At 34.5% G+C, this 288358-nt stretch overlaps 3 protein-coding genes and 2 non-coding genes across 7 annotated transcripts; 2 read left to right on the top strand and 3 right to left on the bottom strand.

The window, feature by feature from the left end:
- Positions 1 to 82103: 82103 nt before the first annotated feature.
- On the top strand, positions 82104 to 119574 carry LOC145280037 (eukaryotic translation initiation factor 2 subunit 1-like). Its single transcript, XM_080131702.1, has 8 exons — positions 82104 to 82482; positions 106107 to 106354; positions 107236 to 107315; positions 113574 to 113722; positions 114812 to 114918; positions 116363 to 116460; positions 118069 to 118212; positions 119223 to 119574. Exons 2-8 carry the CDS (start codon positions 106117 to 106119, stop codon positions 119364 to 119366), a joined length of 960 nt encoding a protein of 319 aa, XP_079987828.1. The 5' UTR covers positions 82104 to 82482; positions 106107 to 106116; the 3' UTR covers positions 119367 to 119574.
- LOC145280364 (uncharacterized) lies at positions 86966 to 88339 on the bottom strand. Its single transcript, XM_080132135.1, has one exon. The coding sequence runs from the start codon at positions 88337 to 88339 to the stop codon at positions 86966 to 86968; it is 1374 nt and encodes a 457-aa protein (XP_079988261.1).
- Positions 119575 to 129461: 9887 nt separating the features above from the next.
- Positions 129462 to 249604, bottom strand: LOC145280036 (G-protein coupled receptor-associated protein LMBRD2-like). 3 transcript variants are annotated; one of them, XM_080131699.1, is made up of 16 exons: positions 248307 to 248833; positions 239395 to 239491; positions 230508 to 230546; positions 172229 to 172316; positions 165635 to 165862; positions 163630 to 163919; positions 161086 to 161253; positions 159489 to 159699; positions 158126 to 158200; positions 153938 to 154232; positions 149168 to 149349; positions 145203 to 145336; positions 139486 to 139594; positions 135790 to 135991; positions 134187 to 134291; positions 129462 to 130306 (listed from the first exon to the last, which is right to left on the bottom strand). In XM_080131699.1, exons 5-16 carry the CDS (start codon positions 165806 to 165808, stop codon positions 130074 to 130076), a joined length of 2178 nt encoding a protein of 725 aa, XP_079987825.1. In that variant the 5' UTR covers positions 165809 to 165862; positions 172229 to 172316; positions 230508 to 230546; positions 239395 to 239491; positions 248307 to 248833; the 3' UTR covers positions 129462 to 130073. The 3 variants fall into 3 exon arrangements, with proteins under 3 accessions (XP_079987825.1, XP_079987826.1, XP_079987827.1); XM_080131700.1 differs by lacking the exon at positions 239395 to 239491 and having other exon boundaries at positions 248307 to 249604; XM_080131701.1 differs by lacking the exons at positions 239395 to 239491; positions 248307 to 248833 and adding an exon at positions 249458 to 249604.
- A 17861-nt stretch (positions 249605 to 267465) lies between these two features.
- On the bottom strand, positions 267466 to 267539 carry Trnai-aau (transfer RNA isoleucine (anticodon AAU)). The gene has a single exon. It is a non-coding gene; the product is annotated as a tRNA-Ile (tRNA).
- A 2717-nt stretch (positions 267540 to 270256) lies between these two features.
- Trnai-aau (transfer RNA isoleucine (anticodon AAU)) lies at positions 270257 to 270330 on the top strand. Its single transcript has one exon. It is a non-coding gene; the product is annotated as a tRNA-Ile (tRNA).
- Positions 270331 to 288358: the final 18028 nt, after the last annotated feature.

Raw genomic sequence — 288358 nt, 5'->3', positions numbered from 1 at the left:
GTACTGTCAGTCATAATCAGCAGCCAGACAAACTATCAAACCTGTACTCTCAACCTGTCAGACAATAGTGATCTAAATTAATTGCATGGATATGAGTGGCAAGCAAGCGTTGCAAAGTTACTCAGCTTAAGAGATATGAAAAAGAAAAGCAATGTGAGGAAAAAAGGGATAGGAGACAGTGTTTATTGCCTTAGGAAAGAAAGCCAAGCACCAGATGTCTCTGATGAGCCTCTGATTGTACCTCTGTGATTGACTAATAAACAAAGAAGTGTGAAAGCCAGGCGATAGGCAGAGCCTACCCACTCCGTAAGCAATTTAGATTTGCAAACCGGATGATTTGTTTGAGTCACCAGCTCTAAGAAGTTTGTTGACCAGGACTAAGGAGGCCTCCCACCTCCAGTAACTTGGTGTAATGACTTGTGAGGTCAGTACCACAGGTTTTACATCAGAGTTTTCCTTCTCCTAAATAAATGACCTGACAAGGCCTATGGGTCCATCATACCAAGAGGAGTAACCCTATGCCTGGGTTCTAAACCAGTTATTTCTACACTCCTCCCAAGGAAATTTTAAATAGTGAGCATTAAATATAGCTATAGATATAAAATATAGATATTAAGTATCTACTTAAAATTATTTTGACTACCAAAGAAATTAATATAAGGAGATAAGTTCCCCTCTTATAATAGGAAGAAGTGTGTAAATATAGAGCATAGGGAGCAAACTAATTAGTTTAGATTAATTTGAATAAGGAGAAGTAATTTGGATAAAAAATACTAAATATTAATATATATTAAGATACCAAAAGAGAATTAGGGTAAAACTGAGGATTACCAGGATTTAAAATAGTGGCTATCATGTAAAACAGATATAGGCATTTAACTTAGACTTAAAAGAACTACATTTTTAACAGTAAATCGAGAAAAAAAAAACATTCTTTTACAAGATGGGGATTTTAAACCACATACATTGAACATAAGGTATAGATACAATTAGCCCATATCCCCTACCATATTTTTAAGAATGAGTTTATCAAAAGAAAAAGAAAAATATAAAATAAATGGATCACATTGGATAAAATAAAACGTTATTGGCAATTAGGAAGGTGGGTTAAAAATTTAAATAAAAAGCAACAAATTATACGTAGTTTAATATGGAATTCAGAAAATAAAAAATTATCTTCGGACGTGGTGAAAATTTCCATCTCGAATTGAGCAAGGCATGGAGGCGAACTTTACTGGCTTTATAAAGGAGTAGGTGCTTAATGGTTTCGTCGAGAGGTGGGGGTAAGCCATTTTCAGCTCATCCTACAAAATTATCATTTATTTTGTGAGGTTTTCTTTTTTTTACAAGTTAATTTCATGTGGGGGATTTTAATTTCAGACATTGAAGATCAGATACAGATATAATACGTCCTACCGTATTTTTAAAAACAAGTTTATCAAAGAAAAATAAAATAAATTAAATTAAATCAATCACATTGGATAAAATAAAGGATTATTGGAAATTAAGAAAATGGATTAAAAATTAAAATAAAAAGCTACAAGTTTTATGCGGTTTAGTAAGCAATTTGGAAAATAAAAACTTACCTTCAGGCTTGGCAAAATTTACGTTTGCAAAAATATTTTCACATTATATGAGTTCTTACAGTAATCTTGAAATTAAAAATAAAAATCAACTCTATGCCTAAATATTTAGAGATTTAAAAAAATTAAATTGTAATCGGAATCAGTAATTGCATCAGAACTAGAAATTTAGAACAGAATCGGTAATTGTATTGGATTCGGGAAAAATATTGGAATCGTCCCATCACTAATATGAATATTACCCTGCCGGATGTGAATGCACTGAGGAGAGAGTAAACAAAATTTTTTAAATATCTCTCTGCACAGGGACTCCATATTTCTCTTCCAGTCCTTAAAATGATAAAAGGGTGAAATTTAGATTAAAAAAAACAATGACATGTTTTAAAGATTGAAAATAAAAAATGATTATTCAGAATTAAACCTATTTAAAAAAAAAAAAAAAAAAATACGGAATTTTTTTTTTTTTTAAATTTATAATGTATGTAGCCGTCACGGAATGAAGATGTTATATTCCAAAAAAACACGTAAATTGATTACATATTTTTTTTTTTAACAAAAAAACAATCAGATTTTATGAGCAATTGATACACTATGTTTTGATCTGTCATGTTGCATAAATAAGAGGGAGACAACTCAATTCGAACTATTGAGATCAAAATCAGATTTATAATGCTAAAATTTCCTATTTAATTTGCTAAAAATCGTGAAAAAAATGATTTTTTTTATATAAAAATAATTGATCAATTTACGTGATTTTTGGAATATGACATCTTCGTTTTGTGATGGACACATACGTCATAAAGATTTTTCACATTTTAGTTTTTAAAAATAGGTTTCATTCTAAATAAGCAGCATTCTTACCTCATTCAACACTGACCACAAACCTATATAAATAAAACAGTAGATGTATGTATGTGTGTCTGTGTATACATAAATATTTCACCAATAAACTCTAAAACTCCATCCATCCCTTCATAGCCTTGAGTCCCTGAAAGGGCATAGGCCATCCACAACTTTGTAGATGCATTTGTAGCGAGGAGTTCTTTTTTTCGGGTTGAGGGTGCTGGCCCCACGCCCAACCTTCCCAGAAGGTACATACAGTGCCTAGCCTTCCCAAATGGTCACCGATCTAGTACTGGCCACACTCAATGTTGCTTAACTTTGGTGATCTAGCGAGAACCAGTGTGTCAACGTGATTGTGGCATACAAACTCTTAAACTACTGGTCACATAACACTGAAATTAATAGGAAATAATAACCATACACTAGGGGTGGTTTATCACAAGTAAAATCTTTGTTTGGATGGATGAATAGCACGTACAGAAATATGTCCACAAGTTGAAATGCAAAATGTTCATTTCAACTCGCCAACATATTTCTATTAATTTTTCACATGCATAAATTTATTCATAGCTTGAAATGGTTTAATTTAAAATCAATTCGTCGATAGCTCAAATGGTAGAGAATTTGGTTGGAGTATTAAATGTTTTGGTTTCAATTCTAGCTGATGCCACTTAAGCCAATTTTTTTTTTTTTTTTTTTTAACTTTTGAAATTTTTTTTTTTTTTTTTTTTTTTTTTTTTACAAAGGCATCACCACATTATCAAGGCCCAGAGGCCACTCAAGGATAAGGGTTAAAGAGTGTACAGTAGAAGTTGGTCAATATAGTAATCATTAGTAATGAAAATTTGGTAAATTTAATAACTTATATGGAACGGCTCATCAAGAACTTATTTACTTTAGACTTGAACAAAACCATATTGTAGTCAGCCGGAAAGCAGGAAAACGGAAGACAATTCCACAGGCGTGCAGTTCTAAGAAAGAAGCTTTGTTCATGGAATCTACGTTTAGGTTTAGGCACAGATAAAGAGTGGGGGAAATTATTGATAGTGTTTACAGCTAGACGAGTGTTTCTTGTGAAAGTTTGGCGAGGGGGGACCATAGATTGAAGCTCAGTTGAACACCTTCCATGAAAATAACGATACATCAGAGACAAACTCGCAACATCTCTTCTGTGAGATAGAGGTTGCAAGGAGGAGAAAAGGACATCTCCTACGAGGCTACGAAGTCTATTTTGAACTCTATCAAGGCAGGACAAGTTCTTTCTAGCAGCTCCTGCCCAGATGTGGCAACAGTATTCCATCCTTGGACGTACCTGGCTCTTATATAGATAGAGAATAGCATCAGCAGTGAGATATCTACTGGATCGATAGAAAGATCCCACCATTTTTCCAGCGGCCTTGGCAACAGATTTGATGTACGTGTTCCATTTAAGATCAGGAGTAATGGTCAAGCCCAGAAGCTTGTCAAAACTTGAGGCCTCCTGAAGACGAGAGCCATTCATTTCAATTGATGACAAATGTGGATTAGAATGTTGATGATGTAAAGAGAGAAGCTTGGTTTTAGATGCATTAAAAGTAACCAGCCACTCCTTTCCCCATTGTACTACGTGCTCAAGATCAGAGGAGAGAGAATTGGAGAGAACTTGCTCGTTTACTGTCTTAGATGTGCTACCATAAATGGTAGTGTCGTCAGCATAAATGTCTACAAATGATGTAAGGATATGATTTGGAAGATCATTAATGTAGATCAGGAAAAGAGTTGGGCCCAGGATGGATCCCTGAGGGACACCGGCATTAATATTGTGAGCTTCTGATTTTTGCCCCTCAACTACTACTCTTATGAATCTATCAGAAAGAAATGATTTAATAATTGAGAAGACTTTTCCAGCTATACCATAGCTAGCGATCTTATGAAGTAAACCTTTATGCCATACCCTATCAAAGGCTTTAGATATGTCAAGAGCAATTGCCCTAGAAAGATTGCCACCGTCGAGAGATTTGCTAATCCTATGCGATATAACTGTAAGGACATCTGCTGTAGATCTAGCAGAACGGAAACCATATTGAGTGTCACTAAGAAGGTTATTTTTGTTGAGATGTTTGATTACTTCTGTATTTAATACAGATTCTAGCAACTTACTCATGACGCACAGGAGACTTATTGGCCTGTACTGAGAGGGGGATGAGCGATCACCTGAATTCTTAAATACAGGGCATACTGATGAGATTTTCCAGGGAGATGGGAAACTATTCTCCTTAAGACAACGTTTAAACAGTTTTGTAAGTATGGGCGCTAGTTCAGGTTGAAGTTTTTTGAGTACTATAATTGGAATACCATCAGGGCCAGTTGCTTTACTGGAATCAAGGTTTTTGATTAGCTTGGCAACATCACGTACAGATATACGTATATCACATAGCGTGTTTTCTGATACAAGAGGAAATATTGGGGGTTGGCGGTCTTGGTCGCAAAGGGTAGAATTAGCTGCAAAGTTCTTGACAAAGAGTTTGGCTTTGTCTGATGCTGACGAGATTACCTCAGATCCATTGATAATAGTTGGGATGGAGCACACGCTTCTGTTCAGAATTCTGTTTGCTATTTGCCAAAACTGGTGGGAACCAAGCCGCTGCTCAGCTACTTTGGACTTAACAGATTGAGCATACAACTCTCTTGCGTTCCTTATTACTTTCTTACAATGGTTGCTGGCAGTCCTGAAAACGGCTTTAGTTTCCATACATCTATTACGTTTGAAGCAGTGGAAAAAGTGATTTCTGTGCGCAATGGCAGCAGCACATTCTGGAGAGAACCAAGGCTGGCTGTTAGGTTTTTGCTGAAACTTTTTAGAGGGTATGAAATGGTCAATACCTACAATTAACCATTCAGTTAGGTCTAATACTATAGAGGACACATCCTTTTTAAACATGGAATGCAGAGGTAGATCAGATATAAATGTACGGAAGCTATCCCAGTCAGCCTTAGTGTATCGATATACTGTACGATGAAGAGGTACGTCTGGGGACTTATTACATTTCATTTTTATCTTAATTGATACAACAGAGTGGTCGGAAGATCCAAGAGGCGACAGAACAGAAACTGAACATAGTTCAGGGCAAGTTGTGAGAAAAAGGTCTAGTAGGCTCGCATACTGGCCGTCATTATCGGGCACACGGGTAGGTTCCTGAACAATCTGAGTGAGGTCATAGGCAATGGAGAAATCATGACAGAACCTCCCCTCATCATCGGTCTTGTTTGAGTGGGTCAACCATTCGACGTTGTGAACATTGAAGTCTCCACATACATGAATGTTAGCTGAAGGATAAGTAGAAAGGACTTGGTCAATTTTCTCAGATATGCTTTGAAAGATAGTAACTCCGCTGTTGTGGGGGCGATAGAGAGTAAATATAAATGCAGTAGTGTGAGCTAAAGCAACCCGGAAGCACATATAAGGTAAGTTAGGATCTTCCCTGGAGATGTCCCTCCCACATGGAAAGCTATCTTTAATATAGGCACATATTCCATGCCCATGGCGATCTTGGGGGTCAGATTTAGAAGTTAAGTTAGAGTATCCTGTAATTGCAAACTCATCAAGGGAAATAGCCTGTCCAATGCCAGTTTCACTTAAAAATAAAAGGTCTGGTTTAGTCTCCCGTAATTGGGTTTCAACCTCTGGAAGGTTAGAACGTAGACCCCTGATGTTGGAGAAGGAGACATGGTAGTAGGGGTCTACGTTGGAAGTTGGAGAACCGGGTTTAATCGAGTATTTTTTCTTGAAACTTGTCATGATGAAATTTTGGAATTTGTGGACTAGGTCGACAGATTTACTTAGAGCAGGACAGAGAGGGGAAACTAAGAGAGAAAAAGAAACGAAGAATTTTTTTTTTTTTTTTTTTGTACCACATGATAAGGTAAAGCCGTAACAATTACCCACTAGTATGGCATCGAGAGGCCCCACCAGAAGCTACTGCATGGTCCAGATTCCATTCACCAAATGGCAATACAGCAGCCCCAGTACTTTGCACCTGCTGATAGGACAGCCTCCTTAGTGGTTAATCCAAGGTTCGGGTCCCTGACTATCAGGCGGATAACGTCAGCCCAGACAAAACGTTTACCTCCAGCACCCTTACTAGTGACATGGCTACAAGGATAGACATAGAAACAGAAAATTTCCACCAACTCTGCCAACTGTTCGCGCAAAATACTGCCAACCTAGAAAACAGCTTTTTCTTCTCCCTTTGTCAGAAAAATCACTCATTTAAAAATGAGGACTGAGGGACAAATAAGAAGAAGCGAGAGTAACAGGAGCTGCCGATAACGCATCCACAATGCGTTTTCTACTCTCCATTAAAAAAAAAAAAAAAAATAAAAAATAAAATAAAATAAAATAAAAAAATAACTATTAAGTATTGTACTTATAAAAGTCCAACGGACCTGTTTAAGGGAAAGTATGGTGATAGATTCCCCTCCCACGAACTAAAAATGAGTACAATTAGGTAATCTATTTTTGCAATCAACTCGGTAGATAAATAAACATTTATGGACGAGAAAAAAAAAAAAAAAAAAAAAAAAAAAAAAAAAAAAAAAAAAAATTAAAGCTAGCATTTAATACAACAGAAATACATAAATTAAATACTGAAATAAAATGTAGTTATTAATATTTGAATCTTAAAATAAAAAGTGCGAATTAATAGAGAAAATCACTTATCACAACAACGCATTCCGTCTCCAAACTAGTGAAGAATTTAACTTTTAATAGCGTTCAGAAGATTTTTTTTTTTTTTTTAAATTAACCGTTAAGAGAAAGCGTGATTTTATTCTGAACTTTAACTAATCACGTTTTAAGCAACTTATGATATAAAACAAAATCGGATGGGGGGGGGGGTTCTTCCGAAGTTAGTTGGTGACGTTATAATTGCGAGATAAGATGTGAGCCAGAAATTAGGGGTGGGGGACTGAAAATGATAATATAATGGATTGATTATACAATATTTAAGATCAACTTGGTAGATAAACATTTATGGACGGGAAAAAAAAAAAAAAAAAAAAAAAAAAAATTAAAGCTAGCATTTAATACAACAGAAATACATAAATTAAATACTGAAATAAAATGTAGTTATTAATATTTGAATCTTAAAATAAAAAGTGCGAATTAATAGAGAAAATCACTTATCACAACAACGCATTCCGTCTCCAAACTAGTGAAGAATTTAACTTTTAATAGCGTTCAGAAGATTTTTTTTTTTTTTAAATTAACCGTTAAGGGAAAGCGTGATTTTATTCTGAACTTTAACTAATCACGTTTTAAGCAACTTATGATATAAAACAAAATCGGATGGGGGGGGGGGGGTTCTTCCGAAGTTAGTTGGTGACGTTATAATTGCGAGATAAGATGGGAGCCAGAAATTAGGGGTGGGGGACTGAAAATGATAATATAATGGATTGATTATACAATATTTAAGATCAACTTGGTAGATAAACATTTATGGACGAGAAAAAAAAAAAAAAAAAAAAAAAAAAAAAAAAAAAAAAAAAAAAAAAAAAATTAAAGCTAGCATTTAATACAACAGAAATACATAAATTAAATACTGAAATAAAATGTAGTTATTAATATTTGAATCTTAAAATAAAAAGTGCGAATTAATAGAGAAAATCACTTATCACAACAACGCATTCCGTCTCCAAACTAGTGAAGAATTTAACTTTTAATAGCGTTCAGAAGATTTTTTTTTTTTTTAAATTAACCGTTAAGAGAAAGCGTGATTTTATTCTGAACTTTAACTAATCACGTTTTAAGCAACTTATGATATAAAACAAAATCGGATGGGAAGGGGGGGGGGTTTCTTCCGAAGTTAGTTGGTGACGTTATAATTGCGAGATAAGATGGGAGCCAGAAATTAGGGGTGGGGGACTGAAAATGATAATATAATGGATTGATTATACAATATTTAAGATCAACTTGGTAGATAAACATTTATGGACGAGAAAAAAAAAAAAAAAAAAAAAAAAATTAAAGCTAGCATTTAATACAACAGAAATACATAAATTAAATACTGAAATAAAATGTAGTTATTAATATTTGAATCTTAAAATAAAAAGTGCGAATTAATAGAGAAAATCACTTATCACAACAACGCATTCCGTCTCCAAACTAGTGAAGAATTTAACTTTTAATAGCGTTCAGAAGATTTTTTTTTTTTTTTAAATTAACCGTTAAGAGAAAGCGTGATTTTATTCTGAACTTTAACTAATCACGTTTTAAGCAACTTATGATATAAAACAAAATCGGATGGGGGGGGGGGGTTTCTTCCGAAGTTAGTTGGTGACGTTATAATTGCGAGATAAGATGGGAGCCAGAAATTAGGGGTGGGGGACTGAAAATGATAATATAATGGATTGATTATACAATATTTAAGATCAACTTGGTAGATAAACATTTATGGACGAGAAAAAAAAAAAAAAAAAAAAAAAAAAAAAAAAATTAAAGCTAGCATTTAATACAACAGAAATACATAAATTAAATACTGAAATAAAATGTAGTTATTAATATTTGAATCTTAAAATAAAAAGTGCGAATTAATAGAGAAAATCACTTATCACAACAACGCATTCCGTCTCCAAACTAGTGAAGAATTTAACTTTTAATAGCGTTCAGAAGATTTTTTTTTTTTTTAAATTAACCGTTAAGAGAAAGCGTGATTTTATTCTGAACTTTAACTAATCACGTTTTAAGCAACTTATGATATAAAACAAAATCGGATGGGGGGGGGGGTTCTTCCGAAGTTAGTTGGTGACGTTATAATTGCGAGATAAGATGGGAGCCAGAAATTAGGGGTGGGGGACTGAAAATGATAATATAATGGATTGATTATACAATATTTAAGATCAACTTGGTAGATAAACATTTATGGACGAGAAAAAAAAAAAAAAAAAAAAAAAAAAAAAAAAAAATTAAAGCTAGCATTTAATACAACAGAAATACATAAATTAAATACTGAAATAAAATGTAGTTATTAATATTTGAATCTTAAAATAAAAAGTGCGAATTAATAGAGAAAATCACTTATCACAACAACGCATTCCGTCTCCAAACTAGTGAAGAATTTAACTTTTAATAGCGTTCAGAAGATTTTTTTTTTTTTTTTTTTAAATTAACCGTTAAGAGAAAGCGTGATTTTATTCTGAACTTTAACTAATCACGTTTTAAGCAACTTATGATATAAAACAAAATCGGATGGGGGGGGGGGGTTTCTTCCGAAGTTAGTTGGTGACGTTATAATTGCGAGATAAGATGGGAGCCAGAAATTAGGGGTGGGGGACTGAAAATGATAATATAATGGATTGATTATACAATATTTAAGATCAACTTGGTAGATAAACATTTATGGACGAGAAAAAAAAAAAAAAAAAAAAAAAAAAAAAAAAAAAATTAAAGCTAGCATTTAATACAACAGAAATACATAAATTAAATACTGAAATAAAATGTAGTTATTAATATTTGAATCTTAAAATAAAAAGTGCGAATTAATAGAGAAAATCACTTATCACAACAACGCATTCCGTCTCCAAACTAGTGAAGAATTTAACTTTTAATAGCGTTCAGAAGATTTTTTTTTTTTTTTAAATTAACCGTTAAGAGAAAGCGTGATTTTATTCTGAACTTTAACTAATCACGTTTTAAGCAACTTATGATATAAAACAAAATCGGATGGGGGGGGGGGTTCTTCCGAAGTTAGTTGGTGACGTTATAATTGCGAGATAAGATGGGAGCCAGAAATTAGGGGTGGGGGACTGAAAATGATAATATAATGGATTGATTATACAATATTTAAGATCAACGTGGTAGATAAACATTTATGGACGAGAAAAAAAAAAAAAAAAAAAAAAAAAAAAAAAAAATTAAAGCTAGCATTTAATACAACAGAAATACATAAATTAAATACTGAAATAAAATGTAGTTATTAATATTTGAATCTTAAAATAAAAAGTGCGAATTAATAGAGAAAATCACTTATCACAACAACGCATTCCGTCTCCAAACTATGTGCAAGGTATTTTGGGGTGCTTATTCAGATTGGCACTTATAGCAATAAACAACAATGAAAAACTCTTATATTTACCTACTTGTCACGAAATGAAGATTTTATATTAAAATAATCACAAAACTTGAGAATTTTTTTTTATTTATGAAAAACAAGCTTGCCGTTTTTTACTGATAAGTGACAGTCGTGGCCATATTTCTTTAGAGAATCAGTACTATATATTAGGTACAATATGATATTCAACAGAGAATTGGCTCTGTAATAATTAATACAAAATTTGCATCAATTAAAATATATTTAAGCATATTTTATGATCGGGCAAGTCCGGGCGCCCATCGCTAGTCTACAACTATGTGAAAGTGAGACTCTAAGAAAGTAAACCCTTTCATGGACGCGAGTCAAAAGCAGAGATACGCTAATGAATTCTTGGCAAAAGTGCATTAAGAATGGTGGTAAAAAGGTCGCTCATTTTAATGGTATCATTCCCATCTTTGTAGCTCCTCAACTTTATGAGTTAAAAAAATAGAAGGCTTTACTTTTGGAACGACCCTTGTATGATGAAGTGTGCTCCGGACGGTCATGCACAGCCATCATTTATTGACGGCAAAAGTGCATTGAGAATGGTGATGATCATGTATAAAAATAATTCTAGAGCACTAAAGATTGCTCGTTTTAATAGTACCACTCTTGTCTTCATAGCTCTTCAACTTCTTTAAAAAAAAATAGGAGGCTTTACTTTTGGTACTACCCCCGCAGTGTATAAAATATAAAATTTTATTTCTTATTGATTTGAAAGGTTATTTATTTATCATAAATTTTATTATAAATAACTGAACTTTAAACATTAGTGGCCATTAATATGGTGAGGTGGTTCTAAACTTGGTCCTATCCAGGCTAGAAAATGTCCTGGAGAGTTTGTATTAATTTCAACAAAGTGGGTTTTATTAAGATTTCAAGTAAGTTCTAACATTGAATAGAAATCTTGATTTGAAATGGCTATTCACAGGAAAATTAATCAAACCAAGCAAAAAAATAAGAAAATAAAAAAAATTATGACCTAATCTATTTGCCAAGAGGCGTAATTTCAAATTGAATGGCAACAAATGAAGTCTAGGTTATTAAGCGGACTTGGCCCAAACGTTTGTACTGCAGTCCAACAACTGCTTTAGTTATTTTTTAGTTTATTTTTTATTTATTTATTTATTTATTTATTATTATTATTTTTTTTTTTGAGGGAGTGGAGGGTATTGTTTTTATTATTGTTTTTTATTTATTTTTTTTTATTTTAATAACAAACCAATTTATCCTTTTTTGTTGTCCTTTTTCCTTTTCTCTTTTCTTCTTCTTTTTCAATATATTACATTGTAGCCGTTTCCCTTACACTTAATAGTTATGTTGGAGATTGTGTTAATGGTCTTTCAAATTAGTTTTAATACATGTGTTACTTAGCTGACATACAGGGTGTGTCAGAAGTAACCAGAAAGTCGATGTACATACACACGTAATAACATAATAGACCTTTTAACCCATTGTAATGTGTTATAAATCGTTGACTTAGACATTCTAAGTGTTGTATGCCAAATTGATAATTAAATAGGGCTAATTTTGTGCTCATTTGTGCATTAAATACTAATCCTTATTAATCCATAATTCTGTATTGAACGAATGCCATAATATGTAGTTCGCTGAACCGTATCACAACAAAGCTCTGTACAAAATTTCAGCCAGATCGGCACTGTAGTTTCCAACAAAACATCTACAGTAAATGTTGTGTTGTGATGATCAATCCCTATTAATCTTTAACTGTGCATTGAACGGATACTATAATACTTAGTTTGTATTATAACAAGAGTCCATACTAAATTTCAGCCAGATCGACCCAGTAGTTTCTGAGAAAAATGGAATGAACAAGCGAGCAAACAGACAGACTAGAAGAAATATAATATAGATCATCTAAATATCAATATATTTTATTATTTGAATTTTAAAAAAATGTTTTTACTGTCTGTTTACTTTTGGCTGACCCTGTACACAGCTAAGCATGATATTTCTAATCTATCTATATATCTTCTATACTCCTATAAATTCGTTTTTCTTTTGTGTGTATTGATATTCATATTAAAAACCGTCTTTTATGTTTATTTAAAAGGAAAGTACAATTTTCTTATATATGGGTCATAGAATTGCATTCACTCGCAAAAGATCTAGTTAATTTGCATATTCTTTTAAACATTCATTTTAATTAATTCTCTATTAGTTTTTTCGGTTTTCTTATGAGATGATCATCTTTAGTTAACTACTAGACCACCCGTAACCCGTTGGGTCAGTACGTTATATTAGCTATGGAATTCATGTATGAGCGTGACACTTGTGGCATAAAGAAAATAGTTTTTTTTTTACATAACAGAAGCATTTCTATGAAAGTATATTAAAATGAAAAAAGAATATAGATAGATTTCTATGAGTCGTTCTGTTTATTATAATTGTTATTTTTTTTTAAATTACAGTCACTGAATTATAAGTGGTTGGTCATACTTATGCACTGAACAGGTATCATAATCCTTATTATAGTTAAATTCAAATTTTGATATATCATCTTTTAAATGAAATTGTTAGTTGAAAGTACAGAATAATAAAAAAAAACAATCTCCACATGTTAATAATGGCTTTTTAAATAGAAAATGAAAATAAAATGTAACTTTTTTCATTTAATTTAAGCAAACATTCAGTACCCATTGTGTAAAGGAAAACACTATTTAATGTAATAGAAATGTGTGCATTTACCGATTCAGCTTTCCGTTTGGAAATGTAAGCAGACGACTTTAAAAAACATGGGAAGAAGAAAAAGAAATATTTTTGTAATAACGCCCTCTAGTAAAAAGGTCTGCATTAGTTAAGGGGGATAACTCTATCCAGTTTAACATCGGTTACCTTTTTCTCTCTCTCACACATACACGTAACTATTTCTCGCGTACGTAACGAAAACAGAGGGAGTAGGAGTGTTGAAATCTATGAGAGTGAAAGTGAGAGGTGTTTTCTTTGAAACTGCGACAGACTTCACGAAGTTGAATGTTTTTAGCCGTTAAAAAAAAAAAAAAAAACTACGGTTGATTTTATAAAATTATTTATTTATAATGACATGAATTAAAGATTTCTCGCGTACGTAACGAAAACAGAGGGAGTAGGAGTGTTGAAAAAAAACAAAAAACTATTTGATCAAATTAAATGTAATTGTTTGTATTAAAAGCGATATAAAAATTCCGGAATTGGAATAACGGATTGAAGACGTTGCTATTTACGCATGCGCAACCGGATGTTGAAAACCGGAAATCTGATTGCAAACATACAAGACCCATAGACTTTTAGTATTATATAGATTACATGTAATTATATTCATGCAGATATTCTACATGATTTATACTTGCATAATATTTGCGTAAAAAGTTTACAGTAAACAAAATTGTTTCCATATATATTTATGTATACGTATATATTTTTGCTTAATCTATAAAAGTGAATGTGTCTGTGTGTCTGTGTATCTGTGTGTGTACATTTTCCTATGCAATAACTCTGTCAATTTTCAGTTTACAGACTCGAAATTTGCTATACAGGGTACTGAGATTTGGGAAAATCTTTGTAATTGGTTTTCGGCCAAAAATTTGGCTGTTAAGGGGTTAAAGTTCAATGATTTGTCCTTTGAGAACTTTACCCAACTCCTACACAAATTTTGGGTCTAAACACTTGTAATTTTAGATATAGGTTCCTGGGACATGCATCTAACTTAATAACTGGATTAGAGCCCAAAACAATAAATGTTAAGGGGTCATAATAGGAGTCAAAGTTTTAAAAATTGACCGCCTTTTTATGCTCAACATATACATCCAAACACGTGGGACGAAAAATTGGCTAAAAACATTAATATCATCACCTTCAACTGGGCACATTTCTACAGGGTGGGGGTAGCTTTTTTTGCCGATATTTTCAAAAGTCATACTGTCCTTCCGATTGTCTAGCCTTGATGTAAACCTACGTCCCTTCCGGTTTGGCGGTGGTCGTAACAGCAAAGCCGTCAGGTTTTTTTCCCGTTCTTTTCCTCTTTTGTGGTACGGGTTCGAGCCTGCCTTCCTACTACCACCCCTTTTTTTTTTTTTTGCTCAACAAAAACCTCCAAACACCCGGGAAACGCCAGGCACCCATGCTAGCATATCTAGAAAAGTGAAAGTGTCTGTCTGTCTATCTGACTGTCTGTGTACATTTCCCTACACAATAACTCTGTCAATTTTAAGTCTACAGACGCGAAATTTGATATACAGGGTATTAAGATTTGGGAAAATCTTTGTAATTAGTTTTCAGCCATAAATTTGGCTGTTAAGGAGTCAAAGTTCAACGATTTGACCTTGAGAACTCTACCAAACTCCTCCGACAATTTTGGGTATGAACAGTGGAAATTTTAGATATAGGTTCCTTGGACATGGATCTAACTTAATAACTTGATTTGAGCCCAAAACAATAAATGTTAAGGGGTCATAATAGGGGTCAAAGTTTCAAAAAATTTTACCTCTGCGGTCTCTACCAAATTACTCAGACAATTTCTGGTCTAAACATTTGAAATTTTACATAAAGGGTATTCAGAGATACGGCAAGATTTTTAATCGGTTGGAGCGAAAATTTGAGTTACCAATATATAAATCTATATATGTATGTTTGTATGTCTGCCTAAAACTTTCGACAGAGGCGACGGATTTTCACAAGATCAGTATCGTTTTTTAAGCTTGATCCCTAAGACGACAAATACCGAAAAATTGGCTAAAAACATTAATTTCTTCACCCTCAATTGGGCACTTTTCTACAGTGAGGGGTCGCTTTTTTCGCCGATATTTTTGAAAGTCATCCTGTCCTTTTGATTGCCTAATCTTAATTTAAACCTACGTCACTTCCGGTTGTAACAGCAAAGGCGTCACGTTTTTTTTCCGTTCTTTTCCTCTTTCGCAGTATGGATTCTAGCCTGCCTTCCTACTATCACTCTTTTCTTTTTATAAATATTGAAAAGTTGGCTAAACACATTAATTCCTTCACCCTCAACTGGGCATTCTTTACAAGGAGGGGTCACTTTTTTCGCTGATATTTTTAAAAGTCATCCTGCCTTTTCGATTGACTAGCCTTAATTTAAACCTTCGCCACTTCCGCTAGTCTAGTATATAAATCTCACTTGTCTAAATGTATGTATTTATGTATGTATGTATGTATGTATGCATGTATGTATGTATGTATGTATGTATGTCTTGCAAAAACTTTCTACAGAGGCGACAGATCCTGACAAGATTGGTATAATTTTGAAGCTCGACGTCTCAGATGGCAAATATGGAAAAATTGTCCAAAAACATTAATTCCTTCACCCTAAATTGGCCAGTTTTATACAAGGAGGGGTCGATTCTTTATGAGCCATTTTTGCAAGTTATCTTATCGGTTGGATTGACTTTGTTAATTTTAAAGTCGCGTCATGGAATATTGGTAAAACATCTGATTTTATTTCACTTTCTTTTCTCAAGCCTGCCTGCCTACTACCACTTGATTTTTTAACCCCTCTCTTCACCCTGGCTGCCTACTATTGTTTTGATTCCCTCCTCACGCTACTACCATTTTTTTTAACACTTCTCTCCACATGGACTGGTAACTGCTGTTTTGATTCCTCCGCACGCTACACCACCTACACATACCCGCCCGATCAACGCCGAGTACCCTCCTCTTCCACTACTACCATTTTTGGGGGGGGTTTCCTACTGTTGTTTTGATTACCCCCCCCCAGCTACTACCACTTTTTTAACACCTCTCTCCACCCGAACTTCCTACTGTTATTTTACCCCCCCCCCCTCTACTCACACAAACACCTCTCCAAACCTGGGCAGTGCCGGGTACTCCCACTAGTATTATATAAAAAGGATTGTGTGCGTGTGTGTGTGTGTGTGTGTGTGTGTGTGTGTGTGTGTGTGTGTGTGTGTGAGAGAGAGAGTTCATTCCTGATGGACTAGAGAACCACTGAGCCGATTTTTATGAAATTTCACATGAACGTATTTTATGTGCATGGCAGTGCTCTTACTATATAAAATCAACAGTAGGTTCTTTGACATAACAGGCGTCACTCGAAATGAATGTTTCTGTTTAGAGCACTGTAACACAAACTGTGCCTTCTGGACAGAGTCCGTTAGGCCTGACTATTAAAATGGAGAGTGAGATATAGTTGGAAAGAGGTGACATTTTCTTTAAAATCTCACATGGCTAAAAAGAATGACTATGTATTTCCTTTTGTGGAAAGATTGAAAAAATGGATCTCAAAAAAATAAATAAGTAGAAGCCATGTGCTGGATATATACAAAAAAAATTTAGATAAAAGACAATAATCTTGTCACGAGAAAGTCTGTTGAAGAGGTAAACTAGAGGAAAATTATCTGTTCTATCTCACATATTTAGATGTCATAATGGTGGACGATCCCTTGGTTGGATGAACCAATGAAATGATTAATGTACCTATTAAAAGTTTCTTTTGAATGACTATAAACAGAGATTAGCTGACAGTCCTAGAACACAAGGGTTGATTATCATATACAAAGAGCTTATAAAAGAAAGAAAAATAAATAAATTATTGATTTGGAAATATATTTGTTTGGGGAGCAGAGATGAAGAGAGGCAGAGAGTGTTTGAAAGAAAAAGAGAGAGAGAAAGAGAGAGAGAGAGAGAGAAAAGAATTAAAGAGAGATATGGTTTAAGATAGAGAAAGAAAAGAGATTCAGAAGAAAGAAGAGTAGAGAAAGATAGAAGAGAAAGGATAATCTCCAAATGATAGAGGAGGAAATGCTAATCTCAAAGAGATGGTAATTAGGATTAAGATTCCATAAAAAGCCATTGTGTTTGGAAATGAGAGGATTTTTGCTGACCATCGAAGAAGAATGCACCTGCCCAGGGCCAAAAGAGCTAAGTTGATAAGCTCTTCCTCTTCTGACTGAGAAGCTGTCTAAACGAACCTAAGTTGAAAGCATCCTGTATCATGAAATCATTAAGAACCCGAAGAATGAACTTTCTTTTGCACAAAGTGTACCCTAAAACATCTTATGAATAATTATTCTTGCTTATAAAAAAATGATCTCTGAGTTATTATTGAATTGTTTTGATTTGAAAACCCAGTTATTTACAGTGCCAACACCACAACCAGGCATTCACCAAAGCACCTACGAGAAGAAATCAAACCACAGCATCTGACAACAAATTGCCAACCAATGTGCAAAAGATATTGCCACATGGACTTAGAGTCATGCACATTTTGTATTTTCTGAGCCACAGAAGTTTCATTGACAAGTAAGTGTCTGGTTATATTTTAAGGGGTCCATCACTAGACGAAATTAAGAGTGGGACTTAGGGTTAGTGCACAGTTTTTTGTAGGTTTTCTATAGTGCAATGTGAACTACAATGTATTGTGGACTAAGTTACTGTGGAGGCAAGTGAAACTCCATCCCAGTGCACTGTGATGGGTCACCAACTAGAGCAGACAATCAATCAATTTGATTGAAAAATGGGTAATTTCACTGATTTCGATGACAATAAAAATAAATATGGTGTGAAACATTTGTTGATCATCATTCAATCCTGGGTAACGTCTGATCCTCTGCTAGTAACTAAATTTGTTAACCCTTTCTCAAAATAATAAGCCTATGCAAATAAAATAGTTTATCTTCTTCTATATATAAAACTTAGCAGGTCGCTCGGTATTGCTTGGCCGTAAAATACACATAAATATTATATTTTAATTCATGCAGTTTTCTTATTTATTATTATAGAGCCAATTATCTACTGATTATTTTCCAATATATATGATTTCAAAAGTTATTAAAAGATATGACTCGAGCCTTAGTTGTTATTTGTCTCTCCAGTGTTATTACTGTCTGAGCTACCGACAGATGGATACGAAAGGTTAAAAAATTAAGTGACTTGGAGCTATGAATGTTTAATTTTGCACATGCGTAAAAGTAACAGCAAACTCATAGCTTTACTATAATATTGATTTGCTAATATCTTTCCTCTGATGAGAAGAATGCATTTCTTTGAAACTCCATGGATTAAGGAAATTTTAATATTTCTTATTTGAGTATTCTGTTGAACATTAAATTCATATAAAGTTTAATTTGCAGTCTTAAATTGTGTTCTATATATAACTTCACCTGTCATCCATTTTTAACAGATGGAATCGCCCGATCATTGAAGACAATATGCATGCAAGCAAGCAAGATCCACAGTTTTATAATTATATAGATAGATAGATAGATAGATAGATAGATAGATAGATAGATAATGTTGGCTGGATTTTTAAAGTTGGACCTAAATAGCATTCAATCTAACAAATCAAACTATTATTTTGACTAGACAACTTTGATTTATTTTTATACCATTCTATTTGCAATAGACTAATATACTTCGCATAATTTATTTAAAAATAAAACAAAACAAAAAACACTGATTCTGATTTGGCAGTTTTCTAACATGTAGAAATTCTTAAAATCATCTTTTTAAAAAAAATCAAATGGGGGAAATAACTGTTATAGTTTTTGACTAACAGTTATTGTTCTTTATTTGGTTGTTGCTTTACAGGAATACTGAAAATCACCCAAAAATAAAAATCAGCTGATGGCAACAAATACTATAGTTTACTATATATACTCCTATAAATTTGGGATTTTTTTGTGTGTACTGATATTCATTTTAAAAACACTTTTTCTATTAGTATTTATTTGCTTCCCCATGAAAGCAAAATGCGACACAAGGTCGTTTTTAATGTGGGGTTAAATCAGCTCCCCAAAAAGAAGGCCAAAAGGACACTTTAATTCAGACCAAAAATAATAATTGTCTCAGTACAGAGGGTTTCCCTTCCATTGACTGAGACAAATTATCTTAAGTGTAACAACGGAATAGATACTACACTTCCTGAAGGCCAAGAAAGAAAAAAGGCAAGCCTTTTTTCTATTTATGTAAAAAGAAAATACAACTTTGTTTTATATAGGTCGTGGAATTCCATTTTCTGCAAAAGATCTAGCTAATTTGCATATATTTTTTAACATTTATTTTAATGAATTCCCTATGAGATTTTCGCTCTTCTTATGGGATGATCATCTTTAGTTAACTATTGCATGTAATTAAGTTTCTTTGCTCAACACACACCTCCAAACACCCGGGCAATGCTGCGCACCCATGTTAGTATAATAATAAATACGAAATCTGCATTAATCAGAATATCATATTTAAGTGTATTTTATGATCGGGCAATGCTAGGCGGCCCGCTAGTAGTATAGAAAAAAAAGAAAGCAAGGAAAGATAAATCTTACTGTTAGTAAGAGTTATCTTTCCTTACTTGCCTGTTTTTTCCATTCTAGGTTATCTGATTATTTTCTTTATAAATAAAAGCAAAACTTACTTTATATTCAGTTGAATATATTCATTTTTTTCTTCTTATGCTTTGCTTCCATCTTATGAAATCAAATCCAGGTTAATTTTCAGATGAGATACTGAAAAACAACAAAAAATGGTGTTGTTACAGAACATAGAAATATTTACAAAAGCAATCTGAACGCTGGATTGGTAGTCAAGTAGAAATCATAGACTGGATATTATTATGTCGTTAATGAAATTTTGTATGCTTTCTCTTCATACCTCAGCGAGTTTAGTTATCAGATAATTTGTGAAAAAAATCAGTGCTTGCATAGATTGATCTTTTAAACTATTTTAGGTGAAAACATTATTACATACTTACGTATCATGGCGAAATTAGTACAAATTTTTAAAAATTATGGAAAATGATTTTATTTTGTGTTTATAACAAAAAGTCAGCCACAATTACATTCTGAAATGTGTTGGTTTAATAATAGTAATCCCTTAATTTGTTGATTTAATTCAAGAGAGATAAGTCGGTTTGTCATACTGAATTGGTCGCACAACTCTTCCACATTAAAACATACAATAAAACTCGATAATTCGATAATTTCTATGTTTATTTGTAGTCATTTTTCTATTGGATCATTTTTCGTAATTTTTGGAATGTATACTAATTTCGACATGACACATATGTATGTAATGTTTTCACCTGAAATGTGTTTGTTTAAAAGATCACCAATATGAACAAACGCCAACAAATTACCTAACATATGATGCGGCTATCTTTTGCCATTTTCTAACAAAATCTAAAATAATACCGGTTTCTATTAGTCAGATGTGTCATTTCTTACCTCTCTTTTTGACAGGGTAGTCCAAGTTTCTTTTGTATACTGACTCTGATCAAATCTATCCTTGCAAAATTTTAGTGGTAACTTGTATTGTTTGAATTATTTGGACTATTGTTCCCATCTCGAGTATTATTTTTCACAACGTTTCAGTCGATGTAACCTCCAACTTTCTTCAGATGTATCTTGTTAAACTCAGGAATCGTTCTGTCGAACTTTAGAATCTGCAAGGAAATTTGAGTCAGACTATACAAACAAGAAAAGTTCTTTTAATGCTCCCAAAATTCTTATTAGAATTGTCCATAAGACAAAGTGCTTGTAAAAATCTAGTTGTAAGTGACACTCTTCTAGAGGTTGAAGGCTCAATCCTCGGAGTGGGCGTTACTAAGAATACAATTACAAATTACTTAAGACTTTTACCTGATTATGGCTGATGGAATGAGAGCACGGTACCTCCATGGATTAAATAAAAGATTCCGTTTGAAATTCTATGAAGATTTCTGAGTTCAACAGAAATATTTCTGATTTCGACAAGATAGACCTGAAGAAGTTTGGAGGCTACAACGACCGAACTGTTGTGAAATTAGTACTCAAAATAAGAACAATAATTCAAATAATCAAAATAACACAAATAATTAACCTTCATTTCAAAAATTCAGAAATATAATATTTTTGTGGTAATTCCTGATTTACACATTGTCTGGGGAAGAAATCGAAATTCTCTTTGTTGCATTGATAACAATGCACATGTACTCGTTTTCTTCCTGTGCAATTCCCAATTTGGTGAAAGCTCATATTATTTGGTGTCTTTAGACTACTGTTCCTATCTTGAGTGTCATTTTCACGTTTCAATCAATATAACCTCTGGCCTTTTTCAAGTGTATCTTGTCGAACTCAGGAATTTCTGTCGAACTTGGACACTATAGACAAAGAAATATGGTGGAGAATAAGACGACTCAAAGAAGCAGCACAGATGGCGGGTGACAATCAATTACTCAGTAGACCTAGTATAGAATTTAACACAATATGGGAACTATTAATTATAAATAATAAATAATATTAACAGTAATAAGTAAACAATAAAAATAATATATATATATATATATATATATATATATATATATATATATATATATATATATATATATATATATACAGTAATGTATATGGTGATAGACAGTAATAGTAACTTGTAATAAATAAAGAATGTTGTCCGAGATCAATAATTGTAAGATGACAATATTACTTTTGGTAAGTAGTATACTTTAGATCTCCTTAAACTATTGTCTTTATCAACACTATTTTTTTTCCTATTATTATGAAATGAGGGATGAGGAAAAAAAATTAAAAATTGATCCGGACCAAGAAAGGTGGGGAGCAAGAAGAAATAAGTAATTGACTGACCACTTGTTCAGGATCAAAAATTGTAAGATTTACAATATTATTTTAGATAAGTGGTATATATTAAATATTTTCAGACTATTGTCTTTATCAACATCGTTTCTCTTCGTATTATTATAAAACGAGGGATGGGTACAAGAAATTAAGAATAGATCAGGATTATTTGTTCTACTCAGCGTTTTCCAGAATCAAAAAATGTAAAACTACAGTATTACTTTGATAAGTGGTATATATTAACTCTCTTTAGAGTAATGTCTTTATCAATGTAATTTGTTTTACATTATAGTGAAAACAGGACAAAAAAATTACTACTTTATCGGAATGTTTGCTCTACAAACATTCAATAATCTATCTATTAATACGATAGCGGGTGTATTATTTTCTGTGTCACACTTACATCCGGGTCGTTTAATTATTATGTACTTCCATTTTTTGTAATAAATAATTTTACCAAGAATTCTTTATAAGTTTTGGTTTCGGTTTTGATTATAGCTGATGGCATTCAAGCAATTTAATTTTTTTATAAATAATTTTACTAAGAATTCTTCATAATTTTGATTTCGATTATAGCTGATGACACTTAAGCCATCTATTTTTTTTTGTAAATAACTTTACCAAGAATTCCTCATAAGTTTTGGTTTCAGTTTTGATTATAGCTAATGGCACTCCAAGGATCTATTTTTTTTTAAATAATTTTATCAAGAATTCTTCATAAGTCTTAGTTTCGGTTTTAGCTATGGCACCTTAGTAATCTATTTTTTATAAATAATTTTATCAAGAATTCTTCATGTCTTGGGTTCGGTTTCGATTATAGCTGAAGGAACTATATATATATATATATATATATATATATATATATATATATATATATATATATATATATATGTATATATATATATATATATATATATATATATATATATATATATATATATATATAAAGTTTGGGATTCGGTTTCGATTCAAGCTGATGAACCCAAGTCATATAGATATATTTTTTTATTTTTGAAATCCCAACTTTATAGCATATAAAAATCGATAGAACATTATAATGATATATATGAAACCTGCAAGAGTTAAAATATCATATTTAAGCGTATTTACGACCGAGCTATGCCGGACATCCCTGCTAGTTTACATGAATACTTTTGCAGTTTTATGAGGCACTTCCATTTCTCGTTCTCTTTCAGTGGAGGAGAAATCCTTCACGACTGAGACAATTTTTATTTTTGTACCCTTTCTCCACGTTAAAAAACGACCCTGGTGTCTAACTCTGTCCCGTGGGGAGGCATTGTAAATAGGTACAATAATATCAGGGCGTCTCCATTTACGCTGAACATCTACAGAATGCCAACATCAATATATTACATATGAATGAGTCCTCTGTGGAATTTCCACAGGTCCCGCTAGTTGTAATGTATTACTTTTTCTAAGGGATATATAGTAGATATCTTCAGACTATTAACTTCATCAGCAATATGTATCTTCTTAACACGTAGAAATGGAGGGGACGATAAGAAAGTAGGGACTGACCTGGATCGATTGTTTTACTTGGCATAATTGTTATATTACAGTGTTATTATTTACCATTTGTCCAGGATCAAAAACTGCATATATTAACTCTCTTCTGGATACTGTTTTAATCAATATCATTTATTTTATACTAGCAGACCACCCGGTGTTGGCCGATCGTAATTACTATTTCTTAGAACTGTTTATATACCCCCTAGATCATAATATGCACAATTTGCTAATACACGTTGTGTTTAGATTTATTTTGATCGACTTTTATAAATTTCGTGCTATTTTACTCTGTCGCGTGTTTGTTTGGCTTTTTAGTATAAATAAAGTGAAACTAATTGAAACAATCACTTCCTCGGCTTTCACGCCAAGGACGTTTAGAAAGTAATCATCTTTGATCAATGTGGTGAAGACCGTTATATCAGACAATTTCTAATCATTTGGACACTCCTCTTTTTATTGGGAGCTGGTTTTCCCCCAACTACTTGGGGAAACAAAACCAAAAAAACTATCACGCAGGTGGTAACTGCGATGGGTTATTCCAGGTGAGCATTAGTCTGAAGATAGCGGTTTCAATCCTACCCAAAGCCAGTTAGAGGTTTACTTGGTCAAAACGTGGTGAGATGACAACAACTATGGATGGCAGTAATTGCTGAGGATGCAGTTAGGAGATTCAAAGTTCCTATCCCATCACGATTACCACCTGACAAAGGCCAGAGGAATAGTTGGCCGAAACGTCGTGAAACAACAACTAAAAAAAAAAAAAAAATAGATGAGGATAATAGTCCACAAGAAATAAATTAAAAAATTACCAATTGATCAGGACTATTTGTTCTGCATGGTTTAATAATCATATTACAGCATTACTATTGATAAAGCATATATAGTAAATCTATTCGGACTATTGACTTCATTAACATTTCATATCTTCTTAATATGAATTAATGGAAGGGCAATAAGAAATTTGTAATTAACCAGGACCATTTGTTCTACTCAGCCTTATCCAGAATCAAATTTTAATATTACGACATTACTTTTAGTAAATGATATAGATTAAGTCTCTTTGGACTATTGTCTTTATCAACAGCACTTGTCTACATACGATTGAGAAATGGGGGGTATATTATGATTAAGAATTGATCAGGACCATTTATTTTACAGTATTTCTTATGATAACCAATATATAGTGAATCTCTTTGGACTTCATCATCAACTTATGAACATGATATATTGTTAATACCTAGATCGTGTGTACTGAGAGATCATTTTGACAGAAGTGTGTATAAAAACAATAATAAATTCTATACTCAGCTTTGTCGGCAATAAAATTATCATTAACCAACATTACAATTTATTAAGTGATGGACGGGGGGGGGTAACAAAAGCTTTTGTTTCACTCGATATTGTCCGGAAGCAAATAAATTATCATTATCAACATCATTTCTTTTAATACTTTTATTTTTAACTTTCAACTTTACTTTTGGCAGTGTTGTGTTTATAGTGTTAGGAAGTCTGATTGGAGAGGGAATAAATAAGTTCACTTATATTAATATATATAGTAGATAGATAATTATATATATATATATATATATATATATATATATATATATATATATATATATGGTGACCCCCAGAAAACGGGCCTCAACTCTAATTAGGCCCCGTTTCTTAGTGTTTTTTCCAAATGAAATGAAACTTTGGTCATAACTAGTTTATTATATTCAAAAGATCACATCAAAACACAAGAGTCTTTGGCCTTTTTTTCTCCGTTCTACAGCATATGTTCTAGATGGCCTCCATTTAGCTTTTGTTTCTTTTGGGTCACCCTGTGTGTGTGTGTGTGTGTGTATATATTTATATATATATATAATGAAATAAGAATTACAGTTAAGTTTACCAAAATGATCCAAGATGGCAAAACTAAAGTATATTATAAATATTGAAGAATTAATATTTATAAAGTAATCTCAACCAGATGTAAAAGCTCGATAAAACCAAATAGGAGATAGATAGACAGATAGATGGATAGATAGATAGATAGATAAAAAAAATATCTCATCAGCTGTCTTCATAATAATTTGTAAATATACAGTTATACATTTAACAAAGTTATTTTGAAAGCTTTTATATGCATATAGACTTAGTGCAGATAGGTAACCAATAACGCTGGCGAGCTAGATGCTTTGGTTCGATTCTAGCCGATGGCACCCAAGTCATATATATATATATATATATATATATATATATATATATATATATATATATATATATATATATATATATATATATATAACTTTTGAAATTACTACTGTATATTTGGTATAATATAATAATCAATAGAGTATTGGCTCTATAATTATATATATGAAATCGATATAAATTAAAATACCATATTTAAGCGTATTTTACAAATGGGCCTAGCCGGGTGGCAATTACTATATATTGGATACAATAGAGAATTGGCTTTATTATAATAAATAAATTAAAATATTATATTTAAACATATTTAATGACCAGAAAACGCGGGAGGCATGCTAATTAGTAATAAAAACTTCAATAAACACTGATAAAAACAAAAAATCTGATCAAGATATTTCATTAAATGTATTCATAACAACTGACGACTTCCAGCATAGCCACCATCTTACATTATAAAGAAACTTTACGGACACCTTCTATAATTAAAACAAGATGGTTAGTCAACTACAACTTTCTTTCCTCACAGATTTGAATGGCATGTTTACTATTAGTGATAACTTTCAGCAAGGCCACGATAATAATCAACGACTTATTGAATGTTTTCGTAATAATCGACGATTTTCAACATGGCCACCATCTTGGATATCTCTAACTCTCTCTCTCTCTCTCTCTCTCTCTCTCTCTCTCTCTCTCTCTCTCTCTCTCAGTGTTACAAGAATGTAAAGATGGAAAGAACTTTTGTCTGACTGAGATGTTCTCCCTGTCTCTCCTCCTCCTCCTCCTCCTCCTCAACAACAAACAAACAAAAAAAACTTCTTGCAGTCGTCTGCACAAAAATCCCCTTGTGGAACCAAGACCGTCTTAAAAGACAAGATGGCCGGTGGGCAAAAATAATTTAATCTGCTGACGTCATCACGGATAGTCCTTACTGGTGACACCGGTAGGCACTCGTAACGTCTTGGAGTCAGTGTAATATTTCTTTTTTTTATTAAAATGCCTTCACGGTGCATCGTTCCAAATTGCTGAGGAAATTATCATAAAGGACTAAAAACTGACAGTATTTTCATTTCCGAAAGATAAAGAATTATAATGCAGTAAAAAAAAAAAAGATTTTACACCATCTCCATTCAGCAAAGTAAGTTTTAACGTGCTCCCCCCCCCTGTATTTAACACGATGTAACTATAATTTAATTCAATATTATCATCCTAAATTTTTTACCATTCAAAAGAAGAAGCTTCAAATAAATTGCTAATATTAAAAAAAAATTTTTTACAGCATACAAAACTAATGAAAATGCGAGATAACATCGATGTTTTAAAACACGTGTTTTAAAAATCTAGCAAAAATTAATTTTCCTGAAATTTTTCAATATTCAAAAATAAATTATGCCGGCTGATAAAATTTTTAAACTTTTTTTTTAAAGCTAGAAAGATAAAATTTAAAAATACTTATATATATATATATATATATATATATATATATATATATATATATATATATATATATATGAAACTAAACTAAAAAAAAAAAAAAACGCGCGTTCACTCGTGGTCTTTTCATTTCATTTCATTAACGTAATTGGGTTTGTATTACTGTACACATAGATTCGAAAAAGTTGTCAAAAAACAAATATATAACAAATAAATGTTATCAAAGGCAAGATAAGTTACTTTTCTACCAAATATTTTTCGTGTTTTTATTCAATGTAACATGTTTATTCAGCTCGAAAAACATAGTGTTTACCGATGTATTCGAAAATTCAAGATGGCGTCTGATTCTCTCTTTAACACGGTAAGTTTGGGATAAGGTGTTATATATAAAAAACTATACAACATACTATTAAAAACCCGGCGAATATATGTCAACCTATGTCACGGTAACATATATTGAGCGAGTTTTTAACAGTATTTTATCCGGTTTTGTATTTATAACACCTTTTCCCAAACTTACCGTGTTAAAGAGAGAATCAGACGCCATCTGGAATTTTCGAATACATCGGTAAACACTGTTTTTCGAGCTAAATAAACATGTTACATTGAATAAAAACACGAAAAATATATCCAGTTTGGTAGAAAAGTAACGGGTTTGTATTACTGTACACATAGATTCGAAAAAGTTGTCAAAAAACAAATATATAACAAATAAATGTTATCAAAGGCAAGATAAGTTACTTTTCTACCAAACTGGATATATTTTTCGTGTTTTTATTCAACGTAACATGTTTATTCAGCTCGAAAACCATACAGTGTTTACCGATGTATTGGAGCATTCAAGATGGCGTCTGATTCTCTTTAACACGGTAAGTATGGGAAAAGATGTTATAAATAAAAAACCGGATAAAATACTGTTAAAAACTCGCTCAATATATGTTACCGTGACATAGGTTGACATATATTCGGCGGGTTTTTAATAGTATTTTGAATAGTTTTTTATTTATAACACCTTTTTCCAAACTTACGGTGTTAAAGAGGGTGTGAGACGCCATCTTGAATTTTCGAATACATCGGTAAACACTATGTTTTTCGAGCTGAATAAACATGTTATATTGAATAAAAACACAAAAAATATATCCAGTTTGGCAGAAAAGTAACTTATCTTGCCTTTGATAACATTTATTTGTTATATATTTGTTTTTTGACAACTTTTTCGAATCTATGTGTACAGTAATACAAACCCACGTATTTTAACAAACTGAAAATATGGATATAAAAAAATTATTTTGCATGTTATTTTTGTTATGTGGTGAAATAATATTAAATAAGAAACATGATTTTTTCTTTAGGTTAATTATTTTTTTACTGTGCAATATTTAATGAATTTATTAAAAATATTGTTTTTGATTTTGAAAAAATATTGTGGTTCATTTTGATTAAAAAATATTCATTTTGATTAAAAAATATTCATTTTGATTAAAAAAAAATATTGTTCATTTTGATTAAAAAATATTCATTTTGATTTAAAAAAAAGTTTAATTTTAATATTTGTTTATTGTCTTAACTCATATCTTGTGTTCTGCTTCAAATATTCATAATTTTACATGCATAATTTTCATTTAATTATATTAAATAAACTTCAAGTTTATTTCAAATCAAATCGTGTTCCTTCACTTTTTAAAATGTAATTTATAAGTAATTAAAGAACGCATTCTAATCTTTAAAATCTATAATACAACGAAATATTCAATTGCTAATATACTTAAACAAATAACTTGTGTTTTTTTTATTATTTTTTTTTTATTAATATTAGATGAGTTTCAGTATAAATCATCGTGTTCTTTCTTTATTTCTTTATTTTAATCCAATTTTGAAGTTTTGTAACGCTGTCTGTAAAAATTACTGTTCATTATTGACAGTCTAAGAGTTCCACATATCTTGCTTGTTGGGACCTCGGCGATGACGTCATTTTTTCAGCTGACCGGCCATCTTTATAACGAAGGCCACGGTGGAACTCCTTGTCGTTCGTCTTTTTATACACTTTCGATTTTGATACATTTGTATATCTATCTTTTCCGCGGCCATCGTGTATGTTTTGATGTTCTATCAGTCACTATGTTTTTTGTTTGTTTGTTTGTTTGTTTGTTTTGTTTTTTCGCCTCCCTGTCGTTAAGTCTACTTTTCATATCTGGCTTTTTTTTCTTTTTCACTCTTTTATAATGACAAATACTCGAATTTTAATTGGGTAGCATGAAGATAAACAACTGAAAGACCGAGATGTGAATCTTATTCGTGAAACACCCGGACGAAAGACTTTGATTATTAATAAAAAATAAATAAATAAATAAATAAAAAGGAATTGTTTGGCAAGATAAGTAAAAGAAGAAAACATTATGTTGTGCGAGAAAGCTCGGTCATTAGTCGTAGTAATGGAATTTATTTATGTCTCCCAATCCTCTCACTGATTGGTTGTTGCTTTGTCCCTTTAAGGCATGTGAATTGGCTTGCAGGAATTCCAATCCCTACTCCCTTAGGAGTCATGTGAGCAAGCCTATAAAAACCCTTGCACGTTGCATTCCAGCCTCTTTTTCGACCCCCCAGCAGGACAGCGGCTGAAGTTCAATGACAAAGCCCTCGACGGCAGTCACAGAAAGCCATCCCCTTCTTCTTCACCATCATCACATTGAACAGTGACTACTTCTCAGCGAAGCCCCTGGCGGCAGCAAAAAGATAGTGATTATTCATCCTCCAATTGCCGCTTACATTGCGACTAAGGCCAAGTAGCTGCATATATTTACGTTCACACGAAAAGAACCAGAATTGAGGGACGCACACGTGCAACCAGTTACACAAACTCTTCACGAAGATAAGTTCCCATGAAGCACATTTTCGCAAACCTAACAATCTTCCTCGTTTCTGAACACTCACTTTTTTCTTGTTGTATTATATGCCTTTTTTTGCTCATCCAGTAAAATTGCTCTAAATATTATATACATTTGTCATGTTCCTTCTCAAAAAAGCTGCTGCCATATTTCAGTTTCAGAACTTATCCACAGAATTATCACTGCATTCTCACGTGGGAGAATTGAACATTTTTTCAGGGTAAAATGAATCCCAACATTGATAGTGGTGCTTGTTGCTTGTAGCGGTGACAGTTGTGGCGACTTTCAGCACAACCACCATCTTGGATATCTCTAACTCTCTTTCAACGTTACAAGAATGCAAACATGAAAGGGATTCTGCTTTGTTTCACTAACCATGACAAATACTCAGAGTTTAATCGGGCAGCATGAGGAAGGCAAACACCTGAAAGACTAAGATCCAGTAGATATCTACCTGCCGATGCAGTTCTCTACCTATATAAGAGCCAGGTGCGTCCAAGGATGGAGTATTACTGTCACATCTGGGCAGGAACTGCTAGAAAGACCTTATCCTGCCTTAACAAAGTTCAGAATAGACTTTGTAACCTAGTGAGGGGGCCTTTTCTCTTCCCTGCAACCTCTTTCTCACAGAAGAGACGTTACGAGCCTGTCTCTGTTTTATTATTATTTTCATAGCAAGTGCTCGTCTGAGCTCCAATTTATGGTCTCGCCCTCACCAAACATTCACGAGAAACACTTGTCTGGCTGAAAACACTATCGATAATTTCCCCACACTCTTTATCTGTGCCTAAACCTAAACGTAGATTCCATGAACAAAGCTTCTTTCTTAGAACTGCACACATATGGAACTCTCTTCCGTTTACCTGCTTTCCAGCTGACTACAATATGGCCGTCTTCAAGTCCAACATAAACAAGTTCTTGATGAACCGTTCCCCTTAAGTAATCCAATTTACCAAATTTACACTTCTAACGATTACTGTATTGTCCTTTTGCCTACTGTACACTCTTTAACCCTTATCCTCGAGTGGCCTCTGGGCCTTGATAAATGGTGATTCCCTTGTAAAAAAAAAAGAAAAGATGTGATTGGCATTGGCGTTTGTAAATCTTATTTCGAAAACACCCGGATGAAGGACTTTGATGAATAGAAAAAAATTTAAAATTGTTTAACAAGAGGGGAGAAAAAGATATTATGGCATGCGAGAAAAATCTGTCATTAGTGGTAGTGATGTTTGTTACTTGTACCGATGACAGTTGTGACGAGTACATCATCTTTTTTTTTTAATGTTTCATCAGTTAAATCTTATTTGAGTCACCTAAATTATTTTGAGTGAGATTTGTTAGTGTTTTAATTTCGGTTGTGAAAGATGTGTTTGGTCAATTTCTATTTCAGTCACATAAATTATTCAGAATGGAAAGAACACACAGAATGCCCACTCTCAGTATTCACGTAGAGTGCCAGATTATTATTATTTTATTTTATTTTTTTTTTTACTTTTCTTTTACTAACAACAGAAAAGATGTTCGCTCTTATCATCAGCACCAGGAGTCGTTTTTCTTTCTTCTCTTTACCAACACTTGTCCAAAACATACACAGACAATGTGTGGTCATTGTCTCTATTATAATAAATATGAAATCTGAACAATTTAAAATATCATATTTAAGCATATTTAACGACCGGGCAACGCCTGGGGGCGTGCTAGTTGTAAATAAAAACTTTTATAAACACTGATTAAAACAAAAAACAAAAAAACATGGTCTAAATATCTCATAAATAGGGCTATGACAACAGTATATTCTTTTCATTGTTTTGACTCTCGAGTATACATCCGACACAGTTAGACACAGTTAATCAACCGAGAACCAGGTCACTCTGCATAAAAACATAAGATATCAATGGATATACATCTGAGAACCAAAACAAGGAAAAGAATATGCTGTTGTCATTGCCCTACTCATAAATCTGTCGTTGTAATAATTAACGACTTTCAGCACAGCCACCATCTTGGATGTCTCTAACTCTCCCTCAATATTACAAGGAGGCAAACATGAAAGGCATTCTGCTCTGTTTTACTGGCCATGACAAATACTCGGATTTTAATCAGGTAGCATAAAGAAGGTAAACAACTGAAGGGTCATCGAGATGTGAATTTTATTTCTGAAACACCCGGATGAAGAAATTTAATGAAGAAATTGCTTAGCAAATGGTGGAAATTTTATTTCCACCATTTTCTTCTTCTTTCTCTTATTCTTTCCCCCCCCCCTCTTCTCTGATTTATTCTATTTCCTCCTCTTGATCCCATTTGGCTCGCTGATTGGACGAGCCACTTATTTTCCCGTTCAACGGTGAAAAATTGGAATTAAAAGGCGGTTGCTGAAAGGACGCTTTGGTGTAAAGATGTGTTTTAAATATGTCTAAGCTACTTGGCATATTTGTCGAGGTCTCTGGCAAGGAAGAAGAGACCAGAAATCTTATCGTGGACACTCAACAACTCTGTCTTAACTAAGACATAAAAATTAGTTGTAAATTTGAGTAACGGCAGAGAGACGTGAATATTTTCATTATCTCGAAAAGGATAATTATGGAACAAGAATTGAAAATTCGTCTCAATAAGTTTTTCTAAGCTACCTGAAAAAACGACTATGAAATTCTGCTGAAACCCGGAAATTTATCTTTTCTGATCCACTTGAAGGGAAGAATATTGTAAATACATGAAGAATTGTTCGCACAATAAGTGCAAAGTATGTGTAGTTAATTCGGTTGATTTTCTTCTCTAGTAGAGGAAAAAGGAATTGCTCACTTTGGTGAATGCACTATTCTCAAGCACGAAAGAATTTATGCAAAGAAGCCAAAAAAAAAAAAAAAAAGCATGAGATGCTAAAATATGTTTTAAAAAAGAAAAGCAGGATTCCTTTAAAAAATACGATAAAAATGCTATTCGAAAGGAGAATACTTTCATGAATACAAAAGAATACTTAAAAAAAAGGATTTAATTTGAACTCTGAATATTTTGCCATCTAGTAAGTGAACTCTCTCTCTCTCTCTCTCTCTCTCTCTATATATATATATATATATATATATATATATATATATATATATATATATATATATATATATATATTTTAACAGTGAGTCATTATTCAAGCACATCTGGTTGAACACGACAGTTATTCTTTTTTCCGATTTTTCTGGATATCTTTTCGATTCGCCGATCGGTCTTTTTTTATTTCAATCGGCATGTTGTACAGAATAGCGCCCAAAAGTTGTTGTTCAGCCATATTCTAATCAAGCACTTTCTATTGGAAAAGAAAAAGAAATGACAACAACAATCGCTCCTGATGATAAGCGGACGCATCGATAGAAAGTGCTTGAGTAGAATATGGCTGAACAACAACTTTTGGGCGCCATTCTGTACAACATGCCGATTGAAATAAAAAAGATATATATATATATATATATCCTTTCGAAAACTGCTACTCTATAAGGATTAATTCCTTATAAGCCTGATAGACATATCTTGGCAGCCTGCGAGCTACTAAACTCTTTTCTATAACCTTCATTCTCAGTCTATAGGTCCATCTCCTCAATAAAAAATTATCTCTTCCAAGTTTTTTTTTCTTTCTTTTTTTTCTTTGAATGTTTCTTTATTTTATCAAGGTTGTCAAGTTAACATACTATGTTGAAATACCTTTCGTCGGACATAACGAAAATAATTTCTTCACAAGAGGGGAAAAGAAGACATTATGGTTTAGTTAATTCCTATTTCAATAAACAACTGAAATAACAAGATGTGATTTGCATAGACGTATGGAAATCTTATTTCGGAAACAACCGGATCTAGGTGATAATTTGTGTGATTATAAAATGAGGGAGGGGTGTAGTAGAAGTCACTCAATGGAAGTAGTGAGTGTGATTTTTTGTATTCTTGGCGAGAGAGAGAGAGAGAGAGAGAGAGAGAGAGAGAGGTGGCGTGAGAGAAATTGTCATTTCTCCATCACAGAAAATAAATGTTAATATTTCCTCACATAGAAAAAAACATTTTCTGGTGCGATTAGAATCTGAGCCTCGCGTTAAACATCTGAAGCTAAGACACTGGTAAGTTACTTCCCCCCGGGTGAGAGAGTCCCAGAGGAGACAAAAGCATGCTTCCCCATAGTGGACTGAATTCCACATAGATGATTGTCCTAGACCAGATATCTACCTAATATGGTAGAGACTGCCACAAGAGTAAATAAAACTCTTTCATTGATGTGATGTTACATACTTGTCTTCGTTACTGTGGTGTATTTGCAAACAAAATGAAGGACTAACTTGTGTTGCTCCATGTGAAAAAAGAGAGACAAAATGGCTGACTCATTTATGCACTTGGAGTGAATGATCAGAAAGGCAGTGCATGAATCATGAAAAAAAAAAAAAAAAAAAATGCCTTTCCCATCATGCACTGCATGATGGGAAAGGCATTTTTTTTTTTTTTTAATTAGGGCATAAAAAGGGGTGAGCAGGTCATTAACGCACATGAGAGAGGTGTGCCTTTGTATTGGGTGAGCACTTTTAACCAGCCTACCGTTCCCTAGAGTATGGTTACATTTGTATTTTCTCCTTATTCAGTGTCCTCCATGGAGTCGAGCTCAATGTATGTTTTTCCTTTACAGAGAGATAAAAGTAATGAAAACAGATATTGAATCCATTATTGAAAAACAAGATGTGCTGGTTTCATTTTTTTGGTTTCATGTTCATGTTATTCATTATCAGGCAAACACATCCAGTAAACTTGTCTTTTTTTTTTCTTTTTTTTTTTTTTTGGAAACAAATTCTACCTTAAAAGTTACGCAAGTAATGCAATTAAATAACACTTTTGTATTTAAGATTTGGGGAAGCAAAGCTGTGAGAGACTGGGCAAACTGTAAGGCAGCTTCTGGCGCAGCATTCATTTAACAAGGACTTACACCTGTATGTTGTTCCAAATTCTTTTTTCTACATATCTCATGCCTTTGTCTTGGTCACTGCAATTTTCATTTGCGATTAGCAATAAACTAACCATTCTTGAAGGGAGATAGTAAAGCTTGGTAGAGTGGACCTCCTAGAACTGCACAAAATCAAAGGCATACTTCAGTCAACAGAGAATAAGTCATCTCAACAATGATCTAGATGCTGTTGGCTTTGGTGCTGAGAAAAAAAACACCTCAGATTTTGGGTGAAAATAGTCTTGCCAATCTTTTCCAGTTAATTTATTTATGAGGTTTGCAATCTACAGTATAAATTTAAAAAAAAATGAAGCCTTCCCATCTCCGAATACAGAACACACTGTGGCCAAGCAAGCAAGTCAGAAAAATGCAAAACAACGGAAAGACTAAGATGTTGATGCTGATGTAATTTGCATAGGTATATGCAAATCTTATTTCTGAAACACCCAAATGAAGAACTTTGGTAAATATAAAAGAAAATAAACTTATTTGGAAAGCAGGTGGGGGGGGGATTACGTTGTTCTGGATAGCAGTGTTGGGACGATTAATCCAAATTGGAAATCTAAAAAATTGTAACTTTTGGGGATATCACAATTGGTATCAGCATCAGAAAAATGTGCGACTATTTTCCGATTCCAAAAAACTGTTTCTTTTAAGTGTGTAGTAGCCGACACTCGCTACATACACAGGCAGGAGCTACTTCTCACGACTTTGAGATTTGAAATCCATTTTCCTCCTGGCTTGTCCAATCACAAGCCAGCTCTCAGTCACGTGACAGAGCATATGAGTACTACAAGTTAACAATGGCTCTCTTCTAACTACCATTTATTTCCATATGCTGTATGAAAACAAACATTTTTCGTTATGCTAAAGACTATACACCGACACACACACACACACACACACACACACACACACACACACACACACACACACACACTCTTTCTTACCACAAGACACTAACCCTTTGCCTTGTCTCTACTATCGGACGCACGCTCCTACATACTTACATACATTGAACATCTCTCTCTTTCTTTCTCCTTCAACAGGCCTGACCTATATCTAATTGTCGGATATCTAGTCTTCGTTTCCACATAAGGAACTCTTCACGACTACTATAAAAACATGTGCGTGTATAAATACTGAACTCATACTCACCCGTTTCTCTCTTGTAAGCATCTACACGCTACTAACAAAGATAACAAATAAAGTTGTTTATTAATATAGAATGAAACTCTATCTCGTCTCTATAAGTGTTTTTATTTTACGTTTTTTGTTGTTGCTTATTTTATGCTTTTTATTGTTGTTTAAAACTCAATTTTGCATGGTTCGTAATTCATTTTGAAATGATAAATATTAAAACTAAAATCTATAGACCATCCCCACAAGTTGATTCGTCCATTTAGGAAAATATATGCACATATTACATGGGTTTTGTAATAATCCGAGCCTACAACCCACCCACCCAAAATATAACTGTACAATTATAAATTAAAAAAAGAATTGGTATTGGTAATTGTATTAGAATTGAGAAAAACTATTGGTCTCGTCTCATCACATCGGTATAATGACAGCTGTGGCGAGTATGTCGTCCTTCTTTTTTCTTTGTTTTTTTAGCATTCCATTGGTTAGCTTCTATTTTGATCACTCAAATTATTTCAAGTGAAATAGTGGTTGTATTATTATGATAAAAGGTTGCCAACCTAGGGGCTGGATATGGCTCACAATGGCATTTTGACTGGCCCCGCAAACCTGATTACTAATGGATTCATTTTTTTAATATGAAAAAGATGGCTTTCAAATTCATGAAAAAGTCTGCCGTCATCTTAATCTGATTCACCTAACTGGATTTAAATAATAAAAAAAAAAAACATGATCAAAACCCAATCAGTTCCATTTCTGCATAAAAATAAGCATAAAACAAAAACTGAGAGTTGATTTGACTGACATCAGCCACAGACATCGCTTACTCCTACCACCTACGCTACTACAATCGAGGTAAGATGAAGTTGAAGTTTCAAGATTAAAAACAAACTGTTATTTTTGATAAAGAGAAAAGGCGAAAATGTTTTTGTTTTTGTTTTTTACTCACGTTCATCCCCCCTAACAAGGCATATTGCCACTTGCACGTAAGGGACTACTATTTGGGACCATGCTTAGGAAAACTTAAGATGTTGGTTTCCATTACATTTAAACTTCTGCATATCGGTAAAAGGGAAGAAGATAGCAGGAAGGAAATTCCAAAGTTTACCTGTTCGAGTAGAAAACTTTCTGGCATTTAGGGATATCAATGAAGGGGTTAGATTTTGTTTCTGAGTGGGTTTGTCAGGAATGTGTACGTTGAGAGGGCACAAGTGCAACAAGTTCATCATTGCAATTACATATGTTTGCAACTATTTGTATTCGTATGACTGGGTATATGTATTTCATTGTGTGTGTGTGTGTGTGTGTGTGTGTGTGTGTGTGTGTGTGTGTGTGTGTGTGTGTGTAAGTGATTCGTTTGTGGTACAATTTTCAATAACAGTTTCAAACATATACGTCATAATTTCATCCATTTCACTTCAGTGGATTTTTTTCGCTTTCCATTTCCTTCTGATGAAAGCCGGTTTTCTGTTTTTGTTGCAGACCATCTACTAGTTGGTCAGTTGTGTACAAATGCCAAGAGCGATAGGAGACTTCTCTCATGTCTGAAAGTAACACAATGTTCAACAAGCGAAATATACAACTCATGCTCTCTACCAATCCAAGTTATGACAACAAGACTGTCGTCAGTACCCTCAAAATGCATTGCTGGATTGTCACGAATAACAGAGACGTGCCCAGGGTGATGAAAACAAGCATTATGGTCTTTGGTGTGGCTTCAAGTGAGGGCCACATCATGTCACCTCACATCTTTGAAGTGGCTTGAAAGTCAACACCAAAGAGTACCTCGATGTGCTGAAGAGTGTGGTGATCTCTTAGTGCAATGAGGTTGCTGCTGGCAGACTGTATGTGACAGCAGGACTCGGGACTGACCTACAAGTTCAAAGAGACCCAGGTTTGGCTCCAGAAGGAGTGCTACAACTTTGTGCTCTTCTCTTACTGCCCCTCTCCTCCCCTGACCTGAACCACTAGATTACTTTGTTTGGTCAAGAACATCACTAACATGACCTCCCATGATACCAAAACCAGCTCGATTACCGGCATCTACTGAGTATTCGCTGAACTCCCGCCGACTCTTGTAGAAAAGGCATGCTCCCAGTTCGAGACGCATATCAAGACGGTGATTGAGATTGAAAGCAGCTACACTGAATTGATGTCAGCTTTACAACATAATCAAGTTGCATGAATTGATTTTTTTCAATAAGAGTTTTAAAATAAAGCTGTAGTATTGTTTTCTTTAGGGCGAAAAATTTATCGTTCCACCCTATTGTGAATAATCCATCTATAATATAAATCTCACCTGTCTGTTTAAATGTATGTATGTATGTATGCTTGTATATCTGCCTAAAACTTTCGACAGAGGCGACGGATTTTCACGAGATCAGAATCGTTTTGAAACCCAACCATTTGGATGACAAATATAAAAAAATTGGCTAAAAACATTAATTCCTTCACCCTCAACTAAGCACTTTTCTACAAGGAGGGGGTCGCTTCTTTCGCCGATATTTTCGAAAGTCACTCCCACTTTTCGATTGACTAGCCTTAATTTAAACCTCCGCCACTTTTTTTTCTTTTTTTCACATTCTTTTCCTCCTTCATGGTACGGGTTCGAGCTTGCCTGCCTACTACCACTTTTTTTTTTTTTTTTTGCTCAACACACCTCCAAACACCCACGTAACGCCGAGCACCCAGGCTAGTTTTGCAATAAATCTTAAATATCAGTTAATAAACATTCTTTAATTTTCATTTTCTTTTGAGTATTTTAAATGATTTTTGAGGCGGGCATAATATGGGCAGAACCTTCCTATTTGAAAAATTCAAATATATCAGATTTGCATTGAATTTGATCCATAGTCATTATACACCAATTAAAAAGCATCCTTGAAGTTCCAATTTTTACTTAGACCACTTATGCATTTAGAATAAGGATTCTACACATAAAGTGTAGTATCATTATATCTTGATTCTAATCTTTGTAAACGGGTATAAAAGTGGTGCAAAATTGGTTCAGAGGAATTAATTTTAATTGTTTTATCTATATATTAATACAATAGCTTGTGTGTTATTTTGTGTGTCACACTTACATCTTTTTTCTTCCGAGTGACTGTTCTTTAATTGTTATGACCTTCCATTTCTTGTAATAAATAATTTTACCAAGAATTCTTTATAAGTTTTGGTGTCGGTTGCAATTATAGCTGATGGCACTGAAGTTATGCATATATATATATTTTACTTATTTATTTATTTATTTTATTGCATTTTAACTTTAAACATGGCACAGTGCCACTTTGATGTAGGGGCTACTATCTGGGACATAATTGCAGGGATACTATGTAGGGATTTGAGCAGCAAGATGCCTGTTTACTATATGAATATATATTTTTTCTTCATAAGTTTTGGTTTCGGTTTCGAGTCAAGCTGATGCATCCAAGTCATAAAGATATATTTTTTTTTAAATCACAACTTTATACTATATAAGAATTAATAAAATAAAAATTGACTCCATAATAATATATACGAAATCTGCGTAAATTAAAATATCATATTTAAGTGTATTTTACAATCGGGCTACACCGGGCGTCCCTGCTAGTTTAGAAAAAATACTTTTGCAGTTTTAACAAAATAGCTACAATAATATCATATAACAACTATTTTCTTGGCCTTTTAGCTAAAGTGTAGTATCTGTTCCGGCAGATACTGCAAGCAAAGACCATATGTGGGGGTAACTCACATATCAGACCTTGGTCAATGTTGGGGCAACCCTTCATACCAATTGTCACTATCCAGCTCCCATTTCCCACCCATCGGGAGCTGGTCCCCTTTTTTCCCTTCCCCCTCCCTCTCTCTCCACATTAAAAAACGGCCTTGTGCCTAATTTGCTCAGTGGGGAAGCAAATAAATACAATCTGTTCTGATACATACACAGCGCTAGGCAGTGCTGTTCTGGCGACACACTCTCGTGCCCGGAACACCTGACGAGCTTGTTGGGTAGCGTTCAATCCGCACCCCCACTTGGTCTGTCTTTCTCTGCTCTCCCCCCTCACAGGGGAATCCGAGCTGATAATTTACGACCTTCCCGCGAGGGAGGGTCAGAAACACTTTCTCTCTTTCCTCCACTAACTTCCCACTCCCTCTCTCAGTTCTATCTCCCCTCTTGCCGCCTTTGGCGCCACTTCTTTTTGGCGCCAAAGTCGGCTCCCCACTTTGGACGCTGACTCCACGTCACTCATTTTGGTGAATTTATACAGGGAAGAGAGAGCTTTTTTAAAAAAATGGACACCCCCAGCCCGGGGAACACAAATACAGATACCCCCAGCCAGGGGGCTACCACAAGAAAAACTGCTCCCCAAGAGGACGACTCCCCAACAGGGGAAGCAAAAAGCAACGGGGCATACCGCCCGGACACTAAACCAAAGGACGCCCCCAGAAGGGAGAAAACTCACCAGCAGCTCCCCAAGAGGGCGATTCCCCATAAAGGGGAGAAAAAACAATGTTGGACGGGGCATCCCGCTCTGACAACAAAAATCAAGAGGCAGTAGCCCCAAAGGACGATAAGGGAGACAGTGCTCCCCAAGAGGGCGACTCCCCACAAAAGGGAGAAAAAACAATGTTGGACGGGGCATCCCACTCTGACAACAAAAATCAAGAGGCAGTAGCCCCAAAGGACGATAAGGGAGACAGTGCTTCCCAGGAGGGCTACTGCCCCAAAAGGGGAGCAAAGAGGGGGCATACAGCCTAGACCTCCCCAAAACAAAAGGGGCAAAAGCTCCCAAGGACAATAAAGAGGACAATGCTCCCCAGGAGGCCGACTCCCCAAAAAGGGAGGTATTTCTTGGAAGAAGTATAGAGCAAGGAGAGTCGGTCCCAAAGGAAAGCGGAAAGGGAAATGGCCCTCAAAATAGCAACCCTTCCGCAAAGGAACAGCAAAAACAGTCCAACCTCACCAAAGATCCAACACCAACAAGAGGATCGGCATGGGGGAAGACTGTAGAGAAGCAACTGTCCTCTCAAGAGTATAGAGACTTGTACTTGACCAAGTACAGACAATACATAGAGGGGGCAGAAATTAAACCAGTGCCAGGTGCTTGGGAGGCAATTGAAGACAGAGTCCTCTCCCTCATCATCTCGGATATGCCGGAGAACCGCCTCCTAGGGATGAAAAAGGACGCCTTGGCGGGGCTCCTACACAAGCTAAACATCCCGGTACTATACCTGTACCAGAGGAGCTACGCCATGTGGGACATCCTCCTACCCACCAAGGAAGATGCGGAGAGACTCTCCCTACAGGAAATTAAGTATGGGAGAATAAAACTAAAGCCCGAATACCAGGGCAGGACAAGGACCCGGGTGCAGGCATTCAATGTACCTATGCAAATATCAGCAGAAATCCTGGGATCCTTATTCACACAGTTCGGCGAGGTCGAAAAAATAACCCCAATGCAGTCGAAAACCGGCATGCACTTGGGCAGCTACACTGTGGCCATGAGGCTAAAGAAAGAAGGCTTCCAGGCGATACCAGCACAGCTGACATTTAAGGAGGCAACTATGACAGTAGTGGTGGAGGGGCGTCGTCCGCACTGCTGGTTCTGCCAAAAGCAGGGTCACATGGCCAAGAGCTGCCCTCAAAGGTCAACTCCTACTCGAGTGACACTAAAGGCGGTCCCAACCTCTGAGACAGCACCAGTGTCCAAACAGGCTGTCACAACTCCTGCAACTGAAGCACCAACCCCAGCACTGAGGAAACCCAAAAGTACGCAGGAGGCCAAGGGGGAGGAATGGATCACGGTAATGAGGCGGAAACGGAAGCCCACAATCCCATCTGCCACCGTCCCACCACCAACCCAACAACCGAGGCAGGAACAACAACAGCAGCCTCCACAACAGCCACAGCAACAGCCACGGCAGCAGACTCAGCAGCAGCAGCCAAACCAGCCGTTGAACCATCCGCAGCAACAACATCAACTGCCGTGGCCAATTCCACAACCAATGCCATGAAAACAGCGGCAACAACAAAAAAAGCAGCAGCAGCAACAGCCAGAACAGGAGCAGCAGCAACAAAAACGGCTGCAGCAACCAGAACAGCAACAGCATCAACCAGAGAAAAAGCAATTAGAGGAGCAGCAACAAACAACGGTCCCCACACCAATTGAGACAGGGACCAAGCGAAGAAAACACTGCTCCTCTGAGGATGAATCTGCTAGCGAGAGGGAGAGAAACTCAACCTCACCACTCCCTGGTTCATTCAAAAGAATAAAAAAGAAAAGCAAAAAAAGGAAAGGAGAAGAAAAGGCAGCCCCCACTCCCTGTGAGCATACACCACCTCTAACAACAACACAACCCACTTCCACCCCCATACCACATACTGCACCAACACTAGACACCGCACCAACACCAACACCAACATCAGACACCGCACCAACACCAGACACTGCACCAACACCAACACCAGACACCGCACCAACATCAGACACCGCACTAACACCAACACCAGACACCACACAGACACTCGTCCCCACACCAATGCAAATTGAGCCGCCATCCCAGAAAGAAAAGAATGAACCCGAGAGGGGGAGAGACCCTTCAGATTCTCCCAACAGGGACTCTCGCCCTCAAAACGAGAGAGGAACTCTGTTTTGTAGACCCCCTGTCTGTGGCAATGGGCTTACCACACCGGCAGAGAAAAAATTTAAAACCTCTGCTGGACTGCCAACAGATAGGGGGAAAAGACGTTAATGTCCCCTCTAATTTCCCGGACGCTCCACGGCTAACAACTTTCGTCAGGCTTCCTGAGGCCTGCAAAACCAACGTGTGGACAATGCTGGAGGCCGCTGAAGGGGCTGGTCCGGGAATTGAACTGATTAGGAAAAATGACCCTTCCTTTGAGGAACTCACAAAACAATGCAAGGGAAGGGTCCCAGTGTTGGTCCATCCGTCACTCTATAGGGCCCTTAAATTGACTTACCCTTTGGATGTCGGCGGCATTGTGAGAGAAGGTCAGGACATGAAAAACCTGACCACCTTGAGCATTGCACACAACGTCGGTGTCCTTTCCCCGGCTGACTTCGGAGCTGAGTGTAACACACCTTAAGGTAGGTACCATGGCTTTGAATTTGGCTAGTCTGAATGCGAGGGGTTTGAGATCATCGGGCCGGGCGGCTCGCCTCCGGCACGACCTTTTGTCCCTGGGAGTGGATGTTGCTGCGATTCAGGAGACGCATTTCATTTCCTCTGTGGACTGTCATGCGCTAGCCCGAGACTTTGAGGTTTTCTCAGCATATGGCAGCCCGCGGGGGAAGGGAGTATCCTTGCTAGTTAAACGTACTATTTCCACGACGGTCGACGTTGTCCATAGGGATGCGGAGGGCAGGCTGGTCGTGGCAGATGTTGCCGTAAAAGATTCTGTGTTTCGGATGATTGCGGTTCATGCGCCCAGCACCGCTCGTGAGAGGGTCTCATTCTTCAGTCAGCTTGATGCATTTGTAGATTGTCGGAAGCGGGTAGTGCTAATGGGGGATTGGAATGCCATCTTAGACCCCAACATAGATAAGGTAGGAGGCGGAGCTAGAGGATCGGAGAGGTGCGAGTCCAGCCTGGCTGATCTGATGGCTAGATGCGGACTGGTCGACAGGTTTCGGGTTGAGCATCCAGGGCGGGAAATGTGGACGTGGACCAATAGCGTTTCCTCCTATCCAAATACCTATTTGGACAGGATGTTAGTTAGGAGAGGCGAAGTAGACTTCCTATCCTGTCCCACGTTCACTTGGCTAGGCCAGACGGTCCATAAATTAGTTATGGCCCAGCTGAAGCTAGGAAATAAGCCTAAGTTAGCGGGGTACTGGAAGTTAAACACCTCCCTTCTGGAGATACAAGACTTCCAAGATCAGTTAAGAGAATTGATTAAAAAGGCACTAGTGGGGGCGGTTATGGGGAGTAAGTGGTGGTTAGGTCTCAAAGCCAAGATCAGAAGCTTTTCCGTCAAGTATGCCCAGCGCCTCGCACTAGATAAGGCCAAGACGAAGAAGCAGCTAGAGCAGAAACTAGCCCAGGCTACGGGGGAGGGTGATAGGGTTAGTCAGGAACTAGCTAAGCAGGACCTTCTACGCGAGACTAGCGAGCGTTACGAAGGCCAAGTAGTTAGAGCTAGGCTTAGAAAGATAGGCAACGAAGCAGTCAATTCTGATGCAGACGTGTGCCATTAGGTTTCTAGGCGTGGCTCGGACAAATACATTGCGAAAGTCAAACATCCGGATGGACGCACCCTGGAATCGACTCGGGAGATCTGCGAGGGGTTTCGAGAACATTTCGAGGAGCGTTTTACGCAGCAGCCCGATCTTCCGGTCCTTGAGTTTAGCGACTATTTGGCCGACTCTCCCCGCCTCAAGGCGGCTAGAGCGGCTGGTTGCGAGGGCCGGGTGACGGAGCGGGAGGTCTTTACTGTGCTGAAGCAGGTCAGCTGTGACAGATCGGACTTGATGGTCTGCCATACGAACTCTACTTGAGGCTGTCGCCCATGTTTCTGCCTCTTCTGACGGATATGTTCAACCATTGGTTTGCTCAGGGATCTATCCCAGAGCAGGTGACCAAGGGAGTGATCATATTGCTGAAGAAAGGTGACGGGCATGGAGGGGAAGAGTTAGACGACTACAGGCCCATAACTCTGCTAAACACAGAGTTGAAGATTTTGGCCAAGGTCCTGTCGAATTGGCTGCAGGTTGTTATCGACGAGTTGGTTGAACCAGAACAGAACTACGCTGTGAAGGGGAGATCGATTCAGAACAACTTGCACCTGATCCGCATGATCCTAGAGGGGGGAATAGATGATGACACGGAAGCCGCGCTGATCAACTTAGATCAGTCCAAAGCTTTCGATAGGGTCGACCATCGTTTCCTGGTATCTGTCTTAGAGGCCGCCGGTTTTAAACCGGACTTTTGCAAGTGGATCTCCATAATGTATCGACAGCCCATGGCTGTCGTGCAAGTCAACGGAAAGCGCTCGAAACCCTTTGTTATCTCTCGGTTGGTTTGTCAGGGTTGTCCGCTGTCGCCCCTGCTTTATGTCCTGGCTTTGGAGCCTCTTCTCCGCAAGCTGAGACATGGGGAGGCAAATTCGGCCCTGCACGGAATGGGTCTGCCTGGCGGCTCAGCTGCCAAGGTATCCGCGTTCGCCGATGATGTCACGGTCTTTGTGTCGGGCTTCAGAGACATTGAGGTCGTGTCGGAGGCACTCACACGGTACGAAAGAATCACGAGGGCCAAGATAAACCTCAACAAGTCAGTAGGACTGCGGTTGGGCGCATGGAGTGGCAACGCAAACCTCCCGGCGCCCTTCAGCTGGACAGATGGCCCGGTCCGGATCCTCGGCGTGTGGTTCGGACCGGGTCTCCAGCTTGACAAGAATTGGTTGGAGGTACGGTCAAAGGTGGAGGCTGCAGTCAATTCGTGGCTTCCTGGGAAACTTTCCTTAAAGGGTAGAGCTGAGGCGTGTGCCACTTACGTCTTTCCTCTCATTCTTTACCGACTGGCCGTACTTCCCCTGCCTGCACAACACCTAAAAGCTCTTGTCGAACTCTTGTCCTCGCTCCTTTGGGACAGAGGAAGACACTGGGTGAGCAGACAGGTCTGTATTCAACGTCCGTGTGAGGGAGGCTTGGGAATGCCGGACTTGAAGTGTCATCGAGATGCTGAGAGGCTGGCCTTCCTGAGCCACTATATGCAGGATGACCAACCGTGGCACCCCGTGGTTACTGCCGCCTTCCCCGACCTCGTTCTCGACCCTTCCATCAAGAGCCGTCGCAGGCCGCAGGGAGAATCTGCCTACATGAAAGAGTGCCGAGCCGCGTTAAAACGACTACCAAGGTCCAGTGACCTTGTGACTGTTACCCGTAGGGAACTCCACAGGGATCTAGTGAAGGGGGCCGCCGACGACCCGCTATGTGCGCATTTGGTGTGGCAGCAGAGTGAGATCCGCTCCGCGTGGAGCTGGGCGCCAGGTTCGAGTCATCTGAACAATTCGGAGTTCTCTCTGACCTGGCGATTGGCCCGAAATGCACTTCCACTCAACAACATACAATGCAGTTCCGGGTTTTTGGAGTCGCCTGATTGTCCCCGTTGTGGGACAACGGCCGTAGAAACTACGGATCACGCTTTCTTCGATTGCCGTGAACTCCGCCAGTACTGGTCGTATGTCAGCGGAGTGGCGGCTAGCATCGATCCTGAGCATCCTCGCCCAATTACTGTATCCAATGTTGTGGACAACGTGAGGCCGCCGTGGGACCGGGAAAGACAAATGGTCTACGTTACGATCTTGGCCGTGGCGAGAATGGTGATTTGGACGTCACGTCTGCAAGGTTGCTGGGGGGTGTTGTCTTTTTCTGATCAAGATCTGATCGCTTTCTTCGATTGCCGCGAACTCCGCCAGTACTGGTCGTATGTCAGCGGAGTGGCGGCTCGCATCGATCCTGAGCATCCTCGCCCAATTACTGTATCCAATGTTGTGGACAACGTGAGGCCGCCGGGGGGTGTTGTCTTTTTCTGATCAAGATCTGATCGCTTTCTTCGATTGCCACGAACTCCGCCAGTACTGGTCGTATGTCAGCGGAGTGGCGGCTCACATCGATCCTGAGCATCCTCGCCCAATTACTGTATCCAATGTTGTGGACAACGTGAGGCCGCCGTGGGACCGGGAAAGACAAATGGTCTACGTTACGATCTTGGCCGTGGCGAGAATGGTGATTTGGACGTCACGTCTGCAAGGTTGCTGGGGGGTGTTGTCTTTTTCTGATCAAGATCTGATCGCTTTCTTCGATTGCCGCGAACTCCGCCAGTACTGGTCGTATGTCAGCGGAGTGGCGGCTCGCATTGATCCTGAGCATCCTCGCCCAATTACTGTATCCAATGTTGTGGACAACGTGAGGCCGCCGGGGGGTGTTGTCTTTTTCTGATCAAGATCTGATCGCTTTCTTCGATTGCCGCGAACTCCGCCAGTACTGGTCGTATGTCAGCGGAGTGGCGGCTCACATCGATCCTGAGCATCCTCGCCCAATTACTGTATCCAATGTTGTGGACAACGTGAGGCCGCCGTGGGACCGGGAAAGACAAATGGTCTACGTTACGATCCTGGCCGTGGCAAGAATGGTGATTTGGACGTCACGTCTGCAAGGTTGCCGGGGGGTGTTGTCTTTTTCTGATCAAGATCTGATCGCTTTCTTTAAATACCAACTACGGGTGAAGATCAGATGTGATAGAAGAAGGCTGCATCGCGCGGCATTTGACAGAAGATGGGTACATATGGCAAGTCTGTGTGTACGAAGAGGAGCCAAATTTGAATACGTGTTCCCCGCCTAGGTGTGGAACGCGCAGTTCTGTAAAGTAAAATTAAACAAGTAGCCTCTCAGCTAGCTGAGTGTGTGTTCCATCCCTCCCCGATTAGGAAGCCTCCAAGATCCCCATCCCCTCTTACCTGCAATTTTTGTTTTCACCCCTTCCTCTAAATTTTACCCATCTTGGAGAAAAAGAAATACAAACTAACCTCCATCGCTTACCCACAAAAATTTCTTTTCTCCATTCACCCCCATCTAGAGGGCATCCCCACCTAGAGACTGATCGGCAGAAGCGAGGTTCCTTTTACAAACCTAGTGGAACGGGCAGTCTATCAACTAGACGGGGTTGGGAGGGTCCTACTAATCACCTTTTGTTTTTTCTTCCCCCGCCCTCGACACAAATGAATTATTGTACCATTTTATTGTTATCTTTTTTGTTTTTACACGTCAATAAAAAATGTTTTAAAAATTGGGAGTTAAGTAGGACGTCCCCCAATATGAAAGGGTGAATGCGGTATTATGGTGAAAGAAGATACTAGCTGGGAGAAACTTTTGACTTTGTTTAGTTCTGGAGTGACAAGGATGACCAACGACCCCCAAAATCCCCCCCACCCTTTTGAGTTGGCCATGTGCCTAAGTTTTTTGTTCATCGTTGATTTTGACTGTATTTTTTTAACATGAATAAAAGATTTAATATCTCAAAGTGTAGTATCTGTACTTCAGATGCTGCACTTCATTTTCTTGTTCTCTTTCGGTGGAGGAGAAATCCTTCACGACTGAGACAATTTTTATTTTTGTATCTTTTCTCCACGTTAAAAAACGACCCTGGTGTCTAACTCTGTCCGTGGGGAGGCATAGTAAATAGGTACAATAATATCAGGGCATCTCCATTTACGCTGAACATGCCAACATAAATATATTACATATGAAAGAGTTCGCTGTTGAATTTCCACGGGGCCCACTAAGAGATGTGATTGTTGATTATAATGAGAGATACCCAAACGTATATAAATACGAGGGGCGTTCCAAAAGTAAAGCCTCCTATTTTTTCAACTAAAAAAGTTAAAGTTTTTTTTTGTTATGTTTTGTTTTTGTTTTTTGTTTGTTTATTTGTCTTTTGTTTTTTTATATATATAGGAGAGATGGAGGAAATAATACAGATTACTTGGACCATCGATAACTATAAAAATCTGATTTGCAAAAATAAATTTTTTGTGCGGCTAAGCAAAGCATCTTATGCATTAAACTTTAACACACACACACACACACTGACCTAGTTTTTGTAATTTGCGTTCAGCTTTCAAATTTCAGAACATATTTTCGTATCAGTAATTGTAATTTATATTGATTTAGATACAGTTGATATACGAAGTGTTATCAGGTAATGTGTAACACGCTACGTAGTCATACCGGTCATGAAATCCGAGCCATCAGTTAAAAGAGAGGTCACTTTCCCCGGAATGTTGAATTTAATACAATCACGATTATCTGCCCTTGTAAAGCACGATATTTGCTTAAAAACTTTAAAGTTTATATTACGCACCTTTGTGCTAACATTTCATACACAGAACTTTTTTTTATAAATTTATGCATGCACGTGTATATATATATATATATATATATATATATATATATATATATATATATATATATATATATATATATATATATATATATATATATATATATATATATTTCTATGGAAATATTTTTTATTCACTTATATTTTCCTTTTTATATACCAATCCTTATTTAAGAAACTCAATGTAATTACAGAGGATATAATGAATAAATGACAGAAGTTTCCTTTTGGTGGAGTGATTGTTGCTATTTCTTCTGATGATTTAAGGGCAAAATAGATTCACTAATTGATAAAATAATTAAGTGATTGATTTTGTGCTACGATATTGTCAAGAATTGTAAGTGTCAACTGAATTAAAGGAATAAATTGTAAGATAGTCAACATCATTAAATTTGGAATATAGACTTTTGTCATTTATTCACTATATATATATATATATATATATATATATATATATATATATATATATATATATGAGCAAACAGTTAATAAAATATGTTAAAAAAACACTTTGAAATGAGTTAAAAACATATTTATCTGAAAAGGAAACACTAGATAGATGGATAGTCCTTAATCCGCAGAGTTTTGAAGAAATACTTTCCTTCTCATCAGAGGGTAGGAATTAGCAAAATGCGGGATCGGATTTTGCATGCAGAAGTATTTGATGAAACAACAAGTAAGTCAAAGATCTTACTTGAAAACAAGAAGTGAAGCAGAGGGAATATAGTGAAGAAAAAGGTGATTACACATGAATGGATAGTCTGTTGAAAAATAAAAAATCCAGTGACGGTAAAATCCAAATGTAAAACTTCAAGAAAGTTAAAAGAAATTCCATTTGTACAAGTAAAATCCAAGGAAATCCCGTAATTGGAAGAAGATGGTCCATAATAATCCAAAATATATAATATATATATATATATATATATATATATTAGTAAAAGTTGGGTTAAACAGAGATGAGAAGGAAAAGATAACGAAATATCAATGTCTTATGTATGACATGAAAAGAAACTGGAATCTTAGGAAGATTATTCTAGTAATTATAAGATCAATTGAACTCATGAAAAAGAATTTTTAAAATATACCCAGTGAACCAAGTCCAAGAGAAATCCAAGTAATTGCACTTAAAGGGGTGGTCAGAATCTTAAAGAGATCTCTCAGTTTGAATATCTGAATTAGTGGGTGAATGTTTGGCATTCTTTAGAATGCCCCATCCCCAGCTTGAACAAACTGATAAGAGAAAAAAAATGTCACCCCCAACAAAATTTTTCAGTCAGGCTAAGGTGCAAAAATAGTCTGAAAATAGGATTTATTTATCACATATTATGTAAAGTTTTTAATCTTTTCTAAAATATTAGAAACTCTTACATTTTTTAAAAAATTAGTAATTGAAGAATATTTTTGCTGATGTTTATTGAAAACTCTAAACCCTGTATTTTTTTGTAGCTTTTTAATAGTACATTTAAAATCATTTGATGAGGCTCATTTCATTTTCTTTTAACTGTGAAAAATAATTGGAAAAAGGAGTAAGTGGTTTTATATATATATATATATACAGTGCCGGCAAAACGAAAGTCCGCACTTGTAATTTTTTCAAAAACTGCAAATTTAAACTAAATTTAATGTAACTATTAAAATAACCTATATCTCATTTGATTCACCTTTTATTCCTCTATAATTTACCTGTTCATATTTGACTTTTAATTGAAATGAGGTATAGTTTGTTTAAACAGTTACATTAAATTTAGCTTAAATTTGCAGTTTTTCAAAAAATTACAAATGCGGACTTTGTTTTTACCGCCTGCGTGCATATATATATATATATATATATATATATATATATATATATATATGTATATAAAGTGTCATATCTAAGAGGGGCGGTCCGGAAGACAGCAAAGAAGGAGTGACACAATGTCAGTGGGTTGACATTTGAGCAGACCGTCTAGGGTTACGTTTACTCTAGCTACGTCACTATTTTCGTGAGAGAAAAAGAAATAGGAATGAAGTTTGAGAATGAATGGTGTCCTGCAAGATATGACAAGTTTAGGGGAGGCTAGGGCAAAATAAATGTGAGGAGTGAGCCTCTTGGAGGATCTCTAATACAAGTGAAATACAGTAGGGACAATACTGATTCACTTCAATAAGATGCCATTTAGAAGAGGTGGATTTTCAACAAGAGTAAGGACCGCATGCTCCATATTCGTGCAGGGAAAGTGTGTACATCTCTGAAATGGTGACTATAGTTTTCTTTTTCTTTTTCTTTTTTTTTTTTTTTTCAAATCAGACATCTTGAAAAAGTCTTGAGGTAAAGACGAAACGTTTTTGGACTATCAATAAATTAGTTGATAACGTATTTTCGGTTTTTCCTTAGTTTGCATTATTATTTCCATCCAACTATAATTTTCTGAAAGCTCTTCCGGTTCTCAAATCTGTTCCAAACACAGAAATAATCACCGTGAGAGTCTTAAGGGGGTCAGATGATCACTTTATATCAGCATTAGAAAAATAAACTGTTATGATTATTATTGTGTCGTTAAGTTTCCCTGTAATAAGCTACTCATACTAGAGAATATCTTACATGTTTACAAAGTCACAATTCGCCCATGCATCGAGTATTGTTGCCACATCTAAGCTGGCACATTTCACTCTTAGACAGGATCCAAAAAAAGAATCTCAAATCTAATAGGTCTTGCACTGTCAAACAAACCATCCCACCACCACAGTGTCGCATCCTTGTACACATTTTCCATCCATCCATCTATAGCCTTGAACCCCTGGAGGGGCATAGGCCATCCACAACTTTGTAGATGTTTTTGTAGCGAAGAGTACATTTTTGGGGGGGGGGTGGGGGGGGTTCTGGCCCCATGCCCAACCTTCCCAGAAGGTACATACAACACGTAACCTTCCCAAATGGTCACCCATCTGGTACTGGCCAGGCTCAACATTACTTAACTTTGGTGATCAGGTGAGAACCGGTGTGTCAACATGATTGTGTCGTACTTGTGCTCGTTTTACAAATACTTTAATGGAATGTTGAAGTCCCTAGATTCTGGAAAGCTTTCTATTGTAATAGTTTTCTTCCTTCAAAACTACTAGACTTTGGAATTCCCTCCCCTGTTTCCTGCTTTCCTAACTGTAATAAACTGTAGAAGTTTAAATGTAATGCAAACAAATATTTCGCTGTGTAACACTCTGCAACAGTCCCCGGTTAGACATGATCACAAATTGTAGCCCTTTATGTTTCAAGTGGCAATATGCCTTGTTAGGGATGGAAAAGCGTAAAAAATCTTATGTTCCTAATGTTGGCATCAAATGACTTTATACAGTAAAGATGGTGTGAAGAACCTGAGGATTAAGCGGTCATGATTAGCATGCACCTGTTGTAAGGAAACAATGGCATGTAAAACTATAACCATTTGATTAAACAAAATAGGCATTGTCAGGAGTCCAAAATCTAATCTAACAGTAGATGTTTGTGTGTGTCTGACAGTCTGTCTATCTGTGTGTCTAAATATTTAGCTGATAAACTCTTAAACTGCTGGTCACATAACACCGAGATTAACAGAAAATAGCAATCATGCACCAAGGGTGGTTTATAATGAGTAAAATTTTTGTTTGGATGGATGAATAACATGTACAGACATATATAGGCAAGTTGAAATGCAAAATGTTCAGTTCAGCTTGCTGACATATTTGTACTTCTTTCTGCACATATCTAGATTCAATTCATTTCTTCAAGTCGGTTAATATTAAATCTTTCTTACCTATCTCTTGATGGCTACATTGGTAGGAGATGCGGCTGGAGCGCTAAATGTTTTGGTTTGGATTCTAGCTGATGATACCCAAGCCATTCTTTTTTGTAAATTTTTGTAATCACTACTATATATTAGGTACAACATAATATTTAATAGAGAATTGGCTCTGTAAGAATAAATATGAAGTCTGTATAAATTAAAATATATTTAAGTGCATTCTACAACCCAGCAAAGCCAAGTGCTCCCTGTTAATGCAAAATAAAATTGTCAAATGTTTAGGGAGATGTGTTCAGAACAGAAGTTTGCTTTGGTTTGGTTTACAGCATATTGACCCACTTTGGGTTACTTAATGCCAAATAAAGTTGTCAAATACGACCCAATAGGCAGGATAATTATTTTATATTCTTAAAAAGCATTAATATTAGAAGGCAATTTTACATTAAAAATGGGACCATTACTTTTTAGAGTTTGTGCTTTTGGGGCACACCCTAAGAAAATAAATAATTCAAGAAAGTAGGTCCTGGATATGACCTTAAACTATATCCGGCAGTGAGACCCCAGCTTGCGGACTTTGGGGAGTGTGGAGCCACCCTATAATTGCCATTGCTCCCAGGTCCACTCTGACCCGGAGTGGTAGTACCTGTTAGGGTCCCAATTATGGGTTAAATAGAAACCGACTTGAAAACAATAAATATATTCTATTAAAAAATTGTTCTTCAAAATCACTAGATTCGGCATTAAATAACCTGAAAAGGGTTGATATGCTGTAAAACAAAAACAATCAACCAACCTAATAAAATGAATAATTCAACACAAGCCACTGAGATAACAAACACAAAAACTTCATATAACGTAACAAAGTAAAAGGGTTTATTCTGGCAAATCAGTGGAGAATGTTCGCAGGGAGATATTGTTCCGGATTAAACCTAGCCTCTAGTCACCTCATGCTGTCACAGTAGATATTCCCTCTGGGAATCGTCAATATCGGATTGGAGGTATAAAGAGAAAGAAGAAAGGTCCAATATGGTTGGCGTCTCTCTCGGCAAGGAAGAGTTTGTTTTTTTCTTCAAACTGGAAGCTGTCAGAGTTCCCTAGGGGAGAAAAGGGATCAATTCACCGCACCCCTGATTGATCAGTATGTGGCCGAATCACACAGGGGAGAGGTATTCATTCGCAGGAGAAAAGTTCCATTTGTTTTTGCTGCAACTTTCAGAAGAGAATTTGACAGTGAAAGTGGGAACATTACTCCTAGAAAAGATTCCTTGTAGCTATTTTGGTTCAAGTTGTTTTACAGTATACCAACTTTTGTATTCTTTATAGTAGTCACTTGTGAAGAGTATACATGTTGATAATGGCACAAAAGAAATACCTGGACACATGTGTATAGAACAAGAAACTTTTCTATTAATTGATTGCTACTAGTTGGGTTAGTATGGCAGTGGGAGGTTTTGGTCCATTCAAAAGAGCGGTAGCGGGAAAGGGAGATAACTCTTGTTTGACTGTATACAATATCTTCAGTATTCTATTATTTTATTTATTGTTGATTTTTTATTTATTTATTTTCGATTTTGTTTTTGATGCAATTTTGTTTACATCAGTGGAGGATAAATCCTTCATAACTGAGACAATCTTTATTTTTGTTCTTATCCAGAGTGCCCCTTTTTGGGGAGCTGGATTTCCCCCACATTAAAAACCAACCTTGTGTCCAACTCTGCCCTCGTGGGGAGACAAATAAATAGGAACTTGTGTGCTAACACATATAGACATATCCTCCCTGTGCTTATTATAGGTGAAAGAGTTCATTATTATCTGTAGGGTGGACACACTACACCACAACACCGTAGACAAACACACGTTTCATTCGCCCAACACAGAAAGTTAAAAACATATAGACTTTCTTTGCTTGAAGATTGTCTATACAGTCCTGATTCTTGTTGAAAGACACCCCTTTTTAAATAGCCTTCTAGTTTGTGGAGTGAAGGCATCCTGCTACTGTTTTAACTCCATTGGTATTAAAGAAAACACAGACAGTGTCAGAAGCAACAGTGAATATTGTTTTTGTATATTAACTCTTGATTGGATGAAATCTTCAATCAGCAGTTTCTTTCAGCCAATCACAAAACACAAGTATATTCACTCCAAATAAAAACATGTACTATAAAAACCCAAACACACAGCATTCTTTCCCTTTTTTCATTATTTTTTTTTCTTTCAGAGACAACACACGTGCATACAGCACATTCTGCCTAACCCTAACCCTAACCCTTAGGCTATAATCATGAAGGTATTTCTTTACTAGCGCTGTTCTCTTGCATTCCTCTTTTATTTACACGTCAACGAAGACGATTCAATAAAGAGACCACAATGAACTGACTCATTCCACAGCGTTTCTTTCAACCCTCAAGCTTCTCTCCTGGAACGCCGCCCCCCTCTCGGCCGTTTGGTCCTGGGATTTGACAATAAGCTACAAGGATTAAACATGGCTACTTCTGCCACACAGACGTAGACTAAATAATACAACACACACATGCTTTCACATAGACGCAGTTTGATTTCCATACCTGTTTATATAGAAACGTATTCTTTATATATGAACACTTTTCCTTTTCTCACAAATAGGATATTTGTCTTATTTATTTATTTTATTCGTATATGAACTCTTTTCTCTCCTTTATATGATTTATTTTACAATACGTGAACTTTGTCTATACTCATGCATCTATTCCTTTATTAACACCCTTCTTTTTTTCCATTCCTGTTTTATTCACATGTCAACAAACACGATTCAATAAAGTTGTTTCAAATGTTAGAAAGACACTTTGTCCACTGATACTACAATCTTTCGTTGTCTTAATCCTGACATTGGTCATCCTGAATGCGATCTCATCAACAAAAAATTTGTTTTCGATGTCGGATCTGCATGGCACAGAAGAAAGAAGCTGCTTCATTTTGTGTTCTGTTCTTTAATCATTTCATCTGCAGTAATCATAAATAAAATAAAAGATCTATTTTCTCTCACGAATCAATGACCCCCCCCCACCTTCTGCTGAGCAATTCCACCACACACTAACCAATCAGCTGGCAAAGGTGCATTGATTCCTTCTGTCCCTTAAGGAACATTTTTTTTGGCCCCTTTAGGGACCTCGATCAGCCAGCAGAGACAACTCAACAAGCAATAACAAAAACAGACTCTCTCTCTCTCTCGCGCTCTCTCTCTCTCTCTCTCGCGCTCTCTCTCTCTCTCTCTCTCGCTCTCTCTCTCTCTCTCGTCCCTGTCCACTAGATACTCCAGCATAGATGATTTTCACTGAAGATAACTGTTGTTGACTTGGAACTCCATATAGCATTGCTGCCTGATCGACACATCCAAAAAACTTTCCACTTTTTTTTTTTTTGCACTCAGACACAGCCCGACTTTCTACTGTCCAAATAAACCTTTTGTTGTCTTGTTTTAAAAAAAAAAAGGTTTTGTTGTTTATTACGCGCTATGAGTTCGACCATCAGTTAATTATTTTATAAGGATGCAAAAACGCATTTTCCCTAAACATTTTTTAAAATTCTTTCCATACCAATTTATATACTCAGCATGATCTGCATGCTTGTATCATATTTTAAAAGCTCAATCTGCTGCTGCTGTATACATGAGCATGGAACATTTATTTAACACCACGTGACCATTTAACCTTTGGTTTTCGTCCATACTCATGAACGTATTCATTTACTAACACCTTTCTCTTTTATTTCCCTTTTATGTACATGTTAATGAAAATGACTCAGTTGCATTAAAAGTTAGTTTTTTGTCTTTCGATTCTACAAGATAATATATGCAAATACACAATAATAATAATAATAATAATAATAATCAGAAGAAGAAGAAGAAGAAGAAGAAGAAAAAGAAGAAGAAGGATCTTCCAAACGATTCCCTATCACCATTACTGTTCACTAGTCATGAACAATATTCTAAGAAAATGCCAAGCCGGATACAAGTTCACTGATACAGAAGAAAGAATGAACTACCTAAGGTACATAGATGACCTGAAAATGTTTGCGAAAATAAAAACAGAACTAGAGACACTAATAAACACAACCAGAATCTTTAGCCAGAATATCTAAATCGAATTCGGTATGGAAAAGTGTGCACTGCTGATCATGAGGGAAAATTGGAAGCAATAGAAGGTATGGTACTGCCCAATTGGACAGAGATGAGAGCACTAGGTGAACATGATAGCTACAAATACTTGAGAGTTCTGGAAGCAGACACCATCAAAGCAACAGAAATGAAAGAGAAAATTGGAAAGGAATGCTTCAGAAGAACAAGAAAACTCCTCAAAACTAAACTATATAGATGAAACCTAATTAAAGGAATAAACACATGGGCAGTGTCACTAGTAAGATACTCTGGACCGTTTATAAGAGGAACCAAAGAAGAACCGAGGAACCTTGACCAGAAGACCAGGAAACTCATGACAATGCACAATGCACTCCACCCAAAGGATGATACTGACTGTTCCGTCCCGTAAAGACCACGTGCTCCATTGTTTAGAGTGTTTTAAATCTTATGATGGAAAGTATAAACACTTCTCCAAAATTAAAACTCTGAAGACATTTTGTCGTTGAATCAACAGGTTTATTAACAATGAAGACGGTAAAAACTGAAAAACAGAAAGAAAGAATAAAGTAGAATTAGTGTGAAGTTAGTTCAGTGTGAAAGGAGGGGGGCAGAAAGTGCTTAAAATACGTCGAAACTGAATAAGTTCAAAATACTAATGAAGTAGAAAGTAAGAATTAATCAAATTCCTAATGTGGAAACAAAATAAAGGATAAAACTTACAGCGGAGGTCTGACGTCGCGGATAGAAAGGTAGAGGCGAATAGCAGTTACACCCTCGAAGTTGTCAACCCATGGAAAAGCGAGAAAGGCCAGTTCCCGGTGTTAGCGGTGAAGGATCACAAGTTGTCCCCTCCAAAGAAAGGGAAGGGTGAGGGTGATAAAGAAAGACCGAGTCACGACACTGACCGACTCTATATGGAAAGGAAATATGGAGAAAGAGGGCTAGCTTGTATAGAAGACGGCATAAATAACACAAAAAAAGAACTAGAAAAATACATAATGCAAAACACTGAAAAAATAATTACAGCAGCAGGAGACACTGAAGAAATAAACACAATAGAAAAAAAGATGGTGAATAAGACGAGGAAAAAAATGGGAAGAGAACCAGCTACACAGTTCATAAGGATTACAAAAGATGAGACTAACGAAAACACTTGAAAATGGCTACAAAAACGAAACCTAAACAGGGAAACTGAATCACTAATAATAGCTGCACAAGACAACGTGATTAGAGCCAACCATATCAAAGCAAAAATTGAAAAGACACAAGAAAACAGCAAATGCAAACTCTGCAATTAAAGAAACAAAACAATAAACCACATAATAAGTGAATGCAGCAAACTAGCCTCAAAATAATATAAAAATAGCATGATCAAATGGGGAAAGCAGTTATGCAGACAACTGCATCTTGAACACTCAGACAAATGGTATAAACACAAACTGGCAGCAGTACTAGAAAATGAAAGTCACAAGATCCTATGGGACATGGATATACAAACGGATAAACCCATCCAAACAATAATAAGACCAGATGTCATAATAGTTAATAAGAAGAAAAATTCCTGCCAGATTGTAGATTTTGCCATTCCATCAAGCCATAAAGTGAAGATCCAGGAGACTGAGAAGCAGAGCAAATACACGGAACTGGCCAGAGAGCTCAAATATGGAGGATGAAAAAAGTCAAGATCAATACCGAAAAACTTTGAAAAAAGAATGGGAGAGATTGGAATCAGAGGGATGGCTGAAAAGATACAATGGATAACAGTAATGAAAACTGCAGAAAAATTAAGGAAAACCCGTGAATGCAGAGACTAACACCAGACATGAACTACACGCACAAAATGGACGGAGAAACGGCTACAGATGTAAAACACAAGGGAACATCATATGGAATCATGAAAACTGAAACGGTATAATTGTAAGGCACCCCCATGTGTCCCTGCGTTCTGCCCATCTCCTTTTTTTGTGTGTGTATGTCACTGTAAACTGGCACCACACCAAATAAGTGAGGAGGGTTAAGGAGGATGGAAAGACCAAGGAAAGAAAGCACTTGCTAGAACTCTGCTGGATGAGTGCAAAGAGGACTGGAACCTTGGGAAGGCTTATTGCCACCCAAATTCCAGTGAAGACCAATGGTCACTATCATTGCCAATGAGAAATCAATGGCAAGCGGCTGTTACGATAATGCAAATTCTTTTGCAAAAGTTATCAAAAGAAGTAAAGAGTACTGGAAATCTGGGGAGATTTGTTGTCACTTAGACTCCAGAGAACATCACAAGTTTTTCTCAAAGAGAAATCTTTGATGATGGTCTGTGCGACTACTCCTAGTGCATAAATAATAAGCTTTTTTCTAAGCTGAGTGCTGATTGGTGACAACATTTAACTTCCTTTCTGGCTTGCCTAATCAGGGGTCATTTATCATGCGAGCTGAGAACATAATGGGAGATTATAAAAGGAGATAGCCTACTGTTTATTTTTTCTTTCTTACCCACAAAATGGAACTAACAGCACTTATTTACATTGTTCGGACTGACCACAAAACTTCTCTTTTTTGCCTGCAAATTCCTGGTATCGACAATACACAAGAATCCAACACAAACGTGTACTTAATGTAACCCCCACACACTTTAGTTTGTATAGTATCAATCGAGACTGATGCACTTTTTTAAAATCATTTTATAAAATATCTTGCAGTTTCAGTTCTTTTGGTTTAATGCAATGTTCCTTCTGCCATTTTATTTTATTTCTGCTGTAGTTTCCTTGTGGCTGGATAGTGTTCATAATTTATGCAGATTGGCTTCCACATTCAAAGATTTTCCTCAAGATTTCAGCTGTTTTTTATCATTGTTATCCTTTGTATAGTTTTAGTTTTCTCTTTGATTCCAATTTCGCCACCTTTTTTCCAGGGTTTTTGGCACTGTTCCTAGTGCTCTACTAATTACTGGTACTATACCGATTTTTTTCATGTTCCATATTGTTGCAATATTTTGGGTTAATGGGGTATGATCCCACACAGTCGGAAGATTCTATTTATAAACGATGCTGCTAAGAACTGGCGAATCAAATTAATTCACGTTCTGCTACCAACCAATCAGGAACCGGAATTGCTTCATAAATATTAAACCTTTTCTGGAGCAATTTCACATGTTCTTTCCCGGGTTTCGACACGGTAAGAATATTTTGTTCTGTGGAACTGTCTACTACAAACAAGTCACCTTCCAGTACTTGTGTGTAACAGCGAACCATCTGAAACTGTTCTGAAACTCAAAATGGCTTACACTTCTAGAGATTATGGGCCCAGCGTGCGTCTTTATTTCGATGGATCCGAATCAAAATTCGAATTGTGGCAAGTTAAATTTCTGGGATATCTACGAATCCAAAAGCTACACAAAGTACTACAAACACAACCTGAAAACAGAAACGACCCCGACTTCATTGAAAAGAACGCAACTGTCTTTGCGGAATTAATATAGTGTTTAGATGACCGAAGTCTATCACTGGTAATGAGAGAAGCCCTGGACGATGACTGCAAAGCATTAAACATATTGAGAGAGCATTATTTATCGAAAGGAAAACCCAAAATTATTTCTTTATACACTGAACTAACCTAATCACAAGAGTTTCCAATGTAGATACAGGACTCAAAATGGCGACTACATTAAAAATGTAGAGAGCTCTGTTAGCGAACATACATTTTTATTTTCGTGTACATTTGATGCTTCAACAAACAATAATAATTTTCTTGTCGATTGTGGGGCCACGGTACATGTGATTACAAAGGAATCTGATTTTATCAATTTTGACCCCAACTTTAAGCCACAAAATCATTTTGTAGAACTAGCTGACGGGAGTCGAGTCAATGATATTGTTTTGAAAAGAGGCATTGCGGAAATCTCGCTAAAGAACAATAAAGGTGAACTATGTTTCTATATTCTAGAAAACGCTCTTCTAATCCCAAAATTTAAACAAAATATATTTTCTGTACAAGCTGCCACAAAACAAGGTGCAAATATAAACTTTAGCCCCAATAAATCAAAACTGGTATACCCGAATGGAACTGTATTCGACATTAAAGAAAATGGAAGACTATATTATTTAAATAGCGTAGTCCCATAAAAAACCGCCTGCCCTGATCTACAGACATGGCATAAAATTCTTGGACACTGCAATATTCCTGATATCAAAAAGTTGCCGACTGTAGTTGATGGAATGCAAATACAAAAATCAAAAACCTTCAACTGCGACGTCTGTACGCAAGGGAAAATGACAAACTATCAAAACAAGATACCAGACAAAAAGGCAAAAACAAAAAAAATCCTATTAATGGTGCATTGTGACTTGAACGGTCCCATAGAACCGATGGCCAGAGAACATTATAGATATGTGTTGAATTTCGTAGATGACCATTCAGATTTAATAATGGTTTATTTTTTAAAGAATAAATCTGATACCCTGCTAGCAACTAAGAAATATCTAGCCGACATGGCCCCCTATGGTGAAATCAAGTTTATTCAGTTCTCTGCAAGCTCTGTGTATTTGCTCCATTTTTCCATGCAATCTTCTTTACTTTTTAGTCTCTTTCTTAGTGTCTTTACATATATAGTTGGTTAATTTCATCTTTCGGATGTAGTGCATGTTGCATGATCATAATTTTTCTTGTGTTTTGGTTAAGAGGCATAAGTTCTTCTTTGGTCCAGCCTATGAATGGTCCAGAGTATATAATTAACTACTGCCCAGATGCTTATAACTAGATTTCTACAATATAGTTTTGTTTCCTTGTTCTTCCTAGGTATTCTTTTCCAATTATTATTATTATTATTGTTGTTGTTGTTGTTGTTGCAGCATAAAGGAAGAGACGATGGCTTAGTGGTTAATGACATGGACTGACCACTTGAGTGTGCCAAGTTCGAATCCAGTTCATTCCACAGAAACACTTTCATTTAGGGATATTGACAACTTTCACATGGTATCTCTCGTAAGTACCTGCTCTCCTTTTTGAAGGAATTATTAATAGAAAGATATCAGGGAAATGAATGCCAACAAAAATCGTCATGAATGACGCTCAAGAACAACAGCTGCCTATTCTGGTTTATATGGTTAGTAGCACTCAAAAAAAGAAAGCTCAGTGGTTAAGGACACGTGCTGACAAACTGAGTGTACCAAGTTCGAATTCAGTTCATTCCACAGAAACACTTTCACAGAGAGACATTGGCAACTTCTATGAGGTCCCTTTTGTAAATATTCAATATCCTTCTAGAAAGAATTCTAAATAGAAAGATATCGGGGAAACGAGTGCCAAAACAATTATCATCATGAAAGATGCTCACCACCACCACCACCACCATCGCCTAATCATCATCAGCAGCAGCAACAACAACAACAACAACAATGCAGCAGTAGTAGGAGGAGGAGGAGGAGGGGAGGAGGAGGAGGAGGAGGAGGAGGAGGAGGAAGACGACAGAAAATTTTAGTCTTTATGTGTGCGAAAATGTTAATTGGTAGTAGTAGTAGTAGTAGTAGTAGTAGTAGTAGGAGGAGGAGGAGGAGGAGGAGGAGGAGGACAGAAAATTTTAGTCTTTATGTGTGCGAAAATGTTAATTGGTAGTAAAAGGAGGAGAAGGAGTACTAGAAAGAGGATGAGGAGTAGAAGGAGGAGGAAGAGGAAGACAAAATTTTAGTCTTTATATGTGCAAGAATTTTAATTGGTAGTAGAAGGAGAAGGAGGAGTAAGGGGAGAACAGAAAATTTTAGTCTTTATGTGTGCAAAAATGTTAAAAGTTACATTGAGTGCAATTGTCTTTGTATTGGATTTCTTTAATTCAGACATTATTACCGTGCAGCAAACCTGACACCTTTTTCTCATCACTGTTTGCATTCTGAACGTCTTGTTTCGAGTTGGTGTCAGAATGCATGAAATGAAGGCCTACAATTGGAGCTGTGCTGTGTGAAACAACTCTGATTTCATCATATTATTAATTAACACAACCTTCTTAGGATGATTATATTTTTTTTTCTTTGTGTGTGCGTGTGGGGGGGGGGTACTGCTTCAAGTCTAAAACATGGATCAAATCATTTTTTTTAAATCACAGATAAAGGAATGATGCAGAGATGAGAAATTCTCAAATGAAGATTAATTGGATGCCACTGAACATGACTGAACATCTCTTGTTGAAAATGATTTGTGGAGATTGACTTCATCAGAGTTTAGTAAATAAATAAAATACTAGACTTTTAGCCCTTTAAAAAAAAGTTATAACCCATTGGTATAGAATGAGTGCTTTATGTCAATTTGATTTTTTTTTCTTTTTTTTTTACTTGGAGGTTTTTACATTATCAAGGCCCGGAAGCCACTCGGGGATAAGGGTTATTGCGTGTACAGTAATCAATGGGATAGTATTGTAGTAATCGTTAGTATTGGAGATTTGATAAAGTGTCTTACTTAAGGGGACGGTTCATCAGGAATTTGTTTATGTTGGGCTTGAAGAGATCCAAGTTGTAGTCAGGTGAAAAACAGGCAAACGGAAGAGAGTTCCACAGTCGTGCACTTCTAAGAAAGAAGCTTTGCTCATGGAATCTACGCTTTGATTTAGGCACGGATAAAGAGTGGGGAAAATTAATGACAGTGGTTTCAGCTAGACGGGTGTTTTTCACTGGTAGAATATAGTTAAATTTGTGCTCATTTTTGCATTACATACTAATCCCTATTAATCCCTGAGTGTGCTTCGAACAGATACCACAACACTTAGTTCACTGCACCTTATTATAACAAAGGTCCATACAAAATTTAAGTCAGATCGATCCAGTAGATTTTGAAGAAATTTCTTGAGTAAATGTAGTATTGTGGTGACTAATCCCTATTAATCCATAACTGTGCATCAAATGGATATCATAATACCTAGTTCCCTGCACCTTATCTTAATAAAGGTCCATTCGAAATTTCAGCTAAATTAGCTCAGTAGTCCCCCCCCACACACACACAAAAAAGTGGAACAAACAGACAGACTAAGAGAAATATAATATAGATATATTATTTGGATGATTCGGATGATTCTGTCAGTCATTACTGGGTAGAAGTAATTTGCAATTGTACTCTTATTATCTACTGCACTGAGGATTGAACTTCAACCTTCAGAAGAGTGTTGTTAAGAAATTATTTTTACTTAGGGACGATTAATCGGACTCAGAATTGGGAATCGGAAAAATCGACAAATTTGGGGGTATTGGAATTGGTATCTGAATCAGAAAAATTGGTGCCTATTTTCCGATGCCAAAACAATTCTTTCAATTGTCTTTATTTATTTGATTTTGTTTAAAGTAAAATTTTCCATTTCTGTCAATAGAAATAATAAATATTTATTGGTTTTAAAATACAGGTAAAGCTAAAAGCTATACATCATTCTCCACAAGTGTATTTTTACGTTTAGGAAAATGTTTCCTTACTTAACGTCGTTTTTTTTTTTTTTTACAGAAATCAGGGAAAATAGCAACTCTGTAATTAAATATTTAGAGATTTATAAAGAATCGGAATTGGTAATTGTATCGGAATTGGGAATTTAGTACGGAATCGGTAATTGTATCAGAATCGGGAAAAATATTTGAATTGTCCCATAACTACTTAGTACTTTATCCATTACACCATGGGTCTGTGCATGAAGATAACACCCAAGCTGAGAACAATAGTTCGAATAATATAAATTATTAATCCTCATCTCAAAAATTCATAAGCATAAAATAAATATGTATAAATAAAACTCAAGTATGTCTGCATACACATACAAAAAAAAAAGTTGAAGAGCTATAAAGATGGAAGTGGTACCATTAAAATAAGCGACCTTTTATGCCCCAGAATTTATTTTTCTACATGTCACCACCATTCACAATACACTTTTGCCAGCGGTGGGATGGTTGTTGTGCATGTCACGCTTTCACTCAATTCTCCGTCACCACTCTGAATTCAACGAACCCATCTCCTAACTGTACTGACATCAACAGCATTGAATTCGTAAACGTTCAACAGGCATTCAATGGTGATCAATTTAATTTTTTTCTGTATGGAGGAATTCAATGGCGCATTTCTATTTCTGCCACACATCTATGACAGGGGTTGCTATCTTAAGGTCTCATACCGTCAATATCTGCAACAGCGAGATGAAAATTTCGGGTCATGAATGCATGTTCAGTCATCATAACAATACAATTTGCAATAAAAAATAGAAGGCATTACTTTTGGAATACCACTCGTGTATATATATATATATATATATATATATATATATATATATATATATCAGACTCACGTTTTCTTTTTATAACCTTTGTTTATTTCCTGGATTTTTGCATTACAGCCATTTCAATAATGAGTTGGCAATTTTACGATTTATGTTTCCGTAAAAATATCCTGTCCTCACCAACTTCTTCAGATGTTTATCCATTAGATTTTTACAACAAATGGCATATTTTTAACATGCTGGACATCGTATTCGGGTAAAAGGATGTCCACAGCCATGCTTCCTCACTTCCTCCATCTTTTGGTGTTATGTAAAGATAGTTTTCCGTTTTAACCCATACTTTTGTATTTTTATTTTTTATTTATTAATTATTTATTTTTGTTTTAATTTTCCCTGTTTTTCCTATTTGTTTTTTTTTTCCAATTATCATATAATTTTATATAATTTTATTCCTATATTTATGCGTGTTTATTTTAATATTGTTTTTTTGCTTAGTGTTTGAATTCGTATTATATTACCCGATGCAGGGGAGGTCACTCTCGTACTATCATTTTTTATCTAGGATTACCTCCCTTGCATTTTTTTTTTACTAATCTGCTCTAGTGCGTGAAATTAAATATTTGTTTCTGTGCAAACACCCGTGGATTATATATAGTCTTTTGTTTAATAATTTTTCTTTTGCTATTAGTATATGATAAGATTCTAATATACATAGGTTGCATCTTTTCGATTTGCTAGGTTTATATTTTCTCCCTTATCAATTATTGACCATCTTAATTTATATTTAGTTTTATTTTCCTTTAATTCCTTAATCCATACTGCTAAAGTGGTTGAGTTTTTCTTTGTTTTTTTTTTCCGGTTGTTTTCGCTATTACTATTGGTTCTGTTTCTATTTTCGTTATAGTTGTTTTGGTTGTCACTATTGTTATGATCCTTTCTACCATTGTTTTCATTTTTATTTACATTGTTGTTGTTTTCGTTATTTTTGGTGTTCTTTTCTTTCTCAGTTTCAGTTTTAAATGATGCTAGGTGATTATGATATCTGTCCTTAAAGCACGTTCTGGTGATCCCCAGATATACTTTAGTTTCATTATTTGTTATAACTTCACATTTGTATACTACTTTTGAAGTTAAACAGTTCCCCCTCATTGGACATTCATTAGGGTCCCGGCAGTTACATTCTTTTACATTGTTAAATTCATTTTCTGTCCTATCTCTGTTTTTCAAAAATTTGTTTAATTTTGTGTTATTTGAGCCAATTATGGTATTTGTTAAGTTAGCAGATGTTGAGAAGGATAGCTTAACAGTGTTTTTATTAATTATCTTACTTAGTTTACTATCTTGCAGGAATTGTTTTTCTATAATTTGGTAAAATTCCCTTGAGATGTTATTTTTTATATGGTGGCTGAACGGTGGATTGAACCACGTCTGGCTCTTCCTTCTATTTTTCTTTTTAACTTCTCTTTCAGTTTTATTATGGTCTATCTTTTCATTTTTCTTTTTCGTGTTTATTGTATGTTTTATTTTTTCCTTTGTTTTTGCTCTTTTTTTCTTTTTATATTTCCTCATCGACATGTTTTATTTTTTCCTTTGTTTTTGCTCTTTTTTTCCTTTTTATATTTCCTCATCGACATGTTTTATTTTTTCCTTTGTTTTTGCTCTTTTTTTCCTTTTTATATTTCCTCATCGACATGTTGTAAGATATTACATTTGCATTGTTTATTGTTCTTTCTGTACCTATGTTATTGTTTTGAGTTTTTTTAACAAATTTAATTTGTTCTTTATATCATGATCTAGCTAAGGCTTGGTTATATTATTCTTTGTTTTTATTGAATAATTCTTCATTTTGTGATATTTTGGATATTCTTTTTGAGATGCTAGGTATAAGTGCTTTTTTCATACTATTCGGATGGTTGGACTTGTGATCTATGTAGAATAGCGTTTGGTTGGGTTTATGGTAGGATTCATAGGAGTTGTTGTCTATATATGTTGTTGTGTGTGTGTGTGTATATATATATATATATATATATATATATATGAATATCAATACACACAAAAGAAAAACGAATTTATAGGAGTATATATATATATATATATATATATATATATATATATATATATATATATATATATATGTATATATATATACTCGGGTTTTTTTATATTCAAAAGTAATGGACTAATGAATTCAACGAGGTTGTTAGATAGTGCTCAATAAAAAGAGTTTATTCATTGAACTTTTGAATAGTCAAGTCGCTGCCTGATGATATCTGTTGTTTGATTGAAACAAGTGGCTATTTGCAGCAGTGGGATGTGAGCATGTTTATATAACAATAAACAAATATATATATGAATATCAATACACACAAAAGAAAAAGGAATTTATAGGAGTATATATATATATATATATATATATATATATATATATATATATATATATATATATATATATATATATACTCCTATAAATTCGTTTTTTTTTTTGTATGTGTAATTCGTATTAAAAACCGTCTTATTTATTTATTTAATGTATTTATTTGCTTCCCCACCAAAGCAAATTAGGCCCAAGGCCGTTTTTAATGTGGGGTAAAAAACACCTCCCCTAAAAGTAGGCTAAAAGGGGGCACTCTGGTTACCAAAAATAATAATTGTCCCAGTATAGAGGGTTTCCCTTCCATTGACTGGTACAAATTATCTTAAGTGCAGCATCTGCAGAACAGATACTACATTTTGATCCAGGCCCGAAGGCCAAGAACAACAGAAAAAAGGCATGCCTCTTTTCTATTTATTTAAATAATTTATTAAAGAAGAAAAATTACAGATTTTACAAAATTTTTGAATGAAAATTATATAAAATATGCAAATGATTCTTTTTCAATGTGGCATGAGGCCAAAAAGGGTGGGGGGGATGGGTGTCAGGGGTCGTCGACTTGGTCTATTCCCTATAACTAGTTGTAGTCACCACAATACCGCATTCACTCTAGGGATTGGATCTACTTAAAACCCCAGATGACATGAACAATATTTACAATGACTTTTTTTTTTTTTACAATGATTTTTTTTTTATTATGATCTTATTTACAATGAAGGTGATGCGTATGATATATGAAGGATGGAATGGTGATGCGTATGATATATGCGGGTGATGGGCGGGGGTAATGAGAGCCTTAGAACACCCCAAAATAAAGAAAAATAACAGTAATAAAAAATAAATGAACCAAATAAAACGTTAAGTGATGAATATGTTAATGAGGACCCACCCTTACCTATTTAGTTTTGAAATACTTCCTGTTTTCCGGTATCAGCCGAAAACAAGGGAGCACTTCCTAAGAGGGAATGGGCACAACTACGGACAAAATAAAGTGGGGGGGGGGGCATGGGGATATTCGAAAAATACTATTGGGACGGATTTGGACTATAATAAATTGATCAGGACTGAGCTACTTTGGAGGTATTCTAACGCCTAAAATAAAGATTGGGGACATGGAGCTCATTTGTACCAACTAGCTAAGGGATTGATCCACTACGGGATCGTCTTGATCTGGACTGGAGATTGCTTTTTCGGTCGGCGTGTGCCATGCCTAGGCAGGGAACACGTACTCAAGCCTGTTTCGCACGAATGCACATAAACTAGCGGTGTGAATCCACCTCCTACTAAACTGTGAGTGAGATAACCTCCTTCTATCGCTTGTGATTTTAAGTTGGTGTTTAAAATACAAAATCAGATCCCGATGAGAAGGCGGTTCCCCCCCCCATGCCCTATCTCTATGCGTGAAACCCACACTACTAGTCTAGCTACGGCCAAGGTCGCTAGGAACACCATTCGTTCCTCCCTAGGCCACAACGGATCTGCGTTATAGACTACGAATGCTAAATCTAGGATCGTCACCTGATCGGAGACGATGCGAGCCATGACCTCGCAGACATACCCCCAGAATTCACGGAGCTTGGAACAAGTAAAATATGCATGCTCTACAGTTTCCAAATTATCTTCCTCGCACCGTGGACAAAAAGGACTAAACGTCCTACCAATTCTGAACAGTATGTCATTGAGGGGTAAAGCATTTCTAACCAATTGCCAGGTCAGGGAAAATTCGGAATTGTTAATATATCCCCGGCCTGGCACCCAATTCCATAGAGAGCGGACCTCCCCCTCCGACAGCTGCAGCTGCTCTCCAAGTGGGTCTGAAGTGGTCCCCACCACTAAACCCCGATACAATGCTCTTCTAGGCTGTGCAAGGTCAAGGGACCCTGGCATCGCTCTAAGCGCATTTCGGCATTTGTTGAGGAATTGTGATTGCCCTCTTGGTCTTCTCTGGCATTCAATTAAGTGATTGGAGATAAGGTTGGGAAACGCTTCATCAACCTCGGGACTCCAATCAGAATCCTCAATCAGAGTTCTACCCAGGAACGCCAACCTTTCGGCATTTTTATGACTTGCCAGGTCAGGCATCCCCAGGCCCCCATCTACAAGTCATTAAGTACAGACCTGTCTATGGACAAGCGGCCGTCGCTCATTCCACAACAGTGAAAAGAGCGCATGCATTAAGGCTGCCATACAGACCGCAGGCAGAGGAAGTACAGCCAGCCGGTAAAGGATCAGTGGAAACACACAAGTAGCACATGCCTCCGCTCTACCTTTAAGGGACAATCCCCTTCAAAGCCAAACCCTCACAGACGCTTCGACCTTGGTCTGTACCTCCAACCAATTCTTATCAAGACAGAGACTGGCTCCAAACCAAACACCAAGGATCCGGACCGGGCCACCCGTCCAAACAAATGCGCCAGGCAGAGTATTCGATCCCCGCCAAGTGGTCAACCTCAGTCCAACAGATTTGCTGAGATTGACTACGGCCCCTGTAACTTTTTCATAACGCTTGAGAGCCTTAATCACCGTAATAATATCAACAACGCTCAAAACAAATACGGTAACATCATCGGCAAACGCGGAAACCCTGGCTCCTGCACTGCCAGGAAGTGCAATACCGCGCAGGTCCGAATGGTTCCAACGCAAGGACATATAACACGGGTGACAGCAGACACCTCTGTCGCACCGACCGAGAAACCATGAACAGCGCTGACCGCACCCTGTTGACCTACACAACTGCCGTCGGCCGAGCATACAAAATGGAGATCCATCTGCAGAAGCCGGACCCAAAGCCAGCGGTCTCTAAAACAGCCATCAGGAAACGATGATCAACCCTATTAAACGCCTTGGACTGATCTAAATTGATCAGCGCGGCTTCGGTGTTGTCTTCTAGGTTTTCTAGGACTGTACGAATCAAATGCAAATTGTTTTGAATTGATCTCCCCTTCACAGCATAGTTCTGATCCGGTTCAATCAAGTCAGTGATAATGACCTGCAAACGATTCGCAAGAACTCGGGCCAGGATTTTCAAATCTGTGTTCAACAACGTGATGGGCCTAAAATCATCCAACCCCCCAACATGTGTGTCCTTCTTCTTCAAAAGTGTGACCACGCCTTTTGTAACCTGACTCGGGATGGATCCCGTATCAAACCAGTGGTTAGAATCGGAACAAACATGTGCGACAACCTCAAGAACAGCTCGTAGGGCAGTCCATCGAGTCCTGGTGATCTATTATAGGTGACCTGCTTCATAGCAGCAACGAACTCATACTCTCTAACCCGACCATCACAACTAGCCGCTCGGGCCGTCTCCAGGCGGAGCAAGCCAACCAAATAGTTGCCAAACTCCTGGATGCGGAGTCTGGACAGCTATGCGAAATGATCTTCAAAGTGCACTCGAAACCGCTCGCAAATCTCCCAAGCCGACACAAAGGAGTGTCCTTCCGGGCTCTGAATCTTACGAATATAACTATCCGATTTGCGCCCGAGCAAATAGACTCGTTCTGATTTGTCCACATTCACAGCTTCGTTGGGCATCTTTTTAATTCTAGCCCTAACTACCTGGCCCTGATATCGCTCGCTAGCCAAACGACTCAGGTCCGCCTTAGCTAGGCCTATCTCTAGGGAATATCCCCCTGCCACCGCCCGGGATAGTCTATCCTCTAGCCGCTTCTCTGCCTTGGCCCTATCTAGGGCGAGGCGTTGGCCATATTTGACAGAGAAGTCTCTAATACTAGATTTGGCGTTTACCCATCACCTACTCCTGGTAACCGCCCCCACTAATCCCTTCTTGATGTGTTCGGTTAGCTTTTCCCGGAAGTCATCTATCTCCAGTAAGGAGGTATTTAACTTCCAGTACTCGGCTAACTTGGGGTGCCTATCTAAATCTAACCTGGCCACAAGTAGTTTGTGGTCAGAGTGGCCTAACCAGTGGAACGTGGGACAAGATATGTATTCTATATTGCCTCTTCTAACTAACAACCGATCCAAGAAAGTACTTGAAACGGAAGGCCTGCTAGAGAGCCACGTCCACATCTCCCGCCCCGGATGATCCACCCGATACCTATCTACCAGATCGCATCTAGCCATCAGGCATCAGGTCCGACAGACTGGTTTCACACCTATCCATCCCTCTAGTCCCGCCCACCTTATCTACCGTGGGATCAAGGATAGCATTCCAATCACCCACTAGGACTAACCGTTCCGAACCCCTGAGAAACACCTCCAACCGCCGGAAAAAGGAAACCTGCTCCCGTACGCAATTGGGCGCATACATCACAACGACTCGAAACGCTCTATTTGCCACAGCAACATCGGCCACGATCAGTCTACCATCAGTATCCGCGTGAACAACACTAACCATTGCAGAAAGGGTGTGCCTAACTGACAAAGAAACCCCCCTACTTTAACTATCACCGTATGCTGAAAAGACATCATAATGCCCCTCCAGCATCCGATGATCATCAATGGAATTGTAGTGAGTCTCCTGTAACGTAGCCATATCTATGTTCATGGACATGAGGTCCCTTCAACGTTCAAGCTAGCGAGGCTCAAGGATGTGGCCATCGTGCCTATTCATCGACAACTCAAAAGTCTTTTGTAACTAGGATGCTGCAAGATTGGGCGAGGTTGCCCGAAAGCAACTCGGATGTTACTCGTCCATCTCGCGCAATACCTCCGACATCCAATGGGAAGGTTAACTTCAGGGCCCTATAAAAACTAGGGTGGATGTAAATAGGGACCCTCCCTTCACATCTGGGTGCCAGCTGGTTGAGGAAGTCGTGCCCCTCTTCCACCAGTTTTATGTTTGGGAACGCCCCCTTCGCCTCCTCAATCATATTCCACATGGCCTTTGTGCGACCAACTTTTGTGTGGCGCACAAAGGTCATGACTAAGGGGGCGTTTGGGAAATTCTTGGGGTTGGTGATTTTTTCCCCTCCACTTTGTCTAAATTTCGGAGCGGCCTAAGTAGACCCCTATGATGCTGCGTGATATAACTACGTCGCATATCCGGTCTCCTGGAAGATGGGGAGCTTCTTTGTTTTCTCTCTCCGTATTGGAGAAGCAGAGGCAGCTCTTCTGTTGTGGGGGTGTCTCCGGCCTCTCCCGTGACAAGGATCTAGCAACCGCTGGGGTGGGGGGTGGGGAATCAAAAAGGGGTGAGGATTTTGGTTCAGCCGGTGGGGATGGGTTGGGGTTTTGGGTGACTGAACCGTAGAGACAGTATTCTCTACGTTAATGGGGATGGGGAACGGGACCCAGCCTCCTTGGTCTTTTTAGCTTTTTGTTTCCTTTTGGTTAATTGTTTTCGGCCTTGGCACTCTGCCACAAAAGCCTCACAGCTGCCGTCATTTTTCTCTGCTTATGTGTCTTTCTCCTGCCCCTTTCTGATTCAGATGAGGAGACCAGATTTTTTCTCTTTAGGCCGCTCACGGCATCGATTTTCGTTTTACTGGTGGAAGAAACGTCACTGGACGACCCTACAGGAACTGACCGACCTTGTACATCCGGGGGCCGCTCTTTTGTGGAGGGGGTCTTCATGGCTCTTGAATTCTTCTTGACCACCTTGGTCCAGTCATCTGCCGTTGTTGCTTCCACTGTTGAGGTGCCCCCTCCAGCTGGCTTCTCAGGGGTTGCTGGTACCACCGCTGACGGTTTTGCAGCTACTACCACAGGCTGTGGGTTTCTTTTGGGGCATTCCCGTGCCATATGGCCCTACTGTTGACAATTCCAGCAGTGGGGCCTGCGATCTTCTACTATGATACTCATCGATCATATGTCGCATCTGAGTAGGGGGGGAATTTTTTGTAACCCTTCCTTGTCCAGTCGCATTTTTAGATTGTAGTCCCCTACCATAAGGTTACGGGGACCACGGACCAGGAGAATGGATTCAACATCCCCATGCTGGCTCATAAATGCCTCAATTGCTCAGGGCCAAGGAAGCAGGGGACGACCAAGATTGAAATATTAGTCTGTGTCTTGCTCAAATACTCAGGTTTAAAGCGGAGGTTTTTCCACCTTAGCTCCAACCTGAATATTTTGACAGTGTCTTCTCTCGGCAGCAGGAGATCCCACATTGCATAGCTACGATGACAGATGTAGGTTGCGGAGATGTTGAGTTCCCCCAGAATTTCTGCCATGCTTTGGAAACCCTGGTCACTTCTCTCTTTTTGGAGTCTATGTGACTAGCAATACTATCCTTTTCGATAGTCTTTTCACAGCTCCGGGCACCGCTTTGATGACATTACCATCGGTCAACTCCTTGTATTTAGAGTCGAATAACCGACGGTAATCTTCGGGGGTGAGTTGAGACTGAGGGTCCATTCCTTTACTGCTGCCGAGGCCGTCTGTAGTGCTAATGCCTCCGGCGACTCTGGGGATGGAGGAGTCCTCTGACCAGGGGGAATAGTTGAGCCAGAGGAGTCCAGCGCCTGCGAACTCCCCGGCAATGCTGACCACTCCGCTGGTTCGTATTTATTTGCTTCCCCACCAAAGCAAATTAGCCACAAGGCCGTTTTTAATATGGGGTAAAAACCAGCTCCCCTAAAAGTAGACAAAAAGGGGGCACTCTGGTTACCAAAAATAATAATTGTCCCAGTATAGAGGGCTTCCCCTCCATTGACTGGTACAAATTATCGTAAGTCCAGCATCTGCAGAAAGATCCCTGCCTGAAGGCCAGGTATTTATTTGCTCCCTCACCGAGCAAATTAGGCACAAGGCCGATTTTAAATGTGAGGAGTGAAGGGGAAATGGGGACCAACTCCCCGGGGAGTAGGGGAGCTGGATAGTGACAATTGGTATGAAGGGTTGCCCCTACATTGACCAAGGTCTTATATGTGGGGTCGCCCCCACATATGGTCTTTGCTTGCAGTATCTGCCGGAACAGGTACTACACTTTGATCCAAGCCCGAAGGCCAAGATTATTTAGCTTTTCGGCCCCGGCCTTGGCATTATCTACTGCCAAGACCTTATTTGGGGTCTGAAAGAGCTTAGGCACCAGGGCCAGTAAAGGGGGTTGGGGAAAAAACCGGGTTTTTACTAAGAACTATGCTAGACTTGCGTTGAAAAGCAAGTATTTTATTAAGAAAACACCTATACTAGAGTCTCTATCATTCTATACACAACTGCCTACATTCTTACCAGGACCTACTTAAAACAACAGCTACCCAGCTTACGGGATGGCGGGTGACATTCTTTCTGTTTAAAAGAGAAAATTTCTATTTACAAAAAGCAAAACTTTAATATATACAAAACAAGGTTTTTTTTTTGGGGGGGGGGGTTATTGATGTGGGTGAGATGATGGGGAGGGGGGCAAACTAATAAACACCCAAAAAAGAAAGAAAAATAAAACAAATGAACAAAATGTCTATGGGGGCGGGTTAGTAAGGGGGCCCTCCCTTCCTACGCTGCTGATCATCAAATGGAACGCCCATTGTTTTCCGGTCCCCTCCCCAAGAGGAGGGGTGAAAGCAAGCAGGTCCTTCCCTAGTGGGGAGTGGAGGATCTAAAGGACAGCACTTCCGCAAAAATAACTTAGGGTTGGGGTCATCAGTGATGGACGGCGTTTTCCAAGATATAGTACGTAATGGGCAAAAACGGACCAGGGACAAAACAAACAGGTGGATTGGGCATCTTTGGAAGCTCTCCTAGTGCCTGCTACAAAAACTAAAAGGCTCGGGAACGGGATCGACACTCATACGCACCCTAGTCTAGGCCCTAATAAAGTACATCTTTTCCACTCTTGGTGGTTAAAAAGCCTAACTATTTAACATCTACCCATGATCCAAAGTGAACTTTGTTTAAACCAAAGGGCTGGGTTCCAAGAAAGAAAAAACCCCAACGCCTCAGGACCAATACCACTAGGGTGGAAACACAAACTCGAACCTAGCGCCTCGTCAAATGCACAAGCTAGCGTTGTGCACCCATCTCCTCTCAAAGTCTATGCGGTGCAATCTTTCCCAATCGCATCTGATCTTCATTTTAAGTTGATGCTTAAAATAAACTACCAGATCGTGATCCGAAACAGATCGCCCCTCATAGACAATGCCCAGACGTGACACCCAAGTTACTAATTTTGCTACAGCTAGGATCGCTAGAAACACCGCCCGTTTCTCCCTGGCAAACGGCGGGTCCACATTGTCGACAACGTACGCTAAATCAAGTGGCACCAACTGCTCGGGGTCGATGCGAGCCGTTACCTCTCCAACATACTCCCAGAGACTCCACACTCTGCTACAATGAAAGAATGCATGTTCTCTCGTCTCCTCCTCCTCCTCTTCATCATTGCAGCGTGGGCACAGGGGAAAATAGTAATCTTTGTCCCTGAAATCCCTGGCTAGTTTACCAAAGAGTGGCAGCGCCTCCCGGACTAGCCTCCACGTGATGGAAAACTCGGAATTATTCAGATAGCTACTGGCAGGTACCCAACTCCAAAGCAAGAGAACTTCCCTCCTCGACAGATGCAGCCGCTCCTCCAGTGGATCTTTCACAGTACTCACCACTAATTCCTCATATAGCCTCCTCCTAGACCGTGCAAGGTCACTGGACTCCAGCAATACCCTAAGGGCGGCTCGGCATTCGGTAAGGAAACAAGATTCCCCTGCCGGTCTTCTTCTTCGACCTTCAGCAGCAGGGTTGGATATGAGCCGTGGAAAGGCTTGCTCCACGACTGGTACCCAATGCGTTTCCTCTATCAGTGTCTGACTGAAGAACGCCAATCTTTCAGCGTGCTTATGACTTTGTAGGTCAGGCATTCCTAAGCCTCCCTTGCCAAGTTTCTGCATACAAATCTGTCTATGGACATACGGCTTTCCTCCCTTCCACAGAAGTTTAAATAGGAGGCGCTCTAAAGCCTTACAGAGATCCGAAGGCAGGGGAAGAACAGACAAGCGGTAAAGGATCAGCGGAAAAACGTATGTTGTACATGCCTCGGCACGACCCTTCAAGGACAATTTCCTCTGAATCCAAGTCCCTACTGACGACTCGACCTTCGTCTGTACCTCTGATCAATTCTTGTCCAGCTGGAGTCCAGGCCCAAACCACACTCCGACGATCTTAACCGGGCCATCAGTCCAGCCGAACGCACCTAGAAGCGAGTTTACCCTGGTCCAGGCACCCAACCACGGGCCAACAGACTTGCTGCAATTGATCACGGCCCCTGTGACATCTTCGTACTCAGCGATCGCCTCTATCACTGCTTCAATATCGCTACGCCGTGCAGCAAACACGGTGACGTCATCGACGTACGTGGACACCCTGGCAAATTTTCCACCAAGTAGAGCTATGCCGCGCAGGACTGGTCTCGCCGCCTCGTCCCTTAATTTGCGAAGGAAGGGCTCCAATGCCAGGACATATAACAGAGGCGCCAGCGGGCAACCCTGCCGCACCGACCGAGAGACCCCAAAGGACTCCAGCAACCTACAATTGACTTGCACCACTACTGTGGGATCACGATACAGAGCAGAGACCCACTTGCAGAAGTCCGGACCAAGGCCGGCAGTTTCTACAACAGCTCTCAAGAACCCATGGTCGACCCTATTGAACGCCTTCGACTGATCTAAATTGATCAGCATTGCTTCCATGTCATCTTCTAAACCCTCTATGATCGTGCGAACCAAGTGCAAATTGTTCAGAATCGATCGATCCTTCACAGCGTAGTTCTGATCCGGCTCGACCAAGTCACCTATAACAACCTGCAGTCGGTTCGCAAGAACGCGGGACAAAATCTTGAAGTCTGCGTTAAGCATAGTAATGGGCCTATAATCATCTAGATTCCCCCCTCCATGTTGATCCCCCTTCTTCAGAAGCGTGACCACTCCTTTGGTAACCTGCTTCAAGATCGAGCCCTGGGCAAACCAGTGGTTAAACACGCCCGTCAGAAGGGGCACAAACATGGGTGACAGCCTCAAGAACAGTTCCTAGGGCAAACCAACGAGCCCCGGAGATTTGTTGCAGCCAACCTGCTTCAACGCAGTAATGACCTCACGCTCCGTAACCATCCCCTCGCAGCTAGCCGCTCAGTCTGCAGTAAGGCGGGGCAAGCCAGCTAAATAGCTGCCAAACTCCTGGCTGCGGAGTCTGAGTAGTTGGGTGAAGCATTCCTTCAAATGTTGACGAAACCCATTGCAGATCTCCCGTGCCAATACGAGAGAGCGCCCTTCCAGGTTTTTCACCTCTCGAATGTACCCATCCGAGCCGCATCTTAGGGCGGCCTTACGCTCAACAGCGTCAACATTCATGGCTTCGTTGGAGACTCTTTTTAACCTAGCTCTAACTACCTGATCTGCATATTGCTTGCTAGCCAAGCGATTAAAGTCCTCCTTAACTAGAGCTAATTCTAGGGAGCCTCCCACCCCCCTTGCCACCACCCGGGTCAGTCTATCATTTAGGTGCCTTTTGGTCCGCGACCTAGTTAATGCGAGGCGTTGGCTATATTGGACACAAAAGAGCCTAATGGTAGTCTTAAGCTTAACCCACCAAGCCCGAAGGCCAAGAACTATAGAAAAAAGGAAAGCCTCTTTTCTATTTATTTAAAAAGAAAATACAAATTCTTTTTTAACAAAAGATCTAGCTAATTTGCATATTCTTTTAAATATTCATTTTAATTAATTCCCTATTAGTTTTTTGGTTTACAACTGTTTTCTTTTCTTCACTTCTACCGGTTTTTTGTTAAAAAAAAATTAAAAAAAAAAAATCATTTGTATTATCTAAATTCATCACACTACCGTTCTCATCTTAAGTGTTATTTTTCACAACGTTTTGGTCGACGTACCCCCCCCCCCCGACCTTCTTCATGTGTATCTTGTCAAACTCTGGAATCACAGAATTTTGAACAGAACATTTTATTTCATGCACGGGGTAGCAGATAGCATACTCTCATTGCATGGGTAGAAGTTGTAAGTAATTCGCAATTGTATTTTTGGACCTGTGATGCAGTGAATAGAGTGTTTGATAAAATTCAGCCATAAAAATGACACTCTTCTGGAGATTGAAGATCCAATTCTCAGTGCAGGCCACACCCAAAAATACAATGGCAAATTACTTAGTACTTCTACCCAGTCATAGCTGACGGAACATTAGCACGCTACCCCTGTGGATTAAATAAAGGGTTCCATTTGAAATTCCATGCAGATTCCAGAGTTCAACAGAAATACACCTAAAGAAAGTCAGAAGTTACATAGACTAAACCGTCGTGCAAATAACAATCAAGATGGAAACAGTAGTCCGAAGAATCCAAATAATACGAATAATCAATCCTCATCTAAAAAATTCAGAACCATAAAAAGTACATTGCTTTATTTATTTATTTCTTTTTCAACGTACAGTGTGTTGCGTTATAGATACCACATTCGGCGGTGTAGTGCCAATTAATCATATATAGTTTTTCATTGAATAACAAATCGCAATTTTTTTAAAATTCCTTGCTTTGTTTTATTTTTCACATTTCTTCATTTTTTTATGCGCTGATTAGATACAGCTTGTATGGTTTAAGTTTATTTTTAAGTTCTGCATATTTCATACTCAACTAAGACTGGATAATCCACTTTGCAAAATGCACTCGGCCTCAAAATCAACAGAGCTTAGATTATTCCTGTAATCACCTGCTCCCTGTTGATTGCGGTGTAATGCTGATCCTGTGTAGCAGGGTTGCCAGGTTGGCTTTTTTAAGGCCAAATTTCACGAATTTGGCCTTTTTAAAAGCAGTTTGGCCTTCGAAATTTCTGTTTGGCCTTTTTTCAAATTTGGCTTCAAATTTAGCCTTTTTCTGATCATGTTATATAAATATTTTTTAATAGTAATTATTAAAGAAAAAGTCATAATTAAATAATTTAAAAAGTAGTTTGGATGTCAAAATTTGTAGGTTTTTTTAAATGTTGGCTTTGTTTTTCGATTCATGGAATTACATGAGAAAAACAGCCCCGGAATCATCAGCTAACATTTGTCATATCAGAAAAAATATCTTTTTCTAAAGACTTAGACGATTTTACCAGTCAGACTTAGAGATATAAAAAAAGTTACCTACCCTAAAAAGTTATGATGGCCCGAAAATGGAGGATCATTTTATTTTTAATTTATATGCAAAACTAATTAATTATAAAATATCTTTTTCAGGATGTTCACATGTAATCATTTGAAAAACTTAGAATCACATCTTTAGGAGGGATAGCTGAGGTCCTCATCTACTTTAGAATATATATATAATTTAATTTTAATTTGATAAACTTCTTAATGTTATCCTGGTGCTTATCCATAAACATACACACGTGAAAATATGAAAGTACTGTAGGTTTGCAACAACAGATGACACATACAAATTTATTGTCTTGACTATTGGCCACTATCTTATGTAACTTTAGAACCACATTTTCGACGCAGTTAGTCATTATCATAAAATCCTACATTTCCTCCTAGAAACAACACCATCACAATCGCAGCATCTTTAGAGGAAGTAGTTCCTATTTCTCCCCTAAATAATAAGTCCTTCTACCGCCCTCAGTCAAAACTGGGAGGAAAAATACAACTTCTACAGATATTGTGCTTGCACCTCTCATAACTGGATCATAAATTCATAGACATAGCATAATCTTTTCATTTCCCGGTTCAAAAATAATAAATTCTCCCTTTTCAAATTCCGCCCATTCTCATTGGTTGAGAGCTGACAATTCGATTATTCTGAAATCTACCTCTTAATACATAGACAAATGCTCCAGAACTTTTCAAATATGGCAATACAAGAGGCAATCGTTTTAAAAAAATAAACCAAATACAAACATAACTTCTCATAAACAGAAAATTAAATACTAATAACCTTACATTTACCTATGCACACATTAACAACATGCTACTATCGCCCCCCCCCCCTCAACAAAAACAAACCCTGAAAAAATATGTACGGGTATCATTTTTTATTTTTCGATTTTGGAGTTATTTTCATTTTTTTTTTTTTTTTTACACTGCCATCCCCCAATGTTTTTGTTGCTTTATAGTATTTGCGGGTGGGTATCCTGATAACGATTATTAAGGTTACATTTGAGGCAAATACTTTGACACCCCCCTCACAAAATGGACGTTAGCTGTTATGTTTGATTTTAGACAAATTATGCTTCCTGTGGAGTATTTTGTTTACTTCTCTTTTCCGGACTCTTTATCAACACTGTTTATGTTTTTTTTATAGGTAAAATTTTACCTTAGCTCCATCTCCACACTTTTTTTTTTAAATGCCGACCTTTTAAGGTTTTCGACTATGCTGATTAAGAAAATCTCATTTATATTTGGCAGATATAAGTAGTTATCGAGATATAAAGCCCTGTATTACGTACTTTAAATCAGTGGTCGCCAGATTTGTACGCATGCTTGAGGAACAAATCTAATTCTATCCGACCAACACTGCCCCCCCCCAATTTTTTGTTAGTTTATAGTATTTGGGGGTGGATATTCTAACAACGATTATCAAGGTTAAATTTGGGGCAAATATTTTGACAACCCCTTCCTTACAAAATGGAGTGTCTATTCTGATAGCCATTCTTAACATGGGGAGGTTGCGGTGTCTATTCTGAAAACCGTTCTTAACATAGAGAGGTTGGGGAGTCCATTCTGAAAGCTGTTCTTAACATGAAGAGATTGGGTGTGTCTATTCCGAAAGCCTTTCTTAATATGAGGAGGTTGGGAGTTAGGCAACAACAACAACCATACTTTAATTTTTTTACGGGGGGGGGGGCATGCTTCCACTGGGCAACACTAGTTAACAGGTCCTGCTAGTATTTAAATAATTTAAGTTAATAATCTTGTAAAAAACATAATTCTAGTTATGCTTTTAAAACGCTATTCTGTTAGAAATGGGTGATCACCGTACGTATATGCGATACTGATCTCTCATTCTGAATTCTAAAATAATTGTTTTAACCAAGTTTTTCAAGATATTCAAACGTAATTGTCTAAAACAGTAGATATATCTGTTATTTTTGGAGGACGGGAGCACCTTAGTTCTCATCTACAAATTTACCAACTTTTCCTTAAATTATTTAATATTAAAATAGTACTAACTATTCTTTAACGTTTTCCTGTATAATGTTAAAAATATCTAAACTGTAGAATGTATTGTAATGAAATTATTTGCCTAAATATTAAAAATAAAACCATTCCCTATTAAAGTAAAACCGAAAAATATGCTGGGGGGGGGGAAACATATTTTTCAGCTTCAATTTCATAGGTAACGTTTTTGCCAAGAAAACACGACAAAACTAATACAGAAAAAACTATTTAAACAATATAGTCAATTTTTCTTTAATTTCCAATTTGGCTTTTTTTTTTTTTTTTTTTTTGCCTTTTTTTTGCCAAGAAATGTGGCTTCGCTTTTGAATTTGGCCTCTTTTGGCCTTTTTTTTCTGAAAAATTTAGCTTCAAACATTTATTTTAGTCTGGCAACCCTGCTGTGTAGTTCTAGGAGGTCCATCCTTCCCGACTTTGCCGTCTCTCTTTGAGGAGAGGTTAATGGCCTAGGGCGCCTATACCAGGGGAATGCCGCCGGAACTTTTTGCAGGATCACAGTGTCCCCCCCCCACCCCCTCGGGAGCCCTGATTTTTCAATCCAAATTTCGAACACTTGTTTCACATTTCTGGTGGTGACCGAGAAATATATACAAATGCAACTTCTTTTTTTTTTAATTCAGGGAGAGTTATCTCCCCATGGAAAGTGATTGCATCAGATGAAGCGACTGTAGCGCCAACTATCGGTAGAGAGAAAATGGCCGAATACACCTAACACTTCTTTACGCTGTGTCTGAAAGTATTCTTCTCGTCCTCATTAAGTGACGGATATCTCCTCATCTAGTAAATATTTTGTGAAAGTTTGTATTTGGTAAGCAAATTTATTGTTGTTTTGTTTTTCCCCTTTTAATACCGGTAGTTTTTATGTATAAAATTACCGGCTGAATTTTTGAAACAACGTGGTTGGTTTCGGGGAAATTAAAATAAGACCGGAACACATGGCGACTTTTATTCAAGAAAGCAAAGGCGATTATAATATTAATTATTTAACTAAGTAATAATATATCTTTATGTTTAAATGCGCTTAGATTGTAATCTTCAAAAAAATTGGTCTATAATTTAATCATTTTTAATCAAGTATTATTTTTTTTATTATAAACGACTGATCATTTTTATTACCCGGCTTCATTATGGATGGGGACCGAGTGAGTAAAAAGTCCAGAAAGAACTGGTTTTCTCATTAAAATTGGTCCTTAAAAATATTTTTTTAATAACAATTTATTCGAATATTTCGAGTATCGAATTTAATTTTATTGGCAAGATTCATTGTGCAAAAGAAAGAAAGAAAGAAAAAAGCTTATATCAGTTTTTAAATCGTTAAATGATGAATTAACGTTTGATCCATTCTTTCCTCTAAAAAAAAATTATCCTAAAAATACATAAGCACCAAAATATTTCCCGATTTGATTTTATTTTTTATTTGTCAAAAAATTTGACAATCGTTTTTAAATTTACTTCACGTTTATCGTTCACTATATATATATATATATATATATATATATATATATATATATATATATATATATATATATTTACTCATTGTAATCATAATAGCTTTAATATAAATTGTTGGCGCTTTTGCACTATTGGGACGAAATTTCGGAAATCGTAATACTGAATTTCACACGAAACGATGGTATCTACGTATTCCTCGTATTTTTAAGATGATCATATCCAAAAATTACGAAAATTGATCAGGTAGAAAATTAAAGAAAATTATTACAGAAAATAAAACAATAGAATTTGATGAAAACGATCGTAAGAGATAGGAGAGTTCAAAAGGGAGGTAATTTTCTATTTTGATTTAAACAAGATGGCGGAAATTTTTCACCTGCTAACACGATTAAAGTTATTTGGTATTTTTGTTTACGATCTACCCCAGCGTAATATAAACACCCTCAACCACTCCATGTAAAGAACGGCTTTCGGAATACCCCCCCCCAAGCTGTTGTTAACATGGGGAGGTCGGGGGTGTTTAAAATACGCTGGGGGCACGTCGTAAAAATTTACCAGCTATTTTGTTTCATAATTCAATAATATTCGGGTAATTTCGACTGCATTGTACCATTGTAACGTATTAGAATTGACAGAAAAATCAGCTGAAACCATTGTTTTTTATCTGAAAACTCCATTTATCAACTACAAAATCGCGTCCCAATTCTGTAGGAGCGCCCTTTTTTAAACTATTCTGTACTTTCACCTAACAATCTAATAAACAAGATATCGTAATATTGAATAACTTGAAGATCCTATTCATGGTCCGTATTTTGCATAACTACGAAAATGAATTTACAGAAACGTTTTGGCGTCTATAGGGACTGCCAAAATTCACCACAGAATTACCCCCCTATTTGTAACACGATGTAACTTTATTATAAATTAATATTATCAGTATAACTTTGTACCATTTAAAAGAAGGGCAAAATAAACTAGTAATAAGTTTTTGGTTTGTATTACTGTACACATAGATTCGAAAAAGTTCTCAAAAAAAACAAATATATAACAAATAATTGTTATCAAAGGCAAGATAAGTTACTTTCCTACCAAACGATATATTTTTGTGTTTTTATTCAATCTAACATGTTTATTCAGCTCGAAAAACATACAGTGTTTACCGATGTATTGGACAATTCAAAATGGCGGCCGACTCTCTCTTAAACACGGTAAGTTCGGGAAAAGGTGTTATAAATAATAAACTAGACAAAATACTATTAAAAAAACACCGAATATATGTCAACCTATGTCACGGTAATATATATTGAGCGAATTTCTAACAGTATTTTGTCTAGTTTATTATTTATAGCACCTTTTCCCGAACTTACCGTGTTTAAGAGAGAGTCGGCCGCCATTTTGAATTTTCCAATACATCGGTAAACACTGAATGTTTTTCGAGCTGAATAAACATGTTAAATTGAATAAAAACACGAGAATTATATCCAGTTTGGTAGAAAAGTAACTTATCTTGCCTTTGATAACATTTATTTGTTATATATTTGTTTTTTAACTACTTTTTCGAATCTATGTGTTACAAACCCTAATTTTTTAAAATTTTTTCTTCATCGTACGAAAATAATGAAATTGCGAGACAAAAATCGTATTTACATAATCGAAACTTTAAAATAACGTTCCCATGTAGTAAACATTCCGACCGTGAAAACATACCCGTGTTTAATAAATCTAGCAAAAATCAACTAATGGTCAGATATTCGTGAAATTTTCGATACTTATCCATTTTAAAATGATATTAAATATAAAATGCAGTTTCCGTAAAATATATGAGGGGAAATATATATATATATTTTTTTTTTTTTTTTAGTGCGTGCCCCCCCCCATATTTATTTTTTTGAAATTCGAACAAAATATATTTAAATCTATCGAAATTTCTATTTATTATGAAACATAAGAGTTCAAATAAGTAAAAAAATATTTATTTTTTTAAAGTTTAAATATACGTATTGAACAAAAACTTACCTTGAAGTGTGAAAAAATTAATTTCCAGCAAAGAATCAATGACCGCTCAGATCGAGAAGAGAGCAATGCACTTAGGTTGCGAAAGAATTGTCCCCTTCCACGACGTAACCGTCTTGTATCTTCGCCAGACGAAAGTGGAAAAGATTTACTTTCAATCGCCGGCAACTGAATCTATTTGTGGTGAAAAAAAAAAGAGAGAGAAAAGGGAATCTCCTCTCTTATATAATGGAAGGATCAGATGATTAACTATCAAGTGATCCAGAGCACAAAATAAAACTTTAAAAGGCTGAATAACAACAACAATTCTTCTTGGTTAGTATTCAAGGTAAGTGCACGCCGATCCTTCTCTTCTCGAGCAATCATTAATCCTTTTTTTCACACGATCCCGAAGAAAGAGAAAAAAAGAAAATGCATGAAAAAACAAAGGATATAAAGCCATGCAATTACTTTATATAGTTAACGTATTAGTATGTTTTGTTTTATTTTTTTTTTTTAAGTCCCTAACTATTCTGGGAGGAGGCTAGGCCTACCTCGTCGTCGCCTCCTAGGTGCACAATCCGTACAATACCACTTCTGCCTTTCCGGAGGTGGAGAAACAATTCCCACACGCCTGAAGTGACACCAGTCATCACAGCTGTCACAACAGATCATATCCTGATTACCTTGTGGGGAACTGCACACATGACAAAGCCAAATCACCTCTTCTTCCTGGGAAGGAGTCGATTGAAGGGAAACTGCACCATCGACCGATGCAGGTATGGACTGATCCTGACTCTCGCTGTTTAAAGAGAACTCAAGTGGAAAGAGGTTCTTCAATGAGTGAATGTGTGCTGCATTGCCCCCCTGCCTTACCTTTGCAGACCTTACTACACCATCCTCACCATAAAACATTTCCAATATAATACCGAGAACCCAAAAGGGTCTTGGTTTAAGAGGACTTTTAACTAAAACGACATCTCCAATCTTAAGCATGTTTCGGAAAGGCACCTTTGAACCGCCCAGGGGCTTCTCTCTGAGACTTAAGAGGTATTCATCATACCATAGTGCTCTGAACTTCTCCAGACACTGGTTTCGTACCTGCATGATCCTGAGAAGCTTCTCTCGACTTGGAGGGAGATGGGAAGAAAAATCTTCCTCATTTAAACTCAAAAGTAGTCCAGGACTCTTATTGGGCCTCAGAAACATGTTTGGAGATACTGCCTCCAGCTCAGTCTCCGCGGATTCTCGATAAGTTAGAGGGCGGTTGTTAATTGCCCTTTGTATATCCGATACTATGGTTAGTAACGTGAAATAATCTATCTCACCTCTACCAACCACCTTATCCAGACAATTTTTAATTGTCTGAATACTCCTCTCCCAGACCCCTCCTACCCAAGGCGAAAAAGAGGGATAGGACAGAATTTAATCAGACAAGAGCCAAACTTCTGTTGATAATCGTGGCTCAACATCAACCTCTTAAATAACCGCCCACCTCCTATGAAGGTCTTAGCATTGTCACAGTAAATGGCTGTTGGAACACCATGGAGGTTTGTAAAACGTACCAAAGCCTGCAAAAAGGACAACACGCTCATGTCTGGTACCACCTCAACATGTACAGCCCTGATACTGAGACAGGTGAAGATGAGTAGATACATCTTCATCACCTTAGCCCCTTCCTTAACCCAAAGGTGGCCCGTAAAATCTACTCCCGTGTGTTTGAAGGGAACCTCTAGTTCAACACGTGAAGCAGGCAAGCTGGCCACATTGGGGGCCAATACTTGTCTGGCATTGTACTTGCGGCACAGTGCACATGAAGCCAGGACTGTTTTCATTGCTTGTCTCCCCTAGGGCACCCAGTAACCACACCGTCTTAACTCTGCCAGAGTGGATGCAACCCCCAAGTGTTGACACCTTGTATGCGCATCCATTATTATAAGCCGAGTTACTGGGTGATATTTTGCTAACAGAACAGGGTGTTTAACTTCCGGGTCGAAATGGAGAGACCTTGCAATTCTGCCACCTGACCTGATAAGACCCTCACCATCAATGAACAGGTCGAGATCACGCACCAAACCCGGAACTGTCCTACCTGAGGAATCCCGCAGGAATGCTAGTTCCTCAGCATATGTCTGGCGCTGCATCATTTTCATCAGCAGAACGGCTGCAAGCCTTTCCGTGTCAACTTTTAACCGATGCAGCCAATGGATGAATCTGAGAACCAAGGAAGTCACTCTCAATAGCTTGGTGAAGGAAGAAAATCTTTCAAGAGGAAGAACTGTAGGTGGTTCCTCTCCCTTTAGGATGGCAGCATTCCAAGAAGAACGGGTCACCACTTGGCTGTGCTGGCTGAGGCAAGGCAACTGCTGTGCAGCCCATGGACTGATCCCGCTACTTAACCAATCCGGACCAGAACACCAGAATTGAAGGCAAGCCTTGAACCTTTTCAAAGTTAACCCCCTAGTGATCAAATCGGCAGGATTCTCAGTCGTTGAGACATAACGAAATGAGGGCGAGAAACTTAGTGTGGCTTCCAACTCAGCACTCATCTGTTGGATGTCCTTCAGTCTATTCCGGGCACAGAGGTTTCTGCTTACAATTGTTCCGGAAATCAGCCAAGAGAGGACCACCTGCGAATCTGTGGCTACATGAATCTCAGAGGGAGAGAACCCTCCAAAATTCCTCAACAAGGTAGGCAGGCACCGGAGAGCCAAAAACACGGCCATAAGTTCTAAGGTGGGTAGAGTTTTCTTTTTCAAGGGAGCCACCCTAGCTTTTGCAAACACCAGACCAGATTGGCAATTTTGCACTACATATGCTGCGAAGCCATATGCCTCTGGAGATGCATCGCAGAAAAGAAAAAGTTTGCCAGCCTCATTCTCGCTGAGTGCTCTTCTGGGGAAGGAGACGGTCTCCAGCTCAGAGAGATCAAGGGAAAACTTCCTCCATAAGGACAAGTATTCCGGTGGGACTGTTACATCCCATCCCAGTCCCTTCTTCCAAAGTTGACTCAACAAAATATGGCCACGTAACGAAACCTGTAGGCACAATGATAACGGGTCATAGACTCTAGCTGTCTCGCTGAGGATCCGTCTCTTTGTAAAGGCACTAGAGTCGCACTTAACAGCTGCTACACAAAAAGTGTCTGAGAGAGGACAGTATCTATATCCAAGCACCTTCTCCCATTTGTTGCCATGGTCACTTGTTTTGAATCGCCACATGGTTAGAATTACAGGACTGCAGTTCGAATCCTCCCTGACGCAATCGTTCCCGGGTGAGTGTATATAACCGGCACAGTTCATTGGGATCATCATGCGACATAACCAAATTATCCACGTAAAACCGATTCTCCATCATGGATCTACAATTATCCATGGGAAACTGCGCTGCATGGTATTTAAGCACATAATTTAATATAAATGGACTAGCGGCATACCCAAAAATAATTGTGTTGTATCTGAAGCAGCGTAGGTGACCTCCTTCTTTTAGGAAAAAACAGAACTTATTCCTGTCCGATTCAAGCTTCAGACGGATCATTTAAGAAGGCCTTCTTAATATCTGCTAACACGACGTGCTTATTAGCACGAAAGGTAAGTAACAAATCTAGTAAGTCACTAGTAAGATTTATTCCCTGGTAGGTAGCCTCGTTAAGGGAAGGAGAGTCACCAACTTTGAGGCTGCAGTTGAATACAGGCCAATCTTAGTGATGGAGGTAGGGTCCGATTTCAGGACAGGCCTGTGCGGAATCCAGACAAACTCTCCGAACCGTTGAGGAGGCACGAAGATCTCCTCTATAATTCCATCCTGTTCCTGCTGATGGACAACCTTCAAATATTCATGATAAAGTTGCCTCTTCTCCAATCTCTGCACGACACGTTCCAATATTCGCAGAGCCACTCCATGGTTGGAAGGAACACAAGATCTTATCATCCTCCCATGGCAACTGAACATAATATTTGTTATTCTTAAATGAAATAGACTGTCGAAAGAGAGCAATCTTCTGTTCATCATAATTAGACAGTTCCTGTTCTTCAATACCCAGTGACTCCACACTGAACATCTCCAAACCCCTTTGTACATCACTATCAGGGAAGAAACCACTTAGAGGGTCTTCATAGGTGCCCTGAGACTCCAGCACAAAACATAGGTGAGATGGGTTGACCTCAGCAGTCGATGCAAGTACAGCATCGAAGTTAAGGCATTCTGAGTTCTTGTCCACAGAATGGTCAGTATGTAAAAACTGCTTCACCTCACCGAAGGGGACTAGTCCTATTGGTGTCAAAAATGCTTGTCCAAGCAAACAAGGAACCACTTGAAGGCTCCCTAAATGTTGAATGACATCCAGCCCAATTATTCCATGAATTGGAATAAAATTTGTGCCTCTGTCAAATCTGGCGGCTAAGGGACATTTGAGGCGTTCAAATTCATCCAAAATAAAATCCAGATTCTCGATGTGTACCGAAATATCAATATTTTCGTGTACCAACACCGTCAGGGAAAATGGACAACAGGATCCAATGCTAGCCTCCAATGCTACCTCTTTAAAATGCCTGTCGCAATCTCCAAGGATGGTAGTCAGCCTAATTTCACAATCATGTCCAATGGATTCCAAGTGACCGAGGGGGTCCAAGACCTTACTGGACAAATAAGTCCGTCCACTGCCTGTGTCCAATAAACAGTTGACGGAAACACTTTTGCCACCCCTACCAAAGGTAACACACAAAACAGGGGGAAGGCTCGAGAATTTTCCACCATGAATGCTATAGGCTGAGTTGGACTGAATAGAGGAATCTCTCCGTGAAGTACCGGATCTAGGTCCTGAATTCCCTAAGGTCCCCCGCATAGTGTTACAAGCCGAGCCAGGGATCTTATCCCCCTTAATAAGGAGACGTTCAACAGCTTCCTTAGTATCTCTCAGAATTGATGACAAGGTGGGGATTCTCCTACCCGAAATTAAGATCAACTCCCCCTTGACCTTGGGAAATTTTGCAAAGAGAATCTTGGCCATAAGCCGAGCCCCAGAAGAAAGGTCGTTTGAAAACGAACAGTCGAAGGAGCCCTCCAACTCAGCCAATAAGGAGGCTACTTTGGATATGTAGTTAGCCAGGGCAGTAACGGATCTGTCCTGTTTACAGGAAAAATCTAATATGTCTTGGAAGATGTTATCTATTATTTCATCTTCATCGAAGTACTCGCTCTTCAGGACCGAAAGAGCCACCTTATAATTTCTGTTGCTGATGGAAAGATGATTAATCAACAACAGGGGTTGGCCGGACAGTGAACACTTGAAAAAATTCAGCCTTTCGGCATCATTGGCCATGCCAGCTACACATTCTCAAAACGTGACAAGAAATCCTTGAAGCTCATAGGGTTAGATTGCATGTCCAATCCATCGAAGGTGGGTCCCGTGATCTGAATTTGAGGTGGTTTTACAGTAAATGAGGCCCCAACTCTTCCAACTTCTGGGGAACATGGAAGACTCAGAGAGTCCATGGCCGCTGGGAGGAGCTTTAACTCAAGATGTTCTAATTCTCTTCGGAATCTCAGAGTGTGTGCAAGAGACTCCTTCTCAATTTGAATCAAATCCTCTTCCTCAGAAGATTGAAGTTGGATTTTACTAACACATATGTCTACTTCAGTCAAATATTCCTCCACCGATTTCTGCAGTACAGAGAAGGATTTAACATAGTTCATCCTCCAGATTGCCCATCTCCAGAATCGTTTGGATTTTAGTCCAAAGAAGAGAAATTCTCTTCCTTAAATCTGGTTGATTCACATCCATGTTAGTATGGGCGTTTAAAATTAATTTCCAGCAAAGAATCAATGACCGCTCAGATCGAGAAGGGAGCAATGCACTTACCTTAGGTTGCGAAAGAATTGTCCCCTTCCGTGACGTAACCGTCTTGTAGTATCTTCGCCAGACGAAAGTGGAAAAGATATACTTTCAATCACCGGCAACTGAATCAATTTGTGGTGAAAAAAAAAAAAGAGAGAGAAGACAAGGGAATCTCCCCTCTTATATAATGGAAGGATCAGATGATTAACTATCACGTGATCCAGAGCACAAAATAAAACTTTAAAAGGGTGAATAACAACAACAATTCTTCTTGGTTAGTATTCAAAGTAAGTGCACGCCGATCCTTCTCTTCTCGAGCAATCATTAATCCTTTTTTTCACAGAAGTTGCAATTAAAAAATTGATATAAATTTAATGTTATTTTTAAAATAGCGTTTTTTTCTAGTTAATATGTACTATAATCGGGTTTGTATTACTGTACACATAGATTCGAAAAAGTTCTCAAAAAACATATATAACAAATAAATGTTATCAAAGGCAAGATAAGTAACTTTTCTACTTAACTGGATGTATTTTTTGTGTTTTTATTCAATTTAACAGGTTTATTCAGCTTGAAAACCATACAGTGTTTACCGATGTATTGGAAAATTCAAGATGGCGCCTCACTCCCTCTCTAACACGGTAAGTTTGGGAAAAGGTGTTATAAATAAAAAACTAGACAAAATACTATTAAAAACCCGCCGAATATATGTCATGGTAACATATATTGAGCGAGTTTTAACAGTATTTTATCCAGTTTTTTTATTTATAACACCTTTTCCCAAACTTACCGTGTTAAAGAGAGAGTCAGACGCCATCTTGAATTTTCCAATACATCGGTAAACACTGTATGGTTTTCGAGCTGAATAAACATGTTACATTGAATAAAAACACGAAAAATATATCCAGTTAGGTAGAAAAGTAACTTATCTTGCCTTTGATAACATTTATTTGTTATATATTTGTTTTTGACAACTTTTTCGAATCTATGTGTACAGTAATACAAACCCCTATAATCAGTTGAATTACCAAGAAAAAGTAACTTCTTCAAAATTAACTGATTTTTAAAAGATTAAACCGATTAAAATTCCATTATTTCAAAATGTCTGCTTCAACAGATTTTTTTGTGAAAGAAATTTTTTATAATATAAACATGGTTATTGCCACTTATTTTATGGGCAGATTAAAACCGGTGCTAATGCAGAGAGTAATCCGCGCTATTTTTTAAATCGTATTTCCACGTTTAAAGTTTTATGGGTTTTTTTTTATTCAATTGTAAGGTTAAAGTACAGAATAGGTACAAAACACCCTCCTCATGTTAAAAATGGCTTTTTAAATGTTATTATTTGAGCACGGATCACTCTGCATGAGTACCATAAAACCGATTCAAAATTAATATTGCGTTAAAATCCAGTTTTTGTACATGTGTCAGAACTTTGGGAGAAATTTTGACACCTTTAACACAAAACTGCGATTAAAATATACTCGTAATTTCTCCGTTTAAAGTGGTTTGTTTAATTTCTTTATGGAATATATTTCCAAAATGAACTATTATTAAAGTTTTTTAAAAAATAATAGAAATATTATTTCTTATTTTTTAAAAAATAATGTTTACAAAGTGCCTGCGCGCGCTCATGCAGCCATTTTTTTCTACGTAATGAAATGAATTGAAGTTTACTAGTTAAATTTTTTCACTTTAAAAATCTATCAAAATTTTTCTATTGGTTCAATTTTAAGATATTTTCAGGTTTAATTTAAAATTTTATGCTCTTTCCAATAAACCGAATATATTATTCTAGACAAACTTTTTTTTTTTTTCATTTACCCCCCCCCCATTTTGAAATGTCTATTCAAATGAAAATCATTAATTTTCTCACCTCAAATTTATATATCACAAATTGAAGATAAAAGATCAATAAAAAAAATAATCTAATTTAAAACAAAAAAAAGAATAGTTTTGTGTAAATTTACCTGTAAAGTCAAAAGTTTAAAACTTTTTTTTAAACCACATTGATTTAAAAAAAAAAATTTTTTTGAAGTGAAACCTCACATTTTTAAAATATAGTCAAGTAAATATTAAGCACTTACTATAATTTTTTTCTATTTCATTCAATGTTGTTTTATTTTAGATATTTAAAAAAAAAATTCTTTCGATAAAGAAGAATTAAAATATTTAAAATCAAAAACTCATACATTTCTCTTCAAGAGAATAAAAAAAAATGGAAAATTTGTCGACGAGTTTGTTTATAAAAGTAAACTTACTTATGAGTGAATGTGATCATTTTTCAAGTACAGTGACCCATATTGACTAACTTTTGTTTACAGCAAACACATGTGAGAAATAGGGGGGATTAATTATGACGCTTCTAGGTCACCGAAGTTCTCAACTGGAAGAAAGGGAAACGTTTGTCTCCCTTTCTTCCAGTTGTGGACAATTTAAAGTCGCAGTATTTTTTAATCCTTGCTTAAAAAATTATTTTATTTAAAAAGTACATGGAACATGAAATATAAATATGGATAAATTCTTAACAATGAAGAATGGAAGTACCCATTGATTAGTATTTTTTATAGGTAAGTGATTATTTTGGAATTTATATATATTTATTATATTCGAAGTAAGTTAAAATTCATTGATTTTCTTGAAAACCGATTTAAAACAAACATTGCATATTTTGCTATTAAACCTGTTACTATTTGAAAATTTGGTCTTTGCTTCTTTTATTGAAAAAAAAATTAGGGTTTAAATTACATTTTTCAAGTAGTTATAAGCTTCAAAAGATAGTAGGTCTAATTATTAAAGTTTTTATCACGCATTTCTAATGGCGATTTCTGACATTGCTAAAGCACTGCGATATTCTTGTATGTCTTGTTTTATGAAATAAAATACAGAAGCCAGGACTGAACAAAAATGAACTGGTTGATTGGAAAACATTCACTTCCGCAGTTGCGTTCGCCGTTCTAAAGCTTCACAGCTTAACTCGATTATTCTGTTAGTGTTTACTAAAAAGTAACCAAATTATTAAAAGTTATTAAATTATTTTTATAAATTTTTTTCTTGTGTTTTATGTTTAATTTTAAAGTTTATTAAACTTTTTTTTCCAATTTTAGATACTTTAAAAACTCAACTTTTTTCGTTAATGTTTGTTTTTAATTTTAGTAGTAATGAAGTGGTCGGAGGCACCAAACTGGTAAAGGGGAAAATTATTACCAAGTAGCATGCAAATGCTCTTTTATATAAATAATTTGAATCGTTCCAAAGTATTGAAAACTTAAACATGTGTAGTGAACTAACAAAGTATTTTATTGTCGCTTCTGCTCTTCCGTAGATGTCAAAAAAGTCACATAACATTTTATTTGTGTTATGTTTCCTACCCTCACTGAAAAAAAAAAACAGATTTTACTTATTTCCAACGATAATGATGAATCTTTTTTTACATTTCGATAATTTAATCTTTAAGTAAACTATTTGAATGTAAAATAAATTCCTATTAAATTACAGTAGTAGACAATAGTTTTTTAAAAAAATTGTTCGTCGTGGCTCAATTGATGATCATGTGTACATTTTGGGAAAGTTCACATAAAAATGATAGTCCCTAGTGGTCTATTTAAGGAAATATTGTGCAGTGAAGCCAACAAACGAAAAAAAAAAAAAAATGAAATATACAATAGGAAAAAAAAACCCAGCCTATCCTGCCTTGACAGAGTACAAAATAGACTTCGTAGCCTAGTGGAGGATGCCCTTTTCTCTTCCCTGCAACCTCTCTCCCACAGAATGGACGTTGCGAGCCTGTCGTTGTTTTATCGTTATTTCCATGGGAAGTGCTCATCCTTCCTCGCCAATCTTCACCAAAAACACCCGTCTAGCTGAAACCACTGTCAGTAATTTTCCCCACTCTTTATCTGTGCCTAAATCAAAACGTAGATTCCACCAACAAAGCTTCTTTCTTAGAAGTACACGCCGGTGAAACTCTCTTCCGTTTGCCTGTTTCCCACCTGACTACAACTTGGATGTTTTCAAGTCCAATATAAACAAATTCCTGATAAACCGCCCCCTTAAGTAAGACAATTTATCAGATCTCCATTATTAATGATTACTACGATATTGTTTCATTGATTACTGTACACGCAATAACCCTTATCCCCGAGTGGCCTCCTGGCCTTGATAAGTGGTATGTAAAAAAAAAAAAAAAAAAATTAAAGGAAATAGCCATAACTAAATATGGGGATATTAGCACGTCCAGCTGTTCAACTTTTTTACACGTTTTTACACTTTTTTTTTTTCCAGTACTTTTGCATTTATGAACCTGCGCTTTTCAGAAAGTTATTTGGGTGTACCTGGCGGATGACAAGAAAAACCGGAAACGGTCAACAAGTAGTTTTCTAGATATTAAGACATTATTTTCCGATTTATTACTTTATGAATTTCAGTTGCCATCGCCATTCTTAACATAGGGAGGGTGGTGGTGGGTGTAACAATTTGTGTTTTTTGTCGTATGGTTCGACCGGTCATTTCCAGTTATTCCCGTCATCTGCCGCACACACCCGAGTAACTTTTGTGGAAATCGTGGGTTTATAAATGCAAAAGTACTCTTCTTTTTTTTTTTTTTTTTTTTTTTTTTTTAAAGCAATAGATGATTAAGTCAATTTTACTTGAGTTTTGTTCCTCCCCACAAGATCAGTTAGGGACAAGGTGGTTTTTATGAGAGGAGTTCCAGTTCCCCAATAAAAGACACTCTAAATTGGAACAAAATAAACATTGCCTCAATCTAGAAGGATTTTTCCTGGCCGAGGACAGAAATAGATACTACACTTTGCTCCTAGCGAAAAGACCTATTGTTTTTAAATTTTACAAAAAAATTCATAAAAACTATATTCTTTATAAAATGTATCACAAGGCAAAAACAAGGGATAGGGTCGTCTGTCATCTTCTTTGTCCATTCTCTAAACTAGCTCCAGTCACCACAATACCACATTTACTCTTTATTTAGCATTGTCCCTGGTGTTTAGACATATTTTATTTACAAAAATATATGTACCATTTCATAGGTACTATTTTTCACATACACGCACACACTGCCCTTACATACCTATGTTCTCTATATAGAGGTTTGTCAGGACAACCTAGCATGAGAATTATACTTCTCCCTATGAATGTACAAATTATGTTCCAAAAGTAATGCCTCCTATTTTTTATTCTGCTAAAATGGATCAAAGAGGATTGTAATAGCAATGTTATCATGATTGAACTTATGCATTCATGACCTGAAAGTTTTGTCGGTGTTGCAGATAGTGACGGTGTGAAACTCTTAAGAAAGCATGGATGGCCATCAGCAGCAGATACGTGTGATTGAATTTTTGACAAAAATGCATTGAGAATGGAGGTGACTATGTAGAAAAATAAATTCTGAAGCACAAAAAGTGGCTCTTTTTAATGGTACCACTTTCGTCTTCGTAGCTCTTCAACTTTTTGAATAAAAAAAAAATAGGAGGCTTTACTTTTGGAATGATCCTTGTAGAATAGTATGTGAAGCCCAAATGAGATCCCCTTGACATGGCTACACCACACTGGCTTATACGAGGGATGCTTCACTTTCTCCAAATGATGTAACTTCAAGTAAAAGCATAATGCTGGATACTTCACCAGACTAGATGAATTCTTGTCCTGTAAGATGAAGAGACCACAAGAAAAATATATACTATAACATAGTTGAGGAAAATGTTTTTAACTTAGAAAACTCAACATTTGTTAGGTAAACTTTAATAGAATGTTTGAATATCTCGTATAATTATCAAGTGCGAGCATCAGAAAGAGGCTCCATGATTTGTGAGAACTTCGATTATTTGCTTATTGCACTAAGGAAAATCGATTTTCTTAAATAGCTGTTAGTTATTGTTTTAAGTTAAAGTTTATTATTAAAATTTGATTTGTATTGATAACATATTTAATTTTTATTTTTACGACATCGATTTTTTTTTATAAACCGGTTTGAGTTATTTTCCCTGGGCGCGAGCTTTTTTTTTTTTTCTTTTTCGGTGAATATTGAAACTAAAAACTTTCACGCATTATTTTTTGAATTAGTTTAAATTCAAGCAGTTATATATAAAGCCATTTTATAAAATCAACAGTAGGTTCTCTATAGTGCAATATAGACTACAATGTATTGAGAACTAAGTCACGGTGGGGGGGGGGTATGTGGAGCTTCCTCCTGGTGCACTGTGATGAATCCCCAACTAGAGCATTTGATCACTTGATTTGATTGAGAAAAAAATAGGCAATTTCACTGATTTCGATGACGAAAAATATGAGAATGTGAAACGTTCATTGATCCTCATTCAATCCCAGGTAACATCAGGTCTCCCTGGTGTGTGTGTGTGTGTGTGTATGCATATATATATAAGTGGAACGATAAGTGTTGCCCAAAGAAAACAACACTACATCTTTATTTTAAAACTGTTTATTGAAAAAATCGATTCAGGTAACTTGATTATGTAGTAGAGCTGACATTTACTTAATGTGGCTACCTTCAGCGTCAATCACTGCCTCGATACAGGTCCAGAACTGGGAGCATGCCTTTTCCACAAGCGCCAGTGGGAGCTCGGCAGATGATGGTGATCAGGCTGGCTTTAGTGTTGTAGGAGGTCATGTTGGTGATTTCTCAATGTATAACGAAGTAGTCTAGCAGGTTCAGGTCGAGGGAGAGAAGGGCACAAAGTCGTAGTACTCCTTCTAAAGCAAGTTTCGGTCTCTGTGGATTGGTGCCAAGTTCTACTGTTACACCTAGGGTCTGCCAGCAGCCACCTGATTGCACCAAAGGATCACCACACCCTTCAGTACATCCAGGCACACTTTGTTGTTGACTTTCAAGCCGACTTTGAAGATATGATGTGACCCTCACTTGAAACCACACTAAAGATCATAACCATGGGCGGAAACTTTGTTTTCATCACCCTGGTCACGTTCCTGTTATTTATGGCAATCCAGTGATACATTTTGAGGGTGCTGGCAATGGTCCTGTTGTCATAACTTGGATCGGTAGAGAGCATGAGTTGTACAGTGGCACATCTTCGATCTTGCTTGTTGAACATTGTGTCACTTTCAAACGTGATAGAAGGCTCCTATCACTTTTGGGATTTATATACAACTAGCCAACGGTCTACAACAAAAAAAGAAACCCGGTTTTCATCAAAGGGAATCATGTAGTTATTGTTCATTGTTCAACCCCCAAACCCCAATCTCCTCATGTTAAGTATGGCTTTTGGAATGAATACCCCCAACCTACCCTTGTTAAGAACGGATGTTGGAATAGCCACCCCATTATGTGAGGTGTGGGTTGCCAAAGTATCTGCCCCAAGTTTAATCTTGATAATTGTTGTCATGATACTCACACACAAATACTATGAAGCAACCTTGTAATTTTGGGTGTGCAGTGTCGGTCGGAAAAAATATAAATGTTGGGTACTTATATAATTTTTGTTACCGTGCTGAAATGATGTCGTTATTTTAAAAGCCATTCTGAACATGTTATCGGAGAGTGTAAGATATCCTTGTTGACCTTTAAGATCCCCTTTTAGTTATAAGGCGTGCGTCGATCAAGAAAAAAAAAAACTGTAAAGAAAAGGGAATATCTTTGATTACATTGCCCGAAAACCTGTATTAAATATTAGTCTTTTTATAACGCAAATCGGTAACAAATACATATGCAAGCCAAAATTTTTTTTAGGTTATTAATTTTGCGACTGTAGTTTCTATAAAATAACTTTTTGCTTAATCACCTTGATTTAACCTATTCTAATAGTAAAAAATAAAGTTATATCGATTAATATTCTATAAACTACCTATTCGCATACAATGATAATGTGTTTTTTTTATGTAAACGCAAATAGTTCACAAATAATGTAGGTAATCAATGATGAGTTTTTTTTTATTCGAAGAACTACTTATTTGTGAACAATGTAAATGCGATCTTGGTTCTCGTGACTCTTTTGTCTCCACATTTTTCGTCTGGTAAAATTTTAATCACGTGATTACGGGGTAACAATTTTAATCACGTGATTACGGGGTAACAACAATAAAAGAAACCATTTAATCAAGTGCCGCTAGTTTGATTTAGCTGAATACGATATGAAAAATCACTTTTTTGGTACTTATGCACTTATGTTACCGGACTGGCGGGTGTTATATAACTATTCTGTACTTTCACCTAACAATTTAATATAAAAATGAAAAATTTGAATTTAATTTAAAAATGTTATTTTCCAAAATAGCACGGTAACATAAGTGCATAAGCACCACTTTATTTTACATATTTCATTTCCAATGGACCCTTTGAATAAATTCACAATAATTTAAATTTAAAGTGTTTTAATGATTTCTAAAAAAAATAAATACAAAAAATAATGAACTTTTAGTCATGATAACATTTATTTTATTGTATTTTTTTTTTTATTTAGTATGTTCAAGTTTTACAATATCTTTGGAGTTTTTTTTTTATTATTAAATTGTTAGGTGTGTCGAAAGTAAATAAAAAGGGTTTGAATGAAAAACAGACAGATCTCTCTCTTGTTACCGTGCTCGAAAATGCATTAATTGATTCCCAATTAAACCAATGATAATTGTAACTTACGTGTTAGGAAAAAGATTTTTGGTGTGTTATTGTATTTATTTTTTGTAGAAATAATTACACAACACTTTAAATTTCAATCATTGTGAATTTGGTACTTGTGCATAATTTGAACCAGACGTTACTCAGCGTCCGATCGGCTTTGCTCAGAACATGACATCATGTGCTCAGGTTTGATTGTAATGTGACGTAAGACGTCAATCAGCCAATCAATGCACTGCAAAGCAGCAGACGAACCTTTCGAAATAAAAATTGGAAGGAAATAAAAATCATTGAGTTCATTAAGCAGCACATACCTGTAACAGCCATTTTCTGCAAACTGTAAACAAAGAGAAAGAATATCTTCAGTTTGGAAAAATATTTGATGACGCCAGAACAAGTGGTCTCATATTGTCAAGAAGAAAAAAAAATAAATTGCTGAAAAAAAAAAAGTGCATGATTGCCAAAAGAAAATGTGAGAAGAATGGATATGGATGGAGATGCACGCAATGCACCCTCAACCTCCCCATGTTAAGAACGATTTTCGAAATAAACCCCCCCCCCTACCCAGCCATATTAAGAACGGCTACTGAGATCCCCCCATCTCCCCATGTTAAGAGCGACTTTCGAAGAAGACACCTGTCCCCAACCATCCTTTTCTTTTTTTTTTTTAAAGACACAATTTATGAATCTTTTTCTGGAAAAAAATTTTTTCTTTAATTGTTACACAAAAACTAAAAAAAAAACTTTGCTTATCTGTTTTTTTAACTTTTCATTGAACCAAGAAACAAAACAAATTACAGTGAAAAAATTTTTTGAATGTAAACAAAAACGGATATCAGTGCGTGTGTGTGTGTGTCTCTTTCTCTTGTTACCGTGTTCGAAAATGCGTTAATGGATTGACAATTAAGCCAACAACAAATGTAACTTTTTTTTGTTGTTGTAATTTTTTGTTGCAGAAGTAAGTACACAATACTTGAAATTTTAGTTATTGTGAATCAAGTCAAACTGTCCTTAGGAAATTAAATATGTAAACTAAACTGGTGCGTACTGTAGAAATGTCTCCCTCTCTATCGGTCGCTACCGTGCTCGCAAATGCGTTAATGGATTCTCAATTAAGCCAATGTTAAATGTAAGTTGCGTGTTAGGAAAAAGAATTTTTTTTTTTCTTTTGGAGTGTAATATTTTCACAAATAAACAATAAAAAGTAAGAGTCTTTCATCAGAAAAATGTCCTGTAGTATATCTAAATAAAATGTAAGAATATTGTGTGGGTACAGAAATGGTGTCCTGATTTAGTTTCAAACTGTTCGTTTAATGGCTGAATAACAGAATGTTAGAATTGTAGAATGAATAAATCTCATCCAATCAGTGCGCCAGATCTTTAAAAGGGAGAAATCATTATTTGTATTGGATGTAAGGGTAAGAATATGCTTTATCTAGGAAATCTGTAGTCATTTAATGACGGTTAACATGCAGGAAAGTAAGAAAAAGTACAAATGTACTCTGTGTAGAATTGCGTTGTAAGAGGATTTGGTATAGAGAGGGTGAAATTTTAGTTACTTGTTTTGTAGGTCATGGCGCTCCTCAGAATAAAAGTAATGTTTTAATATTACAAAGTAATGTGTATGTAATTGCGTTCTATGGCTAGATAACGTAATAGCTAATGACATCAACATAATTTTCTATATGCCATCTGTTGTTGTCAACCTACGATAGTTTCGTCCAGAGGGGAAAAATTGCATCTACTTTTACATTTAATTTATTATATACAGTTACTTTATTATATATATAAGACACAGAAATTGCAAATAATCTATGCTGAATTTGCTTATTACTGGAGTAATCAGAATCATAATAAACTTTGTTCCAAAATTATGAAAGCCAATTCTGCTAGGCACAAGTCAAATCGTTTCTGAATGATTTGCTGTTTTTATTTTTATTTTTTCATATAACGTAATAAATGTAAGGTTTTGTTTCATATCTTTCAATTTAATTGTCAGATTATTAAATAGGCACCTGTAACATTTTGATTCACTTAAATTTATGCGCCTTTTTTTTTTTTTGCATCAAATACTGGTCCCTATTAATTCCTAACTGTGCATCGAACGGTTATCATAATACTTAGTTTGCTGCACCTTATCATAACAAAGGCCTATACAAAATTTAACTGCACATCAGACTCCCAAGAAAGAATTTAGACAACTCCTTACAGAAAACACGACCATTCTGACAATATCATATAGCAACCTGCCCCTCCCCATCTTTGAAGCATTGCTCGTTCAGGCCAAAAAAAAACTAAAACCACCAGACAGTTTAGGGGTGGGGATGGCATACTCCTCAAATGTTTGCGCATAATCTAATCAGTTAATTTATTAATGACCAGTCACTATACCACAGTACCTGAAGACAGCCCATGTGAGTTGAAAGCATTAGTACGTTTGGCAAATTTCTCAACTCTGTCGCAGAAAACGTGAGAAAGTTAGCTCACCATATTGAAAAAATAGACCAAAAAAAGAATATACAGTTTAGCGCTAATATTCAACCGGACCTATATAAATGAAAAAATGTTGCCTAATTATATATATATATGTTTTCCCAAAACCTCTGGCCTTGATGGAGGGGAGACTAAAACTTTCTATGGTTTCAAATGATCTCAAATAACGGCAATGGGAGGCTTGATTCGAAATATTTTTCATATGTTACATCTCCCCTCTTTGGTTTTCATACATAAAGTAAATTTCACAGTGTATAAGGATTATGTGATACTGGAGATATTCATAATCGTACCCTAAATCTTTGGAATCAAGACATTATTTGCTGTTATTTCAGATCATTTGAAATCATAGCAGCTAGTTTTAGTCTCCCTTCATCAAAGCCAAAGGTTTTGGGTGAAAAATAAAATATATATATATATATACTGGTAGCCAAATTGACTATTGAAATGCTCATATCTTTGGTTTTATGCACCAAAACTATATAAAAATTTGCAGGCTTTTTGAAGATTATAATACTATTCTATGGTTTAAATTTTATGATAATTTGTTTTACTAGTATTTGTCTTGCAGCATTGAATCTTGTGATCAGATACGAGGGGAGCGCAATAAGTAATGCCCCTGACCCACTTCCAGTTGTCTGATCTAGCTGAAATTTTGCATGTGCAATGATTTCTATCTCTACGGGGTATGTGGCAAATTACAGCTCTGAACTAATTGTGGTTTCTGTTTTACAGATGTTTGAACTGAGTCAGGTGTGAAATGGAGCCTGTTGAATGTCGAACAGTGATTTAGTTTTTGTATTTGAAAGGACGCACGCCACAGGAGACTTTTGATGAAATGAAAGAAACTTATGGTGATAATGCCCCATCATATGACATTGTAAAACGCTGGCATCATGAATTCAAACGTGGCCGGAAGTCTGTGGAAACAGCTCCCAGACCTGCCCCCCCACCCCTCCTTCTGCCATTGATGAGGCATCTGTCCGTCAAGTTGAGGTTGCCATTTTGGAAGATCGGTGCATTACTATTCACCAAATAGCCCAAGATATCAAGATTAGTACAGGGTCTGTGGAAACTATCATTCATGACCATATGCATAAGGTGTCTGCCAGATGGATTCCCAGGTTGCTCACACCATTCCAGAAGCGAGAACACGTTGAGTGCTCGAGGATGAATTTGGAGATGTGCCAAGAAGATGAGTCACGCAGGAAGTTGTCGAGATGCTTGAAAAAGTGATAATCTGTGGACGAGAGGTCTGGTAAATATGGCGGATAAGGCAGAATCATAGCCCATTTCATTCAGCTTCTGCAGGGTCAGTTGAGCAACATGCAGGCGAGCATTGCCATGGAAGAGAATTGGTCTCTTCATATTGACTAATCCTCGGGCACATACAGATTCAAGAAGCTGTGATGGATGAGACCGGCCACAGACCAATCAAACAGTCACCATAACTGTTGTGCAATTTCGGCTTCATAAGTGTCGTAGAGCTTCTCTGGCATCCAACCACTGTGCCGAACGTAGCCGGTTGTCATAGAGTATCCACTTCTCATCACGTGTCACAATCCACTCATTTTTGTTGCACAGAAGGAGCATGCGGACACCTGAAAATGACAATTTTTTTTTTTTTTTTTATTATTCAATTCATGCGGCACCCATTTAGCCAACTTCCCTATTTGCTTTAAATGGTGACTGACTATTGTGTGGTCGATCTCGAGTTCAACAGCAACTTCTCATGTGGTTTTGCAAGGATCAGCTTCAGTTAAGGCTTTCAAATGTTCGTTAATAACCGCAGTCGATCAGTCGCGACCCTCTTCATCTTCAAGGCTCTCATCACCATTGCAAAATTTCTTGAACCATCGTTGTGCCAGACGGTTGTTAGTGGTTCCTGTTCGACCTAGTTTGAACTGAAACCAGAAAATCGTGTGGATTTGAATTTTGTCCATGCTGTTGAAAAGCGTGCAAAAAAATGAATTCAAAGATTAAGAAGGTTAACGAATATTATGATTTGATAGAGCAAAAAATGCACTTAAAAATAATATAACATGGCTATATATATATATATATATATATATATATATATCTCAATGAATTTTTCAGAAATCTATCTATATAAAAGCGAAAATGTGTGTTTGTATGTCTCGCAAGAACTTTCGACACGTGTCACGGATTTTCAAGAGATCGGTATCATTTTAAAGTTCCAACCTTCGCCCGACAAATATGGCAAAATTGGCTAAAAACATTTATTTCTCCACCCTAAAATAATCAGTTTTCTATAGGGAGGGGTCAGCAAAAACCGTCCTCTCATGACAAGTTTGTTTCTACGCATGCGTCATACAACGTTGGAACATGATTTACTTTAAATAGTTGAAAAGGCGACAATTTCGTCAACGTCGTCTTAGCTCAGTTGCTTAGAGCATGGCCTCATTATCTAAAGGTTTTGGGTTCGAATCGTGGTGTGAGATGTCTTTTTGCGATTTTTAATTTTAATATTGAAACAGTTATTTAAGCCATTTTTCACATGTTTTTTTTTGGGGGGGGAGGGGTATTTTTCAGATTTTTTAACAAAGTTTTAACGTTCTGTTTTGTGTTTTCTTGTTTTTCCCATTTTTACATTTAACATCGTTCGTTTGCCTTACGTTAGATTCTTTTTTTTTTTTTTGATATATTTACTTCGCTTATTCTTATGTTTTGATTAACACCCCATCCCCGCCCGAGCACACACACCTCCAAACACCGGGCAACGCCGGGTACCCCCCGCTAGTCTAGTCAAATATAAAAGTAACATGTGAGAAACGATATTGTTTCCACACCAACTTAATATTTTACTAAGTATTTATTTTTTTCATTTTTAGATTAGATTTCAATACTGACAAGGAAACCTGTAATCCTTCATATACAGCATAATCACGTTGACACACTGCTCTTAAGGTTGAGTAATGCTAAGCCTAGTAAGTATCGGATGGGTGACCATTTGGAAATAGCAAACGCTTTATCTAAGAGGATCTGGATATCTCTGCAAGAACTGAACATCGTTACCTCCCTTGACTGAGATATACTTTTAACTGAGGACTACTTGTGAATTTAATATTCTCATGAAACTTCCTCATTTGTAGATAAGTTTCAACCTGCCTAGAGTGAATGTTTATTTTTTGATCCAATGTCTAGAGAATTGTGTTGAGGTAGGTAGCATCAAACCAGAAATAATTTTTGTTTAAGGAATTTCTTCCCATTGGAGCAGGTGCTAGTATGATTGTAAAAATTAGTAGTGGGTGGAGTAAGTTAAGGGGACTTGTGTCATTACTAATCAGCAGAGCATTACCATTGTCAACCATCGCACGGCATACATATCTATTAGGTATGTGTATGCAGTGTGATGATGTATAGAAGTGAAAGCTGGCCAATGAGGGCTGAGGACATGCATTGCATGGAGAGAAATAATGAGAATGTGTAATGAATTTTATAGGTGGCCTTAGATCTGATAAGTTTGTGATTAAATTTGGACAGTACAGAGAGATGGGGGGCAGAACACGTGACTTCTATATGGCCACAGTCTAAGAATAGATGAGAGTTCTTAGTAAATCTAGAACAGTTGAGGTAGCAGGTTCAATTCAAATCAAGTCAAAGAAAATATGGGAGGAAGTAACAATAGATGTTGGAAGAAAGAGGGATAAAAACCTGGTCAGAGATAGGTCAATTCTTGAAACATATGCCAGCATTTAAAACTGGCATTAAACCAAATATGATGAATGTTTTTAAAGTTAAAGTGTCGATATATTTCAAATACATAATTTTTGTATTGATTGTTTTAATTTAATCACAGGATCTGGAAATTTTGAAAAACTGCACTCTTCAGATCCCCCCCCCCCCCCCATCATAGAAACTTGCGTCATATTCGGGTTTAACATCTGTTTTACATGCTGACATGTTTTGGGGATTTTTTCTAATAACTCTGTTCATTGTTTTTCTATTCTTTAGTTTTTCTTTTTACTTTAATATTTTAAAATGTTTCCTTATTTCTTTTTTCTCTTTATTTTTATTTATTTTTATTTTTTTGTAGACCACGAAATATGGGCTTATTGTGTCGTTATTACAGCCAAAAATATCCCGAGGTGGAGGATGTTGTCATGGTTACTGTGCGGTCCATTGCTGAGATGGGTGCCTATGTGCATTTGCTGGAGTACAATGACATTGAAGGCATGATCCTACTCAGTGAATTGTCCAGGAGACGTATTCGTTCTATCAACAAACTCATCAGAGTCGGACGTAATGAGTGTGTTGTTGTCATCAGAGTTGACAAAGACAAAGGTAATTTGAAAAAAATAAATAATATATAAAAGATTACATGTCTGTCTACATCTTTTCAAACTATATCTACTCCGAAACTAAAAGTCGCAGAGCGGCGCTAGGTTCCTTAAATGATTGGATTTTTTTACAGACCATTCTTTTATGGGTCTTTAGCCAGTTAAAATAGGTTTTAAGGGGTCAAAATAGGTTTTAAGGGATTAAAATAGGGTTTAAGGGGTCAAAATAGGTTTTAAGGGGTCAAAATAGGTTTTAAGGGGTTAAAATAGGTTTTAAGGGATTAAAATAGGGTTTAAGGGGTCAAAATAGGTTTTAAGGGGTCAAAATAGGTTTTAAGGGGTCAAAATAGGTTTTAAGGGATTAAAATAGGGTTTAAGGGGTTAAAATAGGTTTTAAGGGGTCAAAATAGGTTTTAAGGGGTCAAAATTGAAAAATCATATATTTTCTACATTCATCTTAATTTTTTTTTTAATTTTTAATCAGTTCATATGCGTGTCCATTAATACAAAGGTAGCATCAACAGCTTTGAATGCTGCAGTTTCGGTTTCAATTCTAGCTAGCACTCAAATTTTTTTTTTTTCTTTTTTTTTACTTTTAAAATCACGACTCTACAATAATATATATGAAATATATTTAAGCATATTTTTTAATCTTATTAAATAATTGACTTCTTCTTACCACTTCTAATTTAAAATTTTTTTCTTTTTTTGATTTTCACCCTATCTTTTTTGGTGATTTCATAGATTAGTGTTTTTTTTTTCTTTTTTTTGCGAGCAAAGGGGAGCAGGGGGCATCTGTAAACTGGACAATATCAGAATTCACTTTTTAGTTAAAGAAAACGGTTTTTCTTTCTTTTTACTTTTTTTTTTTTTTTTTCTGTTTAGGTTACATTGATTTGTCCAAAAGAAGAGTTTCCCCTGAAGAAGTAGCCAAATGTGAAGAGAAATATGCCAAGGCCAAAACAGTAAGTCATTTTGTTTTTCTATCAACTAGAAGAAATAAAAAGCCTTTAAAATGCATGTGTGTACGTAGAATCAAGTTTGCATCATTTAGTTTTCCTGTACATGCATATAAATATGCCACTGATTCTCTTAGCTATCATGAGGGTTCACACAGGCTTGAAAAGTTCTTGAATTTTGACTTTTGCCTTGAAAACGCCTTATTTCTACTGTTACATTGAAAAATTCTTGTAAATATAGAAAGTGTCTTGAGAATCATAATCTTTGTTCAGTGGAAAGTTGTGTTGCAATATTAAAAATAAGATTGAAATAAATATCTTTTAAGTATAAATAAGAATACCGTTAAAATATTTAGTGGAACTTTACTATAGTGTGTTCGAAAAATTGCATTTCAAAGAAAAATATTATTACATACTTATGTGTCATGCCGAAATTAGTATAAATTACGAAAAATAGTCCAGTGGAAAAATAATTATAAGTAAAAACAATTTTTCAAAGTTGCAATTTTACTGTAAATTAATCCTTTTAGATGCTTGAAATCAGGAGGAGATAACTGTTTTTAAGTCAGTCATCTTGCTTATTATCAATAATTTGTTTGTTTGCTTTTTTAGCCACGTACAAGCGACTCTATAAGTCACTCGGTCTGTCGGTTTGTCCATAACACTTTTGTGCTTGGCCTTTTTGGTTAAGATCAAAGGTCTGTTGTTAATAGATTCTGTTCTTAGCTTTTTAAGCTTTTCTTGGCCTTTTGGCCAAGCTTTTGAGTTGGCCATGTGGCTAAGTTTTTTTGTTCAGTGTTGATTTTCAATGTATTTTTAACATGAATAAAGGATTTAATATCTCAAAGTGTAGTATCTATTCCGGCAGATACTGCAAGCAAAGACCATATGTGGGGGCAGCCCCACATAGAAGACCTTGGTCAATGTAGGGGCAACCCTTCATACCAATTGTCACTATCCAGCTTCCTTACTCCTTGGGAGTTGGTCCCCATTTCCCCTTCACTCCTCACATTAAAAATCGGCCTTGTGCCTAATTTGCTCGGTAGAGGAGCAAATAAATACCTTTTTCTTGGCCTTTTGGCCAAGATAAAAAAAAAAAAAAAATGCACACACACAGATACACACACAGAAATTGTATATATATCTTTTTTGCAAAAACGCTGGGGTTTTCATTAGTTAGTTTAGAGTCCACAGAGTGAATGAGGTATTGTGGTAACTGTTGCCAGTCAAGAGTAAAGTCGCCAAAGACTCCAATTTTTACTTTAGTTACAAAGACCCTGCAACACCCCCCTTCCCAGATCTTATAGGGCCTTGTGCCTAAATTTGTTTTGTCTTTTGGAGATTTTACTTTTTTTTATAATTTTTTAATTTTATATTGGAATTTTTTTAATTGTAATTTTTTCTTTAAACGAAATAAATTAAATATAAAGATCAAAATGTAGTATCTGTTCTTACTACATGCTTTACTTATTGTGAAAGTGAGGGATTACTTTTCTGTATTAATTTAATGTAAAATGATCACCCACTTTATAACCAGTCAGTCTCAAAGCCATTCAACTCATTCTCCAGATCATTCGTTTTTGAAGGATTCCAGTTATTTTTTAAGCATTCAAGTCATTCTTAAGGTCATTCAATTCATCCTTAAGTTCATTAAAGTCATTCTAAGTCATTTACTTTTTATTTATTTAAGTCATTTCAGCCCATTTTTTTGGTCATTTTAGTTTATCTTTAAGAATTTCATGTCAATCCTACATTCACGCATTCGTTCATTACACGAGAGCATGCGATTAATGGCTATCGGCCTTGTTTTCCAAAAATTAGCTCTAACAGGTCTTTCACTGGACGATGTTTCATAAACTTTGGAATTTATACTAATTTCAACATGACACAAAAGTATGTAATGTTTTTGAAGTTGCATCAAATATTTTTTAAATATTGAATATAAAATCAAAATACATTTTAAAATTGCATCATATTTTTGTGGATACAAGAGTTACGTCCCTTTATCACAAAACTATTCCATGTTTTCCATATAATAACATCAGAAATTCAGAACATAATACCGGAAATTCAAAATTTAAAAGTAAAATGAGCACATTGTAGACCAATCTATAATAGGGGAAACAACATTTAATCGCGCTTGGTTGGACAAATATAAATGGGTCAGGTAATGTGAATAAATTTTGTATGTTAATGAAAATGGCTTTTGTCATTTAAGTTTTTTAATTTATATTGTTTATATATCAAATTTTATTTTGAAAACTTGGATTTTGTCTGGAAAAGGCCTTGAAAAACTTTGAAAAGTCCTTGAAAATGGACATTGAAAATCTGTACAAACTTTGGTCATTATATATACAAGTTAGAAAAGCATTTCATCCAAGTCATGAAAATTGTTAAACAAAATGTTTTTACTATAGGCTTTAAAAATAAAGGTACAAGATTCAATTTGAAATTTATCTTCAAAGTGCACTTTTATAAATTTTACAAAGTAAGGTATAAGAATTTAATAACTTGCTTTGTAAAATTTATAAAAGTGCGCTTTGAAGATAAATAAATTTCAAATTGAATCTTGTACCTTTATTTTTAAAGCCTATAGTAAAAACATTTTGTTTAAGAATTTTCATGACTTGGAGTAAATGCTTTTCTAACTTGTATCATATCTTTTTAAGATTATATTTTATTTAATTTATTAATTTGGATTGAAAAAAAAAATGAATTTGGTTTTGTATGTATTTATAAAAACTCTCCTACTCTCTATTTCAGTTTGTGTTTCTCCTCACACCACAACTGATTTTTTGCAACTCCCTCTTTGTATTATTAGAGGTCTGAATATTCTCTCTGTTTCAGTTTGTATTTCTCTTCACATCACAACTATTTTTTGCAACTCCCTCTTTGTAATACATGTCTGAATAATGAGAAAATCTGAATTTTTTTTTAACAAAAACTTTAAAATAACTTTTTTAGATTAAGTTTTTTTAAACTTCTTTCAGAATAGAAAATTTTTACAATTTTAATAAGGAACATATTTCATATAGGTTTCATTAACAAATATTCAGTAGATAACGAGAAAAATAGATGAAAATTTCCAAAGGACTGTATAACTGGTTATGCTCAATACTAGTCCTCGCCAGCGAAAGTCTTTGTTGTTATTCTATTATTATTTAAAACATTTTGTGCCCTGCTCTTTCGTGCGAGGACTAATATGTTGGTATTTTTGTATTACATTTAAAAATTAAACTATTTTCTGTATGTATAAGTGTTTTTATTAGTTACACACACAGATATATGTATATATTATGCAATAAAATTTGTCATAGCAGATGTTATCAACACTATCGAGCCCCACCCATAAGTGTTAGAATGAGTAAATAAAAAGAAAAAATCTGTAGCAAAAAAGAGGAAATAGTTTATCAGCTGAACAAAGGTTGTAGGAAGTGAAATTAGTAGAAACACGATTGAAAGGAAGTTATTCACCTAGGCATGCAAAAACAGCTGAAATAGGATTCTTAATTAAGGTGTAGCAGTAACTGGGATAAAGGATTAGACGATATTTAGTTTATGGGTAGTTTTAGGAATGGCAGTGAATTTTGGGGTAGTTGGCAACTCAGGTCTCCCGAGAGGGAAACTGGAGAATAAATCTGATTGAAAAGAAACTTTCTAAGGACCAACCTGTAGAAAGCGTTTGGAGTTCCCTTTTTTATACACTACATGACTGTGTTATACACATACACACACATACAGAGAGCTCAACTGAGTTGAATGAAATACTCGTCTTGTATTTTATCATAGCACAATAACAATGGTGATCATCGGGTTAAAGCTATAGTGTGGTGATTAATGTGTACTTAAGTTTAGATAATTGATCCTCATTTTTTAAAGAATTTGAAATTTCAACACTAGGCAAATGCTATTTTTTTTTATTTGAGCAACTTCTACACTTTGTAACTGTGAATTAAGTTGTTGCCCTTTTTTTCTTTTTTTTTTTTTTTTTATCATTGCAACAAGTTCACCAGCAAATCATTACTCCTGTTTCAAAAAGGTACAATTATTACTTTGATGGCTTCACCCAGTCAAAACTTTTTTTGATTTTGGTTTGAAAATTTTGCTTACAAAGCTCTTATAAAATCCAAGCATTTGTCAAACCATATGAAGTCTCAAACAGGGATGGTTCCCTGGACTGGCTCAAAAGAGGATCCCTCCATTACGACCAAGAGAGGTTGATATTGGCTGCACAAGACCAGGGCCTCATGACAAACGCCTTCAAAAAGATGTGTGGTCTAAGCAACAATAATAAATGCAGGTTCTGTAGCACTGAGGTTGAGAGTGTGGGCCACCTGATTTCTGGTTGCAAAGTCCTACTTGGAGACGGTTATTATACAGATCGTCATAATGGAGTTTGCAAATACCTTCACTGGAAGATATGTAAGAAACTCAACATTCAGTGTAGTAAAAACTCCTGGGAACATATACCCGAACGAACAGTTGGGAATGACAACTACACTATTCACTATGACTACATAATCCCTACTGCTACATATCTTGAAAACGCAGCTGTTAAACCAGATATAGTGATTTGGGACAGAGCAAACAAAAAAGCGACCGTAATAGAGGTCAGTGTACCCAATGATACAGGGCTTAACAGAGTTGAGAGGGAAAAGATAACAAAGTATCAAGGACTTATGTATGATATGAAACGAAATTGGAAATCAAAAGACGTTTCAATTATACCAGTCATCATAGGAGCAACTGGGCTTATGAAAAAGAACTTTAAAAAGTACATAGCAAGCATACCCGGTGAACCAAGTGCAAGTGAAATACAAACGATTGCACTGAAAGGGACGGCTAGAATCCTGAAAAGATCTCTTGGTTGGACTCACTAAAATAGGAGTAAATGTCAGACATCTGGTTGGATGTCCCATCCCCTAGAAGAAAAAGTTTAAGAAAAATGAAAAAAAAAAGAGAACAAAATAGCATCAGTGGACTGTGACACAACCTGAGTTTGTGAAATAGTAGATTGTTTTAGTTTGAATACCTCAAAATGTATTTGTTGAAATTGGAGACTGGCAGTCAAGCACTTATTTAAACACTAAAAAGTTAGTTTAATAAATTCCATATTCATATGCTTTGAATAAATGTAGCCATTCATCTTTTTGTATTTCAGTCAATATGAATAAACTCTTGAGATCAACAACATTAAGTGCACCCTTTTTATTAGGGCCAACTTGTATATCGGCCACCTACAATAAAATGGCAACTAAGGGGAGATAACTAACCTCTATTTAAACAAAGCAGAAAGTGGGAAGTAATTAAGTTCCAAATTAGGGCCAACTTGTATATCAGCCACCTACAATAAAATGGCAACTAAGGGGAGATAACTAACCTCTATTTAAACAAAGCAGAAAGTGGAAAGTAATTAAGTTCCAAATTAGGGCCAACTTGTATATCAGCCACCTACAATAAAATGGCAACTAAGGGGAGATAACTAACCTCTATTTAAACAAAGCAGAAAGTGGGAAGTAATTAAGTTCCAAATTAGGGCCAACTTGTATATCAGCCACCTACAATAAAATGGCAACTAAGGGGAGATAACTAACCTCTATTTAAACAAAGCAGAAAGTGGGAAGTAATTAAGTTCCAAATTAGGGCCAACTTGTATATCAGCCACCTACAATAAAATGGCAACTAAGGGGAGATAACTAACCTCTATTTAAACAAAGCAGAAAGTGGGAAGTAATTAAGTTCCAAATTAGGGCCAACTTGTATATCAGCCACCTACAATAAAATGGCAACTAAGGGGAGATAACTAACCTCTATTTAAACAAAGCAGAAAGTGGGAAGTAATTAAGTTCCAAATACAGATTAGGGATAATTTTAATGGGTCAAAAAAAAAATCATTCTGTCTTCAAATTTTAGTTTTAATTATATTTTTAGTTCAAAGATTGTAATGATAAAACAGAGAAAAGTTTCAACACTTAAGTATAATTACAAAATATTTGTTCTTATTACCACTTTAATCTAATTCCAAATTCTTGTTACGGATTTGTAATAAACTATGATATCATTGATTTGATACATTGTTAATAATTCCCTAATAGTATTGAGGAAAGGTATGATCCCCCTCTTTCTAGCTAAAACTTTTGCTCGATTTTTGTATCGTGTTTTGGCATTAATTACAAAAGGTTGTTGCGTTAAAGCAGAATATGCAATCTCTAATATCATAATGGATTTTGTGGTAAAAAAATTTTTTTTTTTTTATTCCCCCAGGTAAACAGCATTCTAAGGCACGTTGGTGAACTGCTCGGCTACACCCACAACGATCAATTAACCGAACTCTACATGAAAACTGCTTGGTATTTTGATGAGAAATTCAAGAAACCTGGCGCTTCTTACGATGCTTTTAAACTTGCTGTCACGTTAGTAAAAAAAAAAATTTTTTTTTTTCACTACTAAGTTTCATGTATGACACAAAACTGCCTGGTAGTAATGGCCGTAATGTAAAGTCGCTTCATAGTTACCCTTTTGTTCAGGTCCATTTTGACTCTGAGAAGTATGTCGGAGAGCCATAATCATCCTATTTGGTTTAGCATCCATTTTACATGCAAGCATGTATTGGACAGCTTTTAGAAAATGATTTCTAAATTAACTTATCTCTGGCCAGGACTTTTCCCCTTTTTCTCTCAAATCCATCCTTAACATTTCTTCCTGTTTCCCTTGGCCTGATCATGCCGACTAACTCTACTACCTCAACTTTTCTACGTCTACTAACCTAAGAACTCTCATCGATTCTTTTGATGTGACCGAACCAACTCTCTTGTTCTGCATAAATTCTCCCTATACTGTCTATACTATATATCGTTTTAAGGATGAATGGAGATCGGTCAAATAGACTTCATTGTTAGTAGATTATTTACAAAATATTTGTATAAAAAACCTAATGTTGGCAAAAAATGTTTTGTTTTTTTTTGTCTAGAATTCTCTTTTAAATATTAAAAAGAAATTGATGATATATACCTATGACAATACGAAAATATTGTCTTCCAAAAATCACGTAAATTGACCAAATTATTTTCTTTTTATAAAGCAAATAATGGGAATTTGTAGATATTACAACATAAATCTCGTAGGTTTTTATTGAGTTATTACCCTGTGTTTGTTTTCAATATGGTGAACAAGACGGACGTTTGGTTACTCATTAAAATTGATTTTCTTATTTAAAAATAAAACTACTAGATCAATTTACATTTTTTTAAAATATATTTTTGTTGTTTTAATAAAGGAGAATTCTGGAAAAAAAAAAGACATGCTGAAGATCAACCATGTCATACCAACTGCATTTCAGATGTGCTGCATTTAGCAAATGAACATCTGAAAAAAGTTTTGAAAGCACAAGTGTAGAAATAGAAATACTATCCATTGAAGACAATTGATTTCAGATTTAAAATTTGTTGGTTTTATAATTAATTTTGATTTTTAAAATTTGTTCCGTCTTATTTTATTTCTAGAAATCCAAACATCTTGGATGAATGTGACATTGATGCTAACACAAAAAAAGTTTTACTGGAAAATATCCACCGACGACTGACACCCCAAGCTGTAAAGATTAGAGCAGGTCTGTCAATTTTTTATTTATTTTTTTTTTTTTCATAGAGATTGTTCAAGACAATGCATTGAGCCACTTGATGTAAAGAGCTAAAAAAGAAAATAGTACTTCAAGGTCAAAAACTAGCCAGTAATGAGTGTATACAGCAATTCTTCCCTCTTTGTCAGAAACATCACTCCTGGAATGTGAGGACTAAAGGACAAAGTAAGGGAAGCAAGAGTTGTGAGGTTGTCGAAAGTAAACCCAGGGTCACCTTTTTGCTTTCCTCACCCATTTATGTTATTTTAAATGCATTTCAAAACTTTTGAAAGAATGCATCATCTTCATGCATTCTAAGAAAATTTCCATGAAATTTAATAATTTCCATGAAATTTAATAATTTCCATGAAATTTAATAATTTCCATGAAATTTAATAATTTCCATGAAATTTAATAATTTACCTGAATTTTGATTCCGGTTTATTTTTTGTTGACTGATAGTTTTTAATGAAAATAATGAAAACCTCTCCTTGATTGATTATGACTGGAAAACTTCATATAATGTTTATTGCTTTTAATTCTAACAAAACAGGATTTCTACATTTTAGATGAAATATCAAATTTCTTGATAGGAAAGTTTGTTCTTCATAAAAAAACAAAACAACCTACTTAATCAATTTTTGGAATATGCAATCTTCATTCTGTGACAAGTAGGTAAAATATAAAAGTTTTTCTTCATTTTTGTTTATTGCTTTAAGTGCTAATCTGAATAAGCACCTTTCTTTTCTTAGCATTTTTTTTTTTATTTTTCTTAAAAAAGGGTGTTTATACAGAATGGGATTTCAAATAATTACGGTCAAGACACTAATATGTACTTATATGTGTCATGTCAAAATTAGTAAAAATGACAAATTAATCGTGTAAAGATAAAATTTATCAAATTATAGATTTATCCTATTTGTTATTCTCACAGTTAAAATCCAAGGGTGGTCCAAACTGACTTATCTCCCTTGCTATTAATAAAAATCTGCCATTTTAAAATAGAAAATGGTGGATCTCTTAAGATTTTTTTTTTTTTTTTTTTTTTGCATAAAAATAGCTCTAACAGATCTTCTGCTCTATCATTTTTCCAAATTTTTACTTATTTTAATATGACATGAAAGTTTTTACCTCACATGTATTTATTTGAAATCACATTCCTCTGCACAGGCATCAAATGACATTTAGGAGATAATATTTTTAAAAAATTTAATTAAAACCGCTTTTCTTTAATCTCTATATTAACCTTGAGTTTTGTACAAAACAAAAAAATTATAATTTTTATGTTAAAGTCTAATCAAAGAAAGTTTTCTTTGTAAAATTTTGTATGCAGGTTATTTTGGGCATCGTAAACGAAATTGTTGCCACATATAAGTGTAAAGGTTAAAAAAAAAAAAAACGTGAAAAATGAATTCAATTTCCTTTTCTGTTACAGATATTGAAGTTGCTTGTTACAAATATGAAGGAGTTGATGCAGTAAAAGCTGCCCTTACCAAAGGACTAGAACTTTCCACAGAAGATATGCCAATTAAAGTAAGATGGATCGTCTTTTATTTTGCTATCATTTTTCTGGCTACAAATTATATGTTGAAAAACAAATTCTATCAAATTTAACTATATCTTCAGCATAAATTTAAGTTTATTTTTTTTCTTTTTTGTCTTTGAGAAATTTTCAACTGTTTTTCTTGATTTTATTTTTATTACACTTTATGATATCAGCTTTGCCTTAGATCTTTTTAGGATATATTTTCATTTGAACTTAATACATTGTCATTTTTTTGCTTGTATTAGGATGAATTGATAATTACAATACTATTGACCATTTTGGTTCTAGTCCAGAATTACCTCATATTTAAAAACAAAAACTGGGTTTGTATTACTGTACACATAGATTCGAAAAAGTTGTCAAAAAACACATATATAACAAATAAATGTTATCAAAGGCAAGATAAGTTACTTTTCTACCTAACTGGATATGTTTTTAGTGTTTTTATTAATGTAACACATTTATTCAGCTTAAAAAACCTACAATGTTTACTGATGTATTGGAAAATTCAAAATGGTGCCGGACTCTCTGTTGAACACGGTAAGTCTGGAAAAATGAGTTAAAAATAAAAAAACTACATAAAATACTACTAAAAAACCCACTGAATATGTCAGCCTATATCATGGTAACGAGTTTCTAACCGTATTTTGTATATTTTTTTATTTTTAACTCATTTTGCCAAACTTAGCGTGAGAGTCTGGTGCCATTTTAAATTTTCCAATACATCAGTAAACACTATGTTTTTCGAGCTGAATAAACATGTTACATCAAATAAAAACACTAAAAACATATCCAGTTAAGTAGAAAAGTAATTTATCTTGCCTTTGATAACATTTATTTGTTATATATTTGTTTTTTGACAACTTTTTCGAATCTATGTGTATAATACAACCCCCCCCCCCCCCAAAAAAAAATTTAAAAATGAAGAAAAATCTGTATGATATATGTACCTATAACGAAACGAAAACATCATGTTCCAAAAATCACGTAAATGGATCAAGTTTAATTTTTAAATATGAAAATCAAATTTTATGAGTATTTGAAGAGTGACTATCTTGCCTGCCATTTGGGGGGGGGGGGATATCAAGAAATAAAGGGAGATAACTCTGTAATAATTCATACTGGATTTGTGTTGTAATGCCTACGAATTCCCATTTATTGTTTAAAGATGATTTTCTTTATAAAAAATGGAATTACTTGATCAATTTACATGATATTTAGGAATATATTTTATGTTTTGTCGGGGGGGGTGTATATGTATAGAGATAGATTTTCCTTTTATTTTTGTTTTTTAATATAAGGGAAATTCTGGACCAGAACCACTATTTCTATTAATTTATTAACGCCATTCAACACTCACCCTCTTAGTATTTTACAATGTTCCATATCATTTTTCAAGTGGCTATGTCAAAGCTATGGCCACCTGTAGCTTTGCATCTCTCATATTTTTAACTATTTCAAAAATACTTTCCCTATGGCTGACAGAGCCAATCACAGATAAGCACACGTCTATATTGAAAATAGTAAATATGTATGATTGACGATTCTTAGTAAACGTGTGCAAAATTAATAGCAATCATATTTTTTTGTTTTAGATAAATCTTATTGCTCCTCCGTTGTATGTGATGACAACTCAAACATTGGAAAGAATAGAAGGCTTAGCGGCTCTTGAGAAGGCGACTGAAGTGGTTAAAACAGCCATTGAAAGTATGGGTGGCATGTTCAACATTCAAATGCAGGTAAGAATGCTGATTCCTTAAATCTAAATGACTGATAATTAAAAAAAAAAAATTTTTTTTTTTTAAATAAACTTTGGCAAAATAATTTTGCTTAATCCCCATCCACTAGACCTTCTTCCCCTCATACTGCCCATTTTGATAATCTCAGATTTGTAATTTTACAGATTTTAGTACTTTTGTCAAAAATGGTTCTCGAGTCTTTCAAACAAATTGGTCAAGTGTTTTAAAAAACAAAAAGGTCAACATTTTTGTCATAAAATTTCTTTTTTATTCAACTGTTTATGTCATCAGTTTCTTTTTGGATATTGTTTAGTGAAATTTATTTTCCGGTGTGACTTAAGAAAAAATGAAAATTTATCACCTATAATTGACCTCTCAGCATGCAGATAATGAAACTTTTCTTTGTCTTCTGGATGGTCAGAAACATCTTTCATATAATACTAGTAGGTTGCCTGGCGTTGCCCGGTCATAAAATACGCATAAATATATTTTAATTCATACAGAAACTGAGACATCTGCATGCGAGTATTACGTTTTTCTAAACAATTCATTTCTTGTAAGTAAAAAAAAAAAAATTCTCAAGCTGAGATCAAAACCGAAAGACAATGAGTCAAGTATGATAACCATTAGGCCAGCTTGCCATAATCTTTAAAAAGTGTTTTCAAACTTACTTATTCTTAACATAAGGAATCTGTAATGTGAACAATTCACACATGCACATTCGTGAAACAGCAAACATAAAAATCTGATGCCCTCCCCCGCACAGTACCAAATTTTCTATTTTTTACCCCCCTTAGCATCCCTTTTTTTCTGTATGAAACCCGATTAAAGTTTTCCACATGTCTGAATATGAATACTCTATATACCAAATTTTATGTCTGTAGATCAAAAATTCGTTGAGTACATAGGTTGAGAAGTGTCCTCACTATCTCACACACACACATTCTCATCTTTATAGATATAATAGATAATGTTCATTTTATTTATTTATTTTTCATGTTCTTTTTCAGCCGAAAGTCGTTTCTGATACTGATGAACAGGAACTGGCTCGACAGTTGGAACGCCTCGAAGAACAGAACCGAGATGTTTCAGGTGATGAAGATTCTGATGACTACGGTAGCGTGAGTGAAGATGAAGAAATCCCCAAGAAATGAACGACACAATCATAGACGATTCAATTTACTTGTGGGTTTGGCAAACACGCTTTGACTACAAACTCTTTTGCAGTAGAGGCGACACACACTACGAGATGACGTACCTTTTCGCATCATCAACATTTCAATCCGTTGCTTCCGAAATGGTTTGCAACTTGATGAGTCTGCCACCTGAGTTATTCATATTAAAAATCTTTAAATATATAAACCGTCTCTTTTTCATTTCTGCATTTTATTTTATCGAAAACTGTTTATTTGAGACTAGCAGGGGGGCTTGCTGGTCATAAAATATGCTTAAATATATTTGTACTAGCAAAGATGCCTGTGCTTTGTGTGGGACTTTGCTCTATGTCCGGGTACAAATTTCTATATTAATGTGAGCATTCAACTGCTGAATTAGGACCCTGTTATAGGGAACATTTCATTCATTTGTGATTTCTTGATGAACATACCAACCATTTTTCTTGATTCTTATTGTATCAGTCTGGTCTCCATCTTCTGGTTTCCTTCGCCTGTACTTGGAATAAGAGTCTTGGCTTTGCTCGGTACACTGAAGAAATTCTTTAGGGTAAATTTTGGGGCATTTGTTGTCCATCATACGTGGGCAACTTGGATCCAATGATCCACAAGGTCTGTGCACGATATGTGCCATCATTTTTGTGTGATGGTCAGGATCTTCCTTTTTGTCAGGGATCTCTGTAGATATGCAGAGATCCATTTGTTCTGGTTGAACTTTGTCCTCTGGGGCCTACCAGGTGAGTATGTGTGCATGCGGTTGTCCTCTCTTTTGGTATTCAACGCTGTTCAACCTGCCAAATCCTTCTTTTTAAATAAATTCCATCAGCTTTTTTAGTTTAGATGTGACAAGCGGTTCATCCTTCGTAGGGACGTGATGTCCCTCAACAAATAGGTTGTTCCGAAATCGTGTCTGGGTAGTTGGCTAATTTCAATTAATGTTTGTAGATGTGATATCTACCGCTTGCATACCAGCAGTAACTATCTTAGTTGTATAGGACGCGTTGCTTGTCACATCGTAGAATATAGAACTGGATAAAAAATATAAGTATTTAAAAATCGAGGCATAGCCAATAGATTGCGCCGTGGCCCATATGGTTAGGTCATCAGTATTGCACACTTCATGAGTGCGACGACCTGGGTTTGCGCCTATGTCGGAGCACGTCACTGATGAGATGCAGTACATCGAAACCTACTTTGGGTCTGGCATTGTCGATGCAATTGCTCGATTCTATCTAATTCTGTGTTCTAGCTTTATCGTGAAAGGTGTATGTGAACGGGTATTTATATATCTATCTATAATCTCCTCTTAATGTCTAATATATATATATGTGTGGACTTTTCGAACTGAAATCAATTTATAAGAAATAGACTTAAGAACCTTTTCCGGCTTACAAATAAGGGACTTAATTCATACAACCAAATCATAATAGTTACTCTTAAAAAAACGTTTGGTAATCTTCTTTGTTCCCAACACAAATGATCCTCAGCCACTGCCTTTCAGTACCTATTTCAGACAAAAAAAGGAGAAACAAGGTTTTAATTCTTACAAGAATCAGATTGAATAATATGTTCGTCGATGAACTTCTAGATACTAGGACATAATTAATGTGACTAGCTGATTGATTGGATCGGCTCTCTCCAACCTCTCATCTCGCTGAAGTAAAGGTCGAAGTGGGTTGTTGCAATTCTCCAGGTCATACGGCACAATCACGTTGACACACCGGTTCTCGACAGATCACCAAAGTTAAGCAACATTGAGCCTGGCCAGTACCAGATGGGTGGCCATTTGGGAAGGCGGGCGCTGTATGTACCGCAAGGTAAAATACTAGATTGAGAAACTGGCATGGTCTATCCTTCTCTCAAGCGTAGATGGGACTCTCTTAAGCCATGGTAGGCACCCCATCTAGTGATGGCGTCATGATAAAAAATACCCTTGGCGTAGCATCAAGTATTCAGCTACCAACAAGATTTGAATTATACTATAAACTTGTATAGTGAGCTCAATCTCGGCTACAGCCGCGATGGACGGAGGTCATGGACTGTTCAGCCTCTAGGATCTCATCTTAAGGTATCACGGGTTGCCACTCACAACCTACAAGTTGCTCCATTTTGGGGGAAGTTTATATGGGGGTGCAGTCAACGAATTTGTAGATTCGCTGACAAATTGGTGCAACTTTGATGGTATTACCGTATTGAAAGAATGGACGAGAGCTTTTGATGCAGAACAATTGAGGTAACAATGTCATTCCAGCACGGAAAATAGAGGAAGTAGTACGGATGAATTTGAGAGAGAGAGATAATTAAATATTTGATCAGAGATAGGTTAATTTGCAAGTCATCCAACATATGCCAGCGCGTAAAATACATATTAAAACAAATAGAAATATGATGATGAACTGGCAAATACAGGGTGCTGCAGAAATACCTCTCACCTTTTAAACTTTCAACTATATATTGCTAATGAACAAGTGCCAATGTTTTCATTTTGTTAATAACTTGCCATTTTTTTTTTCAGTAGAAAAAATGATTTCTTACCGTAGAAATGTTTTTGAAGAATGGTGAATCTGTAACACAGAGACCTTTCCGAGTTCATGTCAAGTTAGGATGGCAGGATGTTGTTTCAGATAGAAAATAAATACAGTTATGGGTTGCAAATTTCAGAACTACAGGTTCAGCACTTAAAAGAAAGCCACCTCGAAGTGCTCGAACACCAAACAGTATTCGAGCTGTGACACTTCGTTACTCAGTCTCCTACACGTTTAGCTCACAAACATGTTTTGGCGTTGCGATTATCTAATCGAACAGTCGGAAGACTTCTACACTGATAAGCAGTTCCATCCGGACAAATTAATGACTCAGAAACTGCACGCTCAGAAACTGCACGAGTGCAACTAGGAAAATCGCATGTCAAAATGTTGGAGATATTTCTGCCACACCCTGTATAATTATGACATATTTGAGTTGAAATATAATAGACATTAACTCAGTCATTCACATATTATTGAGGAACTGGAGTTCATTTGATCACGAGAGAAAAAAGATAACGTATTTTTAAAACATTTGCACATTAGTACATGATTGTCAAGATTAATCATTGCGATTATATATGAATAAAAAATATTTTATTCTTGCCTTCTCCAGAAATTTCCCTATATTAAAAAAAATAATATATGTACCTGTGACAAAACGAAAATATATTTTAAAATCACGTAAATTGATCAAGTAGTTTTAATTTTAAATAATTTTTGAGTAACAGAAAAGCATTGCTTTGTTTGTCTGTCATTTTGAAAACCATATAAAATAAATAAATAATAAAGGGAGATAATTCAAACTTGCGAGATTTGTTACAGCACAAATTCCCATTAACCGCCTAAAAATAATTTTCTCATTTAAAAATAAAACCACTTGATCATTTTATCTGATTTTTGGAATATGATGCTTCCATTTTGTCACATGTATGTACATCATACAAATTTTTTTTTAATACAGGGGAATTTCTGGTCAAGAACCAAACTTTTGTTTAATTATTAACTGTTATGAATGGATTGAGATTTAGTTTTCATAGCTTTCTCAAATTTGACAATTTAATGTGAAAATATCACGAAACAGATTGTTGTTACAAAATAATCGGTTTTAAGTGACAGTATTCTAGAGATTAAAGGTTCAATCCTCACTACAAGCAGAAATAACTAAGAATGAAAATTTAATTAAAACTTCTATCCAATCATGGATGATGGAAAACAATCTACCTAATGATAAAAAAATTGATAAAGTAGAAACTTAATTATGAACGAAAATAGTTTAAAAAAAAAAAAAAAAATTGCAAATTATACTTGAATATTAAACAGAATAAACAAGGAAGGTAACTGAAGTCTGTCTTGTTACAGTTCCCCGAAAAATGATGGTGGTCAATCAATCGTGAACTCATGAAAGTACATGGCTTTAGTTCTAAATTCCATATAGATTCCCGAGTTTGAAAAGATACACCTGAAGAAAGGTTGGAGGTAATATCAGCAGAAACATTGAAAAATCACATTCAAGATGAGAACAGTAGTCCAAATAATCTAAATTATCAATCCTCATAAAAAAAATTTTGAAACTTAAAATATTTAATACGGTACTTGGATATCTTATTTAACTCCTCCAGGAAGTTAGACACAAAGTACCTTACGCCTGAGAGTATCCTGTACCTTTACAAGGCCACCATTCGTCCCTGTATGGAGTATTGTTGCCACATTTGGGGCTGGTGCATCTGCTACTAGTCTCTCACACTTGGGAGTTCAAAAGAGAGCCGCCAACCTAATAGGTCTAGTCCTGTCAGCTAGGCTTCAACCGCTGTCCTATCAATGAAATGTTGCATCCCTCTGCCTGTTTTACCAGTATTTTAATGGAAGGTGCTCCAACGAACTACAAGCCCTTGTACCCCTCTCGACATAAATATCCCTGACAAATGCAATAAGCAGCAAAATCCCACCCCTACACAGTAAAGATCCTCAGATGCCAATAAGCCTTCTACTCTAATAGTTTTTTCCCCTCGGACTGCTAGACTTTGGAATTCCCTCCCAGGTTCCTGCTTCCCTGACTGTACTGACACGCAGAAGTTCAAGTGTAATGTAAGCAGACATCTTGCTGCTCAACTCCCTACATAGTAGCCTCCTACATCAAAGTGGCACTGTGCCTTGTTTGGGGTGAAAATGCAATAAAAAAATTTTTGTTATTGGTGTGGGATTGTTTTTTGTTGTTAATTAAAGAACAAGTCAGATAATTTCAATTGAAAAAGGAGAACTTTAATTTTAAACTTTTGAAGAAATAAAATGAAGGAAACAGCAACATGCACAAGTTGATTAGCTTTGTTTGCATTGGAAACTTCCATTAAAAGACTGGAAATCAATTTATTAATCTCCATATGAATCAAATTTTTTCTTTTTTTTTTTTTTTTAATCCTTTTAATCTGAATGAAGAATTAGATTAGCAAGTCTGCATTTAACACGAAGAGAAAACAAAATTTTGGATTAAAAGACATGTTGATTTCTTTTTTTTTTTTTTTTTTGGTGATGAAAAGTAACTTTGGGGATAAATATGTAATTTTAAGTAAAAACCGAGTAATATTTTTCCAGTATTTAGTAATTATCTTTGAATAAAACTGATATTTGTCATTCAAAGACTTTAAAACATTCTTTATTTTAAAAAAAAAAGATTAATTACAGAAAAAACGTGCTTTCAGAATGATTTTTCTTCCTTCAGATTAACTTTCAAATTTTAATCGATAAAAATAACCAACAATTATGGTCATTTTAACAAATCTATAATTTGTATATAAATTAAAAATAAACCCTATCAATCCAACATTAATAGAAAAAAATCTGCAAATTTATTTACAACTAATTCAGAAAAAAAGTTAATTAAAAAAAAAGATAAATAAATAAAATAAAACTTTGACAATGTCCAGAATTCCCGCTATATTTAAAAAAAAAAATAAATAAATAAAAAAATAAAAGAAAAATCTCTATGATGTACATATCAGTGATGATATGAAAATATATTTAAAAAATCACATAAATTGATCAAATTTTATTTTTAAATAAAAAAATCCAAACTTACGAGTAACCGAAGAATGGACATCTTGTTCAACATTTTAAAAACAATCTAAAATACAAAGGTGATAACTCAACAACAAGTCAAACATGATTTATGTTATGAAATTTATTTGTAATTCCTATGGATTTCCATTAAAAAAAATGATTTTATTTTTAAATAAAACTTGATCAATTTATGTGATTTTTGGAATATATTTTCGTCTTGTCACAGGTACATAAATCATATAAATTTTTTTTTTAATATAGGGGCCATTTCAGACAAGAACCATTTACTGCAGTTTCATGAGTATACACTTATCAGAAATGTTTTTATATTCCTCGTGTGATATTTGACTGAGATTACAAAAACTGGTGCTTCGAAAAAATCGAAGTATTGAATTTCAATTAAAACCAATGGTAACTACTTAATTGTCATGTCGAAATTAGTAACATATCCAAAAATTACAAAAAATTGATGAAGTAGAAAATTAATTATGAACGAAAATAGTTTTCGAAAAAAATTGCAAATTATACTTGAATATTAAACAGAATAAACAAGGGAGGTAACTAAAGTCTGTCTTCTTTTACAATTCCCCGAAAAATGATGGCGGTCAATCGATCGTGAACTCATGAAAGTACATGCTTTATGTAATAATTCAAGAATATGTTACTAATCATGACACAACATAATTAAGTAGATAACATCAGTTTTTAATGGGGATTCAATTTTGCAGCTTTCGATGTTCGATCTAATACCGAAGAAGTGCCGAAAAACTTTATTCAAATATACCTCACAATTAAGGGATATAAGTTGCCATGACTAATAACATTGTATCCGAGATCCCAACATTCACAGCTAACATGAACTGGATTAAATACATAGAAAATGCAGCCAAAGCTGCTGCTGCAAGGAAAGTGGGCTCCCTCTACCATGCTGGAAAACCTCTGACACCTGCTAGTATCGTATATCTCTACGAAGTCATCATCCGCCCATGCATACATTCGTGAATTAGCCACTAGTCTCTTTTCTTAGACAGTTTAAAAAAAGAGTTTAATCTCATAAATCCCAGACTATCCACCAAGCTGTTGCCTCTGTCCCATCACTGCAATGTTGAATCCCTGTGCTTGCTTTACTAATACTTCAATGGAATGTGCTCCAACGAACTTTCTGCTTTGGTGCAACGTCAACGTGAATACACCTGACCAATCCAACAGTCAGCAAAATCCCATCCCTTCACTGTAGAGGTCCTCTAATGCCGGAGACCTTTGAATCTAATAGCTCCCCACCTCTTTGGAATTCCTCTCTGCTCCCTTATACCGACTTACAGAAATTTAAATGTATGTGAACAAACAGCTCCCCACTTAGGATGCCCCTATAAATTGGACCCCTAGTTCGCATTAGCGACTTGTTTAGAATGAATCAAAGTTTTTTTTTTTAAATGTAGTCATGAAACTGCAGTCAAGTATTGAAAGATCAAATTTATTATCATTATAAACTTTGAATAATTGTATGCGTTTTTTATTTGCTTTGTTTTTGGAATCGTTGTTTGACTATTTTTCAAAAGCAAATTTTTATGCATCATATATATATATATATATTAGTGATGGGACGATTTTTCGTGATTGCGATAAAAGTACCAATTCCGATTCTTTAAAGATCTCTAAATATTTAACTATAAAGTTGTTACTTTTTTCTACAATTCCCATAAAAACACATTAAATGTGTATAGATTTTCTCAAATGTAAAAATACACTTGTGGGTGGTAATCTATAGATTTTAGTTTTACTCGTAGTTGAAAAAGAATTCGATAAATATTTATTATTTTATCATTACTACCAGCAGTGGAAGATTTTGTTTTAAACAAATCAAATAAAGAAAGATACTTAAAGAAATCGTTTTTGGCATTGGAAAATGGACACTAATTTTTCCAATTCTGATACCCTCCAAAATTCCGATTTTTATGCATCATGACTACAAATATATATATTAGTGATGGGACGATTCCAATAGTTTTTGTGATTCTGATACAATTACCAATTCCGATTAATCGTCCCAACTCTTATGGCCAAGTTGAAAAAGTTTTTATTGTTAAGTTAATGGCACCTTTTGAGAAAAAAATCTTACCTAAGCACATTAGTGTAAGATTTGAAAATATGAAAATCTATAAAGGTCTACAAGAACACTATGTCAGAAATGACTGGATAAATAATATATTTCCTATTGAGGTGAGATGCTGAGGTTTCGCTTGACTTTTACTCCACCAGACAAGTGGAAATACATAAACATGATCTAATATAAGGCTTTAATCGCATTAGCGTGGATATGGCTAATCCAAGAGAGTCCAACAAAGTCTGGTAGTATCGCGAGATCCTACTGGGATGCTGGGATGTTTTGGGTTAATGGTAATGATGCTTTGGACCTCAAAAATCATGCCCGAACCCAGTATCATCATCTGATGAATGTTGCACAAACAATGTTTTGACATCGTCCAAATGCCTAAGCTCAATTTGTTTACACAAAGAGCATCGCTTAATATGCTAATAGCAGTTTGTATATCACTCCCCAATATGCTCAACCCAAGATAGGAAGCATTATAGTCATCCACATACAGTACTGTTTCGCTGTATCACAGCTCATCAGTGCGGCTAGACAGGCAACCACCTCAAGCCAGGATTGAATATTCAATACACAGTTATTTACCATGCAGTAAGTAATATTTGATTTTGTGTAGCTAATCTATCTATTGAAAAAAAAAAACTTATAAAGAAATGAATACAAAAAAGTAAAAAAAAAATCATTTTTTTCACTTTTAACCATTTATTATCATTAGCCATTGTTTGAAATGTCATTTTTTTCCTAAGATGTCTCCTTTTTTTTTTTTTCTTTTTTTGAAATAACAATTTCATATTATGCAAAATCCAAGAAGAATGGAATGTCTAGATTTTTGTGTTTCTAATTTTACTTAAAATTCATAAAGTTAACAATGGAACAGAATACCAAAACGTTGGTTTCGTTTTTGTTTTTCTGAAAAAAAAAAAAAAAAAAGTTATATTTTTTTCCTTTCCTTTAATTAGATCAACTGTCAAGTTAATGGCAATATTTTGGGAAAGTTTATTTTAATAACTGAGCAATGTTGATATGTGGATAATTAGAAGGGTGAATGGATATGATCTCAAACACCTTTTAACATTTTTTTTCTGACAAAACCAAATCTTAAAATTATCTATATATTTATCTAAAAGCATCTAATGGTCCCTATACTTGATATTTTGACCAATCATTAGCAAAAAAAAAAATCCCGTTAAGAAATGCCATTATGCAATTTTGAGCAGAAGGATCATTTTATGATGAAACTTAAATAACAAAATGAACCCAAAAATTTGTAGCAAATTTTTAAAAAATCTTATTTTCTTTTTATAATCTACAAAATTTGGTGTTTAATAGATGAACGTAAAAATTTTTTCCAGAACAAGTGAACAAAAATTTGCGATAGGGTATTTATTGTATACATCGGTCGAAAACAAGAACATTAATTTAGTTTAAACATGAATAGATTCACTGGAATTAAATTTTGAGATTTCATCTTAAAGTTTGAATTCATGAGAGAGAGAGAGTTTATTTTTGTAACCGTTTGAAAGGTTTGAATCTTGATTAGTTGCAAAGATAAAACACAGATGATAAAAAATAGAAAAAAAATCATACTGCATTTGGGGGGGGGGATTATTTGCATTGCTTTAATTTAATTTTTTTTTTCATCATTTATTTATTTGTTTCTTTTGTTATTTTTTTTTACTACATTTTGGCTTTTATGCTCTTTGGCCTTATTCGGTATTGTTCAACCACAGTGACCTTTTTCCTGCATTCAATATTATTGTGTATCGTATACACTGATATTTCCTATATAAGTCCAATGAATACCAGAGTACGAAATACACAAGCCATCATGTTTTAACAGGAGAAAAATATCACTGTAAATGAATAATCCACTTCAAGGTTGAAGGGCATATTGTCCAAAATATAACAAATACAAAAAAAAGAAAAACACAAACCAAAATGGCATTCACCGTAGTCTGAAAGAGACAGTTTCATAGGAATATCATATTTATAAGCAAACCGAAGTTGCGTGTATATCCCTATCGGGTGGGAGATGACGACATTAAGGTTTTGCTGTTCTTGCAGGGAGGTGTGAACATCCTCCTACATACAGTGCCTGATATTCTCAAATCGTCACCCATCTGGGAATGACGAGACTCAACATTGCTTCATTTTCGTGATCTAATTATGATTTGATTATGCTGTGTATTTTGGGTTTGTCAGTGGACAATAGCCCAAAGAGAAACAAAATAAATACTGAAAGTTATTCATCAATTCATTCACCATTCGTCTCTTTTCTTCTTAGATTTACATTTAAAAAAAAAAAAAAAAAAAAAATTCACTGATTTTTACAATCCTTTTAGTATCACTTATCTGAAAAAAACAAAAAAAAAAAAAGAACAAAACCAAAAAAAAAAACGTATATTTTTTTTTACCCCGAAATTGCACACCAAATTTAACCGAAAGAATTATAGAAATTCTTTTATTTACAGTTTTTTTTTTTTTTTGTCTCTTTGTCTGGAATGTTGGCATTGTTCTTCCTCTAGTTTTCATCCATAGGAAGTCTGGAAGAATTGGTCCAAGCAATCTAAACTGAATGTACATCAAGAGTACGGAATGTACCAAGTTAGAAACACAAATATATTTTCTCAAGCAGGACAAACATCTCACACAAGATCCCATTTGTTTTTGCTTGTTTGTTTGCCCCTTTTTTTTTCTTTTTTTTATTTTATTTTTTTACACCCGTTCAAAACAGCTTTTCCAATACATAAGTGAATTCTCCCTTCAGAATTTTTTTTTTTTTTTTTTTTTAAAAGGTTGTCTCTAAAGAAAGGTTTTTTTTTTTTTTTTTTTTTTTTTCCTTAAAAGAAAGAAATCGTTTTCATTTCTGGATTTTCCGCTTTAAAAAAAAAAAAAAGAGAAAAATCAATTTCTAAATAGTTTTTGTCTCAATTTCTTTTTTCTAGTTTAATAAGATAAGTTTTTTTCTCCCTTTATTTTTTATATGTCGTCAAAAATTTATACGTCATCAAAAATGCCTTTTGGTGGTTTGTGTCCCATTCTTCCCACTGAGCTGTACCTCGAAGGAGCTTGTGACACATGTTGTGACTGGTAACCAGTAGTGCCAACATTATGTGTCATATAATCATCCACCGCATCAATGGTTGTTGTATCACCCATGTAATCCACCGGTTCGGCTTGTCGTAATAATTCTGTACGATCATTTTCATCTGGACTCCGAGGAACTTTTCCTGCAGAAAATGAAAATGTATGTTAGTATGCACTTTAAATTATGTTAATTAGTATTAAGGGGTGTGGGAGGAGGGGGGGATGGGTCGAGGCAACTTCCCCTAAGTTCATAGTTAGGTTTTGGACCCGAGTAGCAACAACAAATAAAAAAAAAAAAAAAATCATAAATCAGATTAACAAAATAAACATTAATCCAATAACATTTGGTTATTGTTCAGAATTTGACCTAATAAAAAAAAAAAAAAAGAAGATTTGTCTGCTTTTTTAATTAGGTTGAATTCTGGACAAGAACCAAACATTATTGGATAAATCTCTGTCATATTCTGAAAATCATGTAAATTGAACAAGTATCCCCCCCCCAAGAAAATAATATTTTATAAGGAAGCGAGAATGGTATGTATTTGGTTCACCATAAATAAAAATGAAACAACTCAATTCGAACTACCTAAACAGAAATAGAGATCAAAATCAGCCTATGAATGACTATTAATCGCTAAAAATTGTAAGAAAATGATTTTGTATAGATAAAAAAAATATTTGATCGATTTGTGATTTTTGGAATATAACATTTTCATTCCACCACAGGTACATTTATCATAATTTTTTGGATTTTTATTTTTAATCATGTTGAATTCTGGACCTAACATTTTATTTACAAATTAAAAAAAAACAAAACAAAAACATCAGTATTTACAATGGCATATGTACAAAATTTTAATTAAAAATGTATTATTAATGGACCCCCAACTTTATTTTTTACAGACTTTTATGCAAAAAAAATTGTATCTGCTCTGTTCTCGATCAGAGAAGCAAATCCTCCTAAACTGAGGCAATTTTTATTTTTGCCTCAATTCAGAGTGCCACATTTTGGGGGGGGGGGAATTAGATTTTCACTAGATTAAAATCAACCTTGTGGTTAACTTTGTTGCAGGTAAGTAAAGATTCCTATGCAAAGGACAATCAGCCCACTTTTACTAAGCAGGAGTACTTATTGTTAGTCGAACGGAAATGGCTTTTTCGTACCATATTGTTATGTATATCGAACAGCTTTGATTAACATCGGTAATTATCTGAGAGTTTGAAATCTTGGAGAGGCAAAGAAATCAATATCAATGCTAAGCATAGAATCAATAAGTGAAAATAAATATTTTGAATTCATGTATAAAAAAAAATGTTGGTGGGACTGGCTCTATTAATTTGTTCGGTCAGTGTGCTTCTCCGGACAAGTTGGATCCTTTGAGGTTTTCAGCCAAAAGATTGTGTAACGAGACTTATATGTTTCGGTCTGGTTCAGCGAAGATCTGAAAGTTTGCCATTCAACCTTGGAAAGCAAATACTACTTGTAATATTCAAAGAAATAAACATTTATTTATCTATAAAAGTAAGAATGTATGTGAGGACACTTCTCAACCTATATACTCAACAAATTTTTAATCTATAGACTTGAAATTTGGTATATAGGGTATTCAGACATGTGGAAAACTTTTTAATAAGTTTTCATCTGGAAAAATAAAAGGTCTGCTAAAGGGTAAAAATTGAAAAATTGGTCCGTGGGGTTCATGGGATTTTTATCTGTCGGCTAATTGTTTTGCAAATGCACATGCATAAATCATTCACGTGACAGATTCCTTGTGTTAAGAAAAAGTAGGTTTGAAAACACTTTTTAAAGACCATGGCAAGCAGGTCTCGGTTTCCTTTAGTTTTTTTTTTTTTTTTTTTAAACTTTATTTTATTAAAAAGGAATTTTATGTTACATTTAATTCCTATGGTATTTCTGTTTATAATAAATAAGAATTCCGCATTAATTAAAATATATTATTATGCACATTTCATGATCGGGTAACACGGGGCGGCCTGCTAGTTTTTTTATAAATTGGATTTGTGGCTTTTGTTTTGGAAGAATTCTTTTGTTGCAATGCAATGAGATGATCACAACCGGGCAGTGAACACACACGGGCATATTCATATCTGGTGTCAGATCACTGCAGTCAAAACCTTCGTCTCTCTGCCCTTCCATTGTATATGGTGTATTTATGAAGTACATCGGTGAGTAATCATTTGGTTGAATTATGTTCATACAAGTATTTCACACATGCATAGTAGATAAAGGTCAGTAAGGTTTATGGAAGTTAACCTATTAAGTAGTGATGGGACGATTCCAATATCCCCCCCCCCCCGAATCCGATACAATTACAGATTCCGTACTAAATTCTCGATTCCGATTCTTTATAAATCTCTAAATATGTAACTATAAAAGTTTTATTTTGTCTCAATTACTGCAAAAACATCTTAAATGTGCATATATTTTCTCAAACGTAAAAACAGACTTGTGAGTGGATGATCTAGAGATTTTAGACTTACTGGAAGTTTTAAAAACCAATAAGTATTTATTGGTTTATTATTACTACAAGCAGTGGAAGATGATTCTTAAACCAGAATCAAATAAAAAAGATAATTAAATGGAATCTGTTTTGGCATCGGGAAATAGGCGCAATTTTTTCCGATTTCGATACTGATCCCGAAACCTTAAAAAGCTCCAATTTTTTTCGATCCCCGATTCCGATTAATCGTCCCAACAATTGAGGTAATCAGCTAGTAAAGCTTAGCAGGGTCTCATTTTAAAAAAAATCTGCTATTCAACCTTGAAAAGCAAGTATCACTTGTAATATAAAAAAGTAAATATTATTTATTATAGCGAAGTTGTATTCTTGTCTGTTTATTAACAATTTGATTACTATGTACGAAAAGTGCATGGTTTCACAAATTTTCATACTGAAAACGGACGTTTACACACTTTCATTCCAGCATGATTTCTATATATACCATATATATTCAAAATAAATCTACATTCGAAGAAGTAACCTCATTTGCATATTACATTACAGAAAATCTATTTTAATAATTAGCTCCATTTTATTAATTATTTGTAATAGAATTGTTTTAATTGTTCTATTTAGAAATATTATTTAAAGTTGAGTTATTTAATTTGATGTATACTTAATTCATTTTTAATTTGATGTATACTTAATTTAATTTGGCGTATACTTAATTTAATTTCAATTATTATCATAACACCAGTTGCCTTTAAAAACGGAAATAAGTTTATCTAAGCTGTAAGAATTATTTCTCCTTTAAGCTACGAAGATTATTTCCTTGTTTGATTTTCATAGATGAAGATAGATGTGGTTTATGCTTTCATAAATCCAACATACAACTTCCAGGAAAATCATAACTAAATTATAACTAAACCATTTGCTCGCCAATATGTTCTAACCTGGCAACGCCAGGTATATACAACTAGTTTGTTTATAAACTGGGATTGCATTGTGGTTTTTGTTTTGGAAGGAAAATCCGTTTGTTGCAGAGCTGTCTGAATTGGGCAACAATTTTGAACTGACACAACAAGTGAGGTGATCGCAGTCAGTGCAGTAAATGCACACGGGCATATTCATAAAATTATATATGGAGTAGACACTAAACATCTACAGAAGTTCATAAATGCAAAACAATACAAATGGAAAATGATCCACTGTAATCTATTTATTCAAAAAAGCTTCTATTGAAACCATAACTGGGGGGGGGGGGTCATATAAAATAAGAGAGGAATGGGAGGATCAAACAATATACAGTGAGAGAGGGTGAGAGTGACAGACAGAAACTTAATAAGAGATGGATCCATTAATTGCAAATTACGGCTCATTAAAAAAAAAAAAAAAAAAATCAATTTTTTTTTTTTTTTTTTCAAACATCAATCTAAAAACTAAATATTTTAGTATGTATTCTGGCATTAAAATATATAGAAAAAAGTTGTTAGGAAATGAATGTTGATCCACTCCATTTTAGTATAAAAGATTTAAAAATAAAATAAAAATAATTGCTCACCTTGTCGTGGACTGTCTGAAGTTGTAGATTTACCATTTCCAAATTGTTCATTCCACATTTTTCTTCGTGCTTCTCCGTCCGCTTTTCTTTCACGTCGCCGTTTTTCTTTAAAAATCACAAATGAAGAGATTTAAAAATAATACATTAAAAAAAAAATAATAATAATAAAAAATAATAAAATTCGTATTTTACTCTTTATAATATCATGTCATCAAAAAGAGTTTTTTGGAGGGAGGAAGTAAAAGTGATGTAATGGCTACTGGTATGAATTGTAAATTTGGCTTGCCTGGTTCCAGTCTTCTCAAGGGATTGTGCATCATTTGTGCTAATACAAATGGGGAAAGATGTAGTATTACATATCTTTCCACACATTTGCACACTCCAGAGGGCATTTAGATCATTCATGATCTCACTATTTGCCAAACTAGGTGCCACAAAGATCGAGAAACTATAAAACCTGAAGTACATAAAGATACTTTTTTGCCTCACCTAACACATTGCATGGAGAATCACTTTTGATCAATTGTACTTCTGACAACATGCATACCTAAGATACGTGAAAAAAAAACTTGGGTATGTGAGACACATTCCCTCAACTTTTTCACACACACACATGCATACACACACTCTTTCAGACCTTTCAATACTTATGTGTTTTATTTATACATTTAAACTTAGCATGAACCTATCTTGGTTTGCGTTAAATAAATATGGTATCTTAAACATACCTTTATTTTGTTCCTATGAATTAATTTCTCCATTCTTTTAATTTTATTTAATAAGCCAAGAAGCCGAAAAAGGACTGTCGCGATGGGACTACCCATCATTACAAAATTGGGAACCCCCAAAAGGGCATAACTTTGGGGGTAAAGAAAAGATAGAACTTTCAGAATATATAAAGGTTCATACTTGGTAAATATAAAATCGTAAGATAAACACATGTATACCTCTAAATTACACCCAGGCAGCCATAAAACTTTTTTTTTTATATTAGATGAAATTACACCCAGGCAGCCATAAAACTTTCTTATATTAGATGAAATTACACCCAGGCATCCATAAAACTTTCTTATATTAGATGAAATTACACCCAGGCAGCCATAAAACTTATTTTATCAACATTAGATGAAAATTGAGCATTTTCAACTACGATTTTTTTTTTAAATTGTCAACTTTCTGCATTAAATTTCAATGAGAAGGAATGAAATACCAAGAATGAATATATATATATATATATATATATATATATATATATATATATATATACAGTGGAGATGGTAATTAATAAAAACTGAAGAAAGTGCTCAATACTGCTGTAGAGTAGCCGAAACAATAATGTAACTTAACAGAAAGATACGGTAATAAAAAATAAAACGTATATATATATATATATATACTGAAAGTTCTATCTTTTGACTTTCTAAATATTAAAACAGATATCACCTCTGACCTCTAGAGTTGTCTTTTCTTGACCTCTAAAGTTATGCCTTATGATGTACTTACTCTAAAAAGTAAATCTCAAAGCAAATAATGAAGTTTTCTTCAGTGAATAAATTTTCTCTCTTAAATCAGATACAGTGGACATTCTTTATGGCACACTTACCTCTCCTGATGAGTTCTTTTCCTTCATCAATTAGTTCTTGCGTCATGTCATCATCTCCAACAAATTGTTGAAATCCAAGAAAATGCAGGATGCGGCTTCCGAGGCTGAAGTAAGTGCAGATGCATAGCAATACTATCGCAATTGGGAAGTAGATATTGAAGCCATCAGACACGATAGAGATAACATCCATGTGGCCCATGATCTGATCGAAAGACAATCATAAATCAAACTGTTAAGTAGCGGGGGTTTTATATATATATATATATATATATATACATACAAACACAAGTCTTTTTTATATATATACACACATACACATGTCTGAATTTATGTATCATTTAGTGGTATAAAATGTTTTATATTGTATGTGTGTAAAATGTCCATTACGTGTGCAGCCACTTTTTCACAAATACACAGTTACAAATGTAACACAAACTTTCATAGACAGCTTTTTACAATCAAACGATAACAATGTGTTTGCTTATCTCAAACCAGAGAATCATGTACCATTTTATTGGTCCAAACTCCTAAAAGAATGCCAAAACAACAAGTTATATTTACATGGGTTTTATTCGTCTCATCGATTCTCTTGTCAGAGTTTGGCATGCCGAATCTCTTTCTACATGTTCACTCTTTCCTGTGTTTCCAACAGGTTCATCTGCTCACTAATGCATTTCTTGCCAACTCCTCAAACTCAACCACAAGTTCAAGGTTAGTATCTGAAGGTGCATTTGAAAAAAAAAAAAAAAAACACGCTGCGAGATATGCATCCTCAGTCTTTGAGACATTCATCTTGGAGAAAGAAAACTAATGTAAAACCTGAGGTCTACTCTGACTTGTGATAATCATCTTGCACAGACTGAGGTCAACAGTGGTTTCAAAAAGTGTGTATGGTTATGCACAAAGCTTTCACCACTATAAACAAATCACCTGTGTGGATTTTGGGCAATTAGTTGCCTGAACATCATATGTTGGAATTCAACAGGAGAGTCTATATATATATATATATATATATATATATATATATATATATATATATATATATATATATATATATATATATATATATATATATATATATAATATAAAGCTGAATGTGTGTGTGTGTGTGTGTCTGGTCACAAATAGGCTCCTATATGGTTGACTATTTTAAAAAAATGATTACATATAATAATAGAAGATGTATCGAGACACAGGAATGGGTATGTTTGATCCTGCAGAATGGTGGTTCATTAAAATTGTAGGGTCTGCGTTCGTGCCTGGTCCACAAAGTATGGAAATAAAAAATTAAAAAAAAAAAAAAAACGTCTACAAGTGTTTTTGATATAGATGTACATAATACTTTGATAAGTATGTTTTAACTTAAATAGGGATGGTATAATAAAATTGTGGGGTCTGCGTTCACGCCTGGCCTCCATAGAATGGAAATAGGCACAAACTTTAATAAAGACTTTTCATATCTATCTGTGTAAGTATACTTTAATAATTCTGTTTCAGTTTGAAGAAATAAGGTATAATAAAATTATGGGGTGTCGGTCGCGCCTGACCTCCATAGAATGGAAATATGTCACAAACTTTAACAAGGTTTTTTAATATAGATCCACAGAACATTGTGATAAGTGTTTCAGTGTTCAGTGTGAACAGGTATGATATAATAAATTATGGGGTTTATCTATTATTTTTACTTTCATCATATTTTGCTTTGGTTTTGATATCCCCAAATTCGAAGCTATCTCTTTACAACCCTTCCTTTTCATAACCTATCATACTTTCATAAATCAGAGTCCATTTTCTGTAGGCTGTTTTTGAACCCAGTCAACGACGGGTACTTTTGCTAATATATATATATATATATATATACTAGCAATTCAGTCAGGCTTTGCTTGGGCCCTTTGTACTGATTATAACTTTAAGTGCATATGTATATATATTAAAAAGTTTGACTCATGTCCAGTTAACCTACATCTAAAATATCAAGTGTTTAGACCCAATATTGGCAGAAGAGTTTGCAAAGGTCAATTCTTTCAACTTTGACCTCTTGGCAGACAAATTTTTGGCCAAAAACTGATTAAAAATCTTGCTGCATGTCTGAATACTCTTTATATAAATTTTCAAATGTTTAGACCCAAAATTGGCTGAATAGTTTGTGAGAGACAGCAAAAGTCAAATCTTTTTAACTTTGGCAACCAAATTTTCGGCCAAAAATCGATTAAAACGCTTGCCCTATGTTTGAATACACTTTATGTAAAATTTCAAATGTTTAGACTAAAAATTGGCTGGATAATTTGGTAGAGACCGCAGAGGTCAATTTTTTTTTAACTTTGACCCCAATTTTGACCCCTTAAGATTTGTTTTGGGCTCAAATCAAATTAAAAAGTTTGATCCATGTCCCAGTAACCTACATTTAAAATTTCAAGTGTTTAGACTCGAGTTTGGTAGAGTTTTTAAAGGTCAAATCGTTGAACTTTGACCTCTTGATAGCCAAATTTCTGTCCAAAAACTGATTAAAAAGATTTTCCCAGATCTCAATACCCCTTAGTCAAAAAAATCACGAGTCTGTAAACTGAAAATTGACAGAGTAGTTTGGTAGGGAAATGTTCACACACAGACACACATACACAGACAATTTCACTTATATATATATATATATATATATATATATATACACACACACACACACACACACACACACACGCTCCACTTCTTGGATTGTGGACTGTACTAAGTACAATCGCCAACTGCCACAAGTTGAAATGCAAAGATCTTCATATAAATAAATGCAGAACTTTTAGCAATTGACAGCATTTATAAAACATTGAGATTTTACTAATCTACCGTGCGTGATTCATAGTTTAATAGATAGGAGTGCCGACTGTCTACTAAATGGTTGAATTTCAATCTCGACTCAATGCACTTACCAGTCTAGTAACATTGAAGAGCTGTGTTACAGAAATGACACACACACACACACCTCTCTCTCTCTCTCTATATATATATATATATATATGTGTGTGTGTGTGTGTCTGTCATCTACACATGATTTTTTTATATATGCATCCTCAGTCTTTGTATATATACAGAAAACATGAATATCACTTTCTAATTGCTAATTCCTACTCTCTGATGAGAAGGAGAGTATTTCTTCGAAACTCCGCGGATTAAGGACTATCCATTTATCTAGTGTTTCCTTTTCAGATGAAATGTTTTTAACTCATTTCAAAGTATTTAACATATTTTATTAACTGTTTGCTCATATATATATATGTGTGTGTGTGTCTGTCATCTACACATACGATTTTTTATATATGCATCCTCAGTCTTTGTATATATACAGAAAACATGAATATCACTTTCTCAAAATCGGGAGTGAGGCACACAAAGACAGCAAAACTTTCACACAAATGTTACTTATCTAAACACTTTTTTATTTGATGTAAGCCACACTTATTGTTATAAAACTATATGCAATAATATTAAGCACTTTCTCTCCATGCACCATATATCCTTAATCCTCACTGGCCAGGTTTCACTTAAAAAAAAAAAAAAAAACTTATATTCCTGCACTAAAAAGATATAAAAAATATGTTGTTCGTTTTAGCAGTTACAACACAAAAAGAAAATGTTACAATTTACATGTATTAATCTTACCTTTATTTTTTGCCTTTTTGAAAAGGTGTATGCATCGATAACACTTACCGTTGTGTAGGCAGTTTCCTGCAAGTTGCTCTTGTGGATAATATGGCTGTCCAAATGAATGAGTCCTAAAAAGTTGAGACACATTGGAGGAGTCAAACGACAGAGCATCCTAAAATAAAAAATACATAAATAAAAATAAATAAAACAATAAATAAATAAAAATAAATAAAACAATAAATAAATAAAAATAAATAAAAAAAAATAAATAAAAATAAATAAAACAAAAAATAAATAAAAATAAATAAAACAAAAAATAAATAAAAATAAAAAATAAGCAAAAAATGAACAAAAAATAAATAAAAAATAAAATAAAAAATAAATATATAAAAACAAAATAAATAAAAAAATAAATATAAAATAAAAAAATAAAAAAGCAAGAAAAAGTAAATCTGATGGAAATATCAATGTTTGTTTTGGAAATTATGAGATGAGAATTAATAATTCATATTATTTGAAGTACTGTTTTGATTTTGGATGTTATTTTAAAAATGTTTATATTTTACATATTTTTGAACTTGTGAATTCAAACTGAACCCAGTGTTATGTTGTTAGTCTACCGGAAAACACCAGAAACTAATAAAATGGTTGATTGTGATTGGTAAAGGTATATTGTTAGGTAGAAATATGTTAAAGATGTGAAATATTTACATTTAAAAGTTGTCACAGATGTTAACATGTTAATTTGACAGATGAAATTTAAGCTAACCATAATATAAGCAAAAATGCATAAAATACCCATAAGGATCTTTAGGTTACATGTACAAAATATGGATTTTGAGACGTAGATGTGGAAGAGACAAATGTCTTCTTTTTTTTTTATAACTGGACGTCCAATGTAAGTCAGAAGGGGGCGACTTACAAAAATATAATCTTATACAAAGCGTGCCGACTCTGAAAAAGAACCCAACAAAGAATAAATGATTATATTTAAAGATATAATTTCCGTCTTAGCAATTTGACTTTCGGAGAGAAGCACCTTCAATTTCAAGACGCGTGGAAGAGATGCATGGAAAGAAGATTTGAGGTATGTTTTTGTTGGTGTTCTAACCAACGACAATTTCTATAAATTGTTAATTTATACAAACATCAACACCCAATAGAGAATACACTACGTGGATCACACGCAGAAAGTGAACACTCATAACAGACTCGTTATAGAAACACACTTCTGTTATATATATATATATATATATATATATATATATTTCACCTGACTGTTTAAATGTATGTATGTATGTATGTCTGTCTGCCTAAAACTTTCGACAGAGGCGATAGATTTTCACAAGATCGGCATTGTTTTGAAGCTCAACCTTCGGACGACAAATATCGAAAAATTGACTAAAAGCATTAATTTCTTTACCCTCAGCTGGACACTTCTCTACAAGGAGGGGGTCACATTTTTTGGCAATACTTTCAAAAGTTATCCTCTCTTTTCAATTGACTAGCCTTAATTCAAACCTTTGCCACTTCCGGTTTGGTGATGGATGCAACAGAAAAGATGTCACATTTTTTTTTCACATTCTTTTCCTCCTTTGCGATATGGGTTCGAGCCTGCCTGCCTGCTTACTATCACAATTTTTTGGCTCAACACAGACCTCCAAACAACCGGCAAATGCTGGGCACCCAGGCTAGTATATATGTTCACTATATAGCTACGATGGTTATATACACTCAAGTATACAACAGTTGGTGCCATTTCAAAACTCCTTTATATTATACATCATCCGTTTGAATCCCTCCCACTACATAACACCATTATTTAATTCACAAGGGTAAATTGTCCTTGTTCCATCAGCCATGACCAGGTACAAGTGTTGAGTAATTTTTATTTTATTCTTAGCACTACCTGTGGTGAAGATTAAGCCTTCAACTTCCAGAAAATTGTCACTTAGAACTGATTGTCACTCGATGCCTTTATCCATTGCATTACAGATCTGTGCATATGAGTAAAGTCAAAAGTTACCTTGGCCAAAACATTGTGAAAATAAGATCCCAGACAAGAACAGTGGCACGAATAATCCAAATAATGCAAAGTTGTTTTATTTGGGTAATAATTGATATGTACGGCACAATCACGTTGACACACCGGTTCTCGTCAGATCACCGAATTTAAGCAATGTTGAGCCGGGCCAGTACCAGATGGGTGACCATTTGGGAAGGCTAGGCACTGTATGTATCACCCTCACCCCGAAAAAAGAACCTGCTACAAAAGCATCTACAAAGTTGTGGATGGCCTATGCCCCTCCAGGGGCTCAAGGCTATGGATGGATGAATGGAATAATTGATATGACACATGAAGGTCAGAGGTCATATTGGCCAAAACTTTGTGAGAATAACATCCAAGATAGGAAAAGTAGTTCAAATAATCCAGAATATGTTTGTCAGAATTTTAAGGACGAGGAATAATTGCTGACATTGTTTTTTTTTAATTATTGTGCTCATCATGTAATATAGTGGGGTTCTGTATAACATGGGGAGGAGGGTTGTATACATCTGTATTTATTGACGTGTATATATATATATATATATATATATATATATATATATATATACACACGTGTCAATATATTTGATTGTCTACATATGAATGATCGTCTAGTAATTGTCTAAACATGGCATAACAATTATACATTAAAGGACAAATAAGTCACTTAGGGTTTACATCGGAAAAACATACCTTGTCCATCTGGGTTGGTCTTAATTTGACAGATCCTCAGAAAAGCTGCAAACAAAAATTTGTATGACACGAAGCCTTAGTGGTATTTACAGCAACTTTATTTCTGATGTTTTCCCCCAATGGAAAGTTGCAACACTGGTCCTAGATTTTTACTATCAATATTTTCCCCTACACTGAGCCATTACAATCCATGAGCACCTTTCTTCCTGTGACTACCAACTGGGTCTGCTAACTGACTCCCAACTCTTGACTAACTGATACGTGTATTTTTTAAGCTATCTCGTTACGCTATTTTGTTTATGTTCTAACATGCTTTTTCACCAAGTTAACATTTTTTTTTGTGCTAGTTATGAAAACTAACATTCCTTTTTATTGAAACATTTTAACATAAATAATTTTATCTGTAAATACTAATAACGATCATAACTAGCGGGACTTGTGGAAATTCCACAGTGGACTCTTTCAATGTAATATATTGATGTTGGCACTCTGTGGATGTTCAGCATAAACGAAGACGGCCTAGTATTATTGTAACTTTTTTGTTAAAATTGCAAAAGTATTTATCTAAGCTAACAGACACCTGGCATAGCCAGGTTGTAAAATGCACTTAAATATGATATTGTAATTTATGCAGCTTTTGTATATATTATTATAGAGTCAATTTTCTATTGATTTTTATATATTATAAAGTTATGCTTACAAAAAGAAAAAATATATCCATATGATTTGGGTGCATCAGCTTAAATCAAAACTTATGAAAAAAAACAATATATATATATATATATATATATATAACCTGAGTGTCATCAGCTATAATCGAAACCAAAACTTATGAAAAATATATATATATATATATATATATATATATATATAACCTGAGTGTCATCAGCTATAATCGAAACCAAAACTTATGAAGAATTTGTGGTAAAAAAAGGTCATAACAATTAAACGACAGTCACTCGGAAGAGAAAAGATGCATGATACACAAAATAACACACACACTATTATATTAATATATAGATAATAATCATCAACCAGCATATCTTTCCGCATTGCCTGGCCAATATTTAACAATCAATGTTAATAGTCAATAATGTCTCTGTTAAAACCAAGCACCTGAAGAAGAAAACTGTTAATGTACCATGACATTTTTCTCCATGTGTAAATAAGTTAGAAGCTATTTTTGAAAATGATCCTTGTACAAAAATTGTACACAAAAAAAAAAAAAAAATTATTTTTAGAACACTTTTGTTTGAGGTCATGAGAGATCAAAATAAAAAGACAAATTTCTGCTTCTAAAAATGAGAAATGAATCTCCTTTATGTCCAAATATTTTCCTAACAGAATTTTTTTTTTTACAATTACAGCCCATTTGGCATAATGGTTAGAGCGTTCGTGAGTGGAACAGAAGACTGGGATACAATCAATGTCAGAGTCGTTCTAAAAACTCAAAAAATGGTACTTGATGCCTACTTGCTTAACACTCACCATTAAAAGATGAGGATCAAGGGTAAGTAGAGCAGTCCTCACATCTCATGAGCGATGATTCTGAAAAAGGGGGGAAGAATTGATGTTTTCTTGGTTGGAATTTATCCATCTAACACTTGTTGGCTAGTTTCTAGCTTTTAAGTAGTAGTTTTTTTTTGTTTTGTTTTTTTTAGCTCCTTACATTAAGTGGCTTCATGCCTTGTCTGTTCCATATTTTTTTTTTTTTTAATTCAGGGAAAGGAGTTGCACCCCCTTCTACATCTCAGCGTAGCAGCCAATTAAAAAGGAGCCTTTCGATTACAAGTTACCTGTCTACAAATACATGAATTTTATAAAATATATTTTTGTATTGTTCGCTTGTTAAATATTCTCCTTCATAAATACTTAGTGGTTTTATCTGAACCAATGTGCAGTCACATTAGAATTCATTCCTCATAGCCGAAAGATTTTTCAGGGAATTAAAGAATATAAAAAAACACTGAAGATTCACGATTTACAACGTGGGTTAGGGTTCAGATTAGTTGCAGAATTGGCCTTTATTTTTTATTATTTATTTATTTTTTATTATTTATTTTTATTTTTTATTATTTATTTTATTATTCATTTTTATTTTTTTATTTCTCTATATTTATCTTTTATTTATTTATTTTTTAATTATTTATTAACATTTACTTTCTAGAGCTTTTGTGTGTAATCCAATTAGACACCATCTGTTAATCCAAACTATTTCAAGCATACTATCTCTCTCATAAAACATGGTCTAATTTACCCAATCAGAACCTCTGATATCTCTCAGCAACATCGTCTTTATGCAGCATTAACAAATTTAAATCTAACATTACAACAAAGTCAATGTTTTTATTATTTTGATTCTTCACACAACAGTTCTCATCTCGAGTGTTATTTTCACAACATTTCAGTTGATATAAACTCCACCGTTCCTCAGGTGTATCTTGTCGAACTCGGGAATCTGTCTGTTGAACTCTGGAATCTGCACAGAAATTTGAACGGAACCCTTTCTTTAATTTATGGGAGTGGCATACTCTCATTTTGTCAGCCATGACTTTTCCCACTGCACCACGGGTCCTTGTGCAAGGAACCATGGTGTAATCGATAAAATACTTGGTTAAATTCGGTTGCAAGTTGAAGGTTTAATCCTCAAAATACGATTATGAATTACTTAGAAATTCTACTCAGTCATGGCTGACAAAATAAGACTATGCTAGTTCCATGGATTAAATGAAGGGCTCTGTCCAAATTTCTATGCAGATTTCCGAGTTTGATGCAGATTCCCAGAGTTCAATAAGATACACCTGAAGGTCAGAGGTTACATCGACCGAAATGTTGATGATGAGAACAATAGTCTGAAGAATCGAAATATGATAAATCCTCATCTCAAAAATTCAGAAATCTAAACTCCATGTTGTTTGCCCAATGTTTTAAAGATTTTAAATATAAAAGAAATATGTGCAGCTATATTTTAAATGAATTAACCCTCACCCTCACACTGCCAAACAAGCAAATAAATAATTGGTAGATGGTCAATACTTACATGCCAGTGAAGATCAAACTGTACTCGTTGGTTTGGTGATGTGGAGCAATATAATAATAGTTTAGAATACGAATCTGAAATACCGTGTAGTAGGCGCAGAAACAGAGAAATCCAATTGTTAGAATAGAAGCCATCTGAAAGATAAATAAAATAAATCAATATCAACACTACAAAGCCATCAGTTTGATTCGGATCTACTTTGTTTATTCTATGACCAATAGTGAAGAGTTAGAGTCTGGCAATTTTTGTAAAATATGGAAGTCATGTTTTTATTTAAAAAAAAAAAAATACCAGAATAAAAATTCGGATTTTTTCCCCTACAGCCTTGAGCCTCTGAAGTGGGGAAAGAGGCAGAAATTTTTGCAGTAGTTGGATTTTTTCAATTAATTTACCATCTCTCTTTAAGCCATTTCAAACCGCTTTTGTCTGATGTAGTTCTTCACTTGATATTTTTCACAATGGCATCAATAAATTTGAACATAGCCAATAAATTCCATAATTCACAAGGTTGAAGTATGTTCTTGTAAAAATACATTTTATCAGATTTTTGTCACTATTTCTTTTTGCTCCCTCTCCTTCTGGACTAACCACTTTGGAAATTCCTGGTTTAGACAAATAGTAACTTAGCCTTTTAACTAACATTAAAGGGTAGTATCTGTTGTTAGCCTCTTATATTGACCTGAGCTCTGCAGCCTCAGCCAATCAAAATACTCTAAATATAATCAAGCCCTTTATGACCAGACATCCTATTATAAGCATAAAAAGGTATTGTCGAATTATAAACAGATGTAGGAAATTGTCTGAAAAAAAAAAAAAAAAAAAAAAAAAAAAAAAAGATTTGATGTTTTATGATTATGTTTTGGGCAAGATCACAGTGTAGTGCCTGTTCTGATGCTACACTTCATCTTTTCTGTCCTCGGTCAGTGGAGGAGAAATTTTTTATGACTGAACTGAAACATTTTTTATTTTTGTACCTATATCTGTATGCACCTTTTTGGAGAGCTTGATTTTTCCCACATTAAAAATCGACATTGTGTCTAACTCTGCCCTCGTGGGGAGGCAAGTAAATAGGAACATTCTCTTATGTTATACATGCAAGGACACCTGTTATGTCAAGAGATCTTCACATTAAGAATCCGGCCATTATCAAGAAGATCATTTAAATGAAAACACAGAGATGAAGTACAATATGGTCATCATAGCATAATGACGTTGACATAGGTTTCCATTAGATCACCAAAGTTAAGCCTGCCAAGTACAAAATAGGCGACCATTTAGAAATACTAGGTGCTGTGTGCACCGAAATAATACCTGCTAACTGGGGACCGCACATGAGTTTATATTTTCTATATACTTTCAATTTAAATGCGTGTATAGGCAGAACGTTTTCATTCACGCAAATACAGGGTGGCCCACTTAAAAGTAGTCTGATCTCTCTAATTAATTTAAAAACGAGACCACAAGACAAAATGCAATTTTTTTAACAAGATGGCGCTACATACCACACGTTTAACAGATCACTGACACGAGTTCATGACACGTTTACGGAAGAGAGAACAATAAGCAAAGGGTTATGGCCACGATGTTCCCCGAACTGGTCATCATGCGATTTTTATCTTTGTAGGACTTTAAAAACAAAAAGTTTATGCAAATAAATCTCACAATCTAGACCAACTAAAGGAGAACATTACCCACACTATCATGAGAATCACCAGAGAAGATCTACAGGCAGTATCTGCAAACATTGTTAAACGTGCCTGGAAATTCATAGATGTCAATGGAGAGCACTTCCAGCATCTTTTAGAACATAACAGGTAATTTAAACAATAAAAGAATGTTCCTCCTCTCTACTACATTTTTTTCTGGGCTACCTTTTAAGTGGGCCACCCTGCATTAGTTATTAACACCGCTTTTTGTTGGATATTTTTTTATAACGATTTTATGATTATTACGTCAGTCAATACAGCGAATCATGTAACCAATATGGCATAATCAAGTAGGCAAACTGGTTCCCTTAGATCACTAAAGTTAAGCAATGTTGAACCTGGCTAGTACAAGATGGGTGACCATTTGAAAATGCTAAACGTTGTATGTCATCTTCCCTAATTGGGATATACATGCTGACTGGGGATTGTATAGCATATTGTATTCGCTAGAAACTTCCACTTTCAATGAAAGGCAGAATATCAGACGTGCGAATATTATAAAAAACAAAAAGTGGTTTTACCAGTTATTTGTCGGCCATTAGAAATGGTTTAAATGTAAAAATTTCATGAAGGTTGAATTTGTAGATTAAGTTGCTGTAATAGTTCTCGCTTAACGTTTTAATTTTTTAAACTTCATTACTTGTATCAAATCATGAGGTTCAATGATTGAAAAAAAAATTTGCTAAGAAGTTTTGTGCAACAAATATTTTGCAGTAAAATAACTCATTGTAAGCCTCCAAAACATTGGACTGATTATATGTGATGTAAAACTTTAACAGTGAAAAAAATTGAAAAACCACTGAATGAAAAAAAAAAAAAAATGTGCACAGATCCTCTGAGGATTATGCAAGTAAAGTAATATTGGTAGAAGAACAGTTTTAAAATCAATGATGACTGATTAGATGGGTGTTGTTTTAATCAAGTCTTACCCAACAACTCTACGCACACTGAATAACACATTATCAAATTACACTTTGATTTTTATTCAGAATTCAACCTAATGTAAAACACAAAAATACAGAAAAATCTTTGACATATGCACTCATCACAAAACAAAGATGTCATATTCCAAAAATCACAAATTGATCAAGTATTTTTATTTTTAACTAAGAAAATCCAATTTTGTGAGTAAGCCAAAAGGAACTGTCTCATGTCACCATCTTGTAAAAAGCAAGGGCATATAAGTCCATAATTCAAACTTGCAAGGCCAGCCTTGTAAGGCATAGCATTAATTGCTTTAAATGATGTAAAAATGATTTTTTTATAAAAATAAAACTCCTTGATCAATTTCTATGATTTTTGGAATATGACGTTTCTGTTCTGTGACAAACATGTTTGCCAAAGATCTTTCGCTTTTTTGTTGATTTTTTTTTTTTTTTTTTTTAATTAGGTTGAATTCTAAATAAGAACACTTTCATCAAATCCAAAAGACGCATCACGAAGATTAGCAATTTCAGGTACTTTTGCATCATATCAGCTCAAACATGAAACCAGTAGATTCAGGTTGCCTCCTTGAAAATAAAATTTTATAAGTGAAAAAAAAAATAAATAAATAAATAAAAAACATGTGGCCTTCTACACCGATTTGAGCTCCTGTAGAAGAAAAGCAATTTATTTCTAGACTCAATAAAATGAGTAAAGAGTAGAGTTTATCTGAAGAAAATAAGAAAATAAATATTTTGTGTCTTAAATCAAAATAAAAGATTTGGAGTGGCCCTGATCAGGAGCAGCCTCTTGTGTTGTTATGGAAACAACCGGCAAGGATTTATGTCGAAGTTTTAGGCTGTTCATGTTACTCAAACAGATGCTCAGCTCCCAAAATAAACTTTCTGAATTGTTGAAATCTGATTTTGATAACTATTTTTTTTCTTATTTATAGAAATCGCTCCAGACAAGGCATGAAGCCACTTAATGTAAGGAGCTTAAAAAAAGGGGGGTAAAAAAAAACAAAAACTAACCAACAATAAGTATTAGATGGATAGATTCCGACCCAGAAAACAGCATCTCTTCCCCCTTTGTCAGAAAAATCGCTCATGGAGTGTAAGGACTAAAGGACAAAATAAGGGAAGCAAGGCTGCTGAAAATAAACCCAAGGTTTATTTTCTACTCTCCAAATTTAGTATTTTGTACAAATTAACCAATCAGAATTAAATACTGATGAACCTCAACTAATCAGAATACTCCACACATAAATGAGGCCATCATGACCAGTTAAGTAGCTTCTGTGTGTTAATAGATGGAAATAAACGGTATACTAACCTCAATGTAGACGTAATCATAATTCAATTTGGCAATGTTGATGAATACAGCAAACAAGGAGAGGACAGGCTTCTTGATAAAGAAGAGACACTCTGACCAGACAACCATAAATGACATGACAACCAACACAATAGCCAGGCCCTTCATCACCCAAGGACGTAACAAACACTTCCAATACCATTCTACAGAAAAAGAAAAGCAAACAAATATTGAATATGATCGACATTATATATTTTTATGGTAACATGTTTTTTTATGCTTGCACATTAATCATCTTTGACTTTCGTTTAAAAAAAAAAGAATGCAAAGAAACTGAAAATTAAATGGTGTTGCTTAGGTTAAAAATCTGACATTTTCCATTTGAAAATGAATTGTTCCCAAATCGAATTTTGTCATTCTCAACTTTACCAGTTTTAAAAAATTACTTTTTATATTCTTTATTTTTTTAAGTATACGTCTAATTGTTACAATTTGAAATAAATTTATAAAATAAACAGTTGGTTCATTTATTCAAAGAATATTTAGCTGACAATTATAATTATTTTTATGGAAGAAGAAAGAATTTTTTTTTTAATATTATTAAAATTGCATGTAATAGTTCAAGAAAAATATCATTAACAGTAAATTATACAGACTAATAGTAGAAAGAAAATTTTTAAAAGAAAAAAATAAAGAAAAATAAAAAAGAAAAATAAAAAAGAAAAAGAAAAAAGAAAAAGAAAAAAAAAGAAAAAAAGAAAGAAAAAAAAGAAAGAAAAAAAAGAAAGAAAAAAAAGAAAGAAAAAAGAAAGAAAAAGAAAAAAGAAAACGAAAAAGAAAAAAGGAAAAGAAAAAAAAGAGAAAGAAAAAGAAAGAAAAAGAAAGAAAAAGAAAGAAAAAGGAAAAGATAAGGAAAAAGGAAAAGATAAGGAAAAAGGAAAAGATAAGGAAAAAGGAAAAGATAAGGAAAAAGGAAAAGATAAGGAAAAACGAAAAGATAAAAGAGAAAGTGTCAAGAAAAAGTGAAAAAGAAGAAAAAGTGAAAAAGATAAAAAAAGAAAAGATAAAGAAAAAAAGAAAGGAAAAGAAAAAGGAAAGAAAAAGGAAAGAAAAAGGAAAGAAAAAGGAAAGGAAAAGGAAAGAAAAAGGAAAGGAAAAGGAAAGGAAAAGGAAAGGGAAAGGAAAAGGAAAGGAAAAGAAAAGGGAAAGAAAAGGGAAAGAAAAGGGAAAGAAAAGGGAAAGGAAAGGGAAAGGAAAGGGAAAGGAAAGGGAAAGGAAAAGAAAACGGAAAGGAAAAGAAAACGGAAAGGAAAAGAAAACGGAAAGGAAAAGAAAACGGAAAGGAAAGGAAAAAAGAAAATAGAAAAGGAAAAAAGAAAAGGGAAAAAAGGAAAAGAAAAGGAAAAATAAAAGGAAAAAGGAAAAGAAAAAAAGAAAAGAAAAAAGGAAAAAAAAGAAAAGAAAAAGAATGTGAAATGAAAAAGAAAAAGAAGGAGATGAAGAAAAACAACAACACAATGTACGGATAGATGAAGAAAGCAACTGTGGAATTTTAAATTCTTATTACAGAGAGGTAACAAGAAAATACTTCAAGAACATAAAATGATGCAAAAGTTAACACTATTTTTGTCTACATAGAAATTTCAAATTCTAAAAAGGTAAAATATTTTTTAAGATATTACTTGCCAAAAAGCTGTTAAATAGAAGGCTTTTATCTAATTCTTGAAGGGGTTTTATTTAAGCAGAACAATTCATATTCTTAACTATTACATCCTAAATCACAAGGGCTCTTTATGCTAAATTTGGTGCAATTCTACCCAATCAATGTGGAGCTTTTAAGTATTTACTATTAATAGTAGTATTATAATTGACGTCCGTTATATCAAGAGTGCTTCATGCCACATTCAGTGAAATTTTGACCAATACTTGTTAATTGATAAGTAATTTGGCTTGGTTTGGTTGTTTTACGGCATATCAACCCTTTTTTGGGTTATTTAATGCCAAATCCAGTTATCTTGGAAATAGTATTCATGTTGCATCCAGTTATTTTGTAGAAGGTTTTTATTCTTCAAGTTTTTGTATTTTCAATCATTACTTTGAAGTGTTTGGTTTGGTTGTTTTATAGTGGATTTTATCATTTTTATTTCTTGCCCTGCAGAACATGAAGTTTTGCAATGGAAGAAGGAAAAGGGTTACAGTATTAATGTTTGGTACATTTTAAGTTAGGAAACCAGTCAGGAAGTGGGGGAGATAGAAAGAGAAAGGGAAAATGGGAAAAAGGGTAAAAAGGTGGGTTGTTGTTTTTGCTGAATATAATTAAGTTTTGCAAAAGGAAGTAGAAAAACAAAAAGCATCAATGTTAGGTGCATTTCGTCTCAGGAAGCCAATATCTTCAGACAGCCTGATCTGGTAGCACTACGATAAGTAATAGTATTAATGTTACCAGTAGATGATGTAATATTATTAGAATCCACTGCGGGTAATTTACACACTAATATTGTTGTGGAAGTTATAACTTCCAGTTATGTTGTTGTTTTTTTTTTTGTTTTTTTTTTTATAAATTAATATACTAACAAGTCACTATTTATCAAGGCTTAAAGCCACTCAAAGTGAAGGTTGGTTGTTTTATGGCATATCAACCCTTTTCAGGTTATTTAATGCCGAATCCAGTGGTTTTGAAGAAAAATTTTTTTAGTACAATATATTTGTTTTAAGTCGGTTTCTATTTAACCCAGAGTTGGGACCCTAACAGGTACTACCACTCCGGATTAGATTGAACCCAGGAGCAATGGCAATTAAGGGGTGGCTCCACACTCCCCAAGGCCCGCAAGCTGGGGCCTCACCATTGGATATAGTTTAAGGTCATATCCAGGACCGAAGGTGAAGGAGATAGATTGTCAGCTGAGTAATGAAGAATATTATGAGAAGATTAAAACTGATTAATGAAACGGGCAAAATTTTATTACTTATGAGTTCAACTTGTGATAAGTATTTCTTGATATTGGATTTGAAGATGATCAAGTTGTATAAAATGTTCCACAAATGGAAATTTCTTGGAAATAAACTATGTTCATGGAAATTCCATTTAATGCTAGGCGCATAGAGAATAGAAAGGAAAGTTCTTTGAAGTAGTGGTAATAAGACGAGTTCTTGCTGTGAATGTTTTGCCAGGAGGAACCAGAGATTGGAGTTTAGTCAAGCATCTTCTATAAAAATAATGATAGAGTTGTGATGAAAATACCATTTCAGACTTAAGTGTAACAGGGCAAAGAAAATACCATTTCAAACTTATGATAAACCAACTGACAGACTTGCATTTCAAGTTCAATCGTCAGTGCAAGCAATACTAATACACTTGCAAATAGCTTATGTCTTCTACCCAGTCATGGCTGATGGAATGAGAGCATGCTACCTCCATGGATTAAATTAAGGGTTGCATTTGAAATTTCATACCCCCCCCCCCCGAGTCTGAGTTCAGCAAGATACGCTTTAAGATGGTCAGAAGTTATTTTGGTTGAAACGCTGTAAGAATAACTCAAGAAGAGAACAATAGTCCAAATAATAAAAAAAATTTGTATTATTTTTTTCTAAAAAAAAAAATATCTATTTTTTTGTGTTTAGTTTTAATTTTTTTTTTTAGTTTTATTATATTGCGATTGAAACATTTGGATATTATTTATTTGTTACTTTTACAATCAGTGGCATGTTAAATTCTCACATAGTTGCCTCCCTTTGGTTGATACATTTTCATACCAATGAAAGTATTGACATTACTAATTGTATTAGAGTTTAGCCACAACCACAAGTTAATAGCTAATATACACTGACCCAATCTCATTGACAACTCCAGTTTACATATGGGGTTCGACAAGTCATTTAGCAATAGTAAAATTATTGGAAAAGAAATGAACTGGCTTTATTTTTTAATGTTATTCTATTATTATACTAAAACTCAGTCAATCAATGTTGTTTTTTTCCCCATGTATATGCTTTCAAGGCCTGGTTCAAGGTCAGTATTTTCAACTTCATTTAACCAAATGAACGGAATTAAAAATTTAGATCTCAATGCAATGTATTTTACCATTACGTCAACTTAAATTACATGGAAAGCAGTAAAAAATCTAACATTTCGTTGGTTGGTTTTGTTTTACGGCATATCCACCCTTTTTCAGGTTATTTAATGCCGAATCCAAAGATTTTCAAGAAAAATTTTTTAATAGAATATATTTGTGATTTTCAAGTCGGTTTCTATTTAACTCATAGTTGGAACCCTAACAGGTATTACCACTCCGGGTCAGAGTGGACCTGGGAGCAATGGCAATTAAAGGATGGTTCCACACTCCCCAAAGCCCGCAAGTTGGGGCCTCACCACTGGATATAGTTTAAGGTCATATCCAGGACCCTCTAACATTTGTATTTTAACAATTCATTCAGTTGTTTCTTGACCTATTGGCTAGAAGCGAAGTGCAGTATATGTTCTAATGCTATATTTCTGTATTACTCTCCTTGAGCAGTGAATGAGAAATCCTTATAGACTGAGACAATTTTTATTTTTGTTCTAATCCGGAGTGCCCCTTTATGAGGAGCTGGATATTCCTCAACAATAAAAAAAATAAAAAAATCTTGTGTCTAACTCTGCCCTCGTGGGGAGGCAAGTAAATACAAGCAATTATTCTGTTAACAACTGTTTTCTGTTTTTAACAATTACATAAGCACGTGTAAATTAAGTGTTGAATTTATTATTTTGTGAGGAACTTAGATTGAACGGAATTATTACACAGAAATTCTTACCCACTGTTGGTGTGTAAAGCTTGTTTAAGAGAAGTCCAAAGCCATCGGATGAAGAAGAGTACCGTTTGAATTCACGGTTTGGATTGGATTCATTATTGGCTACATCCTCAAGAGCGAACACCTTTCCCATGAGCATGTTCCACTGGCAATGAGTACGCTGGTAAATTTGGGATGCACGGATTACCCTTTTGTGAAGGCGCACCAAGGTACGTTCTGTGGGGGTATCCATCGGAGAGTCATAATCTTCATAATCGTCAACATTCGGACGGACTGAGCGGCGGAAATTTTCTGGACACTGAGAAGAAAAAGAAAATATTCGATTTGATCTGGTAAACAGAAAAGAGATTTCACCATTATAAAAAAAGAATTACATTTTTTTCTTATATTAAGATTTTAAAGTAGAAATAAAATGTTAAACTACTGATCTAGGCTTTTTTTTTTTTTTTTTTTTACAAAGGAGTCACTACTTATCAAGGTCCGGAGGCCACTCGAGGATAAGGGTTAATGAGTGTACACTAGTTAATGAAACAATATAGTAATTGTTAGTAGTGGAAATTTAGTAAATTGGATTAGTTAAGGGGACGACTCATCAAGAACTGCACTTACTCTCCTCCAGAATCCAGACTGGTCGTTTATTTTGCAACTCTACATTCCATGAATTAGTTACACAAGATCTCGATTCTGTCAGATTGGCATAATTTCTTGAGCCAGTCAGCCTCGGTTTGGTTTGGTTTGTTTTATGGCAATGGCATATTTTTGGATTATTAAATTCTTAATCCAATAATTTTGAAGTTTTTATGTTTAAAGATTTTTACATCTTTAAAAATTTATTTATGATGTTTTCTTCTGTTTTTTATTTTACAGTATCCATCTTTATTGTGTTATTTAATGCTAAATTAAGTTATTTTAGAAAACCGTTTATGCTTCGAGTTCTTTATATTTTTTAATATTTATTCATGATGTTTGATTTGGTGGTTTTGTTTTACACCCTGCCTTATCCAGTGCATGATATATACATTCAGAAATTACACTTACAGTAGAACGAGCTTGTCTAAATCTATACTGTCGTCTTTTATCTTTTAGATATGAAAAGCCACTCATATGGACTGCCACTTGCTCTGACCTTTTGACACAAAAAAAAAAACAAATTGCAAAATGTGCTGTCAATCCTAGCACCACAGCAGAGTAAAAAAAATGATCAATATAGCTCAGTAACTGACCATTTCATTTTCCGGTCTATCTTGAAATGTCATGGTTTCTTGGTCCTGATACCTCAATTCGTACAAGATATTCGATCAAATTATAGCAACTTGTAGAAACAAGATACCAATTGGATATTTCAGTGTGTTTCCCTAGCCATAATCTGAAGCAACACTATGTCTATTATGACGTCATATTACGTCGTCTAAGTCTTCATGATGAAAAAAAAAAAAAAAACTTTTCCCTCATATGGATTAAATGGTAGCTTTCTTCAGTCCTAACATACTATGGATATCCATTATAAGGGTGCCTGCATGTGGAATTTTTGTGGCAACCACACCTCTCCTGAGTCAGCATTGTTAAATACCAATGGCAAGTGAAGGTTCAGGATGACTGGAAACAATGGTGATATAAGCAGAGAACACATTCAGCACCTAGAATCCCCAAATGGTCAGCCACTTGGTACTAGCCAGGCTCAACGTTGCTTAACTTTGTGGATCTCACAAGAACCGGTGTGTCAACGTGATTATGCCGTATATGGAGTAAATAGAGATTATGCTATATCTTTATTTTTTTACAAAGACGTCACCACTTATCAAGGCCTGGAAGCCACTCGAGGATAAGGGTTAACGAGTATACAGTAGTCAATGGGAAAATATTATAATAATCGTTAGTAGTGGAAATTTGATAAATTAGATTACTTAGGGAGATGCCCCTCAAGAACTTGTTCATATTGGACTTGAAGATGACCATGTTGTAGTCAGTTGGAAAGCAGGAAAAGGAAACAGAGTTCCACAGGCATGCAGTTCTAAGAAAGAAGCTTTGTTCATGCAATCCACATTTAGGTTTAGGCACAGATAAAGAGTGGAGGAAATTATTGATAGTGGTTGCAACTAGACAAGTGTTTTTTCTGAAAGTCAGACCAGGGGGACAATAGACTGGAGCTCAGACAAGCACTTGCTATGAAAATAACGATAAAGCAGAGACAGGCTTGTAACATTTCTTCTGTGGGAAATAGATTGTAGGGAAGAGAAAAGGGCATCTCCTATGAGGCTACGAAATCTGTTTGAACTCTGTCAAGGTAGAATAAGGTCTTTCTAGCAGCTCCTGCCCAGATGTGGCAGCAGTACTCTATCCTTGGATGTACTTGGCTCTTATACAGATACAGATTTGCATCAGCAGTGAGATATCTACTGGAGTGATAGAAGAATCCCACCATTTTTCCAGCAACCTTGGTAACGGATTTAATGTATGTATTCCATCTTAGATCAGGAGTAAAAGTCAGACCCAAAGGCTTGTCAAAACATGGAGCCTCCCCAAGACAAGAGCCATTCATTTCAATTGATGCCATACGGGTAATCAGAGCATTGATGATGTAAAAGATAAAAGCTTGGTTTTAGATGCATTAAAATTAACCAACCATCTCTTTTCCCATTACACCATGCACTTAAGATCAGAGGAGAGGTAATCAGAGAGAACTTGGTCGTTTGCGGTCTTTGAAGTGTTGCCTTAGATGATAGTGCTGTCAGCATAAATATCTACAAATGATCTAAGGATGTGATTTGGGAGATCATTGACGTAAATCAGGAATAGAGTTGAGCCCAGGATGGACCCTGAAGGACTCCAGCATTAATACTGTGAGCTTTTTATTTCTTTCCATCAACCACTACTCTTATGAAGCTATCAGAGAGAATTAATTTAATAATTAAGACATTTTCAGCTATACCATGGCTGCAGATTTTGTGGAGTAGACCTTTATAACATACCCTATCTAAGGCCTTTGATATGTCAAGAGCAATTACCCTAGAAAGGAAGCCTCTATGGAGAGATTCACTAATCCTATGAGATGTAACTGTTAGTACATCTGCTGTAGATCTAGCAGAACAGAAACCATATTGCAAGTCACTGAGGAGATTATTTTTGCTGAGGTGGTTAACTATTTCTCTATTTAACACAGATTCCAGCAACTTACTCATGATGCACACGAGACTGATTGGTCAATATTGAGAGGGATATGATCGATCACCTGAATTTTTAAAGACGGGACATACTGATGAGGTTTTCCAGGGTGTTGGGAAGCAATTTTCCTGAAGACAATGCCTAAACAGCTTTGTTAGTATGGGACCTAGTTTTGGTTGAAGCTTTTTCAGCACTATGATAGGAATGCCGTCAGAGCCAGTTGCTTTACTGGAATTGAGGTTTTTGATTAGCTTGGCAACATCACACACATATTTAAATGTCGCCTAGTGTGTTTTCAGACACAGGAGGAAATACGGAGGGGTTGGCAGCCCTAATCACAGAGTAGAATTAGCTGCAAAGTTCTTGGCAAAGAGTTTGGGCTTTGCCTGATGCTGACAAGATTACCTCAGGTCAATTAATGATATGAAGTAAATAGACTCATTTAAATACACTTCTAGTTAAAAATAAAAAACAAATAGAGAAACTTGGTTACATCTTTAAAAACATTTTGTAAGTTTATTTAAAAAATTTAGGAAATTGAAAAATGTTATCTAATTTTTTATTAAATGATTAAAATCATTATCTTTCTGATATTTTCGTAGTTTAAGAGATTTATTCATAGTAGAAGATTAAATGTTTTTGTTCTTGCAAAGGATTGAGAGAAGAGGTATATGTTTGACTTTTGTAAAGTCTGTGTATTTTCATGGTTGACACAAATTTTGAACAGAGAACTTGGTCACATCTTTGAAAACATTGCATCGATTCAAACATTACCACAACATTCGACATATACCTTTTCTCTTTCCACGAGGTGCCAACCCCTTGAGTTAATACCACCAACAAAATGAAAAAAAAAAAAAAAAACGTCTTCTATGAATAAGTTGTCTAATAACAAAAGTATTAGAAAAAAAATTGTTTTCAATCATTTAATAAAAAAAATTATATAAGATTATTCATTTTTCTAAATTTTCAAAATTACAATTAAATATAATTTTTATAAAATTTAAAAGGAAAAAAAGAAAATCATACCTTTTGTAAAATCGTGTCTACATTTTTCCGTAGTGGGTGGTTGTAACGGATGGATTCAGAGGCAAGCTTAATTTCCTATTTGAAGGAAGAACAAATAAACAGGTTATATATTAATGTTTAGAACCCTGGGGATTTAATACCCACACACACACACACACACACATATATATATATATATATATATACACACACATATTTATTTATATATTGTTGAATGCAATACACAACTACATGTTTTATATTTATTGAAAAAAAACAATATTAGTGGCCTAGTAAGGTCATAGGGGAGACAACCGAAGCAGCAAAACTGAAGCTGATCTGTAAGACATTATATACACAAATGTAGGCAAATTTGGGCATATTTAATTGGTTTGAAAATATAGGTTCTTTTTTACTAGTTGTCATAAAATTTTAACCATAGAATAGTATTATAATCTTAAAAAAGCCTGCAATTCTTCATGTAGCTTTTTCGCATAGAACCAAGGATATGAGTATTTCAATATTCAATTTGGCTACCAGTATATATATATATATATATATATATATATATATATATATATATGTATGTACCACCTTTTTTGGCAATTATATAAGTTCCAAATCTCAGTGACTATTAATCAGAATTTAACAAATGAAGGCTTGTTGGAATGGTAATGACCTGAATTGTGTAGTGGGCTACATTACATTTACTCTTAAGGTCATACATTAATGGGATTATCCATTATCTAGAGCCTATTTTTGGCACTTTTTACAGCCATAAAATGTTCCAATTATAGCCATTTGTTTTACTAGTTTTGCATATGAATTACAAACTATCTAATATTTCCCCAAAACCTCTGGCCTTGATGAAGAGGAGATTAAAACTTGCTGTGGTTTCAAATGATCTGAAATAACAGCAAGGGGAGACTTGATTCCAAATATTTTTCATATCTCCCCTCTTTAGTTTTTATACGTAAAGTGAATTTCAGTGTATAAGGATTATTTGATACTAAGATATTCATAATCATACCTTATTTCCAAAAAAGGGGAGATATAACATATGCCAAATATTAGGAGTCAAGTCTCCCCTTGCTGTTATTTCAGATCATTTGAAACAATAGCAGCAAGTTTTAATTTCCCTTCCATCAAGGCCAGAGGTTTTGGGGAAATATATATTTTTTTATTATTTTTTATGTAAATGCAGTCATATCTTGCTATGACGTGCAGACCGTTTCAATCATACTTGATTTCATCAGGCAAGAAAAATTAAAATACAAAAATTAAAAAGGTTCCAGACCTTTTCAAATTTTGAGGAGAGAAAAAATTCTAATAGACCCAAGAATTTTCTAAAAAGTTTGCTTAATTTTTTTTTTTTTTTTTTTACCTCCAACACATCTTCCAGGGCCTCCTCAGCTTCCGACTTCTCTGTGCTAAGTTTGGCTATTTTAAATTGTGTGCGAGCCAGCATATAACCCCTCTTGGAACTATTCCACACGGTCCGTGGAACTTCAACGAGACCATAACCGAGCAGCAAAACGAGGAGGAACAACCCCCAGGTGTTACTGGCAGTTACACCAATTATCTTGATTTTATCTCTGCAATAGAACAAACAAGACATGCTATACAGAACAGAAGAAATAAGCAATCAACCGCGGATCTCAGATTAAAAAAAAAACAACTAGTAAAAAGATATTTTTAATATCAGAAGTTCAAAAATAAGATTTGTAAACTAAATCAAATCTGTAAGCAGCATTTTGCATTTTTAAAAATTAAAAAAAAAAAAAAAATAGATCTCATTGATTTTAGTTAATGGTTGGAAAACAGGCCCCTTACCCACCTGACAAAATCTGTTTAAGGTCCAAGAATAAATCATTTCTTTTACCTTTACATATTATTCATACGAAACATTAAAAAAAAAATACCAAGTTTGAATGATTCTTTTTCTTCTCTCTTTTATACATAACTAGCAAGGTCTAGAAGTGTAAGCCATTTTTAGTTTCAGAACAGTTTCAGATGGTTCACTATTACACACAAGTCCTGGGAGGTGACTTGTTTGTAGTAGACAGTTCCACAGAGCAAAATATTCTTACCATGTCGAGACGGAAAAGAACATGTGAAATTGCTCCAGAAAAGGTTTAATATTTATGAAGCAATTCTGGTTTCTGATTGGTTGGTAGCAGAATGTGAATTAATTTGATTCGTCAGTTCTTAGCAGCATCATGTATAAATAGAATCGTCTGACTGTGTGGGATCATACCTCATTACAAGTCCAAAATATTGCAACACAAGGTTATTTGGCGTCGCCCAGTACAAAAGTAACACCTCCGGTTTGTATTGCAATCCACGGAGGTACGAAAAAGTTGTTAAAAACAAATATATAACAAATGTTATCAAAGGCAAGATAAGTTAATTTCTACTTAACTGGATAAATATTTAGTGTTTTTATTTAATGCAAAATGTTTACTCAATTTGAAAAAAAGAAATAAAACAAAATGGTGGTAGAAACCAGCCAATCAAAATTGTATCCATCAGACGCCAATTGAAAAATGAACCTAAAGATCTAAAAGTAGTTATACACGTAATGTCACATTTCATTCTTTCACCTTTGCCCAGCCCATTCCCCTCTCTCTCTCGTTCTAATGCATTGGAAATAATAATAATGCCAGTCATTCACCTCTCTTTTATACAATCAATAATAATATTGAAACCAGTTGAACAAAAGAAAAAAAAAAAAAACAATCCCACTCACCCTAACGGAACCAGGCTCAGATGACCCTCAAAGAATAAATCATGTTTTTAACATTTAAAATATTGTTAATCCAGGACAATGCCAATCAAGAACATACCAACCTTGTTCGTGTTTGTTTGGTAGTTTTTTTACTTTTAGCTGGACACATACACACACACACAGACAACAGTCCTTTATATAATAGACGGTTAAAGGAGTGAGAAGTTCAAGAAACATAAGAGGCATCACTTACGCATCTATATGCAGGTCAGGTCGGGCAGCTACATAAATGAGACACACCCCGAAGATAAGTAGGTAGGTGCCATAATAAATAGCGTTTTCTATCAGAGCAGATTTACATTTTCCAGCGACACTGAAGTCACCAGCATTTGAATAGGACTGCATTAGTGGGAGGATTAACCTGTAAAAAAAAAAAAGTTTGAAATTCAAATAATTCATAGCTGTACATTTTTTAAAAGTAAATTATATTTTGAATACGACTCCCTCATCCCATCAATGATGAATTATTTTCTTTTTAAATTTACAAAAGCTTTACAGTTTTAGTGCATCTGTAACTGAAGCTATGTCACATCTATCGAAAATATTACATCATATTCTCAAATTATGTTGTGTGTGCGTATGTGTGTGGTATACTTATGCATGCATGCATGCATGTGTATCCTTTTATTTTTTTTTTTTTTTCAATTTTCATATCAGTTTGTTCAAACTGGGGATAGGGCATCCTACTGGATGCCAAACATTCACCTGTTATCTTGTATATTCCAACAAAGAGATCTTTTTAAGATTTTGACCGTCCCTTTGATTGAAATTGTTTGAATCTCTCTTGCACTTGGTTCACTGGGTATATCTGTCATGTAGTTTTTTAAATTATTTTTCAGGAGTTCAGTTGTTCCTATAACAACTGGAATGATAGAGATCTTCCTGACATTCCAGTTTCTTTTCATGTCATACATAATACATAAGACCTTGGTATGTGTGTGTGGGTGAGATTTTATATACACATATGTAAGCATGTGCAAGGTTGTTTATGCATGGGTATGTGTTGTATACATATATGTGTGTGATTGTATAGATGTATATGTGTGTGATTGTATAGATGTATATGTGTGTGTGTGTGTGTGTGATTGTATAGATGTATATGTGTGTGTGTGTGATTGTATAGATGTGTGTGTGTGTGTGTGTGTGATTGTATAGATGTGTGTGTGTGTGTGATTGTATAGATGTGTGTGTGTGTGATTGTATAGATGTGTGTGTGTGTGTGATTGTACAGGTGTGTGTGTGTGTGTGTGAGATTGTACAGGTGTGTGTGTGTGTGTGTGAGAGATTGTACAGGTGTGTGTGTGTGTGTGAGAGATTGTACAGGTGTGTGTGTGTGTGTGAGAGATTGTACAGGTGTGTGTGTGTGTGTGAGAGATTGTACAGGTGTGTGTGTGTGTGTGAGAGATTGTACAGGTGTGTGTGTGTGTGTGAGAGATTGTACAGGTGTGTGTGTGTGTGTGAGAGATTGTACAGGTGTGTGTGTGTGTGTGAGAGATTGTACAGGTGTGTGTGTGTGTGTGAGAGATTGTACAGGTGTGTGTGTGTGTGTGTGAGAGATTGTACAGGTGTGTGTGTGTGTGTGTGAGAGATTGTACAGGTGTGTGTGTGTGTGTGTGTGAGAGATGGTATTTATTTGCTCCCCCACTGAGCAAATTAGGCACAAGGCCGTTTTTAATGTGAGGTAAAAACCAGCTCCCCTAAAAGTAGGCAAAAAGGGGGCACTCTGGTTACCAAAAATAATAATTGTCCCAGTATAGAGGGTTTCCCCTCCATTGACTGCTACAAATTATCTTAAGTGCAGCATCTGCCGGAACAGATACTACACTTTGATCCCGGCCCGAAGGCCAAGGAGTAGTTGATGTGTGTGTGTGTGTGTGAGAGATTGTACAGGTGTGTGTGTGTGTGTGTGCGTGCGAGATTGTACAGACGTGCGCGTGCGAGATTGTACAGACGTGCGCGTGCGAGATTGTACAGACGTGCGCGTGCGAGATTGTACAGACGTGCGCGTGCGAGATTGTACAGACGTGCGCGTGCGAGACTGTATAGAGGTGCGCGTGTTAGATTGTATAGAGGTGTGCGTGTTAGATTGTATAGAGGTGTGTGTGTGTGTGAGATTGTATAGAGGTGTGTGTGTGTGAGATTGTATTGAGGTGTGCGTGTGTGAGATTGTATTGAGGTGTGCGTGTGTGAGATTGTATAGAGGTGTGTGTATGTTAGATTGTATAGAGGTGTGTGTATGTTAGATTGTATAGAGGTGTGTGCGTATGTCAGATTGTATAGAGGTGTGTGCGTATGTTAGATTGTATAGAGGTGTGTGCGTATGTTAGATTGTATAGAGGTGTGTGTGTGCATGTGAGATTGTATAGAGGTGTGTGCGTGTGTGAGATTGTATAGAGGTGTGTGCGTGTGTGAGATTGTATAGAGGTGTGTGCGTGTGTGAGATTATATAGAGGTGTGTGTGTTTGAGAGATTGTATGTACGTGTTTGGTTGAATACACACTTTTTTGTGTCTAGTTAGACTGTGCGTGTGTGTATTGTTAGATGCATATGTGGTTGCATGCAAAACAAGTCCCAATGTTACTACTAAATTGAAACATAGACAAGTATGGTCATTCTTGCAAAAGACACTTATTTGATAATTAACGATGTACAACAGCCACTTTTGTCAAACACAGAATTTTAAGATGCATTTTAGTAGTAGAAACATGCAAAACATTCAAGACGAAACACTGCTTACCAGGTGAGAGCTTGTGATGTCCAGTAGACAACATGCCAAAGGGCAGGAAGCACATAGTCTGGCACATGACTAAGGGGAGGTTCACAAGCAGCAAAAGGAGCAGGAGTTTCCACGCTAAATTTTCTATCTGTACTCGGCTGTTGATCACTAGCGGATGAGGGCAACAATGAGGAGGGTGATGTTGATGAAGATGACCCGTTGTCGACAGTCGTACGGGATACATTCTGGTAGGCAACTGTTGTGGTACTGATCAACTTTTGTCTATTTTGCAAACATTGGCGATAAAATGTCTGTAAAGAATACAAGATCAAATAAAAGAAGACGTTTTATTGTCACGGGATTAACTATTAAAAAAAAAAAAAAAAAAAATGAAGAAGAAAACCTCAAAAAATATTTTATTTAAGAAATGATTAGTGCAACAAAAAATACTTTCAACTTGTTTTTAATGGGCAAGTTAAACAAGATTATGATTAAAAACAAAAAACAGATCAACTGAATGAGATCAGTTTATAGTATCTGTGGTAATATATAGACACAGAGGTCTAGAAAGAAAATGGCTGCAGAGTTCAAGTTTTATGTAAAAACTAAACTGAAAGAAATCTTTATTCCACATATAAATTATAAAAAATAATTGTTCGAAAGGGAAGTTTGCTTTGTTAAAAAAATATGCTTTTATTTTATATTAAACAACAAAATCCACCTTTTGGACATTTCCATCTACAATCATAAATTAACTTTGAATAACGGTTCAATGTGCAATGTGGTAAATTACAGATATCACTCCTCAAAGAATTGGTTAACCAATGCTTGACAATCTATTGAATAATTTTGAAATAATCAGGCACCTTCATAACAAGTTGGAATATTATTTCTTTTTTTTATTATTATTTTACTAATATTTTTTAGTAGAAAAGGAAAAAATCTGTTTACATTTTAGCATAGAATATTTCAAAATAATCTAACTCTAATAAAGTACAAATTAAATTTATGTTAAAATTTCTACTCCAGTAGTTTCTTCCCCAGAACCGCTAGACTTTAGAATTCCCTTCCGGGTCCCTGCTTCCCCTACTTTACTGACATGCAGAAGTTCAAGTGTAATGTGAACCGACATCTTGCTGCCCAACTCCCTACATAGTATCCCAGTAGTTCATGTCCCTGATAGTAGCCACCTACATCAAAGTGGCAATGTGCCTTGTTTAGGGTGAAAATGTAATAAAAAAACAAAAAAGAAAAATTTAATTTATAATACCAGATGCAGTCGTGTCATACTCAAGGCATATAATTTTGGTAAATGAGTGAGGAAAATGAACACTGACCATTTTTCGAACACATTACCATGTGATTGCTTCCATACAGATTATCGCATGGTCATCTTCAAGTCTAATGTCAATAAATACTTGTCAAGCCGTTTCTTAAGTAATCAAATTTTGTCCATTCCATTCACTGTTTTCAATCCTTTCATAGTATTGTTCATCATTCAACTAGCAATCTATTTTATTAATCCTTATCCTCGAATGGCTTTTGGCTTTGTTAAGTGGTAACTCATTAGCATTTTGCATTTTGCAGTATAAACAACAATGTCACAGTGACTTTTATTGGGTGGGTCTCTACCAGTATTTTGTTTACTTTTCAATCTTTGAGCGATTATCAAGACTCCCTTGATGACCGTTACATGTTGGCCATGTTTTTCTTGTTCTAACTTAAGACTTGGCACTACTTGTGTTTCAAACTAAATAAACGCTTTAAAATAAGTTAAAAGAAAAAAGAATATCCAGGTATGTATAAGAATATCTTCGCTTGCCTTTGGTAACATTTATTGTTATATATTTTATTTCTGACTTTTTCGTTTTGTTGCATACACAGCAAAATGCCCGTGCCACCAATATAATGACTACTGCCCCCACTCCCCCACAATTTAACCTGCCAATCATCTTGGCACTGAACATAAATAAGCCCCCAAAACACACAATCATATTGACAAGTAAAAAAAAAAAAAAGTACTTACCGAGGAGACATCAAGGGGTAAAATAAAAATGATCATCAAAGAGAAATACCAGGCCACAAATGTTGCCAAGGTAACAAGGACATGCTGTTTCCTCCAGTCCCCATAGCGATGAATTAGCAGCACAGCTAGGATGAAGGTACAGATGATCTCCACAGTGAGTGGGCCTGCACTCATGGTGTTTGTACAGCATGTTCTAGTATGCCAAGACAGAAGGGACAGACGGCTGCCCTGAAACAAAGACAGTTTTGAATTAGTTAGGAAAGACATTAAATTTGGAGAAAAAGATTATATTAAATAGAAGGCAAGAAATAAAGCTATCCCACATTATGAAGAGCTATAAAATAAAACATACACACACATTATATATATATATATATATATATATATATATATATATATTGATTATATTTTTATAGTTGCTGTGAAAACTTAGATGATAATTAAAGAACGTAATTATAAAATATTAAATGGGAGCAGTAAAACAAAAAAAAAAAAATGATAAAATTAGTAAGAAAATGACCAACATAATAAAAATACAAAGAATAAAAATATAATTGTTAGAAATATTAATGACTAAAACCCTAATAGAACTAAAAACGCTAACAATGAGGGAAAAAAATGGTAACAATAGAACACAGGCACTCTGTTCACTACAAAATAAATGCCTAACCAAAAGCATTGTTTACCAGGCCCAATATTTGTCAAAGAAAACCTGAATATCAAGAAATATTACATAGGCATGATCTCTCTGAATTTTAAAAACAGATATTACAACCATAGAAGTACATTCACAAACAAAAAACAATGTTGGTGAACCACTGTTGGGAATTAAAGGACAATGGACATTCACCAATATTCAAGTGAAAAACAGTACAGCATGCCAGCACATGTAGCAACTTAGATGACCTGTGTTGACTATGTTTGAATGAGAAATTAGCTATCCTAAATATTAAAGAACACCAAAAAGTATTAAACTGTAGAAGTGAAATCACAAACGTATGCATACACTAAATAAACTTTACTTTTGGATAATACATAAAAATAAATTTTTAAAATAATAGCAATAACGATAATAAAAACAAATAAACTGTAAATGCAAATGTAACTCAATATCAGAATCAGGTACAAACAAACAAGACAATTTAATACTAAAAATAGACAAAAAGGAAATAAAATTTTATATAAATGCTGCCCTATAACCAAATGGTAAAAACCAAACTTTGCAAAAACGTCTTAAATTTTATAGAAAAACACTTCCCCCAGAAGAAACCCCTTACAAAAAATCTTTAATAAAAACAACTTAAAACTCTCCTAGAGTTGCTGTGAGAACTTAGAGAAAATAATTAAAGCACATAAGTATAAAAATAATGGAAGCAATAAAAAAGAAAATAACACAATAAGTAACCAACGTTACAACAAAAGTAACAAAAAGACCAAAAATATATTAGAAATGGTAATGATGCAAATCATTTAAAAAAAAAAAAAAAAGTGTAGAATTGCTACAAAATAAATGTCTAACCAAAAGCATCGTTTACTAGCCACAAAATTTACCAAAGAAAACTCAATAAAAAAAAATATTACGGAGAAATGACCTCCCTGAATCTTAAAAGCAGAAATTTTGACCACAGAAGTACATTAAAAAATGAAAAACTGAATAAAAACAGCATTAGTGAACCACTTCTTGGAACTCAAGGAAAGTGGATGATCACCGATAGTGTGGGCCAGCACATGTAAAATCCTAGACGACCTGCATAGACTGTTTGGATAAGAAATTAGCTATCCCAAACTTTAAAGAACCCCAAAATCTATTAAACAGCAGGAGTGAAATTTACTTTACCTTAGGATAACAACAAACACATTAATAAATAATAACACTAACAAAATAATATAACTAGTGGGAGTAGTGCCTGGTTTTGAGCAGGTGTAAAAAAATGCTTAAATATATTTTAATTTTTCCAGATTTTGTATATAGTATATATTATTTTGATTTCAAAAGTAAAAAAAAGAAAAATATTTGGTGTCATCAACTAGAATCGAAACCGAAACTGTAGCATTCAAAGCTGATGATGTTACCACTATATCAGCATGAAACGCATATGAACTGATTAAAAATTAAAAATAAATGCACAAAATGTACAACGATTTTTCAATTTCGACCCATTAAAAACAATTTTAACCGGCTAAAGACCCATAAAAGAACAGTCCATAAAAAATCCAATCATTTGAGGTCCCTAGCACTGCTGTGCGACTTTTAGTTTCAGAAGAGATAGAATTTGAAAATATGGAGACAGACAGACAAACATATAGCCTTTTATATATTATATTATGATAATTAATGAACAAATACACGAATATAAAATAAAATGTAAGTGAAAAACATCCAGATTAAAATTAAGTTTCTTCCCAACACAAAGAAAACAGAAACCAGTCTCGCTAAAAAGAATAAGGAAACAGGTGGATTAGAGGCCACGTAAACCCTTGCCTGATAAATGCATGTCCAATACAATACAATTGGCTACAATAAATAGGTGTGTGAATAACTAAGAATCTGATTGGTTAACTAGAAAACCCAGTACCATGGGATTATATAAAAACAAAGCAACATCGATTTCATGCAATAGTCTGAAGAATCTTTACGAGGATGAAATTCTGTGTAGTTTAATTGCCATATATATATTTCAAACTTTACTACCTAGCTCTACTTACGTATTGAGCACTGTTGAATTATATATATATATATATATATATAATATATATTTTAGTCATCGACATACAGATCTGTTTCGTTGTTTCACAACTCATCAGTGCCGCTAGACTAACACCTCTCCCAAGCCGAGGATCGAACCTAGAACCGTCGTGATGACAGTCGGCAGTCCTACCCCTTGACTACGGAATCGGTGGCCGAAATTAACCTGTCCGAACGATTATTTAAATAAACATCGGTCCGCTACTCGTAGAGGGCTCAAACGTTTGTTTGTAAACAAATCGCGAGCTTCGCATTATTTCAGCTAAATTAAGTAGCGAGTAAGATAATTTTCGAGAGTGCTCTACCAAAGAGGGGAGCTTTGAGAGAGAGAGAGAGAGAGGGGGGGGGAGATATGTATAGAGATATACATGAAAATAAAAGCAAGTATGATATTATAACATTATGGAAAAAAGGGAAAGAAAACCAGGGGCTTTTTTTTTTTTAATAGAAAATTCTCAACATTTCATCCCCATCTTCGGGGGACTTCCTCAGAGATAGATATGTTACATGTAACACCATGTTGTCTTTTTTTATTCTTATTTCAACATTTGTGATGCACTCAGCATTATTGGGTGCAGGTGCAAGGGGGGGGGAGATCGTTTATATAAGTAACATTTCGGCAAGTTTATAGTTACCCCCCCCCCACCCTTCAAGGCACACCCGGATTTTTGCCAAGAATCAATAATAACCCTTGTGTACTCCTATTCCAAGCCCTGAACCTCTCATTAACATTCCTATTCTTATGTTTTAGTTTCTACCTTTCGATAATGTTGTGCCTCTCCTCCCCCTTGATCAGAGTGAAACATTCTTATTAAAGTACTCTGCATTATGTAGTTTCAGAATGTATATGCTTATGAGAAGTGTGACTATTTTGAAATTATAAATGCAATAAAGTTTTCTAGCATGCATGCAAATATCATTATTGTGGCCCATTTGATTAAAATGAAAATACACTTATGCAAGTAGCTTGGTTAATGTACTCATTAACCCTTATCCTTAAGTGGCCTTTGACCCTTGGTAAGAGGTGACCTCCTACTAATTAGTATTAAAAAAAAAGTTATGAAAGTCTATTTCCATTTTCAAGCTATAAATCGAATAAAATATACTGTCCAGCATGAAATTTTTGTGTTCTTTTTTATCAAAGTGAAAATACTTATCCAAGTAGTTTGGTAATGAAGTTTCAGGATATATATGGTTATAGGCGTCTATCTTGAAAATGCTATGAAGATCGTTAAACAGAACCAAAAACTTTATAAGCGTATAGATATTAAAAAAGATGACACATTATGTTAATTCAAGATGAAGATAAAAAAAAATTACATTAAAAAAAAAAAAAAAAAAAAAATGGTATTAACATTTCTGAACTTTTAAGATAATGACTGATAATTCATATTTGTATTCAGATTCTTCAGGCTACTGCTCTTATCTTGAGTGTTATTTTCACAATGTTTCAGTCAATGTAACCTCCAACATTCTTCAGGTGTATCTTGTCGAACTTGGGAATCTGCAAGCGATACTCAAATACAATCGCTACTTGCTTAGGACTTCTACTCAGTCATGGCTGAAGAAACGAGAGCATGGATTAAATAAAGACTTCTGTTCAAAATCCCATGTAGATGCCAGAATTTAAAACTTCCTAAGTTGGACAAGATACACCTGAAGAAGGTTGGAGGTTATATCGGCCAAAACGTTGTAAAAATAATGCACAAGATGAGAAAAGTAGTTTGGAGAATCCAAATACGACAAAATTATTTAAAGGTTATATTAATACCAACGCTGAACAACACTGGAAGTTAACTGTGTAGAGTTTATAAACCTTCACAGCTAGAAAGGTTATCAGTGCTTTGTTATCAAATAATAAAAACTTATGTGGTCAATATTTGAACAGAAAAAAAAACTGCCCATCAGGATTTGCTTTTTGCAATCAAACACTTCATTGTGGTAACATGACTGAACATAGTGTCGAGAGAATCTTTAAATATCAAGTATAGGATGTTTATATTGACAATTCTATTTTCTTTAATTGCAGATAAAATGCAGCATCAGAACAGATACCACACTTTGTTCCTAGACAAAAGGTCAAAGAAACATTTTTTTATGTAAACTTTTAAAAGAAACCAAAAAGAAAAACCTCAGAAATCAATCGCATAAATAAAGCTATTGTTCTTTCACTTGAATATGAATTTGGTTGGCGTTTTAATCCCACAATCAGTGTAATAAATAGTCCAACTTTATGAATATACGTATTAGCTCAGCGTTATTCTGTGTAACAAAAGCCAATTAGCAATTAGTCATAGATCAAGATGAGGATAAGTTTTGGTAGAAAATGAAAAAGGACTTTTTTTTTTTTTATTCACATCAACCAAGGCACATTGTCACTGAGACGTAAAAGGCTACTGTGAATTAAGAACCATATCCATAGGGGCATCCTAAGTGGCGAGTTGTGCAGTGAAATTTTTGTTCAAGTTTCGGCACGTTGGACACTTGGAGAAACAGGAAGCAGAGAGGGAATTCTGAAGGCTAGCGATCCGTAGAAAGAAGCTATTAGAATAGAAAATCTTTCGGCATCTAAGGTCCTCTACTGATTGTTGGGTTGGTCGGTAGTATTTAGGTCGAGTGGACACCAGAGCAGCAAGTTCGTCGGAGCGCATTCAATTGAATTACCTGTAAAACAAACAAAGCTTATCTTTTGATAAATCGACTCTTATGCAGATTACAGGCTGTGTTATCGTCAGCATACTTCAGCAGATTATTAAAACTGTCAGAAGGTGCTGAACGAAAATTTTGTGAATTTCTTTTCTATTTTTGGCAAAAAATGCTGGCCAATATTTAAAATGCCAGTGAACGGTTAAAAATTGAGGAAAAAAAAAAATCATAATTATAGAAGGAAACTATGATGATATAATTTCAATGAAAATAATATTGTTATTATGAAGAAAATACAATGAAAAATTAACGGAAATTTATTTTAAAGAAAATTAAAAGAAAAAAGTTCAAATAAAAAAAAACACTCATTGTAAGGTAAGTTTCATGAATAAATTTTTTTTGTTATGAATAAAAAATAGTGCTAAAATATAAGTGTTATTTTTGCAACTGATTGCAAACAATTGTCTTTTTTTCTAATTATGATTGTTTTTGCCTACTCCTTTTCAATCATACTGAATATAAGTTAAGGTTAGGTTTTCTGTTAGTGTTAAGTTTAGATTAGGATTAGGTTGCTTTTCTATTAGGGTTAGGTAAGGATTAGGTTGTTTTGGCAATATATTAAATTCGAAGCATACTTGTCTTTAAATCATTTTTTTTTTTTTTTTTTAAATTTTAAATTGCATGCATGCATACATATTCCGCAACTCTTTTTTTTTTTTTTACCTACCAGTTTTCCTTTTTTATGACAAAATTTAATTCCTTCAGAAAACTGAAATGTTTGTTCCAACTTTATTAGATTTATGCTGACTTTAAACCAGGTTTAAAAAATTATTGAATTTTCAGCAATATTTTTTTTATTGTGTTTGCCAATGGTTAGCTGCTGCAATTTCACTGACTAAGCATTTTGGCACCTTCCGGAAAATTACTGAAACTACCGGATTATGCTGACGAAACGTTGGTTTTAGCACGGTCTGTAATCTGCACAAGTATCAATAAATCTTGTTCTTGTTTGGTTTGAAGCATCTGATCATGTGTCATAGCCCTCCATTGGAGATGTAATAAAGGGTACTTTGCCTCCTCCTTCTCCTCTCAGATAAGAAATGATATTTGCTGTTGATTCTATCCTTGGGATGAATTGCTGGAATATACTCTAAAAAAATAAGTCACGTTTTTAATAAAAATATTAAGTCATAACAACTTACCTTTATGAATTATAGTAACTGAGGTGAGTCGCATGAAACAAAGGAATGGACACATTTTAAAATGGAGTAAACTGCTTTTTCCATCAGCCTGAAAAATAGGAGGAAAAATCTTTCATAAAAGGAATTTTCTTGGTCTGTCCGTCATTTACAAGTTTCTGTAAACATGAGAAATACATTGTGGACTTTATTTTGATAAAAATATTTTAACTTCTTTTAGAAATGGAAAATATTGCATTAATCCATTGGACCCTGACCCAATTAGCCAAAAAAGACAATAGGCGGTTAGCAAAATTATTTGATAACGTATTATTAGAAGGCCTATATATCAACCGTCGTCTTTTTTTTTAACTATGTTGCCAGGGCTGATACATGCAGGGTTGGAAGAGTTAACAGTAAATAATAAATTCCCAACAAATAAAGCAGAAGCCATGACTGAAAACCAAAACCTTGAGCTCTTAAACCTGATGTTCTACAAATTGAGCTATTTGTTTTTTTAAAAATTATATAACTATTTACTTGCCTCTACATGAAAGCTAAGTTAGACACAAGGTCAGTATTTAATGTGAAGAAATTCCAGCTCCATGAAAAGTGGCACTCCTGGATTGGAACAATAATAAGTTTCCTCGGTCTAAAAGGATTTCTTCCTCACTGACCGAAGACAGAATAGACTTAAGTTTAGCATCAGAACAGATACTACACTTTGTTCCTAGCCAACAGATTAAAATTAAGTTACTATTAAAAGTAATCCTATATAATTTTTTTTTTTCTAGCAACATTTAAAGTAAGGGGAAGATAGGACTAAGGAAACCTTTTTAACTTCATGAACCACTAATTGTGTAATTGTTGAACTACTGAACTATTAATATGAATTAAAAAAGGGGGGGGGGATAATACAATAATTGAAAAATACAGTAATTGGAAAACTTATTTTATTAATATAAAACTAGCAAGGCCTGTGGAAATTCCACAGGGGACTCATTCATATGTTGGCATTCTGTAGATGTTCAGCGTAACTGGAGATGCTCTGATATTATTGTAGCTCTTTTGTTAAAACTGCAAAAGTATTTATCTAAGCTAACACGAACACCCGGTGTAGCCCAGCCATAAAGTATGCTTAAATATAATATGTTAATTCTTGCATATTTCGTATATATTATTATTATAGAGTTATTGCTCTATTGATTTTTATATATTATAATATTGTGATTTCAAAAATAAAAAAAATATATTCATATGACTTGGGTGCTATCGGTTTTAATTGAAACCATAACCAAAACTTATGAAGAATTCTTGGTAAAATTATTTATTACAAGAAATGAAAGTCTATAACAATTAAACGTCACTCACTCGGATGTAAGCGTGAAACACAAAATAAATAACACAAACGCTTTCCTATTAATATATAGATGAATCCATTTAAAGTAACAAAGTTATAATCTATATACCTATAAAGTTGAGTTTTATTTTTCTTGTTCTGAGATTGATATTAAAAACCTACTTTTTCTATTTAAAAATTATTAAAACAAACTTATTAATATACTCAATCATGGATATGTGGGAGACTACATGAAAGTTAACTACTTTGCACATAAACAAGCATTACTCAATTACCTGTTCATTTTTATGGTTTCTTATTAGAGGATTGGTTTCATTTCACTATTACGCTAAAGTATTTATGCATAGTTTCTACATTCTGCATAATTGTGTAGAATTTAAGATGAAAGCGTTCTAACACAGAAATATTTAATATATTTATATATAAGTGACCTTATCTTAGTGTGTGTGTGTGTGTGTGTGTGTGTGTGTGTGTGTGTATGCAAAAAGTCTCTACCAAATGCCTCTCTGAATATTTTGTTTGCAGAGTATAAATTTGATATATAGGATATTTGGACCATGTAGCACACCTCTGATTTGGTTTTTAGCTGGCAAAAATTGCTGCCAAGTTGTCAAAACTGAAAACAAAACAGTTGACCATGGCAGGGTAAGTCAAATAAAACATTCCTGCTAGTTACTTTTATGCATACGCAAAATTAAACATTCATAGCTCAAAGTCACTTCATTTTTAACCTTTTGTATCCATCTGTTGGTAGCTCAAGCAGTAACGATGCTGGAGAGATAAATAATGATTGGACCATTAATCCTTCTGGTTTTGATTCAAGTGAATGGTACCCAAGTCATATTTTTTGATATAACTTAAAATCGTTACTATATATTGGATAATAATCAATAGAGAACTGGCTCTATAATAATAAAAAAAAATCAACACAAATTAAAATATAATATTTATGCATATTTTATGACTGGGCAGTGCCGGGTGGCCTGCTAGTTATTTAAATAAAATGAATTGAAAAATATCACAGTTTTAGTGACATTTGTTCCAATTTTAAATCAGTTTGTGGGTTTATGGCTCGAATGATGTCACTGCAAGACAAAGAGTTGTAAATTCTTGAACATATATAATATCCATAACGTTTTATTTATCATGTTTTTTTTTGTTTTTGTTTTTTTTAATATACTAGCAGGGCTACCCGGCGTTGCTCGGGACCGTATAAACAATGAAAAAACAAAAGCAGATATTGAACACATGTTTTATTCTTAGGGGAAAGGAATCTTTCATCTCAAGTTTTAGCATTACAAACATTTGTCTTTTATATATATAGATAATGACAGGTTTTTTGGGGCCCCCCTCGAAGATAACTGATCAGTTGACCAACTTCTAGTGGTCCGTTTGACGTGAAAATTCGATATTTGTCATCCGGGTGATGGGGCTTCGATATGATACCAAATTTGTCAAGTTTGGTTCCGTCTTTCAAAAGTTTTAGCGTTACAAACAAACATACATACATACACACAGACGTTTGGCTTTTATATATATAGACTAGCAGGGCTACCCGGCGTTGCTCGGGACCGTATAAACAATGAAAAAACAAAAGCAGATATTGAACATATGTTTTATTCTTAGGGGAGAGGAATCTTTCATCTCAAGTTTTAGCGTTACAAACAAACATTTGTCTTTTATATATATAGATAATGACAGGTTTTTTTTGGGGCCCCCCCTCGAAGATAACTGATCAGTTGACCTACTTCTAGTGGTCCGTTTGACGTGAAATTTCGATATTTGTCATCCGGGTGATGGGGCTTCAATATGATACCAAATTTGTCAAGTTTGGTTCCGTCTTTCAAAAGTTTTAGCGTTACAAACAAACATACATACATACACACAGACGTTTGGCTTTTATATATATAGAAGGCATCATAAAAATTGGAATAATGTCCCAATTTTTCCGTGGACCATCATAATTTTTGCATGGATTACCAGTGACCGTGGACAATCAGTTGACAACCATTGCTCCAGAGCATTATTGTAAACATTGCTTCTTCCCCTACCCCACCATAGAATTAATGAGTGCAGTATTCTGACATTTGATTATTGGTTTCAATTACTTGGATAATCAAGATTTTGTAAGATAAAACGATACTGTTTATCATTTATATGTGATCAAATCTAAACAGATAGTTTATGTTAGAAAAAAATTTTAAAAAAATAATTACAAATATAAGAAGTCAGTTGTAAGATTGAATATCTCCGCCTGACAATGTAAGGATGAGCCAAAGTCTTACTTGAGCCTTACTTCTCCATATTATGTGAAGCATTCCAGAAGGTTACTCCATAGAAATGTTGATAAATCATAATCTGCTTATTTGCTTTGAAATGTTGCATGGTAATTACTGTCATCAAAGAGTATTAGATCCACCAAAAAATCAAAAGTTGAAATTCCATTAAAATTTCTATTTTTTTTTTTTTTTTTTACCAACCTTGTTATGGTTAAGGTAATATAAGATGTGGAACTTCATTAGCAACAATTATAGGCCAAGTAGTAAGTCTCTACAATAAGCAGAGCAAAAATGTGACTTTCACTTTTTCTGTGTCCTTGGCCTTGACCAAAATGAGTTCTTTGTTTAATTCAATATATTTGATAAAAAAAAAATAAAACAAGCATGTTTCAATTGCTATATAAGAAAAAGAGAGTAAAAAATTTACACAGAAGAGGACCGAGTGACTCAGTACCTATCTAATTTTGCCACACCATTTTGCTGCACCACTAGCATATTTACATCTGAAAGTCCATTCCAAGGTTGAAATGAACAAAAAAAATGAATAAATAAAAAAGGAAAACGTGGTATTCAGTCTGGGCAGGTTGCACCGGTTTTCTCCAAATTACAACATTTTCAGTGAATATCAAATTCACAAGCCAATCCTCAGTCACATGTATAAGGTACAGGGATTATGACTGATATTTTGACCAAGTTTGATGATGAACGCTGGACTGTATGCAAACAAAAATAGTGACCAAATATGCCCGAATGCGTAATCTCTTTGGCAGAGGAAAAATTTAAAAATAATTTTAATCCATTTTCACCCTAAGCAAAGTATATTGCCACTCAGAACGTAAGGGGCTACTATTTGGAATTGTGTCAAGGGACTGAGGGGAGTTAAATAGCAAGATGTCTGTTCACGTTATATTTAAACTTCTGCAGATTAGTGCAGTCAGGGAAACAGGAAATGGGGAGGGAATTCCAACAGTCTGAGGGAAGAAACTATTAGAGTAAAAGGCTTTTCATCATCTACAGATCGCAATAGTAATGAGATAGGATTTTGCTGTTTGGCAGGTTAGTCAAGGGTGGGGGGCATAAGTGCTGTGAGTTCATCATGGCACATTCCATTAAAATACTTGTAAGACAGGCATAAGGATGCAACATTGCAGCGATGGGACAGTGGTTGGAACTTGGCTGACAGTGTGGGATCTATTAGATTTGAGACTCTTTTATGGACACTGTCTAAGAGTGAAAGACTAGTGACAGATGCTTCAGCCGAGATGTGGCAAAACTACTCTATGCATGCATAAACTGTGGCTTTGTAAAGCTATAGAATGCTCTCCGAAGTAATTTTTCTAGCATGGTAGAGGGAGCCGGCCTTCTTTGCAGCAGCTTTGGTAAATACAGGAGTGATATGAAATCTAAACTCAAATAATGCAACAGCTGGTGGTCTTCATATAAAACTAAAACATCAGCAAAAATCTTCCATTGAAATATATCTTTTTAATCGACTCAACAAGAAGATAAATAATATAAAGAAAAGAATTAGTTTATGACAAGGTTTTATACAGTTTAGTCCAATTTTATGTTATTGAAATAGTTGTCTTTCTTTAGATAAAAATTTTTTTTAAAACTCCCATAAACTTAAATTATCCGTTTCATAAGTAGAACAAAAGTATCACTTTTATGAGCAGGAATTTATTATTTGCTCAATTGCATGACGACTGAAAAGAACAGCCACTTATTGTTTACCGGAATTTAAAAAAAAAATTAAAAAAAAAAAAAAAAAAGAAAAAAAGAAAAAGAAAAAAAGAAAAAGAAGAAAAAGAAGAAAAAGAAAAAAAAGAAAAAGAAAAAAAGAAAAGAAAAAAAAGAAAAAGAAAAAAAGAAAAAAAAGAAAAAGAAAAAAAAGAAAAAGAAAAAAGAAAAAAGAAAAAGAAAAAAGAAAAAAGAAAAAGAAAAAAAGAAAAAAAAAAGGAAAAAAAAGGAAAAAAAAAAAAAAGTGTTATAGTCTTTGTATTTTACCAACAATTTCTTCTTTGTACAATTCACAACAGTTTTGGATCATTCTTTATAATCACATGCCCATCTTCCTTTCTCTAAAAGCAAAAGAAATTTTTCATGAACAATAATTACAACAATAATTCTAATAACTTCCCATCTGTGAAACACATTACCACAGAATCGTTTCCCTGCGGGCTACAACATGGTCGTCTTCAAGTCCAATGTCAACAAATACTTGCCTAGTTGTTCTCTTAAGTAATCAAATTTTGTTTGTTTCCTCCATCGTTTCCAATCATAGTTCATCAAGCTGAAAATCTAATTAATCCTTATCCTCAAATGGCTTTTAGCCTTAGTAAGTGATGACTAATTTAGTATTAAAAAAAAAAACAAGAAACGCTTTTTATACATATATATTTTTTAAATTTTCTTAGAATCTCTGAGTTTTCTAAAACAATTATGATTTGTGCATGTCTAATTATAGTTTTTATTTATTACGCTAGCTATACATGTTTGGCTACTATACGATGTGACACAAGAGAGTGTGTAAATATCTCTACTGAACGATCAGCACGAAGTTGAATATCAAATACAGCAGCTAGTCCTGGGAACATGTTTACCAGAAAAAAACAGTTGGAAGTAAGTCATACACCATCCACTATCATTATTCAATTCCTACAGCTACGTACCTAGAAAACTGAGTTATTAAATCTGATATAGTCATACGAGACAAGAAGGAGAAGGAAGCAACCTTAGTAGAAGTTAGTGTCTCTGGGTTAAACAGAGCTAAAAGGGAAATGATAATGAATTATTCTAAACTAGCGGGGGTACCCAGCGTTGCCCGAGTGTTTGTTTCTGGGACGGGGGGGGGGAGTTTTAAAAAATGTTATGGTAGGTAAGTAGGAAGGATCAAACCCGGAGTCATGAGTAAAAGTAGGATAATAAAGTGTGAAAAAAAACAAAAAAAAAAAACATCTGCAACGTTAACAGTTCGGCCACCAAGAAAAGTCCATTCCAGTTGTTTAGGAAAAAAAAAAAAAAAAAAAAAAACGACTACGGTAGGTCGGCGCGAACGTGAAAATATAATTTGAATTGTCCAGCACGCTAACCACTACGCCACAGAGCACTGCAGCTTAGTTTAGTGATTTTAAATAACTTCACATGAAAGAACTACGAAGCCAAACCGGTGTTCTCTTCTCAACTGTTCCTTGTGAACGATCCCCAAACGGTGTTAAGTGGTGGCAGGGGGAGGAGGAATTTATTAGAGAGAAAATATTTTACCACTTCCATTGATCTTACCCGATTTTGGCCGTGACTTCTCAGCAGAAAAAGTATAGAAATCTAAGATTATCGAGGAATTTGAGAAATAATAAGCCTCTAACACACCTCAGATATTGTTCTGCCGTTTGTGCATATTATATTTGCATGAAATATCTTGATTTTTAATCCTATTAAGGTCAAAATCATACGAGAAAAAATGAGTTCATTTTATTTATATAGAGATAAAATATATTTCACCTACTATTATGATATACAACTAATTATAAGAAATAAATGCTTTAACATTTCTTTTAAACATTTTATAAAACGTTTAAGCACAGTATTTCTTTCGCTATTCGTGGGGTTACTTTATTTACAGACACATCCTGTAAATAGTGAAAAACCGTAAATATCAGATGAAATTTTAAAACATCTATGTATGATATTATATACAGTACTAAATGCTTCTCAAACACTTTCTAAACACAGTAATAATGTAGTAATATTGCCTGCATTTATGTATTTCACTAATATAGTAATGACAATGTAAACATGTATTAATTTTGTACTGCAAAAATATTTTAATCAAAAAGAAACGTAAATCTAGGAGGACAGTAACTTCACATAGCATAGTTACTAGTGATGGAACGATTTCAATATTTTTCCTGATTCCGATACAATTACCGATTCCATACTAAATTCCTGATTCAGATTCTTTATAAATACCTAAATATTTAGCTATAAAGTTATTTTGTCTCAATTATCATAAAGACACATCTTAAATGTGCTTACATTTTCTCAAACGTAAAAGCACACTTGTGAGGGGGTGATCTAGAGATTTTAGTCTTACTGGAAATTTAAATCAATACATATTTATTTTATTATTACTACAATCAGTAAAAGATGTTTATTAAACCAAAATCAAATAAAAAAGATAATTTAAGGAATCGGTTTTGGCATCAGAAAACAGGCTAAAATTTTTCCGGTTCCGATACTTCAAAAAGCTCTGATTTTTCCGATTCCTAATTCCGATTAATCGTCCCAACACTAATAGTTACCCATACTATATTATTGCACCTTGAAGTAATTTTCTACATGTACAACATATCTATTAGAATTGACAGAAAGTGGAACAAATTTAAAGTCAAACTTAGAAAAATATAGTACACAGTTTAAGTAATAATAATAATACAGTAGTATAATTCAGTAATAATATGCAATTAATAAACATTAATATACAGTCACAAAAAATAATTCTAACTATATCTCCAGATCTAGATGGAAAACCACTAAATTGGTAACAGTTTACCAAGCATTAGTTTTTATGATACTAGCCCAGTATACCAGCATACAATGCGATCTTAAGAGCCTAACCTGCGAATATGCAAGATATTCTGTGTATTACATTTCTTGTCTTGCATTGCATATTTTCTTTAATAATGTTGTCTCTTTAACAAAACGTGTGTTTAATATTTAGTTTGATGGTCTTCGCCTTAGCAAAAAAAAAAAAAAAAAAAAAAAAAAAAAAAAAAAAAAGCAAACGAAGATATGGATGTTAGCGTTTAGAGGTTAGTTTCCCATGATGGTGTCTCACACACCCAGAGTCTAACTGACATCCACAGAATGTGTTTTCTATATTTTCTTTTGAGTCGTTTTATATTTTTTATATACTTGTGAACCTCCTCGACAGTTGCCAATGTGTGAGAGACAACAAGACGGGCAGAGCAAAAGAGAAGACGACTATGGAAATGTTGGGGGTTGGTAGCAATGTGGTCGAGCGGGGTAACACAAGGTTTTACATTTATGTGGTAATGTAACTGTGAATCGATGTTTGCGCATGTTCACTGCATAGGCCATGATCATCTGTTCACTGTTGTGGAAATCGTATGGAATGAGAAATATATTTAACTAAATATGTTTTGATAAAAGCTGATATTTGTTTTGGAGAGCACAAAAAATTAGCTTTTTGGATAGAAAAACCAATACGGTTTTTGATGGCCAAGTTTGTGAGATTTTTATTAAAAAAGGCAACCCTGGACAAGAATAAGAGTAACCTCCCTTTGATATAGCCTCGTTTTTTGAATATTTAATTACTAAAAGCATAACATATGGACTAACTAAAAGGAAGAACAAACAGAACCATCCTCCTCAATATATTTTGTATATTTATAGACATGTTATGAACTTCTTCATTTATATTTCAGCTAGATAAACCATTATTTTCCTATAAACGTGATTCTCCGATTGATGGATTGAAAAAGTACATTATTGATCATTGCTAAAACATGGCAGATTTGGTTTCATTGATCACATTTTATAAATCAACATTAGCGGATATGCATTTATGCTCTTGAAACAAAAACATCATTCAAAAATTCTTGTAATGTAATGCATAATCTATAGCAAAAAAAAAAAAAAAAAAAGAATTGACAAAAATCTAAAATATAGATTTAGAGATACGGGTAGCAGCCACATACCTTGGCTAACCTTTCAATTCTTCCCATGTCTTTAATATCAGGTTAAAATTGTTTTATCTTAGTGCAACTGAAAGTATTTGATACAGAAATAATTTTGGTTTCTTCAACAAAAATTTTAACCCTGATATCAAAAGTGAAGAATTGCATGAAACAATTAAAGCTGTTGATTTTGTTTAACCAAACTTATTTTTAAATATTTAACCATTTTTTTTTTCCACCAACATTTTCTTAATTAAAACAGTTTCAAAAAGCAAACCACAAAATGTAGTCAGATTATTCTTCCAAATGTAGCGATGCTGATAGGATTTTAATGTAACAAGTCGTTGAACTTCCGATTTGAAAACGCCTACAGAAAATCTGATGGGGTTCCAACTAAAGTTTCTTAAATTGCATTGTTAACCTGCAGAACTACTGAACAAGATTTTTTTTTTTAACAATTATCATTGTCCTGAATTGTTTAAATAAACAGAATAATTTTCGCTTTAATAATTGATAGAACAAAAGTTGTTTATATATTAAACTAACAAGGCTACCCAGCATTGACCAAAACAAAAGTATAACTTCTAAAACTCTCTTCTTCCTCCTCTCTTTTTTCTTCGACCAGCCGATTGCTCTCCCTGGACATACACACACATAACTAGAGTCAGTATAAGAAAAATAACTGGGGTGGGGGAATCAGTTGCTTCCCTTTACATAATAACATAAAAATTTGTTATGTCGATTAATCGGACTTATCTTGGGTGTTATTAACACGTTTCGGTCGCCGCAACCTACGACCTTTTTCGGGTGTTGAGAACATGCTTCTTTTCCTACTAAGGAAAAAGAGGGTTGGCTCTGCATTACAAGAATTCGAACCGTTTGTTTGAGGGTGGGTCCGTAGATCATAAAGTTTCAATCATCAGGGGTCATTAAGATATTTGTTAAGTTTTTCTATGGATCAATTTTTTTGGATAACTATATTAATTGTTAATGTTAGTGAAAAAAAAGTCTTTTACAAAAAGATCTTAAAAAAAAAAAAAAAAAAAAAACAGACAGGTGAGATTTATATTATAGATTTTTTAAATTGAAAGAAAAATTTTTTTTTTAAATATGAACAGAATGTTCAAGTATCAAAAAGTCATGGCCATAATTAAAAAACAAAAGTCAGAGCTAAAATTTAAATTGCATACATTTTTTTTTGTCTGTAAAACATAAAAGATCTAAAACAAAAGACCACATGTGCTCTTTCTCCATTTTTTTTTTGTTCGTTAGCAGGCTCAAGATATATTTGTTCACTTTCAAGTCATCCTCCCAGGCGTTAAACCCTCCTTTCAAAGGGAGGATGGATTCATTGCTTTCTTTTTGAGCCACCTTCAAGGCTAGATGTGGAAAAATACTCAATGTCTTGAGGGGGGGGGGCGATAGGGGAGCTGGTGACCATGCATTCAAAAATGACCTTAACTTTGCCATAGAGGGATGACAATTAAATGAGAAGAGGAAATAAAGGGTGGATTTTTTTAGAGGCAGCAAACTTTACATTAAAAAAAAAAAAAAAAAAAAAAAAAAAAAATCACAGAAAAATATTTTTATCATACAAATATGTGGTTTATTTCAAAGATTAGTTTTTGCCATTTATAGTTTAAATACAATTTCGCATATGGCATAATCGAGGTCCAATTTTTACAAACTCTACGCATAAATAAGATTGTATTTTGGTAATAACACGTTGAATGTTTTAAGTGGTCTATTGTGTCCGATTTATCAGTGTGGACATGGAACTTTACATACCCCCATAGAAAATAATCTAATGGAGTTAAATTTCATGAATGAGGTAACCAGTTGACAGGTCATTTTTGTGAAATTATTTGTTTATCAAATGTTTCAAAATTATTTTAAAATAAATTCGCACAATTTGCAAATGCTGCTCTGGTGTCAGTCAGTCTCTTCATGATGAATTGCCAAACCAAGCTCAATTTAAAATAACCGATAGTTGCCAACTTTGTCAATTCAAGATTTGCTACCTCTAAAAAAAATTTTTTTAATAAAAAAAACACACAAACACCTGTATATTTTAATTAGTCAGGAGAAATTTTGCTTATTTGGAAAATTAATATTTTTGTTTTCAGACAAAATTTGCACACAACTAGCAGAACTGAAACCTAACATCATCTTTGCAAAGTAAAAATTAATTCAATGATTATTTTGTACAAAGTATTCTGATCAATAAGTTTGTATTACTAAGTAATTTATATATCTATAAAAGTGAAAATGTCCGTGTGTGTGTGTGTGTCTGTGTCCACTTCCCTACCAAATAACTTTGTCAATTTTCAGTCTACAACCTCAAAACTTAACATCCTGTAAATAGTGAAAAACCGTAAATATCAGATGAAATTTTAAAACATCTATGTATGATATTATATACAGTACTAAATGCTTCTCAAACACTTTCTAAACACAGTAATAATGTAGTAATATTGCCTGCATTTATGTATTTCACTAATATAGTAATGACAATGTAAACATGTATTAATTTTGTACTGCAAAAATATTTTAATCAAAAAGAAACGTAAATCTAGGAGGACAGTAACTTCACATAGCATAGTTACTAGTGATGGAACGATTTCAATATTTTTCCTGATTCCGATACAATTACCGATTCCATACTAAATTCCTGATTCAGATTCTTTATAAATACCTAAATATTTAGCTATAAAGTTATTTTGTCTCAATTATCATAAAGACACATCTTAAATGTGCTTACATTTTCTCAAACGTAAAAGCACACTTGTGAGGGGGTGATCTAGAGATTTTAGTCTTACTGGAAATTTAAATCAATACATATTTATTTTATTATTACTACAATCAGTAAAAGATGTTTATTAAACCAAAATCAAATAAAAAAGATAATTTAAGGAATCGGTTTTGGCATCAGAAAACAGGCTAAAATTTTTCCGGTTCCGATACTTCAAAAAGCTCTGATTTTTCCGATTCCTAATTCCGATTAATCGTCCCAACACTAATAGTTACCCATACTATATTATTGTACCTTGAAGTAATTTTCTACATGTACAACATATCTATTAGAATTGACAGAAAGTGGAACAAATTTAAAGTCAAACTTAGAAAAATATAGTACACAGTTTAAGTAATAATAATAATACAGTAGTATAATTCAGTAATAATATGCAATTAATAAACATTAATATACAGTCACAAAAAATAATTCTAACTATATCTCCAGATCTAGATGGAAAACCACTAAATTGGTAACAGTTTACCAAGCATTAGTTTTTATGATACTAGCCCAGTATACCAGCATACAATGCGATCTTAAGAGCCTAACCTGCGAATATGCAAGATATTCTGTGTATTACATTTCTTGTCTTGCATTGCATATTTTCTTTAATAATGTTGTCTCTTTAACAAAACGTGTGTTTAATATTTAGTTTGATGGTCTTCGCCTTAGCAAAAAAAAAAAAAAAAAAAAAAAAAAAAAAAAAAAAAAAAGCAAACGAAGATATGGATGTTAGCGTTTAGAGGTTAGTTTCCCATGATGGTGTCTCACACACCCAGAGTCTAACTGACATCCACAGAATGTGTTTTCTATATTTTCTTTTGAGTCGTTTTATATTTTTTATATACTTGTGAACCTCCTCGACAGTTGCCAATGTGTGAGAGACAACAAGACGGGCAGAGCAAAAGAGAAGACGACTATGGAAATGTTGGGGGTTGGTAGCAATGTGGTCGAGCGGGGTAACACAAGGTTTTACATTTATGTGGTAATGTAACTGTGAATCGATGTTTGCGCATGTTCACTGCATAGGCCATGATCATCTGTTCACTGTTGTGGAAATCGTATGGAATGAGAAATATATTTAACTAAATATGTTTTGATAAAAGCTGATATTTGTTTTGGAGAGCACAAAAAATTAGCTTTTTGGATAGAAAAACCAATACGGTTTTTGATGGCCAAGTTTGTGAGATTTTTATTAAAAAAAGCAACCCTGGACAAGAATAAGAGTAACCTCCCTTTGATATAGCCTCGTTTTTTGAATATTTAATTACTAAAAGCATAACATATGGACTAACTAAAAGGAAGAACAAACAGAACCATCCTCCTCAATATATTTTGTATATTTATAGACATGTTATGAACTTCTTCATTTATATTTCAGCTAGATAAACCATTATTTTCCTATAAACGTGATTCTACGATTGACGGATTGAAAAAGTACATTATTGATCATTGCTAAAACATGGCAGATTTGGTTTCATTGATCACATTTTATAAATCAACATTAGTGGATATGCATTTATGCTCTTGAAACAAAAACATCATTCAAAAATTCTTGTAATGTAATGCATAATCTATAGCAAAAAAAAGAAAAAAAAAAAAAAAAAAAAAGAATTGACAAAAATCTAAAATATAGATTTAGAGATATGGGTAGCAGCCACATCTTTCAATTCTTCCCATGTCTTTAATATCAGGTTAAAATTGTTTTATTTTATTGCAACTGAAAGTATGATACAGAAATAATTTTGGTTTCTTCAACAAAAATTTTAACCCTGATATCAAAAGTGAAGAATTGCATGAAACAATTAAAGCTGTTGATTTTGTTTAACCAAACTTATTTTCAAATATTTAACCATTTTTTTTTTCCACCAACATTTTCTTAATTAAAACAGTTTCAAAAAGCAAACCACAAAATGTAGTCAGATTATTCTTCCAAATGTAGCGATGCTGATAGGATTTTAATGTAACAAGTCGCTGAACTACCGATTTGAAAACGCCCACAGAAAATCTGATGGGGTTCCAACTAAAGTTTCTTAAATTGCATTGTTAACCTGCAGAACTACTGAACAAGATTTTTTTAACAATTATCATTGTCCTGAATTGTTTAAATAAACAGAATAATTTTTGCTTTAATAATTGATAGAACAAAAGTTGTCTATATATTAAACTAACAAGGCTACCCAGCATTGACCAAAACAAAAGTATAACTTCTAAAACTCTCTTCTTCCTCCTCTCTTTTTTCTTCGACCAGCCGATTGCTCTCCCTGGACATACACACACATAACTAGAGTCAGTATAAGAAAAATAACTGGGGGGGGGGGATCAGAGTTGCTTCCCTTTACATAATAACATAAAAATTTGTTATGTTGATTAATCGGACTTATTTTCATCTTGGGTGTTATTAACACGTTTCGGTCGCCGCAACCTACGACCTTTTTTGGGTGTTGAGAACATGCTTCTTTTCCTACTAAGGAAAAAGAGGGTTGGCTCTGCATTACAAGAATTCAAACCGTTTGTTTGAGGGTGGGTCCGTAGATCATAAAGAAGGTTCAATCATCAGAGGTCACTAAGATATTTTTTAAGTTTTTCTATGGATCAATTTTTTGGGATAACTATATTAATTGTTAATATTAGTGAAAAAAGGTGTTTTACAAAAAGATCTCAAAAAAAAACAAAAAAACAAAAAAAAACAGACAGGTGAGATTTATATTATAGATTTTTTAAATTGAAAGAATTTTTTTTTTTTTTAAATATGAACAGAATGTTCAAGTATCAAAAAGTCATGGCCATAATTTAAAAACAAAAGTCAGAGCTAAAATTTAAATTGCATACATTTTTTTTTGTCTGTAAAACATAAAAGATCTAAAACAAAAGACCAGATGTGCTCTTTCTCCATTTTCTTTTTGTTCGTTAGCAGGCTCAAGATATATTTGTTCACTTTTAAGTCATCCTCCTAGGCATTAAACCCTCTTTTCAAAGGGAGGATGGATTCATTGCTTTCTTTTTGAGCCACCTTCAAGGCTAGATGTGGAAAAATACTCAATGTCTTGAGGGGGGGGGTGATAGGGGAGCTGGTGACCATGCATTCAAAAATGACCTTAACTTTGCCATAGAGGGATGACAATTAAATGAGAAGAGGAAATAAAGGGTGGATTTTTTTAGAGGCAGCAAACTTTACATTAAAAAAAAAAAAAAAAAAAAAAAAATCACAGAAAAATATTTTTATCATACAAATATGTGGTTTATTTCAAAGATTAATTTTTGCCATTTATAGTTTAAATACAATTTCGCATATGGCATAATCAAGGTCCAATTTTTACAAACTCTACGCATAAATAAGATTGCATTTTGGTAATAACACGTTGAATGTTTTAAGTGGTCTATTGTGTCCGATTTATCAGTGTGGACATGGAACTTTACTTACCCCCATAGAAAATAATCTAATGGAGTTAAATTTCGTAAATGAGGTGACCAGTTGACAGGTCATTTTTGTGAAATTATTTGTTTATCAAATGTTTCAAAATGATTTTAAAATAAATTTGCACAATTTGCAAATGCTGCTCTGGTGTCAGTCAGTCTCTTCATGATGAATTGCCAAACCAAGCTCAATTTAAAATAACCGATAGTTGCCAACTTTGTCAATTTAAGATTCGCTACCTCTAAAAAAAAAATTTTTTTAATAAAAAAAACACACAAACACCTGTATATTTTAATTAGTCAGGAGAAATTTTGCTTATTTGGAATATTAATATTTTTTGTTTTCAGACAAAATTTGCACACAACTAGCAGAACTGAAACCTAACATCATCTTTGCAAAGTAAAAATTAATTCAATGATTATTTTGTACAAAGTATTCTGATCAATAAGTTTGTATTACTAAGTAATCTATATATCTATAAAAGTGAAAATGTCTGTGTGTGTGTCTGTGTCCACTTCCCTACCAAATAACTTTGTCAATTTTCAGTCTACAACCTCAAAACTTGACATATTGAGATTTGGGAAAAATTTTTTAATCAGTTTTTGGCCAGAAATTTGCCTGTTAAGATGTCAAAGTTCAACGATTTGACCTTTGAGAACTCTACCAAACTCCTCCACCAATTTTGGGTCTAAACACTTGAAATTTTAGATATAGGTTACTTGGACATGGGTCAAACATTTTAATTTAATTTGAGCCCCCAAAAATAAATGTTTAGGGGTTAAAATTGGGATCAAAGTTTTAAAAAATTTGACCTCTGCGGCCTCTACCAACTTTTCTCTATGGTAGTTAAGAAAGCCTATTATATAGAAAGGCATTGCCGTACATATTCACACTTTTTGATATATACATATGCACAAAGTTATGAACAGTACATAGGGCCCGAGCAAAGCCGGGCAGAACTGCTAGTATTAATATAATCTTAAGTTTTAGATGAGCAAAGATATCATCGTTTTAAATAGCATAGAATCAATATAAGAAAAAAAAAAAAAAAAAACCTAAGATTTAGTAACCCAATACAAGAATTTTTTTTAGTTCAGTATTTTTTTTTTTTTTTTGTAAATTTACATCTTATCTTGTATTTCACGTTTTACAAGAAACAATAGAATCCAAACGAGAGTGACACAGTTTTACACATGTGCATATCTGTTATACTAAAGCAGATTTAATTAACGTTTGGTTCCAAAGCTTTTTTTAGCCATAAATTTTAATCACACAAAGTTGACATGTTCCTCTGTTTTGGGATTGAGTTATGTTTGAAAAGAATTCCATTTTAGTTCCTCTAATTAGCTGTAATTTTCAATTTACTCATCAAGTCGCCCATTTCTTATTAAACTTACGTCTATTACTCTTACGGTATCACTTCAGTTTCTTGTTCTCTCTCAGTGGAGGAGTAATCCTTCACGACTGAGACAACTTTTATTTTTGTTCCTTTTCTCCACGTTAAAAAACGACCCCGGTGTCTAACTCTGTCCTGTAGGGAGGCAAAGTAAATGGGTACTCTTACGGTATCTTGTTTGACCCGCTCTATCTCCTCTTTTTATACAATCTCTACCACTCTCTCTTCAGTCACTCTCTCTCTCTATAGTTTATTAACAGACAAAGGTGATAAAACTAATAGTAAGCAGAAAAGCATGACAGGTTAAATTCACATCATATCCACGTCCCCAAGCAATGCATATGCACTTGTTAAAATTAATAGAAATCCATTAAGAAGCATTTGTTTATTCATTTTTGCTTAACAATGCATACGATTTTCTTACTTTAGCCCCTCCTTGATCTAAATAAAAAGCCTGTAGGTATACATTCCTGACATGCAACACACAGGATGGTAATGAAACAATAAACAGATATACACATTTTCTGTGAGTATCTGATTCTAAAAAGATTGGAAGAAACCTAAGATAAAACAAAAGCAAGCCAATCAAAAGTTATACAATTTTATATGAATTCCCTTTTTTTTTTTTCTTTTTTAAAAAAGATTAAATTGTTTCTTAAAAACTGTTACAACCATTTTTTTTGCTAATTTTTAAGTTTAAATGAAAGAGAATTCTTTTTTTTTTGTATATATATATATACTTTTTTTAAACTTAGGAGTCAACGCCTATCAAGACCTGAAGGCCACTCGAGGATAAAGGTTAATGAATGTAAGATGGTAGTGTAGTAATCGTTAATGGTATAAACTGGGTAGAATTTGATCATCTATAGGGACAGCCCAACGAGAGCTTATCCAAATTGGATTTAAAGGTTAGCATGTTGTATTCAACCAGGAAACAGGTCAGTGGAACAGTTCCATGGGCGGGCAGCTCCAGGAAAGAAGCTTTGTTCATGGAATCTGCATGTAGATCAAGGCACAGACAGAGTGGGGGAAATCATGTATAGTGGTTGTAACTAGTCGAGTGTCCCTTGCAAAAGCCTGGCAAAGGGGGGGGGTACAGACTGGAGCTCAGCCGAGCACTTGCCATGAAAATAATGATAGACAGGCCCGCAACGTCTCCTCCGTGGGAAAGAGGCTGCAGGAAAGTGAAAAGGGCATCATCCACTAGGTTTCGAAGCCGGCCTTGATTGGTTGGTTGTTTTTGTTTTATGGCATATCAACCCTTTTCAGGTTATTTTATGCAGAATTCAATGATTTTGAAGAACAATTTTTTAATAGAATATATTTGTTTTTTTAAAGTCGGTTTCTATTTAATCCATAGTTGGGACCTTAACAGGTACTACCACTCCAGGTCAGAGTGGACCTGGGAGCAATGGCAATTAAAGAGTGGCTCGACACTCTCCAAAGCCAAAAAAACTGGGGCCTCACCATCGGATATAATTTAAGGTCGTATCCAAGACAGAAGCCAGCCTTGAACTCTAACAAGGCCGAATAGGGCAGATCAAGCAACTCTCACAGTACTCCACTTTATATTACAAAGATAAGATGCCTCAGTATAAATATGACTAATGTATATGTTTATATCTCATCAACCAGATGAGAAAGGCAAGAAATTTCTTCTGGATTTTCTAAAAGGCTGAAATCAGAACAATTAAAATATATGTTCATTAAGTATCTATTATTATAAAATTAAATGCGCACATCACTGCATATAGCATACTTGGAGTTATACCATCTTACTATTTTATCAAGGTTAGTCTTTCTGCTATTTTGGTTGCGAGGAGGCTTGGGTAGGAATACCAGTTGAGAATGCATTCTCAAGCCAGTTTACTGGCCTTTTACCTGTTGGACTGAAGTATTAATTTAGATAGTACCTAGGAGGTCCACCCTCCCAGATCTTGTCTCTTAGGAAGGGTAAGTTCATTGCCTACTGAGGCGCAGAGAATGCCAACAGAGCTATTCAGGTAATTTTTAATAAGCCACAGTGCTGCTTCTTTAGGAGTGCTGGCTTGATCCTCCTCACTTTCTGACCTTGTGTCACATCATCTTGAAGTGGAAAGGAAGTAAATAATTACTTGGAGCCATCAAACAAAGTTGTCAATTACTGAATTTCATTGTTATGCCATTGATTCCTTGAGTTATGGCACTCTAAAGTTTTGCAATTGTTTGTCGATTATTCAAATAGATGGAAAACCAATGTGTTTAAATTCTGGTGAGCATGATGACCATTGTAGAACGCTACATCTGCTGATCAGTCAACCTGGAAAGTGACACTGTCACTGAACCACACCTGTTTGACGGTGAATAACTTCCATTAATAATTATGGTAATGGCATCTCTTTTCATAATTTTGAAACGTCATTCCATTTTCTACCAACCTTGGAAAGTACATGTTATTCATGTGATTAAATGGGTCACAAAGTGATTAAATGGGTCACATTCTAGTGAAGCAACAAACAACTGCAGTAATAAAAAATTATTGAATGTTATTTTTAAAAAATCTAACCGTCACCATAAGTAATCAAATTTAGTTCATTCCATTAATCATTTTAAATCTTCTCATAATTAATCTTTCAATAAACATTGCATGTCATTAAGCCTTATTCTCTAGTAGCTTTCGGCATTAGTAAGTGGTGACTCACATGTAGAAAAATAATAGACAGCAAAACACGAGTTGTCTCCCCTTGCGGTCTCTACAACCATTTAATACCAACTTTTATCGGATCTTATAGGAGGAAGTATATAGTTCTCTGCCACTGCAAGAACTTAGACACCAGCGTCGCAAAGTGAGATCGAGAAGTCAGACCCCCCCCCAAGAAAGAGCGCAAATCAACATGGGCCAGATCATTACAGGAATGGTCTTATCTCTGTTGATTTGGGGGGAGGAGGAGGAGGGGGGGAGTAATGAGTGGACTTGTAGATATTTGTCGAAGTTTCGTCAATTTGAAATTCATTTTCCAGTCATCTTCAGGGACAAAGATTTTTTTCCGAAAGTGGGGAGGGTGGGGGGTCACCAGTAACTAGTTTCATTTAAACAAACATTAATTCTAACTTTTGTTAGATTTTAAACAAAAACTAGTGACAGAAATCTTAGCTTTTTAAATAAAATAACAAACAAACAAAAAAAAAAAAAATGCCATTTTGGAGGGCTAAATCATAGTTTTCCTGAAAAATCTGTCATTTTTACTCTATTCGAATTTGATGTAAAATTTCATGAAAAACTAATGAATCAGTTTTGAGACAAACAGAATAACGAGTAGCGATAAAAACACAAGTTTATTTTTACAATTCCTATATCTTTACAAAGTCACCATTTGCCCATGCATGGAGTATTGATGCCACATCTGGCTGATACATCTACTCTTTCCCTCTTAGAGTTCAAAAACAGAGTCTCAAATCTAGTAGGCCCCGCACTATCGGCCAAACTCCAACCTCTGTCCCATCACTGCAGTGTTGCACCCCTTTGCCTATTTTACAAGTACTTTAATGGAATGTGCTCTAACAAACTCATATCACTCTCAATGTACATAGCCTTGACTAACCCGACACACAGCAAAATTCCTCCCCTTCATTGTTGAGGTCCCTAGATGTCAGAAGGCCTTCTACTCTAATAGTTCATATCACTCGGACTGCTAGACTTTGGAATTCCTTCCCTGTTTCCCGGACTATACTAACCTTTGAATGTAATGTGAACAGACATCTCGCTGCTCAATTCCTCACAGTCCACTGTTAGACATGATCCCAAGTAGTAGCTCCTCATGTTCTAAGTGATAATATGATTTGTTTGGTTGTGGGGGGGGGGGTAAAAAATTTGAGGATAAAAAAAATCTTAGATATATTTTCGACACCAATATGTTATTGTTTCAATAAATTTAGAAATCAGTTAATACTTTTTGTTGTTGGCATCCTTCCACCTATATAGACGATGGAGAATCGCGCCTAAAGGTTGTCATGAGTGGTGGCAACTGTTGATGTGACTGAGCAGACCAATGCGGGAGTGGCAGATTCTGTTGCACTTCCCGCAGGGATATTCTCTATCATGCTCTGCCGATGCTGCTGCTGATGCTGTACTTTTGCGCCTGCCTCTCTTCTCCTCCCACTATTTATCTCTTCTCTCCTCACTCAGTTAGACACATTTCTGGACTTTGACCCTCCAGGAGTCACGGTCCTGAAGCATAGGATTCAAGGTCAACAGGGTCGATGCTGTCTGATTTGAAGTCTCTTTTGCACACATCCTTAAATCTGAGAAGTGGTCTACCGGTTGATCTACTGCCGGCTAAGAGCTCGCCATGTAGAATGTCTTTGGGAATTTGGCCATCCTACATGCGAACAACGTGCCCCAGCCAACGCAGACGTCTCTGGGAGAGGAGGGCAAGCATGCTTGGAAGATTTGCTTTGGCAAGAACGTCTTTGTTTGGGACGCTGTCCTACCATGTAATGCCTAAAATCTTTCTTAGATTGCGCAGATGGAAGGCATTTAGTCTGCGCTCTTGATGCTTGTAGAGGGTCCATGTCTCACTGCAGTAGAGAAAGATACTGAAGACACAGGCTTGATATATCCTCATCTTTTTGTTTATAGTTAGCATGTTGCTACTCCACACTGTCAGGCGGGCCATAGCAGTTGCTGCATTCCCGATGCAGGTGTTTAGCCCAGCATCCAGTGAGAGGTTGTTGGAAATAATGGAGCCTAGATAGGTGAAGTCGCTCACCAACTCCAGTGTGTGATGGCCAATGGATATGCAAGGGATGTTGCTGACATCTTGAGCCATGGCATTTGTTTTAATCAATTAGTTAATATATTACGTTTTAATCAATTAGCTAATATATCACCTTTTAATCAATTAGCTAATATATCACCTTTTAATCAATTAGCTAATATATCACCTTTTAATCAATTAGCTAATATATCACCTTTTAATCAATTAGCTAATATATCACCTTTTAATCAATTAGCTAATATATCACCTTTTAATCAATTAGCTAATATATCACCTTTTAATCAATTAGTTAATATATCACCTTTTAATCAATTAGTTAATATTACCTTTTAATCAATTAGTTAATATTACCTTTTAATCAAATGAGGTTGCACGTCTGCAATGTATGTCTACATGTTTTATGTAGATCAAAAAATTCATATGCATATGTTATGCAAAATAAAGAGGTAAAAAAAAATAGTTAAGTATGTGTGGTCTCCCTGTGATCACTATGTGAATTAAATACTTAACAACTCATCAGAATTTGTGCTTGATTCAGGGAGGAAGGGAGAGGACTAATGAAAAAAACTTTCAAACATTTGTGAAAAAAATGTAATTTTTGACAATTTGGAAAGGAGGATATTTTTCAGTACTCCTTAATAGCTTAACTATGAGGGTCATTTCAAAAGCATGCCCCCCCCCCCAAATTTTAACTAAAAAACTAAAGCGTTGAAGAGTTACGAAGACAGGGGTGGTACCATTAAAGCAAGCAACTTTTTGTGGTCCAGAATATATTTTTTTCTACATAGTCACCACAATTCTCAATGCACTTTTGCCAGCCTCATTTGATGTTTTCATTGTAAAAATCTGGAGCACACACTGTCACTCACATATGTAACCACTCTGAAATCAACGAGTCCATCTCCTGTGCTTACATTAACATGAACGTTTAAAAAGCACCAATGAATGTTGATCGGTTCAATATTTTCTGCATGGAGAAATTCAAGGACACATTTCTGCTTGATGCACGCCCATGACAAGGGGGTCGCTTTTTTTAGAGTCTCACATTGTCAATATCTGCAACAAAGAGATGAAACTTTCAGGTTATGAATGCATAAGTTCAGTCATCATAACAATGCTATTTGCAATCTCCTTTTATCCATTCGAGCAAAATAAAAAAATAGGAGGCATTACTTTTGGAACAACCCTCGTATTTATACTAAATTATATCTGTTTAGAAGTAGCTAAAGACTCTCTGCTTATAACCCCCCTCCCTCCCTCACACACACACACACACACACACACACACAAATTGAATTTTTACTATTTTTTAGGTAATTTTAGAATTAATAATTGTATCAGAATCAGGAAAAATATTGGAATCTTCCTATCATTAATATTTATATATATATCCGCGGATTAAGGACTATCACTTATCTTGTGCTTCCTTTTTTAAAATTAAATATGTTTTTAACTCTTTTTCAAGATGTCTTTTAACAAGTTTTATTAATCATTTGTTCATATATATATATATATATATATGTGTGTGTGTGTGTTAGAAAAAATATTATTTGTGGGGTCACCTATTGAGCTGAGGTTAAAGTTTTTGAAACAAGAACTACTTGCTATTTCTCACTTTCAACAGCTACAGGTTAAATAGCCTTACTACTTGTGGTGATATTACTTTTCATTTATAATCTTTTTATGCTATTTACCTTCGGCTGTTAATAAAGATTCATATATATATATATATATATAAGAATTTTCAGAATGTGAGAAATGATATAATTATTTTCACACTCAAATAACACTGAAGCTCACATGAACCATGAAAGCCAACAAAGTGGAAGTCCAAAACTATCAAGTTTTGCCCTCATCAGTTGACTGTGAAAATTATCTATAATATAACTCTCACCCATCTGTGTATGTATGTATGTATATCTGCCTAAAACTTTCAACAGAGGCGACAGATTTTCATGAGATCAGTATCGTTTTGAGGCTCGACCTTTCGGATGACAAATATCGAAAAATTGGCCAAAAACAATTTCTTCACTCTCAACTGGGCACTTTTCTATAGGGAGAGGTCGCTTTTTTCGGATATTTTCGAAAGTCATCCCCTCTTTTCGATCAACTAGCCTTGATTTAAACCTTCGTTATGTCCGATTTGGCGATGAGCACAATAGCAAAGACGTCACTTTTCCTCCTTCACGGTATGGGTTTGAGCCTGCCTACTACCACTTTTTTTTTTGCTCAACACCACGTACCCAGGCTAGTATATATATATATTTTTTTTATTCAATTTTCACCTCAAACAAGGCACAGTGCCACTTTGAAGCAGGGTTCTACTATCAGGGACATAATTTGCAGGGACATTATGAAGGGAGATGAGTAGGAAGATGTTTGTTCACATTACACTTGAACTTCTGCCTATCAATACAGTTGGGAAAGCAGAATCCCGGAAGGGAGTTCCAAAGACCTGCAGTTCTGGGGAGGAAACTATTGGAGTAAAAGGCTTTCTTGCACCTAGGGATCTCTACTGTAAAGGGATGAGACCTAGTGGCTTGTCGGGGGTAGTTACGTCAAGGAGGTACAAGTGCTTGCAGTTCGTCAAAGCATTCACCATTAAAGTATTTGTAGAACAGACAGAGGGATGCAATATCTCGTCGATGGGACAGAGGCTGAAGTCTAGATGACAGTTCAGAACCTATCAGGTTGGTGACTCTCTTTTGAACCCTGTCCAGGAGTGAGAGACTAGTAGCAGATGCACCAGCCTAAATATGACAACAGTACTCCATACATGGGCGAATGGTGGCCTTATAGAGGTACAGGATACTTTCAGGCGTAAGTAGTTTTCTAGCACAGTAGAGGGAGCCAACATTCCTTGTAGCAGCCCTGGCAATGCTCTCAATGTACCTATTCCAGTTCATATTCCCTGTAAACGTTAGGCCGAGGAGTTTAAAAGATGTACATCCAGGCAATGTGTTCTTGGCCATTGCTATTGGTGGTAGAGAAGGTTTCTTGTAGTTATTGAAGGAAACAAGCTTAGTCTTAGCAGCATTGAATATGACCATCCATTTTTGTCCCCATTCCACTATAGATTGGAGGTCATCCTCTAGTGTTTCTGCCATTTCCTTGGATATGTGTTCATTTGTTTTCCCCTCATATCTGTTATAGAGTGGTATCATCGGCAAATATACCCTTCTCCAAAACAATTTTATCATGGAGGTCATTTATGAATATCAGGAATAATAAAGGTCCAAGGATAGACCGCTGAGGTACTCCCACATTTATGTCATATTGTTTAGATGTATAACCATAGAGGACAACTTCTCTTACTTAAGAAGGATTTAATTACATTATGTATTCTTCCAGTGATTCCATATGATCTAATTTTCCTTAGAAGACCATCGTACTATACCCTGTCAAAAGCCTTAGATATGTCAAGGACTACCGCTCTACCCTCGCCTGTTTTATCCAGTGAACGGTATATACGTTCAGAGACTACAGTTAAGATATCTGTTGTTGAACGGGCCTGCCTGAATCCATATTGTTTGTCAGTCAGGAGTTTAGCAGCTGTTAGGTGCTGGACTAGGGATTGATTAACTAAGGACTCAAATATTTTGTCGAAAAGCGAGAGGAGGCTAATGGGGCGATAATTTAGTGGGTCAGTTCTTTCACCAGAATTCTTGAAGACTGGTACCACAGAAGCTGTTTTCCAGCAGTCGGGAAAGCAAGATTCGTTAAGGCATTTATTGTAAAGTTTGGAGAGAACTGGAGCAACCTCGGCAGAGCAGTTTTTTTAATAGCACAGCTGGGATGAGATTTGGTCCACATGCTTTTGAGGTGTCAAGGTTTTTTTATAATACCATGTACCTGAGAAGGGTTGATTTTCAAATCGTCTAGTGTGGTGTCTGTCCACAAAGGAAAGTCAGGGAGGGAGTGGTGTGCCGGGTTCAGTGTGGAGTTTGAGGCAAACCGAGTGGCAAGCAGATTAGCCTTGTCAGTTGCCATGCAAGCAACCTCATGATTATTTGATAGTGGGGGAATCGTTGACTGCCCATTATTTACTACGCTGTTGTAGATTTTCCAAAAATCACAGGTTCCTAATTTCTGTGCTTTGATGCGTTTTCTGGTGGTTTCAGAGTAATCTGTCTTAGCTGTCACTATCACTCGCTTACAATTATTTCTAGCTTCTATATACTTCTGCTTGTTTGAGCTGGACTTATGTCGGTTGAATCTGTGGAACACATGCTGCCTTTGACAAATGGCAGCTGCACAAGCACAAATAAACCATTGGGGAGAGTGGGGCTTGCTATAGAATTTCCGTACGGGAATATGTGCTTCAATTGCAGTTTTGAACCATTCAGTGGTCTCATTTGCACACTGTTCCGCTGGAAAAGAAAAGATTTTGCCATGGGGCATCTCTGATGAGTTACCTGATGGCTTCCCAGTCAGCCTTTTTGTAATACCTCATTGTCTTGAGTAGTGGGTCTTCAGTTTTAGGGCAAGAATTTAGAGTGATTTCTACCATTATCACAGCGTGATCAGCATTCCCGAGTGGGATGGTTTTTTTTTTTTTTTTTTTTTAATTACATTTTCACCCCAAACCAGGCACATTGCCACTTTGGTGTAGGGGGCTACTATCAGGGGAAACAACTACTGGGGTACGATGTAGGGATTTGGGCAGCAAGATGTTGGTTCACGTTGCACTTGAACTTCTACATATCAGTACAGTTGGGGAAGCAGTGACCTGGAATGGAATTCCAAAGTCTAGCGGTTCTGGGGAAGAAACTACTGGAGTAGAAAGATCTTTTATATCTAGGGATCTCTACTGTGTGGGGGTGGGATTTTGCAGCTTGTCGGGTCTGTTGAGGGTGTTCACGTCGTGGGGGCACAAGTGCTTGCAGTTCATCAGAGCATTCACCATTAAAATACTTGTAGAACAGGCAGAGGGATGCAACGTTTCGTCGATGGGACAGAGGCTGAAGCTTAGATGCCAGTTTAGGGCCTATCAGATTTGCGCGGAAACCGTTGTCAGAAAGAGATCTAGAAGTGAGGCATGTTGATCTTGCTGGTATCGGAAATGTAACCGTCTGAGATAGGGAATGGAATATAGAGAAGCTATGCGTTGTGCTACCAGCTACATCTGTGTAATTAGAGAATCCTAGCCAGTTACTATGGTGGACATTGAAGTCATCAAATACATGTACTTGTGCGCTAGTATCAAGGGAGAGTGCTATATCTATGCTGTCAGAGATTTGTTTATAAGGGTACAGTCCTGGATTGAGGGAGAGCGGTAGAGAAAATACAAGTAGCTAATATTATGTTGCAAGTACATAAAGGCTTGGTCGTCTGATTCTAATTTTATTTCTCTAGTCAGGGGGAGGGTGTTACGAATATAGACTCCAAGCCCATGCATATGTCTGTCCGAGTCCTTACGGCAGAGTGGGAGATAACCAGGCATGTTAAAGTGGTTAGAGGGAATGGAGGAGTGAAGGTTAGTTTCACTTAATGCTAAGATATCCGGGGTGTTTACAAGGAGAAATGATTCAATATCATCTATAAGTTAGTTCTAAGCCCGCGGATATTTGTAAATGCAGGCCTCAAGGGAGGAGGCAGGTAGGTTTTCTTTGAGTTTGGTCCTGGTTTAAACGTAACTTTTGCTTGAGTTGTCATTTCATTTTATTTAAAAGTTTCAGTGAGTGAGGGGGTGCTGGGCAAGTGGTTGTGCAGAATATCAGACATGCAATACAAGTAGACCATCAGCTGTCCTCACCCACAGGATTGTGGCCTCAGGAAAGCCCACCAGGGATGAGTGCAGGGTCTCTTTCCATGCGCGACATGGTACTACAAACATCCCAATATTATACAACTGTTGATGGAGCAGCCGCTCTAAGCGCTACCAAAGAGTTAGGGCTCCTGTACTATCAGTCGGAAACAGCAGCCAGAACCTATCAATCTGGTACTTTCAATCCATTAGGCAAAGCCAGCCAACTGCACCAACATATATGGTACTGAAGCACCCCACTGTGTCCAGTTTAGGGGGATGAGATGTGGCAGGAGCAGGAAAAAGCGGCGTTCATTGCCCTAGTCAGGAAACAAGGTCAACCACTGGGTGATTCAGATGAGTCCCTGCGATAGCACCTCTACGCCTGGATAATAGGCAAAGAAGGAGTATGAAAGCCGGGCGATAGACAGAGCCTATCTCCTCCTTAAGCAGTTTAGGTTTGTCAACCGGTGATTTGTTTGAGTCACCAGCTCTAGGAAGGTTGTCGTCCAGGACTGAAGAGGCCTCTCTCCCCAAGGTTTAGCTTCAGAGTTTTCCTTCTCTTAGATGGATGACCTGGGAAGATCTACGGTCCATCAGCTCCGAGAGGGTTCGCCCCGCGCCTGGGTCCTAATCCAGGTATTTCTGCGACCCCGCATGGGTAGTTAATAGTAATTGGTTATTTAGGTTAATATCTACTGAAAAATTTCACTCCTCAAAAGTGGTTAAAAAAGGACATTACTATGCTTTCCATTTTCATTTTTAATGAGAGCGAGGATAGGTAAAAATTCATGCAGTGGAAGCAACTAAATTTGCAACAGCATTCGTTTGAGAGAGATGAGTTAATGTATGGTAAGATATAGTTTAGTAAGTTTAGGACTAGGATAAAGTGTTAAAGTATGATTTACTTGAGATATATATATATCTATATATCTATAAAAGTGAACGTGTCTGTCTGTCTGTGTACATTTCTCTACGCAATAACTGTCAATTTTTAGTCTATAGACTCGAAATTTGAAATACCGGGTACTGAGATTTGGGAAAATCGATATGACAGGTGTCAGCCAGAAATTTGGCTGTTAAGGGGTCAAATTTCAACGATTTGACCTTTAAGAACTCTACCAAACTCCTCCGACAATTTTGGGTCTAGACACTTGAAATTTTAGATATAGGTTCCTTGAACCTGGATCTAACTTAATAAAGTGATTTGAGCTCGAAACTATAAATTTTAAGGGGTTATAATAGGGGTCAAAGTTTTAAAAAAATTAACCATTTTTTTTTGTTTTTTTGCTTTTTTTGCACAGCATACACCTCCAAACACCCGAGCAACGCCGGGCACCCCTGCTAGTATATATATAAAATGAGAATGGGAAGTCACAACATATAGTGAGAGGGTAAGAGTGATAAAGAGAATCTTAGTAAGAGATAAATCACTTGATATAATTGCAAATTGCAACTAATTATGGTAGCCTTCAAGTCTAATGTATACAAGTTCCTGTTAGATCGTCTTCATAAATAATTAAATTCCACCCAATTTACACCATTAAGGATTACTTCACTACCACCTTACATTCATTAACTCTTATCCTCGAGTTGCCTTCTGGCCTTGAGAATTAGTGACTCCCAAATAAAAAATTAGAAAAATTAAAATGAATATATTTTCAAACATAACTCAATCCTCTAACTCAGCAATATTTTAGCATGAATTTTGTGTGATTGAAATATATAATAAAACAGCAGCAAGGAAACACATTGTTTAACTTAGTGTTAGTATTATATATATATATATATTATTTAAAATTAAAAAGAAAAAAAGGGGGATTAAATGACGTTATGTTTATTTTCGATTGAAGTTTATAAAATAAATGTTAAATGGGGCAGTGTCCGTTTTCTCATGTCGACCACATTACTTTTTAGTCTAGTGAGAAATATTTTCTATTTAGACTCATTTACATATAAAATGTGATTTATTGCTTTTAGTACTTTTAAGTAAGAACTATAATAAAATGTTAACCAAACAAAAGCAAAAACAAAAAGAAAACTCTTAAAGCCTTTAACAAATTTATGCATAGTCTTTTTTTATTAATTCATTGTTTTTTAGCATTTGTAATGGGGAAATCATAGTGAGGTGTGGGCATAGTACATCAATAGCCAGCCTCCATCACCACCACCTCAGACAATCAGCTGATCTCCCACCCTTTTCTGTCACACTTCCATGTCTGGAAGTTGGTCACACAAAGAAACCCCTACCTATCTCTCCCTCTTGTGCTCTTCTTCTAAAAGTAAAAGGAAGGAAAAACGAAGTCAAGTAGCAACAAGCAAAGGCAAATAAAGTGATGAAGAGGACAAAGGTCACTAAGTGGTCAATTTAAAAGTGGTAGAAATGAAACTTTTTTAGTAGGAAGGGGAAGCAAAGGCCATGAGGAGCCGAAAGTTTGTCAAAAATCATTTTATACATAGCCATAGCGTCGAACATAATTACGAAATCCTGCGTGCAGTGCAGTGCAGTGCACCAGTCATAATCATGTTGACACAGAGGTTCTCATCAGATCGCCGAAGTTAAGCAACATTGAGCCTGGGCAGTACAAAAATGGGTGACTATTTGGGAATTCCAGGTGCTGTATGTGCTCTCTGCTTACCTTGGCATTGCTTCCAGTCGTCTAGCACCTCTTGCTCAAGCAGTGCCGATTCAGGAGGTGTGGTTAGGGACTGCACAACTCTTGCCTAACAGTTACACGCGCAGCTAGCCTTACATTGTCTTTCAATACTGAACGAAGGTATCGAGTGTGAATCTGCATATCAACTCGCACGCCGTGCCACCCAAGTCAATTCACGCAGAGATGATCATAAAGGGGCGACTAGGATTTCAGGATTTTTTTTTTGTGCTGCGAAGGGATCAAAATGGATATTGTGAAACATGTTTTGTTTTAGTCCAGGATATGGCGAAAGATTACGAAATTGATGCATTTGTTTGAGCTATAAGGACAAGATTAAAATCAACTCTGAGCTAAAGCCAGGTGGCTGAAGGATTCACAAAAGGGTTATAATGAATCATTAATGCATGCACCGCTTAAAGATTGAGGATAATTCACTTGAGGAAAAGACTAAAGTGAACAGTTAAATGAGAGAGTAAATACCAGTATAAAATGCAAAGAAAATGAAAAGGGGGGGGAGAATAAAAGGAAGAAAGGATTGAACGGTATATGAACCCTAGCATCACCCTCTGATCACTTGGAGATAGTCAAGATGTTTTTTTGATATATGTATTTTTTTTTTTTCGGTGTAGCTTACTTCACAGCTTATATTTTTCTTTTACCCAAACCCAATCTCCTTATTGGACAGTCAACCAGATTTATAATAAAGTTCATGCACAATGTTTTTGTTTTTATCCTTTTAATCATTTGTTCACCTCTTATGTTATATATGGCACAATCACGCTGATACGCCAGATCACTGAAGTTAAGCAACGATAAGCCTGGCCAGTACCAGATAGGTGACCATTTGCGAAGGCTAGGTGTTGTATATACCGCGGCAAGTCATAGAAATTTCCAGGTTGGTATCTAGGGGCACGTTTAACTCACTACGTGAGATGCACCTCCAAATCAAAATGGAAAGCAACAGGAAACTACCATCTTTACTTGTCTTTCCGAGATTACCACGGCTCTACAATTTGGAGAGCCGTGGTCGCCGACGCTGTTAAAAAAAAAAAAAAAAAAAAAAAAAACATAGGGCCGCTGATGCTGACTTTCACCTCTTATGATATTGTTATTGTATTTCTTTTTTCCATACCTGCTTCAGTCCATCGGATTGTTTTGTGGAAATTCCATAAAACTTTAATCCCTTAGCATAATAAAAATATCATATATAAATCTGTGTTTAACCAGGCATTTTGTTTTTGCCATCCATATGCATTGCTTGGGGATAGAATTTTTAGTCCTCTCCCATTGCAAGAACTTAGATATTATGGTCAGAAAGTGTGAGTGAGAAGTTAGCACCCATGAGGAGGAGTATGCTGACCTACAAAATGTGCCTGGGGCAACCCCGTCAGCATTCCACGGTAAGGGCACCTGAGGCAATTAACAATAAACTAACCTCCTAGAACTGCACAGAACTAAACTCCCACCACAAAATCAACAGGGACCGGATCATTACAGGAATGCTCTATTCTGTTGATTGGGGGGGGGGGGATAAAAATCCCTGTCACAAAGATACGTAATATCATGGCTGACATATTTTATTTTTTCTTCAAGTGTTGTGAGCAACGTAGAGAGAAACCAACAATAAGCAAAGTCAAAAATTCTGTACAAGGAATAACGTTCGATTCTGGTCTCTCCCAGCTCATAAAACATTATCCTATAATATTATAGCAACATCACGTCGGGGTCACCATTTTAGAGAGTTGAGTTAATGCTTTTCGGGCACTCCCTAATAAAATAAATATTTCAACACAAGCTACTGAATAAATGAACAAATGACTTCGTAAAACTTGCAAGGAAAAGGTTTATTGAAGCAAGGGCATGATGCCATTTAGATATAGCTAGGATAGAACTCGTCTGCCTTTGCCCGGTAGTTAATCCCAAGTGGGAATTGTAGATACCGGTGTAGGCAGAGAGAGAGTGTGAGGAAACTGGTCCGCTCTTTTTGATGTCTCGCTGGAAAAGGGAAGAGTTTTTCTCGTCCAGGACGTAAGCAGTTATAGTTCCTTAAGGGGGTAAGGAAGATCCCTGCGCTATGCCTCTGATTGGTCAGTATGTGCCATATCGCACAGTCAGGGGAGGCACTGACGCACAAGAAAATAGTTCTATTTGTTTCTGCTACAGACTTTAATAATCTTTATTGCTTTCAAAAGTGGAAAAAAAAAAAGAAAAATGAAGCAAAACTAAAACACATTTAAAAATTCTTTTATAAATAAATATTTGTACAATTGACTATTTTCGTTTTACTATGACTGTTGTCTCCACCTTAACAATTTAAGATCGAAAAAATCTGGATAATATTATGCGAACTGAAATAAATTAAAAAAAAAAAAAAAAAACTACAATTAAAAAAAGTCAACGTAAATAGACTCCCGGGGAACGCCAGGTAGATACACCTGCTATACTATAAGCTTTACCGATACACAAATTCATTAATCATTTTTCCCCACCAAATTTTCAATGCATTTCTTTCGTTTATTCATAAACACTTTAAAAAAGTTAATGTCTAAGATGCATTCATTCCAGTTGCATATTTAGTGATAAAGCTGCTACAGACCGGCAGACAGAGTCATTTTAATGATGTTTGGATGCATTCATTCAATCTAGGTTTCAAAATAAAGTATGACAAAAACGGAGCCATTTTCATTCATTCAATCGATCTTTCAAAAGGAAGTGTGACAGACAGTACGACGATGGGTCAATTCTCATACAGATAGGATTGCTTACATCTAAAACGTCATTTTATTAAAACTTTTTTTTTCTTTATCATCTCAAACATAAGTTGACATTTGCCATGACACCCGTTTCTTCTGATCCGAACAAAACAAAAATGTTCCAATTAAAAAAAAAAAAAATAGTTGTACTGCATCACTGTTTATAGATAAATGGAAGAATTGATCTGTATAAGAAGTATGTACATTAAAACTGCTACATTACTTTGGAATATCTTGTGTGCTGTTTGTCTTCAGGGTAATCAATAGAAAGAGTTTAATGGCCGCGTTTGAACTTGTGGCTAAAGAAAATAAATGGCTTACAAATAAACATCAATAAGGATCGTTAGTAGATTTATGCATAATGCACCAAGCTATATATGAGTCCCACAGAATTATACGGTACTGTACATGACTAATTTTTCCTATATATGGTACTGTATGATTTTGGCAACATCATACATACACACATATACATACATATATATATATATATATATATATATATATATATATATATATATATATATATATATATACTAGCGGGGGGGATAGGGAGGGGCTTTGCTCGGTTATAAAATACGCTTAAATATGATATTTTAATTTGTCCAGACTTTATATATATGATTATAGAATCGTGATTTCAAAAGTAAAAAGAAAAAAAGTATTTGGGTGCCATCAGTTAGAATAGAAACCGAAAGCAAAACTGTAGCATTCAAAGTTGGTGACGTTACCACTGTACCAACGTGACATGCACATAAAGTGATTAAAAATAAATTATGATGAATGTACAAAATGCATAACGATTTTTTTCAATTTTGACCCTTTAAAAACTATTTTAACTGGCTAAAGACCCATAAGAAACGGTCCATAAAAAAATCGAATCATTTGAGCCCCCCCCCCCTAGCACCACTCTGTGATTTTTTAGTTTAGGAAGAAATAGAGTTTAAAAATATAGAAAGACAGATATATACTTTTTTTTAATTTTTTTTACATAAGCATTAATATGTCACTACACATTCATGAACACGTTTCAGAAAGCCAGTTACAAGTAACTAGAGATATCTTCAGGCGATATTGCTTCATTCAGTAATGAAAATTTTACAGGAGTTTAAAACCCAAAATTTATCTTGATGTCACATCATGTGGTATTTAAAATAATAAAAAAAGATAACAGCATTTAATATATGTGAAACAGAAAGAAAACGAAGACAAGAAGGGGGAGAAAAAAGTGTATATCAAAATAGAGAGGAAAAAGAAAGGCTGAACTTTTCTATAAGAAATATTGTCTGAAGAGGGCTCTAGTTACTTGTAACTGGCTGACCGAAACATGCTTGTTAATGTGTAGCGACATATTAATCTATATATATATAAAAGGCAAAATGTGTGTGACCATTTCGTGTATGTCTCACAAAGGCTTTTCTCGCACACGGTCCCGGGGGGTGGTTACGATCGCTTAGAAGTGTTTATATAGGCCGTAAATAATAATATCTAGGATTTGGGAAAGCGCGTCGCGTCTACATTTATTTACGTCGACTTTTATGAGATTCGCGCTATTTCGCCTGTTTGTCCTGCTTTTTAGTATAAATAAAGTGAAACTAAACTCAATCGGAGTTGTTCTCGGCATCGCGCCAGGAAACGTCCAGAAGCAATCAGCTTTGATCAATGTGGGGACAAACTCCTCTCATATCAGACAATTGCTAATCAACCTGGACAATGGGGACCTGCTTTCCCCCTCCCCAACATCTGTTGGGGAAAAAACCAGTCAAAGTTGGGTAAACAAACCCAAGTTAACTGCGTGACTTCTATTTGACCTCATTAATTAGGTCAAATAGAAGCAGCAGAGTTAACTTTTATTGCTGCCACCTGTCAATAGTTAAATAAATAAATTCATATGTGTCTCCCTTGTATGTCTCAGTGGCCCAGTGGTTAACATCGTACATCTTTTTTTCACACTTTCATTTCCAACTTTGCCTCAAGAGTTCGGGTTCGATTCTCATACTCACCTACCAAAACATTTTTTTTAACCCCCACCCACCCCCGGAGTTTTGATTTATCCAAAACCACACACACCTCAAAACACACGGGCATCGCCGGGTACCCTCCCCCTCCCGCTAGTGCTTATATAAACAAATAAAAATTCAGTATTAAGCACTCTTGCATTAAGCTCATTAAAACTTCATTGATAGTTTCACCCCTGAAAAATATTAACCTGGAATTATAAATATACATACATCTAAACTTCAGTTTATTACAATTTCAATTTATAACAAAAAATCTAAAACAACTTACTAATATGCAATAACCCAACACAAATTTGCTAAAAACTAGTAACGCCATGTATGTTTTTAAATATCCTATAGAGGAATGTATTTCCAAAAAGCAATTCATACATTAGCATGACTAGGACCAGTGTCTCCTGTCTTCTAACAGTTCCATCTACCAACACCTAGTAGTACATGACGCCCCCAAAAATGAAATTAGAAACATTAATAAAAAATACCGCCATTCTAGCTGTCGTCTCCTATTGTAACCTGCACCTCCCAATCATAGAAGTCTTACTCATTCGCACAAACAAATCAACCAGGTTCAATATGCGGGAGACGGTACACTTAACTGCTTTTAAATGATTTTAATCGACTTTTTCAATAAATTCACTAAATACAATTTTTTTAATTCATCACTCGCCTGAAGAGGACTCATGGAAGTCGAAAATGTTTCTGACTATAGCGACTTTCTTTTTATACTTGAACAGAATGTTCGAACATTAGCCCGCCGAAAGGAAAAGATGAGTTGCAAGAGAAATAAACAGAAATTACCTCTGCTGTTCAATGAAACATATCTCTATACTCCTATGAATTTTTTTTTGTATTGATATTTATATTAAATACCCTTTTTTCAATTTATTTAAAAAGAAAATACAATTTTGTTATATATGGGTCGTGGAATTGCATTCACTAGCAAAAGATCTACTTAATTTGCATATTCTTTTAAATATTCATCTTAATTCATTCCCTATTAGTTTTTTTTTTTATGGGATGATCATCTTTAGTTAACTATTAGTAATTATATTCATGCAGATATTCTACATGATTTATACTTGCGTAATATTTGTGTAAAAAAGGTAATAGTAAATACAAGTCTCTTTCTATATATATTTGTGTATGCGTATATATTTTTGTTTAAAAAATTTGCTTACCAAATTTAAAAAATTAAATTTGCCAAGTGAAGGTCGAACGACAGCATTACGAATATGCATGCGTGACGTAGTAGTTATTGGTTCTTATTTTAAAATTGGCCAAAAACGTTGATTTTTTTCACCCTAAAATCATCACTTTTCTACGGGGGGGGGGGGTCAGCAAAAACCCTCTTCTCATGACGAATTCACTTCTACGCATGCGTCATACGACGTCGTAACCTGATTTACTTGAAATATTTGAAAAAGCGACACAATTTCGGCGATCTCGTCTTAGCTCAGTTGCTTAGAGTGCTGCCTCATTATCTAAAGGTTCTGGGTTCGCATCATGGTGTGAGATGTCTACTTTTTTTTTTTCGATTTTTTTAAATTTTAATATTGAAGCAGGGTTATTTAAGCCATTTTTCACGCATTTTTCAGATTTTTTAACGTTCGTTTTTCTGTTTTAGGTTTTCATTAACACCCCCCCCCCATCGGCAACACACACCCAAAAACACCCGGGCAACGCCGGGTACCGCCCGCTAGTATAATAATAAATACGAAATCTGCATTAATCAAAATATCATATTTAAGCGCGCATTTTATGACCAGGCAATGCCGGGCAGCCTATTAGTGTGTGTGTATATATATATATATATATATATATATATATATATTATAAAAATATATATGGCAATTAAGACACACAGAATTTTCTGTTTGATCCTCATGAGGATTCATCAGGCTATTGCATGGAATTAACGTTACATGTTTTTATAAATGTATATATTCAAGTAGTGTTAAGTTTGCTAGTTACTCACTCAAATTTGTTATTCCTGCACCCATTTTCAGCAGCCAATGGTTGTGCGTTTACCAAACAAAGATTCACAAGACTTGTAATTCACCTCTTTCTTTGTGTATTTTTGGAGGGAGTTGGCCATCTTTCTTCTTGTATTAAAAAGATGGCCTTGTTTTAACCTGGGTGTGTTTAGATATGTCTACTTATATTTTTGTATATATTAGTTTAGACTTTTTTTTTTTTTTACTTATTAATCATATGTGTGTGTGTGTGTGTGTGTTATTCTAAAGTAAAATTTATTTTGTGTAGGCAGATGTTTGCTATATCACTTCTACAGTTTAATAAATTTTGGGGTTCTGTAAAATTTAGGATAGCGAGTTTCTCATTCAGAAACTATCTATATGGGTTGTCTAAATTCCTTCACATACTGGCTTGTACTATTTTCCACTCAACTATTAGCGAGTATCCACTTTCTTTGAGCTCCCAGTAGTGAGATCATACCTATGTAATATTTCTTGTTATTTGGGTTTTCTTTGGCAAATATTGTGGCGTTGCAAATGATGCTTTTCGTTAGGCATTTATTTTTTAGTGGACAGAGTAGAGTGTGCGAGTTTTACAACTTTTCTGCTCATTATTAGTGTTTTTATTTCTATTACGGTAGTTGCTACTTGGGTTTAGGTCCATACTATTTCTAATGCTTTTTTGTCGATTGTATTATTGTTACAGAATAGCTGGGCAGAAGCAGTAAATTGTTTATCTAATTATCTGTGTATCTATCTATTTATCTGTCTAGATATCTGTCTATAAAATTAGCTATCTATTTAGTGATGAGTGAACAACAAATTTGAATCATCATGTTTTGACAGGAAATAGGATATACAACATGTTATTTGGTACCAGCATATAAATGATCATACAGACAACACGCCCACGTCTATACAACATTATTTTTGTTATGTTGGTCACTTTTCTTATAAATTTTATTTTTTTTCCAATGCCCCATTTAATATTTTATTATGTGCTTTAATTATCATCTAAGTTTTCGTATCAATTATGGAACAGTTTTAAGTTATTTTTATTAAAGACTTTGTGAAAGGTGTTTGTTTTTCAATAAGATTTAGGAATTTTTTGCAGAGTTTGGTTTTTAGTATCTGATTGTAAGGTGGCATATACCAAATTATATTTCTTTTTCTTCTATTTTTAGTCTTATTATAAAATATTGGTGTCCTGTTCATATTTAATTTCAATATTATGGTGGTCACTACATTTTAGAGCTGTGTTGTTAATGTTGCTTGACTTCTTAAATATATTTTCATCACTAGAATTATTGCTAAGTGTACTTTCAATAGAGTTGGGAATTTGTTTTATCATTGAAGGGAGATGATATATGTGTGTGTGTGTGTGTATGTGTGTGTGCCAGTGAACAAATAAATAAAAGGTCTTTTTTTCAGTTTCAAGAGACAATGAATTCTCACTGCTAGGGGGCCTGCACAGGGTGTCTATAATGAAGTAAGGTTTGCATAATACTCTCCTGAACCAGTATTGCTTGATTTCAGTGGCAAGAAATCCAGGACAATTGAAAGCAATGCTAGGATAAGAAGAGAAAGACAAGTATTATTTTGAAGATTCCTATACTTAAGATTAGCTGTAGTTGAGATTATAGTCTATCTTACTACCATAAATTTCCCAACATTATTTGTGAAAGTGATTCAGTAACTGACTCGACTCAAACCAAGTATAAAACCTGTACCTGTAACCATTACACTAAACCACTTTCATACTCCCATGGTACTTCCTCCTTTGGAGGAAGCTGGTTAAACTTGCCTAGGGTTAGTGCTACCATTTTTTTTATTCCACAACATATTTCAAGAAGTTAATTTAATCAATTATACTTTTCTGTTTAAAATTAATCCAACAATAGCTTTATTGCTGCCGGTATTGTTCTGTTTAATCCTAAGATGTCTACCTTCCCAAGCTTTACCTTCTCTTTGTATTGCTAACAGTCTAAGGAGCCCCTACTGGGAATGCTAAGGTCTTTATGTAAGCTAGAGTGTGTGCTGGTTTTTATTTAAAAAGTCAGCACACCTGACCTTGAATCTCACCTCTTGTAAAGGAAGTAGATAAACATATTTCTGTTTTATATGGCTTGGTTATATTTCTGTTTCTAAAAAAATTAAAAAATGCCGTCATTAAAAAAAAAAAAAACAAAAAAAAACAGAAGACAGTTTTTACTGTCTTCTGTTTTTTTTTTTTTTGACGAAAATTAAAATATAAATTGACATTTTGTGAGCAAAACTGATCTGAATTCCAAATCAAAATCATTTCTTTTCTTTTTTTTTTTTTACAAAGGAGGCACCACTTACCAAGGCCAAGAGGCCACTCGAGGATAAGGGTTACAGAGTGTACAGTGATCAAAAGGACAATATCATAATAATCGTTAGAAGTGTAAATTAGGTAAAATTGGATTACTTAAGGGGGAATGGCTCATGAAGAACTTGTTTACATTGGACTTGAAGACGACCATATTGTAGTCAGTTGGAAAGCAGGGAAACAGAAGAGAGTTCCACAGGTGTGCATTTCTAAGAAAAAAGCTTTGTTCATGGGATGTACGTTTAGATTTAGGCACAGATAAAGAGTGGGGGGAAGATATTGATAGTGTTTACAGCCAAACGAGTGTTTCTCATGAATGTTTAGTGAGGGGGGACCATAGATTGGAGCTCAGATGAGCACTTGCCATGAAAATAACGATACACCAGAGACAGGCTCACAACATCTCTTTTGCAATCTACGTTTAGATTTAGGCACAGATAAAGAGTGGGGGAAATCACAGATTCATCACAACATACCAGATAGCATTTGTAAACAATTATTGTCATTGCGTGTTTACTCTGTGTTTGCTCATCTATTGTGCTGACAGTGTATGTGTCATCTCGTCGTAAAACATGGAAACTTGTTTGTACCCTTAAATTTCTTGTATTATACACAAGTAAACATATTTGTATATTTTGATTAGAGTATGATTTTTTTTTGTTTTTGTTTCATTTCACTCAAAGTTCTCAGAAATCAAGGGGGTCCTCCCTTTCTGGGGCTAACAATTGATATCTATATAAAATATATAGATATTCAAATGGTCTATTAAAGTTCTCCTTTACCTTTGAACCACTTAGTAATGAAGTTGAAATCATAATTTTCCTCTCATTGATTAACTATTTAAATTTGTTATAATATATCGTTGTTGTTATCTATTGGTTCTACCAGAGTCTAGGACAAGAATTCCTCTAGTCTGGTGGAGTATCCAGCTTCATGTTACTTGAGGTAATATCACTTGGAGAAGGTGCATCATTTCTTGTAAACACCAGTGTTGATTAGCCATACTGAGATTCTATTAGAGTTACGAATACTATGTTATTTTGAATATTTAGTCAAGGTTTAATTGTAGGGTGAAATAGCCCTATGACAGATTGTTCTAACAAACCTCATAGATAAAACTTTAGACACTCGAGGATAGCGTCTAGTAGACATTCAAGTAGTGTTGGGACGATTCCTAATTTTTATACGATTCCGATTCCAGGAAAATATTGATTGACGATTCCGATACCAAGTACGATTCCAATTCCTAGGGAATTATTGTTTTGAAATATACCAGGTAGTTTTATACTTATGGTCGGTAGTTCCCAAATATGTTCCCTAACTTTGGAAGAGATATTTTATGTCTACACCGTCGTGTTTTGGTTTAAATAAAATTATTATATATATAAACGGAAAAATTAGCAAAATTTATTTTAGAGAAAATTTATTTTACTTAATTGGAATACAGAAAAAAAACAAAGAAAATAGTATTTATATAACAGAACAAAAACAAGAAAATTAGAGAATTAACACGATTCATTATTTTGGTCCTCATAATTTTTTTTTTTTTTAACATAGGCATCACCACATTATCAAGGCCAAGAGGCCACTCAAGGATAAGGGTTAAAGAGTGTACAGTAGAAATTGGACAATATAGTAATCATTAGTAATGAAAATTTGGTAAATTTGATAACTTATATGGAACGGCTCATCAAGAACTTATTTACGTTAGACTTGAACACAACCATATTGTAGTCAGCCGGAAAGCAGGAAAACGGAAGATAATTCCACAGGCGTGCAGTTCTAAGAAAGAAGCTTTGTTCATGGAATCTACGTTTAGGTTTAGGCACAGATAAAGAGTGGGGGGAATTATTGATAGTGTTTACAGCTAGACGAGTGTTTCTTGTGAAAGTTTGGCGAGGGGGGACCATAGATTGAAGCTCAGTCGAACACTTTCCATGAAAATAACGATACATCAGAGACAAACTCACAACATCTCTTCTGTGAGATAGAGGTTGCAAGGAGGAGAAAAGGACATCTCCTACGAGGCTACGAAGTCTATTTTGAACTCTATCAAGGCAGGACAAGTCCTTTCTAGCAGCTCCTGCCCAGATGTGGCAACAGTATTCCATCCTTGGACGTACCTGTCTCTTATATAGATAGAGAATAGAATCAGCAGTTTAGTTTACAGATTTAATGAATTAAATAAAAAAAATATAGCGGAAGAGAAAGAAAATATATACTAATTAAATATAAAAAAAGATAAATATTTAATTTAATAATTTATAAATGAACGTGCGTAATGAAAAAAACAATATACCACGTGACATGGCGCTGTAGATACAAAATAACCCTTCCAAAGTTAACGACCATATTTGAGAAATACCATTAATCGAAAGTTTTTGTGTTTTATACCAAAAGGTAGGTATAGCGAAAAGTTACAAGTAAAGGAATTTCAAAAACGATTTTTTGTTTGGCTATTGATAGTTGTATTTGTGATGGCAGTTCTTCAGACCTCCATAATTCACAAAGGGTAGTTAACACCTATTGTTTTTTCTTACTTTTTCATTACTTTTACACGTTTTTAACGTGAAGAATAAGTTTAGCCAAACTAATTTTGAAATAGGGTATATCAAAGGAACACATATAAAAATGATACCACTATAAAAAACAAATGAAATACTAGATAAAATTGAGCAAAAATAGTTACCAAAATTACAGAAAAAGATAAAACAAAACAAAAAATGGTGAAGTTTGTTGAGTGAAATCAATTATTGAAAGAAAATTAATTGAACTAATAGAAATGTTAAATAAAAAAAATGTCACATTTCAATATTTTTTTAATAATTAAATTCTCAGGGTTGTCGAAATTAAAAATTAAGTGATTTTTTTTAATTAGACTTATTTCGAAGCTTGTTACCTTGAAAAATACATTTTAAACCCTGTCTTTTTTTTTATAAATAAATTGAAAAAAAAAAAACGCAATTAAAAAAATTTAATTGATAATTGAAACTTTAAAAACATTAAACATTGAAAAATTACTTATCTCACAAATTAACGTCCAATAAAGTAGATCCAGTCTTCATACAGGAATTCGGTTATAATAAATATATCTTTCCCAAACTTAAAAATTAAATCTTTTTTTTTTTTTTTGGAGAGAGAGTGCTTTAAAATCGCCGGGGAATGCCGCCTAAAATTTTAAAGAAGTAAATTTTAGGAGTTTAGTGCCTTTCAAAGACGGTTATCATAATTTATTATCATCCTTTAATTTCCTTTTTTCCTCCCCCACACCTTTCCATGTGGTTCAGTAGTTAACCAGTGCTCCTGTTGCTGTCAGTCAGCTATCTTTACCTAAGTTTTAATTTCTAGTTAAAAGAATTTTTCATGAATAGAATCAGCATTTTTTTAAATTATTTTTTTAGTTGTATATATTGTATTTACTCTTTGAAGTTAAGGAAGGTTAAAAAAATTGGTGACTTAGGCAAAAAAAAAAAGACACTGCGATTTCGACCCTCACTAATAAAACTGCTCTGAGTGACTAGTTGGTAATTTTTTGTTCCTTTCCTTTTTTATTTTGCTCCTCCAATTCATTTGGATGCTTCATAGTTAAAACATTTAACATGTTGGTTGTGGTCATGTTAGATGGTTTTGTTCCTCGTGATATTTTAATTTGACAGACTTTGCAAATGGCTTTCAACTCATGATCTTCATCAACTTCAAAAAGTTTCCATGCAAGACTTTTTTTGGACTTTGAGGCCATATTAGAAAATTCAGTTTATCTGTAAACAAATAAATTACTATTAAATTTTGTTTTAAAGCTAGTCACTTATTTGGATAATTAATTGAAAATAATCCGCTAAAAAAGACAAAAAGAAAAAAATATAAAGGGATGGAGCGGTAAATTGTACCAACCAGTAGTTAACAAAAAAAACAAAAAAAAAACTTATAGAATTTAATTTTTGAAACCAATGTATAAAAGTTTACATAATGAAATGCAAATATGCATTTCTTTTGAATTTTTTTTTTTTTTTTGGTTGACTGTGTTCAATTCACACATGGTTGATGCGGTTCAATATTGCTAAACTATAAGTCTTAAGTAAAATTCTATTTATAAATACTTTTTAAAATGAAATTATTTAATTAATCGTAAATATTATTTAGACATAAAAATTAATTGATTACAACACCTTTTAAAAAATATATATTTCTTTTTCGTTCGGCAAAAAACTGCGTCAAACACTTTTTTTTAATTTTCAATTTAAAATTCTAGAAAAAAGATTATATTATTCTGCTTTTAATATAATCAAATTCAGGGTTTTATCTTTCTGGAGAAAAAAAATTTAAATGGATTTTATTTCAATGAAATTTAAAAAAAAAAACAACTTGACTGAATTGAATTAATTACCCTTAAATTAACGAATTTAATAACTTTAGGTTTGGAAGAGATAGGTATGGGGTCGGTTTTTTTTAAACTTCAAAAGAAGCCGACTACTGTTCAAATTTTGCGAAATAATACAACGTGATCAATTTCATTTTAGAGATATTTCTTTCAAAAGCCTTCTTTTTAAAAAAAGAAAAAAGTATATTGTTCTATTAAACCTTTTACTGTTTAAATAATTTGACTTTGCTCGTTTTAAGAAAATATAAGTTGAAAAAGCATTTTCATTCACTATTAGAAGATTTGTCAGTAAAAAAAACAGTCGCCAAAAAGATAAGCGTTTTTTTTTGTTTTTTTTTACTCGCAATGTAGAGCCCTGCATAGTCCTTTTCAAGTTAACTCTTTTGTAGTTTTGATCACAATAGATCTGAATGAATGAACCTTGTAAGGGATGGGGCACTAAGCATTGCCCTGTTAATAATGAATTTCCTTGGTTTCTTTTTATAACATGCTACATTTCTCTCTTGCAGTTAGAAATATCAGGAATTTTTTTTCTTTTTTTCAACATCAGACTAAAAGAATCGTAATGAAGGAATCGGAAAATTAAGGTATTTTTTAACAATGCGATTCCGATGCCTCCCAAAATACACGATTCTTACGATTCCGATTCCGATTAATCGTCCCACCACTACATTCAAGTTAATTAACATAAAGTCTTCAAAGACAGTTAACTAAAATTGAGTTTGTGTAACGAAAAAAAAAAAAAAAAAAAAGAAACCAGAGAGTTTGACTCATAACAAGGAAGATAATTATTTTCTGAAATCTTAAGCCAATTTAGCAAAACTCGATTTTCGCCAACTGTTTTCGAAAACAGTTTTCATTAATAATTAATCTTCTACTTACAACCGTTTACCAAATTTAGGGAAATATTTTTCTTGTGGTCTCTTGGTCTTACTGGATTCCAGGGCAAGAATTTATCTAGTCTGGTGGAGTACTCAGCTTCATGTTGTTATTTGAGGTAACATCACTTGAAGATGCACCATTTCTTGAAAAAGCCAGTGTAGATTAGGCATACCGACGAGACTTTATTTGGATCGTGAATAGTATGTTATTGTAAATATTTGGTCAGGGTTTAATTGTAAGTAAAAGTATCCTCATGCCAGATTGTCCTGACAAAGCCGTGTACAGAGAAATCTTAGACACTCAAGGACAATGTCTATTAGGCATTCATGTTCTCTCCAGTAGGCATTCAAATTTCAAAAAATAATTCACTAATTGGTTATTATATGTGTGTGTGTGTGTGTGTGTGTGTGTGTGTGCATTTTTTGTGTATGTCCGCCAAAGGCTTTTTTTCAGGGGTGGGGGGGGGGGCTTTCGGTCACTCCTTCTTAAAACTTTTTATATACTGTCTAAATCATAATATCTACGAATTAAGAACGGGGGTCGTGTCTATCTTTAATTTGCCTGACTTCTACGCGCTATTTTTGAGATTTTTTTTCAATCACCACATCTTCGTTTCGCTTTTCAGTATAAAAAAAGCAAAACTTTGAAAATGAATTTGTGTTCTCAACCCGGCCCTCAGGGACGTCCAGAAAGCAAATCAGCTTTTGATCAATGTGGTTGGACACCCCCATTTTTTATGGGGAGCTGGTTTTCACCCCAACCCAACATCTTTGGAAAAACAAAACCAAAACAACTGCCTTGCAGCCATACTTAACTGCAGAATTGATGTTTGACCTAATTCACTTTTTAGTTAAGTCATCAGGCTTTTCTTTTTCGCTTTCACCTCAAGGATTGGGGTTCGAGCTTACCTCCCTCCCCCAAACTCCCCCCCCCCAAACACACAGGCACCGCCAGACCGTTCGTATTGCATCACTTCATTTTTTAACTGTTTCCCCCCCTCCCCGATTTTTTTTAGAAGTTTTAACATTGTTTTATTTTAAACAGGGTTATTACTTCGATTTGTTTTGATTTTACTCCCCCCTCACACACACCTCTAAACACCCGGGCAACACCAAGTACCCCCCACTAGTCTTCTATAAAAATAAAACAGTAGATGTATGTATGTATGTATGTATGTATGTATGTATGTGTGTGTGTGTGTACCTGTATGAAAATATTTAACTGATAAACTCTTAAACTCTTGGTCACATAAAACTGAAATTAACTGGAAATAGTAATCATGCACTAAGGATGGTTTATAATGAGTAAAATCTTTGTTTGGATGGATAACGCGTACAGAAATATGCCAGCAAGCTGAAATACAAAATGTTCATTTGAATTTGCCAACATATTTCTATTATTTTTGCGCATGTGCAAATTCATTCATAGTTTGAAGTGGTTTAATTTTAAATCTTTCTTATCTACCCGTTGATAGCTCAAATGGTAGGGAACATGTCTGGAGCGTTAAATGTTTTGGCTTTGATTCAAGCTAATGGTTTCCAAATCATTTTTTTTTTAGTTTTTTAAATCATTACTATATAGGTACAATATAATATTTAATAGAGAATTGGCTCTAATAAGAAATACGAAATCTGCATGAATTAAAAATATATTACAGCATATTTTACGACCGAGCAAGGCTGGGTGCTGCTCCCTCCTCGCTAGTCATAGATAATAAATAAATAACATATATAATAAGGCTTATAGGCAACAATTTCTACATTCAGCATAAAAATTAAGGAATGCCAGTTAAAATGTACACTTAAGTGTAAACGTTTTTCTCTTTGTTTTTTTTTTTTAATCAAATGCTTATCAGATATGAGAACGACAATAATGATAAAATCTATGGCTTAAAAGTTATATAAAACTTTGTTCGTACATAGTTTTTAATTGTTATAGGTGGTGATTCAACTGACCTGATAAGAAACGACCTAACGTGTTTGTTGTTATTTGGCAATGGCAAAAGTTTGTACTGCTATATTCTCTCCGCGTATGAAGTGTTGTGTGTATTAACAGCCTATGTGGACATAATGGTATACAAATGGTCATTTCTTTAATCTTATGTATGAAAAATGTGTTTCTAATTTAAATTTGTAATGATTTCTAATTCTACTGGATGAATAAAGATAAAAATTAATTTTATTTTAAAACTTTATAATATCTTAATATTATCTAAGGTTATTTTCTTTAAATTTTGCATGGACTTTTATTATAAGGTGCAACAAACTAAGTGTTATGGTATCCGTTTGATGCACAGTTAGGGATTAATAGGGATTAGTCACCACAATACCACGTTTACTCTAGAAGTTCTCTCAAACTACTGGTTCAATCTGGCTTAAATTTTGCAAGGACATTTTGTTATGAGGTGCTGCAAACTAAGTATGGTGGTATTTTTTCAATGCACTTTTTGTATCGTGGCACGTTCACGCCGTAGATGAAATCATTGTTAGTGTTCTCCATAGGCTTCGGTCCACTGTCAGTCCGATTCCTCTGAAGACATCACATGATTTTGAACTTGGCAGAATACGTAAGGTGTGTTGCCATTACCTTCCCCAGCGCAATGACATCGACTTGCCTGTTCGCACCTATCCGTTGTCCTTAAATCATCTGCATAGCTGCAGTCGAATAACGTAACTCTTAATACCATAGAAACGTTAATCTGCTAGATCCTCTTCCATGCCCATCCAACGTCTTGCGCCCAATGTCATCAGAGTTACCTTCTCCTAGGTGCATGTCTTAACGAAGACTAGGGGTGCATCTCTCCCAGTGAATTAATGCGCCCCAAGATACCAAACTGGAAACTTCTTATGACTCAGCACGCTACATATAGTGCCTAGCTTTCCCATATGGTCACACATCTGGTACTGGCCAGGCTCATCGTTGCTTAACTTCAGTGATACTCGATGTACAGCTAGTGATTAATAGAGATTAGTATTTAATACAAAAATTAGCCCAAATCTAACCATATTTAACCATTAATTTAGCATAAATACTAATTTTTAGTCAATGGGCTATGTATTTCACCTGTTTTCACAGTATCTAGTGTCTAGTATAATATTATATTGTTAGTATTATATTATAATTGTTACAGAGGGACACTATGCTAATAAGTAACAATTAAGTGAATTTTGATAAGGGTCACATTAGTACATGTCAGGATAACTTATATCTGTAAAACAGAACTGTTCTCAAGGTTGAATGAAAGATAGGTAAACATTGATTGTGCCTAAATTAAAACGTAGATTCCATGAACAAAGCTTCTTTCTTAGAACTGCACGCCTGTGGAACTCTGTTCCGTCTGTCTGCTTCCCACCTGACTACAACCTGGATGTCTTCAAGTCCAACGTAAAATTCCTCACCACCACCTCAAGTAAACACTTCAATAAATCTCCCCACTAACATACTGTACTTGCGATAACCCTTATCCCTGAGTGGCTTCCGGGCCTTGATATGTGGTGACCACCGTGTAAAAAAAAAAAAAAGCAAGGGCAAAGGTCAAACATGCTGGACAAAACATAGTCGAATGATAGAGAACATTACGTGACGTTATGTTTTTAAGGGAGAGAAACAAATCAGTCTCTCATAGGTAGCAACACGAATGGGACAAGTCCAAATAATATAAAAATATTCTAAGCTGAATGTTACCAATGGCTGTCCATCTGCACATTAACCATTTTGTTAGAAGTAGCAATCAAAAGATAACTTTAGTCTCTCTCCATGAGTAAATTCTCTCCAATAAAACCTTGAAAACCTCAGCAAAGTCTTTTTGTGTTTTTCATGAATGAAACATTTATTTCGCCCAAGTTAAAAAGATGAGGTATTCGACAGCACTAGACAATTACAGGTCACATTGAGATTTGAACTCACTCTTTGATTTGTTTGATTTGTCAATTTAATAGCAAATAAACCTCGAGTACAGTACTTACTGCAAGCAATTCATTATATCCAATTAATTGAACACAAGTTACTATTTTACCCAATAGACGAGAGAAACTTACATGTCCATACTTTTTGAAAGTATTGGTCTATAAATGATTACAAAATCAAATAATCCCATTAACAGGAAGCTAGTTATATCCACAGCAATCTACATTATATTTCTTTTTGTTCATCTGCCCGTTCCACTTTTTTCCAGAAACTACTGAACTGATCTAACTGAAATTTTGTATGGACGTTTGTTATGATCAGGTGCAGGGAACTAAGTATTATAGTATCTGTTTGATGCACAGTTAAGGATTCATAGGAATTAGGATTTAATGCAAAAATGAGCACAAATTTAACCATTTTCAACCATCAATTTTTACATAAAGCACTCATTCTAAGTCAACAACAGGCTATAACCCCCCCCCCTCCCCGTTTTTAGTGGGTTAAAAAGTTTAGTTTATTTAAACACTTCAGTGGAGTGTTTGCTTACAGCACCTGGTATTCTCAAATGGTTACCCATCTAAGTACGGGCCAGGCTAAAAATTGCTTAATAGATCTGAAATCATAGCTGATAGCCTCTGACAGCATTCATAAATCTAATTACACATGATATGTTAAGCTTATTTGATTTTACACCTCTTGTACGTTTGCAACTTAAGGCTTGTATGTGAACTTATACATTTTTTTTTTTATATTCTAATAAAACTATGATTGTTTAATGGATTGGCCAAAATAATATTGCAACCAAATAGAAAGAGATTCAATTGCTTGAACAATGATTGGAATGTTGATGATTCAAAGAGATTGCTACAACAGAAAGCAATTAATAGCGATTTAAACATCTAGCTGTTTATTACATCAAATAGTTTTATGGATGAAAACAAAAAAAAATGTTAATGATGTATTGTGATTTCAATAAAATAAAAATGAAGCTCTGTCTAAAAGGTCAAACTTGTAAAGAGAATTATTTTGATGGTGTGTCACATGAACTTATCAAAATAATGGTCAATGGATGGAATTGATGTTGATATTGAAATTGTTAAAGAAAAAAAAAAAAAAAGATAAATAGTCCGGGAGTGGTGGGAGTTTTATAACTTCATATTCAACACTTTGTGCAAACTTACATGGGTGTGATTGGCTGAAAAAAAAAAAAGTATGGTGATAAAAAACTGTAGCCATACACCATTTGTTCATTTACAAAAAAAAAAAAAGAAAAAAAAAAGAAAAATAGAAAAAGAAAAGAAAAAAAGAAAAAGAAAAAAAGAAAAAGAAAAAAAAGAAAAAGAAAAAAAAGAAAAAGAAAAAAAGAAAAAGAAAAAAAGAAAAAGAAAAAGAAAAAAAGAAAAAGAAAAAAAAGAAAAAAAAGAAAAAAAAGAAAAAGAAAAAAAGAAAAAAAGAAAATCAGAAACACACTTTTTTTAAGGCAATCATATCTTTACATGTAAACAGCCTGAAAATAAGTAAAAATAAAAAAATACCAATTTGTATTATTTGGGCTACTGTTCTCGTCTGATGTGTTATTCAGACAACATTTTCATCTATGTAACCTCCGACCTTTTTCAGATGTATCTTGTCTGCAAGGACCTATGTAATGGATAAAGTACTAAGTAAACTTCAGTTGTAAGTAACACTCTTACAGAGCTTGAAGGTTCAATCCTCAATGTGGGTGATACTCAGAATACAATTGACAATTACTTAAAGACTTCTACCTAGTCATGGTCGATGGAACAAGAGCATGCTGCTCCTGTGGATTAAATAAAGGGTTCCGTTTGAAATTACATGCAGATTCCCAAGTTAGGCAGAAAGAGTCTTAAATTCAACAATATATTCGCATGAAGAAGATCGGAGATTACATCGGCGGAAACATTGTATTAATAACATTCAAGATGAGAACAGAAGTCTGAATAATCCAAATTATCAATTCTCATTTTAAAAAATTCGGAGATATAACCCCCACCAATTATTTCACAATTTAGACTAGGGGATCGCTTTCACATATTTTAACTACAAAAAATTTGCTTTGCAGATTTAAGAGAATCAAAATAAAGTTTAAACTTAATAGTAACAATTAGCAGGAGTATCCAACATTGCCCAGGCAGCGTTCATGTAATTAAATGTTGTAGAATTAAAATATCCAGAAATTTATTGATTGGATTAAATATTTTTTAAACACTTAATGAACAATGTAGCATCAGCTTAAGAAACTTATTTTTGCATCATTATGGAACACATAAACAGAGACATGAAGGTAACATTTCGCACTTAGCGATTGTCAAAGTTTTCTATATTATTGGTTAACTGCCTCATGCGACCCATGGCATTTTTGCATCATTATTTGAAAACTTAGTTCAAATCTTATCATAAATGGTAGCTGTCAAAAGTATTGATACTTTGTATTTTTCTATAGCATTTCTATTAAACAACATACTATTTATGTTTGGTTGAAGCTATATAAAGTTATGAAGCTGGAGATTTTGTATAGTTTAATATTTTACTGTTCAAATTTCCATTCCTTTCTTTTCTGGGCATGTTTTTTTATATTGATCCCATTTTTTTATTTTTTTTTTTATAAAATTAGATTTCATGATGGATAATGAAACATGTAATTTGGTTGAGTTTTTCGGGGGGGGGGGTTAGCAGATCAACCTTTCTTGATATTTAAAGTGGGAATAATAAATTTTGTAAATGATTTATTATTGTACTCAATTGAAGACAAAATATATATGCAAATTATATATAAAAATGTGGAAGTGGTGTAGTGGTTACCAGTACAAACAGTTGACTTGGCATGCTGGATTAGATTTCTATTATATTTTCAATAACAACTGGTTCTTTATACATACGTGCTTGGGTCTTTTATCGCGCCTTATCTGTCACCAAAACCTTTTCTTTTAATTTCGTCTAGCAGTTGCTATGCAATAAGATTCTTTTTTATGCAGAAAGTTATGCAACACAATGTTTGCTGAGATTTTTATTAAAGGTTTTATTTTGGAGAAAACAGACTCGAAAGGGAGAAAGAGACTAATGTTCTCTTAGCTAATTATCTAGTTAATTTTTTTAAAACTTAACTGAACCGAGCGATGGACAGGGACATGAAGGTAACATTTCTCACTTAGCGATTGTCAAAGTTTTCTACATTATTGGTTAACTGCCTCATGCAATCCATGGCAAACTTGCATTATTTGATGTCTCAAAGACAGACAAACAGATGGATTTGAAAACCATTGTTTTCTCTCATCTCGAAAAACGTGAAATCATCTCATTCTATTTTGTTCACCGTTTGACCTGCTGCCCCTTGCTTCAACTTTATGTCACCCATCTCTTGGAATGATTCTGTTTTGCAGATTGGGGTTATCATAACATGCACTAAGTGTGACCCTTGCCAAAATCCACACTAGCTGACTTAATCCCTATTGATGTATGATCCCTAATATGTAATCCTACTAGGATCACTGTGCATTAATTTCACTAATACTCTTAGGAAAGGTATGAATCCAGATATAGATTAAATAGCAAGACAGACTAAATTCTCGAGGCTTGGTTGTGCAACTATTCTAGCAGCAAGAAAACTCTAGTTTTTCTCTGTTTAACCCAGCATCGTCAGTTCAGGAGATATGCGATTGGGGGGTGTAAATGCCCTGCTTCACTATAGGCTCTTACAAATGAATATCCATGATATTTTGAAACTAAGCGAAGGTCTCTTATTAGTGATGGGACAATTCCAATATTTCGTCCAACCCCACTCCGAATTTGATTCAATTACCGATTCTGATTAAAATTGCTGATTTTGATTCTTTTAAAATATATCAATATTAAGCTATAATTTTTTTTAGTGGGGGAAGGGTCAGATTACCGTAAATATCCATGTAATGTTTTTCATAAATGTAAAAATACACTCCTGGGTAATGGGGGGGGGGGATTAGTTTTACTGATAACTCAAAGCACATAATTATTATTTTATCATTAGTACCGGTAATGGAAAATTAAGTCTCTAACAAATACAAAAGAAAAGACAATTGAAAGAATCATTTTTGGCATTGGAAAATTGGCACAAACCTTTCCAAATTCCAATAACAGTACCCCAAAAGTTTTGATTTTTCTGATTCTGATTAATTTTCCTAAAATGTAGACAGCATCCAGCCTTCAAGATAGGATGACAGTGTAGTATCTGTTCTATTCTCAGATAGTGAAGAAGAGACCCTTTTAAGCATTTTGTTTTATTTTTTGTTCCCATCAGAATACCCTTTTTACAGGGGTGGGATGACTAGCTTTTTCACCACATTAAATTCAACCTTTTATCTAAATAAGTCCTTGTGGGGAGGCAAGTGAATAGGGACATATGCCTAGAGTGGAGATGAGGAACAGATCCATATCTTTGAGGTTATTATTATATATCCGCTGGGACTAGTCATTCAAATGTGCTTTTCAGTCTATATAATTGCTAAATCTACTTTTGTCATTGGTACATGATATATACACACTGACAGCAAGTAAAACAACACAGCTGATTTATAAAATATTTTGCTTTATTTCCCACCACCAACAGTTTTTGGATTTACAGTTATAACGAGTGTTTAACATCAGTGAAGGTGCATGAGGGTGGTGTAGATGTTTGACGGTTAAGAATGTGTCAGCTTGTTCTCGCTCTGTGACTGACTGCCCCGCTTTCTGTTGTGTCGATTTATATAAACATTCTTTCCCCCTGGAATGTTTAATATTTCCCATTGTCTATTGTTTCAAATCCTTTGACCGATATCCTCCGACATATTTCTGGTCAAATTATGCATTCCAATAGACAATGGTGGAAAGTCTTACATTTCTCAAATGGATCAATTTGTGTGTACAACCGATCAAATGCCTCTCTTCCTGGAGTCACCTGTCAATCCAACATTATTAGTGCATAAAAACAGTAAGTAGTCGACCATAAATGAGGGAGATTCGAAAACTCCCTTTTCATTAACCAGTACACAAAGAGATGTAGGGGAGGGCACAACTCTTTTCCAAGATTGTTCCACTTACTCTTGATCATCATTTTATAATGATGTGTGTTCAGCAAGAAAACAAGTACCATTTTTGAAGTCTTTGGTATGACCTGAAAGAATTTGAAGTCGGCATGCCAATTCCGTAGTCTGTTTTAGTAGCCATTAAGCCACTATCTTTTCTGTACAAACTATTTTGAAGAATAACTCTGCCATTAACTTCTCTTATAAAAGAAGTACATAGTATCAGAATGCTTTATTTTCATTATGTCTGAGGAGAATGGCACTTTACGCTAGAATGAGTAAAGTTTGAAAAGGTTGGATATTAAGTCACAGTACATGATTCAATATAATGGTGGTCGTTATAAAAGCTTACAAAGCATTAGTATTCATCCAAATATTCCTCAATCGGATAATAGGATTTCTGATAATCAACTTAATTAATCATTGGGGTTTTTTTTTTCTGTGATTCATTTATTCTTAGCAAAAACTAAACATGATTGAATAACCAGAAAAATAGTGACCGACTTTATGAGAATTCCTGCATTCAATGATTTGAGTTTGTTAGTTTTATAGTATATGTATATCTTTTGAGGGGAATTTGAGGTTAGAACAATACCTATTTTTAGAGTTAATATGCTATATACATAAATTAGTACTGTATGTATACGAACCTCTGTGTGTCTGGCTTTGTATTTAAGATACAACTGAAGCTATTAATGAATTGTTCTGCATTTTTAGATTTGGTTTGATTTTTTTTTTCTATAGCATATCAACCATCTATGAGTTATTTAATGCCAAATAAAAATGTGACACAGAATCCTAAGGTACGAAAATTATTTTATATTTTTTTGAAAAGATAAATAAAATTTAAAAAAAAAAAAAATTTTTAATAAAAATAAAATTAAAATAAATAAAAAATAATAAATAAAAATAATAAAATTAAAAATATAAAATAAAAAATATTTTAATTGAAATTAAATGTCTTTGAACAGACCAACTTCTTTAATGAAATCTAAGACTTTGGATGGATTTGTGTCTTTAAAAAGGTCCTTTAGATTCTTCGAGTTGTAGTACTTTCTTCAGTTTTATTGTAGCTTAATCAACGTTTGTGAATAAAATATACATGTCATATAAAAAGTTTCACTACTACAACCTCTTTTCTACTTGCCTAAGGGACACTTAATAGTTGGCCAAATCTTGTATAATTTATTATTTTGGCATTCACCCTAAGATTCTTGCCATTTTTCTTCGATTATTCTGGTTAGACATTAGTTTGGAATTGATTGTTTAAGGTTTCAAAATCATTTTCAAATATCAAAGTCTACAATATAAATATGTTGTGGACTGTTGTATAAGTTGCCACTCCCTTAGTAACAAACTAGATGCTGGTAATTGACAATCTTCATCTTTTTTTTTTTTGGTTCATCCATTGTAGTACTTGTTTTAACATGAATTTGGCAGTGAACAGAATTTTTTTTTTCAGGTCAACTACTCGCCTCTAGTTGTTACGATCAAAGTGTAGTTTCTGTTGTAGGAAATCTGTTGACCATATTTCAGGTATTGGCTCATATCTGATTCCCTGAAACCATATTAATTTTTTCTTTCTGGCAACAGTCCATGTATCTAGTGGTTTACTAGTGTCAGTGGTTCAGTTATTGATTCGATCAGCTGTTTCTGTTACGTCTTCCAGCTGTTGACTACATTTATTTCATGAGCAATGAATTCAACCAGCTCAGAGGCCATGTAACTCTCCAGCTCCATTAAGGTCATTACCCTCGACCACTCTTGAACTGAGCACATTAATCAATGTCCTTTTTTTCTTGATTAGACATTTGTGATCTATCTCTCTTTTCTAGAACAAACCTTGTCCTTTTTAGGATAATATCTCTTTCAGTACACTGAATAATTCTTTAACCCAAGAGTGACATCCACTCATCAGCGATGGAGGAAAACTCATCATAGAATAAAGATGTCATTCTCAAAATCACAAAAATTGATCGAATAGTTTTTTTAAGAAAATAAAAATTTACAATTTTTAACATTTTAAATACTAAAATGTATCCATTAAAATGTATCCATTAAAAGGCAGATTTTGATCTTGATACGGAGTTGTCTCATCCTTATTCATACATCATGGCTGATCAAATTACTATTTCTCGCTTAGCCATAGAATTATATTTTCTTAGTTAAAAAAAATCTACTTAATTTATATGATTTTTGGAATATGACATCTTCGTTCAATAATGAGTATGTACATCATAAAGATTTTTCTGTATCTTTTTAATAAGTGTAATTCTAAATAAGCATGGACAGTTATTTTAAAATCCCCGAACAAAAGGTCCGCAGTGCAGTGGATAAAGGCGTTGATTCTCTACGGTTCCAAGTAAGAATTGTCTGAAAATAGCGGTTTCAATCCTGCCCAAAGCATGCCAGAGGATTAGTTAGCCAAAACGTGGTGAGAAAAAAACAACTATGGAAGACAGTAATTACTAGGGATACAATTACAAGGCTCAGCATTCCTATCCCGTCACAGTTAACTACCTGAAGAAGGTCAGGAGGAGGAGTTGGTAGAAACGTGGTGAGACAACAACTATGAAGATGAGGATAATAGTCTGCAAAAAATACATAATCAAAACAAGAGTTACATTTAGATTTCCAGCGTGCTAATCAATGAGCCTACCATGAATGGCTATGGACGGAATGAGAAATAAATGGGCATATGACACCACAGAAAGACCCAATTTTCATAAACTACATGCATTAAATTAGGCTGTATTTTGACAATAACAGATTGAATGTGGCCTTCCGAGTGGTCTATTATGTCTAGTTTATCAGCATAGACATGGGACTTTACATATCTGCTTAATTTTTACTTCATTTTAAAATTGCTATTTTGAATATTTGCATTGGTACAACGTTTTTGTACCCAATATTGAAATTTACATTGAAATGGGTCTAGGTTGGTTGGTTGTTTTTGTTTTACGGCATATCAACCCTTTTCGGGTTATTTAATGCCGAATCCAAGGATTTTGAAGAAAAATTTTTTTAATAGAATATATTTGTTGTTTTCACGTCTGTTTCTATTTGACCCATAGTTGGGACCCTAACAGGTACTACCACTCCGGGTCAGAGTGGACCTGGGAGCAATGGTAATTAATGGGTGGCTCCACACTCCCCAAAGCCCACAAGCTGGGGCCTCACCACTGGATATAGTTTAAGGTCATATCCAGGACCATTGGGTCTAGGAGATGGACAGCTATAGTTGCCCGTCATAACAGCGTTCACTAGAAAAGAACTTATCTGTTCTGTTTTTCCTGACTGTACAAACGTGTAAAAATTTAAATGAAAAGTGAACAAACATCTTGCTGCACAACTCTCCACTTATGATGCTCCCTATAAATCTGGCCCTTAATTCATAGTAACCCCTTATGTCTCACTGGTAATGTGTTTTGTTTGGAGCGAAGAAAGCATTCTTTTCTGTTTTTTTCTCATCTAATTATCTCTGATGAAGAATGCAGGCATGTTCAAAATATTGAATAAAAAAATAAAAATTACAAAAACGTTGTTATGCTCCAAACACTGCTAACTATCTTCAAAATATATTTTGATACAACCATTCCAATAGTCTTGTCCATTGTTAGAAAATAAATACTCCATGCACACTAGATTTCAAAATTCATGATATCAGACAAATATAAAGTGTTATTGTTTAGAAGCTTTAAACTTTAAATTAAAATAAATTGCAGAAAAATATTTTTATTATAGAAATATGTGGTTTATTTTAAAGATTAATTTTTAGTTTTTATAATTTAACTAGCGAGGGGTACCCGGCGTTGCCTGGGTGTTTGGAGGTGTGTGTGGAAACTCCAGGGGTGGGTGTGGGGTTAAAAAAAAAAAAAAAAAAAAGTAAGTATGAGGATCGAACCCAAACTCTTGAGGCAAAGTTGTAAATTAAAGCGTGAAAAAAAAAAAAAAAAGTGCGACGTTAACCATTGCCCCACCCTGAGATGCTAACGGAAACACGTTTGAATTTATTTAATTACTTGGATTTGGCAGGTTCCCGTTTTAATGAGTTAATGAGGTCAAGTTTGACAGCGAGATAGAACGCTTCCCAAGATGTTATAGGAAAAAGACTAACCCGCATGCGGCGAGTGACAAATGTTGAATATTTATCTTCCCGAAATCGAGCAAATTAAATAGACAGGTGAGCTTCGTTGTTAACTGTGAGATATTACGATTTATATGTGATATGAAAAGTTTTAAAAAGTTGTGAACCGACCGACCGCTTCTCTGAAAAAAGCCTTTGGTAGACATACAGAAAAAACGAACACACATACATACATTTTCGCTTTTATATTTATAGAATACAATTTCGGGCATATGGCACTACAGCTCACACATATGGCATAATCTAGAGGTCCAATTTTCACAAACTACATGCATTAAATTAGGCTGTATTTGGGCAATAACGTATTGAATGTTGTCTTCCAAGTAGTCTATTGTGTCTAGATTATCAGCATAGACATGGGACTTTACATATCTGCTTAATTTTTACTCCATTTTAAAATTGCTTTATTGAACATTTGCATTGGTACAAAGTTTTTGTACTCAATTTTGGAATTTTCATTGAAAATTTTCTTCTTAAAAATAGACGGGAAAATTTTTTTGCTTGCAATTTTTCAAATGTTAAAAATTTATGCTAATTAATACTTTGTTATTTTATTAGTGTTCTTTCTCTGATGATGAGATCTTATCTTTGAAAATCCATGGATTAAGGGTCAGTCATTTATTTTCTTTGCTTGAACACTTGATTTAGTAAATTTTATGAATTTTCCATTTTTTTTTATTTCAACATTTTTTAATAATATACAAGTAAATATTAATATGTTCATACTTACGAGAGCGGTTCCACATGTAAAAGTCTTGTAAAATACACTCTGTCGAGTAATTATATGAAAAAGAGAAAGAAAAGATTCAACTTTAACAATTTTGCAATAAAGTTTAAAATCATGAAAACAAAATAATTATATTAAAATTTCTTTAAAAAGTCAAATAAGATTTTTTTTCTTTAGATGAAGGTGTTTATGTACTTTTTAAAGGCTCGTGTTAGAGCATTCTCAAATGTTTTTTCTTTCTTTTTTTTCTATTCATGGAGATGTAAAAATTCTCTCTTATAAATTTGCTGTGCGTTAAATGAACCTTATTTTAATACATTGTTTGATTGTTTTGTTTTACGGCATATCAACCCTTTTCGGGTTATTTAATGCCGAGTCCAGTTATTTTGTTAAAATAGTATTCATGTTGCATCCTGTTATTTTGTAGAAGGCTTTTTATTCTTCAAGCTCTTTGTATCTTCAATCGCTAATCTGTAGTGTTTGGTTTGGTTTGGTTGTTTTATAGTGGATTTTATCGTTTTTATTCCCTGTCCTGCAGAACATGAATGAGTTTTGCAATGGGATAGGGAAAAGGGTTACAGTATTAATGTTTGGTACATTTTAAGATGGGAAATCAGTCAGGAAGTGGGGGAGATAGAAAGAGAAAGGGCAAATGGGAAGAAGAAAAAGGGGGAAAAGGTGGATTGTTGTTTTTGCAGAACATAAGTTTTGCAAAAGGAAGTAGAAAAACAAAAAGCCAATATCTTCAGACAGCCTGATCTGGTAGCACCAGTTAATACATTGTCCTGTAAGCCACATGTTGCACGAGAATAGACTTAGAACTGTCGATTTAAAACCCAGCAGACTTATAAGAGAGAGAGAGAGAGAGAGAGAGAGAGAGAGAGAGAGAGAGAGAGAGAGATCTACATCGTCAAGAAAAGGGAGAAAAAATGGTTCATAAAAATAAATGCTTATATGGGCAAAAGCTAGCAGATTTTAAAAAAGGTAAATAAACATCTCTTTAAAAGAAAAACAAAAAATCTTAACTCATTTAATATTCCTTCATAACGATATTTAACTAAAATGTACTATCTTATTTTAGAAATCCTTCATGACTGATACATTTTTTTTTATTTTTGTTACTAATCAAAGTGCCCCTTTTTGGAGAGCTGCCCCCCCCCCTCACACACACACACATTAAAAATCGACCTCGTGTCTAATTCTGCTGTTGTGGGAGGCAAGTAAACATATATATATATATATATATATATATATATATATGAATGGAAATGTATAAAAAAGAATACGGAAAGTATAAAAGCTTATAGCTTTTCTTTATTCGTTTTCAATTGGTGACATGCAGGAATACAAATAATATTATGAAAAAAAAAAAGTGAAAAACTTTTTTTACAGGTACATAATTTTCGACCGATCCTTCAGGCTTCATCGGTGTAGTGAAAGTCATAATATATATATATATATATATATATATATATATATATATATATATATAAGAAGAGGAGTAGGGCTCCGAAATACGCGTGTCCGTAGATTACTGTTTTTAAAAATAATAAATAAAAAATACGTCCAAATAAAAAATGGGCGATTTTCTAAGAAAAACACCGGTTCTCCGAGGCGGAGACATTAACCTTAATATCGTTTAAAAAATCAACAAAAAAACTATGTAAACAAATAAACGATAACAACTAAACAGTAAATTGTCTATGGCATCATAGCATAATGGATTAAGATGCTGGACTGAAATACATAAGGTCCGAGGTTCGAATCCTAACAACAGTCAAGCTACACTGAAGAGGAGTAGGGCTCTGAAACATTACTATTTTTAAAAATAATAAATAAATATATATATATATATATATATATATATATATATATATATATGTATATATATATACACGAGCAAACAGTTAATAAAACATGTTAAAAACACTTTGAAATGAGTTAAAAACATATTTAATCTGAAAAGGAAACACTAGATAAGTGGATAGTCCTTAATCCGCGGAGTTTCGAAGAAATACTTTCCTTCTCATCAGAGGGTAGGAATTATTAAATATGTTTTTAACTCATTTCAAAGTGTTTTTTAACAGGTTTTATTAACTGTTTGCTCGTATTATAAGCTCTATCTCCTATTTGGTTTTATCAAGATTTTACATTTGGCTGAGATAACTTTATAAATATTAATTCTTTAATATTTATAATATACTTTAATTTTACCATCTTGGATCATTTTGGTAAATTTAATTGTAATTTTTATTTTATATATATAAATATATATATATATATATATATTTCTTTGTTGATATATAAATCAATATAAAACAATTAAAAAATAAAATTAGTTTAATATTCATTCAGTTATTAGTATCAAGTGGGACAAATGTAGACCTTAACTCAACATTCAATAAAATGACAATCTATTATCATTATTATTATTATTATTATTAATCTATTATTATTATTATCATTAATATATTATTATTATTATTAATCTATTATTATTATTATTATTATACTGAAAGTCTAAATTTGTTATCACTATCTCAATTTGTAACCATCACGTAATTTCGAGCAAACTTTTCAAAACTTCCAAGACTGGAACGTTATGTTTTGGTTTCGATTCTAGCTGATGGCACCAAAGTCATATTTTTTTAACTTTTGAAATCACTAGGTGTGTGTGTGTGGGGGGGGGGGTAAAAAAAAAAAGTAAGTATGAGGATCGAACCCGAACCGTTCAGGCAAAGTTGTAAATTAAAGTGTGAAAAAAAAAAAGGTGATAGTTTGTTCATGTATTTGATTTATGGTTTATTGAAAAATGGGAAAAGAATTTATCTGGGGTGGGGGTGGGGATGGGGTAACGCATAAGGAGTGCCCAATGGAAGAGTAAATGTCCACCTCTCTAGAATAAATGAATTTTCACATCTTAGGTTTTTAAAATCTGTGAAAAGTGGATAAATTCAAACTTTGATTCAAATATATGAATCTAAAAAGGGAGAAAGTAAGGGTCACGACTGTTTAAAAAACAAAAATACAGAAAAATCTTTATGCTGTACATACCTGTCATGGAACGAAAATATCATATTCCAAAAATCTTGAAAATTAATCGTTTTTTGGTTTTTTTTTTGACAATATGTACATCATAAAAATGTTTCTTTATTTTTGTTTTTTAATACAGGTTAAATTCTTGACTTGCACCAAATGTTCTTTGAAGTCTTGACTGGTGAATATGTCTGGCTATGACAAGAGTTCTTTGAAGCTGATACCAGGGAATGCAAAGTCAGGTTGTCAAATTCCTATCAATTTCTGTAGTTTTTTACAGACACAGTAAATTTAAATTGATTCCAAAAACCCAATTTCATATTTAAGTAGAGATGCTTTTCATTGGTTCAAACTATACATATTTTGTATTATTTTTAACGGATGCTCCGCATGGATCCGCATACATGCAAATCATTTTACAGACTTTTTTATTTGGATGCTGCAGGGTCAACATCTGATTTTCTGTGCACCACTACAGTGAAGAGTTGAAAGAAATGCATTGGTTAAAACATTTTTTATTTTATTTTAATACAAATTGATTATTTAAGAATTCAAAGGTATAATTAACACTTTTATTGCTTATTTAGGATTAAGTCTAAAAAAAGTTGAGTTAAAAAAAATAAATTGCAGAAAAATCTTTATGACGTACATACCATCATGGTATGAAAATTTTATATTTCAAAAATGACGTAAATCGATCCAGTAGTTATATATATATTATATATACATACACACGTGTACATTTAGGCAGCATTTTTTTCTTAAGCATATTTCATTAAATAAAATAGACGATTTTTGTCTTAATTCTATTTCCGATCCTTACCAATTTCTGAATAACAGTCTTCACTTCTGGCAGAAACTGGCTGATGCAATTACCATATTTATCATAAGTCCGAGTACTTTCCAATACTTCAGGATTCATCATCAGAGATAAATTCATTTAACTAGTTTTGAATAATTGTTTTACTTTATTTATTTTCTTCCCTGCCAGAAGTGAAGACTTATTTGGAAGTTGGAAAAGAGTGGAAATAGAATTAATAGACAAAAAAAAAAACGTCTATTTTATTTAATGAAATATATATATAAAAATCGTTTCCTAGCGAATTTTAGTAGGAAATTGTAGCCATTAGAAGGCTCAGTGGTTCGAATTAAGTTGTCTCTGTTATGCGGATCAAAATGTTTCGTTTCATCATAAAATTTTATTTTTTTAGTTAAAAAAAAAAAAAAAAAAAAAAAAAAAGAAGACTACTTGATCAATTTACATAATTTTTGGAATAGGACATCTTCATTCCATGACTTGTACATACATCAAAGGTTTGTTTTTTTTTTTTTTAATTTTCTTTCCTCTGATTTTTAAAATAGGTTTAATTCTAAAAAAGCACCCCACCTTTTTGATTTTATTCATTTTTATAACTTTTAGCAAATCAGAAGAAAAAAATTAACAAATTTACCGAACTTCTATTACTATCGATTACTATATTGTCCTTTTGACTACTCTACACTCTTTAACACTTATCCTTGAGTGGCCTATCGGCCTTGATAAGTGGTGACGACTATGTAAAAAAAAAAAAAAAAGTAATAGTAAATTTTTAGGCTTTAAAAGAAAGAAAAAGAATGCAGATTATTTTTTAAAACAATATCTAAAGAACAATTATCAAAAATTTAATTTCAAATTTTTAAAAATTATTTCCATACATATTAACTACATAAAGAACAAGTGGTTTTCTCCTCTCCCACTCTCTTTACACTTGCAAGTGATAACGAAAAAATTGTACATTAAATTTTTCCCAGTGTTATGAGTAGCAGTCTTAGGATTTGCAAGTGTGAGGCTAAAATTTCCTCCCCCTTTGATATATAATTAATCAAAAATAAAATATCAATATAGATTAAAAGCATTATTTTTAATAGCACCCGCCAATATTTGACAAAATTTAATTATGTTCCTCATATAAAAAAAACTTAATCACAAGAATGCCATGGAAAAACCAGATATATATATACACATATCAACTGTAATCACTATGAGTTGGTTTCAAATGAGTCCACTGCATCATGCATCAAAACAGTTCACTCATGCTGATCATCAGTTGAACCGAATAGAATGATACTCAATCCAAGGATAAAAGTCCCTGTTGATGGTAAGTTTGGTTTTGTTTGTATTATAGGATATCAAGCATCTCTAGATATTTTTTAATGCTGAATAAAGTTATCAAATATAATTCTACAAATAGGATATTTATTTTATATTCCTAAAATAGATTGCTCTCAGAATACATTGCACTACTCTGAAAAAACATTGCTCTTAGAAGGAAGTTTCACAGAGGGTACCATCATTACTTGAGAAAACTGAGCACTCCAAGGATTGGTTGTTTTTGTTTTACAGCATATCAACCCTTTTCAGGTTATTTAATGCTGAATCCAGTTATTTTGAAGAAAAATTTTTTAATAGAATATATATTTTTTTTTTCCAAGTCGGTTTCTATTGAACCCATAGTTAGGACCCTAACAGGTACTACCACTCCGGATCAGAGTGAACCTGGGAGCAATGGCAATTAATGGGTGGGTCCACACTCTGCAAAGCTTGCAAGTTGGGAGCCTCACCATCGGATATAGTTTAAGGTAAAGGAAGCATCCCACTTGTGATACTACTCCCAGAAAAGATTTACTCTTTAAAATTTTGGCATTGGTAATTTTCATTGTTCTCAACACAATTGACCCTTAGCCATTGCCTCCTGGTGTCTATCTGGAAAAAAATAAAGAGGAGTAATATGGTTTGGATTTTTTAAAGAATCAGATTGAAATAATAAGGTTAGGAATGAACTTATAGATACTATGGCATGACTTGACCAGTCGAGTGATCAGATCGGGCCTTTCCAATTTCCCCGTCTAGATGAAATGGATGGTGTGTCACCACCTAGTCTACAGATGGCCTAATTGCATGGGTTTGCAGTCAACAAATTTATGGCCCTGTCCCTAAGTTCTCAGTATGTGCAAATAATAAGCTCTTATTTACTTACCCCAGAGGGCAGAGTTTGACACAACGTCAGTTTTTAATGTAAAGAAAACCGAGCTCCCAAAGGAGAGTGCTTGGGATTGGGACAAAAATTAAAATTGACTTAGCCTAGCAGGATGAAGTGCAGCATCAGAACAGATACTACACTTTAAATTATTTATGTGCACAAAATAAAAAAGTTGACATTCAATGCAAATTAGCCACAAGGTAATCAAGAGTGTAGGGTAAAAAGGGTATGTTGGTCATCCTTAGTCAATAATGATAAATAAAGTCTATATTTCTCTTAACTAGAATAATCTTAGTCACCACAATACCACATTTACTCTAGGAGCCATCCTATTTAATGTATCCCCAGATTTGTTTGAAATTTTATTTTTATAAATATATTTATATACAGAAATTCAATTAGATAAAATGAGGACAAGGAAACAAAAAAAACTTAAACATTAAAATTCTCTCACTGTTTTCTAAATCATAAACAACTCACAGTTTTCCAGTTTATTTAGAATGATTTCTAAACGGGAGTGGGACCTAAGTGGGGGAAAAAGAAAACGAGGATAAAATTTAAAAAATTGAGTGGTGGCTTTCCAAGATAAGTACAATTTTAGGTAGGCTGAAAACAAAACAATTCTGGGAAAAGTGAGGAATGGGCATTGTGGGGGATTTCTATTATCAGAGAGAGACAGGGTAGCTTGGGTTGGAGACAGGACGATGAACTGTGTGTGCCATAGTCAACTTCTTTTTGTACACAAAAGCTTGCTATTTGTATCCACCTTTTTCAAATACCGAAAATGTAACATTTTTCTCTCACATCTGACCATGACCATCTGGTGATGTTTGAAGAGGATTAGATCAGCAAAATATTCAACTCAATGGGGTTCTCGCATATGTGATGTGCACACCATTATTCATGCTATGGTCAGGATAATGAGAAACACCATCCATTTCTCTCCGTTCCATGGAGCCAAACATTATTTATTATGCTTAAGGACAGTGGATGCTCAGGATTTATATGAGCCAACATATACCAAGAACTGCCGAAATTCGTGGTATTGGGAGAAAGCATAATTGGGTGTTTCTTTGAATATGTTGCAGTCGAGATACTCAAGTGAGTCTTCAATTCCAGAAGTATATTTAATGTGTTCCAGGCTAATTTCCAGGCCAGAGTTGTTGAAATGACTTGTACCTGACGCGAACTCTAGGGTAGATTTTCTCCTCCGGCCACTCAAACCACTCGATGAATTGACCCTCAGTTTCCCCCCTAACTGATTCCCAATGTAATTCCTTTCTAGAAAGCTGAGAAAGGTCCCTGGGCTGAGGAAGTTTTTTGACTCAGCATTCTGAATAACTATCATTTGCTTCTTGGCCTATGATGGGCCTTGATGGAAGGGTTGAGAATATGGTCAGAAAAAGTGCTCTCGACAATGGGGTTCCATGCAAATTCTTATGCCAATTTACCAGTCTCAGCATATTGATGGCATGTCAAGTCGAGCATCCCTAAGTCTTTCTCACACACGTTGAATGCAGACCTGTTTGTGAACCCAGTTACTCCCCCTGTCTCAGAGAAGCGTGGACAGAAAGCACCAGAGGATCTTTAGGCAGTTCGCAGGCAAGCCAGTTGGTAAAGGAGGGGAGAAAAGAGGCAAGTGGCACACGTCTTTGCTCTATCCTTTAAGGAGAGAAAACTGAGAAAGGTCCCTTCGAAGCCAAGCCTTAACAGACACTTCGACCTTTGACTGGACCTGTAACGTAATCGTTTTGAACGAGAGGTGCTAGCCAAGAATAAGTCTGCATAATATAAAAAAGGAATTGCATTTAGTAACTGCAAAGTAAATATCATGTTAAGCAAACTAGCCCTTACTATTTGCAATACCATCCACAGATATAAACTTTAACCCAAGGGTCTAGCTAATTCAAAGATGCGCTAACCGTAGAGTCGGAATGAGGTATGGTTTAGTCCTAAATGACTACCCTTGTAAGCATTACCTCCTCCTTTGGGATTGAGGGATTAAGGACCCTTGGCACAGTGGTTAGAGTACTGAGAAAAAACAATTGTAAAAGTGATATTCTGCTGAAGGTCAATTCTCAGTGTGGGCAACCGAAACATACAATTGTGAATTACTTAGGACCTCTATCTAGTTATGGCTGACGGAATGAGGATATGCTACCCCCATGAAGTAAATAAAGGGCACTGCTCGAAATTCCATCCAAATTCCCGAATTCGACAGAAACATTTCTGAGTTCAATAAGATACACCTGGTGGAGGTTACATTGACGGAAACGTTGTGAAAATTACACTCAAGATGAGAACAGCAGTCTGAAGAATCCAAATTTAGGTGTATCAGAATTTTTGACACCCCTAACACGAAACTGCGAATAAAATATAAAAAACTCGTAATTTCTCTTTTAAAAGTGGGTTGTTTATTTTCTTTATGGATTATACTTTCAAAATAAACTATTAAAGTTGTATAAAAAATAATAGAAATATTATTTTTTTATTTTTTAAAAAACAGTAATATAATTAATTGAATTTTACGAGTTCAGTATTTTTCAATTTTTAAACTTTAAAAATCTATCAAAATTTTTATATTGATTCTATTTTTACGATATTTTCAGGGTCAATGTGAAATTTTATGCTCTTACCAATAAACCGAATATAATATTTTAGACAAACGTTTTTTTTTTTTAATTCACGCCCCCCCCCCCTATTTTGAAATGTCTATCAAAAAGTAAATAATTTATGTGCCAAAGTTTTATGTATCACAAATTGAAGATAAAAGATCAATAAATAATATATTCTAATTTAAAACAAAAAGAAAGAACAGTTTTTTGGAAATTTACCTGTAAAGTCCGAAGCTTAAAACCTTTTTTTTCTTAAACACGTTGTTTGTATTTTTTTTTTTTTTTTTTTTTTTAAATGAAACCTTGGTCCTTGCTCCTGTAATTGAAAAAAAAAAATTCGGGTTTGAATTACATTTTTCGAGTAGTTATAAACTTGGAAAGACAGGGAGCCGAATTAATTCACGCCCTCCCCCCTATTTTGAAATGTCTATTAAAAAGTAAATAATTTATGTGCCAAAGTTTTATATATCACAAATTGAAGATAAAAGATCAATAGATAATATATTCTAATTTAAAACAAAAAAATAGAACAGTTTTTTGGAAATTTACCTGCAAAGTCTGAAGTTTAAAACCTTTTTTTTTTTAAACCGCGTTGTTTGTATTTTTTTTTTTTTTTTTTTTTTTTTTAAATGAAACCTTGGTCCTTTCTCCTTTAATTGAAAAACAAATAAGGGTTTGAATTACATTTTTCGAGTAGTTATAAGCTTGGAAATACAGGGGGTCGAATTATTCAATATTTTTCACAAAGTTTCTGACACACCTACCAAATAATACAAGATTTTTCTTCGTTTTCGTTTTTTTTTAATATCGGTAGAATTCTGGACAAGTAGCCTATATTTCGCCAAAGAAGAAAACATCACAAAAACGTGAAACAAAGATAACTTTATGAAACAGCTGTTTTATCGCTCGCTTATTCTCTGCCATCTGTGTCTGAATTGTTTGATGTTAGAAACGATAAGTCTCTAGTCAGCGTTTTTTTTTTCTTCTTTTTTTCTGTTCCAGGGGATGTCCATGTGCCTTGTTACAAGGAGGTGTGGTATAGCGGGGGTTATGATTTTTAATTTTAAAAATCTATCAAAAGATGAAATTTATTTTTCTTCACTTCCATGTGTTATCCATTCAGAATTTTGTTTATGCCCAATGAAAGCGTTACAATAGAAAAAATGTGGTGCGTGTCTGCGTGTGTACTTTTGCCACCGCGCTATTTTTAAAGTTTTTTTTTTTTTTCAGGTTAAATTCAAGCTTCACAATATATATATTTTTTAAATTGTTAGGTGGAAGAACAGAATAGTTACAAAACACTCTCCCCTCCCCATGTTAAGAATGGCTTTAAAAATAACGTTATTATTTCAGCACGGTGCCAAAAGTACACAAGTACCAGAAATACCCCCAACATAGTGATCTCGATTGACGGTATTTTATTAAAATTTAGGTATTATTGACTATTAACATTCTCAGCAAAATCGCCTCATGCCTTAAACAAAATGAGATTCTACATTTTTAAGGCGATTACGTGTTAACACACTGAAAACTAGGCACCACCAAAAATGGCCGCAAAATCACGTTGTTGTTGTTGTTTTTTAAAACTAAATTACATTTATTAAAATCCATTATTTCTGAGTAACTTTTTTTTTTCCAGAAAGATAAAACCCTGAATTTTATCATATAGAAAACAGAATAATGTAAAACTTTTTCTACTATTTTTAATTAAATTTTAAATGTTAAATTTTCCCAAAAAGTTAACAATTGACATTTTTTGTCTTGCACAAAAAACGTACTTAAATATTTAAAAAAAAAAAAAAAAAAAGGTTTTTGAAATAATTAATTTATTTATTTATTGTCTAAGATTTAGGATGATTTTCTAAGAGAATATGCAAAAATATTATAAGTACCTGAATTTCAAATAATTCCACTTATTCATATAGGTAACCAGATATTTCGCGTCGATGTAGAGTCTAGATCGACTGTTTACTTTTGCGTTTGATAAGAAAACTATGGAAGACCAAACAGGCCAAAAAAACTTATTTTTCAGTGACGAAAATTTCAATGTATTATTAAGCTGAGGCTGGCCAGTACCAGATGGGTGACCATTTGTATGAGTTTGGTTTTTAATGTGTATGTGTGTGAGGGCCAGGCTCCCCCAAAATGGGGGGGGGCAATTTAAAGCAGAATAAAAAAAAATTATTTCAGCGCGTTTGGTCCACCGTAGTCGAAAGGCGGCAAACGTTTTCAAACGGGATCGAAAAAAATGCTATTTTTAACACAAAGGGCACAATATTTATCGAATTTTTTTTTTTTGTATCGATTATTCAAAGCATGCCCTGTTTAATAATGGTCATGCATTATTCGGCTCGCTAAAAAAAAATTGTTAATTTATTTATCAAAAATTTTAAAATGGCTTTTTTCGTATAAATATTAAAAAAATTTTTTTTTGTTTTGCTTAACTTAAATTAATTATTTTACTTAACATATTCACCGAATTTCACACTTCAAAACTCAAAAGCGGGATAATTAAACACAATCGAAGTTCTGATATTCAGACATCAAAATAAGGTATGCAAACAATTTTTTTTTTTTTTTTTTAAATCTATAATTCTGTCCCTTACAACAACACAATATGTTTTGTTCAGTTTCAGATGATTATTTTAAGCATATTTGTTCCCACTTCAAAACAAGGGGGGGGTTTGTAAGCAAAAATATATATATATATAAATATCGTTTATGAAAAATAAGTACACTGTTATAAAGTTCATTCTTCTCCTAATAATCGCTGAAAATTTCGTATTGATCAGATAATTACCTGATTTTTGGTAGATTTTTAAAAAGACGGTCCGTCAAAAAGTACTGAAAACTGTGCCTACTGAAAACACTTTGCAAAAATTGTGCTTATGCCCTTGATTTATGTTACTGTGATTCTCTCTTTTTTTGTTAGGTGAAAGTACAGAATAGTTACAAAACTTCTTCACCCTCCCCATGTTAAGAATGGCTTTCTAAATAACGTTATTATTTTAGCACGGTAACATAAGTGCATAAGTACCAAAAGCAAAAACAAATCGTTAAAGAAATAAACAATTTTAGAATCTAGAATAGGCCATTAGTTTGCATATAAATTTAGCATAAAACGACCCCCCCCTTATTTCAGTGTCTTGTCAATCAGGTTTAGTTAACAGCCCTAAGTTAGAATGAACCGGAAATGGGGGATCATTTGACGAATTAGAATCATTTATTCTAAAATAATTGTTACTTTTCTTTATTTTTACATTTTTTTTTTTTCAGGATGTTTACATGTAATCAATCGTCTAGTGTTGAAATTAAAGTTTTCCTTTTAACTGTCGAATACCGTTCAATGTTTATGTAAAAATAAAGTGTTTTTTGTTTTAGCTTGCAACATTCTCGGCACACACAAAAAACAACAATCCTTTTTCTCTTCCTGTTTCGACGTTCATAGAAAATCCGTCGGCAAATGTGCATTTCAGCTGCGTAAATTATTTGACAGTCAAAAATTTATAAAAATTATTTATTTTTATATAAAACACATTATTAGACCCTAAGGCTGAAATAAAACCCGAAAAAATTTAATTTTTATTAATTTTTCAACATTTTTTTATTAAACTAAATGTACAACAACGGAGGCCGCCATCTTGTTTTGAACTTTTGGCCTTTCTAAGGCTTGCCAGGTTGGCCTTTTTGAAGCCAAATTTGGCCTTTTTTACGCTTTTGCGTGGAACCATGGTCCAAGAGTGTAAAAAGGATCATGTTTTGCCTCAAAAAGACCAATCTGGCAATCCTTACAAAGGCCAAATTTTCAAAACATTTTGACGGCCTCGATTTTTTTTTTTTTTTTTAATTTTTTTTTTTTTATTACATTTTCACTCCAAACAAGGCACATTGCCACTTTGGTGTAGGGGGCTACAGGGACATAAGCTACTGGCCAGCAAGATGTCAGTTCACATTACACTTGAACTTCTGCAAGTCAGTACAGTTGGGGAAGCAGGGACCTGGAATGGAATTCCAAAGTCTAGCAGTTTTGGAGAAGAAAGTTCTCTTACATCTAGGGATCTCTACTGTGTAGGGGTGGGATTTAGCTGCTCGTTGGGTTTGTCGAGGGTGTTTACGTTGAGGAGGCACAAGTGCTTGCAGTTCGTCAGAGCATCCACCATTAAAATACTTGTAGAACAGGCAGACGGATGCAACATTTCGTCGGTGGGACAGAGGCTGAAGCTTAGATAACAGTTCAGGACTTATCAGGTTGGAGACTCTTTTAGATCTTGTCTAGGAGCGAGAGACTAGTAGCAGATGCACCAGCCTAAATATGACAACAATACTCCATACATGGGCGAATGGTGACCTTATAGCGGTACAGAATACTTTCGGGCGTTAGTAGTTTCCTAGCACGGTAGAGAGAGCCTACCTTCTTCGCAGTGGTCCTGGCAATGCTCTCAATGTAATTGTTCCAACTCATGTTTCCTGTGAACGTTAGGCCGAGGAGTTTAAAAGAAGTACTTTCAGATAATGAATCTTTGGCCATTCCTATTGGTGGTAGAGAAGGTTTCTTGTAATTATTGAGGGAAACGACTTTAGTCTTGGCAGCATTGAATGTGACCATCCATTTTTGTCCCCATTCCACTACAGATCGGAGGTCATCCTCTAGTGTTTCTTCCATTTCCTTAGATATGCGTTCATTTGTTTTCCTGTTGTGCCTGTTATAGAGTGTGGTGTCATCAGCTTATATACCCATCTCAGAGGCAATTTTGTTGGGGGAGGTCATTTATGAATATTAGGAATAATAAAGGTCCAACAATAGACCCCTGAGGCACTCCCACATTTATATCCTATTGTTTAGGTGTACGACCGTCGAGGACAACTTGGATTTTTCTATCTAAGATTTAATTATGTTAAGTATTCTTCCAGTGATACCGTATGATCTAATTTTCCTGAGGAGACCTTCATGCCATACCCTGTCAAAAGCCTTAGATATATCTAGAGCTACCGCTCTACACTCCCCTGCTTTGTCCAGTGAATGGTATATACGTTCAGAGATTACAGTTAGGATATCTGCTGTGGAATGGGCTTGCCTAAATCCATATTGTTGGTCGGTCAGAAGTTTAGCATTTGTAAGGTGATGGACTAGAGCTTGGTTAATTATGGGCTCAAATATTTTGGCAAAAAGTGGGAGGAGGCTAATGGGGCGATAATTTAACGGGTTATTTCTTTCGCCAACTGGTACAACAGAAGCAGTTTTCCAGCAAGATTCATTGTTGTTACATTTAGTCTAATAAAAAATGTTGAAAAAAAATTAAATTAAATTTTTTCGGAAAACCAGAAAAAAAAATTCATTTTTGTTTTTTATCAATTTTTATTAAACTAAATGTTCACGCCGTATTGCTTTTAAAATTTGGCCTTTTTTAGGTTTGACTTTTTATGGCCAAGTTTGGCCTTTTTTACGTTCTTTCATTACAAAAAAATATGGCAGCCAAAAACAGTTTATGAAAGAGCGTAAAAAAAGGCCAAATTTGGCCTTAAAGAAGGCCAATCTGTCAAACATTAGAAAGGCCAAATTTTAAAACAATATGGCGGCTTCGAATGTCGGACATATAGTCTAATAAAAATGAAAAAAAATAAAATTAATTTTTTTTTTTTCTGGCTTTATTTCGGTGCTAGTGCACTTACTGATCCGCGATATTTTTAAAATCGTATTTCCAAGTTTAATTAAAGTTTTATATTTTTTTTTATTCAATTGTAAGGTTAAAGGGGTTTGTATTACTGTACACATAGATTCGAAAAAGTTGTCAAAAAACAAATATATAACAAATAAATGTTATCAAAGGCAAGATAAATTAATTTTCTACCAAACTGGATATATTTTTCGTGTTTTTATTCAATTTAACATGTTTATTCAGCTCGAAAAGCATACAGTGTTTACCGATGTATTGGAAAATTCAAAATGGCGGCCGACTCTCTCTGTAACACGGTAAGTTCGGGAAAAGGTGTTATAAATAATAAACTAGGTAAAATACTATTAAAAAACCACCGAATATATGTCAAGTTATATCACGGTAACATATATTGAGCGAATTTCTAACAGTATTTTGTCTAGTTTATTATTTATTACACCTTTTTCCGAACTTACCGTAGTAAAGAGGGAGTCGGCCGCCATTTTGAATTTTCCAATACATCGGTAAACACTGTATGCTTTTCGAGCTGAATAAACATGTTAAATTGAATAAAAACACGAAAATTATATCCAGTTTGGTAGAAAAGTAATTTATCTTGCTTTTGATAACATTTATTTGTTATATATTTGACAACTTTTTTTTGACAAATTTGTTATATATTTTGACAACTTTTTCGAACCTATGTGTACAGTAATACAAACCCGCTCATTCTAACAGAAAAATCTGAATTGTCCAAGGTGTTGACCGGACCGGACCGTTGGGTTGGAATGAAGCATGGTCTATCTTGGAAGGCCTCTCTCCTAAGCATTACCTTCTCTTTCGGAATTGGTTCATTGCCGGTCGCCCACATTCGTTAATGCCGACGATACGTAACCCCCCCCCCCCCCTCACATAAAACTGTTTGTTGCAGTCGAGGGAGGGAGGGACAGTTAAATAATTTTATAACCCTCAACAAGATTGTTTTGACAAAGATCGCCATAATTCTACTAAAACATTATGCTTCTGTAGCTGGGGAATTTTTCCGACTGCGATTTACTAAAACCGGAAACGACCGAAGCAGTTTACGAGTTGAAAATCGCGGCAAAAATGTAAAAAAAAAAAAAAAAAAAAAAAAAAAAAAAGGCAGACGACACTAAAGCATGTGAATGCAAAACTAGGTTAAGTTAGTTCAAAATATTTTTATTCCACAACCCAAAAGAAGCACCTGTTAAAGTACACAAGTTCTACATTTGAATGCCCCCCCTCCAAAAAAAGAACGAAAAACTTAAAATATGCTTTTGTAAACAGCTCGTGAAAACTGACAGCAATATTTTGGTATTATTATACAAACACCGTGACAGCGTTAGGGTTAGGGTTAGGATTAGGGTTAGGGTTAGGGTTTAGGGTTAGGTTTAGGGTTAGGGTTAATTCGCTGTCACGGTGTTTGTATAGTTTTACCAATATTTTTACTCTTAAATGAAGTGAAAACTTTATTTTATGAAAAATATTTCTTGTCATTTAAAATGTCCGCCATGTATTCGTGCATCTTGTGAAACGTCAAGTGACTACACACGTGCGCGTATTTTAATAAGAAAGTGAAAAAAAATGAATATAATTAAAAAAGTGAAAAAAAAAGATTGTCCGTTTTCGATATCAGGAAGCGGAAAAATATCCGGAAGGGTGGGGTGGGGGTGTCATTTCGGCATTGAAGCCGAAAAATGTTTTGGGGGGCATGTTTTGGCTCTTTTTGACTCCGTTTGGCTGTTTTTGGCGTTTTTCCTAAATGGGAAAGGAGATGACCGCTAGCAAAAAACAATAGTGATTACGTTGTATACAGAATGTCTTCAAATATGGATAACGGCACGTTTGCGCAAAAAAATAAATGCGATATTCGTTCTCAGCTTACCCGAAAACCTATGTAAGTCGACAAATTAGAGGTGAATGCCGAGGGGTCGGTAAGCTAAAAAAAAAAAAAATACCAAAAAAGGTGACCATAAAACAATGGAAAAAAATGAAAAATTCATTTAATGTAAATATTATTTCGGCGACCGTTCGGTCATTTCCGGTCTATTCCATAAATCGCAGTCGGAAACATTCGGATCGGATCAACATCAACATGGGTCCGCAAAAGACCAATTTTTTTCTTCAGTCAACCAAAATAAAGTTCACACAATAAGGGACGCTTGTGCAGTTTAACATCCCCAGTAATTGTTTTCATTTTAGTAGTTTTCGGTAAAAGAAGGTACTTATGCACTTTCGTTACCGTGCTAAAATAACATTTAGAAAGCCATTCTTAACATGGGGGAGGGAAAGATGTTTTGTAACTATTCTATGCTTACACCCAACAATTTAATAATAAAAAAAAGATATTGTGAATCGAATCGTTAATTTAACCTGAAAAACTATTTTAAAACCAGCGCGGTAACAAAGGTGCAAAAGCACCGAAAGGAATTAACAAAACTCACCCCTTCGTGTTAAGAATGGCTTTCTAAATTTACCACCGGGGGGGGGGAGTAAACTGTACTAGTACCCGAGAAAGCCCATCTTGCTCGTCTAAGGTTAACATAAAAAAATAAAAAACGGACTAAAGTTTAACGGAGACATTTTCCGTGTACACCGCTTGAATAGCTAGAAATTTATCTCATAATTTTTTTTTTTTTAATCTATATTGATCTATAGTAATCAATAAACACACACGCACAACGCACATATATTTGCTGCTGTTGTTGTTGTTTTGTTTTTAATCTCACAAATATAAATTTTAGAAATAAGGGGTGATATAATAGCATGCCATGTCAACTACTGCTAAAACATCTGATACAGTTAAGAAAAATAATTCATGCGTTTGCATTTTAAAGAAAGCATAGAGATTTTTGGTGCTTATTTATAATTACGCTTAATTAAAGAAAAACACATAAAAATATCTATCATGTCATCATAGAACGAAGATGTCATATTCTAAAAATCACATAAATTGATCAAATATATATATACATTTTTTTTTTATTATGAAATTCAAATTTTACGATTTTTACCGATTAATTTTATGCACCGATTAATACTTTAATTAGATTTAAGGTTGTTTACATTGCTTAACCTGGAGCGAAACACCGAAAATAAATTAATAAATTGATTTAGGAAAAATGGGTAGAAATAAATAAAATAAATAAACACATTAGTAGGTACTTATACAGAATACGGACCGTACTGAAATATATTTAGGGTTATATTTAATATTTATAAATTCATTCTTAAGATGGGGGAGCTTTTTTCTTTTGTAACTATTCTGTACTTTCATCTAACAATTTAATAAATAAAAGGTATCGTAAAAATTGAAATTAATTTGAAAATTTCATTTAAAAAATAAAAAATAATTTTTTTTTTTTTAATATAGCATGGTCCGTATTCCGAATAAGTACCAATTAGAATATCCAATAAATTTAATAAATAAAATAAAAATAAAAAAAAAAAACTAACCACGTTTGAAAACAGACAAAAATAATCCTCAGGTGTATATTTTTTTTTCGAAGGAAAGGTATTTTTCCAGGTAAAAATAATTAATTAGTGGAAGAAGAGAAAAAAGAATGCGTAGGTGAAAAAGTTGATGAATCGTCAGGTTGTTGTTGTTGTTGTTATGCAGTCATTTAATTATATTCTTTTTCTCCCTTCATTTTTTCTTTGCAATACATTTTTTTTTCAGTCATACCAATTTGAATTAGGTTGATGATAGGTTTCCAAACACAATAATAAAAAAATAAATCAGAGAAAGTGTGCTGTCAAAAATAATGTCTACTATTTTTTCTTTACTTCTTTTTTCGCCTTATCTCATCATAGCTACTGTACAATCAAAGAGGAAGAAGATACGATAAGCTCAACTAGTAAGAAGAAGAAAAAAAGCCATCAAGTCATTCATCCACAATATGTATCACTTCTCCTCCTCTTAACAAATTCTTTCTTCTCCTCTAGCAGACACTCAGTTCTCCAACGACGTCATCAACTGAGCTGCACATGCGCACGAAGATTCTCGTGTTTTTCTCTTTCTTTCTTTCTTTCTTTACATTACCGTTTTCGCCTACGGAAGGCCAACAGCGACACAATCCCTTGCTGACGTACTCACCAAATACGCGTCTCATGGTTGAAAGGTTCCGGTTACCCGGGGTCAGGTGATCTCTTGCTTCAGACTACCATATTAAACGACAAACGCACATGTCACCAACGATCAATGTAATTACAGTTTTTAACATTATGTGAAATGTAATTATGACAGTCACCTGATAACGACAAATGCCTATAGATAGCTACCTCCCCATCAAAAAAATGTTTCGTAGCCATTTATTTTTTCTATTTTGTAAATATTAAATAAAAAATAATAATTTTCATATCTAAACATTTGTCTGTATTTCTTGCTTTCATTTCGTTTTCTCGTGTATTACTTTATGTGTATCCGACGTTGGTCAGCAGTTATTGAATTTATATTTTTATTTCGCCTCTTTTTCTTGTCTTTCTTTCTTTTTTTTTTTTTTTTTTAACTATGCCCCTTCTCTTTTTTTGTTTTTTTTTACCAATTTAATTCTTAAGTGCAAGTGCAATTTAAAAAAAAAGGCAATAGTAAAGAAACACCTACGTACCCGTCACAAAACTAAAATGTCATATTCCAAAAATCACATAAATTATTCAAAGAGCTTTTTGTTTTGTTTTTTTAACTAAGGAAATCAAATGTTATAAGGGAGCGAGACATTGTCTTCGTCTGACATGTTTAATGAATAAAGGGAGACAACTCAATTCGAAAGACAAAATCAACCCTAATTGCTACAACAAATTACTACTAAAATCGCTAAACATCGTAAAAAATGATTTTATATATATATATATTTATATATAAACTACTTGATAAATTTAGGTGCTTTTTGGAGTATGACATTTTTGTTCAGTGAAGTAATATTTCACTGAACAAAAATGCAAGAAGTGTACCTGGTTTTATGCAAGAAGACGTGGAGAATGTGATAAGCCCATGTGATTAGGCAAGATTTCAGGCAGATAAGAGAACCCGGCTTAAAGGGAAAGGAGGCAATTCTTTGTTACGTCTTGTGTGGGTGGAAACCTTATGATCAGTTGTGACTTTGCAGAACGAGTAAGGATTCAAGCATCGACCCTTGTGGCAATGTGGCATACCCATATTTATATCATGCTGTTTTGACAGACGACCATCAAGGACAACTTGGAGTTTTCTCTTGTCTAAGAAAGATCTGATTATAAATAGTAATGCAATCCACTCGTGGCAAAAACCAATGCACTCTACCCGACAAAAAATGCCTGAGCAACTCCGTCAGCATCCTTGGTAAAGGGGTCTCAGTCCTTTCCAAAGAAAAAGTAAAGCCTGGCAGTATGGACCTCCCAGGAGTGAATATGTGAGTACATCAGTGTTTTACTTGAAATGCGATTTTCAATTGTAACTAAGTATAAAAAAAGGCACCAAAAATCCAGCTGTATAGGTCTATCAACTTGAACTGCGCCAATTAAGTAATGAATAAACTAAAAGCAGAAAAAAAGGTCTGTCAGCGTCGCACTTTGCTTACGTCTCACTTCTTTTCCTAGCAGCAGTCGTACTTTTCTCTCCTCTATCTTTTCTTTTGTTTTTTATTCAATTTTCACCCCAAACAAGGCACAGTGTCACTTTGATGTACGGGGCTACTATCGGGAACATAAGTTGCAGGGATACTATGTAGGGAGTTAAGTAGCAAGATGTCTGTTCACATTACACTTGAACTTCTGCATGTCAGTACAGTTGGGAAAGCGGGAACCCAGAAGGGAGTTCCAAAATCTAGCAGTTCTAGGGAAGAAACTATTAGAGTAGAAGGCTTTCTTACATCTAGGGGTCTCTACTGTGTAGGGGTGGGACTTTGCTGCTTGTCAGGTTTTTCAGCAATATTTATGTTGAGGGGGTACAAGGGCTTGTATTTTGTCAGAGTATCCACCATTAAAATACTTGTAGAACAGACACAGGGATGCAACAGTTCGTCGATCTTCCTCTTCTTCTTTTTAGCAAACTCTTGTGTATGAGATATCGTTTCTGACCCATAAAAAAAAAAAAATTTTAAAAAACTCAAACCCTGACAGCGCTCAAATGTGCATTAATCTTATTTTTTGTGTCAGACGGGATCCAGGTTCAAATACTAGTGCGTCTCTACAGTGGGCACACACCAACCATAGATGCTTATTGCCATGCCTCTTCACAATTATCACACTCCTCCCTGATCTCATGAGCAAATAGGTAGCATCCTGGAGGTGGTTGTTCAGAACTATGGGTTTCTTCAGGAGCATGCGCTTCCACTTCTACCTCATGAAAATAGTCTGGCTCTCTTTCGTCATTGTATACTAGACTTTCTGATTCACTCTCTGAAGATATTATGCTGTCAGAATTTTCTGACACTGTAACTGGGGCACAGGTCTATCACATGTCAAAGCATCCCATTCACCAGGACAGACTATGGACTAATTTATCTTGGTTATCCGGCCCTGGCCAAACTTCATCGTACAGTGACTCTCCAATGCCTTCACCCACATGCAGTCTCCAACCCAATAGGGACTGTGATCAGGACGTGCTAATGATGACATAATAGCAATTCCCTTCACCCAGACCTCGTAACTGTAAATTGCATTGGCTGGCGTGGTCAAATAGGACTAACTGTCTTTTGGGATCACATTGTACCTGTAGACAACCTCTGTTATGAAACATTGCATCCTGGCCATGATTCTTTTCACAGTATAGTGGCATCACTCAGCTATGCCATTTCTGCTCGGGACATATGCGCAACAAAATCCCAGGTTCACACCCCATTTGTTTGCGAATGTCCTGAATTTCTCGCTGAGGAAAGCTGTGTCATTATCCGTAAGTAGCTCTTATAGTGGGCCACGTTCAAAAAAGACCACTTCCCGTTCACGAATCACTCTTGCTGAATCATGCTGTGCTAACTGCCTACACACTGAAAAGTGCAACAGTCTGTCAGCATTGCATTTTTCTGTAAAAGTTAGGAAATGGTAAGCACCGTAGTGTGTAATGTCCATCTCTAACCATGGCCAATCACAGCTCACCTTTAATTTTTCCTTTTCCCAACAGACTGGTACTGAATCTATAGATTGACATTGTTCGCACGTTCATATAGCCAACTTGATTGCTGTTTTTGTCATTGCAGGGCAAACTTTTCTGGTGAAATAAGTTGTTATGTTGCATTCCTGGGTGTCCACTGTTTCTGTGAATGGCCATGATGTGCGTCACATCCAGTTCAGCTATATGCACTGCACCAATTAGGGGCTCAGGACCTCATCCCTCTTTATGACATTGAACTACTATTGTAGCATGCCGTCAATTGGTTAGCCATGTTGTGAATTGGTGCAAACAATGTCACGTCCACTGAGAGCTTGTATTCCTTTACCAGTTTCTTCAGTGTGCTTATTTGTCTCCTAATCAGCATATCACTGGCAGCCTTGGTGTGAACTTGCACTTTTTTGCTGAAAATGTCCAACACTCAATTGGATATGCATATGCAGAGTCTGTCTTTACGTGCAACAACTTAGTCTGTCACTAAAGTACCAAATTAATTCCCTTCAACACAGCATCCAGTTCAGCCAGATTAATATGCTGTGCATCGTTCTTGGATCGCAACCAACAAGCATCCTCAAACATTGTTCCATATCTTTTCAATGCAACCGGTTGCTAGCGCACTGGCATCGACCCATACATTCAGTTCCTTGCTGTTCACATACTAGTCCCCACAATTTTGCTTCACTGAATCCACATGTCATATGTTGGAGTAGGGAGCCTGTCACCGTGTCATCCCAGCCATTCATGATTGAACTCTCCTCTTGATCATCCAGCATGCCACACAGACCCGTTCACATACTGGGAGGTGCCCAACTAGTGTTCCACACAAGGAGAATATAGTTTGTCATGCGATGATACGAAGGACTTCTGGGATCCCATTTCTTTGCTTCCACCACAGGACACTGTGCTCTCTTGAGACCACCAATCCCAGCCTGTGTGTGACATCCTCCAGCTGTTCTGTATCCTTACATTCTAGTCCAAATGTCCTTTGACTTGAGATGTGGGCATGACGTCTTTGTAAACAAAGATATTGACAATATAAGCTGATGTTGCATGGTCCACAGCTTCCTACTACAATAGCACCCTGTTGACGATGGCCTTCATGATAAAGGGAGTTACGTTCAATGAAAGCCCCAGACATGTTAGACAGTATCTCTTCGCATTGATCTCCACAGCGTCTTGTGGACTCATACTTGGAGATATGCTTTCCTGTGGTTCAGCAGTGACACGTTAATCCTTTTTTAGTGCCATTCATGCATCTAAGCAGCACAGACATCCGCATTGGTCATGAATGCATGCATGTAATTGTTACGTTCACAGTAGTCCATCACTGGTCGCACTTTTGCCTTATTCCGCTGCATCATGCCCATCATGGGAGGCCTGAGTCATTCTTCTGGCTACAGCACGAGCCAACCTTTGTTCATCCATGCTCGGAGTTCCTGATCATACTATGATAGGATTTCTGCAGTCATTCGATATTCGGGCACACCATTGCAGAATCCATTAGGTGCGCGGTCATCTGCCCATTTCCATGCCACAGTTCACGCCTATCTCTGATGGTCAAATGTAGCAGTAAAGTCAGGTTCATTGATGGAAATGGCCGCCTGTATGGGGACTTTACCGTGGACAATCTGAACTGCACCTTTAAGTCCAACAGTAATGTCTTTATCACATCAATCCCTAACAACAGATCAAGCCCCAGTGATCAACTATGCACTACCAGCAGAGTGATCCTAACATAGTCACTATCGTTTGTGGAAATGGTGACCACTCCCTTGCTGTAGCATGGGATGTACCTTTAATTGTTATATTGTCCACCCTTTCTGCTTTCCAGGATTGACATCGATTCACATCTACTATTGTATTTGAGCATGCTGTGTCGATTAACACTGAACACCATATTCCATCAACAAAGACGATTATCTCCGGAAGCGCCACATTTGCATCATTGTGGGTGTGTGTGCTGGCGCTGATGCCTCATCCTTTTGTTTGTTTCCCAAACAGTCCTGGGTCCAGTGTCCAACCTTGTTGCTTTGGTAGGACTGAGTTCCAAATCCCCGGTAGTCTCTTACTATGTGACCCTTGCAGCTGCATCTGTAACAGTTTACATGGGTGCCAGGGCTGCTCATGGTAAGAACAACAGATTTATTACTGGATAGACTCATGGCTCCGACCACATGAAGGGTTTGGTCAATGCCAGCACTCTTTCCTTTGCTATTAGATCTCTCATGGTTAAAGTCTCAATTTTTGGTGTTTGCTGAAGTTGGCATCAAGGAACTCCATGATAAAAACCAGTTTTGCAAGCCTTTCCAGATCAACTCCCTCAAAGCTAACCAATCTGATGTTGTTTGCTTAAATTTCCACCAGCTCGTTAACCCATCTAACCACCGTCAACTTCCTATAGGCTGTGAATGCACCATCCGTGAATGAATCTTTTCACTGTCCAGTTGGTCACTCTCATCCATCTTCAAGTAGAAGCCCAATAAATCCCTCTCCAGATACAATTGGGGCAGGCTCACCACATCATCCTAAAGTCTCACTACCAGCCTCAATTTCTTCAGCCACGCCACCACATCTCTCTCTTGCTGCTAAATGGCTTTACCATATCACTGTGGATTCATATCTCTGCCATAATAACAACGAGAATAGCTTGAAAGCAGAAAAAAAAAAGATCTGTTAGTGTTGCACTTTTCTTACGTCTTGCCTCTTTTTCCCAACGGCAGTCATATTTCTCTCTCCTCTTCTTCTTTCTCTTTTTCTTCTCCACAATGAACTCTCGTGCACGTGATATCGTTTTTGACCCACAAAAAAAAAAGTCTTTTTATGCTGACACTCAAACCCCAGCAGTGTCCAAATTTGCATTAATCTTAATTTTGTCTTATTTTATGTGGGTTCCAGGTACGAAAGCTAATAGGCACACACCAATCATAGGCGTTTATTGCCATGTCTCTCCATCACACTCCTTCCTGATCTCATGATCACATAGGCGGCATCTCAGAATCGGTTGTTTTTGTCGGGGATTCTTCAGAATTGTGGACTTTCTTTAGGAGCATACACTTCCACTTCTGTCTTGTGAAAATCATCCAGCTCTCTTTCGTCGTCATCGTCGTATACTAAACTCTCTGACCCACTCCCTACAGTACCCAAATTTGCATTAATCTTACTTTTGTCTTAATTTTGGTGTTGGATGCATTCCAGGTTCAAATGCCAGTTTGTCTCTACAGTAGGTATATGCCAACCATGGACGCTTATTGCTGTGTCTCTCCACACCGTTATCACATTGACATAAACAGGTAACTCTCCAATAGAAAGGAAGGAAAGCTTTATAACAATCAATGACTTTTCACTGTAGCTGTTCATTTGAAACTAAAATCATAAAAATTAATCAATCGTCCCATAAGATGTATAGCAATAACATACGAATTCTCAAGAGTCTACGACAATTTTAAATTCCTGTACAAAAAAGTCTGGAAACTTATTAAAGACACCTTGTATATATTAGGTACAATATAATATTCAATTGAGAATGGGCTCTGTAATTCATACATTCTTCTCTGACTGCAACCTCTAAACATTAGCCAATGGTGTCAGTAAGCACATGCTCAAATCACTTATCCGTTTGTGTTTTCAAACTTTCAAGTTTTGATGGTCAGATATCTGACTTGATTTGGATCCAACCATATCTGTGCAGGTACCAAATTTCTAGAAATGTAAGCATTTTTTTTTTCCGTTTTTTTCGACATTCTTATCACTTTGTCCTCGCTGGGGATGGCACATCCTACTGGATGACAGACATTTGCCCACTATCTCATACATTCCAACTGCCTCTCTTCTTGCACTTGGTTCACAGGGTACATTCGCCAGGTAGTATTTTAAATTCTTTTTTCATACATCCGTTCATGTCTTCCAACATTCACACTTTGATGGTCAAATATCTATCTCCATTCGAGTCCAATCCTACCTCTATGTGACCAAATTTCTAGAAATGCTAGCACTTTTTTATAAACTTCTTTTCAGTTTTCTTATCATTTTGTTCTTGCTGGGGATGGTGTATCCTACCAGATAACAGACATTTTTTTCCACTATCTCATACATTCAAACTGATAGACCTCTTTAAGATTCTAGCCATCCCTTTAAGTGCAATTGTTTGTATCTCTCTTGCACTTGGTTCACCAGGTATATTCGCCAGGTAGTTTTTGAAACTCTTTTTCATGAGTCCGGTTGCTCTTATAATTACTGGAATGATGAGATAGCTTGTGCAGATTGAAGAAAAAAAGTGTGCCGGCATTAATCAAGAACAAAAAGACATATTCTCCCATTGCTGGTGTCGCACACAATTTCTAGCTTAGTGTTGAAACATGTAACTTCTTCAAATTTAATGAGGATGTGTTCGTTCTGGAAAACTTCTGTAGTTGTTTATCATTAAGCTGCTGTTCCATAAATACTGTAGTTTTAACACACAACTCCAACAAAACCGCACTAATCATCTAAGACATAGTCATTCATTCATTTTGTATGAATCACATGATCCCTTTGCTGGCATTAGTTTCCCTGATATCGTTCTGGTTAGAATTCTTTCTAGAAAGACATTGGGTACTTACAGAAGGGACAATGTGAAGGTTGCCAACATCCTAATAAAAAGTGACTCTATGGAATGAACTGGATTCGAACTTGGCACACCCAAGTTGTCAGTCTGTGCTGTTAATCACTTAGTCCCTGTCACTGCCTCTGAAGATACTATCTACATTTCAGGTGCATAGAAGCAGCAACGGTCAGCAAATGTTGTTTAAAAATATCAATTCCCGATTATACAAGACAAACAACATTTTTCATTTTCAGCCAATCATAAGTGTTAAAATATTCATCTCCACATTTTACAATATTTCGGGAGGCAAAATATTATAAACTCCAAACCCACCAGTGTTCTTTCTCTTCTTTTCCCATTTTTTTTTTTTTTGTTTTCAGACTCGTGCATCTGGATACATCTTTAAAAAAGAAAAAAAAAAAAAAACCCCTGAAAATACAAAAAACTATCACAAACAACTGAGCATGCAACGACAACACACATACTGCCTACTGAACTCACTTACACACAAGTTTACGTATATACTCTCACACTGATTAAACATAAGGAAGATTTTTGCTCTTTGTCTGCAAACTTTTACGATTCAAGACTTATATAGATTAGCTACCTACCAAAAACTGTATTCTTCGTCTCATGACTTATATAGATTGGCTGCTCATCAGAAACTCTTCCTAAATTAAAAATGGCTTTTAATTCAAAATTACCATATCATAAAACTAGGTACTTATCTAGTTTATGACTCAATCTCAGGCAACTTTGCATCAGCATCTTCTGTTATGTAAGCAGGCGGGAAATGCTGAAGCGATTATCCAATCAGCTGTCAGAAGACAAGTTTAAATGAAAGCGCGAAATTCATTAAATCAGGAAAACATTTCTTTATAATGAAAAAAAAAAAATGACTTTGAACACATCATGCCAACATGAAATCCCCCTCTGTTTCCATGTTACGAATGGCTTTCTAAATAGACAGCCATTCTTAACAGGAGGAACAGGGGTGAGACACTGTGTTTTGGATTAACTATCTGTCAATCTTTGCTTCAGTATCTTCCAACATCTTTTAGATAAAAACGGTAGTAAAAAATTAACATACCTTAAAATTGTAATAAGCTTTTTTTATTTGTGGTCATATGGATATTTTGAATTGATTCAATCTTGGTGAGAGAAGGAGAAGTGTGAGCCCTACCTATACAATAGCCTCAAAATGTAATTTTGATTTTGTCACATTTAAACTAAAAAAAGTAGAATCTCATTTTGGGGAGAGCGGGAGATGGGGGTCATTTAGTGAAGAGTGTTTATCTGCAATACCTTTCTTTTCATATTGAAAATATGGGCTGATATGTTTTAAAGGAGACAGGAATAGATTCATTAATGAAACAAAAGTCTTCTATCCTACACCATCCATGAATCGTTTGAAGTATGGCAAAATTCATATTTTCATTGTCTCATTAGAATAAGTTTTTCATATTTGTGACTGCAGTGAGATTTTTTAATTGTTTCGATCTAAGTGAGAGAAAGAAAAGGGCGAGCTCTACCTGCGGATAGATTTTGTCTTTCTTTTGATATTGCCTTTCCCTCTACAGTCTACATCAACTGAAATATATTTGTCAATAATACAATTCCGTGAGTTCAAAAGATTTTTATATTATAACAAAAAGAATACCCGTAGTAGTAGTAGTAGTAGTAGCAGCAGTAGTAGTCATCATCATCATCGTTAAGTTTGCAGGTTGAAACAAGTAACGTAGAAAGCAATACAAATGACGACTCAACAAACAAAGGTAGATCAAATAAGAAGTGTATTAGGAAAAGGTATATTTACAGGATATTTACATAATGGTGTCGAATAAGAGAGTCTTTGCTGGAGAAACATATCTGCTCTCGGCGGCCTTCGGTGGCTTCTGGTGAACACACCGACTCAGACTAACTGAGTCTTCCTACTTATATGTAATTACTATCCACATATGCAAATGAATGTGTGCCACCACAACAATCATCATCATCATCAACTATTTGTCTTTTATTTAAAAGTTTTAGCTATTTGCCTTTTATTAAAAATTCTAGCTATTTGGAAGATTTTATTAAAAGTTATAGCTGTCTGACATTTTTTATTAGAAGTTCTAGCTATTTGGCATTTGTTAAAATTCTATTTATTAAAAACTTCTAGCTATTTGGTATTTTTGATTTAAATTCTAGCTATTTGGCGCTTTCTTCTCGAAAGTTCTAGCTATTTATCTTTTTGGAAGATTTTATTAAAAGCATTTTCATGAGAAGTTCTAGCTATCTGGCATTTTTAAAATTTAAAGTTAAAAACAAAAAAGCGTGTAATTCTGCCTTTTCTGAATTACAAAAAAAAAAAAAAGAAGATGAATTCTGCTAAAAAGCAGAGAATTCACATTAATTGGATTAATGAATAAGATTTGCTAGCAGGACATCATTAATAAAAGCACATTCAAAATCCAAACCATATAAAACGTTATCAATATTTGGAAAGTTTAGCAGAGCAAGCATAAAAATTTGAACAGATCAAAAGAGAGTTAGTTATAGCAATTTTGAAAATACCTGCGAGTTCAACAGATAACTAGCAATATGCTCGGGGAAAAATTGATTTGCATTACACGAGGGTCGTTCCAAAAGTAAGGCCTCCTATTTTTAACTCAAAAAGTTGAAGAACTACAAAGAAGTGAGTGGTACCATTTTCTACATAGTCAGCACCATTCTCAATGCACTTTTGCCAGCATTTAATGTTCAGAGTACATTTTTTTTACTCTTCATGATGTTGTCTACTTTGGAAAAGGGCTGCCATCCTTCCCTCATTTCAGTAATTATAGGCGCAACCGGACTCATGAAAAGAATTTAAAAAACTACTTGTTGAATATATTCAGTGAATCAAGTGTAAGAGAAATACAAACAATTGCACTCAAAGGAACGGTTAGAATCTTAAAAGATCTCTTGGTTGGAGTGACTAAAATTGTGGGTGATTGCCTCGCATCCAGTCGGATGCCCCATCCCCATGAAGAACAAAATTATAAAAAAATTAAAACAGAAGAGAAACACACAAACACACACACGCACACAAAAATATCTCTTTCTATATATATCCATATATATCCCTCTCTCTCTTGATTATATATATATATATATATATATATATATATATATATATATTATATATATATATTATATATATATACACACACACATATATATATATACATATATATATATATACATATATATATATGTATATATATGTGTGTGTGTATATATATAATATATATATATAATATATATATATATATAATATATATATATATATATATATATATATATATATATATATATATATATATATATATATATATATATATATATATAAAATAAAACTTGTGCAAATGGAAATTCAATTAACTTTCTTGAAGTTTTACATTTGGATTTTACCGTCACTGGATTATTTATCTTCCACCAGACTATCCATTCATATGTAATCACCTTTTTCTTCACCATATTCCCTCTGCTTCACTTTTTTTGTTATCAAGTAAGATCTTTGACTTACTTGTTGTTTCATCAAATACTTTTGCATGCAAAATCCGATCCCGCATTTTGCTAATTCCTACCCTCTGATGAGAAGGAAAGTATTTCTTCGAAACTCCGTGGATTAAGGACTATCCATTTATCTAGTGTTTCCTTTTCAGATTAAATATGTTTTTAACTCATTTCAAAGTGTATTTTAACATATTTTATTAACTGTTTGCTCATATATATATATACAGGGTGTCCACAAAGTCTGGCTGCATAATCTACACGGTGCCCACAAAGTCTGGCTGCATAATGTAGTCAGACTTTGTGGACACCCTGTATATATACATATGTATATATATATATATATATATATATATATATATATATATATATATATATATATAAAGGTATAGATATAGATAGAAGGGGGAGATAGATAGATAGATAGATAGATAGATAGATATTTGTATATACATATGTGTGTGATATATATATATATATATATATATATCACACACACACATATGTATATACAAATATCTATCTATCTATCTATCTATCTATCTCCCCCTTCTATCTATATCTATACCTTATATATATATATATATATATATATATATATATATATATATATATATATATATATATATATATGACAAAAATCTATATTCCAAATTACAAGCTGTTGTCCATCTTACGATTAATTTCCTTAAGCATGTTAGAATGTTCAATTCTTGACAGCACCTGTTTCATAGTGCAGAATCATTAATGTAATTATTATGTCAATTTTTGAATTTATTCTGTCCTTAACTCATCAGAAGAAAAGGAACTCATCAAGAAAATAAAGGAATATGGACATGATTACAAAATCCGAAAAAAGTTGTGTTTTCTTTTAGTTATACCATCATTTGTATATGCTCTGTAGTTACATCGAGCTTCATAAATTAAAGGATTGGTATAAAATAAAAGGTGGAATATAATTGAATAATTGAATAGCATATTTTCCTATAAATACACACACATATATGTTGCAGGATTCGAATCTATCGACTGGTGTCAATGGTGACACCCAGCACTGATGATTCCCAACAGGATGAAACACTAGTGTCTGTAGGTATTTAAAAATCATTATAGTAAATAATGATGTCAGCTCTTTTAAGAAACTCATTTCTTATCGTTGAGCACTTTCAGCTGAAATATAAAGTCGGTCAATTTAGCTCATATGGTCAGATCATCATATAATGATTAGATCACTCTGACAGACGTTAAGAAAACATTTTAAAAAAATAAAATAAATGTTTAAATTTCAACAGTATTTCTTGCGGTTAACAGTAGCCAAATGGATTCGGTCCTTGCTAATGAAGCCAGAGATGGCTTCTGTTGCCGGGTTTGAATCTATGAACTGGTGTTAATTGTGACACCCTGCACTGGTGATTCCAGAAAGGATGAAACACTAGTGTCTGTAGGTATTTAATAATTATTATAGTAAATAATTATATATATATATATATATATATATATATATATATATATAGTAAGTTATAAAATGTATATGGCGATTAAGCTACACTGAATATTCCGTGCATAAGCCTGAAGAATTCTAAAGTGGATGAAACGCGGAATATTCAGTATAGCTTAATCGCCATATACATTTTATAACTTACTAACTAGCTCTACCTACGTATTGAGCACTTTTGAAGTAAATACTTAAAGCTTACGCATAAATCTATACTTTCGTATATTAATTTTATGTGAGTAAATTAAGTAGTTATATATATATATATATATAGAGAGAGAGAGAGATAGAGAGAGAGAGAGGGAGAGATTATATGTGAGTTATCATTTATCAAAACTTGAAGGCCACTCAAGGATAAGGGTTAATGAGTGTAAGTGGTCCATCTAAGCACAATTCACTGGTTGTTATCAACAATAAATCACTAATAACAGCTGTTATTGGAACACCAAGTGAGTAACAATCACAATGAAATGGAATAGAAATAATGTAAATTCAAGGACACTTGTTGTCACTTGGACTCTATAAAATATTACCAGGTTTTTATCAATGGAAACTCCTCGATAACAAAGGTCAAAATTGCTACCACTACTTTTTTCCCCTGCTCATTTTCATTTCAAATGAGGCATATTGCCACTTGAATACTATTTTGGATTGTGTCTAGCAGGGAACTGATGGGAGTTGAGCAGCGAGATGTCTGTTCACATTACATTTAAACATTTGCATTTTAGTACAGTCAGGAAGGCAGGAAACAGGGAGGGAATTGAAAAGTCCTGCTGTCCAATGGAAGAAACTATAAGAATAGAAGGCTTTCCGTCATCTAGGGATCTCAACAGTATAGGGGTGGGATTTTGCTGCTTGTCGGTAGTATGTGTGTCGAGGGGGCACAAGTGCTGCCAGTTCATCAGAGAACATTTCTATTAAGGTACTATTAATAATACCAATAACAAACACTTATGGATTCAAAATCAAATGGTAGAAAAGCACCAGATTACGAATAAAGATTATGCTTGGGATAACATATGTTATTATAAATACAAATTATCAATAAAGCCCCAAAACCGTTTCATAAAACCTTAATTTTGGACGACGTATATAATCGCAAATATTAGTTTTGTAACTAACTCAACAGTTTCTGGTCTAAGGGAGATAACTTACACAAACAACTTGTCTCTATCTTTGACTTATGTATCAACGACATTGTCTATGTGTGTGTGTGTGTGTGTGTGTGTGTGTGTGCGTGTGTGTGAGAGCTCGTTCCCTATCGACTCCGAAACGGCTGGGCCATTTTATTTTTTTTGTTTTTAAATTTTACACAAATATACTTTATATGTCCTGAAGTATTCACAGATAAGTCTTATATCACTATCGAAAATTAATAATTGAAAAATCAGATTAAAAAAACAACCATCCAATTTTCAGTAAACTTAACACCATTATAGAGCCTAATATCACAACTGTATTTGAGATGTTTTATCACTGTACAAGCAGAAGGGCCCAGCATATAAAATCAACAGTAGGTTATTTAATAAGATAGGGGAGAAGTTGAAATGAATGTTTCTGTTTAGATCACAATTGGACTCGGTATTCTGCAATTTAAACTTTAATTCAAGTTATTATATAAAACTATTTCTATAAAATGAACAGTAGGTTCTCTACAGTGCAATATAGACTATAATGTATTGTGGACTAAATCATTGTGAAAAGGTACGTGAAACTTCCTCCTGGTACACTACAGTGGGTCCCCAACTAGAGCAGACAATTAAAATGGGTAATTTTACCAGCTTTGATGACAATAAAAATATTAGAAGTGTGGAACATTCGTTGATCTTCATTCAATTCTGGGCAACGCTGGGTCTCCCTCTCTCTTCTATCTCCTCCGAAACTAAAAGTCGCAGAACAGCAACAGGTGCCTCAAATGATTGGATTTTTTACAGGCCGTTATTTTATGGGTCTTTAGCTGGCTAAAATAGTTTTATGGCGTCAAAAATGGGTCAAAATTGAAAATAATCGTCATACATTTCATACATCTTAGTTTATTTTTAATTTTTAATTTTTCATCAGTTCATATGCGTGTCACATTGATACAGTGGTAACGTCACCAGCTTTGAATGCTACAGTTTTGCTTTGGGTTTCGATTCTAGCTGATGGTACCCAAAGACTTTTTTTTTTTTACTTTTGAAATCATGACTATAATAATATATACGAGACCTGGACAAATTAAAATAGCATATTTAAGCATATTTTTGTCTTGCCAAAGACCCCCCCCCCATTAGTTTATATTTATATAGTTTATATAAAATAATGGAATTAGATTAGTCAGAGCTTCTCTGGGCATAATCTAAACAAATTGTTTTCTGGGTGCAGGACTTTTAATTGAATCAAATTCTTTCAAAAAGCTTCTATTTTTTTTTTACTTGTCAGTCACCACTTATTAAAGCCTTAAGGCCACTCGAGGATAAGGGTTAATGAATGTAAAGTGGTAGTATAGCAATCTTGTTAATGATGTAAATTGGATAGAATTTGATTATTTATGGGGACTGCTAACAAGAACTGGTTTACATTAGATTTGAAGACTACTATGTTGTATTTAACTGGAAAGCAGGCCAGCAGAACAGTGTTCCATAAGCAGGCAGCTCTGGGAAAGAAGCTTTGTTCATGGAATCTGCGTATAAATTTAGGCACAGATAGAGAGTGGGGAAAATCATACATAGTGGTTGTAGCTAGTCGAGTGTTTCTGTGAAAGTTTAGCAAAGGGCAGGGCATAGATTATAATCCAGTCGAGCACTTGCCATGAAAATAACAATAAAGCAGAGACATGTCCGCAATGTCTCTTCTGTGGGAAAGATGTTGCAGGGAAGAGAAAAGTGCATCACTTACTAGGTTTTGAAGCTAGTTTATAACTCTATCAAGGCTAGAAGGGTGCGACGAGCAGCTCCTGCCAAGATGTGGCAACACTACTCCATTTTAAGGCATACCTGGCTCTTATTTTTGAAATTTTGAAGCTAGTTCTCAAGATTCTATTTTTTTAACAGTTTACAAGGTGGAAACCTATATCTTTCAGCCGCCCAAAGGGAAAAAAGCCTTGATTTGGCCGGGACACCTGGTTTTTATGAGGTCGGCTATTTCTACTTTTTGGCAAATATTATTAAAAGTTTTTTTAGAGACCGTACAGTTTTACAAACTAACCCCCATCCCTTGCCCACAAAATTTTCTTTTCTCCATTCACCCCCATTTATAGGGCAAGGTTCCAATTAAACAATTATGGATATATGTTCTCTTTCACTTTATTTACTTTTTAAAATTTTTTTTATAGTTCTTTCCGGAAGTTTATCTAGTTTAATTTTTTTGTTATTTATTTCTAACTTCGGCCATAGTTTAAAATACTGATTTCTCCCTCTGATTCTAATCGACAGGTGGTCGAAATAAAATGGCGTCTCCAGTTTCGGCGATAAAGTGTAGAAGCACCTTTTATTCTTATAGTTTACAACTTAATTTTTAGTATTCAAACAATTCTAATTTTTATCGTGTATTTGTATATCTGAGCCAAATGTTCGTACGTACGTGTTGTTGTTATTATTACAACAACAACAATAATATATATATATATATATATATATATATATATATATATATATATATATATATATATATATATATTAAATAAACCTGCTGGATTGCATTCAGGCTCTTACTATTTTACACATGGGTACTTATGCAGAATACGTACCATGTTGAAATACTAACGTCATTATTTAGTGACCCACTCTTAACATGAGAGGCACCTAACAATTAATTAAACAATACCTACCGAATACAGCATAAGTTTATGTTTAAGGAATGAATAAAGGATTTTTACTTTCAATTCGCCAGTTTAAATGCTTCAAAGTTCATTTAGATTTTTCTGAAATGTACGTTGATAACATATTATTGGTAAGGTTTTTGGATTGCTGCCATAGTTTGCACAGGTTTTCACAGTACACACAGATACTTATGCAGAATGTGGACCGTCCTGAAATACTAACGTTCTTATTTACTGATCCATTCTTAACATTGGACGCACCAAACAATTAATTAAACAATACCTACCGTATACAGTATAAGTTTACTTGAACATATGTAAAATATGGTACGGTCTGTATTCTGCATGTTGAGATATAACATCTACACCAACGCAATGAACTCTATATCAGTCATGGTTGCCATTCACCAACACTTGACTGTGACAAAGAGTTGTTAAGGCAGCCAGTGCCCACAAGTAACTGCCTGAATACAGTGATACTTCACAGTGCCCGCCAGTGACATCAACTGATAATAACCACCTAAAAAGATCACTATCCTTTTATTAGCGCAGATAATAGTCATAACTGCTGCTAGATGACAGTACCCGCCACTGGATGACAGTGATCAATACTGGCAGCAATGCACTGACAGTGACAGTTGTACAGGCAAGTAACGACCTAAAACAACACTAATCGGCAACAACGTTGACAGCCAGTTGATTCCACTAAGGGCAAAGGCAAGACAGTGGAATACAGATGGTTTTCATTTTGGCCGAAATTGACTACCATTAGCAACTGCCGCCATTTATCTGTGTTAATATTTATTTAACTGTTTATCAATAGTCAGTAATATATATAGCTCGTATATGATAATGGACTAGATACTCAAAGATTATTTCGTTTTCGGGAGAGAGGAGGCAGAGTCACAATAGCTGTTCTGGCTTTATGTTATATTTCCACCGGGCAGCGCCAGTACAGAGGCCCTGCTAGTCACTTTTTTTGTTTGTTTGTTTGTTTACTTGCCTCCCCATGAGAGTAGAGTTAGACACAATGTCGGTTTTTAATGTAGGGGGGGGGACCAACTCTCCAAAAGGGGGCACTTTGATCAGTAACAAAAATAAAAAAAATGTATCAGTCATGAAGGATTTCTTCCCCACTAACTGAGACCAAAAAAGTGAAAATAGTTAAGAGCAGCATCAGAACAGATACTACACTTTTACTTATATATTTTTTATTTACTCTGGAAAGTTTACAACAAAACAGCAATAAACAAAAAAGCAGATGCAGCAGGAGCAACAGATACTACACTTTAACACTTGTGAAAAATTAATCTCACGAACTCAATACTCCCTGGCTGAGGCAAAATTCTCCAATTACAAAACCATACCTTTAAACTCAAATTTTATTCAGTTATAACATCAAAGAAAGGTTGTTGATCCATGGTCCTTGCAAAACGGTGGGTCAGTTTTGCCTCCCAATTGGGAGCTAGTAGTTAACTCCTTTTGTTGGAGTGGTAATGTGGATTTCCTTTGAAAAGGTCCATGGTATTCATGGTGTTCTCGGCAAGAGTCTTGGTGCCTTTAATTAGACATAAATCGAGTCCCTTGGGACCCCAATTGAATTGAGAAAAGTTCGTTAAGCGTTTAAATTATGCCTTCCTCTAATTGGGATATATTCGACACAATATAAAAGTGCCTCTGCTTGTAGAGATTTCAAGTCCTTTTTCACCAAGCATTTAGGTGAAATAAACATGAAATTGTTACGGCTCCATTCGCAATAAGGTATTCAACTCAGAGCCGAGTTTTGTGAGTCTCTCTTGGCGGGAGGTTTTTGTAGACTGAAAAAAAAAAAAAAAAAAAAAGGATGTTTACAAAAAAAAAAAAAGACGCCAAGTAATTATCTTGGCCCATATAAATTACCCAATCACAGGCTGTCTACAAGAAATATGCATAGGCGCCTTAAAACATTGAAAATGGTATTGTAACTGGAATTTCTCATCCACTGGCCCGAAGGCCAGGAATGCTTCTTTTTTGCCACTTACTTATATTTTGAACTTTCATTTATATGCTTTTTTTTTTTTATTATTATTATTTTAAAAATTTTCCTTTTTATGATAACAATGACGAAAAATATTGTATTGGCCAATATGGGGCTCGAACCCACGACATTCGCGTTATTAGCACGACGCTCTAACCAACTGAGCTAATCGGCCTCCGCTTCATATGATGTGACACCGTAAATAAAAACATAGCAACCATATCTATAACAGCTGGAATTTTATAAACATTTTTGTTCATAAAATTGTTTTGTTTTTTAAATTTAATAATTAAACTATAAGATATAAAAAAAAGTTCGTCATATAAATTTCTTATCAAATTAACTCCGACTATCGGTATAGTATTGATACAAATTTTACGAACAAAACGAAAAGTAAATACGAAAAGAACTTAAAAGGGGGAAAAAGGGGTAATTTATAAAGATTGCGGCCATAAAAAAAACGCGAGATAAATCGGTTTTGTCATTAACTACCCTTTATGGTAATCTCCAAAAATACCGTTAGGGCTTACAACATGGCCGCCAGAAGAGTCACGTGATCCGGTTGATCCAAAACATGAATCGTGCAAATGGAAAACGCAGCCTTGAAGGCAAACTTTGACAAACAATCACAATTTGTTTGTATTTAATTTTTTGTTGATATAATGTTGTTATAAAAATAGGCAAACTTTGAGAAACAATCTTAGGTTGTTTTTAGTTAAAACAGTGTTTATAAAAAGTATTTTATTCAGAACAAACAAGTGGTGGTCGACTAGGTGTATCAGAATTTTAGGTGGAATTTTTGACACCCCCAACAAAAAACTGCGAATAAAATATATAAAACTCGTAATTTCTGTTTTTAAAGTGGGTTGTCAATTTTCTTTATGAAATATACTTCCAAAAATAAACTATTACAGTCGTTTAAAACAATAGAAGTATTATTTTTTATTTTTTAAAAACAATGTTTACAAAATGTCTACGCACGTTCGTTTAAAATATAAACTGTTTTTTTTTACATCATATTTTTATAACATTACATCTTAAAAAAATGAACACCTTGTTTTAAATACCATTTTTATGAAAAACTCTGAATAAAATATTTTTTATAAACACTGTTTTAACAGTTATGTGAAACAAACAAACTGTGATTGTTTCTCAACAAAAAATTAAATGACCGTTCTAAATAAATTATTTATTATTATGATATTGTTCTAAATAAATTATTTATTTAATACCGTTCTAAATAAATCATTTATTTAATACCGTTCTAAATAAATTATTTATTATTATGATATTGAAAAACTGTTTTTGTACTTAATTATTATGCTTGTTTGTCAAAGTTTGCTTTAAATTTGCGTTTTCCGGTTTCGTAATACGGCGATTCTTGTTTTGGATCAACCGGATCACGTGACTCTTCTGGCGGCCATGTTGTAAGCCCTAACGGTATTTTTGGAGATTACCAACTTTATATTGTTATATAATGTTATTAATTTATATTATTCTTAATACACGAGGAATCATTTTATGTTCAAGTTCTGGTTTCGACTTCTGTTCAAATTGGGTAGCCATTTTGTTTCCGCGTATTCACATAACTGTTAACACTTTTCAGACGTGTTTTTCTCAGTTTTAGAAGCTGATACTAACTGGATTTTAATAGAAATGAGTCACCATTTGGTAATTTATAACGAAAACAAGCAAACATTAATGTCTAAAACATTTTTTTCTCGGGTTCTTTCACGGCCACGACCTTTACAGATTGCCAAAATATATTTTATTCGGTACTTCTACACTTTATCGCCGAAACTGGAGACGCCATTTTATTTTGCGCACTTGCTGTTAAAATCCAAGGGAGAAATCAATATTTTAAACTATGGCCGAAGCATGAAATAAATAAAAAAATAAAAAATAAAAAAAATTAAACTGGAGAACGATTGCTTCCAGAAAGAATAAATTAACCTAAAATTAAATGAAAAACTTTCCCGTTTTCATTAATTAAATCGAAACATTTCCAATTAAACAATCACGGATATATGTTCTCTTTCACTTTATTTACTTTTTTTTTTCGTAGTTCTTTCCGGAAGTTTATCTAGTTTAATTTTTTGTTATTTATTTTTAACTTCGGCCATAGTTTAAAATATTGATTTCTCCCTCTGATTCTAATCGACAGGTGGTCGAAATAAAATGGCGTCTCCAGTTTCGGCGATAAAGTGTAGAAGCACCTTTTATTCTTATAGTTTACAACTTAATTTTTAGTATTCAAACAATTCTAATTTTTATTGTGTATTTGTATATCTGAGCCAAATGTTCGTACGTACGTGTTGCTGTTATTATTACAACAATAATATATATATATATATATATATATATATATATATATATATATATATATATATATATATATATATATGCATAATATAACATATATCCGATGAAGTTCTGTCCATCTTTGTTTACATCTTTCGTCAGCTGATATTTGTGTTTCACGATGAATGCCCTAGAAAAGTCAGTTCTGATTAACGATTCCTAGTTTTAAAATATTCTATTATTCTGAAGGAAAAAAAAAATCCAAGTTCGTTCGGTTACATATTTTACAACTGGTAAACGTTAATCAGAAGTGACTTTTCCAGGGCACTCATCGTGAAACACAAATATCAGATGACGAAAGATGTAAACAAAGACGGACAGAACTTGATTTTAAACAAACCCATAACGCTACCCTTTCATAAACACGATTATATTGGTGCATGCATCGTGTTTGATTAAAAACGTAACGTTACAAATTCAATTACGTGTTACCTCCTTCAAAATAAAATAAAACAAAAAAAACAAAAACATCTTTCAACCTAAGTTAAAAAACATATACAAAATAGATCTAGTCATTGCGTAACTATGTGCGGCCGATTAGCTCAGTTGGTTAGAGCGTCGTGCTAATAACGCGAATGTCGTGGGTTCGAGCCCCATATTGGCCAAAGAGTGTTTTTAATTCCACAATGTTTAGTAAGTATTAAATTCACATGAAATGGTCGTTGTTAGCAGTACTGTGTTCTGTGTTTTTGATTATCTACAATCGACAGTTGTAAGAGGATGAGTTGCAAGCTGAGTAGAACTCAAAGTTCAATAGTGTGGAATGGCATCTTCACAGACATGAACAAACGGCCCAACGATTAAGGTGAAAGAGGCGCTTCCGCACAGCAATGTCCAACATGTAACAACATCTCAGGGAAAGACTAGACTGCAGCTGTAGATTGTTTATTTGCTTCTTGAGTTTTCTCTCTGGTAGCAGTGAGTTTCTGACATCAAGCCTCTTCAAAGTTGGCAGCAGCTCTATGAACTGAGCCTCGCCATTTTAGTCTGACCATGGTCTTTTGGTTTAATGTAGCACAACTTGAGATTGGCTTTGATTGTATACTTATAATACAGTTTTGGTCGACCTTGGTTTCTTTTACCAGCCTGGAACTCCCTTTACATCAGGCGTCTCGACATTACCCCATTTGAATCACGAATAATCTCTATTTATATATAAAAATCCCTTTATCTGTGTGCGTGACTTTGTTCCCTATGTACTCCAAAACGGCAGAGCCATTTTTTTTTTTTTAATTTCACATAAATGTACTTTATATATCTTCTTAGATAGATCTTGTATTGGAATGCTTTCGATAAGTATTGAAAATCGATCATCAAACAGATCTGATTAAAGAAGGAACAGTCCAATATTAACTAAAGTTAACACATTTTTATAGCTTAACATCACAAGTTCATTTTAGAAGTTTTACGACCACACAAGCAGAAAGGCCCAGTGTATAAAATCAACAGTAGGTTTTTTTGTTTTTTTTTTAAAATAAGACGGGCTGGTTGAAATTAATGTTTCTGTTTAGAGCACAATTTAACCATGATAATTGACTTTTGCAGTGTAGACTTTAATTCGAGCCATTATATAAAAATAATTTTATAAAATCAACAGTTCGTTTTTTGATAAGATTGGGGCATGTTCAAAATGAATGTTTCCGTTTAGAGCATAATTGAACCATTTTTGAATTTTAATTTGAGCCATTTTATAAAAAATAATTTTATAACATCAAACAGTTGGCTTTCTACAGTTCAATGTAGACCACAACATATTGTGGACCAAGTCAATATGGAGAGGCATGTGACGCTTCCTCCCAGTGCACTTTGGTGGTTCATCGATTAGAGCAGGCAATCAATCAATTTGATTGAAAAAAGCAATTGATTTCATCGATTTCAATAACAATAAAATTATTGAAAATGTGAAACATTTGTTGATCCTCCTTCAATCCCAGGCAACGTTGGGCCTCCCTGCTAATTACATTATAACTTTGTTACTTTTAACAAGTGCTTTTCATGCTAACAAAAGTTTTCCAATTACCTTTATTTATATAAAGCTAGGTATATGTATACGTTTATATATTTCTGTGTATAGGATTCACTTCTAAACTAATTAACCGATCATTATGAATTTTGGAACACAGAAACGTAGTTGTAATGTGGGGTCTACTTAATTTAACTTAGTTAAATGCAAAGGGGATAAAAGGGGGATGGAAGTCATTTATGAACGTTCAGATATCTCTGAATTTTGTTAAACTTGAACAATAGGTATTAGACGTTTTCGATTCATCTTTTTCATTCATATTTTAATATAGTGCGGACGGTTATATGCAAATACCGAGCCGGGAATGAAATGTCACGGTAAGGAAAAAGAAAGCTTATAAAAAGGAGAAAGAGTATGTTCGAGAAGACAATCACATTCAAGAGCACGTCCGAGAAGACGATCACACAAGAGACGTTACAGCCATAACGAGAAATTACATGTGGCAGGAGAATAAGGAAATGAATGTCGTTGTTGCATGAAAAAACGAGTTGAAGTACTTTCCTGTTCTTTGTCTACTTTGAGACTGAGCCTACAACGTGTTGGTTCCCAGACAACGATATAATATCACAATTCATGCCGGATGTACGACATGAAAAAAAAAAATGGAATCTTAGGAAGAGCTCTATCATTCCAGTAATTATAGGAGCAACTGGACTCATGGAAACGAATTAAAAAAAAAAAAAAAACTACCTGGCAAATATATCCGGTGAACCAAGTGCAAGAGAGATTCAAATAATTGCACTTAAAGGAATGGTTAGAATCTCTAAAAAAAAAAAAAAAAAAAAAAAAAAAAAAAAAAAAGATTTCTCGTTTGGAATATATAAGATAGCAGATGAATGTCTGGTATCCAGTAGGATACCCCATCCTCAACTTGAACAAACTAGTAAGAAAATTGAATAATAATAAAATAACAAGATCCAATCAAATACAAAAAAAAAAAAAAAAAATTAAACATTTCAATAAAAAAATGAGACAAAAGAAAATGATTTGATTTTTTAATTGTTTTTATTTTCCGCTTATATTTCATATATACACTTTATAAATTCATCATTTAGCTGAAAAGATAAATTCAGTTTGAATTTCCAGTCGTGAATTTTCTTTGTGGGTATGATGTAAACATCACCAGTTATACACAATGGTTGGTATTTAAAAAAATTTTTTTCTTTCAGTTATAAAAAATGTAGAAAACGTTGCAAAGTGTTCATTAGTCCAAAAATCTGTGTAAATATACTTAGACATACAGCCAGACAGACAGAAAAATAAAAATAAAAAAATAAAATTTTCAATTGAAAATATTAATTAAATGATAAAACTAATTTGGAACCTTGCAGTAGTGGGGCAAGGGAGGCTAGAAAAAGATTTGAATACAGCAAAATAAGAAGAAAATTTGTTAATAAAATGATTATTTTAACCAAACAAGAACACCCCCATTCTTAAGAGGCGTCTTCAAGATAACGAATCCCTGGGTACATTGGTGGCATAACACCAGAAAGTTATTTCTATTTGTTAACTCTAAAAGGGGTAGAAAGTAATTGGGACTTAGTAACGACTAACACAGAATGAATTATATTGTGTTTTTTTTTGTGTTTTTTTTTTGTTTTTGTTTTTTTATGGAAATCGCTCCAAACAAGGAATGAAGCCATTTGACGAAAGAAGCTAAAAATAAAATTAAAAAAAAAAATAATAATACCACTTCACGGTCAAAAACTAGCCAATTATAAATGTTATATATATAGATTTTATCCCAGAAAACAACAATTCATGGAATGTGAAAGAATAAAGAGCAAAAACAAGGGAATCAAGAGTTACAAGGTTGCCAAAAGTAAACCCAAAGCTCACTTTTTACTCTCCATTTTATATTCATACATATAGTTATGTAGACTGTTTAGTTTATGGAATGGTGATTTAGAAATAAAACAGATATGTAAAAATAATAACACAGACACAACACTTCGGTTGATTCAAACAACCAGGGCTTAATCGATAATAAAGCTCTTCTTCACCAAATATTATGATCATTTGAATTGACTGAAATATCGGTTGGCATCAGAGACACGTCCCCCCAGTATTACCTTCACTAGTACACCCCCTCATGCCCATCCTATCTAAAAAGTAGAGAACAGTCACTACCCGTGAGTAAGAATACGGTTTGTTAATGTTGTGTATAATATTATGTTTAAATTTAAAAAAAAATTATTTTGTTAACTATAAATAAATGTGTAATTCTTATATTATTCGTCTTTTTTTTTTTTTTTACTTGCCTCCCCACGAGGGAAGAGTTAGACACAAGGTCAGTTTTTACTGTGGGGGGAAATCAGCTCCCCCAAAAAGGGGCACTCTGGTTAGTAACAAAAATAAAAAATGTATCAGTCATGAAGGATTTCTCGTCCATTAACCGAGACCAAAAAAGTGAAATAAAGCATCAGAACAGATACTACACTTTGAGTTATATATTTTTCATTTAAAGGAATATAAAAATTGTCTCAGTCGTGAAGGATTTCTCTTCCACTGACAGAACAAGATATTTAAGTGTAGCCCCTGAAGAACAGATACTACACTTTGAGTTATATATTTTTTATTCACTCTGAAAGTTTACAAACAAAACAGAAATAAACAAAAAATTTGGCACAAGGCCACTCAAAAATTGAGGAGGGGGTCATCCTCGTTCCTGTACCTTTTGGTAGTCTATGCTTGATCCTAGCTAAAGTTCTCATTCACCAAAATACCTCAAGCATACCGGTTGTCATCCTAGTTAAGATTCCCAAATCATATCATGTGTGTGTGTATGTGTGTGTGTGTGTGTGTGTTTTTATATACAAGCAATACAATAAAATTTTATAAAAAGTCGTTTGTTTAATTTTATTTGATTGCCTTGGGATGGGGGGGGGGGCAGTCCAAATAATTAAATCAAAATATTAGCAAGACCCTCCCAACCCTCTCTAGGTGGTAGAACGCCCACTGTTTTCCGAAAGTCGATTTCTATGTGGGGCTGAAATTCTAGGCAGGATCAAAGAAACTGTAGTTGGAGGCGGGGGGGGGGGGGGTATGTGAAGTTTCTCCAAGATTGCTTATTGGGGTAGCTGGGGAAGAAAAAGAAAAGATCGGGGTGTGGGTATCTTGGAGGTTTCCTCTTACCTAACATTAAATTCCTTTAAAAATATTGTAACGTTAAATTCCTTAAAAAAAACAATGAAGTAAGAAAAAAAAAAAAACGAAAACAAAGTAACACATGTGAATGCGTGTATTATGTTTTTTCTAAACAATTCACTTCTTGTAAGTCCCCAAAAAAAAAAAAAAAAAATACTCCAGCTGAGATCAAAACCAGTGAGAAAGACAGTGAGTCAAGTATGATAACAATTAGACAAGCTTGCCATGATCTTTATAAAATGTTTTCAAACCTACTTATTCTTAACATAAGTAATCTGTCATGTGAACGATTCACGCATGCGCATTCGCGAAACAGTTGACAAATAAATAAAAATTTGATGATTCCCACGTACCAAGTTTTCAATTTTGACCCCTTAGCAGCCTTAACTGATTAAAAAGTTTATTATGTCTGAATACCCTATATATCAAATTTCAAGTCTGTAGATCAAAAATTCGTTGAGTGTATAGATGGAGAAATGTTTTCATGCACACACATTCTCACTTTTATATACATACTAGCAAGGATACCCACGCTTTGCACAGGACTTTGCTGTACGCTCGAGTACCCGCTTCATGGGCACCCTTGCAGTAAGTGGATGTTGCAAGAGCCACACCAAATATGACCTTAACCTTTGACCTTGCCGTTGAGAAATGGTGTGCACCATCCCTAGGTCGGAGACCATCATCATGTCTGGTTTGATCATGATTGGTCCAGTGGTGTGGGCTGTAGGAGAGCACATATACATATACATACATCTTATCCTTTGACTTTAACCTTGAAAAATGGTATGCACCATCTCAGGGTGGTAGACCATCATCATGCCATTGGCGTTGATCAGTCCAGTGGTGTGGGCTTTAGGAGAGTTGTACCCACCGACACACACAAACGTTACTACTTTATATATAGATTATCTCTTAATTGTTATTTACACAAAATAGCTGATGGAACGAGAGCATGTGGGTTAAATAAATAGTTCCATTTGAAATTCTGTGCAGACTTCAAAGTTCAACAGAAATATCTCCGAGCTCGACTAGATACACGTGAAAAAGGTTGGAGGTTACATCGGCTGAAACGTTGTACAAATAACACTCAAAATGAGAACAGTAATCCGACGAACCAAATAATACGAATAATCAATCCTCATCAGAAAAATTCAGAACCATCTATATATATAAAAGCGAAAATGTATGTATGTGTTTGCTAAAAACTTTCGACAGACACAACAAAAATTCACAAACTCGGTATCATATTGAAGCTCCATCCTTCGCTAAAAAAATACCGAAAAATTGGCCAAAAACGTTCATTTTTTCACTCCGAAATCGACAATTTTCGACGGGGGGGGGGGGGGGGGGTTAAACAAAAACGGCCCTCTCGACCGGTTCTACGCATGCGTCAGATGACGTCATGACCTGATTTACTTTAAATAGTTGAAAAACTGAACAAATTTCATGTATATCGTGTTAGGTCAGTCGATTAGCGCGTTGGTTCATTATCTAAATGTTTTGGGTTCGAATCGTGGTGTGAGATGTCTTTTTTTTTTTTTCGATTTTTTAAATTTAAATAGTGAACCAGTGTTATTTACGCCATTTTTCACGTAACGTTCGTTTTTCTGTTTTTTTTTTTTTTACTTCGCTTATCCACCCCCGACCACACACCCAAAAACACCCGGGTACCCACCGATTTTTTTAAATTTTAATATCGAAACAGGCTTATTTAAGCCATTTTTCACGTGTTCGTTTTTCTGTTTTCATCGTTCGTTTGCGTTACGATAGTTTTTTTTGTGTTTCTTTTTTTCCGCTTAAGTGTTAACGTTGTTTTCTTTTTTTACTTCACTTATAACGAACAAACCTACGTCGTCGTCGTAACGCTCGACAACTTCCAGGCGCGCACCTGCCAATTTCGTTTTTACTTAAATAAATTAAAACATCTTTCACTAACTCATTCTGGCTGGCCGATTTTATTTTCAAACTTCGCCTCAGGGCTTCGTGTTCGATCCTACCCCCTCCAAACACCCAGACAACGCCGGGTACCCCCACTAGTCTATAATATAAATCTCATTTGTCTATTTAAATGTCTGTTTAAATGTATGTATGTTTGTACGTCTGCCTAAAACTTTTGACAGAGGTGACTGATTTGCACGAGATCAGTATCATTTTGAAGCTCGCCCCTTCAGACAACAAATATTGCAAAATTTGCTAAAAACATTAATTCCTTCACCTTCAACTGGGCACTTTTCTACAGGGAGGGGTCGCTTTTTTTTCGCCAATATTTTTGAAAGTCGTCCCCTCTCTTCGATTAACTAGCCTTAATTTAAACATTTGTCACTTCCGGTTTGGTGATGGGCACAACAGCAAAGACGTCACTTTCTTTTTTTTAACATTCTTTTCCTCCTTTGCGGTACGAGTTTGAGCCTGCCTGCCTACTACCACTTTTATTTTTATTTTTTGCTCAACACACACCTCCAAACACCTGGGCAATGCCGGGCACCCAGGCTAGTAATAGATATTTTGACCAATTTATTTTGTCAGTTTTTAAAGTGTTTTATGAAATCTTTATGACATCTAAGCAACAAGTTTCCATAGACAAAAGACTTGAATATAAAAGAATGAAAATTCTTATTTTATTACTGCTACCGTTTTATGGTTTTAAATGTTATAATTTTTCAAAAACAAATATTACAAGCATCACCTATTAAAGTAATCCGACTCATTTGGTTAAGTCATATCAGAGACTCAGAAAATGGTACGCGATACCTTTTTTACCAAACATTTAGCATTATAAGGGTGAAGATCAAGGGTAAGTGGAGTAGTGCTATCCCCTACATCTCAACGTAGCCGTCAATGAAAGGGGAGTCATTGAGCCACCTTTGACTATGGTCGATCCATTTATTTAATTATTATAAAAGTAAAATCATTAATATTTATAAAAGGATAGTTTCTTTAAAACAAAATTATTTGATAACAGTTTAAGATTTAAATCAAATAATAATGATGATCATAATAATAATGCTGATAATGATGATGATGATACATGAAAATGTATTTTGGATATCAAGTTATTATTTTAAGAATGCTTTTAAGAATACACATGTATTTACTTTGAATAAAAGGAAATTTGAAATTAAAATAATTTCTTTTTTTTTGTCTATAAAAACAAACTATTTTCAATCAAATGTTTGATCGCAATAAGAGAATAATTGGTCCCAGAGTTGAATGAAGATAATAGCAATAATTTAGATTAAAAACAAAACAAAAAAGGGCATAAAAGATTTACAAGTTAATGATTCAAATTTTATATCTTAAATCAGGAATGACAAATTGATAATGAAAACAAGAAACATCCTTTAATAGTGCTTCTCCATTAGGTTGAGAAGAAAGTTCTTGCAGACGTCTTTATTTTGATTTCAGATGTATTTTCAAATGACTTTTCATTATAATACCTTTACTTTATATATCATTTTAAAGAGCGTTTTTCGCTCTATCTAATCATTTAAATTACAATCGTTTTAAAACAATTATGTCTTTTCAGGACGTTGAATACAAGATGGAAAAAGAGCAAATTCACACAATTTTCTTATTTCAATTCAAACTAGGACAAAAAGCTGCTGAAACAGCTCGTGATATCAATGAAGCATTTGGCCCAGGAACCACTACTGCATGCATAGCACAATGGTGGTTTAAGAAATTTTGTGACGGTGACAAGAGTCTTGATGATTTCCAACTACTTGAGAGAGATTGGAAAGGCAAAAAAGCTTGATAAATGGGTGCCTCACGAATTGAACAACTAAAAGAAACGCCATTATGAAGTGTCATCTTCCTTTCTTTTATGCAACAAGAACGACCCATTTCTTGATTAGGTTGTGACTTGCAATGAAAAGTGACAACCGGTGAAGCTCAGCTCAGTGGTTAGACACCAACTCAGCTTCACGACACTTCCCGAAGCCAGAGTTGCACCAAAAGACGGTCATGCTGACTGTTTGGTGATCTACAACTGGTCTCATCCATTATTTTTTTTAATGCAAGCAAAACCATTACAGCGGCGAAGTACTGTTAACAAATGGATGAAATGCATCAGAAACTTCGACAACAACACCCAGCATTAGTCAACAGAAAAGGCCCAATACTCCTCCTCAACAATGCCCAACTGCATGTTGCTAAACCGACCCTGCAGAAGTCGAATGAATTGAGCTGTGAAACTCTGCCTCATCCGCCATACTCTCCAGACCTCTTATCTACTGACTACCACTTTTTCAAGCATCATGACAACTTTCTGTGCGAGAAATGCTTAAAAAACATAAGTGATATAAAAAACGCCTTCAGTGACTTCATCGCCACCAGAACACAAGATTTTTAACTTTACTGGCATAAATACACTTGTTTTGTGTTGGCAAAAGTATGTTGATTCTGATGGTGCTTATTTGATCAATAAATTTTTGTTTGAGCCGAGATATGTTCATCTGAATTTAAAAGTTAAAAACCACAATAACTTTCTTGTCAACCTGATATTTGAGGGAATGCTTAAAGCCTGCTCTCAGCCTCCCAAGCCAGCAGGACATCCTATGAAACTTTCTAAGGCTTTGAATATATACCCACAAAGAGTTTTTTAGATTCGGCAGTTGAAGAAAGATTATTATAACTGACTGAGAACAAGAATGGAGCGATCAGAAGTTGTTATGACCAAATAAGGCTACAAAATTGATCCAAACATGAGCAAATTTGATGCAACATTTGTCTGCTCTTTGCAGCCTAATCGGTACAGCTTGAAAAATCTTGCTGAATACAATAATAATGCAAATTGCTGCATAAAAAAAAAGATAAATTTTTATATAACCACATGCTTTAAAGACATGAAGAAGATGAAATAGAAGTTGTATATAATGAATCATTTTATAATTCAAACCATGTTTAGCATCAAATAACACTAAATAAAGTTGGTCCACTGAATGGGACTTATGTTTCAACTCTTTTATAATCTCTTGTCACATACTCATTTTGCCTGAGAGGTGGCCTCTGATTGGACAAGTTAGAAAGGAAGTCAAATTCTTGCACCAATCATTGGCGAGCTAAGAATTAAGCACAGATTCAAAATCATAAACCTCTTGCTGTGCTGCTGTTGATTTTGTGGGGATTTATAATTGCTGCTGCTATTCTTGCTGCTGTTGCTAGTAGCACTGCTACTGCTAATGTTTCTGTCTTGATCTCCAAAGCTGACCCAACTATCTGCGAATGTGGAGAAGATAACCATACAATCCAACACTGCTTTGTCTGGCATCCACTACCCAACTAATGTAAGATCTTGCAAAATACAATAATGAAAAGGATTGTATAAAGTGGGAAACTGTTGCATGATCACATGATTCAAAGCACACACACAAGCAATATGAAAACCACAGGAGTAGAACAAGGAACTGGTGCTGTTGTGATTGCAAGAGTTAATAATGAAAAGAATATGCTGTTGTCATAGCCTTAATGATAATCCACTAGAACATATATCTGCGTAATCTAGTTCTCCATTTGCTAGTATTTTCTTAAGTTCCAACAATTGTGAAATGTACCATTTTTTTTTTTTATAGGTAACGCATCAATTTCATAAGATATAATTTTGAATCACTCATTTGTCATAAGCATGAGGCATACTTGAAACTGACCTCATCTGATAATGCCATAGGTGTAATCGGAAAATAAAACAACAAGATTTGATCTTCAGTCTAATATGAGCATGAATGGCACAGCCGAAAGAAATTTACAAAAAATAAGGCTAACTTCAAGTTTTAAAAAAATTAAGTGGAAAGAAAACATTTTTTGGTGTTTATCTAGTTTTATCCCTAATATTATTAATATTACTGCTTGTATAAACAAAAATGACACAAAAGCTGTATTATATAATTATGTTAACAAACAAAAAGACAGTACACCAAAAATTATCCAAATTCTAGTATTTCTTCAAAAAAAATAAAAATAAAAAACACATTTTACTGACGAAATGTTTCATCCATCATTTTCTGCTTTCATTATGGTCAATGGCCAAGGGAGATAATTCAAAACACGGTCATAATAATATCGGCTAGAAATCGTTTACAGATCAAATTTTATTTTATTTTATAAAAACAAAAATACTGGATGAATTTGTGTAAAATTTGATGCATAGTCTTTTTTTTTTAACCTAACAGGTAAACAGGTACGTACATAATAAAGTTTTTGTGCAATTCAAAATTTTAAATATTGGAGCGAAATTGAATAAGTGCCTATTATCAATTGAACCCACAAAATACATTTACAGATCTAAAGAGGTTGAAAGAACAAAAAAATTCATAAACTAAAAATTTACTGAAACAACTTTAATGAGTAGAAATTTTAAAAGAAATATTTAAAAAAAACAAAACAAAAAAAACTAGAAAGTACTCAAAGTTGTTGCTAAAAACTGATTAAAATATGATACACAATAGAAAACCATGTCAATTTTACTTTGCAATTTTTATTTCAGTTTTCACTCTTTTAATTGTATGGCTTAATCATGTTGACACACCAGTTCCCATCAGATCACTGAAGTTAAGCACTGTTGAGCCTAGTCAGTACTAAAATGGGTGACGACTTGGATATATCAGATACTGTATGTGCTCTCTGTTAATCTCAGCATCATTTCCAATTGTGGACTTCTCCTTGCCACTGGAATCAAGCAGTGCTAACTCAGGAGAGCCATGGTTGAAAATTGCACAACTCTTGCTTCACAATTACACACACACACACACACCCTTACAGAGGTGTTAATTTCAGTGGTGTGTGACCAGTATAGTGGTTAAACACACATATACATGCATCTACTATTTTATTTATATACATAGATATTAGTGTATTTTTTTTTCTTACATCATTTTTGACCGAGAATGTACACTTGTTGTATTAGAAAACTTGGATGCAGCCAAACTGTGTGAAGCACTAATGGCCACAGATGCACACGGATTCCAGGTCAATAAATTTCATTCAATCTGACTCAAAATCCAACTGAGTTTCAAAAGGGACGTCGTCTTAATATTCACACAGGGAAAGGAGTTTCTGCTCTTAACTTCATCACTTGTGGATTTTTAATTTGATAAAAAACAAAAGAAAGTAGCTGCTTTCATTTAAAATCGACTCATTTCTATTCCTTTTTTGCAATGGATGTTCATAAATACGGTCCACATAATCATATGGTACTAAGCTTTTAAAAAAAGTGTCAGAAAACCGGTACTGTACGATTCTGGGAGCCTCAAATAATATGCTTTTGTATTTGATAAATTATTTATTGTACTAATTGTTTTTTTGGGTTTTTTTTTTCGAATTGAAACAGATTTCAATCTTCATTCTGTTCAAATTTTTTAACCCCATTATCTTGGAATTTTTTTTCCTGGGAGGAGACACTCAGACCTAAACAGTAAAAAAAAAAATGATGGCAATTGCTGATTGGTCCACACCTTGAAATACATTCATAATGCACTATTTTGTTACACTTTGTTTTTTAATGAAGTAATTGTTAATATTCAAGTATTTATTATGCTAGACATCACATTAAAATAACATTAAAAAGCAGCAAGATTAAAAAATAAACATATTGAGATATTTTTTCCCTTAGAATTGAATTTCATTTTTATTTTTTCTGTTAACATATGCTGCCAAAGGTAAATTTTTTTTATGCAATTAAAAAGCAAGATCTTGAAAAGATCTGAAATAAAAAAAATAAAAAAAATTTCTTATTAAAATATTTTAGATTTTGAATACATTTCTAAAATTATATCAAATTTTAACATATAAATTTACCTTAAAATAATCATCCAACTTTTGACTACATAGATTAGGACATGTATTTCAACATGGCTTCCATTTTTACTCCACTCCAAATACTAGCTTATTTAATATTTTTATTTTTTTAAAGGTTAATTGTTGTTGGGGAGTTAATGTTAAAAAAAAAAGGTTAACAGAAATTTAGTAAAAACCCAGGAGTCAAATTTTAGATCCCTTTGTTATCTCTGCTTCTGCATGTGTCAAACAAGGGAGGTTCCATGTTTTGACAAGCTTCTGAGTTTGATCTTTACTCCTGATCTAACATGGAACATGTACATCAACTCTGTTGCCAAGGTCCTTGGAAAAATGGTGGGGTCATTCTACTGCTCCAGTGGATAGCTCACTGCTTATGCAATTCTCTAGCTATATAAAAGCCAAGTACATCCAAGGATGGAGTATTGTTACCACATCTGGGCAGGAGTTTTTTTTTTTTTTTTTACACAGTGATCACCACTTATCAAGGCCCGGAAGCCACTCAGGGATAAGGGTTATTGCAAGTACATTACGTTAGTGAGGAGATTTGCTGAAGTGTTTACTTAAGGGGGCGGTTCATTAGGAATTTGTTAACATTGGACTTGAAGACATCCAAGTTGTAGTCCGGAGGGAAGCAGGCAGACGGAACAGAGTTCCACAGGCGTGCAGTTCTAAGAAAGAAGCTTTGTTCATGGAATCCGCGTTTTGATTTAGGCACAGATATAGAGTGGGGGAAATTTTTCACAGTGGATTCAGCTAGACAGGTGTTTTTCGTGAAAGGTCTACCGAGTTGCTAGAAACACCTTATCCTACCTTAACAGAGTTAACAATAGACTTTGTAGTCTAGTGGGGGATGCCCTTTTCTCTTTCCTGTAATCTCTTTCCCACAGAAGAGACGTTGCAACCCTGTCTCTGTTTCATTGTTATTTTCATGGCAAGTGCTCGTCTGAGCTCCAATCTATGATACCCCCCACTCGCCAAATTTACACAAAAAAACACTCGTCTAGCTGAAACCACTGTCAATACTTTCTGCTCACTCTTTATATGTGCCTAAACCTAAACATCCAATAAGTAGCTACAGGGAATGAGCAGGACTTCATACAGACCAGACAACAATCTTCGCAGCTTCTATGCAGAAGTTCAATTCGCTAAACAACAAGAACAACAGTAAGAAATCAGTACCATTTTTCATTTTATGGTATTATTTGTTTATTCCCAGCCCCATGGACTAAAAATATTGTTTGTTTAGTGATATTACCTGCACAAATATTAGTTTCAATGAAAAAAAAAAAAAAAAAAAAAAAAAAAAAGCAGCAGCATAATGCATAACATACTGTCAGAAATAAATTACATTAAAACATGTAATTAAATAAAAAGCAAACAAGCTGATGTTTCCTCTTAAAGAACACAACATTCAATTTTAATTTTTTAACAGTTGCTAACCAAAGAAAGAGGGGGGGGTTGTTGCATACTGATCTTGAATTAAATTTGAAAAAAAAAAATAAAAAAGAATATATACATGAATAAATAAAAATGCAATAAATTTATTAAATACTAGACACCCCGAATCTAGATGATTGATATATATATATATGTCTCTCCACAGATGACTAGTGACTGATTTAAACTCATTCTTTTCCTATTTCAACATTAAGGATATCATAAAAAATCTCTGTCTATATCTTCACCCTATGTTAGTGGATAGCATCATCCAATTTGAACAGAGATAAACAAGGTCTACCGAGTTTTAGCAGTAAATACATTTTCTGTCTTATTTTAAGTTCAGTTTCAAGGGAGGTAATTCAAATTGTCAGTATAATCAGTTCTTCTCCATTATTGTAGCAAAATTTGAAATATTGAATTTCAAGTGAAACCAATGATATCTACTAAATTGTCATGTCACAGTAATGAACGTATCCAAAAATTACGAAAAACCATAAAGTAGAAAATTAATTATTAATAAAAATACATTTCAAAGACAATTGGTGAAAATTTATATTAAAAAAAAAAAAAAAGAAAGAAAAGATACTGGAGAGTTCTAATTGTAACAAAAGGGAGGTAAATATTTTCTGAAAACTGAAAAGCTTTGGCCAATTTAGCAAAACTTAATTTTCGCTAATAATTTTTGAATACTGTTTCATTAATAATTAAATTTCTACCTTATCGTTTTTCATAATTTTTGGATATGTCCATTATTGTGACATGACAATTCAGTAGATACCGTTGGTTTCACTTGAAATTTAATATTTCCATTTTTCGAATTTTGCTACAAAATCAAAGAAGAACTGTATAATCAATATATATATATATATATATATATATATATATATATATATATATATATGCATGTAACGCAACACACAGACTACTGGTATAACTGTGTCAATAGTTTCGTTTTCATAAAATAAAAATTTTTTTTTTAAATCCGGAGAAATTGGTATTCATCTTCTAAACATTTTATTACTCAATTATTGAGTAATAAAAAGTAATAATTTTTTTCCAAAATACTGTCGATTAAGCACCAGAATTTCAAGTTAAAAAAATTAAAAAAAAAAACAAAAAACAAACAAACAAACAAAACTACCCTCCCCCTTGTTGTTGATAACTTTACAAATAGATTTGGATTTTGTTTTTTATCATTTGCTTTCTTGCATTAAAAAACGTGTATCATCAGGTGGCGGCTAAAAAATTTTTCGTGGAAACAAAGTGAAAACACAAATAATATTTTATCGATGAATTTGAAAAATCACTAAATGAAAAAAGAAATAAAGGGCTTTGGTTCTTCATCATCATAGTGAAATCTAAAAATCGAGATATTGAATTTCAATTAAAACCAATGGTATCTACTTAACTGTCATATCAAAAATCGTGACATATCCAAAAAAATTTTGAAAAACAATAAGGTAGAAAATTAATTATTAATAAAAATAGATTTCCAAATTATGAGCTACTTCAGAGTTGCAAAATTGGTCCTTCTAAAGCTAAATTTCACAAACTTGGCTTCTTTTGAAGCAGTTTGACCTTAAAAAATTGTATTTGGCCTTTTTAAAGTTTAGTTTTATATTAAAAAAAAAAAAAACTAATTCACCACTCTAAATTTTGAAATAATTGTTTTTTTTTTCTCCAACACATAATCACTTAAAAAAAAAAAAAAAAAAAAGTAGAAGTCTATATTGGGGGAGGGGAGGGGGATTAGATGAACTTTAAAAAATATGAAAATGATAGAATTTATTATAATTAGGGTTGTGACAACAGAATATTCTTTTCATACTTTTAACTCTCAGGTATATATCCGACACAGTTAGACACACTTAATCAACCGAGAACTACATCCGTATATATAAAAAAACATAAGATATTAATGGATATATACTCAAGAGTCAACACAATGAAAAGAATATGCTGTTGTCACAGCCCTAATTAATTATTATTATTATTCTTTACAGCAAATGTTTTTATCTAAAAAAATTTAATTTCCTCCAAAAACATAAAAAAGCTTATGATTCCAATTTCATAGGAAATGACACAAATGTTTGGGAGTCAACATCTTCAATATAGCTCAGTTAACATCTTTAATACAGCCATTTTTATTTTATATAGAATATTTTCCATTTGGCATTTTTTGGCCTTTTTTGCTGAAAAATTTGGCTTTAAATATTTTTTTAATACTTTGGCAACCCGAGTTACTTATGTTGTCTTTATGCTCATTTTTCAAAACAATATGGCTGGCCTTTTTTGTGAATCATAAAAATATGTGACTTTTGTAATGATACAGTAATATTTAACTAATCGCGATATGACAATTAAGTAGATAACATTGCTTATTGTTGAAAATGATAAAAAAAAGTAAGTAGTCATTGTTTTTTAATAAAAACTCAATTTTTCGGCTGCTGAGTTTTACTACAATAAAGAAGAAGAACCAGGGCATTTTGATTCTTATTTAGAATTCGCCCCTAAAAAAAAAATACATAAAAATCTTTATGATGTATGTACTCATCATATAATAAAGATGTTGTCTTAAAAAAATAATATAAATTGATCAAGTAGTTTTATTTTTAACTAAGAAAATCAAATGTTACGAGTAAGCAAAAAAGTTGCCATTTTGAAAACAAAGAAAAACAAGGGCAGATGAGTTCAAAATAATTCAAACTTGCGAGGTCAGTCCTGTAATACTACCCATTTTACATTAATCATTTTAAAATTATTAATTCATGTGATTTTTGGAATATGACATTTACGTTTCATGGCATGTGTTCATAAACATTTTTCTGTATTTTTTAAAACATACGTTGGATTCTAAATAAGAACTGACATTTTAAAAATCCATATAAATCAAAATTATATAGTGGGACAGCTAAAATAATTTGTTAAAATGTTAAAAATGAAAATATAAAAAGACATATTTTTTTATCTAAATTTTCATAGATATAAATAAGAATCCATCTGACATATTGATACTTGGTTGAAATAACTTATTTTTGCGTTTGTTTCTACCCCTGTTATTATCATGAAGATATTTTATTTTGCATCACTTTATTTCTTCCAGAAAAGAACAAATAACAAATCTTTCTTTATTCACCAAATATGCTTATAGATTCAAGGGAGAATTATTGTCAAGAGTTATTTCCCTTTAATTAGATCCCCCCCTGCCACTAAATATGTTATGTTGTAAAGGTCATATTCTAAAACTTTTGAAAAAAAAAAAAAAAAAAAAAAAAATCAAAACGCACCAAACTTAATTTCAATTTATTTGTAAAAAAAAAAAAAAAAAGAAAGAAAAAAGTCAAAAATTTACAAGAGAGAAATTCTCTTACCAATTATTTATATACATTAAATTGCACCAGGAGTTACTTCCCTTTACTATCTTGTACTAAGTTTGTAAAAATTAGTCACCAAAATTATTTTACATTTCTTTGTAAACAAATTAGTAATTCTTTCTTGAGGATATTTATTCATCCATATTAAAATCACAATGATTAGTATAGTTTTAAATCACTAATACAATCTATGTAGTTGAAATACGATTAAAAAAATATATATTTATAATGCTTAAACGGTAGTCATTGTACATTTAATTTTTAGTAGTTGCACAAATGAGAAAATAATTGAAAATGAAAATGAAAACTAGCTCAAATGTATTGAACAATTCAGAGTGATATATATATATATATATATATATATATATATATATATATATATATATATATATTCAGAGTAATATATATATATATATATAAATTGTTGACAAATCTGTATTCATGAAAACCAGATTTATGTTATGAAAAAGAAATTTCAAACAAAATTTTAAGAATGTTAAGTACAAAATAAATGTCCTCACAATTTGGTGCATTTGTTTTCATTTCATCATTCATTTTGATTTCACTTTCAGTTAATTTTATTTAATGTAATCCAAAATATGCACAAAAAACGCTAACAAAACTTGCAATTAAAAAAAAACAAAACTCAAAAATCCATCTCAAACCTCAGATACAAATCACTATTTAAATGATAATGTTGAGGGGTCAGTAGACTTTCTATGGAGGAAAGCGCAAGTGTAATATATATTTTCTTGATGATCTGCATTGATTTGTTTGCTTAATGTAAATAAAAAAAAAGAACAAAAGAAAAAAGGTTGACATGTACAACGCCAATGGCCATGCTCTAAATTTGAA

Source organism: Euprymna scolopes, chromosome 7 (genome assembly GCF_053919585.1).
Source record: "Euprymna scolopes isolate OS-2025 chromosome 7, ASM5391958v1, whole genome shotgun sequence".
NCBI lineage: Eukaryota > Metazoa > Mollusca > Cephalopoda > Sepiida > Sepiolidae > Euprymna > Euprymna scolopes.
The sequence above is the reverse complement of the archived record's forward strand: the minus strand, read 5'-3'. Positions and strand labels throughout refer to the sequence as shown.

Bases quoted from the DNA above. Each gene is read 5' to 3' on its own strand.
- LOC145280037 (XM_080131702.1), top strand. From the start codon at position 106,117: ATGGGCTTATTGTGTCGTTATTACAGCCAAAAATATCCCGAGGTGGAG. The intron at 113,723-114,811 runs GTTAGTAAAAAA...TTTTATTTCTAG, and splicing joins GCTTTTAAACTTGCTGTCAC to AAATCCAAACATCTTGGATG. The intron at 114,919-116,362 runs GTCTGTCAATTT...TTTCTGTTACAG, and splicing joins AGCTGTAAAGATTAGAGCAG to ATATTGAAGTTGCTTGTTAC.
- LOC145280036 (XM_080131700.1), bottom strand. From the start codon at position 165,808: ATGAGTGCAGGCCCACTCACTGTGGAGATCATCTGTACCTTCATCCTA. The intron at 149,350-153,937 runs GTAAGAATTTCT...CTTTTTCTGTAG, and splicing joins GCTTTACACACCAACAGTGG to AATGGTATTGGAAGTGTTTG. The intron at 135,992-139,485 runs GTAAGTGTTATC...TCTTTCGATCAG, and splicing joins AGGAAACTGCCTACACAACG to ATCATGGGCCACATGGATGT.
- LOC145280364 (XM_080132135.1), bottom strand. From the start codon at position 88,339: ATGTGGCGATTCAAAACAAGTGACCATGGCAACAAATGGGAGAAGGTG.